We start from the raw sequence: 288358 nt of genomic DNA, 5'->3' as shown, positions 1-288358 counted from the left end.
CTACAACGGATTGGCCAGCAGATAATGGGTATATGAAACGGTAATAATGATGATCGCTCATGAAAAATTCAGTTCATATAGAAGGATAATCAGTCTTTGACAGTACACAGGGGTCCAAAATAGGATCATACTCACACATTGGACAGTTACTCACCTTTCAGTCCGTAGATGACATTTCCAAACTGAATTCAAACCATGATGACCGAGTGATGATATTGGAAATCAAACGTTAGGACCCTTTAAACTTTTTTTTTTATATTGCGAGTATTGTTTCCTTCAATTCAACCCATATATATAACATTGTATGTCATATAGGCGCTTTGCCGGCGTATAGGCCTTTGAATAATAAAGAATCATGATATTGAGTTGAGAAATGCGTTAGAATAATTTGTATAAAATCTAAAAATCTACAGTATATAATATATATATATATATATATATACATATATATATATATATACATATGTATGTTTGTATGCACGTATGTATGTATGTGACAATGAACAAAATGAGGCGATGGGACGTTACAATTCAGATCACTCTCCTTTATTGTAAAGCTCTTGACCTTCCAAATCATGTTCTTCCGGGCTTTAGACACAAACTTAACTATACAAAAATATAACAATAATAACGAAGATAATTTATGAAACAAATCAATTTGCAAGCACGCAACCATATCATAATCATAGCAAGCATTCAACAAAAACATTTCCAAATGATCACAGCATTGTATAAACATAAACTTAGATAATAGATAAATGTCGTTCGAGCTCAAATCAAAATGAAGTTAATAACGAAAATTGAACAATCAAAACAATACTTACAAGTTACCTTGATTGTAGCAGAAGAGGGATGATCTATTAATGGTTGTGTCTAGTATAGTTTAGTGAATGAATACATTGAGGGTTTAGGTTTTGGAGGACTCGGAGGTGGTGTGTCTATTGGTAGGCAGCGGGGTGTGGAGGTGCTTTTGAGTCCCAATACTTAGGAGTCAAGGATGGGGGCGGGCTTGTAAAATAATACGTATGCATAAGCCCGATTAGTAAAGATATTATGGACTACAAAGTCAGTTGAAAATACATATGGGACATGTTTAAAATATCTCCGCCCCTCCCCCTTAATCCTATTAAGTTTGGGATTCAAAAGCATTTCCACACCCCACTGAGCACCAATAGAGATGATCATGATGATGATGATGAGTTCATTGCCTTAACCACCTCCTCCTCCTCCTCAAAAACTTAAACCCTCACCGTATTCTTTTACAAAACTATACTTGAGAAAACCATACCAACATAATCAATTCCACCCCCTCCTCCTGCCAAGGTAACTTGCAAACATTTTTATGATTTTCCCTTTCCGTTATACTTCATTTTTTATTTGAGCTCTTATGACGGTTTTCTATAAATTCCGTTTGTAATCATGTTACAATGCTGTGTTCATTTGGTTATTGTTTAGTTGTATGCTTAATTGTTTTGATTGTTTTTTATGCATGTTTTCAATTAGTTACTTTTTTATTTTCGTTATTATTTAAATTGCTACTTTGAGTGAATAATACCTGGATAATTTGATTTGATGAAGTGCAAAACGCGTCCCGGATAGTGTGTTTACGATAACAGAATATCTAATCATACACTCAATTATGTGAATATAGCTATGTCTCTACTTTTAAGGGGGAAAGAAATCCCCGTTCACTTTGCCTGCTTTTATAAAGGTGATTTCCTCGGATCATAAAACATGATAAATAACCCAGTGAAATCAATTCACACAACATCTTGTAAAGAGTCATTATAGCAGATGTTAAAATGACGCAAGAGAATAGTGAGTTCATGATTACGAAGTCGTATAAGGCGCATGCTTACTGATTTAAATATCGCAAACTGAGCATGCGCAGATGGATTTCAATCGGAATCCTATTCTCCTGCCGTCGTGCTCTTGAAGGCTCCCTATTATGACGTCACAGATCCGCAACTTCCGTGTTTGCGAGAAGAAGACCGTTTCATTAGTTCTGTCTCCCGCAGGAATTTAGGCTGAGCTCGACCAAGAGACAGGGGAAAGGGTAAATAGAAGACGATATGGCGCTTTCCCCGACTAGAACAATGTCAACATGGCCGGAGTGCGTGTTTTCTGTCTAAACCTTGTTAATACACTTTTGAGAGCACGAAGGGGGAAAAACCTGAGACGGGTAGCTTACCTATCTTGAGGAGCTGAATTAGTTGATAGCTGCATCATAAGTCATCTCGTCTTCCACCCGCTGGGGTCGGTTGATCTTGTGTATTACGCGGCTTTGCGTGGTGCTGAATCGCTTAAGGCTCGCGTACACAGTCACGTGGTACTACTCAATGCATGTGGTCTTTTAAAAGTAGCCATCTTGTATCTTCACGTGGATGTTCACTATAAGGTAGAAGATGCATAGCGTTCGGGGGATCGGGTTACTCGTGATACATCACGGCAAACAAGTTACCTACATAATATCCCCATTGAAATGGCAATTGATCCGCTGAGAGTAGTTGGATATCTATTTCTCTGTATTTTTCTTGCCATTGTCATTCTTTGTGTAAATAAAATAAAAGTCGATAACAAATTTTGACATAATCCCGTTGAGTCGAAGTCGATATCTAATCTCTCTGATGGGATAGCTATTTATTATTCAAAGTTGTCCAGAAATTCAGAATCTTTTTATTACATAGAAAATATTGTAAAAAGCACTTACACGCTAAAAAAAATTGAACTCCATATAAAACACTTGTACCAACATTCTGGGGTGTAATCCTGTACCCTAAGCGGCAAAGGAGGGAAAATGCACCTTTTATCATTATTTGCACAAAAATGATCGTTTGCATTCTAAAAGGTGCAAATTCGAACATTCTAAGGTGCATAACACTTGAAATTAAAAAGGTTCAAATATGAACCTTTATTACATGGTTCATTAATTTTTTGCACCCTATATTGGGTAAAAATGCTCCATGAGGGTACCTGTGTGTCCAACCAAAATTGGGCATTTTTCTTGGGCATTTTTATTTATCCAGTGAGATGAAAATTGTACCCATTCTAAAGTAATAGCTACTTACTATTCCACCTTACTGGACAATATGCTTCCCGCATTGGGTAAATTACTGCCCCAAATTGGTTGGACACATAATTATCCTCGTGCCGCTGAAAATGTTACCCAATATTTTTTTTACAGTGTATAGGGTGCTTAATATAGCTGATTTAAAGGTGCAACAATAAGTGTAATTGCACCCATTAGCACCTCGTGGGTGCTGCTATTGTACCAATTCACAGGGTTCAAATTTCAACCCCTATTTTTTAGTGTGTTAGGCATAGAATAATGATTTATGCGAATTATGAAAACAATATTCCATTTACCAACTGTAACTTGTCTTTAAATTATTTGCCATAAGTAGGCCTAGGCAATTACAATTTTATGTCAATTGTATGACACCGATCATTGAAATTGTATTCTGGTTTTCTGGTGGTTTTTTAAACGTCAAATTGAACACATGATTTGATAATGTAGTATAGTTACACGAAGTTTCTTAGTATTAACAAAGCATTATAAACTAATATCCGATAATGCTTCATTAAAGCAAGGTAAATAGTCATGAGGACTTATTTTAAATTAGAATGCAATGACCTTCTCGCGTTACAAACACACGTTTAATGTAGAAATTCGATCTAAAATTTCAAACTTTAGTTCTTAAATGCATCCAGGGCAATTTCACTCCATCTGGGATATCCCTTTTATTTTCAGTAGGCTGTATTTCAAAACTTAATAGTGTTCAAAGTTATTTGCATTAGGGATTATGCAGGAACGAGAAGGGTTATTTGGGTATTATTTACGTCTCTGTTTAGGAGTTTAGAACAGCACATTAGACAACATAATAGTGACAAAAATGAACTTAAATGGGAGAGTCAGGTTAATTATAAATTCTATCACGAATTTGTAAGTTGAATATTATAAAATGAGATTGGTTTGGGATTAAAAATATTACGAACCTTTCCTAACCATGACTATCTGTGTAAGTCCTCTGGCAAAATTAATGCTTATGTCGGTACGTAACGTCAGTTACTATCAAGTCGAATATAGCATAGCATAAAAGGGAAACATACAGTTTAGACGTTTTATTTTGGTCTCGTATTTACTTTCAGTTTTAACATAGATACCATCTCAATAAATCCCAGACATGAGATATTACAATAAGAATTTTACATCTTTACCATTCATATCTTTTGTGGGTAACGTCAATTACTGACACATTTTTTGCTTGCTGTATTTTTACAAACGCAGATGTGGTGGGAAAATTCCTCACCAGCTTCCTGATGGCTATATAGTTGGCATTGTGAAGAGCATTGCATGTATTTAACGTCAGTTACCGTGTATTTGCCTATTAGCTTACTTTTTTTTAGAAGACGCTGACTCGTTTAGCTCCTTGTAAACGGTTGTACGCTCCATCAAAGACATCCGACATGACAAACAATAATTTTAAGAGAATCACTTCTATTCCGCTAATTTCCCCAGCGATTTAAGCACGGCACCACGAAGAGCTCGTACAAAGAGGGTGGAATACGCAAGAGAATTCGGAGAGGATGGAAGACGGGTAAAAGGTTACTATGTTTTGAGTACAAAATAATCCACGGATTGGATAAGTGCTGTCTGTATCAATCTGTCTCATCATCATTTTGATTAATCATATTTAAAATTTCAAGTGGATGAAACGTTGTCATGATAACAATGACAGGGGGTCAGCAAAGTGCATTTTATTCCGAGTTTTAACGAAGACATTACGTTCTGGGAATTAATTCTTCCGAGATAAATTGTTTACTTATTTAGGAGGGATATTAGTGAGCGATCTAAAAAAAATGAAAAAATAGAGGACAATTTTTCGACAGCCCCCTCCCCGACCCTGCCTCCAAAATTATATTCTTCATTTTATTGCTTTTCTGCGAGGGAGCAAAGCTTGAGAACGACATATTTTGCAATATTAGTTTCGATTGTGAATCCTATCGCAATATCAGGATTTGTTCAAGGACTGTCTTTGGTAAGAGCGACTAAAAACTTGTGAGGGGCGAAATAAGGAATGGGCCATCTCTGCTATAATACGGTTCTTTCAGAAGACATCTAATGCATTTTTTTTTGGGGGGGGGTATTGTTGGGCCCTGTGCCATATAAAAAAGGAATGTGACCGATCATTGGAAGGTTTTAGTGGATATTTTAACAATTAATGTGGCCTTATTTAGGGATATTTTTTCATATCGTCTGGCGCGACTGCCTGCCTTCCGAAACACCTCGTTGCCAACATTACAAGCGTGCGTGTCGAGCAAGGAATCATACGCATCCTTTTTTATTCAGGAGACGAGGCTTCCTCTTTTTCTAATATGCTATACTATGCTATTTCAGATAATTTCTTCATTCAGACACCTCGCTTGTGGATTTATTTTGCTGCCCAAGTATGAAATGTGTGATGTTTACTTCAGTCACATTTGAAATATACTTCTTCTCCTATTTCGAGCTATGAACCCTTAACGAATGACAAGTTTTATCATTTACACTCTTTGAAGTTAAATCCTTGTTGGGCCTAAGAAGGTCGCGATTACCTGTTTTCCATGCATGCATTCACCCTCACTCGAAATTCAGAAAGGTGAGTGCTTACAACGCGAGAAAATAGGGAGATTATGAACCGGAGGGAAGAAAATGAGAATCTGGCGAGACTTTTCTTTGAGAAAGCCGAGAGCGGGGTTGAGATAGGTGAGATCGGATGAGGGTAATGAAAAACTGATCGGGTCAGAGATAAAAAGATGACATGATGAAAGATAAGCCCAGCTCGATATTACATTTCATCTTGACTGATGGCGAGTCTACAGGTCTAAAAGTGGTAGAGGTGTCATTTGAAGTGAAACTCTTCAAAAGAAACTACTTACAAGAACATACGGAGAAAGAATGGAAATAGATGCAGAGATGCAGAAGAGCCATTTGACACCCTTCCAATTCAAATTTATGTCATCTGATACCATCTATTCCAAACTTTCCCATGATAGAATTAATAATCATTTCTTATAGCTATAAATCCGAGAAATTTGACAATTTCTCCATTACCCCCTCCCCGTGTGATATTACATACCCCCCCCCCCCCCCATCCCAAAGCGACTGACAGCCTTCCTTTTGTGATAATGTAACGCCCTTTGCCGGTCTGGAGTCGAATTCGCCAGTATGGCCGTATAGCATATTAAACATGGTATTTAGAGACAAGCCACAGGAAACAGGGGAACAGTCGGAAGATAATTAACGATTTGAGAAAGACTGCATAACCATTCTACTTTCTTCTCTTTTTTTGTTCTATTCTGACTTCCTTCTCTTGATTAGTACTTCGATTGTGGAATACCCCCTCTGATCCCTGACAGAATGATGGATCTCCTAATGACGATTCATTTAACGCAGTATCCCTGCCGGGCTAAATATTGCTACCCAAACTTCAGCATGAATTATCTTCATATAATTCACTAATTTATTAACATAATTATAATACCATAGCTCCTTGTGTTACCGTGAATTATTTAGGAATTGTAAAAGCACACTCAGGTTTTATTTCTTGATTAAGTTGTGAACTAAGATATTTATGAAGTTATAATGTCGGACGATTTTCGCCCTATATCCATTAGATTTATTTATTGGAAGCCTAATGGAACGTCGCAACTACGCGAATGACATGTATGTTTTATTTATATGGGCTTTATACGAAAATGGATTAAATGTATCGTAACAATCATATAGAGTGTCTTATATCGGAAATAGTTGTTCGTTATCGTGAATAAAAGCAATTATATATTTACCAATGATAGTTTCAAAGGCACATCACTTGGTTGGAGTTTAACATAATTATTACAAAACTTTGTGTTGTACTGATTTTCTCATGAATATTTCTAAAAAAGGAGGACCTTTGAAATCTTTGTCAGTAAAAAATATATAAATTTGATTGCATCTCATTACTTAGTTGTGTGCTAAGTATCGACTTTTATCACAAAACCAAGAGCTGGATGACCATGGGTTGGCCCATTGCTCGTCACAATATACAGGCAGCTTTCAACAGAAAACAACGTTCACACAGCGAAAATCAATGGTCAAGCGCTAACCACCTGGCTAGTTTTAACAATTATTGAGGGTCAAGGTTTGATAAAAAAACATATAATTTTGGTCATAAAAGTGACGTTTTCAGGCAATCAATATCAATAAAAGAATATTACTTTTAACACCCGTTTAGTCATGAATAAAATACACAGTCAGGCTTGATTTGTCAATTCCCATGAATCCAGCAAGTTTTCTAGTACTACAATGCATTTTTTTTTAAACAAAGGTTGGTCCAATAATCAAGTGAGAACAAAATTTGTTTAGTAAAAACGACAAGTGCGAAAATATTGAAGGACTAGATTTCTTTGGGAGTGGACACATGTTCAAGTATCCGAAGAGACAAAATAATACCAGTAATTACTGCAATATAATGTTATTTTAAGATTTGAATTAATCTTTCTACTAAATTTTAAACTACGTCTGAAAATCATTCAGCGGCTTTAATTATGTTTTTTAGCTGCAATTCCTGCTAATAATTATATAACTGATGAATGATGATAATGATGATGATCATGATGATCATGATGATGATGGTGATGATTATTATGGTCGTGATGGCTATCATGATGATAACGATGATGATACAATGATCATGATGACGACGAAGATGATGCTAATGATGATGGTGATGATGATGATGAAATGAGATTCATTCTTGCATTGACGATGACGATGACGGCGATAAGAAAATGGTGTCGATAAAGACGATGATGATACCGATGGTGATTTGGATGGTTACAATGTCCTGACAGTATACTTCCCGAAGTTGTTTTCCTTCTCCTTGAGAATAAATCCTCCTTTTTGTATATAGTGCGACGGTCACACCAACGCATCTGACTCCAAAGATAATCGTTTTTATACCATTGAGCATAACGCTTCAGCTTCTTTTGGTCTGGATTGGTTTCGTCCGTATGACTGTGGCATTTCCGCGGCGATAGTTCAGACTACATCCTGATAAAATAAAGTAGCTTAAAGAATCTTTAATTCTCTTACTGATTCTTATTTACTGTCTTACACACTGCATTTCTCCCCATGCATTCATTTTGGGTATCAATACCTTCAGAAATGCGTGGTTATCTCTTCGAAGGGTCAATTTCCGATCCATCCTCTCCTTACTTCACGTCTAATACCCTCTCTGCTATTTCACGACATACCCTGGAATAAGCTTTCGTGACTATTTGGCATTTGTAGCGATGCATGTTTGTTCGATCATCATTACAACAATCCATGCTCCTACACCTTAAAAGGAGGAAAATCAGGCCTTCTCATTAAGTGTGATGTCCGGAGATGGTTATGTTGTGCTATCCCATTACAAATTCGAATTTCAAAGATACCATGTCCATGATGTTCTATTAAGCGTCAGAATACTAATTCTGACATGAATTCCTCTTATTATACCCGATGAGGTTATAGTGTTCTTGACTTGTGTTTTTGATCACTTAAATCATGTTTAATGAAGCTTACTCAGAAAAAAATTAAAGAAGAAGAGTTGTTTTTCGTAAAAGACAATAAAAATCCCCATCAGCTTGTCGAAGTGCACTTGCCTCACTCACATACACCCGTTATGTTTGTGTTACATGCATGTTATACACCTGTATTCCTTTGCCAATTTAATGTAAGGCAGTCATTTCTTGCATCACTTCCTTAAACAAGTAGAAATAAAGGAACAAGTTAAAGTAAAAGACGAGTACTGTACGTTTGATAACAAATAGTAAATGAGAATCAAGGATTTGGATATATGACAGGCTCGCGTAATACAGAATAACATAATATATAACATAATAAAAAATGATAACGTAAAAAACGAGTTACCAAGATGATAATTCATATTAAAGCAGCTCATGGTGAAATGGTTGGTTCCGAAACATACTGAACTATTAATTATAGTATCGTGGTGTTTTGTATATGTTTTCAGATAAAGTACGAAAGATTAGCCTTCAAGGTAACGTGATACTTTCTTTAAAATCGGGAATACTGCCCTTCCTTTGCAGCCCAGCCCTATAAGAATAATCGCAGTTATGACGCACAACAATTTTTTGTTTATCTCTACATTTCCAACTTAACTCTTGTACTTTTAATTATTACTTCCTAACAGTGCTTAAGGCCTGTTAGCGGGTTCTAACATGAAATGTCCACCGTGTCTACTGTAGGTGTAAACGGAGTATATGACAATCAAAATAATTGTCTTCTGAATTTCCATCTATCAAATACATTTTGTGGCGTCTTTACTAAATTCCCTGATCGTATCAGCAGAAGTCTTACAATGTTAAAGTATCCACGTCGTATTGGACAAAGCATACATATTTTCCACCCCTAGGCATTTTGAAACACCATATACGCTGTCGCTCTCGTCAGCTATCTTTCTGCGGTGTCCTCTCACTTGTGTTCGTCAATATCTCACTTTACAATACAAATGTCGGCGCTTTATTGGATCTTAGCGCATTATAATTGAGAGGAGATACCCTGAGTTTGATGAGGAAACCGGTCGACCGGCACCTTCCTGCATTCGTTGCGGAATTTCCATTTCTCTGCGGACGCCAGGGGCTTTTTGGCGGGAAACAAGAAAAGCAAATTTGGCTAGTCTTATAAGAATTGCCTGCTAACCTGATTTCAAATTCCTGTAATTTAGGCATAAGTAGTGAACATTGTTTCACGTGTATAATGTGGTAATCGGTTGGGTCACTCCCAAATTCCCCGAAGGATAATCGAAAGTCTTGCAATCAACTTCAAAACTTACAACTAAATGTTGATCAGCATATTGCAACAAAATCCATAAACAATGTTTAACATTAAAATCATTAAAATTGATTTATCAATTGCAAATGCACACCTGATATTTTTAACGAATAGCACATAGACGTCTCACTACATTTATGTTACGTGGCCAGGACCAACTCTACATCTCAGCACACAAGAACCTAAACTTCTCCAACTCTCAAGTCACCCCAAATCCTCACAATCGATGACACATCTTTTAAAGACAGGGAAGCCGTGTTTGTGTATTTGATCTCTAGCCGCGAACTCTTTATTACTCCTAGTCTACATCCAGACTTGGGGTCGTCACACCTCCACCCCTAAGAACGAAAGTTATAACAGAACTTTCGTGACAAAATAGTGCATAATCAATAATAAATGTGGTTATTGAGGAATAAAAGTTCCAGATTTATGGAAATTTTGATGCTAAAACCTTTTGTGCGTGCATTTGTTAAACTCTTTCCGATATCAATACCTTGGTTTAAAATACACTCAATAATTTGTTTAATTAGAACATTCCTTTTGAGAACGTTAGTATCCAAATAAAGGTTTTGTTTTGAATTTGAGTATCCTCAAAAACCACCGACAACGACAAGTGAAAACATCATTGTATGAAAAACGCAATACAGTTGTACATCATGCTCATTCATTTTTATCACAATTTTTTTTTTTAAATCACTAATTAAAAACACAACCAATATAAGATTGGTAAAGCCGAAAACTATATACTTTGTGAAGAAAATATCAGCAAAAATCAATGCCATGAAAACGCAACCCCAATTACTTATTTTGGGTACAATTTCTTTGTGTTTTATTTAATTTTTGCATCCATAAAGCTTACAAGCCCCCAGTGACAAAGACTGAGCATAAATGTACATGTATATCTTGATACAAAATAACAAACAGTTTGCAAAAATAAGATCAATGATGGAAGTTAAAGTTCACTTTGGGTTCATTCTGATGAAGTATCAGTTCGCACTTCAGTTAGTGTTCAGTTTGTGATTGTTCAACTTCTAGTTTCCAAGATCAGTTCAAATTGAAGTATATCTGTCAAAGTTCCGATTCATCATTATCAATATCAAGATCCAGTACATCCGTTGGATTCAAATTCACCATTACTCAGTTTAGGTTACAATACAATATTACTCGGCAAATCCACGAGACAGGGTATCTGCGATCACATTGTCCTTTCCGGGTATGTGTTCTATGGTAAGATTGTATTCCTGAAGCATCAAGGACCACCTCATCAGCCTAGCGTTCTTGTTCTTCATTCTGTTGAGGAAGGTCAAGGGATTGTGGTCTGTTCTGACCACCAATGGATTGTTCGATGTGTAGACATCAAAGTGTTGAAGGCCAAGAATCAGTGCGAGAGTCTCCTTCTCAATAGTGCTATACTTAGCTTGATGGCTATTTAGTTTTTTTGACATGTAGCACACTGGTCGCTCTATCCCATCACCATCTTTTTGAAGAAGAACCCCTCCGACTCCAAGACCACTAGCATCAACTTCCAGCACGAACGTCTTGCTGAAGTCCGGTGCTGCCAAGACAGGCTCACTAGCAAGAGTTGCCTTCAAGCGTTCAAAAGCGATCTGACATGACGGTGTCCAAGTATATAGCACATCTTTCTTCAGTAGGTTCGTCAGAGGTGCAGAAACAGAAGCAAAGTTCTTGCAGAATTTCCGATAGAATCCGGACATCCCCAGAAAGCGACGTAGGGCTCGCTTATCCTCTGGAACCGGGAAGTCCACTATGGCTCCTACCTTTGCACTGATTGGACGTACTGTCCCAAGCCCAACCACATGGCCAAGGAACGATACCTGTGCATGAGCAAAGTCCGACTTCTTCAGATTCACAGTCAAGTTTGCCTTGGAGAGACGATCGAAGAGAGACTTCAGGCGATGCAGATGCTCTTCCCAGGTGTTGCTATATACCACAATGTCATCCAGGTATGCCTGACATCCTTCGAGACCAGCGATCACTGCATTCATCAACCGTTGGAAAGTGGCAGGGCTGTTCTTCATTCCGAACGGCATGACTTTGTATTGGTAGAGACCATCTGGTGTAACAAATGCAGACAGCTCTTGTGCCCTTGGTGACAGGGGCACCTGCCAGTATCCTTTTAAGAGATCTAGCTTTGACACAAACTTGGCACTCCCTATCTTGTCAATCAGGTCGTCAATGCGAGGTATGGGGTACGAGTCTGATTTGGACTTGGAATTCAACAACCTATAGTCTGTACAGAACCTATAACTACCATCCTTCTTTGGTACTAAGACACAAGGAGAACTCCATTGACTACTACTTGGTTCAATAATGTCATTGACAATCATGTAGTTAACTTCCTTCCTGAGAATTTCCAACTTTGACGGATTCAACCTATACGGATGTTGCTTAATTGGGGTACACTTCCCGATATCAACATCATGGTCTACGAGAGTGGTTCTACTGGGAATATCACCAAACAAGTGACTGTATTCGGAAATCAACTCCTGCAACGACTCTCTCTCACTCACTGGAAGATAATTCAACCTTTCACCAAGATTCTCCAGAACTTCCGAGTTCTCAAGCTTAACTTCAGGCAAGGAAAGACCAACTTCCTTTTGTCCCTCAACGTCAACATCATCACTCCTACCACAAGCAATACCAACACTCGCAACCGACTTCGCTGCGTAATCCTCATTGCTCTCTACATACTCTTTCAACATGTTAATGTGACAAAGACGTTTCTGTTTTCTCTTATCCGGAGTGCGAATTACATAGTTCACCGCACTCACTTTCTTCTCCACAACGTATGGACCAGAGTACCGAGCCTGCAAGCAATTACCTGGAATTGGCAACAGCACTAACACCTTAGAACCAGGATCAAAGCTTCTCTCCCTAGCTTTGCGATCAAACACTTTCTTCATGTCAGCCTGAGCAGTCTTAATGTGCTGCATAGCAAGTTCTCTTGAATAAGACAACCTTTCTCGGAACCTAGATACATAATCCAGTAATCCACACTTCTCATCCGATTCAAGCATCTTCTCTTTCAACACCAATAAAGGCCCACGAACAGTGTGGCCAAATACCAAGTCAAATGGACTAAATCCTAATGAGTCTTGAACAGACTCCCTAACTGCAAACAAGAGTAAGGGCAGTCCCTCGTCCCACTCTTTCTCACACTGAAAACAATAAGTTCTCATCATGTTTTTCAAGGTTTGATGAAACCTTTCCAATGCTCCTTGGCTCTCAGGATGATAGGCACTCGAATTCACGCATCGAATTCCCAACTGTGACATCACCTGTCTGAACAACTTGGAAGTGAAATTAGAGCCTTGATCACTCTGAATAATCCTTGGTAATCCTACCAACGAAAAGAACTTCACCAGTGCTTTGCAAACATTCTGAGCCGTTATTCTACGAAGTGGCACTGCCTCGGGAAATCTGGTTGCTGCACACTTCATAGTCAAGAGATACTCATGTCCAGCCTTAGTCTTAGGCAGTGGGCCAACACAATCAACAATTATTGTTGAAAATGGCTCATCAAATGCAGGGATGGGCCGTAAGGGTGCCGGCGGGATCTTCTGGTTGGGTTTGTCAACAACTTGGCAAGCATGACATGCCCTACAAAACTCACTAACATCACTCCGCAGCCCTGGCCAAAAGACATGTTTCTGAATTCTGTTAACAGTCTTATTGACACCAAGGTGTCCACCAAGACCAGTTTCATGTGAAACTTTCAAAATCTGCCTATGAAAGACCTTAGGCACCAAGACCTGATGAATAACCCTCCAATCTTCATCAAAACTTGCATCTGGAGGTCTCCATCTCCTCATGAGAATATCATCCTTCATGTAAAAGCATGTGCTTTCATTTACAGCTTCCTCCTCAGACAGAGCGCTATTGATATTTCCAACCAACTCAGGATCTTTGCCTTGAGCATCGATCAAAGACAACCTATTAAGTCCTATATCAGTTTCACCATCCTGATAAACTCCACTACCTTCTTCAGCAGATTTGCTATCATCTACCTGACAGAACACACTGTTATCATCCAAATGACCAAGAAAACTATCTCCCAAATCAACAGTATCCGGACTAGTCTCTTTCAAACCCTGCTCTGAATTTTCCCTTTCCTGTTTTGCCTTAGCAGCCATAGACCTAGTCAATACACAGGAGGAAAACACGTCTGGCATCTCTTTTACCAAACTTTCAGTTTCCTCATCAGTCACAGGAATGTTTGATTTAACTGGATGTGGCAAAACCTTATCACCTGCAAGATCATTACCTAATAGCAACGATACTCCTTCTACCGGTAAGGCAGGAGAAACTGCAACAACCACCTGACCTGACACAATGTCAGACTTCAAATTCACGCTATGTAAAGGCACCTGAATTACACCACCTATACCTTTTACAAACACATCTGAATGAACAGCCGAGTCTTCAGAAAAAGGCAAAACATTAGCTAAGAGAAGAGTCTGGGTAGCCCCAGTATCCCGAAGAATACGCACAGGAACCTCCTCACTACTACCTGACAAACCTACAAAACCTTCAGTCATAAACGGTTTGTACCCTACAGACACTGCTCTATTCTCTCTCTTGACACTAGCTAATGCATTAGGAACTACTTTCCTCTCACCAAAACCCTCTTTCTCTCTCTTTTTCTTCAGCTTACTACACTCAGACATTCTATGTCCTTCTTGCTTACAATAATAACAAGGACCAGGAACAAGTTTTTGCCTATTACCACTCTTGACAGTATTGTTACTACCTTGACTATCATCCTTCCATGAAGAATCTTTCTTACCAACAAACTGATTAACCTTCCCTTGAGATTTACTCCTCTCAACTACCTTATGTGTTAAGACGTATTCATCTAAGAGTACTGCTGCCCTCTGAACGTTCACCACCTCACGCTCCTCTAAGTACTGCCTTAACTCATGTGAAACCGAACGTTTCAACTCCTCACTCAACATAAGCTCCTTCAAGCTATCAAAGCTATTAACACCAGTTGAGGACAACCATCGTTCAAAATGAACAACCTTCTTACGAACCAGGTCCACATAAGTGTCCCGTTCGCCCTTTTTAGCATTGCGAAATGCTTGCCGATGTGCCTCAGGCACTAATTCATAAGCCCTCAAGACAGAAGACTTCAGTTGCTCGTAGCAACCCCCCTCTTCAACAGACAATGAGGCATAAACCTCCTGGGCCCTACCGATGAGCACACTCTGTACCAAAGTTGGCCAGACAGATCTCTCCCAGCCTAAATTGACAGCTACCTTCTCAAAATGCTGAAAGAACTCTTCTACCTTACTCTCATCAAACTTAGGAACCAACCTAACATACTTACAAGCATCAAACTTGCCAGAGGAATCTCCACTCCTCACATCCAATTCCTTAGATTTCAAATCTAGGCTCTTCATCTGTAGCTCAACCTCTTTTGTACGAAGTTCAAGCTCTTTCAATTTCAACTGTGCTTCCAGAGTTTTTAGATTTAACTCAGAATCACGAGATCCAATAGAAGACGTAGAATCATCCCCCTCCTCCTCAGAATCAACATCCGCTGACCAAATGTCCGTTTGGACCAAAAACTGACGAATGCAGTCCTTAACCTCATCCTTTCTAAATGAAGGACGAACCGAAACGTCTAAAAGACGAGCAGCTTCCACTAACTCAGCCTTTGTCAACTGCCCCAACAGCTCTGGTGTGGGACCATCAACAAAACTTTGCACTCTATCCTCAGCCATTGAGATAAAACTATGCTCAGACCACAAAACCAAACAACCAGTCTATAATATATACCAAACTCCACTAAGGAGACAAAACCAGCACAACAGCTAGTAAACAAGACAGACTGATCCAAAACATGCAGTGAGCAAGCACAAAAATGCAAAGGAAACCTAGCAGCAAATTAAAATACCAGAAATCCACTGCGCCTTGAACGAAGGCTAAATCCGAGAAAAATTGAGCGTGACCCGTCGCCTACACGAGCCCAACGAAACGCTCCACACACAAAACGTGCATACACACACATGCATAGAACAGGCACATAACTACACGCAGTGCTAGCGTTCGCGCATTATACATATGTACTGTACGTAATAACTGGTATACGGAATACGAAAACGAACTACCTCGACAAGAAAACTGGCTTGTTTTCCGACTCCTGGACAAGGTCCCAAATATGTTACGTGGCCAGGACCAACTCTACATCTCAGCACACAAGAACCTAAACTTCTCCAACTCTCAAGTCACCCCAAATCCTCACAATCGATGACACATCTTTTAAAGACAGGGAAGCCGTGTTTGTGTATTTGATCTCTAGCCGCGAACTCTTTATTACTCCTAGTCTACATCCAGACTTGGGGTCGTCACAATTTACAAGGACGGTCTATTTCAAATAGCTTGTGAAATTTGTATAATTGTTTTCATGTAACACCTTTAATTTTTATGATGTTCGAACAAATAAAAAAGTTGCCGTCGTCTTGATTTTATTCATCATTTGCGCCATTCGAAACGGTCCGCGTTGTGTTTCTAAAACTAGTCTTCTCCGTGTTCGGAATGCACAATATTTTACTCCCGAAATTGGTGCCGAAGAGTAAATCGTTAACAACTAAGATTTTCTTCTTGAATTTTCATGATTTTCTTACCAAGTGCTCATATCTTGACATTATCTGTCGGACCGTAGCATTCAACCAAATGTGTGGAATGCTTAATCGAAACGTGAAAGGTCATGTTATTAACACTTTTCATCGAAGTGCTCCGACCTGTGTATTTCCTGTCGGAGATGTTTATCTCTGTTATCATTATCTTGAAGGATAAGATGATGATAAGTATTAAGATCTACAAGATGCAACGAGATATCAAACAGCCCTGATGGAAAAAACACAGTGTCACACAGTGTGAACACAGTGTGTTCACATATTGGACTATGTCAAAATATTATTAACACAGTTAAAGTGATCAGATTCCACAGTGTGAAGATATTTCCACACTGTGGATACCTCGATAGTGTGACCGTTCACAGCGTGTTCACAGTCGTGGTCGACTGTGTGAGTATGTGATGCACACCGTTGAAATGCTCAAATTTAACAGTGTGAAGGTGATTTCACATTGTGTTCCACACTGTGAACACACTGTGGCACACGCTGTACATGCTTTGGTGTGACTTGAGTTGGTTTCGTTGGTGTGACTGTCACGTTATGCTGCAGTCATACCATTTAAGCCAACTCGATACCGATTGGTAAAACGTCATTAAAATAACACAATGATTTAGATATGTCTTGTATTGGTTTTGTTGGTGTGACTTCAACGTGTTATTGTCAGGCCATTCATGCTCGATTTTTTTTTTGCTGTTCTCATATCTGTCATATAGGGACTTTACGCAGCGGCTACGTTAACGCTTTCTGGAACGTAGAGAATATATTGTCAAAAGCCCTTCATGACAACGAAGTCTTTGTCGAAGGGTCGGTGAATCGAAACAGCAGTTTCGTCCTTGACCCTGGTCAAACGAAATATTTACGATTTTTCTTCAGCTCTGAAACGTCGGACGAAACTACTGTTCCGATTCACCGACCCCCGACAATCGTTTAATTGTTATTTAACTTGATTTCGTCTAATAGCCAGTTGGTCCAATAGCCATTTAGTCCATATATCATTTGTTCTAATTAGACTAAGTGTTACTTAGGCAAAATAAATGAGAATAAAACGAGTATCAGACCAACTGGTTATGAGACGAAATGGTCATAGACCAACTGGTGATTAGACGAAGTGATGATTGGACCAAATTGTTGTTAGACGAAATGTTGATGGACGGAATGGCATTAGACTTAATGAAGGTAGACCATGTGGTGAGTGGACGATTTGGCAATTTACCGTTGTGACTATGGCTTAGGTAAGGTTCCCCCCCCCAAAAAAAAAAAAAAAAAAAAATCCTCTTGATTTCACCGCCAACATAGTGTCTTCCTTTATTTTTTTTCTTTTCTTTTGCTGCAGGTATCAAAACGGGTAGATGTGTAAATACAACACATCCAGAGAGCCACGAATCCACCACAGTATGTGAAGTTAGAGCATGGTGTCCAGTAGAAGTCGATGTAAGACCTCTGTAAGTAACACGTATTCCATATTAATAGTATCATAATTTAGTCATTATTTGCTCTCTTAAACGTTTTTGTTAAAACGATCTTTGTTCTTTATGTCACCCTGTTGGAAGGATCACAGTGTGACACAGTGTGTTCACATAGTAGACTATGTGAATATGCGATTTACAGTATTAAAAATGCTCAAACTATTAAGGAGGGGACAATTTCACACTGAGAACATAAGTATCAGTGCTCACGTGTAGCACTCGATTAAAGTGAGAACCGCACTGTGTTCAGCAGTGTGAACACACTGTGTAACATACTGTGTAATATATGCCAACAAAATTGCATAATCATTATGACACATACTACAGTGATAAAATATACATGTCGTGTCATTAGTCAGAGGACTTTCGTTCGCTGTCACTAGATTGTGACTGATTTTGTTTCGCTTGGAATAAGACGTATTAACATTTTCATGCAAATAGCATTAACAAGCAATCGTAGTAAAATGATTTGCAATGACCCTTGTTTTGCCTATAGAACTTACCTAATAATACGCTGTATATAAATAGGTATCCGGTAAATCATTCATGTTTGCTTGCACTCATTGCCTTCATACACGTAGGAATGAGAACATTGAGGTGATTAGTTATCGTGTAAGGATTAGTCGGAAGCAAAGACACCCTTCTCCCCCGATCTCTCTCTCTCTCCCCCTCACTCTCTATATATCTAGCCATCTATCCATCTCTCACACACACACACCCTAATACATCCCACCCCATCTCTATAGTTCACTATCTCTATATATCTCTCTCTCTTTTTCACTCTCTTGGTTTATCTGCCTCTTTCTCTCTCTTTTAACTATTTAAAAACCATAATGGGGCATTCGGTGTCCTCTTACCACGTAGATGCTTGTTTACGTAACTTGGCCTATGTTCATATCTACTGCCGATATCAGAATCTCCCTTTGGTCAAAGATTTGTGCCCTTTCCCGCACCTGATGAAATCTTAAGAGTCTTAAGACTCTGTTTATATGGATTTAGATGAAGGTTACCTTGGTAATAAAAGTTATTTAGGTCTATGATTGGATATTATAGGCGGTTTGTGTATGCATTTTATGAAATATGAAACATTTCACCTCAATGCGTATCTCAGGATTAAAGAATTACAATTGCATTATTCCCTTTGTATAACGACCCCTCCATAACGTCTAAAAACTAATCAGGATTTGAGTCTTTTATAGTAACATAATGAAAACGGTTATGTTAATGTACCCTAATCGAGGTTTTCATCTGTAATTTTGAAATCAGAAGGTCGAGGCATAATAGCTCAGGTCGGTATAGAGCGACGGTTTCAAAATCCGGTGACCAGGTTCGATTTCCACTTGTTGCGCTAGTGCATTTATTACTATGCGCGTCTCTCGGAGAGGACCTTATTCTTTTGGTACTCTGGATGCTTGCTTACAATTAATAATGTTTTCTAAGCAATCAGGTAAAAAAAATCATAACTACCATGATAATACATACTTTTTCAGACAATACAAATATTTTTGTAATAATATGTTATCAATTTTCACAGGGTGTCCCCTCTTTTCTTTGTCTCCTATAATATTTTTTCTTATTCTATTTTCATTTCAAGTTCTCATTATTTCCCTTTTTATTCGTTTTGTACTTTTTATCTTCCTCACCCTCCCCCTCAAACCTCTGTTCCAATCTCCTGGTCATTATTTACATGTAGCTCTCGAATTCATGCCTTGCTCTTCCTCGCCTTTGGGGTGGTAATATCGCCTAAATCAAACTCAGTGACATAGGTGTTTTGTGACAATAAGGGCCTTAGGCCACACTAATCACTTTAAAATTTGTTCCTGATTGAATTCCTGCGCAGGTAACTCGCACCCTCCTTTTTCCCATTACAACCTAGATCAAATCGAATAAGCCACAAATGTCGAAGGGACATCTATAATCTTATCTCGGGTTTCCCGCCATCGATTAGCGCGCAATCAGGAGACGATGAAGCTTCGCCAAACCGAGCCGTAGTCTGCGCTGAAGCATGCGGAATAAACACGTCTGGTCGTCTTAAGTCGGCCGTTCGTCAAATTAGCAGCAGAGTGCGTTTTGTGTTTGCCCCTGTAAACTGGTCATCTTCGGGCAGGATCTTCGGTTTGCTCAAGCTCTTGGTCGTAATGAAGGAAAGGTTGTGGGTTTTGTGACTCCTCGAATTAGGATGCCCCTGGGGTATTTCTTGGCCATATTGGGAAGGAAATCACCTTGATTATCGTGGATTAATGCATGGGAATGAGCTGGGAATTAAACGCCTTCGCTTTGTGGCAATCGGGCCTGATATCGAAAGAAAGGTTACCAGTTTCCAGAAAGAGGAAAAGTTAGAAGGTCATAATTGTGAACTCTGAGGAAGAACAAAGATCCCCATGAAGCTTTAATTGAATTCGTAAGGGGAGAGAATGACAAAACATATATTGAGGGAATTACGCCTAACTCGGCCTTCAGAGAAACGGCACACTTGGAACTTTCAAACTTTATAAACTGACATCAAGTATGTTCCGAGCATCAACCAATATTTCCTACATTATTCATTATCTCTTAGATCTAATTAATTGCAAAATAAATATTTGCTCACATATTTTTTATTTATTTACCAGCAGTCAGTTTAATCGTTTAATAAAAAGCTGGTAATATGATGTGATATGAAAAGAGCAGGCTCTTATATCTATTCACAGTTATGGCTCACGATCTCATTACTAATTGAACTGCACACGTGAAGGTACAACTACTGGGGATTCGTTGTAATCATGAGGGAGGGGTCATGTCACACATGCAATTTTCCCAAGAGATCGTGGTCATGTAACAGAATATCGGAGGAAGATTTGTCTGGATCGTCTGTGTTTATTTTTTGTCCCCTCCCCCCCCCCCAAAAAAAAAAAAATGACATAATAGACAAATAAATAAAATGAAAAATAAGAAATAAAATGAATAAATGAATGAACAAAAAGAAAAATAAGAAATAAGGTCAATAAATAAATAAAATGAATAAAAATTGAATATATGAAATAAATACTCAAACCTCCAAAATGATTCGTATCTCCCCCATGCAGCTTGCATTAAAGCCGACAATGATGCAACGCCCAATCAAAACAGATGACTTGCTTTCTGATTGAAGTACAATAGTTTTCATAATCTACGGGCCAGTAATAATTGGAATTCTAAATATAAACAAGTGCAGTAGTATTTAAACGACATGAACAGTTGACTGATCGAGCAATTAGGTTTTCGGTATAAAAGCAGGTCAACAACTATTCCGTGAAACTTTATAAAACAAAACAAAAAAGAAAAATAGAGATGTATCATGAAATTGTGACAACCAGTGTCCTCAGGTGGCTTGACCCACAGTACACCTACACCTGTCTCTCACTCCTTCCACATCGATGGAGCAATAAAACTCAAGATGCCGTCCAGGAATCGCCACTTCATTCTCAACGAGCCTCTCTCCGACGTCTTGGTACTTGAAGATTTCACCCCCGCCTTGGCGAGTCTTCAAGGTCTTATGTTCCACTTGGGAATAATCATGTCTCCAAAGCCGTGAGAAATCATGTCCTAGGAGCGTCCTTCCTGTTGTCGCTGTCACTTGTTGAACCTTCTGATCTTCCATCATCTCTTTCCTTCCTTCTTCTCAAACATTATCTGACCAGACAATAATACAATAATGCGGATATGATATTCTTCAGCAATTGCGCTACTTCTAGGATTACCACGTTTGTCGGCAATGTCCGATCCTTCACGAAGTGTTGCATACGTAATAAATGTTTCGTTTCATGCTTTTGCTTCTCGGCTTGATTTCCTTCCCCGCCTGGGATTGGAACTTGAGGCGGAATATCTACAATTCGGTCGTTTCAGTTGATGAAATTGTCTCTAGTATTACATCATAATTATCCACGATTAATTGATGCCATGAGATGCGGGATATTTGCATAACAATTCCTCTATAGCCTTGGTGACAATAAGCGTGTTATTTTATTTTAGACGCTTCTATTCATGTTACAGACAACCCGACAAAACAAACTCCAAACCTGGTTCTCCATGAGCCATGAGCAATAACGTGAAAAGCTTTTTGCCGGTCTGGAGTCGTTTCCGTCGATTAGACTGTTGAATGAAATATTCATGTTTAATTCTAATCGATAGCAACTGATATAGTTCAGATTGTCCTCCCGAGAAAATAAAAAGAAATAATAAGTAGAATTCTGCAGGAAAATATAATATAGTTAGACTACACCTATTTTGTTTTTACCGCATTACAATGAAAGTAAGGCTTCAATAATGTGGATGTGATTTGCACATTCATTAGAAAAAGTGACGTGACTTTTATATCATTTTCATTGACTGAATTTTTGTTACAGCATTAATAAGTAAAGCTTCCATAATGTGAATGTGATTTGCACATTCCTTAAAAAAGTAACGTACTTTTATATCATTTCCATTGACTGAATTGAAGTATTCAATTTGTCACATTCAGTGCCCTTTCGATAATATTTTTTTTCTAAAAAAAAAACCATTCCCATCTTCCCTTTTTTGCAGATCTAGCAATTTAAGAAAGCTACTCATTCCGTGCAGTCTTTACCCCATCACAATCATATTTGATGTTTTTTATGCTAAAAAGAAAAAAACGGATTTTAATGTTTTATCCGGGACCAATCAAAAAAATCATTGAAGAATAATGCCCATAAAATAATATTATATTTCAGATCTAGTCTTCCACACAAACTGTGCATTTGCTTACCCTAGAGTAGTGTTTCTACACAGTAAAAAACATAGCACGTTGTTTAAGCCTGTCACTCTAACAACAGGTTATTCTAACTTTTTTTTATTATCGTTTAAACTTTTTAAACAATTTTGTTAAAAAGTTTGAATAGCAGTTTTTAGAGTGACGGGCTTAAACAACGTGCTTAAAAGTTTAAACAGCGTGTTTACAGTGTAGACCGGTAGGCCGCGAAGAGCTGCAAACAATATTTTTTTAAGATAAAGGGGATGAAATGTATGTACCTTTATAACACACCTTGGTTGGGATTCGAACTCACGACCCGCAGATTGATAGACGATTGTCAGAATCAACAAAGAACGCCCCCCCCCCCCCCTCCGTTGATATATATTTTTTTCTTTCTAAATCGGTAATAGTACGCACAAAGGGGTTTTATCTCAAGATTATGAGGATTTTTTTTCTTTAACATAACATGAAAATTCTAACTGAAGCGTGCACCAAACGTAGTCTGTAAAAAGGGTTTCTACTCACTCGCTTCATACCTCGCATGCGTGTTTATAGTCTTCCATTATTGAACATACCCAAAGAAAAAAAAATTTTGTTCAGGTTTTAACGAAGTCGGGCATCAGAGTTGCTAAAGGTATTGTTTAACTTTGTGAGCAGCCGATTTAAAAAATTCTCAAACCAATATGAAACATGTGTACAAGTGCATGTATTAGAACTAATAAACCCTGAAAACAACCATTATTGAGAATGAAAAGCTAAAACTACAAGGCAAACCCCGATTTTGTAAATAGGCGTCTCATAGACGCCTAAATAGTACACATAAGTGTATGGGATGAAATTAAGATGGTATTTTCGGTCGCTTTATATTTCAATTTTTGAAGCACTAAATAATTATTTTCGAACGCAATTTTTTCTGGGCTTCATTTTTGTAACATATCACAGACACAGGTGACAAGTGTGACCTTCTAGCTCAGATTTTTTAAAAGTCAAACCAATGTTAACCAATCACTTTAAGAGTGAAAGTTTGTCATGTGATTGATAAGGTTGAGAAGCACTGCCCTATAATGTGAAAAGAAAAGTCCGTGAATATCAATTATTTTGATCAAATGATAGAAGACAAACTTACGTAACGTATTGCGGCAAAGATTATGAAGTTTAATGCAATGCCAAAATTAGTTTCAGTCTGCAATATTCATAATTCACGCTTTAAGCTTCCTTTGAAAGGGTCGATCGATGATACAGTACTTTCACAGTGAATGAAAAATGTATTTCATAGGTCTTTGCCCTGGAAGAAGGTTTAAAAAATATATATTGAAAGCTCGCGCCAGTCTATCCTTAATAAGAAGTTATCAAAATCAATCAAATACATTTTCTGTGTCGGTTGAACCTCACACAAATGCACTCTGATAGAGGTCGGAGGTAACTTCGGCTGGTAAATGAAATCATATTCTTTATATAAATCACTAGATTTGCAGCCAACATAAGCCCGTTGGGTTTCTACTCGTTATGCACAATAATATTGTCATGCCCCGATTCTTTGACGTTTTTCCCGAGAGAATTTGTTCAGCCTTCACGATGATTAGGCTATGATTATGTTAAATTCTCTGAATATATGCCTCAAATGTGAATATAACAGGACAATTTATGAATCTATCATACATTAATACTGTAAAGGTAGCATGCAAATATTAGTGATGTATATCGTAGGCCTACATTGCCACGGCTCCCTTCCATCTTGAACAAAGAGAAAGACATGTGTAGTCCCTTAATTTGTGAACAGTATAACATGTGTTCCAGCTACGAAATAATTTCATCTTGAACCATTAGCCATTCTTTTGTGATTATTTTTGGATTCTTCTTTTAAACAAGATTTTTCTTTTCAAAATTGACAATAACCAAAACAAAAAACTATTAATTTGAACAATCAAGACAAATATGCATCTGTTGAAACTGTTCATTTTATAACAAAGGACTGATGGTGGAGTATACATTTTGTTTCATATTCTCTTGCGAGGTTGGTTAGAAATAATTCCGATTGCTCTCACCCTAAAACATTTACCGCCTTCAAATGAGTCTACTCCTTTGGCTTTGGATCACTAAGAATACATGGGGGGAAAAAATTTTCTTTCTTTTTGAAAAAAAAACAATTCTATTTTAAAAAATAAATAAATCATGGGCACTAGTCTGACAGGTATTCAGAGTTTCGTCATCAACTTTTTTCATCCGGTGGATTGGGACTATTTTAATTGCCAGCGATCCATTCCCACCCAAAATAACTTGGCTTAATCCATCTACACGTGGAAGTTTTAAACTGAAAGAGCTTCATAGTTCGAGCCTTGGGTCCCATCTTTCGGAAAGTGACATTGCAGATCGGTCCCCGGACGTAAACGATCATATTATGATTGATAAACTCTGTAAAACTCCCACCCCCCATGAAAATCACCAGAGAATAGGCTTTTCTAGATAATTTCACCGTGGACCTATAATTTCACACTGTACAATATGACATACAATTCGAGAGGTGTCATCATAAACAGATCACTTTTCCACTTTACATTTTATTTTAGGGGCAAGAGGTGGCAAAAACAACGCCTACTCGATAAACGAAGAATTTTCGACTTGTATCGAATTTGATGAAGGGGATAATTTCAAAGCCACAAAACAGACATTTCTCCCGATTCGATATTGGTTTATGGTCAAAATAAAACGAAAGGAATTCGGTTTGTTGATTGCTGCAACTTATGTTACGCGAATACACACCGAGTTTCATCAATATTGAAGATATCCGACGCTCGAATGGTATGCTCAATCAAATCCGATATCACTGTGAGAATTAGAAGGGTTTAGTTACCGACTAACCGTATACCCCCAATAGATGAGTGATATTTGTTTATATCCTAAATCTTTATATAATTATGTTTTTTATTATGTTTCTATGTATCTGTATTTTATCTATATAGAATATGAGAGATCTATCTACCTTTCTCTCATTCTTCCTTTCCTTCTGCTCCATCATAATTTTTGTCCATATATATATCAGCACCTCAGTGCATTTTCACCTCTCTAGCGTTTTCATTATTCTCCTTCCTGTCTCTCCCTCCTCTCCACCCCCCCCTCTCTCTCTCTCTCTCTCTCTCTCTATCTCTCTCTCTCTCTCCCTCTCTTCCCTCCCTCAGTCATGTACATGGACTTTGAATCTATGTGTGATATGTGTTTGCACCCCCATGTCTAAATCGTGCGATCACATTGCGATCATCGTAGTCTCACTACGATGATATTTCCGATAATCGCGCGGCCAGAACTTCTCCGTAGGCAATACTATAGGGAAACTGAATGATTATGAATCGTACGATCATTTGACAGACTCAGTAGGGAGTTTTAAGGTCAAATTATGTGACTCGGACATTATGCATTCAATGTTTCCACTATGTTATGATGCAATTCCATCTTATTAGGACTTTACGTTAAGCCCCTTTCACAATTGGTGGTGCGACTGCTTACAACCGTTGCGATTGTGTGCAACATCGCAAACGATCGCAAGAGCGATTGTGAAAGCCCCTTTACAGGACGGGACTTTCCGGAGAAATTTAAATACTACAATATGATTCAATGGAGTAAAACCAATCAACCAAATAAATATCCTTCTACGCATGCGTCAGCGATTAAGCACTCCGTCATCATCTGCAATATCAAGCGTTATTCCGATAAAACAGTAACGGTTCGGTGCAGAGAAGACAGAAACACAACTCTCGTTTATGCTACGGTCACAAATACCTTTACGAACATCGTACGAATTGTTCCATACCATCTCTTGCTATTCGTTGAGGTATTTGTGACCTTAGCATTCGCTGGCGTGGGGAAAAGTTTGCAGGTTATGCTTGACTGAATTCTAGTATAACATCCGGACTTTTCGCATTTACTACGGGGAAACTTTCTACAACGCACCAACTGAAAACAGCCTCTCGGCTCTCCATTGAGATTTCAATTGCATTTTCAAAGGAATCGATGCGTTTAGAGAGTTTCCCCGTAGTAAATGCGAAAACTCTCTATCAAGTTCTCGGGGACGTTTCCGCCATGTAACGTTAAGTCCCCAGTAGTACTTATTCCAAATACTTGTCCACGATTTACGGACTATACGTCGTAAACTACCGTTGCGATTCAATTCATAAGGAAAAAATGGAGAGAAATGGACAGGAGTCGCGATGGTCTGCCAGATCGAATCTTGGAATTTAGTGGATGTCTAACATGCAGGTAATAAGAGGCGATCGTCGGGTCTTTGGAGTGATTTACAACCCCAAAGCAGCTAGTCCCTTTCCTCCTCGTTCGGCTCACTGGTTAGTGACCCTCGTAAATTTGATGATGAAATCTTGATTGGTGAATGAAATTCAGCTGAGATACAATTCGTGCCCCCGTCATGGAGGAAGCGGATTGGCATTTGAAATGTCGAAAACAATCCCCCATGTTAATATAATCCAAATGATCTAGCTTTTCTCGAAGATTAACCCTTTTCAGCACAGAACAGTGGAGAAGTCAGGGTATGAACATATCTATTGATTCTGCCTTACAATGACCTTTGAAAAATGATTAGAGCAGAAATTGAACGGTGATTACAAGTCCATGAATAAATATAAGGAATTATCCAAATAGGCCTACAAAAAGAAAAATCATTGTATGTATCATATTTATATGCATAGTTATTTAGTCTCTGTGTCGTTTAAAACAACAATTATTGTTTCTAGGAGTTGGCTATATTTCCAATTATTTTTGCTGTAACTTATGTAATGAAAAGGTAATAACAATCTCTCTCCATCCCTTCTCTCTCTCTCTCTCTCTCTACATTTCTTATTTCAGACGGAGAAGAGCAATTTTAGAAGAAGCTGAAAATTTCACAGTTCTAATCAAGAATTCTATATCGTTTCCTAAATTCAGATTTGTCAAGTGAGTATTAAACATTTCGAATCTACCCTAGTGGAAAGAATACAGTGTTACACAGCGTGTCTGACAGTGCCTCCCACAGTGTGTACACTGTGAAATTACCTTCACATCAAAATTTCAACAGTTTATTTTTACATTTACAGTTCCTTATATGAACACACTGTGTACTGTGTGAAACTATTTTCGTATTATGGCATTTTAGCAGTGTGATTCACATACACAGTAAAAAATTGCACATTTTTTGTCACTCTAACATGTTGTTTAAACTCTGTTGTAATTGTTTAAACTTTTAAACAACTTGTTTATAAGGTTTAGACAGTAGTTGTTAGAGTGACGGGCTTAAACAACATGCTTAAAATTTTAAACAGCGTTTTTACAGGCTCTATCAATGTAGTTCAATATTATGAACACACTGTATATGTATGCAAGCAATGTGACACTGTGTTACTCTCAGCACTGTAGATTTATCCATACAAAATAATGTAGCGACTGCAAGATTAGGCATTGTTATGTATTTCCATACATACTGCAGTTTTTATACAGATATTTCATGTCTTTGGTCAATCGATTTATTCTGGGAAACTCACGCATTTTAAATAATTTATAAGACTTGTGAAATTATGAAAACAGGTCTTGCGTTTTCTTTAAGTACGTATTGAATCGACAACAATATAGTGCGAGTTCTACCGTCATATTTGCTTCATAAAGTATTTTTATGATTGTATCGATTGACATTTTCATGGATTTTCTTAATTGATTTATTTATCGATTTTAAGAGATGTATTTCACAGCAGTTATTCAGCGTGTTCTCTATTCATTGTTACTGTTAGACGAAATATGCAATATATCCCAACAAATGAAAATTAATCTTTAGAGTCTACTGAAAAAAATTATGATTTTGCCGCACTGTTAAAAAAACCGTGATTTTACAGAAAAAAGGAGAAGATTTTGCAGAAACCAATAACAGAATCATTCTGTAAATTCATAAAACAGGAATTTTTCTGCAATTTAACAGAGCAGGTCTGTTTAAAAAGGGGAAAAGGGTGTTTTATTTAAGGAAATTTGTAAGATTCCATACACCAAATACCAATTTCCTGTAAGATTACGCAATCTGGTAAGATTACAGGTGTTCTGGAGACTGCTGCAGGAACTTCTTTTATTTTAAGGATACATTTTCTAACAGTGTGTGCTGAATAGCTATCTGTATGTGAAATTGATGATCACTCTAACAATAATCTATGAAGATAGATGGTATATTTGTAATTATCGATATCAAAATATCTCAATATATCTATTCAATATACTTATTTTGTTGTATTAATAAGGGTGCAAACTTTCTCTGATACTGTTTAGTATTCTACTTCAACAAAATGACATTATGACGTCATATAAAACAAATTTCTGATAGTTGCAATAGCTCTAGCGCCGTGTACTCTAAAATTCACCATTTTCAAATAAGTTTAAGGGAAGATGAATTCATTCATTGTAATTGATATGTTATTTCATAATGCATTAGTTCTCTGGAATGGTAAAAATATGTTGCTTCCTCCTAGTCATCTAATATTGATTAAGAATATGCATTAATTCGTCATTCATTATTATTTCATCAAGCATTATTTATCAATTCTAATGTGACGTCGTTACACATCCTTCCTAAAGACTCTCAACCCAGGGCGTCGACCATTTACATGTATGCTCACTTACCTTCTTCCACACACACACACCCTAACACACCCACACACAATAAAATTAATATCAGTTTTTATCTTAATCAATGGCCTTTCGTCTCTGATTGTGCAGTTACTTAAACTATATTAATTATTATCCATTGCGACCTTTTCCTTATGTAATTTCACAGGAGAAATATTTTAGATACCACGGACCCAATGTATCTAAGATCGTGTCGATACAGTCGGCTCAGTGATCCTTTATGCCCTATATTCAGATTAGGAACTATTGTGTCAGAAACAGGACAAAGCTTTAGACAAATGGCTATTAAGGTAAGTTTAATCAGTTTGTATTGTTTTATTGATAGGTAGCCCACTCTGGATTGGGGTTATTTTTTAAAATATGATTGACTTTTTAAAAATAATTTTTATGATTTCTAGGGCAATGTATTTTGGGGAATTCAATGCCATTGATTTTGATCATTTGTTGATCATCAGTATGGAAGTAGTGAATATATCGTATTATTTTAATTGTTTTATTTTCTATATTCATCCGATGACGATTATTTTTTGTTTAGCTTGATCGTTCATTTTTTTTTCAAGAATGAGTAAAGTACCGTGACATTGATTCTTGATTTATATTCTTACTATAAATAATCGAGATAATAATCTGAGTGAATGATTATGTATAAATGATTCGTTATAGTACGCAGACTGGTTATTGCCTATTTAATCAAGTAAGGTTCATCAGCCGCCATTATAGACTAATATTTTGTTTAGTTCATGTACTTGGAACTTTAATGAATAGATAATTTCACCTTAATGGTTTATGTGGTTAAAATTTTGATGAATGAATACACGGAAATTGGAGCAACAAAATCGACTTTTAATATGCATTAATTGTATGTATACATATTTTAGTTGAATAGTCCTTTGTTTGGTGATATAGCTAATTTGTAATTTTAGATTGGTCCTCTTTTACGAATGACGCCATACCATGAATGGGAGTAAGATGTTATTTGATTCTAGCTGAGGTGCTAATTTACCTCTGGTGCGTTCAGCTGTAATCATTCTTATTGAATGAAACCAAAATATCTTACGCGTATACGTCATCTATCTATCTGTTATTAGTTTATAACGTGACAAAAGCATGAATGCATTATACATGTGCATAACAAACGAGTTTATAATATAATTAAATAGAAAAGAAATATTAATTCATCTCTCAGTTTATATAGGTCTACTCGTAGTTTAGATAATTACGTATCCCGCACCGGTGTTTGTACTCAAAGTTTAGATATTAAAAAAAAATATCCAGGTATTTGAGCAACGAAATTTGACTAACTGCTAGATATGCATTGATGTATATATTTGTTTAATAGGCCTTCGTCAAACGAAATAGCTAATTTGCTCTTTTGCATTGACCCTCTGTTACGGATGACGTCATAAATGGGAGTAAGATGTGACTTAATTCTAGCTGAGGTGCTAATTTTTACCTCAGGCGTATTCAACTTTATTCATACTTGCTGAATGAAACAAAAACATCTAGTTTTTAATTGAACACTCGTAGACGTCGTTTTAAGGTCTCCTATGTAATCATATTGTAAAAAAGACAAAAAACGGCCTGGACGTACTATAAAATAGCAAACGCGTTACAAAAAAGGGACATTTCTTTGAAGAATTGATATGTGGATCGACTGCATTGGTTCCAAATGCAAATGATGTATTTAGATCAAAGTGAACTCAGTCTCGTAAATGGATAGTTAGGCATTGCAAATGATCGACTTCCGAATTTAGATAAAATAAAAAAAATAAATAAAAAAAATGCAGGATAAAAGTATGCAGTGTGAATTATGAATGTAGTTGTGTGTCCATATCCCAGGAGTAGAAAAATATTGTTAGACTGTGATTAATGGCAAGATGGTTTGCGACTAGTTTTGTAAAACAGCTATAAAATGCTCACACAACTGATTCTCGCTTTCTGGAAGATAGTGACTTAATTTTTTCATTATTTTGAATTTAAGCAACGTATGATTATTGTAAACTCTTTTTATTGAATTAGAGCCTTTCTGAGTATTACATGACAATGAAAAAAAATCCATGGACCGTTCTCTTTAAATTTCCGTTAGCACTTATGAATGAAAAAAAGGGTTAATATATAATGGAGATGATTTACTTTTGAATCGTCTCATAAACTTTTATCTTGCCTTAATTTCAAAGAGTATTTCTACTCATCCCCGATGAATTTCCTGCAGTGGCTCGCCGCCTAGGGGTCCTAGAGGAGATTCTAAAAGATGTATCTCTTCGTGCTTTCAGCATGATCATTCCATTAGTTTGCCACATTCAAACTTCGAATGTTTCCTTGGAGAGATAATCAATTATCCTGGAGGCAGGGAAAGAAATAGAATGGAGATGAAGCACCAAAAGAGACAGTCCAATCTTATAAGATATTTAAACATATTAACTATTCCGAAGTTAGTCGAGGCTTTGACACTTTTCAACAACAAAAATAAGAAAGATACGGAATGGAACGATCATATTTGCTGTAGTTTTCATAGGCAAGGCCATTAAATTTCAGATATGATAAGCATTTTTGATCAACCTAAAATCAAGCTTATTTATCTACAAATGGGATTAAACGAAAAAAATTGATCTTTTAGTTTGTTTACGTTTTAGCAAATTATTATTTTTATTTAGAGAGTCTCGTGATTAACAATATTACCCTTTTTACTGACTTTATCGGAGAGCAAATTGCAGATGACAAAATCTAAGGAAGAGTAACCTGCTTGATATTGGTTTGTCCAATCCTTTCTTTCGACTAATAATTTCTTACTATTTTGAAGTATCGTCACCGTAGTTACTTTTTTCTCCTGTTTCGTGTACTCATAAACGTTAAGCAATCCGACAAAATTACCCCCTGTTTCTCCTTCTCTGTCTCCCCCATCTCAAAAGATCCCCCTCTCTCGCGCGTTTTATTATCTCTATCCTCGTATCCCGTCACCCCCCCCCCCCCCGTCTGTTTCGGTCCCACTCTCTCGGAAATATATATGATTTCTTTTTCACAGTACAAATCACAATCTCAAATTGTCGTCTTTAACTTCCCTTGAGGCATCAGCTTTCCCGTGATTTGGTTCAACCTAGATACCGACTTCCTATACCTCTAAATCTAAACTTGATTTCTCCTCTTCTCCAAATGTCTCTTTCACAGGGCGGGGTAATAACGATCGACATTCAATGGAACTGCAATTTAGATATGTCCTATAACCTCTGTTTGCCAAAATATCGCTTCATACGGGCGGACGAACAAGATGCAAAGATAGCCGGCGGCTTTAATTTCAGGTAATATGATATTTGCACGTTCCACTCTCGCATTTCATCAATGTCTTTTGTGCACGAGATAATCGGTAGTGAGAAAGTGATGTTCTGCTGTGTTTGCTCTCACGCAGTTTTGTGTAGAGTTAATGCTGGATGGTGTAGATGTGAGTCTAACCAGGCAAGGCTGTTCAAACTGTCCAAAATGGCGGAATGTGGACGTCACGTGATCCGAGGCTCTTTACTGATTGGATGGCAAAGCAGAAGAGCGACGATCAAAACCAATGTTCATTTTGACGCCAGCCTGTTGATCTTCTCTGTTGATGTACTTTTCATGCTGAAATGTTTATTTCCATATTCTCAGTTTGTAGAATATTTCTATCAAGCAATGTGTTATGTTTGTTTATATTAAGTGTGTCGATAGAGTTGCTCTAAAAGATATGCAAATGATTGAACAACATCAGAAAAGAGGCCAATTTGCAACATTATGCTGCCATAATTTATTCCTTATTTATTTATTCTTATCAAACAATAAGCTACTTCGACACACCACTCAGAGTAGGGTATGTATTTATTTAATGTTCTTGATCAAGAAAATTAACAAGTAGTTTGCAATGGCATGATGTTTGGCACATAGGTGGAATTGAGCTAGGCTCGTGGAAATATAGTTTTTTTGGTAGATTAATTTCCATGTGAGTGTGAGTGTGTGTTTATGTGTGTATGCACTGGGTTAGCATATGCTTGAGATTTGCAACAACAAATAATATCACTTTATTTCATAAGAAAATTATTTTCTTTGGAAAGGTTCATTTCATTTATGGTGAAGAAATCGACGTTATGCGTAAAAGCATTTTAATCATTTACACTGCAAAAACCCCGATGCTGATCTAACAGTAGCCCGGTATCTATATTGGAAACCACCAGAGAGGTGTTGAACAGCACCACTTCGGTACTAGGCTAACACCAGATAGGCATTTGAAGACCACTAATCAGTTTTAAACCAAGATCGATTTGATTCTAAGCTGGTGTTGTTTCAACACTTCTGGGGTCCGTCTTACAAAGAGTTGCGATTGATCCGATCAATCGCAACTATGGAAAGCCAGCAAAGTCAACATATACAATGCATGTTTGCTCAAAAATTGTTCTAGATATGAATGTAGATATGAAAGTTCATTGATTTCTTGACAGTTTGGTGTGTTCTCCTTTGTTTACAAAGGACATTTGGCAGATTTCCTGTATAAAAAATTATGACACTGATGGATTTCCATAGAGTTACGATTGATTGGATCAATCGTAACTCGGTGTTTTCCGATATAGATACCGGGCTGGTGTTATATCAACTCGGGTGTTTTTGCAGTGTATCACTCAGAACTATGCAGATTAATGTGTATCGCGTTGCCGTGGATGTGTAAAGGTTAAACGAAAATCCATCGGCACAATTCACAATAAATAATAATCGAAATACTTCTCTATCAAAGCATCCCCATTTGAAAATGACAATGATGGTCAAGATAATAGCTACAGGATATCATGTTGAGTGATAATGCTAAACAAGCTTTGGAGGTCTTTTAATCTAAATGCATCCAGCTCAAACTGGTTGTGGAACGTCTGTCCCCTGCATTTGGAAAATAATGATGTAATTAATGACTGTTGGAATACATGGTAGCTTTTATTTGATTGAAATCAATGCAATGTAAACAAAGACTGTCTTCTACTTGCTAGTAAATGACGCACGAGTTGATTCCATGTGTTACGTCATCCATGATTCATCGTTCATTTTCCCCCTTATTTCTCTTGTTTATCTTTCTCCCATATTTCTCATCCATCCCTTCCCAATTTGTTGATAGAATTGGATAATTGTTTGGAAAGCTTTCTTTTGTACTTTTGGCACTATTGTCTAAACAGGTATAGAGGTCAAGCTTTATTGTGAAGAAACAAACAAAATAATAGTCTGATAAAGCAGCGCGACGTCTCCTAAATTCTGATGATGTGGTGGTGGCGGCGGCAACGGCAGTGATTGCGAATAGTTTTCTAGTTAGAAAAGGAACATGAAATTATTACGTCTTATGCGACAATCCCATATGTGAAAACCGACTCCAGACCATTATTTACAATACCATACCATTACACTGTTCGGTTTGTAGTCGGTTTTGTTCGTACGATATCATGTTCGCAGTTACATTGACGAAGCCGACTCCAAACAGACCGATGGTATGTCACCACTATTTGATTTAAAAAATAACCGACTTGTAAAATGCCACAACCTTCTAATTTTCAATACATTTCGACGTCATGGTTCTTAGATATTTCTTTGTTCAATTTTGGAAGCGATGGGGGTAGACTTGACTTTTAATGATTCTTTGTTAAATATGTTTTGAAGAAAATGTACCGAATCTTGCCAAACTGGACGAAATCATTTCCAAATCTTCTCGCGCGAATAATTCATTTTTTTAAACAACACCATAAAACGTTTCATTTGATTTTTCATGCAACAATTTACCACAAGCCTGCTTGACCTGTATACTCTCTTTTTTTATTACTTGTATTATTTTTTGATGAATTGTGATTTCATGTATATTGTGATGCAGCAAGTGGCTAATAGTGATGTCATGTACACGTATTTGGCTTGTAGCCGTGGTGTTGTGTGAAATAGATGTCTGGATTTGTCAAAGAGCACAATGTCAAAAATGTGTTTAATTTGGACCTTACCCCCATTTCACATGCATGTCATTTGAGTCATCCAAATCATTTTGTAAAAAAAAAATGTGAGAAGTCATCACTTTGATCTCACTTTGAAATTAATATAGTTTTGATTTTTGAGAGTAGGTATCATTTTTTGGCAGTAAAAGTAAAATCAGACTTAAGGAACGCCACCACGGTTACGTAAAACACAAAGCAGCTAAATGTGAAGTTATGCGCTCAATACGTGTTGACCGAGTTACGTCACTAATAGCCAATGAATCAGGTTTCACTTTTACCCAGATTTGGGAAATTCTACAGAATCAACAACACGGAGTACCGAGACTTGACCAAGGCCTATGGCATCCTCTTCCAAGTCAAGATCACCGGGGTCGCCGGCAAGTTCGACATCGTACCGCTCATGTTAAACTTTGCATCGGGCGTTGCTCTCCTCTCATTGGTAAGATTCCAAGTCACGTGATCATGGAAAAAAAGATGGAATGTTTGAGTCAAGGTTGGAACGAACAAAAATGTTTCGTGACGTGTGATCAATGATATAGTTATTCGATATGGACATGAAAGTGAATGTTGGCGACAAGTGTTTTGTGACATGAGATTATTTGATATTTCACATTTGTCATTGCATACCCTCTACTCGCTGGTGTATAAGAAGAAAATTTGTGGCATGGTATAATCACGTGAGAGGGTCATGTGATGACAGTGTCATGTGATAAGCAGTGAAGTGATTGATCGTAAAATTGTAGGTGACGTGAGTGAATGGTGTGATGTTATGCTGCGCTTTGAGAATGGTGGAATAATGTATGTCAGTGACATGTTTTAACGTTGTTATTATATGAGATTTAACTGAACAGAATTCATCATGTTAATGGGCTCCGTACTATTGTATGCCATGTCATAACCATGAATAATGTATATTTAAGTGGGTGGAAGGGATGGGATCATTTCATTTTGTTCAAGTATTTCTGGTTCCATTTCCAGAATTATGTAACGGGAATGGCGTGACCAAAATTGCGGAGTCAGGTTGAATGATTTATTATAAATATAAATTTTTATTTTCAATCTCTAAAGTTACAATTTTCCCAAAAAGCTAAATACTATTGGAAGAAAAAAAAACTTTTTTATCGTTATGCCGCAAATGAAAGTTATTTGCCCAGCTTGACGTTCCCTTCAAACAATCTTTCCATCTTCCTTTAACTCTCTGAAACTACAAGGGCGAATCTAATGTTTACCAAAGGGGTGGGGGGCTTTAAAAAATGGCCTTCAAAAAAGAAGAAAAAGAAAACATAATCCCCACTAACGCTGAGAATTTCCCCCATGACACAAAATTTGACAAGTTAAAAAAGAGTCAAGAGGAGAATATTGCCACTCGGCCTCCTAGATCCACACATGCTGACATTTAGCCCTAATTGCTATATTGCGCTTCTCTAATCTCTAAACCAATAATGACTAAACTGGCAAGTTCATGAAATAGAAAGGTACTGTCGTCCGTAGTTGAAAAAAGTTTAAAACCCCGATGAAAGAAGTGGCTTCACCCTGACCTCTAAGGAATTAGTTTGTACTCGAAGATATATTTTTTTAAGTCAGAAGGGACTTTTGTTACATTTATTTAAAACACGTTTTACATTTATTTATTTTGTATATTGTACACTCTAAATTACAGGGATTTAAAATTAGTCCACATGGACTGTAGTTAGGGACCAATCGAATTCCGGATTTAATTGAATCCTTCAGATTCCTTTTTTAAATCTCGAAAGATTTAAATTTAATTTAAATTTAAATCATTTGAGATTTAAATTTAAGTCTTTAGGATTAAAACAAAATCCAGAAATCGATTGGTCCCTAACTACAATCCATCTAGACTTATTTTAAATCCCTGTAATTTAGAGTGTAGGTGTGATGTTGGCGGGGGATCAAGGATCTAAACAGTGGGACACAAAATTAAGCTAAAAATAAGGGCCCCCTTGTCCTCTGTTCCTGGATATTAGAAAATAATATAAGATTTGAGACACGTGATCGCAAATGCTTTGAAAATATTTGCCATTCAATTACTTTTCACGTCCAGCAGTCAGATGAGAGATTAGTATTTTTATTGAAAGGCCTTCTCCAATAGATTAGAAATCGTGTTTTCTTTTTATTCAAATAACATAATTGGCATACTTATTTTTCCTGGCGCCTCCAATTGAGATATTACGTTTCTTATGATGTGCATCTTAATCGACATAATAATAAGAACAATTTTTGCTTTATTAGACCATTATTGAATCGTAATTGAACGTATACACAAATTCCAGTGGCCTAACAACATTAATAGTCCAGTAAATTGTATAGTTTAATATTCACTTGGAAATTATCACTCTTCGTCTACTGCTTTGGCAGTTTGACAATTTTGAATTTTCTAATTTCGTATTGGCGTGTGGACATATACGATGGTAATTAAATTGATTCTTGGAAAACTTCCGCGACCTTTGATGACCCCTCCCTCCCAACTATTTCTTGGATGCGATTTGGAGATATGCCTATAATTCCAGCTTGTTTCTTTTTTTGCAGTTTGATTCAAATAGTCCGTTTTAATATTGCCAAAGAGGTTGCCTTTATAAATTAATCTGAAAAATAAAAAATTCTGAAACTAAAGAATATTAGCTTGTATTTCCCACTCGGGAAAAGGAAAGCAACATCTCTAACAAGCTCTTGCGACACTGACGTGTAACGGGTTTAGGCGATACATAAACTTTGAATAAAATTAATGAATGCCAGAAGCATTCATTGTAAGGGGAAAATATCCTCTGTACACATTCTTTACAAAAGAAGAATTTGGTTGCAAAAGGGGTTAGGTCCACTTTGGACCATTCCGAGAAAAACCATGTTTTTATTCTCACTTATTGAAATATTCTTATGAGAAATTAAATTGTCATGTTGTACTACCCTATCATGTGAACATAAAATTGGGTATAAAAGAAATCTACCTGTCATAATTTTTTTTTCTAAATATTCTTTAAAAAATTATCATTATGGACCTAACCCTTTTTGCAAGCAAACTGAAATGAATCCAATATATTTTTATTAAAAAATTTTTCTTTGCCACCTTTATTTACATTTTCATGTGAATTTCAAATTTTCTTTGTTTTTATCAGAGCGACTAAAGATTTAGAGGTTTTGAGACAGAAAACAATAAAATTCATGAACAATGGACTTGACCCCTTTTGACAAATAAACTCTTCAAAAGAGTTTGTTTGCAAAAGGGGTTAGGTCCACTCCAAGAAAATCATTTTTTTTATTCTCCCATATTGCAATATTCTTATGCGAAACTAAATGTTCGTGATACCCTACCATGAGAACATAAAATTGGGTATAAAAGAAATCTACCTGTCTTCATATTTTTTAATATTCTTTTCCAAAAAATTATGTGTGGACCTAACCCCTTTTGCAACATTACTGAAATGGACCTAACCCCTTAAAAAAAAGTTCTTTGCCATTTTAGATCACTCTTTAATGGGAATTTCAACCTTTCTTTGGTATCATCTTATAGAGCTACTAAAAATGTATACATTGAGACCAAAAAAAATCAAATTTGAAGAAAAATGGACCTAACCCCTTTTGCAAGTGAGCTCTTCAAATATATAACACAATTTACAGCAACATCTCCTTGATAATGAGCGAGGCATTTGTATCACTCATTGATTTACTCATTCAATTTGTCTTGATTCTTTAGAAATATATAACTTCTTTTACAACAACAATGCATTCATATAACGAGCAAGATTTTTATATCGCTCACTTATCTATCAATTCAATTTAATTGAGGCATTTGGGAATTGGTATCTCTATGGTTCCAGGCAATTGCATAACTACCTAAAACAAATCAGGCACACTATTATGAATAAGCAGACCATAAACACTTACATGATAATCATTCTTAAGTATGAAGAAAAAGACAAAAGAAAATCCCTCTTAATTTTGTCTGACAACACCGCATAAATCGTCAATGATGGTGTGGCTGTCAAATATTATCAAAATTGCGGTATTCAATAAGCTTCCTTAAAGACTGCACTTTCGAAAATATATATAAATATATACGTATGAATGCTACACAGCAGTTTTCCCATACATGCCAGAGGTGTACATATTGGTACTATTCTATTTGTATTATTTCTAAAGTATGCTAAGAAAATAAATCGTAAAGGAATGTGCTAGAAGTGAACATTTTACCCCCACTTTGCCCTCGCACCTGGTCCATATGTGGCTTTTTACCCTGCTAATTCATTCTTGAGTTGAAGAAACCCGTACTGATGATGTAAAAGCTTTATTCAGACAGCCTGTCAGCATTGCCCATTTAGACATTCTTCTTTTAAAAGAGACTGCAATTAGTGTCACCAGAGGTTATAGTAAGAATATAAGAGGCTTGACGCTGATGTACACCCCACCCATGACATATTGTTAATAACATTCATCGCCCGGTGATGGTTGTATATACGAAACTAACACCCCGCTACAATAATTGAAACCGGAGATATGCCACGGCTGGGGAGCGAAGGGGGGCTCAAGAAATGAGATGGGCCACAGGATTCATAAGTATGGTCACTTTCATTTCGAATAACGTACAAGCATTCGAATTGGAATATAAATAGTACATTGAAAATCAAACCAAGTATCTTCAAGGAATAGCAAAGGCAATGCAAATACTGATGACAAAATGTAGGCTTACACCAGAGGGTGACGAAAGGGTTGTTAAATCTGCACAATTAACAACATGTTTCTAGTTTCAAGTTTCTTTAAAAGACGGATATTAGCACTCCCCTCCAAAAGGGCTGATTTCTTGAAGAAGAATGAGTAAATGCATCAGTAGAATTAAACCAATACTATTACATATCATTTCGATGTGAAAAAGTGCAATTGCTGCTCACTATGTACTTTTGAGGATTGAAAATGCCTCGAAACCACGTGATTAATCGTCTTGTCAGCATGAATCTCCACAGGGACGTGAATTTTCCCCTCGTTTATTCCAAAGATGTTGAATCCAGTCCGAAGTCTGTCAAAGAAATTGAATGTCATCTTGTTAATTCCATGCCAGTTGGACTTGGTTCCATTATTTACGGTACTCCTTTGATTGTACGTGAAGGAAGAAGAGCGAAAGAATTCTTCTTTTTTTTTTTTAAGTATGTGCCAAATTGTGGTGTGGATAACATTTAGATCGTGTCATGTCTGATGTGCTGCATTCACATGGAAACTTGTAAAGGCATTTGCCTTAATCCGTGTAACATGACAAAATTAAACGAGCTGGGGGGAAGGAAAATATCCTTAATATCCCCATGATAAATGATTAAGCACACAATGCAAGGACATACGATGCGCACGCTTTTGAAAATTGTGTTTTTTTTTTTGTTTTTTTTTTTTATACATATCCGCCGATTTGTATCTTCTCTTCAACCCATGTCTCACATATGCACCGTTTAGTCGGTTGGCAGGGGAAGCTACAAGTATTTTGACAATGAATGGGAAAGCATCCGATATCTTTAAGAATTTGTTTCGGGGATCTAAAATATAATGATGTATTTAATGCTCCAGTCCCATTTTTCCCTTTTCTCATCTTTGCTCTTTCTTTTCCTTTTCGTCTGTTCTTCTATTTTGTTCTGTTATTATTGAAAAATCATAAATAAAATCACAAATATAATTCATTTTGTGGATAGATATAGGTCAATGTTCACTGTCTATCTTTCTACAATCAGATGTGATACGATCTGAATGTGGACGTGCCGTGGCAGAGTGGTTTAAGGTGCCAGTGACTTGACACATGAAAGTCCGGGGTTCGATCCCCGGCCACCCCACTTATACCCGTAAACAATTCGTATTTTATCAACAATGCCCTTTTATCCTACATTCAAATAAATTGAAATAATATACATATTAATGACACATTTTTTCAGATTAAGGTTAAACGTTTTCCATTGGAAAATGCGTTCATATCTACTGTAGATAGCACATCAGGGCCCTGCCTTTCGAAGAGTTACGATTGATCCGATCAACCACAACTATGGACCACCAGTAATATCAACATCTAAAATGCAAATTTGTTCAAAATATTTACTATAAATGATTGATAGAAATGATACATTCATCGTTCTCTCGAAAGTTCAATGTGATTATTTTTGTTTACTCATTAGGGAGATTATGGTATGGATAGATTTCCATATACAGTTGAGATTGACTGGATCAATCGTAACTCTACAACGTATTTGCTCAAGGGCAGTCACGTTGGTTTTACAATTGGTATTCTTTTCAAAGCCCATCTAGTACTCTTCTGTCTCCACTCGAGCCTACATACTGCACTCCACATTCTTTTAGCAAACACAATTCTTAACCGCTGTTCCACAAGCCGAAAAGTCGTATCGCTTTTGAGTACAAAAATAACATCTTGCACATATCTCAGATAAATACTTGAAATAGTGGTCATCTTTCTACATCCATATCATAACCACCCCCCCCCCCTCTCTCCCCCACTCCCTCTTTCACTCACACCGTCCCCTCTTACTATTTCTTTCTCCCTCTCTCTCTCTTTCTTTCTCCCTCTCTCTCACCCACACGCGCGCGCACTCCCACAATCAAACCTTACAAAAGTAGGTCATTATCTTCCACTTTCTTTGCTGCTTTTGTTCTCCTCTTACGATGCCCGTGGAATGAATTAATGCTATCTACATTGGCGTATTAGCAAAAAAAATGTTGAAAGAGCAAAATACATAAATAAATTTCGAGCGGTTGTCGATACCCGTTTCATTTTGTTTTTAAATTCTGAATAACTTCATGGTAAAAATGTGCAAAAGAGAACGAAGTCACAAGTGTGTGCAGATTTTGTCTAATTCAACCCAAACGTACCAATTAAGTTTAAACAATTTAATCTTGCACATTATGTGTCTATTATTTCTTCTCTGTAATTTAAAGAATGACATAATACATATATTATGAAAGAAAAAAAATCATTTTACCCATTGAGTTATTCTATGACAAATAAACGTATGACAGATCAATATGAAAACAAAGTCCTCTGTGTAAATCTTGCACTATTGTAAAAAAAATATATGAGACATGCTTTCCCATTCCCAGACATATCAACATTATACTAACATGTGATGTGTATTACATCGACCGATGTTGTGTACTGCAATCGCATCAGCCTCCTCTGCTGCAAGATCAACCTGACGCAATCGCTTTGATCGGATTGGAATCTGTAACGTTGATGTGACTGTGACGTCAACTATGATGACGGCTGATTTTGCGAGGTTTGATCGATGGCATGATGATTAGTGACGTTTGGAAGTGTGGTAGAATGATAATTCAAGGACATGTTCCTTGTTCTTTAGATCATGACGTGATTTAGAGGATGTAAAATCGATTCATGACAAAGAAAACAGATGCGAAACTTACATGGCTGAACATGTAGACTTGTAACACAACAAAAACATTAACTTTTTTCGATAACTGTTATAAATCACAGTAGAAATACTTTCCCAATCACAGAGATCGGTAACTGATTTGTTATGAAGAGCCATGATATAAATAAGTTAAAATTAAGGGAAAATCTTAACCTCTTTAGATGAGTTTGGGAATTTTAAGGAATTGTCAGGTTTAAGATATTTTATATATTTTGCAACAGATGTAAGTCACAAAGGGCTTTCCATCAATATATATTCTTAATGTTATCATTCCATTGCGTTGTTTTTATGTAAATGGTTGGTATCCATACGGTACACACATCCACCTTCTCATCTGCAGAAGGCGTTCCTGTATTTGTTTTTTTTAAGAATTCTTTTCTGCCGGTATACCCATTTACCTCATCTTGGTCAAGTGCAGCACGATGCGAAGGAAATGTTTCGTTATAAAGGAATTCGAACTCGAGACCTTCAGAGAGCAAGACGAGTGTCACAGCCACTTCACCAGGATTATTTTCAATTATTATCACCGTGAACACACAATCTCAAAATGCAAAGAATTGATTGTTGCCAGTTTAAGGATCATTCTTTACCAGGTTTTTTTTTTATCTATTCGGCCAGAAGAATCCCCGCTATAGAAGGATATACAACAGGCTATACAGGAGAGATTTACATGTTTTTAAATTGTTCCATTCGTCTGCGATCTGTCTTCCATTTTATTTTCTTATCTAATCAATGATAATTATTTGCACACCCCAGAATAAAAATGACACGTTGTAATGACATCGAAAATCAGGTATTTACTTCACTACTTAAAAAAATGAAGATCATTTAGTTAAAGACCACTGAGTCTACCGAGAAAAAACTTTGTCGACATTCAATTTAACATACAGGCGGAAGTAAAAGAAAAAACATAAAAAATATTAAAAAACGACCAATATGTTTATTAGATTTAAAATAAATCTCTTGGAGCTTTATGTACTGTTTTGATTCTGAAAATTACTGATTTTTATATGTTAAATAGATTTTTTACAGTGAATGAAACAAAAAGAATATTTATTCAGGCCTATGTCAGAACATATACCATACACGGCCAAACTATCTTTGCTGGTTTGATTAGCTATCCATGGTTCGTCTACATGGTCTAATGACGCAAATACAAAAAGAAAATGACGACGATGGCATACAATGCCCAAAGAATGTTTAATTTGAATAGCTTTACCTTACCTCAGATGACCGTTCATATCCTATACTGATAAACCATATTTTTAATTGCTTCAAACAGAACCTTGACGACTTTGATACCCTCTATAATCTATCATGTTTGGAAAACCGTGCATCGTCTGCTAAAATGTGGTGTTTCCATAAACATGATAAACGTTCCCTTTTCAAAGTCTATATTCTTGTATTTGGGAGTACGCATGCGTGGCTGGAATTAATACGATTTTAATTGTTTATGCCTGAGGTGGATGTTTATGTGAAGTATATAATGTTTCTACCGCCTTACAGGTCATGATCGTGTGAATGGTCGACAAAGACCTTTAATGATATGACCTGCAAAGATTGGGAAAATGTATCAGGATTTTTACTCTGAATTCCAAGAGTCATTATCTTTATGTTTCCCGTAATATCTACACAGAAACACTTTCACAGCCAATGGCTTTTTCTGCTAGTGTGCACAATGCACATTGATACATAATCGCCATACAAAAACATCAAGGATGGAGTATAGATCCAAACTTATTATTAAGGACAGGCATACCCAATTCCCAATTGTAAAGTACAGTGGAATTTTTTTTCATCCAATGAACGTTTGTAGTATTTTTATATTTTGTCCTCTACGATAAAATGCAAATGTGCGTATCGATTTTTTTCAATGTTTACTATTCATTTAACTCGTCATGGTCATCGACACGTTTGCAGTCACTTTTCCCAATGGCAGTTTAGATTTTGTTTCTCCAGTCCATCTCCTCCCACTATAACATTTCCATCTTTAGTTCCTTTCTTGTGGCCACAATTGTAATGCAATATACTGGCAAGATAATATAAATTATATAACGGCGAGGGAAATTTCAGGCCAATATGACCTGGCAGCATGCATGGGATGTTTGGTTGTTGTCTCTTTGACACTACCATAAGATACAGCTCTTTGCGACTCCCTAAACTAGCTTCTTACTTTCTACCAAAGAGAATAGCGAGATAATGAAGTACAATAACATAATGAGACACCATCCCCGACACCATCCACAGAGGATGGTCACTGATATGCGAATTACAACTCTTTCAATTAGTGGGTTCTATGAGCTCTCTTTTTAACTGATGTTTGACTTTTCTGTTATTATTTAAGTGATCTTAGATGAAGGTTTTAATTACATTGAGTGAATATTAAATGCGTAAAAACACGTAGGCATATTTAAAATGTTAGAATGTCGTTAAAGAGAGATGTCTATCCCGACAAAAAAAATGTTTAGTACAGAAAGGTGTGACCGTGATATCGTTTAGGTGTCCGATCTTTGAAGATAAAGCAGAATGATTTTATATGAACATGATGAAAGTGAGATAAGAGGACCAGGGTCCCGTTCATAAAGACTTCTCATAATACCAAATACATAATTCTTATAACATATTTACTATCAGCCAATCAGATTGAAGGATTAATTGAAAATTTGTTATTATAACCAGTTTTATCAAACGGACCCCAGAGGATTAAAGTGCCTGTGGATAGGCCGGGCAGATGGCTTCTCCCGCGTGCTTAATAAAAAAGAATCTCACATATTGGACTATTCGTAATCAAATAAGGTCCGCGTGTTGTCAATCGAGTATTAAAGATCTAATTACGTCTAGAAACACACCGACTGATTTGTTTAATTCAGTTTTTTTTAAATAAGAACGTCAGTGAATAGGCTTAATGCACCTTTCGTCATATACAGCTCAACAATGGGTTTTTATTAAGTTATTCTTCTGTAACTTTTTCTTCATGTAAAATTCGGAATTGGGTCTATGTTTGTTTGTGTTTGAGTTTTGTTTGTTTGTTTTATTTCAATAAGGTTAGAATACTCGCTATCGGCCGACTAGGCTGTTTTTCAGCAAGCCCTTAAAAACAAAAGTTACAAAATATATAAAAACAACAAAACACTTTTTTTTTTTACAATAGCAATTATAATAATAATAATTCATTACACGCACGTATATACATGTAAACACACACGCGCGCGCGCAATATACATACACACAAAAAATACAGCATCTCAATGTGCTTTTAACAGATGTGTGTCAAATCAGAAATGATTATTTACATCCGGAACCGACATGTAACGTCACCATCCGAAGGACATATTTAGAGTTTGAACCTCTGCATCTATCATTTGGTTCTCAAACTTGTGAAGAAAGGGATAAAATCATGCGCATGTCCTTGGCGATTGTCATGGACGATACTTCCCGTCTTTGCGCTCGGACAAAGTCAACCATGAAACAACAACCTAGTTTCGGTGCTGATTCAACATCTTCTTTGACAGTGGTTCATTTTGCAAAACTCGATCTGCAGTCACGATACGAATGCGATGTGCAATCGAAACCCTTTAGGTTAGGGACAACACAGAAGATAACGTATGGGACCACACCGTGTCTGTCACGGTCTGTGTTAAGTAAACAGATGAATAACCAGCGACAGTCAACATGGCCAATGGGTATTTTCCTCCGTTAGGGCTTGAATAAATCACCCGTACTTCATGTCCATGCCCAATTGCAACTCGACCATACTGCGGGGTTATATACTTGGAATCATTCCTCTGTCTTACTTCTTTCCGTCTTCTTGTTCCTTTGATTAACACGCACCATCGCTCGAAATTGATGCGAGGATCTCCCGCACCATACGCCCACGCATAAAAGCACATAAACTCAAATGATATAAACGCAGTAATAATTGTCAATTACTCAGCGGGACATCTCAGCGAGGGGTGCCGAGATCCTCAGGCAGAGCTCTACAAACATTAGGCCCCCATCCTGCGGCGCCGTAACGATTCCAAACGTGACGCTCGTGTTGCGCATTTTTTCGCTGTCTTCCTCATCTATTTCTCCCTCTTTTCAGCCAATAAGACATGGATTGAGACGATGGAGAAGGGACCTTTCAAGATGTAGCGAACTAGAAACATTACGTGCCAGTTTTGATCTAGTTGTATATTCTTCTTTGTTGTTGACTAATGAGGAGAAAGGTTATCACTGTTTAGTGGATGTAGTTCAAAGGGGTTCTTTTGGGGGAATAATCAAGGTGTGATATAGTCCTGCGATGAGAAATAGAATAGAATATAGTAATGGCTTATTGGCAATACGTGATTGGCAGCCAGTGGCTGAAATATACATGTTTACAACATATAAGATCACACAAAGAATAGATGAATTTAAAAAATGCATTCGATACATAAATTACACAGAAAATTACACAAATATTTTCATTAAAACGGATCTAATTACATAAAGGAGTTCGGAGTGTAAGTGGAATGATAAATCGCATTAAATAAAGCATTGCATAAATAGACAGGAAGAATGCATAATGAAATCAACTGGTGAAACAAAAGAAAATTCAGGAGGTCAACAGAGATCTAATTATAGATCAAGTATTAGATGATTCATTACTAATTAATGCGTGCGGCTGTATAGGTGGGTGTTATATCAAATAAATGGAAAAAAATCAATGGAATTATAGATTCAAAGGAAACACATAAATGACCGATAGTTATAAGTAACGAACTTGCAAATGTTTTTGGCTTTTCAACAGAACAAAGGTATCGGCAAGAAAGTGTATATTTGTTTATTAAGAAGTTTACATTAAAAACGTGTTAAGAGTATGGGTGAGCAAAACGAACTACGGTAATCAAGTGATTTTTTTTCTGCCATTTGACAGATCGACGAAGTAGGGGAGTGGACTGTTTTGGAATCTTTTCGTTTTGCATTAATTGTTCATAGATGAGACTTTGACGGAGTCGCTTGCTGTTTTGGGGGGTAGCCAGTTCGAATAGAGAGGATGTTTTGATAGAGACTTAGCAAAATCTAGGCTTTTCTTTCTTCTTCTTCTCTCGAGGGTTTGGAGATTTAGAAAATTGCATGCACTTTCGTAATTTTCATATATAAGTCCCAGTTATTCCGGAACACTCGTTTTTGGGATTCTTTCCAAAGTCAATGACTGGCTTTTTGACAAACCGCTGTGAAAGATAGGGGCACAGTACTCAAGGAAAGGGCGAATGTATCCCGTGCATACCGTCTTTAGTTCATCTATGGACAATTCATGTTGCTTCAGGGTCCTAGACATATACATTTTCTTGTTGCATTTCTTGATCATTTGGGAGATATGTTCCCACTTGATTTGATTGCACTATTACACCCAGAATCTTAGTACTGGACACTTCAGGGAGGGGATGTCATCAAATAAGTTTCAATGATCAACAATGCATTCACGTAACAATGAAGTCCATATAAATCGATTTTGTCCATATACTTTCTCGAGTTTACTTGGGAGGACTTGTCCTCTCTCTCTCTTATTTTGCCACCTCATGTCTCCTGCCTCTCACTGTAGGCCTACATTTCCATCTTTCTCACTTTATCTCTTAATTTCTTCCTATTTATGAAAAAATTAATATTCATTTTATTTCTCCATTAAATGAGAAAAAAGGGTAATCTCCAAAAAAGTAGTCATGTAGCAGCTCTTTTAAATTGTCACCTTATTCAAAGAACAGTTTTATGCGCAACTATGAAGATATGCAAATAAGGGTCTTCTCGAAGAATTCTTTATTATAGTGCATTGACTCTAATACTGACCAGCTCGGCCAGTGACCAATGTGTTATCGAATTAGCAGCATGGCAAGTGTGAAAATATGACTGGCGGCGATCAGCAACATGTTTAAATCTACAAGATCTTGCTATTTTCGTGCAAAACCAGATCCTTAATCAGTTTATAGAGGTATCCAAGGATGCAAAGGGGGTGTTGAAGTGTGTATTTATGTCGTTACTACACCAATTAGTACGAAAGACAATCGTACTTGGGTTATTTTTTTAGAATCATTCAGATTTTCAGCATGTAGTGTCTTATCGCTTTTCAAATGATGAAATTAATAAACTTGTTCACTGTCGGATCAGGGGGGCAAAGTGTGCCCCCCCCCCCTTGAATCCTTTCTTTCTTTTCAAATTTTTGACGAAATATCCTTAATATATATATATTTTTTTTTTTTTTTTTTGGGGGGGGGGGCTTGTCAAAATTTTCCTCGCGATAATGTGCCCCCCTCCTTTTGGAAACTCCTGGATCCGCCCCTGAACTTGTTTGTTTATCGATTCACCGTATTTTTTTTATCATCACTTTATAAATAGTTCCTGTATAAATTGTTTTTACCACCCCCGCCATGTCCACCCCCAAAAAAAAATGCTGTTCATCCTAGTCATGCTTGTGGTGCGGGCTATCTGAATGTTTCTATTAATTTCTAATGGGTCTCCGGTCTAATATTCAGAACGATTACCGTCTTGAATCTCAATTTCCGCAATTATCTGTAGAAATCATAGAAAATAAACTTCATACATGAAGTAATTGCTATTATCTTGACTTTGTGAAATGGTTTTCAACTTCCTCATTCATTTGCAGATTAAACTTAATTGAATCATCTGTTAAAAAGAATAACAAAATTTGACCTTCCAGGAATGAATTCAGATAGAAATGAAACCCGTAATGATGGAGTGAATATTATGTTAAAATGTACTTTATCCGTGTTTACTAAGACGTATATCATTTTCTTTATTATGTATCATTTAAAATCAAAGTTCCGTCCGGGTTCCCTGCCACGTGAATTTTCAAGACATTTTTTTACGCATTTTCAGGAACGGCCTGCATTTATCTATAAATATAAATACTTGGTTTCAATTATACATGTTATATTTCCGATTTCAAATGCATACATTGAAATACGAGCAATAATAGGAATTTCCCCGTCTTCTATAGAAAAGTGGTAATCTGTTAATAATGGATGAAGAATAAGACAAAAACTGCATATTTCACAAAACCCATTCGGTCGGATGAGATCTGAGGATTCACCGATCGATATCTAAAGTAGTATATTCCACCAGGACCCTCTAGATTTCAAGGATTCCTTCCAAGAAGCTATAGATAAAGCATTCTAAGACTGCAAATAAACGCTTTTACTATGCGTAAAGGAATTCAGTTATTGTTTTTATTTGCATGTCCAAGTACTTTGCGGAGAAAGGGAAGAGTACTAAACTGCCTTTTGGCAGATAGCTATTGCCGATTATTGATTTGGGGTTTCATTGGGTTTCACGGCGGCACCACAAGGGTGGATAGGGGACGGCCACCTCCCCCCCCCCCCACCCCACCCCCTAAATTCAATGATAAAAAATATAAAGAGAAAGATGCACAAAAAGAGGAAGAAGAGAAAAGAGTCTAAAACGAGGTCTCTGTTTTGTATCTCGATATTCTGTCGTATTGACAAAAAGTGACGCCATATTTACGTCGTCTTGTAACACCCTCTCCCTTTGTAACGCTGGCCCCACCCACACTTGTAAGTTTTTAATAGGAAATCTCATGAAAGGCAAGGAAACGCTTGTGCGTGAAAAATCGGGGAATTTTCAAATGATCTCGAAGGAAGATCATGGAGCAAGGTGTATTGTCCCATTCATAATATTTCTTGATTTATTTCATGATGTGTTTCTCTTTTTTTTCTAAATTTGATTGTTGACTTAAAATAAGAAACGAGAATTTGTTCATTGATTATTTCCGTATGGATATCTTTAGAACATTCTAAAGTTTTATATATTCTATATTTTGGTTTTCTCCGTTGTCTCCAAAATGTGTTCGAGAGGAAAAATATCAAGATGAAAGTGGAAAGCAAGCGTTCTAAAATTCCATGCTTTGTAAGATTATGTTCAAGTTCAGCGAGAGATGGTTGAAATTTGCAGACATTTTAGTTCTTAATAAAAAACTCACGTTTAGTTGTAAAGAACACCAGACATTGCCAAATCAGGTTAATCCTCTTACAACACACGAGAAGGTTAATGTGATTTCCCATGATCATAGACTGTAAAACTGAAATCCATGAAAAAAAATCCTTGGTAGGTAAAAGGACACAGAATCCGATTATTCACACGTTCATTTGGACTAATGAAGCAATGTTACCAATATAGCCCATTAATTTGTTTAATACAAGGATAGCAAATCCTTTTAAAAAAAATAAAGGTAAAGACATGTTTAATATAAGCAGAAGCGTTCCTGAAATAAAGTTCCAATAGATTAATTTGTTTACCTTGCTTTCTTTTTCAAGTATAAATAATATAAACTGCTTTGTACAATTCATATTAAACGACTATTTATTTCAGTATACAAAGGCAATGCAAGCGTAAATTGTATTTACCCTCCAAACAAGTTCCAAACCAGATGGGTGTTTCATGAAGCTCTTTGAAAAGTTACGCACGACTTTACGAATGATTGGAACATGTTCTTAGGTGCTTAGACAGCTACATAGGGATACACTATGTATCAGGAGAAAGGATCACAAGTCATCAGTAAAGTTATTTGTAACTTACAAACAGCTTTATGAAACGCCCACCAGGGCCACGAACGCTACCGCAAACTTAAAGGACAAGTCCCCCCCCCCCCCAACCAATCACAGATTTGAATAGAAAGAGAAAAATCAAACAAGCATAACATTAAAAAAATCATAAAAATCGGATGTAAAATAAGAAAGTTATAACATTTTAAAGTTTCGCTTAATTTCTCAAAACAGTTATATGCAGATCATGTTCGCTATGCAAATGATGAGACCGATGGCATTACCCACTCACTATTTCTTTGTATTTTATTATATGAAATATGATATAGTTTGATTTTCTCGTCATTGTCATGTGAAAAAAAGTTTCATTCCCCCCTGAACACGTGGAATTCCATTATTTTAACATTTTCTGGTTCAAGCAAGGGGGTCTTAATGGTCAAATTCGTAAAAATTGAAATATTGTATACTTCAAAAAAATAAAAAACAAAAGAAATAGTGAGTGAGTGCCATCATCGACTCTCTCAATTGCATATCACCGAATTGAGCATAGAACTGTTTTGTGAAAAATAAGCGAAACTTTAAAATGTCATAACTTTCTTATTTTACATCCAATTTCGATGAGGTTTTCGGCGTTATTCATGTTTGATTTTTCGCAAATTATTTAAATCAACTGTTTTCTGGGGTGAACTTGACCTTTAAACGCAATTTTATTTTCGATGTACACTGGGACTTGCATTTGATCTCTTGCGTTATGTTCAAAAGCAAATCTTTATGCAACTAACCCTCTGTACAATATGAACGTTATACTTAACACACCTGTGCTATGCAGCGTATAACAGGATTATGTGAAGCATATCATACACAAATCAATAAACCACATATTGTCCCCGCAGAGTTAGCATGCATAGATAACAATCCAATAATATTCCAAATCGGGATTTTAATTCTCTAAATTATTATATTACCTATATCCACCCTGCGAAATCCATTATATTTTCAACCCCGAGGTGAAAATTACTTAACTTATGACGTCCCTCGAGTGAAACAAACCTTTTTTTTTCAAAATCTTCCAAAACAGGCCGGAAACTACTTCCTAAACTCCCTTGTGATTCCTTTCACTTTGATATTACAGAACCACGTTTCTGAGTGTAAGTATGCGCAATTTTGACAAGCGATGCACTTGGTATTAACGAAGCAGTGCGAACCCTGCCTTTTTGCTTAGATTTCTGTGGCGTCATAACGATGATATCTTCAGGAAATACACGATCGATACTTTCCAACATAGATGGGGAAGATTATAGTCCATTAAAGATTCATTTACACCATATCGAAGGTATTAAGTGACAAAATAGCCTCGAAGATTAGTCAGATAATGAATGAAGTAACTTCTCGGAAGATCGGATAAAGTCGGCAATGACCGGAGGGCCGAACAGTGAGTGGTTTCGTATTGATATCCTCGGTTATTTGCCATGGAGTGTGTGCGTTTGTGCACTTTTTAATAGGTTTCCCCCTTGCCTTCGATAAAAAGATTAGTAAATAATTTAGTTTCTATTCAAAATCGGCTAAATTTGGAAACGAAAGGATGCACACAGTAGGGTAGTTGATGGGATACGGAATATCATGGGTCAACAGAATATGACTGAACGTTTACAATATATATTCACTTTTCATCCCGTCACCAATTCGGCACAAACTTTGATACCTGCACAGCCTACACCACGACATATCCCCTTGCTTTGTGGTCCATTACTACATTGAATTTCAAATCACACAATCAAATTGACTTTCGAGCAGTGGCGTAATGAGGCAAACATTTTGAGGTGGCTAGATATTGCATATCGCGTTAAAAAAAATTAAATTGCGAGCGAGCGAGCAAAAATTTCCACATTTTTATTACCAAAAAAATCCAAGTTTGCGATAGATTTTGACATAACGTTCAGAAAATAATATCCTATTTCACCTTTTTTTTTCCTTTCTCCTTTTCTTTTTTAGAAACCCCTCCCAATCTGCAGGCCAGTACTTAAAAAAAAACACCTATATTACTCATTAATATTTTGGAAAGTATGTAGACATGAATCGGGGAGCCAAAACGGATCAACTCCATACGTATCAAGAAGACGTGAAGGCACATGCTTTGTGGAGACTGCTCCTAAAATCCATATTGGCAAAATAAAGTCCTCTTCGTAATGCTCCATACTTGAAAAGAAAGGGGAAGAGAATAAGAAATTAAACAGAGTTCATGACTGTAGGTTTTATTATAACTCATTTTATAATGATAACCAATCGACATCAGAAAAAAAAATGTCTTTTTATATTATTTAAGCTTGTATTATCACTCGACGACTTTAAACCTAAACACTGAGTTTGCTCATCTCGCTCTGTTCATCCCTGTGCATGCCTTTCATAATTTAAGTGTTCCCCACAAAGTGCTCTTGTGTGCTCTCCGGGGGGACTACTCCTATTTCTCGTCATAACCTTGTTAATTGTCCCTAACGTCAAGCCTGAGGGTCTCACATTCCTCGTAATCGGTATTTGTTCATGTTGTACCTAAAATGGCAACCTCTTTCTCAACTGTCCCGCCTTTTCTTCGGAAGGTTTGAAGTCAGTGACGTCTGTTCATAAAAGCATCCCCTTGGAATATCAGCGTATCACATAATGCCGTACTTGACTAATTATTTTAGCTCGGCTCGCGCTCCTCTTTTTATTCTTAATCTCACATCTTGAAGGACAGAGTAGCGCAAACAAAGCAAATTCATTGACAAAGAATATAAGATTTTTTTCAGATTAACTTACAAGTTACAAATTGCACATAAAATAAATTGTCCGAGATTGTTTTACGAAGCTAATTGTGATAGTTTTAAGAACGACTGAACCTTGATAAAATCCAATCATGAGATTCATAACATTTTCTGAAGCCGAAGAGTTAGTTATTACCATTTTTACTCTAAAATTACCTACTTTAAACAATGTAATTTTTGCAATATCAACAAAATCCTATGAATAATAAAAGTAATATATATAAAACCAATATACAAAATCACCATGTTTCTAATGGGAAAAAACATAATGTAAACATGCTGGAATTACCACAGTGTGACTATATGAGCATGTTCCAATTACAACAGTGAGAACACATTAACTACGTGAACACGTTCCAATTACCAGTGCGATACAGTGTGAACACATAGTCACTATATGAGCATGCTCCAATTACCGCAGTGAGACACAGTGTGGACACATAGTCAGTACATGAACACGCTCCAATTACCACAGTGAGACACAGTGTGAACACATAGTCAGTACATGAACACGCTCCAATTACCACAGTGAGACACAGTGTGAACACATAGTCAGTACATGAACACGCTCCAATTACCACAGTGAGACACAGTGTGAACACATAGTCAGTACATGAACACGCTCCAATTACCACAGTGAGACACAGTGTGAACACATAGTCAGTACATGAACACGCTCCAATTACTACAGTAAGACACAGTGTGAACACATAGTCAGTACATGAACACGCTCCAATTACCACAGTGTGAACACATAGTCAGTACATGAACACGCTCCAATTACCACAGTGAGACACAGTGTGAACACATAGTCAGTACATGAACACGCTCCAATTACTACAGTAAGACACAGTGTGAACATATAGTCAGTACACGAACACGCTCCAATTACCAGAGTGTAACACAGGGTGAACACATACACTTTATGAACATGTTCCAATTACCGGTGTGACACAGTGTGAAAACATCGTCACTACCCGAACATACTTCAATTACCACTGTGTGACATGGTGTGAATACACAGTCTCTACATGAAAATGATAAAAATTTGCAACAGTTGCCATGTTGAGTTCACACTGTTTATTCCAGTAGGAAGGAGTATTAAGATAAATACATTTTTAAAGTATGAAAAATAACTTCACATCTACTAAAGATCGGGTAAGCATTCGATAAATACAAATTGATTTTCACTACTTTGAAATGTGATTGTACGAATTAACACGCTGTTGATTCATGACATGCGCACATGCGTCCCTTTTCTTTAGTCAATTATGCCGCTTCCTTCATTTGTATTCGCAGCAACGCGTTGCAGGATAATTCATCCGTGTCGCCTGCCTTTAGTCCCAAGGGAAGCAGCGAAACTAATGAATCAGGCCATGTTTGCGTCTTCGCTTACCACTAACGACGTTGTGATTTGGTCTCTTGGTTAACCACAACGCGAGCCAAAATTGTTATTTCCTCTATTCAGGCTCGTTTCGATTCATATTTTATTCTCTCGTAGAAAAAATTGTCCATGGTGACTTCATCATGTTCATAGTAATATTCTTAGACACTATTCCCTTTTTTTCATAATTTGATAGATTACAACATTTTGCTATTGTAGGAATGATGGAATACATGAAAAAATTCTTCTTTATAGTTATTCGGATTTTTTTATTCTTTGAACTATTCTTTCTAGTCATATTTTTCATAAGAAAGATTGACATCCTTCGTTTACATCACATTTTATCATAGATTTATAGCTTATTTTAAATGATAACTCTGAATTTCCTAGAGGCTGGTCTTCTTCAAATTCATCTCCTCCTTTTATCAACAAATACAATAGTTTTGATTTCATTATTAGGTTTCTGTGACACAATGCAATCATTTATATTATCCAACACACTTTCATGGTGTATCTTCTCATTTATTTTCCCATTAATCAAATGAACAAAACGACAAGCTCTTTGAGAAAAGAAGAAAAAAGGTCTTCTTCTCTCGTGGGAATGTTCCTTTTACAGCTGTTCTACCGGGTGATATTTCCATCTTTTTCCATCGGTTCTTTTTCCATTTCGTATCGTTTAGCGCACCTCAAATCGCGGACAAGTACTCTATTGGAATCGACAAGCAGATGCCATTATTATTACCTCTTGAGTCCTAACCGGTTCGGGGAGAGGGCTGAAGATGTTAGATATTGTATCCTCGACTTTTTAAGACTGTCAAATTTGATGGAATTGGTCATCTGGTTGGCAGATACCCATCTAATCCTAGGACTGATCGCCGCTGCCCTTTTTTGAAAGCAAAGATGCTCCAAAGAATCGCAATGAGACTTCCCTGTAGGATTTATTTGCCCGGGGAGCGTTTCATGAATTTTTTTGGACAACGATTTTCACTAACAGATGTTATCGGCTACTGCAAATCCTTGCATCTGATTGGATGTGAGCAAATTAGTCCATGAAAATCACTGACGAAGCTGTTCAATGAAACGCTCTCCTGGATTTCGGAATTCTCATTTAGGTTCACATTTGACATGTTTGAAGTAGGAAGGGGAACAGGCTCTCGCCTCACCACTTTATCATTCCTATTCCATTTCTTGGAAAGAAATCGCAGATATTCCAGTGTCCGGAATGAAAGATTTCGGTTTCATTTCTTGACAAATTCTTCTGAGTCAATGACATGTTTGCAGTAAGTTGATCGCATGATGAGCACAGTGAGATACCATCAGACGGTTGTTATTAATCGGCCATCATTTTAAAAGGTTCATGCACGACATGGATCAGTAATGATCCGTCAACTTTCGCACTGAAGGGAAAAATAACAAAAATAAAGGACAACTATTCAAGATTTAGCATCACAATTTCATCAAAGACACATTGGAATTACATTATTTATTTTTTGCGTCAACTTATCATGTATTTTATGCTCAGATAATGATTTTCCATATTTTTATGCAATATCTTGGGATAACTTTTTGCCTAGTCTCTTCTAACTAACCAAAAAAGTAAACGTTGGTTAAAATACAAAAGATATATATTATAAATATCAATGAGCTTGATTAACTAATATTTGTGATATACCTAACAAGGAAATTTTATTATCATCAAGAGTACTGGAGTTCATCTGACTTAAAAAGCGTAATGCTTGAGAGAATAGTTTGAATGTTTTTTTTGTTCATGACTCCCGAGTTGGCATAAGCTAGTCCAAGGACACTCAAATTATTAGTAATAATATTAGAAGGAAGAGTACATTAATGCAATGTCATAAGAGTTCAATCTAAGTCAATGAAAGAAGACCTATACTCCTAGTTGTAGGATAGGATATTAGAATCCTTGTGTCCACCTGTTTGTTAACGACATGAGAAGGAGTTGAACTTTAAGATAGCTGAAAGAGAAAGAAACGAAGAGTGACTTAAAAGTGAAAAGGTGAAGAAAGGGACGGCTTTTAGGTGTAAATCAGAGTTGTCATGCAGAGGTTGAATTGAATTTCAAGAAGCTGCTATGAATGTAATTACTCATCCCGAATGCTCCTGACCCAAAGTATCCCCTAGAGATTAGAGGAAAGGAAAGATCCTCCAGCCACCATCATCTCTCTCTGGTGTGATATGAATAGCAAAGCACTTCCCAAGTTGACTTCTAGCTAGAAAGTTCATTCAAAGTCCGAAGGTCCTACAAGTTCTCGGCGATACTGATTCAGCGTCTTGCAACTAATAGTTTTTAACTGACTTTTTTCAACTTTCTTTTTCACTAAAGACGTGTTTTGTGGTAACGCTTAATATTCCTTGATTTCGTGTGTGTGCCGAGTAAGAAATGAGCTCTGGATGAATATTGTTTTCTACCGTATACAATTTTGTAAGCTAGATTTAGTACTGAATAGAGATGTATATTTCATAGTGATAGTAAAAATGTGAGAGGGTGTGGATTATTTTGACATTAACATCATTCGTAAGAAATTTCTCTCTTGTATTCAGAAGTGTCGCTATTTTCGTTAAGTTTGGTGAACTGAAACGTAAAAATATGAAACATATTGCAAATAGTTTTCCATACCGCAAAAAATTGAAGATGTTTTTTTTAGATAACCGTCTTCTGTATCTGTTTCGTTTTTTCTCCTTTGGGAAGGAGGAAATTAACTACACCCCTCATTCCCTTAGCTGCAAGAGTGGTTAGCGTAACTCTGGCAACCGTTAATTTGTTTTTAACGTGACACCTACGGGGGTATCTCCTTTCTCTAGTAATCCGATTAGTTAACCAGTATCTCAGTTTTTTAACTAAGTTTTTTTCATTTTATTAGAATAGGATAGTGATCACTTCAAAATTAGCCGCTACCACCGCCAATTACCATGATTACGTATATTGAGAACATTTGAATTTAAATTTAAAATTATAATTCATTGTAATCTTGTAAGCAATAACCGCCTTAAAAATAGCAAACTAAAATATAAATAGCTGGGTTTTTTTAAACTAAAACACACACACCGTAAGGATTCTTTTTACGTACTTATTCTGATATGTTGCCTTTTTCGGCAAGCATCTTCGTTTTATATTCATGAAATGCTCAATTCAGCTAAGGTCATTTTTGTATGATGTCAGTAATCTTTCCTCAATAATCATAATTATATTATTTATATTACCAGGTATTACTATGTCTGATACTTTGACTTTGTCATGCTTGGTTTGTAAGCAGATGTAACTCACGAATTTTTACCCAAGTGAAGCATGGAGTAAATAGTTGACTTTCGTGTTCTATTTTAGGTTCCCAAACACGTTCGAATCAGCAATCATCACGTACCACTGCGTCAGATAAAAAACACGTACTTCTTTAGTCAAGTATCTTATTCTAATCTGAAGCACCTGTTTCGTAATGAGAGCATCGGCACACCTTTACCTAAATCTAAGATTACCTGTTTTCAGATACTCCCTCTCCCTCACGCTCCCAATATTCTTGTCTAAGTCATTTCTTTATAACCCTTTCATGTGTTGATTGGTGCCGCTTAAATCTAATTTGTTTGTTGCGATCTCTTTCTAATAATCTCTATTGACTCATTTCAGCTCTGTGTTAATGTATTTCAAGATCTTCTTCCATTATGATTTCATCCCTTCAATTTGCAGCTGACAACTACCTCCTATTTCCTCCTCCTTTCCACACCTTTCATCCCTTCCCGCTCTCCCTCCCTCTCTCATTTTTTTTCTCATCCCCCTCTCCCTCACCGCACACACGCATTTCCTGTCTGTCCCTTATACACACACCTCTCTTATTTTTTTGTATGTCTCCCCCCTTCCTCCCCCCTATCTCTCTCTCTCTCCCTCGATCTTACATGTAATCTCTTTCGATTCGTCCTCTGTGCTCGTATACTCATATATCCATTTAAAGAATGAAAACTACGCATATTCTTTTTCGCCTGGGATATCAGTGCATTTTTCATCCCATGTCAATATCCTCTTTTATATATATTACCTCTTATAATCCTATTATGTGTCTTCCAATTACATATAAATTATATATTACCAGAGTAGTAGAACGATTCCAGTGAGGCTTAACGATATGATTTCTGGACCGGTAAACCGGCGGTAAACCCATAACGACTTTCATCAACCTCTGATTGAACCATAACGTCTTTCTATATCAGAGAATATCTTCCGGAAAAAAGTAGAATCATACGAGTAGAGATTTTTGGAATTTAAGCTTCTGGAATGAGCATCCAATTTCAATAAGTTGAAAGTTATTGCTTTCAAAATGCATATTTCACGATATCAATGCTATCTGATTCCACTCTGATGTTTCTAAATGTATAGATTTTCGGGTACGATATCAATTTTTGTTAAGTTGAAACTAATTTCAGCGATCTATCAGCTACTTTCTCTGGTATGATATCATGTGTACAGTGCTCAACCCTGCGAGGGAAGCAATTCACTATCATGGCTCAGTTAATAATTACCACATAAACTCTGTGTTATGCAACATTATATATCCACGTTAAATTATTATTTTATCAAATTATTTTAAATATTACATGGTGTGGTTTTCTTCCAGACCTCATGTTTGAAATCGTGTTTTACTCGATACTCCTCCTGGTGAGAGTACTAACTAGTACCTTGTCCTTCCTACTAACAGTCAATCCATTGACCACAGACATATAACCCTAACAAAAACATATTTGTTACATCTGAGGATTAGAAAAATCCGTCAAAATTCGTCTGACTTTGTAAAAGATACAAGCAGAAAGGATATATCTTGCAGTATAATTACGTGTCTAGGTGCTTGTCTGGACATAGAGGGATGTTCTTATCTATAGGACTTTAGTGTCAAATGTGATTCAACTTAAAAAGGATATCGTAGTTTTAGTATTTATTGTGATTTAGTTTTCAAAGATTTGTATGCGTCATGGGAATGTTCTCAACGAAACGGAGTACAAACCCGCCAAAGACGGGCCATTCGAAATAACAATAGCTTTGTTCGGTTTCGAGTCGGTTCGTTGGTGTAATTGTAGCAAAAGATAGATTTCCCAACACTACGCAAACGCTTTCTGGTACGTTGAGGATTTACTGTCAAAAGCCTTTCATGACAAAGCAGCCTTTTTCGAAAAATCGGTGCATCTAAACAGTAGTGTTGTCCTGGACTCTGGACAAACGACATTTTTTCATTTTTTTCTTCAGCTCCGAAACTTAGGACGATCTGCTGTCGCGCTTCGCCAATTTCAGACAAAGACCTCTAAACTATCCATTGATCAATCAATAGATTTACTATGTTGCAGAATCCGTCCCCGTTGCAAATGCGAAACTCGATATTACCACAAAACGTCTGAACGTCCCTTAAACAGATTTATAGCACCTGTGGCTTTATTGCTCTCCCGGAATGAGGAAATCGATTTGTCTAGTCCGGGTGAATGAGCGGTTCAAAACAAAATCTGGAAGGATATACAGTACAGAGGGGCTGGCTAAACTTCGCCTTTTTTTAATGATTGTCGTGACATTTTCATGTTCTTTCCGATACCCATCTATAGCATCTAATGTTACGAGCCGTGCCCAAATTAAGCCTTCCCGTAATTACCCGAATCGCTGGGAGAAGAACGACGACATCTTTATTAGTTTTCGGCCGAAATCGAGTTATCGAGTTAAACACCCAATTAACATTGTGCCAGTCGCCATTAATCCACGGGCAATGGTATTTTTCAACGGGGACAATTTAGCCTATTTCTGACGAATCAGACATGTTTGCTTTATTTTTGCAAAAACTGTTGCTTTGGTATTTGAATAAGTATTTGAGTGATGGATGGAATGCATTGTGGTCAATACTAGCATGAAATTTGTGCAGCTCCCTCATCAGTGGCGAATTCAGGATTTGTTTAAATATAAACGAAGGGGGCACAGACAATTGCTTGCAATCTTCCTGAATAGCAATGCAAGGATGAAGGTAATTGCTGCAAAAAAATATAAAAAACAGTTATAAAACCCCACATAAAACTTTAACTAGAGGGCTGTTCTCTTTTAAAGACAAAATATACAAAATTCTGCAACATTTATTTTGTGCCCCCTCCCCCGAGACATGTTGTACCTTAATGAAATGAACAGCGTGGTCCGATTCGGACTGCACAAATATGATTATATTCATCTTCAATCGCTGATAATATTAATGTTATGACTTCATTTTGTGGCAACGTGTAACAAGCCAGTTGCAGTCACACCAACGAAACGTAGTCCAAACAGACCAATGGTGTGTCATTGGAAATAATGTAAAAGCTAGAGCCTGTTTCTTCGATGAGACTGTTGCCACATTATCTACATACAATATCTCTTACGTTACATGAATTTTAATAGTTAGTTGAGATACACATTTGTATTATTATCCACTATTGATCTAAATCATCTTCAATTTGTAATTAGAGGTCCTGGTTGTCACCATATTTCAGGTCCTTATGATAATAATATTCTTTCATGTTAATTAAAGCCCGGGAGTCTTGGTGTGCGTGGATAGCATGTCTGCGTCGAGAATTAACCATAGTGAAGTCAATAGGGAAATGTTTCAGCTGTTGCCCTATATCATATTCTTCTATTTTACAGCAAAAAAATAGGTCAGTGGTAAAATGATAGGATACTAATAGGTATTCAGACCAAGCAGACGTATTTTTCATGTTTTTCCTATCAATCTCACGGGAACTCTTCATGAAACAAATAGTATTTGATTTTTACTGACAATTCAGATCCGAGTCAATCAGATGCTTTTGAAACAAAAGCAGCTAAGATTTGAAATCAATTTCCCCTACAATAAGTAAGGCCCAGTCCGTTCCTATTTTTAAATCATTATTGAAGACTTACCTGTTTTATAATGAAGCATTTAAGTGGATTATCTTGATTTTGTAGCACATGTATGAGCAGTAAGTGTGCATGTAGTACATGTATTTGCAGTCAGGATATATTTCTAGAGATATCAGTTGCACCCAGTTGACTACCAATTTAGTCACTATATATACTTTAATATATTGTGATGTTGAAAGTGTGTACTGGCAGATGTGCGTGTGGCCATCATGTGTGTTTTGCATATTGTGTTTATTACTGAAGAGAAGTCGTGTGTATAATAAATTTACAGTTTTTATAGATCTAAATTTTCATTGATTCAAACCATCAAGATGAGCTAATCTCGTCATCATACTTATTTTGATTTCTCGTTTTCTGAATTATATTCGATCTCATACTAAATTGTGTAGTTGTCATTTCTCATAGATCTATTTGGTATGACTTGGATAATGATATAAGAGTATCGAAGTTCGTATTCCATAAATTAGCAAACATTTTTGACGAAATGATATAACACCGTCATCATCCATCTATTTCTTATTCGCTGCATAGATCAATAACTTCTACCATGACACACATTAGCAATGCCAGCTGCTATATGCATATGCTTTGAATTTTACATTTATAAATTCCCATAAATGAATGAGGGAATAATCGTTTCATTTTTTTTGGAAGACAATCTCGGTGTGACGTGATTCATTTAATTAAATCCCATGTTCTATTTTGTTTGCAGGCTACTGTCATGTGTGATGTCGTTGTACTATATCTTCTTAAAAAGAGGAAATACTACAAAGAAGCAAAATTTCAGAACGTAGCAAGTAATGAGAACGGGGCGCAGAAAACATATGAGGTAAGACTTAAACCCCAAGCACCCCTCCCCCTGTCATCTCTCTCTCGCTCTCCCTTTATTTGTTTCTTTCTCTCCCACTCTCTTCCAATTTCTACCCTATCGAAACATAACTGAACAATTTAAATTCACTCTCATAAAAAAGTATGATTATGTGTATCATGTTGCTTGACGTGTAAACCTACCAATTATTCGTAAAAAAGTGTCGTGTAAAAAAAAGAATCATAACTCTTAAACGAACGGTTGCTTTATCATTATAGGTTAATACCAGAGTGTGCTGGGTTTTTAATTTTGGAAATGATAATCAAGACACAAACTATGATTTTGATGTTTCGGCTAATACATTATGTAGTGTGTATTATGTAATTCAGTCAGTGACTACCTTGACGTAAACATATCCATTTAATCGTGTCATGAACAACATGATAACAAGTATTTCTTATTTCCAAATAGGTATCATCAATTTGCTTCCATGGTTATATTTAATCTGCAAAGTAACTTGGTGATATGTCATAGGCCTATAGCCGTAATTTTTTCGTAGTAAACGTTTTTATCGTGATAACCGTTGTCACGTAAGTGGAATGGAGAAAATCAGAAAGATTACTTCGTTGCACTCATTCAGTATATACAGTAGTATACATCTTTAAGTTTTAGCTCAGAACTCAGTAAGTTATGATAATGTTCAGATTTTTGCCACTTTCCCTTTTAATTATTACTACTGGGACTTATTTGATATAGTTTATCCATTTATTGACCCTAATTGATTGAAAACAAAGTTTTTAGATGAAAGTGATCAATTCACTTTGTTCTGATATTAGAAATTTTCATCTTAGTTCTTGAAAAAGGCTAAAAGAATTAGGCTTATTGTGTAACAATACCATCCCAAAAGTGTCAAAGTATTATATATAAAGGATCTATTTTAAAACTTTAGACATGTAAACCAAAGTTTTAAAATAATTGTGGGTTGGTTTCAATGAATATATGTATACAGCGAATCTGTACACTGCAACACATAAACTCTGGATGAACCCAGTATGACATACGTACAGTGTGTACAAGGTACACTGAATGTAGAGTGGAGCTAATAATAGTGTGTGCATAGGAGATACACACATCAGAAGGCAGTCAACACAGCCAGCAGACTTTTTGAATTTGAGAAAACTGGGCATAAGCTGAATGCGTCTTACAGACAGTTCTCGAAATCAGGCTAATAAATTGCTACTTGTGTCTAAATTAGAGTATTTCATCCTATTTTGTGGTCTGTTTCAGGGTTTTTGAGGACAAATACAAGCACTCATACATATGTTTCATCTTAGTTTTAGAACTTTTGGAATCGGCGGCTCACAAAGTGAAACGATTCCCAACTGCATTAGAATATCCGCTTGATGTTAATTAAGGGGGTGAAAACTTACACCATCAAATTTCAGATTATGCATGCTATACTCTGTTTTAGATTGAAATAAGACGGTTGATTTTTGAAGGATTATGCTTTGAGAGAAAATGATATGACTCATTGTTATTACTGTCGTGTTCTTGTATTATTATTGATACAAATTGACGCTAATATGACGAAAATGAAATGAGAATCATGTAAAAGAGTGAAGGCTGATTTATATAGTATGTATATAATTATGGTATTCAAATGTATTAATCTCATCTCTCATATAATATCATATACATATTTATACATAATCTTTACCAAATACCTATAATAACAACTTCATTTCTGAATAGTCTCTGCGCACTACGGTAATGGCGACGTCGACAGGATGGTTTTCGACCACATGATCAAATTCCCTATTTATTCTAAACCTGTTCTAGTATTTGGAGAAAAGGAAAATGTTTAGCTGGTTGTTTCTCATTCTACATAATTCCTTATATTCAACTGTCTTTGTGTTTATGTAGGCCTTTGTTGAACTATTGTTCTTGATGGACGACTAAAATCACGGTCATTACATCAAGAACACAACACAGTGTTGCACATGTGGGACTAGTGCTAGATGCGAAACCCAACACTTCTACATCTTCCATGGATGAAATCAAGCAGGCTCGTTCCATCGCACTTCACAATAGTCGGCAATAATCATCATAAACCATCTCACAATCACGACATAAATTCGTGTAAATATTTTTGTTATCATCCTTTTCATGTTTTTTGTCATCATCCCAAGAATGATCTGAAATGAATTTTTAGACGACTTTTGTCATTATTTCACTGCTTTGCATGCCGCCTTTTTTTTCCACGCCACCGTAGCTTGTTCCTTGCAAGCGGACGGGGGACGTTAAAGGTCCCACACCGACCTCACGATTGGCTAGCAGGTAGCTTGGTTCTCACGCACACCGCATCGGAATGGCATTCGAATCTCTCAACGTAATGTAGGTACAAAAAAAACATAAAGCTCATCGGGCAACACCTGATTTTCTTTCCAAAAGCGGAAATCCTGCTATTTTTCAAAAATGTTTCGTGGTTTGTGGATCACCATTCTGCTTCACCATCTTCATTGCACAGTTGCGGAGACCTCTCCATCCACCGCTCTCTCATTAGTCATCATGTTGCCGTAGAATAAATGGTGTAGGAAATTCACCAGCTTCTTAGAAGAGAAACTTTTTTTTCCATCATTCCATTCCATCCAAGCATTTTATATTTCATTTCACGCACAGTCGTCTAAAAGTTGCATTTTTTCCCCCTAGAACACCACACTGCACATGCACAGATGCATTTATTCATTTTGACACTTTGATAATCGTACCTCTCAACTCAAACCTGTATTACAGATCGTTTTTATTTTTCCACAAACGCATCTATCATTTCTGAATCACCGGTAACAAAACTAAAAAGAAACGAATAAAAGAGTAGTTTTAACGATCCACGTAAAATGGTTTGAGTTGGCGGGTATGATATATTCGCACTAGCACCTCCTCTACGACCTTCTGCGCATGCGCATTACATTACCTCATTACTTTCTTTATTTTTCTGAATTTTGAATATGTTCTGATATAATTTATAGATTTTATCTTCGAGGCTTGATTCTCCACAACCATGCACCTGTAAATGTTCATCAAATTTTAATTGTCAGTATTGTTGCAGCTTCGTTTAGACCACATCTCGCTCTCTTGGTTGCTACATTTCATTTAGCGTCGTATAGAGTATTGGAATATTTTTTTCAGCTGGGAACAAAGTACAATATTGGCCTGAATATGCAAAGATATATTCTATATGAATATTTCACTGAAATCTGTTCTTTGATTGTCACTTTATCATTATTTCAAGTAATTTTTTTTTTATAAATAAAAAGAAAAAAAAAAGAACGAGACATCTGAAAATATTTCCAATGGTCTACATGACTGACATAACACAACCTCTGGTTTACTTCTTTCTTGCAAATGCTGATGTCACATTGTACTGTATATATATATTAGTAGTGTTTGTACATGTATGTGATGTAATCATGTTCGTGTCATGTGACCTATTTCAAAGGGGTCGTGGATGAAAATGGTCGGGACTTATTTCATACGAAGTTTTGGTGAAAAGAGGAAATCATAAGATAACGCTGTAGTCATCCATTCCTGAGCCCCGTAACAAAATGTTTGTGATAGATTGTATTATATGAAAGAACATTTTTGTTTGGTTTCCGGTCAGAGTTTTAAAAAAACGAAACAAAGATTTTCATTGGCGAACTCATATATCATAATGGTTGCAAACCTTCGTGTTAAGGAACCGTGGATAAGTTTTATAAAGTTTTTAAGTTATGCATGACTTTTTGGAAGGCCAAATAAAATGCATAATTGTATTTCCAATGGCTTAATTTGAAATGAGAAAAATATAACTGTCATTTGAAAAGCTTTATAATAGAACACTGTTCTTCAGCATGTGGATATTTCAAATTTTATCGATAGACGATTGAATTTTATTCATAAAGACATCCGTAAATTTGACACAAAGATTTCCTCTTTGTCTCCAAAATAACCCTATCGTTCCTGCTGTGCTAAATGTAATAACTTGCTTTGTCTTCGCTTGCTTTTGTTTTGTGATTTTAAAATTTTATGTCTTGCTCTGCCAAATGCTTTATATAACCATGAAACGTAAATTACTTCTTTGTATATATTGTTTGCCATGTATAGGCCTACCTTAGGTCTTATTCAAATTCAACGTATATATCCATTTGAATCGGTAGGCCTATATATTTACTATCTTGTACACAAATTAATAAGCTATTTCATACCGTCATGATATACCGCCATCTTCAGCTTTTATTGCACAATTCAAGTCTATTATAAAGGCCATCAATAATGTATCTGTTCTTCCTAGACCTTCCACACATTTTAAAGATCATAATGGTGAAAAGTGATAAAAGTGGCTGAAAAGGCTCCCCGGAGAATCCATTAATTTTATCAAAATGCATCTAAATGAGCACTCTACCACGTCCACATCACCTAAGCAGATACGCGACCAATTTGTTAAAGAGGACAATTTCCTCCTGCAAGCGATAGAGCAATCATTTTGGAATGCGCTTTTGAAATTGATAGGCTAAACACGCAATCTGTTAGCAAAAATTACCGGTTAAAGTGCGACGGTTTTCGCCTCATGCAGCGAGACCGAGTTTCTATGACCGCCATTTTGTAGAGCGCACTCGCTAATTGTTGTCAGTATGCTGTTAACAAGTCGACCTTCAAGGAAAGCACGAGTACAAATTAATGTAGTGATGTAAAGTACTGGGCGCAGAAAAGGGGGAAGTCTAATATTTAATCATTGATTCGAGTAAAGGTGAAAGCTTCCATTACATTGCCTGCATTTATAAACAATTTTGAAAACAATGTAAAAGGTGCTACTCGGCGATGATACAGGTGTTTACAATGCACATTGAAATGATGCTGTAGATCTTGAATTTTTCATCGTAGAGTGGCTTTCTTTAGAGCAATCAGCTATGTTTATACCCGATGCAGTAATGCCATTTAGCAGTGATCCCCCAAATCACAAATGCATCACCTAAATTCCGTCCATGCCAAGATCTTCCTCTTTCGAGCCAAATGATATTTTCATGTACTTCCACCCCTTACCCCCCCCCCTTGTCAAGCATTTTATTGTTTCCATGGAAACGTTTTGAATGTAACGTCGAATCCGCAACCACTGCTTTAGGCAATTTATTCAAATCTTATTAGGCTAATTTGAGTTTTTGTATGGAAATCTATAGTTCGTCAGAAACAGAGAGAGGAATTTGATAAAACGCATTATTTCGGGACAGTTTATCTATCCGCCCTGGAGGAACTTATTTTAGATGAATTATTGGAGAAATATTGACAATTTAACATTCTCGTCTGAGCTGAGGAATAAAAAAAACAGCAGACAGTATTAAGGAATAAATGCCATCGTAGTAGGGGTGCTCAAGCCTTCATATCGCTCAGCCGTGACATTTTTTTTTCCAATTGGATTTTTAAGGAATTAACATTTATACTGATTATATTACCGAGTGGAATTAAGCGCAATTGGCGCAATTATGAAAGAAGTCAATGGCATCCCCACCCCACCCCCCCCCCCCTCTTCAACACACCCATATTTTTTAGCATTTGGGGCGCTGTGTTACCGGCAAACTATTTAGCTATCCTTCGCTCACTACATTGTTTATATTGAGCATATATCAAGATTACATAGATTTCATCGAAGTTGGTATATGGAATTGTTTTATTGTTTTATAAATAGCATTATGATTTGATGAATTACGTTATATTTTAGGCAGGAGTGCAAAAGTGAATTGGTTTATTCCATGACGTGTAAACAACTCAATGGGGCCGAAACCTATATACATATAAATTTATAGGTTGCATATCATATCACAATTTACACAATCTTTCCATAATTCCTGTCATAACTAGGCTTACGCTTCATATATCAATTTGAATTCCTTTATCTTGTTGTCATAGAAACTGGTACGATATATAAAGAAAGTCTCAAGAGTTTCAACTGTGGCTCAATCATCCTCTATTTTCTTTGGCTTATGCTAAATCTACTTGTTTTCTATTCGTTTCTCTATAATCCATCCACGTATTCATTGTTTTCTGCAGTTGTCTAAATATTATATGCAAAAGTTCAAATACCAAAAGTTCCGCATTCCTAAACGGCGTTATATTTTTAGAGCAGTTCGATAAATTTTAATTAAATTCGATGTATCTCCCTTAATACCTACATTATATTTCAGGATTTTCGACTTAAACACACCACAATCATTTTGTATCAGTAATAGGAGTTACCTACTTTTCAAAGTTTGAAATATTTTCTGCTCATTATATACTTCTTATTGTGATATGCAATTAAATATTTAAAACAAAAATGGCGTCCCATCCCATTATTTTAGAGTGGGTTGAGTTAGCAATCGCAAAGTAGCCGGTTTCAGAGTAAAATGCTGTGGGTGTTACTATAATAGTCCAAAGGAAATTTTGAGTTCAACGTATATTGAACGAAAAGCTACCAATCCGCCTCCTAAATGGTTATATGACATTTCCTCTCGCGGCATATTCTTCATTATTCCAGAACAATATTGAGGGTTCACAGTTCAGGCTTTTTAATGGGGTTTAGAGTTTGTTTACACGCCTTTAAAAAGGGGAAATAAGGATGTACCGGTCACAAGGCAAATAAAATTGGTGCCCTTTTCTTGCCTGCAGTCAAAAAGTCATAAAACGGTAAATTAGTTGGGTATATTATTGGAATAATTTGTTTGAAATTCACAAAATATTGGGAATTCGATTTGAAAATTTAAAGCTAACATATACATAAAGGAGTTCTTGATAAAAAAAACCATTTGCCCAGTAATGAGTACTGCCATTTGAAACCTAAATATTTGATAAGAATCGTAAATTGTTAGAGGAAATGTCGTATGATACAAAATAATGTAGAATTAGTAATTCGGATTATTGCTCTTTTGCCAATGCTTGTTTTTGACTTCACACTATTTTTGTTTCTTAGAAGTGCATATTAGCCCAATCCAAACTCACGCACCCTCATATCGTTGCTTTTGTCTAAATGTTTGTGTGCTGTATGTCTGAAATCGTCTGCTTTATGCGAGAAGATCTTGAATTGTTTTGGTTTACTCAAAGCTGTAAAGACCTTCTTCCTAGAAGCTGACGTGCTACAAATGGGTGTTAATCACATGGAATTAACACCCTCTGACATGTTTGAGCTCTGTGCAGACTCGCTATTAAATGTCACTTTGTCAATGTATATTTATCTGCTTAAATGGATGGTCCAGGATGAAAATATTTATATCTAAATAAATAGACTAAAATTCACAGAGCAAAATGTTGAAAATTCCATCAAAATCGGATAAAAAATAACGAAGTTATTGAATTTTAAAGTTTATCAATATTTTGTGAAAAAGGTTATATGCACATCGTCATGAATATTCATTAGGTGGGCTGATGATGTCACATCTCCACTTTCCTTTTTCTTATGTTATTACATGAAATCATAAATGTTTCATTTTTTCATATATGTGTAAATGATGTGTCTCTATCATGATGAAATAAGTTGCGGCAATACATAACCTATGCACTTAATCAGTTGTCAATCCAATCGTTTTAGTTCTTGGTAGAAAATTTTTGAATAAACCTAATTTCCTATAATAAAATACAAAAGAACAAGTGGGGATATGACATCATCACCCCACCTAATGAATATTCATAAAGACATGCCTAGAACTGTTCACCGGAATAATGCAAATCTTTAAAATTCAATAACTTTGTTATTTGCTATCTGATTTTGATCAAATTTCCAGCATTTTGCTCTGTGAATTTGACTATATTTATTGAGATTAAATATTTCCAGCCTGGACCACCCCTTTAATGGAAGAGAAACACAATTAACATTTCTGCCCATACGCCATTATGCAATAGTATACCAGAGTAATAATTATATATTCATTATTTTGTAAGACCTACTTGTCAAAATATTGATTCGAACAAGAATATACTCTCAGTGATGAATATTTTAATAAAGTTTGACCGTCCATTTGAAAAATAAAGGATGACTCGTACTATACATGTTGGTAAGGATATCATTTAAAAAGAAAACTCTTATCTTTTATAGCGATCCAAATAACCCTTTTCATCTTCTCTCCATCTCTCTCTCTCTCTCTCACTCTGGCCTTTATAACGTCATGGATTTTTTAAAATAACTATGTTACCTTTCCTTTCTTTCAATCCATCCTCCTGTTTTATGACGCTATTACACCCACCCTCATCCTCCACCCTCATCCTCCAACCCCCCCCCCCCGTCCCATCCTCCCCCTCTCCTTCCCCTCTCCTCCTCCTCCTTTCTCCACTTGTCTGTAAATCTTCTCTCTGCGTTCTTTCTCTATCTCTCTCCCTGTCTTTCTCTCCCACTCCCAATCTCTCTCCACAAACCTCTTCCCCTCCCCTCCCCCTTCTTTCTCTTTACCAATCTCCTCGTCTATCATATTTCCTTTTCTGACCCTCCCTGGTGTGATTCGTCCGATCCCCCATCCACCGCAGGAGGTAGCTGCATTGTGTGAGCAAGCCCTTGTGACAACCCTCCCCATCTCACAGCTTAACAACAACCACCAAGACCCGCCTTCGGGATTAGGAGGGGGTAGCAACCACTCCCTTCGCGATGAAATAATCCTCCCTACCACCAACGAAACCAACAAACCCACCAGTTTGTGATGACACGCCCACGCATCAAAGCCTTCGAACTATTTTCTATCAAACTAAAGCAACAAAGTGACCAAAAATGACATAAAACATTCGAGAGAAAACTAGAGAAAACCAAAGGACTTTTGCCTGACATGTATGTATATTTATTGTTCCATTCGTCTTCAGAGAGCGTTTTATCACATGGTTCTTTTACTTGTGAAGAAAAGCGAGATTATCTCGCTGATCTTACTGATCGTTCGTCGAATCATGATCCTTAATGAATTTCGCCTAACGAGGAGCATAATTATTATTGTAAGTGTTTCTTAACCATTATGTCGTATTTGAACTACCATTGGAGAAATTTGAGATGACAATCACGTATGTGGCTGGATCCGCACGTCAAATTGTCCCCAGAGCGTGAAAATCAAAGTAGTGATCTTTGTGTATTTGTCTGCTGCCGCATCACCGAAGCCTTCATTTTGAACCAGAATCTGATTAAGAGAATCCTGCTATTTTTTGTAGCCTGTAAATACTTGAAGTTGCATATTGATTCAAGCTCATTCCAATTCGAAAAACGTTCTCCTTAGCGACGACACAAACGGGGAACGAAGAGAGGGGTAATGTTTGTTAGTGTGAAATGGACACGTGTTTCACGTGGAGAGAGAGAGGGAGAATGGACAAAATTCGCATTGTGATTGGTTCGCTGTTACCATCACGTGCTGAAGTGTCGTCTTTTCTACTCATCACGTGAGACCTATGAAAACTATCAGGTGATTTTGTCTTGACCTTTATACGATCTGATCAAGATGGAGGAATATTGTATTTGATTACACACGATACGATTTTCTTCGGGAAAATGTACATGTATATATATACATCAATATCATATCGCAATAAGCACTTAAGTATATGTTGCTAATAACTTATTATGTTAGAAAAAAATAGTTATAGTATCATCGATTGATAAAATAATTTTTAAAAAGGGGGTTCTAGAACTTGAACCTCAGCATTTCCTTGACGTTTCCACTTAGATGTTAAATAATAGATTAGCATTCAAGAAATTCCTCTCCTTTTGGAGGTTATATGATGTTCACGAATGTCAAAAGTTGATAGCTGATAAGGTCAATGTCCCATTTACTTATATATTTTGATTCTACAAGTACACCCTCTAGCTTATGATTTGATGAACTTTACAAATAAAAAGGGAGATTGCACATTATATTCCACGTTTCAATGTGTAAATATGAGGATGAAAGTAAATGTTACAATAGTCTTTCTTGTATATTTGAACCAAGAAACAATTTACATGTATATTCATCGTGTCAATTAATTCACGTGTAAAGCGAACATTATAATATTACGTTGAAGAAAATAGATTTATGTACTTGTTTATGATGTTTTGAAGGTGTACCAATACTTGTCATCAGACATAGAGTCGGCTGCTATTTTTCAAATCGATGTGAGTGTGTGTTATGATGATAGACATTGTTTTTAAAGACAGACATAATGTTATTTCTTTATCCATGACGAGCATTATTCACCGCTTATTAATCTAGTACTGGAGATTTCGTTGTTCCTGCCATTTAAAATGTCAAAGATCAGTATTGTAATGAATTTCGATTGTTTAATCACCTATGTAATATACACGTCTAATGTGTCGTAGATTTACTTAAATCTCTAGATATGGTATTATAAAAGAGGTTAGAAAGCATTTGAAATTTCGAGGTATTTTGAACAATTAGCTGCACACGTTTTTAAAGACACAAACAAACTGACGGAGACACATGGATCCTTTATTTCAAGGTATTTTATCAGACACACTAAAAGCAAATCTATTAATTACCAAATCTAGATCATATGTAGAATTGTACTGATGTAGGATAGTCCAAGGACTGTTTTGATTAAAAAAAAAAAAGCACGTGATCAAATCGACCATGGAGGCGTAATTTTCCCAAATTACGGAAAAGAACAATGATAGTGGTTATCAATTTTCGAACAATACATGCAGGTAACTCGAAAAAAAATCTTTCATGCACCAACTCCAGTTTCTCATTGTGCCAAATGAATAACTGCGAGGCGTGCATTTTTAGACCACATTTCTAAGTCCAAGTGACCATGTTCTGTTCAAAGGAAACTCATTTGACCAAATCACTTGATCCTTGATCTTGTCCAGTGGCATGTATTCTTTAATGTAACTAGATTTTATTAATCTTTTTGACACAAGAAATTACATATGCAATGCAATTGATATTATTGCTTCCCTAATATCTAAGAACATTATAAATCATAGAGTGTCATCGAATAAAAATACTTTCTAGTTTAGAATAGCCTTAAGAAATTTGTTTCACCGCAAAATGCTTCCTTTGAATTAAAAACGTTTTGTTTCTTACTCTTCTTAAACAAGGCTTAGTCAATATTGGGTTTAAGGGGACATACGTGTTTACTGGGTAAATGATACAGTGTATTCGGTGATATTAAACTAAGTAAACATATCACCCATATATTTTTTTATCATTGAATCAATTCTACCAAACAAAAAGCATGTTGCATTTTATTCTATAGTCAGTTATTTTTCACTCAACCGTTTTAAGAGGCAAGGTTTTTATCGTCAAGGTAAAACAAATACATCGATTTATAATTCATGCTAATTAATCATCACGTTCACAATGTACAGAAAACAAAATTGCGATTTCACCTCAGAAATGAATTGTCAATCTTTATTCAGCCATGTTTGATTAAAATCCGTGTCCTTTTTTCTTACTCATTTTAATCACACTTGTTCATTACTACTTCATTATTTTACAATTGAATAAATATGCAAAAGAGTTCAATATCAGAAGCTGAGACTGTTGTCCATTTTCAAAACATTTCATTACAATTCCTCTTGCTTTTCACCTTGCTGTCATTATGGACAATTTTTATTGACTCGGTATTAGGGTGATGATAATTCTTTGGCAATATTTGAAATTGAAAATACCGGATAAAACTAATACATTTCAATTCAAACCACGACCGTTAAGAGGAAAATCTTCTTTTAAGATATTGGTCTGCAAATTGGCTAAGACTGTAATTACCTGTAAAAGTCGGTTCTTGGTTCATCTATCATGCTTTTAAAACTCTGTGAGTATGCAAGGCAGGCCATACTTAGGACGGTTTCTTCATTCATTTCCTACTGGGTCAATGTATTCTAAACCCCACTCCAAGCCGTGGATATCCATTCGCCCTTGTCACGGCGTATTACGGAACCAAATATAGTAGTAGCTATGAATCAATAGACTTTTCTGAAAAAAGTCGTATTTGAATTTTGTTCATTTTCACAACTCATGAACAACTAAAAATCTTACGTTTCAAGTTCTAATAATATATTAAAGGAATCATCATTTAAAAGAACATCAGTAAAGGATGGCTCCCCAATTCTTTCATTAAAAATGTGATAAATGTGTTACTTGTAAATTACTATAACGCGACAATACGATAACGGGTTATGGAAGTAAGTTGTAAAAGTCTAAAAAAAAACAATTGTTAGTTTTTTTCGTTTTTTTCCATGACTGCTTAATAGATTGATGTTAATCAAATATCCTTAGCATAATCATTATGACGCTGATTCTTCCATTTCTGTTTGAAAATGTGACCGTGTTATTGAATGTATTTTTCGTAATTGTTTTGTGCGTCTACCGCAATTAAGTGAAGCTCGGAAGTTGAATCTATGTTTTAGAACACGGGATAAATTTGTTATGTTTATATGATGTAATACTTCATAGTTCAAACATTTTTGTCAAATTATGCAACAGTGTGTCACTGCTCTTCTTTTTTCGATGCATCTGTCTGTATTTGTTGGCCTTTAGTGTAAATTGTTTTAATAAAATATGAATACAGCATTGTTTACATGCTATAGAGCATATTCAAATATTTTGTCAAGATTATACAGTGTAGATAGATTTTTAGTATCGAGATGTAAAGGTACATACTTGAAAACAAACGTCCATTTCAACGAAGGTATTGAAGAGGATTGATGGAGACAAATTAGTATTTTCCGCTTCTGATCATTTCTTGATTTTGAATCAAATAAATCAATGTAAAAACCAGATAACATCTGTCTTTGTTTTTCAATTGTGTCTCTGTTATTTTTTGGTGTAACACAAGTCAATTTAAGGACAATGATAAAGATAGCAATGGTGATAATTATATTGATAACGATGATAGTAACAATAATAACATCAGTATCAATATTAGTATCATTGTGATCATCATCATAATAAAAAACTATGCATAATTATAAGCAATTTATGAAATGATTTCGGCAAATGTATCGATCTTAATTTTTTTTTCTGCGCTAAAATCGTGCCTTGCAATCTAGTCCGATCGGTTTTATTGAAGAATTAAACAATGAAAAGGGGAATACGAAAAGATTCATGAAAAAGATTGCGATCTAATCTTTTTTTTCATTATTTACATATTTCTTGATAATGCATCCCAGAGCATAAAACTTGAGTAACATTCTTACCTGCCCGAGCCTTTACCCTTCAAATTACAACATCCACATTGGTTTAAGATTCAAAACTGCTTTCACTCTCTTGGTCTTTATCATCACCCCACACCCTAAGGCCCGTATTCTGAAGTCGGGTTTAACTTAAACTCAGGTTTCAAGTTGTGGTTTAAGTATGGACAGCCAATTGTTACATAAATCACTAACAGAAGGGATATAATATTTCAGCTCCTTTGGTTCTCACATCATTCATAATTATCTAGGAAGTATATATAGATTATTGTCTTCACCATCGATGAATCAGGAAAGAGCACAGCAAACATAAGAAACGTACAACTTAATAAAAAATTTTTTATACTTTTGGCTGTCCATACGTAAACCACAACTTTAAACCTGACTTCAGAATACGGGCCTAAGATTCTAGTTCATCTACGCTATATAAAAAATGTTGGGTAAATGTTTAACCAGCACGAGGAAAATTATGTGTCCAACCAATTTTTGGGCAGTATATTATCCGATGCAAGAAACATATTGTCCAGTTACGTTTAAGAAAATAACCAGCAATTACTTTAGAATGGGCAAAATTTTCATCACACTGGATAAATAAAAGTGCCCAAAAGAAATGCCCAATGTTGCTTGGACACATAATTACCCTCATGGAGCATTTTTACTCAATATTTTTAGAGTGTAGGATCATTATGAGCTTTACTATACAACCGAAGACATCTCACATCTACCATACAGCAAATCAATGACTTTTTAAATTCATCCCTATGTGCAAGAGAATACAATTTTTGGTCATTTGAAGTGGGCCCGTGTACAAGAACGTCCTCGGTGTGCTATGTGTCCTCAATCCAACTGTAAGGGTCGTGTGTGTCCTCGTTTTTCACCATGGGTACGTGTGTTTGTATTTACCTACAAACGTGGGGAAATATGAAACACCACATTAGGATCGAGAGCACCCTAGATCCATGGACTGCCCACGGTAAGTAATGCAAATAGACTGTACATTGAAGTGGCAAAACCGAAAAATATAACTTTTCAGGGATAGGTCCACGGTTAGCGAGTGACATTTTACACACCGGAGGATGTGACTACATTTAGCAAGTGGAATTTTACTAACACAATCATGTCCACGTTTGTCTACAGTGGGGTCTCAGAAAATTGAATTTAATCCACTATCCGGTCTCAAGGATCATAGGGGATGCTTATTACCGCCCGACACACACGAATTGAGCTTAATCGGCCGAAAGGGTCCTTTTTACACACTTTACTACTGCTTAAAATGAGATAAGGGATTGATTGGCGCTTTTTAGGTAAACCGGGGACCTCCCCGGTTGATATGTAAAATATAAGAAAAGTGTCCCCAGAAGTAGTTCCTCGCACAAACACACACAAAATGTACGGGAATTTCCATAGAAATTGGTTTTGCACGCATGAAGTTGTAAAACGGACTTATCGTATTGAACCACATGCTACTGAGAACTGGTGGACCATTGCAGTTGTTCGTATATTCATTACGTTCATTGAAAGAAATAATCGGTCGCCAATCTAGAGCAAAGGGCATTCGTAATATAACAATGTCGTCAAGCATATCGGGGGCAACGCTGCAGTTGTATGGTACAAATGTCAAAATTTATTTCGTTTTTCACAATCCACTCCCCAAACTGCCCCCCCCCCCATCTCTCTCTCTCTATCTTTCTTTTTCTTTTTCTTTTCTTCTGGTTACTTTACCATCTCAAAGTCTCTTCCCATCAATGATAAAGTACAGCATGTAAGTGTAGATGTGAAGATGATCTATATTCTCAGGAATAAGCCGACTCCCCAAGCCTACCATCGCAAAAAGATAAGTTACAAATCTAGCCTGTTTGACAAGAGGGGTGGGTGATGGTAATAATTGTCGATTCCTAGGCGCAGCAGAATTACGCACCTTTTTGAGAAAGCGATATGAGTGATGAACGAAAATAGGTCATTTTTATATACATTTTAATTCACGGCTTCAGAATGATTATTCATCCGATCATAAACAGATTTCGCACAGTTATTTCATTGCCTCTAAACATTGTCAAACATATTTCATGATAGCAATCAACACATTCGTTTTATTTCATCACAACCAGGGATCACGGAATTTCTCTTTTAAGTAATTTTTATTTTATAAACAAATGGCATAATTAATCAACATGATAAATAATTTATATTAGCACCATAATAGGGTAGTTGTAGATATACAGAAAACATGAAAAATACTATATTTTAAAGATAAAACATCTTTTAAAAATTATATTAAGACGAATAGACCAAATCGTTAACTCCGTTTAAATTTTCAAACCTCCTTATGATTGTGTTGATAAGTTGGCGGTTCTCGGTTTATTAGTTATCGTTTCTAGTCATGGAAATGTTGCCATGCTGGATTCCATGACGACTCTTTAGCATCGGATGGCTTAATGCTCCTCAACATTCCTCCACTTGACATCCCCATTCCAAGCATGTGAAGAACTCGGTCGCCGGCCCCACTTATCATCAACCCTACCTGCCTTACCAAATCCTCGTCTACAATTATAACTAATTCCCCGATGCGCAGCACACCGGGTATTTATTTCCATTTCGTTTCCAGCGCGTCCCAACCAAAGCCCGTGGATTTCCGTAATTATTTTTGCATTGTATCAAATTATGGCTGTCTGCTGAGGAGAGGCTGGATAACACTGCCTTCCTCCGTCTAAAACTTTAATTATTGACTCTCTTGTGGTACCCCTCTTTCTCTTTCCGACGCTATCTCGATCTTCCTTGTCATAAGCGAGCGAGAATCACTCGGGTAATTTAGGTCCGCTGAATGATACCCTGGTCGAGTTGTTTTTGGTATGCGCTCGATTGTTTGGGGTCCGACCATACGAAACGGGGGAGATGTATAAAATAAAAGAAATAATTAGAAGTGGTCATAAATATGATCGTATGCAATGAGTTGATGAACGTTGATGGACTATACTGTATATTGAATAAGGATAGAACTACATGTAGATGATGGAAGAGACATAGATGGAGTGAGGCGAGGAGAAGTTAAAATGAAAGTCCACCCTGACATCGAATTATTTTTATATTTTTATTAAAATCTAGAAAGAAATATTAATTAAATTTTGACGAGCATCCGTCAAACAATAGAATAATGTTTAGTTAATAGTGACATTTTCATTGTTCAATGGTTAATGATATTGATAATCACACAAGCATATCATAAAATAATGTATATGATGATATGTTAGCTGCACAGGTAGAACAAATTCCAATTTTCTAAGAAATTTTTCTTTGTGTGGAATTTATATCACTTGAAATGTGGAGGAGCTGCTGCATGGGATGTCAAAATAAAACTTCCCAAATATATATATATTTTTTTTAACGCGCTTATTGTTGATTGTTTTTCCTACAAAAATACTTTGGTTGCCTCATTTTTTCTGCTTCTCTCTTTTATGTGCCACATCAGCCACACCGTGGAAAGCGATCCAAGACCAGCCAAATGTATTACTTGTTTTCCAATGGATTTCAATAGCATATACCATTGGTCAAAATGGGATTGGTTTCACTGTTCCATGTACTGCAAAAACGCTGGTATTAATTTAACACCAGTCTGGTATCTATATCGATCCGCACCAGAGTGGTGTTGAAACAACACCGGTTTGGCGTTAGGCTAAAATGGCTTTTAAGCAACACCAATTAGTGTTAAACCAATGTCGGTTTGATACTTAACCTGTTGAATACTGAATTATATGATTCCCATAGGCTTTGTACAGGGATCACCCGGTTCCAGTAGGCAATGGGTTAACTGGTGTTGTTTCAACACCTCTCTAATGTGAACCGATATAGATACCAGGCTGGTGTAAAATTAACACAGACGTTTTTGCAGTGTATGAATGTGAACGATCTTAAGGAGGGTGTGCACGTGAGTGGTATGGGCGAGACATAGACATATTAAATTGTAAGCGATACCAAAATCAAATGAGACAGGACTGAAGAGAGAAGAGGGGAATAGCATAGAACGGAAGAAAGGGGGGGGGGGGTGTTACACCCACAAATGTTGTAATAATCGCCCACAAATGTAATAACGCCCACAAATGTAATAACACTTTACCCACAAATGAAATAATTTTGATCGCCCACAAATGTAATAATGACTTTACCCACAAATGTAATAAATTTGAAGGGATTTTTGGCGAATCCGTTCTAAACTGAAATCCTATAGTAATACGTTCATATAGCACAAAAATGCAAAGTCTTTTTTTCCAGACCCGGTTAATAAAGAAAGTATAATATAATCCAAAGTTTTTTCTTCCAGACCCGGTTGTTTCAATAATTATAATATAAGTTCAAAGTCTTTTTTCCAGACCAAGCTGTTTAAAAAATTATAATATAAGTCCAAAGTCTTTTTTTCCAGACCCGGTTGTTTCAAAAATTATAATATAAGTTCAAAGTCTTTTTTCCAGACCTGGTTGTTTAAAAAATTATAATATAAGTCCAAAGTCTTTTTTCCAGACCCGGTTGTTTCAAAAATTATAATATAAGTCCAAAGTCTTTTTCCAGACCCGGTTGTTTAAAAAAAATTATAATGTAAGTCCAAAGTCTTTTTTCCAGACCCGGTTATTTCAAAAATTATAATATAAGTCCAAACTAAGATATGATAATGATATTCTAGTGGAATAATAATGAGAATCAAGCTTAGTATTTTTCCAGACCCAGTTAATTAAAACTGGTGGAATTAGTGTCTTTGTTGTTGTTTTCACTTATACGGCGCATATTGTGAATATATGCGCTAAGAGTAAATTGAGAATCAAGCATAGTCTTTTCTCCAGACCCAGTAACTAAAAACTAAAACCCTATAGTAATGTGTTCGTATAGCACAAATGTGCAAAGTCTTTTTTCCAGACCCGGTTAATTCAAAAATTATTATAAGTCCAATGTCTTTTTTCCAGACCCGGTTGTTTCAAAAATTATACTGTAAGTTCAAAGTTTAAAGTTTCGCTTAATTTGTATTTTTCAGAGAACTCGTTGTGGGGTACAGACAACACTCTAACCCAAGCATTTTAACTGGGCTTAATTTTGAAATTTGGTCTTAGTTTTTTTTTCTTTTTTCAATATTTCTTTATTTTTTAAATAACCGGGTCTAGACGAAAGACTAAGCATAATACTCGTGTTATTCCACAGGAATAAGAATATGACAAAGTCTTGTGTTTTTAAGACTGTTTGAATAAAGACAACGCTCTAAACATGTGCTTTTCTACATGGTCTTAATTTGGAGGATTGTTGGTTCTTAGATTCGTTGTTGGGGTTGGGTTTTATTGCTTTTTTATTCTTGAAATAACTGTGTCTGGAGGAAAATCTACAATCGATCTTCATGTTATTCCACAGTAATTAGATTATTGGGTATTCGTTTTAGAATATTTGTAAAAACTATATTTTTTTTCAAATAATAACCAAGTCTAGAGAAAGGATGTTTGCTTTACCTATGCGTTATTACAATGTTTTGTAGGGGTCTTAGTATTATTTAAAAAAAAACTTGCCTGGGTGCGGAGTAAATACATATTTTTACACCCAGTAAGGGTGTAACTTTTGAAGATTGGTCTTAGATTTGAACTGTTGAAGTTTTTTTAATTCATTTTTTTAATAACCGGGTCTGGAGAAAAGAGTACGTTTTAAAACTCGTGTTATTCCAGAAAAATTAGAATATGATATAGTCTTACGTTAGAAGATTTTTTTGGGGGTATTTTTTTTAATGATTAGGTCTGGAATAAAGACAATGCTCTAAACCTCTTTTTAAAACAGGTTCTTCGGTTGAAGGATTGTTTGGTCTTAGATTTTGAATTTTTTTTAGATAACATTTGATAATGTGTCCCCCTACTATTTTGGGTAGGGGGACGCGTCCCCCCCCCCCTGAAATTTCCGCCCATGCGCCATGGAGTGAAAGAAAGTGAATAAACACTCAGAGAAGAGAGTAAAAAAGTGGAAGAACGGAAGAGAGAGTCCGGGAGACAGCTGTTTTATGAGGAAAAACGGGTAGACATGATAGTCGTGAGTATTCAAATTGTATTATTTGCTTCATTTACAAATTCGCCTAGAATGAAAATCGGTTTTTCCAAAGGTTTGTGTTTTCCATAAAGGTTCATTGGCATTTGCACATAAACGACTCCGCATTGAAGCAGACAGCAATAAAAGGAAAGGACATTAAACATTTAATGAAATACGAGCTGAAAAAATGAAACGATGATACATGACTTTCAGATCCCCAGGAACATGGACATTTATCAGATGTCACATTGTAAAACGTTCGGGTTTTAATGTTTCTTATGAGACGCCTCATGCATTATTCATCGGTAAATGTCTGGTAAGTTGTCTTTCCCAGCAAACTCAAATGAAACTATGGGGGAAATGGAGTTATTCCATGATGTATATGTAAATGGATTGAAATTTTCTCACAAGAGGCATATATCTATGGTGTTCGGATACCCGTTCTCGCGCATGTTAACTTCATCGCCCCCCCCCCCCCCCCACTTCCCGAACAATAATAATGGTAACAATGATAAATGATGATAATAAATAATAATAATAACAATGATAATGTCAGTTCCGAAGACTGTTCTCCTAGCGGGCCCTAGCTGCTTAACATGACCGTGTTATTATTACCCCAGCTTTATCACGGCTACATGTACCTTGATCGGGCGCTCGAGCATTTGAGGAATTTCTTCCTATACCGGGTACCCATGCACCTCACCTTGGTCGAGTGCAGGAAACTCCTGGATGCGCTCTTATTCCCATCGGCATTGATTATATTATTCCAGGGCGGCGCCAGTGATAGCTTAGGGGGAGGCAAGACAACCAAAGCGTGAAGTCATATTTTGTCTTCGAACAATAGGTGTAATATACGATATTATTTTCCCTTTTTTCCCCTTCTTTTCATTACCCCCAACGTTGCCACCCGTTTCTAATTCATTCGTAGTTTCTTCCCTTTTACTTAAAAAAATGTCCGCGCACAATTATACAGAATTAGTATTGTACCTCTGATGCATTTTGAATTTTGATTCATCTGTTTCTACTTGGTACTAAGAGCCCCATTTTCAGCTATTAGCTGGTTTTACACAGACCGTGCATTTACTCAATATCAATATGGAGTAATCATAGACAACTAAATAAAACAAAAAGAAATCTCCATGGTTACTTAATTTTTGGTTTAGCTTTTATTTATTGTACATAATGGGGGAGTGTAAAGTTGGCTTCTTGAGCATCCCCTCTCATACACAGAAAATAAAATATATGGCTATATGGACTAATTTTTTTATCATAACGAATTATTGGCTAATAAATTGACATTGAATAAAATAATAAATTAGACAAATTGAGAAATATGAAAACGGAAAATGTAACCAAGAAATGTGAATTCAACTCGATCCGAAACCCTTCATTGCAACTTTTTCAGTGATAAAAAGAAAATTACAAAAAATAAGGATAGACAGTAAAATGTGAAAGACACCACAAGAACATGACGAATGAGAAGCATATTCATAAGAGATATTTGGGTCGTGTAAATAGGCAATATCTGTACTTTCCACTCAGAATATGAAATGAAACTGATAATAATAATTTATATAGCGCTTTCACAACTGAATGTTTTTAAGTGTTGCATACTATTACTCCGGCTTTAGCACGGCTACCCTGATCGGACGCCCGGGCACTCAAGGATGTTTTTTCCTGCCGGGCACCCATTTAATACACCTGTGTGGAGATTGTTAAATATATATAGATAAACGCCTTGCCAAAGGATGCGAGTGCAGCGGTGGGAATCGAACCCCAGACCTTGTGGTTCAAAGTCAAGAGACTTATCCACTGAGCCACAGCACCTCTACATACCTACTTTCACCCAATCCTGCTCCTAATATCAGAAGACAATAATTGTGGCGCCCGTGTATATAGAACCTCAACCGTGAAAATGTGTCGATGTAGCCTCAGAAGATTATCCTGGTTTTACTCCCCATTTTATAGGACGATGGGGTAGATAGGATGTGATTGATCGAAAAAAAGGAATTGTGATCAGTCAAACTGATTACATCGAAACAGACTTACCGCATTTAAATAGACATAAGGGAATAATTGCCTCGTTTTGAATTCAGTATAGGAGTGATAAGGCAGACGGCATGGGAAAAGTGTTGATATCAGAGGTAAATCGAGAACGTGATCCTAACATGGTAAACATTTATTTGTTTCTAAAAGCCGTGTAACATCATGAATTAAACTGTTCATGATAATATTCAAAGATGTCATCAATTTAGATTACCTGATCGTTGATATTTGTTAATATAATTATGCAGGTGGAGATCTGGGCCCCGCTTTACAAAGAGTTGCGATTGATCCATTCAATCGCAACTATGGAAAGCCAGCAAAGTCAACATATAGAATACATGTTTATTTTATAAAAAAAATCTAGATATGAATGTATATCCATGAATTCGTTAATTTCTTGATTTCGCACTATCTCCTACAATTAAACTAATGCAAAGAAAGATAATAAAATCACCCCAAACAGGGGCGTCGATCCATTTTTCAGATTGGGGGGGGGGGGCAAAATCATGAAAAATCGTTCCAAAGGCGCTCGATCACACAAAACAAACAAACTCACCAACACACACCCACTCACACACATACACACATAGGCATATATATATACATGTATATATATATAATATATGACTCATGAGAAAGAGACCAACAAATTAATGTAAGTGCGAGCTGAAATATTTTAGTATACTGACCTGAACACAGGAAAAAGGTACCTGTTTAGGACTGTTTGTGGTGACTCATGAGGAGGATACATATCTCACTACACAGATAATGCGAGTGCCGAGAGCGAGATGAAATTTATTTATATTCTGACTTGAAAGCTTAATATTCTGAGCTTTTTTGGTACCAATGATTAAGATGGGTATTTAAGAGAACAATAGATGCGAGCGCGAAGTGCGCGAGCTGAACATTTTGATATTTCGATCTGAAAGAAATTGACAGCTTAATTTTTTTTAAATAAATAACAATATTTATTTCCAATAAACGATTATTGCAAATCGAAGCGAGAATTCTTTTGAGGTTTAGAACTGAAAATGGGACATTCTATTCACCCATTTTAAATTAATCATGAAAAGTATGGGTTTTTGCTAAAGAAATTATGCGAGCGGGAAGTGCAAGCTACAAAAGTTTATATTCCAATCTGAAAAGCGGACATTTTGAGCACGGTTTTAAGTAAAGAACGAGTCGTTTATTTTAATCTCGCTTGCCGATTTCTGTGTAACATTACAATCTTATTTTATTTTTGCACATCTGGAATTATTGGGGGGCGAAACGATATGTTTGCCCCCCCCCCCATATTTTCATTGGTGAGGCGATAGTCATTTCGAATAGGAAGTATCTAGGCTGTTGAAATTGCTGGACAAGTTTCAACTATGTGGTGTATTTTGGGGGGGGGCTATGAGAATAAATTATCATAGTAATTTTATTGAGATATTAAGCATGACACATTTTCATTATAAAATGAGACGAAAGATTTCAATCATTTCAGGTTATTAGGTCTATATGAATGAATTTTCGAACCATTGGATTCTTGATTGCTTTATGGAATGGGTTTGTTATGTGCGAAATGCATGTCGAAATATACTTGGCTAAGTTTTGAAAGATTTGGATTAAAATTTGAAAGATTGATTTTCCAGCTAATTGGCTCGCTCATTATACTAGGTTGCAAGTTTCCGATAAAAAGCACCCTGAAAATAGTTTTCTTATTGAAACAACGTCTGAAAAAACATCTTTTAAGGTAATCCTTCCAAATAATACATACTGCAACTTGGCGTATTTCAAAACCTATTGGTCCATCGTTGTTTCGTTTCCGGTATGAACATTAGTTACTGGTAAAAAGTTGCATTACGCTTCTTAACTAAAAATAAATAACTCGTTTAAAGCGTCAGCATGAACCAACCAATGTAAAAAATCACGGTGCATGGCCATTTCCTTTAGGTCACTTTCAGGCTATTGACAAATGATTCAATGGCTGAGTTAGTTTCAACTTTGTGGTGTTTTTTTTTTTCGCTTGTTATGGAAAGATATAATCATGGTAACTTTATTGAGATATTAAAGCATCACACATTTCATTCTAAAATGGGACAAAAGATTCAGGGTCTGCTACAAACTAGAGATCTTTGTTACGAGATATTTAATAGATCAATGTATGATTTTGCCAAAGTATGATGACGACCAATAAAAAAAAGGTTGACCCTATAACAGGATGCAAGTAAGCTTTCATCGTTGTAACGCTTTTGTCATTATAATCTACGACATCAGTAGAGGTATTGTCAAGTTCATGAATATTCATATCCTTACTTTTTCAGATTTTGCGTGCAAGTTTGTACTGTTTATTAAACTTAAATCATTGAATTACATGGATACGTCATTACTTCGCTCCAGAGAGTAACACAGAGATTTGAGGTTTCTAATTCTCAAAAATTGCCATAAATTCTACAGACCCATCAAATCATGTGACTGTTTTCTCTTTGAAGAGTGAGATGTTTAACTGCTTTACATCGCAGATAAGATTTGATCAAGTACGGCGACCGATGAAAGCGGAGCATACTTACCTGGCGCAGGGGTCGCATTGATCAAGAAGGATGCACCCCCAGGGCGAGGCTTGCCATTGCACTCCGGCTTGCTGAACCTTGCGATTCCCCCAAACGTGGGGAACTCGGGCGTACAATTTATGATAGCGGAGATCTGCGTTCGCGCTATCTCCTACAATTCAAGCAATGCAAAGAAAGAAAATAGAATGACAACAAATAATTCCATGATTTTAACAATGAATTCATCTCTTAATTTTGTTCATTTCAAGCATTTCAGGTATTAGGTCTATATGCATGAATTTTCGAACCATTGGATTCTTGATTTCTTTTTGGAATGGGATTGCTATCCCTTTAATAAAAGCTCGGGTTTAAATCAGCGTAAGAAAAATAGTATATTCCTTTAGTGCGAAATGTATGTCGAAATATACCTGGCTAAGTTTTGAAAGATTTGGATTAAAATTTGAAAGATTGATTTTCCAGCTAATTGGCTCGCTCATTATACTAGGTTGCAAGTTTCCGATAAAAAGCACCCTAAAAATAGTTTTCTCATTGAAACAACGTCTGAAAAAACATCTTTTAAGGTAATCCTTCCAAATAATACATACTGCAACTTGGCGTATTTTAAAACCTATTGGTCCATCGTTGTTTCGTTTCCGGTATGAACATTAGTTACTGGTAAAATGTTGCATTACGCTTCTTAACTAAAAAAAAATAACTCGTTTAAAGCGTCAGCATGAACCAACCAATGTACTCGTCACATTTTTTTTCTCAAAAAATGGGTAAAAATCACGGTGCATGGTCATTTCCTTTGGGTCACTTTCAGGCTATTGACGACTGATTTAATGGCTGAGCTAGTTTCAACTTTGTGGTGTTTTTTTTCCGCTTGATATGGAAATATATAATCATGGTAACTTTATTGAGATATTAAAGCATCACACATTTCATTCTAAAATGGGACAAAAGATTCAGGGTCTGCTACAAACTAGAGATCTTTGTTACGAGATATTTAATAGATCAATGTATGATTTTGCCAAAGTATGATGACGACCAATAAGAAAAAGGTTGACCCTATAACAGAATGCGAGTAAGCTTTCATCGTTGTAACGCTTTTGTCATTATAATCTACGACGTCAGTAGAGGTATTGTCAAGTTCATGAATATTCATATCCTTACTTTTTCAGATTTTGCGTGCAAGTTTGTACTGTTTATTAAACTTCAATCATTGAATTACATGGATACGTCATTAATTTCGCTCCAGAGAGTAACACAGAGATTTGAGGTTTCTAATTCTCAAAATTTGAATAAAAATCTACAGACCCATCAAATCATGTGACTGTTTTCTCTTTGTAGAGTGAGATAATTAACTGCTTTACATCGCAGATAAGATTTGATCAAGTACGGCGACCGATGAATTTGAAGCATACTTACCTGGCGCAGGGGTCGCATTGATCAAGAAGGATGCACCCCCAGGGCGAGGCTTGCCATTGCACTCCGGCTTGCTGAACCTTGCGATTCCCCCAAACGTGGGGAACTCGGGCGTATAATTTATGATAGCGGAGATCTGCGTTCGCGCTATCTCCTACAATTCAAGCAATGCAAAGAAAGAAAATAGAATGACAACAAATAATTCCATGGTTTTAAGAATGAATTCATCTCTTAATTTTTGTTCATTTCAACCATTTCAGGTAGTAGGTCTATATGCATGAATTTTCGAACCATTGGATTCTTGATTTCTTTTTGGAATGGGATTTGTATCCCTTTAATAAAAGCCCGGGTTTAAATCAGCGTAAGAAAAATAGTATATTCCTTTAGTGCGAAATGTATATCGAAATATACTTGGCTAAGTTTTGAAAGATTTGGATTAAAATTTGAAAGATTGATTTTCCAGCTCATTGGCTCGCTCATTATACTAGGTTGCAAGTTTCCGATAAAAAGCACCCTGAAAATAGTTTTCTCATTGAAACAACGTCTGAAAAAACATCTTTTAAGGTAATCCTTCCAAATATTACATACTGCAACTTGGCGTATTTCAAAACCTATTGGTCCATCGTTGTTTCGTTTCCGGTATAATATAATAATAATAATAATATAGGGTATTTATATTGCGCACATATCCACCTTGTTAGGTGCTCAAGGCGCTCCTATATTACCCGGCTAAGCTAGGCGTTCATAGCGCACACAGCTTTTTAAGGAATTACTTCCTACCGGAAGTGGTATGAACATTAGTTACTGGTAAAAAGTTGCATTACGCTTCTTAACTAAAAATAAATAACTCGTTTAAAGCGTCAGCATGAACCAACCAATGTTTTTCGTCACATTTCTTTTCGAAAAATGGGTAAAAATCACGGTGCACGTCAGTAGAGGTATTGTCAAGTTCATGAATATTCATATCCTTACTTTTTCAGATTTTGCGTGCAAATTTGTACTGTTTATTAAACTTAAATCATTGAATTACATGGATACGTCATTAATTTCGCTCCAGAGAGTAACACAGAGATTTGAGGATTCTAATTCTCAAAATTTGAATAAAAATCTACAGACCCATCAAATCATGTGACTGTTTTATCTTTGTAGAATGAGATGATTAACTGCTTTACATCGCAGATAAGATTTGATCAAGTACGGCGACCGATGAATGGGAAGCATACTTACCTGGCGCAGGGGTCGCATTGATCAAGAAGGATGCACCCCCAGGGCGAGGCTTGCCATTGCACTCCGGCTTGCTGAACCTTGCGATTCCCCCAAACGTGGGGAACTCGGGCGTACAATTTATGATAGCGGAGATCTGCGTCCGCGCTATCTCCTACAATTCAAGCAATGCAAAGAAAGAAAATAGAATGACAACAAATAATTCCATGGTTTTAAGAATGAATTATCTTTTAATTTTGTTCATTTCAACCATTTCAGGTATTAGGTCTATATGCATGAATTTTCGAACCATTGGATTCTTGATTTCTTTTTGGAATGGGATTTTTATCCCTTTAATAAAAGCTCGGGTTTAAATCAGCGTAAGAAAAATAGTATATTCCTTTTGTGCGAAATGTATGTCGAAATATACTTGGCTAAGTTTTGAAAGATTTGGATTAAAATTTGAAAGATTGATTTTCCAGCTAATTGGCTCACTCATTATACTAGGTTGCAAGTTTCCGATAAAAAACACCCTAAAAATAGTTTTCTCATTGAAACAACGTCTGAAAAAACATCTTTTAAGGTAGTCCTTCCAAATAATACATACTGCAACTTGGCGTATTTTAAAACCTATTGGTCCATCGTTGTTTCGTTTCCGGTATGAACATTAGTTACTGGTAAAAAATTGCATTACGCTTCTTAATTAAAAAAAAATAACTCGTTTAAAGCGTCAGCATGAACCAACCAATGTACTCGTCACATTTTTTTTTCAAAAAATGGGTAAAAATCACGGTGCATGGTCATTTCCTTTGGGTCACTTTCAGGCTATTGACGACTTATTCAATGGCTGAGCTAGTTTCAACTTTGTGGTGTTTTTTTTCCGCTTGATATGGAAATATATAATCATGGTAACTTTATTGAGATATTAAAGCATCACACATTTCATTCTAAAATGGGACAAAAGATTCAGGGTCTGCTACAAACTAGAGATCTTTGTTACGAAATATTTAATAGATCAATGTATGATTTTGCCAAAGTATGATGACGACCAATAAGAAAAAGGTTGACCCTATAACAGAATGCGAGTAAGCTTTCATCGTTGTAACGCTTTTGTCATTATAATCTACGACGTCAGTAGAGGTATTGTCAAGTTCATGAATATTCATATCCTTACTTTTTCAGATTTTGCGTGCAAGTTTGTACTGTTTATTAAACTTCAATCATTGAATTACATGGATACGTCATTAATTTCGCTCCAGAGAGTAACACAGAGATTTGAGGTTTCTAATTCTCAAAATTTGAATAAAAATCTACAGACCCATCAAATCATGTGACTGTTTTCTCTTTGTAGAGTGAGATGATTAACTGCTTTACATCGCAGATAAGATTTGATCAAGTACGGCGACCGATGAATTTGAAGCATACTTACCTGGCGCAGGGGTCGCATTGATCAAGAAGGATGCACCCCCAGGGCGAGGCTTGCCATTGCACTCCGGCTTGCTGAACCTTGCGATTCCCCCAAACGTGGGGAACTCGGGCGTACAATTTATGATAGCGGAGATCTGCGTTCGCGCTATCTCCTACAATTCAAGCAATGCAAAGAAAGAAAATAGAATGACAACAAATAATTCCATGGTTTTAAGAATGAATTCATCTCTTAATTTTTGTTCATTTCAACCATTTCAGGTAGTAGGTCTATATGCATGAATTTTCGAACCATTGGATTCTTGATTTCTTTTTGGAATGGGATTTGTATCCCTTTAATAAAAGCCCGGGTTTAAATCAGCGTAAGAAAAATAGTATATTCCTTTAGTGCGAAATGTATATCGAAATATACTTGGCTAAGTTTTGAAAGATTTGGATTAAAATTTGAAAGATTGATTTTCCAGCTCATTGGCTCGCTCATTATACTAGGTTGCAAGTTTCCGATAAAAAGCACCCTGAAAATAGTTTTCTCATTGAAACAACGTCTGAAAAAACATCTTTTAAGGTAATCCTTCCAAATATTACATACTGCAACTTGGCGTATTTCAAAACCTATTGGTCCATCGTTGTTTCGTTTCCGGTATAATATAATAATAATAATAATATAGGGTATTTATATTGCGCACATATCCACCTTGTTAGGTGCTCAAGGCGCTCCTATATTACCCGGCTAAGCTAGGCGTTCATAGCGCACACAGCTTTTTAAGGAATTACTTCCTACCGGAAGTGGTATGAACATTAGTTACTGGTAAAAAGTTGCATTACGCTTCTTAACTAAAAATAAATAACTCGTTTAAAGCGTCAGCATGAACCAACCAATGTTTTTCGTCACATTTCTTTTCGAAAAATGGGTAAAAATCACGGTGCACGTCAGTAGAGGTATTGTCAAGTTCATGAATATTCATATCCTTACTTTTTCAGATTTTGCGTGCAAATTTGTACTGTTTATTAAACTTAAATCATTGAATTACATGGATACGTCATTAATTTCGCTCCAGAGAGTAACACAGAGATTTGAGGATTCTAATTCTCAAAATTTGAATAAAAATCTACAGACCCATCAAATCATGTGACTGTTTTATCTTTGTAGAATGAGATGATTAACTGCTTTACATCGCAGATAAGATTTGATCAAGTACGGCGACCGATGAATGGGAAGCATACTTACCTGGCGCAGGGGTCGCATTGATCAAGAAGGATGCACCCCCAGGGCGAGGCTTGCCATTGCACTCCGGCTTGCTGAACCTTGCGATTCCCCCAAACGTGGGGAACTCGGGCGTACAATTTATGATAGCGGAGATCTGCGTCCGCGCTATCTCCTACAATTCAAGCAATGCAAAGAAAGAAAATAGAATGACAACAAATAATTCCATGGTTTTAAGAATGAATTATCTTTTAATTTTGTTCATTTCAACCATTTCAGGTATTAGGTCTATATGCATGAATTTTCGAACCATTGGATTCTTGATTTCTTTTTGGAATGGGATTTTTATCCCTTTAATAAAAGCTCGGGTTTAAATCAGCGTAAGAAAAATAGTATATTCCTTTTGTGCGAAATGTATGTCGAAATATACTTGGCTAAGTTTTGAAAGATTTGGATTAAAATTTGAAAGATTGATTTTCCAGCTAATTGGCTCACTCATTATACTAGGTTGCAAGTTTCCGATAAAAAACACCCTAAAAATAGTTTTCTCATTGAAACAACGTCTGAAAAAACATCTTTTAAGGTAGTCCTTCCAAATAATACATACTGCAACTTGGCGTATTTTAAAACCTATTGGTCCATCGTTGTTTCGTTTCCGGTATGAACATTAGTTACTGGTAAAAAATTGCATTACGCTTCTTAATTAAAAAAAAATAACTCGTTTAAAGCGTCAGCATGAACCAACCAATGTACTCGTCACATTTTTTTTTCAAAAAATGGGTAAAAATCACGGTGCATGGTCATTTCCTTTGGGTCACTTTCAGGCTATTGACGACTTATTCAATGGCTGAGCTAGTTTCAACTTTGTGGTGTTTTTTTTCCGCTTGATATGGAAATATATAATCATGGTAACTTTATTGAGATATTAAAGCATCACACATTTCATTCTAAAATGGGACAAAAGATTCAGGGTCTGCTACAAACTAGAGATCTTTGTTACGAAATATTTAATAGATCAATGTATGATTTTGCCAAAGTATGATGACGACCAATAAGAAAAAGGTTGACCCTATAACAGAATGCGAGTAAGCTTTCATCGTTGTAACGCTTTTGTCATTATAATCTACGACGTCAGTAGAGGTATTGTCAAGTTCATGAATATTCATATCCTTACTTTTTCAGATTTTGCGTGCAAGTTTGTACTGTTTATTAAACTTCAATCATTGAATTACATGGATACGTCATTAATTTCGCTCCAGAGAGTAACACAGAGATTTGAGGTTTCTAATTCTCAAAATTTGAATAAAAATCTACAGACCCATCAAATCATGTGACTGTTTTCTCTTTGTAGAGTGAGATGATTAACTGCTTTACATCGCAGATAAGATTTGATCAAGTACGGCGACCGATGAATTTGAAGCATACTTACCTGGCGCAGGGGTCGCATTGATCAAGAAGGATGCACCCCCAGGGCGAGGCTTGCCATTGCACTCCGGCTTGCTGAACCTTGCGATTCCCCCAAACGTGGGGAACTCGGGCGTACAATTTATGATAGCGGAGATCTGCGTTCGCGCTATCTCCTACAATTCAAGCAATGCAAAGAAAGAAAATAGAATGACAACAAATAATTCCATGGTTTTAAGAATGAATTCATCTCTTAATTTTTGTTCATTTCAACCATTTCAGGTAGTAGGTCTATATGCATGAATTTTCGAACCATTGGATTCTTGATTTCTTTTTGGAATGGGATTTGTATCCCTTTAATAAAAGCCCGGGTTTAAATCAGCGTAAGAAAAATAGTATATTCCTTTAGTGCGAAATGTATATCGAAATATACTTGGCTAAGTTTTGAAAGATTTGGATTAAAATTTGAAAGATTGATTTTCCAGCTCATTGGCTCGCTCATTATACTAGGTTGCAAGTTTCCGATAAAAAGCACCCTGAAAATAGTTTTCTCATTGAAACAACGTCTGAAAAAACATCTTTTAAGGTAATCCTTCCAAATATTACATACTGCAACTTGGCGTATTTCAAAACCTATTGGTCCATCGTTGTTTCGTTTCCGGTATAATATAATAATAATAATAATATAGGGTATTTATATTGCGCACATATCCACCTTGTTAGGTGCTCAAGGCGCTCCTATATTACCCGGCTAAGCTAGGCGTTCATAGCGCACACAGCTTTTTAAGGAATTACTTCCTACCGGAAGTGGTATGAACATTAGTTACTGGTAAAAAGTTGCATTACGCTTCTTAACTAAAAATAAATAACTCGTTTAAAGCGTCAGCATGAACCAACCAATGTTTTTCGTCACATTTCTTTTCGAAAAATGGGTAAAAATCACGGTGCATGGTCATTTCCTTTGGGTCACTTTCAGGCTATTGACGACTGATTCAATGGCTGAGCTAGTTTCAACTTTGTGGTGTTTTTTTTTCGCCTAATATGGAAAGATATAATCATGGTAACTTTATTGAGATATTAAAGCATCACACATTTCATTCTAAAATGGGACAAAAGATTCAGGGTCTGCTACAAACTAGAGATCTTTGTTACGAAATATTTAATAGATCAATGTATGATTTTGCCAAAGTATGATGACGACCAATAAAAGAAAGGTTGACCCTATAACAGGATGCGAGTAAGCTTTCATCGTTGTAACGCTTTTGTCATTATAATCTACGACGTCAGTAGAGTTATTGTCAAGTTCATGAATATTCATATCCTTACTTTTTCAGATTTTGCCTGCAATTTTGTACTGGTTATTAAACTTAAATCATTAAATTACATGAATACGTCATTAATTTCGCTCCAGAGAGTAACACAGAGATTTGAGGTTTCTAATTCTCAAAATTTGACAAAAATTCTACAGACCCATCAAATCATGTGACTGTTTTCTCTTTGTAGAGTGAGATGATTAACTGCTTTATATCGCAGATAAGATTTGATCAAGTACGGTGACCGATGAATGGAGAGCATACTTACCTGGCGCAGGGGTCGCATTGATCAGGAAGGATGCACCCCCAGGGCGAGGCTTGCCATTGCACTCCGGCTTGCTGAACCTTGCGATTCGCCCAAACGTGGGGAACTCGGGCGTACAATTTATGATAGAGGAGATCTGCGTTCGCGCTATCTCCTACAATTCAACCAATGCAAAGAAAGATAATAGAATGACAACAAATGATTCCATGGTTTTAAGAATTAATTCATCTCTTAATTTTGTTCATTTCAACCATTTCAGGTATTAGGTCTATATGCATGAATTTTCGAACCATTGGATTCTTGATTTCTTTTTGGAATGGGATTGCTATCCCTTTAATAAAAGCTCGGGTTTTAATCAGCGTAACAATAATAGTATATTCCTTTAGTGCGAAATGTATGTCGAAATATACTTGGCTAAGTTTTGAAAGATTTGGATTAAAATTTGAAAGATTGATTTTCAAGCTAATTGGCTCGCTCATTATACTAGGTCGCAAGTTTCCGATAAAAAGCACCCTAAAGTAGTTTTCTCATTAAAACAACCTCTGTAAAAACATCTTTTAAGGTAATACTACCAAATAATACATACTGCAACTTGGCGTATTTCAAAACCTATTGGTCCATCGTTGTTTCGTTTCCGGTATGAGCATTAGTTACTGGTAAAAAGTTGCATTACGCTTCTTATCTAAAAATAAATAACTCGTTTAAAGCGTCAGCATGAACCAACCAATGTTTTTCGTCACATTTTTTTTCGAAAAATGGGTAAAAATCACGGTGCATGGTCATTTCCTTTGGGTCACTTTCTGGCTATTGACGACTGATTCAATGGCTGAGCTAGTTTCAACTTTGTGGTGTTTTTTTTTTTCGCTTAATATGGAAAGATATAATCATGGTAACTTTATTGAGATATTAAAGCATCACACATTTCATTCTAAAATGGGACAAAAGATTCAGGGTCTGCTACAAACTAGAGATCTTTGTTACGAAATATTTAATAGATCAATGTATGATTTTGCCAAAGTATGATGACGACCAATAAAAGAAAGGTTGACCCTATAACAGGATGCGAGTAAGCTTTCATCGTTGTAACGCTTTTGTCATTATAATCTACGACGTCAGTAGAGTTATTGTCAAGTTCATGAATATTCATATCCTTACTTTTTCAGATTTTGCCTGCAATTTTGTACTGGTTATTAAACTTAAATCATTAAATTACATGAATACGTCATTAATTTCGCTCCAGAGAGTAACACAGAGATTTGAGGTTTCTAATTCTCAAAATTTGACAAAAATTCTACAGACCCATCAAATCATGTGACTATTTTCTCTTTGTAGAGTGAGATGATTAACTGCTTTATATCGCAGATAAGATTTGATCAAGTACGGTGACCGATGAATGGAGAGCATACTTACCTGGCGCAGGGGTCGCATTGATCAAGAAGGATGCACCCCCAGGGCGAGGCTTGCCATTGCACTCCGGCTTGCTGAACCTTGCGATTCCCCCAAACGTGGGGAACTCGGGCGTACAATTTATGATAGCGGAGATCTGCGTTCGCGCTATCTCCTACAATTCAACCAATGCAAAGAAAGATAATAGAATGACAACAAATGATTCCATGGTTTTAAGAATTAATTCATCTCTTAATTTTGTTCATTTCAACCATTTCAGGTATTAGGTCTATATGCATGAATTTTCGAACCATTGGATTCTTGATTTCTTTTTGGAATGGGATTGCTATCCCTTTAATAAAAGCTAGGGTTTTAATCAGCGTAACAATAATAGTATATTCCTTTAGTGCGAAATGTATGTCGAAATATACTTGGCTAAGTTTTGAAAGATTTGGATTAAAATTTGAAAGATTGATTTTCCAGCTAATTGGCTCGCTCATTATACTAGGTCGCAAGTTTCCGATAAAAAGCACCCTAAAGTAGTTTTCTCATTAAAACAACCTCTGTAAAAACATCTTTTAAGGTAATCCTACCAAATAATACATACTGCAACTTGGCGTATTTCAAAACCTATTGGTCCATCGTTGTTTCGTTTCCGGTATGAGCATTAGTTACTGGTAAAAAGTTGCATTACGCTTCTTATCTAAAAATAAATAACTCGTTTAAAGCGTCAGCATGAACCAACCAATGTTTTTCGTCACATTTTTTTTCGAAAAATGGGTAAAAATCACGGTGCATGGTCATTTCCTTTGGGTCACTTTCTGGCTATTGACGACTGATTCAATGGCTGAGCTAGTTTCAACTTTGTGGTGTTTTTTTTTTTCGCCTAATATGGAAAGATATAATCATGGTAACTTTATTGAGATATTAAAGCATCACACATTTCATTCTAAAATGGGACAAAAGATTCAGGGTCTGCTACAAACTAGAGATCTTTGTTACGAAATATTTAATAGATCAATGTATGATTTTGCCAAAGTATGATGACGACCAATAAAAGAAAGGTTGACCCTATAACAGGATGCGAGTAAGCTTTCATCGTTGTAACGCTTTTGTCATTATAATCTACGACGTCAGTAGAGTTATTGTCAAGTTCATGAATATTCATATCCTTACTTTTTCAGATTTTGCCTGCAATTTTGTACTGGTTATTAAACTTAAATCATTAAATTACATGAATACGTCATTAATTTCGCTCCAGAGAGTAACACAGAGATTTGAGGTTTCTAATTCTCAAAATTTGACAAAAATTCTACAGACCCATCAAATCATGTGACTGTTTTCTCTTTGTAGAGTGAGATGATTAACTGCTTTATATCGCAGATAAGATTTGATCAAGTACGGTGACCGATGAATGGAGAGCATACTTACCTGGCGCAGGGGTCGCATTGATCAAGAAGGATGCACCCCCAGGGCGAGGCTTGCCATTGCACTCCGGCTTGCTGAACCTTGCGATTCCCCCAAACGTGGGGAACTCGGGCGTACAATTTATGATAGCGGAGATCTGCGTTCGCGCTATCTCCTATATACAATTCAACCAATGCAAAGAAAGATAATAGAATGACAACAAATGATTCCATGGTTTTAAGAATTAATTCATCTCTTAATTTTGTTCATTTCAACCATTTCAGGTATTATGTCTATATGCATGAATTTTCGAACCATTGGATTCTTGATTTCTTTTTGGAAAGGGATTGCTATCCCTTTAATAAAAGCTAGGGTTTTAATCAGCGTAACAATAATAGTATATTCCTTTAGTGCGAAATGTATGTCGAAATATACTTGGCTAAGTTTTGAAAGATTTGGATTAAAATTTGAAAGATTGATTTTCCAGCTAATTGGCTCGCTCATTATACTAGGTTGCAAGTTTCCGATAAAAAGCACCCTAAAAATAGTTTTCTCATTGAAACAACGTCTGAAAAAACATCTTTTAAGGTAATCCTTCCAAATAATACATACTGCAACTTGGCGTATTTTAAAACCTATTGGTCCATCGTTGTTTCGTTTCCGGTATGAGCATTAGTTACTGGTAAAAAGTTGCATTACGCTTCTTATCTAAAAATAAATAACTCGTTTAAAGCGTCAGCATGAACCAACCAATGTTTTTCGTCACATTTCTTTTCGAAAAATGGGTAAAAATCACGGTGCATGGTCATTTCCTTTGGGTCACTTTCAGGCTATTGACGACTGATTCAATGGCTGAGCTAGTTTCAACTTTGTGGTGTTTTTTTTTTGGCTTAATATGGAAAGATATAATCATGGTAACTTTATTGAGATATTAAAGCATCACACATTTCATTCTAAAATGGGACAAAAGATTCAGGGTCTGCTACAAACTAGAGATCTTTGTTACGAAATATTTAATAGATCAATGTATGATTTTGCCAAAGTATGATGACGACCAATAAAAGAAAGGTTGACCCTATAACAGGATGCGAGTAAGCTTTCATCGTTGTAACGCTTTTGTCATTATAATCTACGACGTCAGTAGAGTTATTGTCAAGTTCATAAATATTCATATCCTTACTTTTTCAGATTTTGCCTGCAATTTTGTACTGGTTATTAAACTTAAATCATTAAATTACATGAATACGTCATTAATTTCGCTCCAGAGAGTAACACAGAGATTTGAGGTTTCTAATTCTCAAAATTTGACAAAAATTCTACAGACCCATCAAATCATGTGACTGTTTTCTCTTTGTAGAGTGAGATGATTAACTGCTTTATATCGCAGATAAGATTTGATCAAGTACGGTGACCGATGAATGGAGAGCATACTTACCTGGCGCAGGGGTCGCATTGATCAAGAAGGATGCACCCCCAGGGCGAGGCTTGCCATTGCACTCCGGCTTGCTGAACCTTGCGATTCCCCCAAACTTGGGGAACTCGGGCGTACAATTTATGATAGAGGAGATCTGCGTTCGCGCTATCTCCTACAATTCAACCAATGCAAAGAAAGATAATAGAATGACAACAAATGATTCCATGGTTTTAAGAATTAATTCATCTCTTAATTTTGTTCATTTCAACCATTTCAGGTATTAGGTCTATATGCATGAATTTTCGAACCATTGGATTCTTGATTTCTTTTTGGAATGGGATTGCTATCCCTTTAATAAAAGCTCGGGTTTTAATCAGCGTAACAATAATAGTATATTCCTTTAGTGCGAAATGTATGTCGAAATATACTTGGCTAAGTTTTGAAAGATTTGGATTAAAATTTGAAAGATTGATTTTCCAGCTAATTGGCTCGCTCATTATACTAGGTCGCAAGTTTCCGATAAAAAGCACCCTAAAGTAGTTTTCTCATTGAAACAACCTCTGTAAAAACATCTTTTAAGGTAATCCTACCAAATAATACATACTGCAACTTGGCGTATTTCAAAACCTATTGGTCCATCGTTGTTTCGTTTCCGGTATGAGCATTAGTTACTGGTAAAAAGTTGCATTACGCTTCTTATCTAAAAATAAATAACTCGTTTAAAGCGTCAGCATGAACCAACCAATGTTTTTCGTCACATTTCTTTTCGAAAAATGGGTAAAAATCACGGTGCATGGTCATTTCCTTTGGGTCACTTTCAGGCTATTGACGACTGATTCAATGGCTGAGCTAGTTTCAACTTTGTGGTGTTTTTTTTTTTCGCCTAATATGGAAAGATGTAATCATGGTAACTTTATTGAGATATTAAAGCATTACACATTTCATTCTAAAATGGGACAAAAGATTCAGGGTCTGCTACAAACTAGAGATCTTTGTTACGAAATATTTAATAGATCAATGTATGATTTTGCCAAAGTATGATGACGACCAATAAAAGAAAGGTTGACCCTATAACAGGATGCGAGTAAGCTTTCATCGTTGTAACGCTTTTGTCATTATAATCTACGACGTCAGTAGAGTTATTGTCAAGTTCATGAATATTCATATCCTTATTTTTTAGATTTAGCCTGCAATTTTGTACTGGTTATTAAACTTAAATCATTAAATTACATGAATACGTCATTAATTTCGCTCCAGAGAGTAACACAGAGATTTGAGGTTTCTAATTCTCAAAATTTGACAAAAATTCTACAGACCCATCAAATCATGTGACTGTTTTCTCTTTGTAGAGTGAGATGATTAACTGCTTTATATCGCAGATAAGATTTGATCAAGTACGGTGACCGATGAATGGAGAGCATACTTACCTGGCGCAGGGGTCGCATTGATCAAGAAGGATGCACCCCCAGGGCGAGGCTTGCCATTGCACTCCGGCTTGCTGAACCTTGCGATTCCCCCAAACGTGGGGAACTCGGGCGTACAATTTATGATAGCGGAGATCTGCGTTCGCGCTATCTCCTACAATTCAACCAATGCAAAGAAAGATAATAGAATGACAACAAATGATTCCATGGTTTTAAGAATTAATTCATCTCTTAATTTTGTTCATTTCAACCATTTCAGGTATTAGGTCTATATGCATGAATTTTCGAACCATTGGATTCTTCATTTCTTTTTGGAATGGGATTGCTATCCCTTTAATAAAAGCTCGGGTTTTAATCAGCGTAACAATAATAGTATATTCCTTTAGTGCGAAATGTATGTCGAAATATACTTGGCTAAGTTTTGAAAGATTTGGATTAAAATTTGAAAGATTGATTTTCCAGCTAATTGGCTCGCTCATTATACTAGGTCGCAAGTTTCCGATAAAAAGCACCCTAAAGTAGTTTTCTCATTGAAACAACCTCTGTAAAAACATCTTTTAAGGTAATCCTACCAAATAATACATACTGCAACTTGGCGTATTTCAAAACCTATTGGTCCATCGTTGTTTCGTTTCCGGTATGAGCATTAGTTACTGGTAAAAAGTTGCATTACGCTTCTTATCTAAAAATAAATAACTCGTTAAAAGCGTCAGCATGAACCAACCAATGTTTTTCGTCACATTTTTTTTCAAAAAATGGGTAAAAATCACGGTGCATGGTCATTTCCTTTGGGTCACTTTCAGGCTATTGACGACTGATTCAATGGCTGAGCTAGTTTCAACTTTGTGGTGTTTTTTTTTCGCCTAATATGGAAAGATATAATCATGGTAACTTTATTGAGATATTAAAGCATCACACATTTCATTCTAAAATGGGACAAAAGATTCAGGGTCTGCTACAAACTACAGATCTTTGTTACGAAATATTTAATAGATCAATGTATGATTTTGCCAAAGTATGATGACGACCAATAAAAGAAAGGTTGACCCTATAACAGGATGCGAGTAAGCTTTCATCGTTGTAACGCTTTTGTCATTATAATCTACGACGTCAGTAGAGTTATTGTCAAGTTCATGAATATTCATATCCTTACTTTTTCAGATTTTGCCTGCAATTTTGTACTGGTTATTAAACTTAAATCATTAAATTACATGAATACGTCATTAATTTCGCTCCAGAGAGTAACACAGAGATTTGAGGTTTCTAATTCTCAAAATTTGACAAAAATTCTACAGACCCATCAAATCATGTGACTGTTTTCTCTTTGTAGAGTGAGATGATTAACTGCTTTATATCGCAGATAAGATTTGAACAAGTACGGTGACCGATGAATGGAGAGCATACTTACCTGGCGCAGGGGTCGCATTGATCAAGAAGGATGCACCCCCAGGGCGAGGCTTGCCATTGCACTCCGGCTTGCTGAACCTTGAGATTCCCCCAAACGTGGGGAACTCGGGCGTACAATTTATGATAGCGGAGATCTGCGTTCGCGCTATCTCCTACAATTCAACCAATGCAAAGAAAGATAATAGAATGACAACAAATGATTCCATGGTTTTAAGAATTAATTCATCTCTTAATTTTGTTCATTTCAACCATTTCAGGTATTAGGTCTATATGCATGAATTTTCGAACCATTGGATTCTTGATTTCTTTTTGGAATGGGATTGCTATCCCTTTAATAAAAGCTCGGGTTTTAATCAGCGTAACAATAATAGTATATTCCTTTAGTGCGAAATGTATGTCGAAATATACTTGGCTAAGTTTTGAAAGATTTGGATTAAAATTTGAAAGATTGATTTTCCAGCTAATTGGCTCGCTCATTATACTAGGTCGCAAGTTTCCGATAAAAAGCACCCTAAAGTAGTTTTCTCATTGAAACAACCTCTGTAAAAACATCTTTTAAGGTAATCCTACCAAATAATACATACTGCAACTTGGCGTATTTCAAAACCTATTGGTCCATCGTTGTTTCGTTTCCGGTATGAGCATTAGTTACTGGTAAAAAGTTGCATTACGCTTCTTATCTAAAAATAAATAACTCGTTTAAAGCGTCAGCATGAACCAACCAATGTTTTTCGTCACATTTTTTTTCAAAAAATGGGTAAAAATCACGGTGCATGGTCATTTCCTTTGGGTCACTTTCAGGCTATTGACGACTGAATCAATGGCTGAGCTAGTTTCAACTTTGTGGTGTTTTTTTTTTTGGCTTAATATGGAAAGATATAATCATGGTAACTTTATTGAGATATTAAAGCATCACACATTTCATTCTAAAATGGGACAAAAGATTCAGGGTCTGCTACAAACTACAGATCTTTGTTACGAAATATTTAATAGATCAATGTATGATTTTGCCAAAGTATGATGACGACCAATAAAAGAAAGGTTGACCCTATAACAGGATGCGAGTAAGCTTTCATCGTTGTAACGCTTTTGTCATTATAATCTACGACGTCAGTAGAGTTATTGTCAAGTTCATGAATATTCATATCCTTACTTTTTCAGATTTTGCCTGCAATTTTGTACTGGTTATTAAACTTAAATCATTAAATTACATGAATACGTCATTAATTTCGCTCCAGAGAGTAACACAGAGATTTGAGGTTTCTAATTCTCAAAATTTGACAAAAATTCTACAGACCCATCAAATCATGTGACTGTTTTCTCTTTGTAGAGTGAGATGATTAACTGCTTTATATCGCAGATAAGATTTGAACAAGTACGGTGACCGATGAATGGAGAGCATACTTACCTGGCGCAGGGGTCGCATTGATCAAGAAGGATGCACCCCCAGGGCGAGGCTTGCCATTGCACTCCGGCTTGCTGAACCTTGAGATTCCCCCAAACGTGGGGAACTCGGGCGTACAATTTATGATAGCGGAGATCTGCGTTCGCGCTATCTCCTACAATTCAACCAATGCAAAGAAAGATAATAGAATGACAACAAATGATTCCATGGTTTTAAGAATTAATTCATCTCTTAATTTTGTTCATTTCAACCATTTCAGGTATTAGGTCTATATGCATGAATTTTCGAACCATTGGATTCTTGATTTCTTTTTGGAATGGGATTGCTATCCCTTTAATAAAAGCTCGGGTTTTAATCAGCGTAACAATAATAGTATATTCCTTTAGTGCGAAATGTATGTCGAAATATACTTGGCTAAGTTTTGAAAGATTTGGATTAAAATTTGAAAGATTGATTTTCCAGCTAATTGGCTCGCTCATTATACTAGGTCGCAAGTTTCCGATAAAAAGCACCCTAAAGTAGTTTTCTCATTAAAACAACCTCTGTAAAAACATCTTTTAAGGTAATCCTACCAAATAATACATACTGCAACTTGGCGTATTTCAAAACCTATTGGTCCATCGTTGTTTCGTTTCCGGTATGAGCATTAGTTACTGGTAAAAAGTTGCATAACGCTTCTTATCTAAAAATAAATAACTCGTTTAAAGCGTCAGCATGAACCAACCAATGTTTTTCGTCACATTTTTTTTCAAAAAATGGGTAAAAATCACGGTGCATGGTCATTTCCTTTGGGTCACTTTCAGGCTATTGACGACTGATTCAATGGCTGAGCTAGTTTCAACTTTGTGGTGTTTTTTTTTTTGGCTTAATATGGAAAGATATAATCATGGTAACTTTATTGAGATATTAAAGCATCACACATTTCATTCTAAAATGGGACAAAAGATTCAGGGTCTGCTACAAACTAGAGATCTTTGTTACGAAATATTTAATAGATCAATGTATGATTTTGCCAAAGTATGATGATGACCAATAAAAGAAAGGTTGACCCTATAACAGGATGCGAGTAAGCTTTCATCGTTGTAACGCTTTTGTCATTATAATCTACGACGTCAGTAGAGTTATTGTCAAGTTCATGAATATTCATATCCTTACTTTTTCAGATTTTGCCTGCAATTTTGTACTGGTTATTAAACTTAAATCATTAAATTACATGAATACGTCATTAATTTCGCTCCAGAGAGTAACACAGAGATTTGAGGTTTCTAATTCTCAAAATTTGACAAAAATTCTACAGACCCATCAAATCATGTGACTGTTTTCTCTTTGTAGAGTGAGATGATTAACTGCTTTATATCGCAGATAAGATTTGATCAAGTACGGTGACCGATGAATGGAGAGCATACTTACCTGGCGCAGGGGTCGCATTGATCAAGAAGGATGCACCCCCAGGGCGAGGCTTGCCATTGCACTCCGGCTTGCTGAACCTTGCGATTCCCCCAAACGTGGGGAACTCGGGCGTACAATTTATGATAGCGGAGATCTGCGTTCGCGCTATCTCCTACAATTCAACCAATGCAAAGAAAGATAATAGAATGACAACAAATGATTCCATGGTTTTAAGAATTAATTCATCTCTTAATTTTGTTCATTTCAACCATTTCAGGTATTAGGTCTATATGCATGAATTTTCGAACCATTGGATTCTTGATTTCTTTTTGGAATGGGATTGCTATCCCTTTAATAAAAGCTCGGGTTTTAATCAGCGTAACAATAATAGTATATTCCTTTAGTGCGAAATGTATGTCGAAATATACTTGGCTAAGTTTTGAAAAATTTTGATTAAAATTTGAAAGATTGATTTTCCAGCTAATTGGCTCGCTCATTATACTAGGTCGCAAGTTTCCGATAAAAAGCACCCTAAAGTAGTTTTCTCATTGAAACAACCTCTGTAAAAACATCTTTTAAGGTAATCCTACCAAATAATACATACTGCAACTTGGCGTATTTCAAAACCTATTGGTCCATCGTTGTTTCGTTTCCGGTATGAGCATTAGTTACTGGTAAAAAGTTGCATTACGCTTCTTATCTAAAAATAAATAACTCGTTTAAAGCGTCAGCATGAACCAACCAATGTTTTTCGTCACATTTTTTTTCGAAAAATGGGTAAAAATCACGGTGCATGGTCATTTCCTTTGGGTCACTTTCAGGCTATTGACGACTGATTCAATGGCTGAGCTAGTTTCAACTTTGTGGTGTTTTTTTTTCGCCTAATATAGAAAGATATAATCATGGTAACTTTATTGAGATATTAAAGCATCACACATTTCATTCTAAAATGGGACAAAAGATTCAGGGTCTGCTACAAACTAGAGATCTTTGTTACGAAATATTTAATAGATCAATGTATGATTTTGCCAAAGTATGATGACGACCAATAAAAGAAAGGTTGACCCTATAACAGGATGCGAGTAAGCTTTCATCGTTGTAACGCTTTTGTCATTATAATCTACGACGTCAGTAGAGTTATTGTCAAGTTCATGAATATTCATATCCTTACTTTTTCAGATTTTGCCTGCAATTTTGTACTGGTTATTAAACTTAAATCATTAAATTACATGAATACGTCATTAATTTCGCTCCAGAGAGTAACACAGAGATTTGAGGTTTCTAATTCTCAAAATTTGACAAAAATTCTACAGACCCATCAAATCATGTGACTGTTTTCTCTTTGTAGAGTGAGATGATTAACTGCTTTATATCGCAGATAAGATTTGATCAAGTACGGTGACCGATGAATGGAGAGCATACTTACCTGGCGCAGGGGTCGCATTGATCAAGAAGGATGCACCCCCAGGGCGAGGCTTGCCATTGCACTCCGGCTTGCTGAACCTTGCGATTCCCCCAAACGTGGGGAACTCGGGCGTACAATTTATGATAGCGGAGATCTGCGTTCGCGCTATCTCCTACAATTCAACCAATGCAAAGAAAGATAATAGAATGACAACAAATGATTCCATGGTTTTAAGAATTAATTCATCTCTTAATTTTGTTCATTTCAACCATTTCAGGTATTAGGTCTATATGCATGAATTTTCGAACCATTGGATTCTTGATTTCTTTTTGGAATGGGATTGCTATCCCTTTAATAAAAGCTCGGGTTTTAATCAGCGTAACAATAATAGTATATTCCTTTAGTGCGAAATGTATGTCGAAATATACTTGGCTAAGTTTTGAAAAATTTGGATTAAAATTTGAAAGATTGATTTTCCAGCTAATTGGCTCGCTCATTATACTAGGTCGCAAGTTTCCGATAAAAAGCACCCTAAAGTAGTTTTCTCATTGAAACAACCTCTGTAAAAACATCTTTTAAGGTAATCCTACCAAATAATACATACTGCAACTTGGCGTATTTCAAAACCTATTGGTCCATCGTTGTTTCGTTTCCGGTATGAGCATTAGTTACTGGTAAAAAGTTGCATTACGCTTCTTATCTAAAAATAAATAACTCGTTTAAAGCGTCAGCATGAACCAACCAATGTTTTTCGTCACATTTTTTTTTCGAAAAATGGGTAAAAATCACGGTGCATGGTCATTTCCTTTGGGTCACTTTCAGGCTATTGACGACTGATTCAATGGCTGAGCTAGTTTCAACTTTGTGGTGTTTTTTTTTCGCCTAATATGGAAAGATATAATCATGGTAACTTTATTGAGATATTAAAGCATCACACATTTCATTCTAAAATGGGACAAAAGATTCAGGGTCTGCTACAAACTAGAGATCTTTGTTACGAAATGTTTAATAGATCAATGTATGATTTTGCCAAAGTATGATGACGACCAATAAAAGAAAGGTTGACCCTATAACAGGATGCGAGTAAGCTTTCATCGTTGTAACGCTTTTGTCATTATAATCTACGACGTCAGTAGAGTTATTGTCAAGTTCATGAATATTCATATCCTTACTTTTTCAGATTTTGCCTGCAATTTTGTACTGGTTATTAAACTTAAATCATTAAATTACATGAATACGTCATTAATTTCGCTCCAGAGAGTAACACAGAGATTTGAGGTTTCTAATTCTCAAAATTTGACAAAAATTCTACAGACCCATCAAATCATGTGACTGTTTTCTCTTTGTAGAGTGAGATGATTAACTGCTTTATATCGCAGATAAGATTTGAACAAGTACGGTGACCGATGAATGGAGAGCATACTTACCTGGCGCAGGGGTCGCATTGATCAAGAAGGATGCACCCCCAGGGCGAGGCTTGCCATTGCACTCCGGCTTGCTGAACCTTGCGATTCCCCCAAACGTGGGGAACTCGGGCGTACAATTTATGATAGCGGAGATCTGCGTTCGCGCTATCTCCTACAACTCAACCAATGCAAAGAAAGATAATAGAATGACAACAAATGATTCCATGGTTTTAAGAATTAATTCATCTCTTAATTTTGTTCATTTCAACCATTTCAGGTATTAGGTCTATATGCATGAATTTTCGAACCATTGGATTCTTGATTTCTTTTTGGAATGGGATTGCTATCCCTTTAATAAAAGCTCGGGTTTTAATCAGCGTAACAATAATAGTATATTCCTTTAGTGCGAAATGTATGTCGAAATATACTTGGCTAAGTTTTGAAAGATTTGGATTAAAATTTGAAAGATTGATTTTCCAGCTAATTGGCTCGCTCATTATACTAGGTCGCAAGTTTCCGATAAAAAGCACCCTAAAGTAGTTTTCTCATTGAAACAACCTCTGTAAAAACATCTTTTAAGGTAATCCTACCAAATAATACATACTGCAACTTGGCGTATTTCAAAACCTATTGGTCCATCGTTGTTTCGTTTCCGGTATGAGCATTAGTTACTGGTAAAAAGTTGCATTACGCTTCTTATCTAAAAATAAATAACTCGTTTAAAGCGTCAGCATGAACCAACCAATGTTTTTCGTCACATTTTTTTTCGAAAAATGGGTAAAAATCACGGTGCATGGTCATTTCCTTTGGGTCACTTTCAGGCTATTGACGACTGATTCAATGGCTGAGCTAGTTTCAACTTTGTGGTGTTTTTTTTTCGCCTAATATGGAAAGATATAATCATGGTAACTTTATTGAGATATTAAAGCATCACACATTTCATTCTAAAATGGGACAAAAGATTCAGGGTCTGCTACAAACTAGAGATCTTTGTTACGAAATATTTAATAGATCAATGTATGATTTTGCCAAAGTATGATGACGACCAATAAAAGAAAGGTTGACCCTATAACAGGATGCGAGTAAGCTTTCATCGTTGTAACGCTTTTGTCATTATAATCTACGACGTCAGTAGAGTTATTGTCAAGTTCATGAATATTCATATCCTTACTTTTTCAGATTTTGCCTGCAATTTTGTACTGGTTATTAAACTTAAATCATTAAATTACATGAATACGTCATTAATTTCGCTCCAGAGAGTAACACAGAGATTTGAGGTTTCTAATTCTCAAAATTTGACAAAAATTCTACAGACCCATCAAATCATGTGACTGTTTTCTCTTTGTAGAGTGAGATGATTAACTGCTTTATATCGCAGATAAGATTTGATCAAGTACGGTGACCGATGAATGGAGAGCATACTTACCTGGCGCAGGGGTCGCATTGATCAAGAAGAATGCACCCCCAGGGCGAGGCTTGCCATTGCACTCCGGCTTGCTGAACCTTGCGATTCCCCCAAACGTGGGGAACTCGGGCGTACAATTTATGATAGCGGAGATCTGCGTTCGCGCTATCTCCTACAATTCAACCAATGCAAAGAAAGATAATAGAATGACAACAAATGATTCCATGGTTTTAAGAATTAATTCATCTCTTAATTTTGTTCACTTCAACCATTTCAGGTATTAGGTCTATATGCATGAATTTTCGAACCATTGGATTCTTGATTTCTTTTTGGAATGGGATTGCTATCCCTTTAATAAAAGCTCGGGTTTTAATCAGCGTAACAATAATAGTATATTCCTTTAGTGCGAAATGTATGTCGAAATATACTTGGCTAAGTTTTGAAAGATTTGGATTAAAATTTGAAAGATTGATTTTCCAGCTAATTGGCTCGCTCATTATACTAGGTCGCAAGTTTCCGATAAAAAGCACCCTAAAGTAGTTTTCTCATTGAAACAACCTCTGTAAAAACATCTTTTAAGGTAATCCTACCAAATAATACATACTGCAACTTGGCGTATTTCAAAACCTATTGGTCCATCGTTGTTTCGTTTCCGGTATGAGCATTAGTTACTGGTAAAAAAGTTGCATTACGCTTCTTATCTAAAAATAAATAACTCGTTTAAAGCGTCAGCATGAACCAACCAATGTTTTTCGTCACATTTTTTTTCAAAAAATGGGTAAAAATCACGGTGCATGGTCATTTCCTTTGGGTCACTTTCAGGCTATTGACGACTGATTCAATGGCTGAGCTAGTTTCAACTTTGTGGTGTTTTTTTTTTTCGCTTAATATGGAAAGATATAATCATGGTAACTTTATTGAGATATTAAAGCATCACACATTTCATTCTAAAATGGGACAAAAGATTCAGGGTCTGCTACAAACTAGAGATCTTTGTTACGAAATATTTAATAGATCAATGTATGATTTTGCCAAAGTATGATGACGACCAATAAAAGAAAGGTTGACCCTATAACAGGATGCGAGTAAGCTTTCATCGTTGTAACGCTTTTGTCATTATAATCTACGACGTCAGTAGAGTTATTGTCAAGTTCATGAATATTCATATCCTTACTTTTTCAGATTTTGCCTGCAATTTTGTACTGGTTATTAAACTTAAATCATTAAATTACATGAATACGTCATTAATTTCGCTCCAGAGAGTAACACAGAGTTTTGAGGTTTCTAATTCTCAAAATTTGACAAAAATTCTACAGACCCATCAAATCATGTGACTGTTTTCTCTTTGTAGAGTGAGATGATTAACTGCTTTATATCGCAGATAAGATTTGATCAAGTACGGTGACCGATGAATGGAGAGCATACTTACCTGGCGCAGGGGTCGCATTGATCAAGAAGGATGCACCCCCAGGGCGAGGCTTGCCATTGCACTCCGGCTTGCTGAACCTTGCGATTCCCCCAAACGTGGGGAACTCGGGCGTACAATTTATGATAGCGGAGATCTGCGTTCGCGCTATCTCCTACAATTCAACCAATGCAAAGAAAGATAATAGAATGACAACAAATGATTCCATGGTTTTAAGAATTAATTCATCTCTTAATTTTGTTCATTTCAACCATTTCAGGTATTAGGTCTATATGCATGAATTTTCGAACCATTGGATTCTTCATTTCTTTTTGGAATGGGATTGCTATCCCTTTAATAAAAGCTCGGGTTTTAATCAGCGTAACAATAATAGTATATTCCTTTAGTGCGAAATGTATGTCGAAATATACTTGGCTAAGTTTTGAAAGATTTGGATTAAAATTTGAAAGATTGATTTTCCAGCTAATTGGCTCGCTCATTATACTTGGTCGCAAGTTTCCGATAAAAAGCACCCTAAAGTAGTTTTCTCATTGAAACAACCTCTGTAAAAACATCTTTTAAGGTAATCCTACCAAATAATACATACTGCAACTTGGCGTATTTCAAAACCTATTGGTCCATCGTTGTTTCGTTTCCGGTATGAGCATTAGTTACTGGTAAAAAGTTGCATTACGCTTCTTATCTAAAAATAAATAACTCGTTCAAAGCGTCAGCATGAACCAACCAATGTTTTTCGTCACATTTTTTTTCGAAAAATGGGTAAAAATCACGGTGCATGGTCATTTCCTTTGGGTCACTTTCAGGCTATTGACGACTGATTCAATGGCTGAGCTAGTTTCAACTTTGTGGTGTTTTTTTTTCGCCTAATATGGAAAGATATAATCATGGTAACTTTATTGAGATATTAAAGCATCACACATTTCATTCTAAAATGGGACAAAAGATTCAGGGTCTGCTACAAACTACAGATCTTTGTTACGAAATATTTAATAGATCAATGTATGATTTTGCCAAAGTATGATGACGACCAATAAAAGAAAGGTTGACCCTATAACAGGATGCGAGTAAGCTTTCATCGTTGTAACGCTTTTGTCATTATAATCTACGACGTCAGTAGAGTTATTGTCAAGTTCATGAATATTCATATCCTTACTTTTTCAGATTTTGCCTGCAATTTTGTACTGGTTATTAAACTTAAATCATTAAATTACATGAATACGTCATTAATTTCGCTCCAGAGAGTAACACAGAGATTTGAGGTTTCTAATTCTCAAAATTTGACAAAAATTCTACAGACCCATCAAATCATGTGACTGTTTTCTCTTTGTAGAGTGAGATGATTAAAAGCTTTATATCGCAGATAAGATTTGATCAAGTACGGTGACCGATGAATGGAGAGCATACTTACCTGGCGCAGGGGTCGCATTGATCAAGAAGGATGCACCCCCAGGGCGAGGCTTGCCATTGCACTCCGGCTTGCTGAACCTTGCGATTCCCCCAAACGTGGGGAACTCGGGCGTACAATTTATGATAGCGGAGATCTGCGTTCGCGCTATCTCCTACAATTCAACCAATGCAAAGAAAGATAATAGAATGACAACAAATGATTCCATGGTTTTAAGAATTAATTCATCTCTTAATTTTGTTCATTTCAACCATTTTAGGTATTAGGTCTATATGCATGAATTTTCGAACCATTGGATTCTTCATTTCTTTTTGGAATGGGATTGCTATCCCTTTAATAAAAGCTCGGGTTTTAATCAGCGTAACAATAATAGTATATTCCTTTAGTGCGAAATGTATGTCGAAATATACTTGGCTAAGTTTTGAAAGATTTGGATTAAAATTTGAAAGATTGATTTTCCAGCTAATTGGCTCGCTCATTATACTAGGTCGCAAGTTTCCGATAAAAAGCACCCTAAAGTAGTTTTCTCATTGAAACAACCTCTGTAAAAACATCTTTTAAGGTAATCCTACCAAATAATATATACTACAACTTGGCGTATTTCAAAACCTATTGGTCCATCGTTGTTTCGTTTCCGGTATGAGCATTAGTTACTGGTAAAAAGTTGCATTACGCTTCTTATCTAAAAATAAATAACTCGTTTAAAGCGTCAGCATGAACCAACCAATGTTTTTCGTCACATTTTTTTTTCGAAAAATGGGTAAAAATCACGGTGCATGGTCATTTCCTTTGGGTCACTTTCAGGCTATTGACGACTGATTCAATGGCTGAGCTAGTTTCAACTTTGTGGTGTTTTTTTTTCGCCTAATATGGAAAGATATAATCATGGTAACTTTATTGAGATATTAAAGCATCACACATTTCATTCTAAAATGGGACAAAAGATTCAGGGTCTGCTACAAACTAGAGATCTTTGTTACGAAATGTTTAATAGATCAATGTATGATTTTGCCAAAGTATGATGACGACCAATAAAAGAAAGGTTGACCCTATAACAGGATGCGAGTAAGCTTTCATCGTTGTAACGCTTTTGTCATTATAATCTACGACGTCAGTAGAGTTATTGTCAAGTTCATGAATATTCATATCCTTACTTTTTCAGATTTTGCCTGCAATTTTGTACTGGTTATTAAACTTAAATCATTAAATTACATGAATACGTCATTAATTTCGCTCCAGAGAGTAACACAGAGATTTGAGGTTTCTAATTCTCAAAATTTGACAAAAATTCTACAGACCCATCAAATCATGTGACTGTTTTCTCTTTGTAGAGTGAGATGATTAACTGCTTTATATCGCAGATAAGATTTGAACAAGTACGGTGACCGATGAATGGAGAGCATACTTACCTGGCGCAGGGGTCGCATTGATCAAGAAGGATGCACCCCCAGGGCGAGGCTTGCCATTGCACTCCGGCTTGCTGAACCTTGCGATTCCCCCAAACGTGGGGAACTCGGGCGTACAATTTATGATAGCGGAGATCTGCGTTCGCGCTATCTCCTACAATTCAACCAATGCAAAGAAAGATAATAGAATGACAACAAATGATTCCATGGTTTTAAGAATTAATTCATCTCTTAATTTTGTTCATTTCAACCATTTCAGGTATTAGGTCTATATGCATGAATTTTCGAACCATTGGATTCTTCATTTCTTTTTGGAATGGGATTGCTATCCCTTTAATAAAAGCTCGGGTTTTAATCAGCGTAACAATAATAGTATATTCCTTTAGTGCGAAATGTATGTCGAAATATACTTGGCTAAGTTTTGAAAGATTTGGATTAAAATTTGAAAGATTGATTTTCCAGCTAATTGGCTCGCTCATTATACTAGGTCGCAAGTTTCCGATAAAAAGCACCCTAAAGTAGTTTTCTCATTGAAACAACCTCTGTAAAAACATCTTTTAAGGTAATCCTACCAAATAATACATACTGCAACTTGGCGTATTTCAAAACCTATTGGTCCATCGTTGTTTCGTTTCCGGTATGAGCATTAGTTACTGGTAAAAAGTTGCATTACGCTTCTTATCTAAAAATAAATAACTCGTTTAAAGCGTCAGCATGAACCAACCAATGTTTTTCGTCACATTTTTTTTCGAAAAATGGGTAAAAATCACGGTGCATGGTCATTTCCTTTGGGTCACTTTCAGGCTATTGACGACTGATTCAATGGCTGAGCTAGTTTCAACTTTGTGGTGTTTTTTTTTCGCCTAATATGGAAAGATATAATCATGGTAACTTTATTGAGATATTAAAGCATCACACATTTCATTCTAAAATGGGACAAAAGATTCAGGGTCTGCTACAAACTAGAGATCTTTGTTACGAAATATTTAATAGATCAATGTATGATTTTGCCAAAGTATGATGACGACCAATAAAAGAAAGGTTGACCCTATAACAGGATGCGAGTAAGCTTTCATCGTTGTAACGCTTTTGTCATTATAATCTACGACGTCAGTAGAGTTATTGTCAAGTTCATGAATATTCATATCCTTACTTTTTCAGATTTTGCCTGCAATTTTGTACTGGTTATTAAACTTAAATCATTAAATTACATGAATACGTCATTAATTTCGCTCCAGAGAGTAACACAGAGATTTGAGGTTTCTAATTCTCAAAATTTGACAAAAATTCTACAGACCCATCAAATCATGTGACTGTTTTCTCTTTGTAGAGTGAGATGATTAACTGCTTTATATCGCAGATAAGATTTGATCAAGTACGGTGACCGATGAATGGAGAGCATACTTACCTGGCGCAGGGGTCGCATTGATCAAGAAGGATGCACCCCCAGGGCGAGGCTTGCCATTGCACTCCGGCTTGCTGAACCTTGCGATTCCCCCAAACGTGGGGAACTCGGGCGTACAATTTATGATAGCGGAGATCTGCGTTCGCGCTATCTCCTACAATTCAACCAATGCAAAGAAAGATAATAGAATGACAACAAATGATTCCATGGTTTTAAGAATTAATTCATCTCTTAATTTTGTTCACTTCAACCATTTCAGGTATTAGGTCTATATGCATGAATTTTCGAACCATTGGATTCTTGATTTCTTTTTGGAATGGGATTGCTATCCCTTTAATAAAAGCTCGGGTTTTAATCAGCGTAACAATAATAGTATATTCCTTTAGTGCGAAATGTATGTCGAAATATACTTGGCTAAGTTTTGAAAGATTTGGATTAAAATTTGAAAGATTGATTTTCCAGCTAATTGGCTCGCTCATTATACTAGGTCGCAAGTTTCCGATAAAAAGCACCCTAAAGTAGTTTTCTCATTGAAACAACCTCTGTAAAAACATCTTTTAAGGTAATCCTACCAAATAATACATACTGCAACTTGGCGTATTTCAAAACCTATTGGTCCATCGTTGTTTCGTTTCCGGTATGAGCATTAGTTACTGGTAAAAAAGTTGCATTACGCTTCTTATCTAAAAATAAATAACTCGTTTAAAGCGTCAGCATGAACCAACCAATGTTTTTCGTCACATTTTTTTTCAAAAAATGGGTAAAAATCACGGTGCATGGTCATTTCCTTTGGGTCACTTTCAGGCTATTGACGACTGATTCAATGGCTGAGCTAGTTTCAACTTTGTGGTGTTTTTTTTTTTTCGCTTAATATGGAAAGATATAATCATGGTAACTTTATTGAGATATTAAAGCATCACACATTTCATTCTAAAATGGGACAAAAGATTCAGGGTCTGCTACAAACTAGAGATCTTTGTTACGAAATATTTAATAGATCAATGTATGATTTTGCCAAAGTATGATGACGACCAATAAAAGAAAGGTTGACCCTATAACAGGATGCGAGTAAGCTTTCATCGTTGTAACGCTTTTGTCATTATAATCTACGACGTCAGTAGAGTTATTGTCAAGTTCATGAATATTCATATCCTTACTTTTTCAGATTTTGCCTGCAATTTTGTACTGGTTATTAAACTTAAATCATTAAATTACATGAATACGTCATTAATTTCGCTCCAGAGAGTAACACAGAGATTTGAGGTTTCTAATTCTCAAAATTTGACAAAAATTCTACAGACCCATCAAATCATGTGACTGTTTTCTCTTTGTAGAGTGAGATGATTAACTGCTTAATATCGCAGATAAGATTTGATCAAGTACGGTGACCGATGAATGGAGAGCATACTTACCTGGCGCAGGGGTCGCATTGATCAAGAAGGATGCACCCCCAGGGCGAGGCTTGCCATTGCACTCCGGCTTGCTGAACCTTGCGATTCCCCCAAACGTGGGGAACTCGGGCGTACAATTTATGATAGCGGAGATCTGCGTTCGCGCTATCTCCTACAATTCAACCAATGCAAAGAAAGATAATAGAATGACAACAAATGATTCCATGGTTTTAAGAATTAATTCATCTCTTAATTTTGTTCATTTCAACCATTTCAGGTATTAGGTCTATATGCATGAATTTTCGAACCATTGGATTCTTCATTTCTTTTTGGAATGGGATTGCTATCCCTTTAATAAAAGCTCGGGTTTTAATCAGCGTAACCATAATAGTATATTCCTTTAGTGCGAAATGTATGTCGAAATATACTTGGCTAAGTTTTGAAAGATTTGGATTAAAATTTGAAAGATTGATTTTCCAGCTAATTGGCTCGCTCATTATACTAGGTCGCAAGTTTCCGATAAAAAGCACCCTAAAGTAGTTTTCTCATTGAAACAACCTCTGTAAAAACATCTTTTAAGGTAATCCTACCAAATAATACATACTGCAACTTGGCGTATTTCAAAACCTATTGGTCCATCGTTGTTTCGTTTCCGGTATGAGCATTAGTTACTGGTAAAAAGTTGCATTACGCTTCTTATCTAAAAATAAATAACTCGTTCAAAGCGTCAGCATGAACCAACCAATGTTTTTCGTCACATTTTTTTTCGAAAAATGGGTAAAAATCACGGTGCATGGTCATTTCCTTTGGGTCACTTTCAGGCTATTGACGACTGATTCAATGGCTGAGCTAGTTTCAACTTTGTGGTGTTTTTTTTTCGCCTAATATGGAAAGATATAATCATGGTAACTTTATTGAGATATTAAAGCATCACACATTTCATTCTAAAATGGGACAAAAGATTCAGGGTCTGCTACAAACTAGAGATCTTTGTTACGAAATATTTAATAGATCAATGTATGATTTTGCCAAAGTATGATGACGACCAATAAAAGAAAGGTTGACCCTATAACAGGATGCGAGTAAGCTTTCATCGTTGTAACGCTTTTGTCATTATAATCTACGACGTCAGTAGAGTTATTGTCAAGTTCATGAATATTCATATCCTTACTTTTTCAGATTTTGCCTGCAATTTTGTACTGGTTATTAAACTTAAATCATTAAATTACATGAATACGTCATTAATTTCGCTCCAGAGAGTAACACAGAGATTTGAGGTTTCTAATTCTCAAAATTTGACAAAAATTCTACAGACCCATCAAATCATGTGACTGTTTTCTCTTTGTAGAGTGAGATGATTAAAAGCTTTATATCGCAGATAAGATTTGATCAAGTACGGTGACCGATGAATGGAGAGCATACTTACCTGGCGCAGGGGTCGCATTGATCAAGAAGGATGCACCCCCAGGGCGAGGCTTGCCATTGCACTCCGGCTTGCTGAACCTTGCGATTCCCCCAAACGTTGGGAACTCGGGCGTACAATTTATGATAGCGGAGATCTGCGTTCGCGCTATCTCCTACAATTCAACCAATGCAAAGAAAGATAATAGAATGACAACAAATGATTCCATGGTTTTAAGAATTAATTCATCTCTTAATTTTGTTCACTTCAACCATTTCAGGTATTAGGTCTATATGCATGAATTTTCGAACCATTGGATTCTTGATTTCTTTTTGGAATGGGATTGCTATCCCTTTAATAAAAGCTCGGGTTTTAATCAGCGTAACAATAATAGTATATTCCTTTAGTGCGAAATGTATGTCGAAATATACTTGGCTAAGTTTTGAAAGATTTGGATTAAAATTTGAAAGATTGATTTTCCAGCTAATTGGCTCGCTCATTATACTAGGTCGCAAGTTTCCGATAAAAAGCACCCTAAAGTAGTTTTCTCATTGAAACAACCTCTGTAAAAACATCTTTTAAGGTAATCCTACCAAATAATACATACTGCAACTTGGCGTATTTCAAAACCTATTGGTCCATCGTTGTTTCGTTTCCGGTATGAGCATTAGTTACTGGTAAAAAGTTGCATTACGCTTCTTATTTAAAAATAAATAACTCGTTTAAAGCGTCAGCATGAACCAACCAATGTTTTTCGTCACATTTTTTTTCAAAAAATGGGTAAAAATCACGGTGCATGGTCATTTCCTTTGGGTCACGACTGATTCAATGGCTGAGCTAGTTTCAACTTTGTGGTGTTTTTTTTTTTCGCTTAATATGGAAAGATATAACCATGGTAACTTTATTGAGATATTAAAGCATCACACATTTCATTCTAAAATGGGACAAAAGATTCAGGGTCTGCTACAAACTAGAGATCTTTGTTACGAAATATTTAATAGATCAATGTATGATTTTGCCAAAGTATGATGACGACCAATAAAAGAAAGGTTGACCCTATAACAGGATGCGAGTAAGCTTTCATCGTTGTAACGCTTTTGTCATTATAATCTACGACGTCAGTAGAGTTATTGTCAAGTTCATGAATATTCATATCCTTACTTTTTCAGATTTTGCCTGCAATTTTGTACTGGTTAATAAACTTAAATCATTAAATTACATGAATACGTCATTAATTTCGCTCCAGAGAGTAACACAGAGATTTGAGGTTTCTAATTCTCAAAATTTGACAAAAATTCTACAGACCCATCAAATCATGTGACTGTTTTCTCTTTGTAGAGTGAGATGATTAACTGCTTTATATCGCAGATAAGATTTGATCAAGTACGGTGACCGATGAATGGAGAGCATACTTACCTGGAGCAGGGGTCGCATTGATCAAGAAGGATGCACCCCCAGGGCGAGGCTTGCCATTGCACTCCGGCTTGCTGAACCTTGCGATTCCCCCAAACGTGGGGAACTCGGGCGTACAATTTATGATAGCGGAGATCTGCGTTCGCGCTATCTCCTACAATTCAACCAATGCAAAGAAAGATAATAGAATGACAACAAATGATTCCATGGTTTTAAGAATTAATTCATCTCTTAATTTTGTTCATTTCAACCATTTCAGGTATTAGGTCTATATGCATGAATTTTCGAACCATTGGATTCTTCATTTCTTTTTGGAATGGGATTGCTATCCCTTTAATAAAAGCTCGGGTTTTAATCAGCGTAACAATAATAGTATATTCCTTTAGTGCGAAATGTATGTCGAAATATACTTGGCTAAGTTTTGAAAGATTTGGATTAAAATTTGAAAGATTGATTTTCCAGCTAATTGGCTCGCTCATTATACTAGGTCGCAAGTTTCCGATAAAAAGCACCCTAAAGTAGTTTTCTCATTGAAACAACCTCTGTAAAAACATCTTTTAAGGTAATCCTACCAAATAATACATACTGCAACTTGGCGTATTTCAAAACCTATTGGTCCATCGTTGTTTCGTTTCCGGTATGAGCATTAGTTACTGGTAAAAAGTTGCATTACGCTTCTTATCTAAAAATAAATAACTCGTTAAAAGCGTCAGCATGAACCAACCAATGTTTTTCGTCACATTTTTTTTCACAAAATGGGTAAAAATCACGGTGCATGGTCATTTCCTTTGGGTCACTTTCAGGCTATTGACGACTGATTCAATGGCTGAGCTAGTTTCAACTTTGTGGTGTTTTTTTTCGCCTAATATGGAAAGATATAATCATGGTAACTTTATTGAGATATTAAAGCATCACACATTTCATTCTAAAATGGGACAAAAGATTCAGGGTCTGCTACAAACTAGAGATCTTTGTTACGAAATATTTAATAGATCAATGTATGATTTTGCCAAAGTATGATGACGACCAATAAAAGAAAGGTTGACCCTATAACAGGATGCGAGTAAGCTTTCATCGTTGTAACGCTTTTGTCATTATAATCTACGACGTCAGTAGAGTTATTGTCAAGTTCATAAATATTCATATCCTTACTTTTTCAGATTTTGCCTGCAATTTTGTACTGGTTATTAAACTTAAATCATTAAATTACATGAATACGTCATTAATTTCGCTCCAGAGAGTAACACAGAGATTTGAGGTTTCTAATTCTCAAAATTTGACAAAAATTCTACAGACCCATCAAATCATGTGACTGTTTTCTCTTTGTAGAGTGAGATGATTAACTGCTTTATATCGCAGATAAGATTTGATCAAGTACGGTGACCGATGAATGGAGAGCATACTTACCTGGCGCAGGGGTCGCATTGATCAAGAAGGATGCACCCCCAGGGCGAGGCTTGCCATTGCACTCCGGCTTGCTGAACCTTGCGATTCCCCCAAACGTGGGGAACTCGGGCGTACAATTTATGATAGCGGAGATCTGCGTTCGCGCTATCTCATACAATTCAACCAATGCAAAGAAAGATAATAGAATGACAACAAATGATTCCATGGTTTTAAGAATTAATTCATCTCTTAATTTTGTTCATTTCAACCATTTCAGGTATTAGGTCTATATGCATGAATTTTCGAACCATTGGATTCTTCATTTCTTTTTGGAATGGGATTGCTATCCCTTTAATAAAAGCTCGGGTTTTAATCAGCGTAACAATAATAGTATATTCCTTTAGTGCGAAATGTATGTCGAAATATACTTGGCTAAGTTTTGAAAGATTTGGATTAAAATTTGAAAGATTGATTTTCCAGCTAATTGGCTCGCTCATTATACTAGGTCGCAAGTTTCCGATAAAAAGCACCCTAAAGTAGTTTTCTCATTGAAACAACCTCTGTAAAAACATCTTTTAAGGTAATCCTACCAAATAATACATACTGCAACTTGGCGTATTTCAAAACCTATTGGTCCATCGTTGTTTCGTTTCCGGTATGAGCATTAGTTACTGGTAAAAAGTTGCATTACGCTTCTTATCTAAAAATAAATAACTCGTTTAAAGCGTCAGCATGAACCAACCAATGTTTTTCGTCACATTTTTTTTCGAAAAATGGGTAAAAATCACGGTGCATGGTCATTTCCTTTGGGTCACTTTCAGGCTATAGACGACTGATTCAATGGCTGAGCTAGTTTCAACTTTGTGGTGTTTTTTTTTCGCCTAATATGGAAAGATATAATCATGGTAACTTTATTGAGATATTAAAGCATCACACATTTCATTCTAAAATGGGACAAAAGATTCAGGGTCTGCTACAAACTACAGATCTTTGTTACGAAATATTTAATAGATCAATGTATGATTTTGCCAAAGTATGATGACGACCAATAAAAGAAAGGTTGACCCTATAACAGGATGCGAGTAAGCTTTCATCGTTGTAACGCTTTTGTCATTATAATCTACGACGTCAGTAGAGTTATTGTCAAGTTCATGAATATTCATATCCTTACTTTTTCAGATTTTGCCTGCAATTTTGTACTGGTTATTAAACTTAAATCATTAAATTACATGAATACGTCATTAATTTCGCTCCAGAGAGTAACACAGAGATTTGAGGTTTCTAATTCTCAAAATTTGACAAAAATTCTACAGACCCATCAAATCATGTGACTGTTTTCTCTTTGTAGAGTGAGATGATTAACTGCTTTATATCGCAGATAAGATTTGATCAAGTACGGTGACCGATGAATGGAGAGCATACTTACCTGGCGCAGGGGTCGCATTGATCAAGAAGGATGCACCCCCAGGGCGAGGCTTGCCATTGCACTCCGGCTTGCTGAACCTTGCGATTCCCCCAAACGTGGGGAACTCGGGCGTACAATTTATGATAGCGGAGATCTGCGTTCGCGCTATCTCCTACAATTCAACCAATGCAAAGAAAGATAATAGAATGACAACAAATGATTCCATGGTTTTAAGAATTAATTCATCTCTTAATTTTGTTCATTTCAACCATTTCAGGTATTAGGTCTATATGCATGAATTTTCGAACCATTGGATTCTTCATTTCTTTTTGGAATGGGATTGCTATCCCTTTAATAAAAGCTCGGGTTTTAATCAGCGTAACCATAATAGTATATTCCTTTAGTGCGAAATGTATGTCGAAATATACTTGGCTAAGTTTTGAAAGATTTGGATTAAAATTTGAAAGATTGATTTTCCAGCTAATTGGCTCGCTCATTATACTAGGTCGCAAGTTTCCGATAAAAAGCACCCTAAAGTAGTTTTCTCATTGAAACAACCTCTGTAAAAACATCTTTTAAGGTAATCCTACCAAATAATACATACTGCAACTTGGCGTATTTCAAAACCTATTGGTCCATCGTTGTTTCGTTTCCGGTATGAGCATTAGTTACTGGTAAAAAGTTGCATTACGCTTCTTATCTAAAAATAAATAACTCGTTTAAAGCGTCAGCATGAACCAACCAATGTTTTTCGTCACATTTTTTTTCGAAAAATGGGTAAAAATCACGGTGCATGGTCATTTCCTTTGGGTCACTTTCAGGCTATTGACGACTGATTCAATGGCTGAGCTAGTTTCAACTTTGTGGTGTTTTTTTTTTTGCTTAATATGGAAAGATATAATCATGGTAACTTTATTGAGATATTAAAGCATCACACATTTCATTCTAAAATGGGACAAAAGATTCAGGGTCTGCTACAAACTACAGATCTTTGTTACGAAATATTTAATAGATCAATGTATGATTTTGCCAAAGTATGATGACGACCAATAAAAGAAAGGTTGACCCTATAACAGGATGCGAGTAAGCTTTCATCGTTGTAACGCTTTTGTCATTATAATCTACGACGTCAGTAGAGTTATTGTCAAGTTCATGAATATTCATATCCTTACTTTTTCAGATTTTGCCTGCAATTTTGTACTGGTTATTAAACTTAAATCATTAAATTACATGAATACGTCATTAATTTCGCTCCAGAGAGTAACACAGAGATTTGAGGTTTCTAATTCTCAAAATTTGACAAAAATTCTACAGACCCATCAAATCATGTGACTATTTTCTCTTTGTAGAGTGAGATGATTAACTGCTTTATATCGCAGATAAGATTTGATCAAGTACGGTGACCGATGAATGGAGAGCATACTTACCTGGCGCAGGGGTCGCATTGATCAAGAAGGATGCACCCCCAGGGCGAGGCTTGCCATTGCACTCCGGCTTGCTGAACCTTGCGATTCCCCCAAACGTGGGGAACTCGGGCGTACAATTTATGATAGAGGAGATCTGCGTTCGCGCTATCTCCTACAATTCAACCAATGCAAAGAAAGATAATAGAATGACAACAAATGATTCCATGGTTTTAAGAATTAATTCATCTCTTAATTTTGTTCATTTCAACCATTTCAGGTATTAGGTCTATATGCATGAATTTTCGAACCATTGGATTCTTCATTTCTTTTTGGAATGGGATTGCTATCCCTTTAATACAAGCTCGGGTTTTAATCAGCGTAACAATAATAGTATATTCCTTTAGTGCGAAATGTATGTCGAAATATACTTGGCTAAGTTTTGAAAGATTTGGATTAAAATTTGAAAGATTGATTTTCCAGCTAATTGGCTCGCTCATTATACTAGGTCGCAAGTTTCCGATAAAAAGCACCCTAAAGTAGTTTTCTCATTGAAACAACCTCTGTAAAAACATCTTTTAAGGTAATCCTACCAAATAATACATACTGCAACTTGGCGTATTTCAAAACCTATTGGTCCATCGTTGTTTCGTTTCCGGTATGAGCATTAGTTACTGGTAAAAAGTTGCATTACGCTTCTTATCTAAAAATAAATAACTCGTTTAAAGCGTCAGCATGAACCAACCAATGTTTTTCGTCACATTTTTTTTCGAAAAATGGGTAAAAATCACGGTGCATGGTCATTTCCTTTGGGTCACTTTCAGGCTATTGACGACTGATTCAATGGCTGAGCTAGTTTCAACTTTGTGGTGTTTTTTTTTCGCCTAATATGGAAAGATATAATCATGGTAACTTTATTGAGATATTAAAGCATCACACATTTCATTCTAAAATGGGACAAAAGATTCAGGGTCTGCTACAAACTAGAGATCTTTGTTACGAAATATTTAATAGATCAATGTATGATTTTGCCAAAGTATGATGACGACCAATAAAAGAAAGGTTGACCCTATAACAGGATGCGAGTAAGCTTTCATCGTTGTAACGCTTTTGTCATTATAATCTACGACGTCAGTAGAGTTATTGTCAAGTTCATGAATATTCATATCCTTACTTTTTCAGATTTTGCCTGCAATTTTGTACTGGTTATTAAACTTAAATCATTAAATTACATGAATACGTCATTAATTTCGCTCCAGAGAGTAACACAGAGATTTGAGGTTTCTAATTCTCAAAATTTGACAAAAATTCTACAGACCCATCAAATCATGTGACTATTTTCTCTTTGTAGAGTGAGATGATTAACTGCTTTATATCGCAGATAAGATTTGATCAAGTACGGTGACCGATGAATGGAGAGCATACTTACCTGGCGCAGGGGTCGCATTGATCAAGAAGGATGCACCCCCAGGGCGAGGCTTGCCATTGCACTCCGGCTTGCTGAACCTTGCGATTCCCCCAAACGTGGGGAACTCGGGCGTACAATTTATGATAGAGGAGATCTGCGTTCGCGCTATCTCCTACAATTCAACCAATGCAAAGAAAGATAATAGAATGACAACAAATGATTCCATGGTTTTAAGAATTAATTCATCTCTTAATTTTGTTCATTTCAACCATTTCAGGTATTAGGTCTATATGCATGAATTTTCGAACCATTGGATTCTTCATTTCTTTTTGGAATGGGATTGCTATCCCTTTAATAAAAGCTCGGGTTTTAATCAGCGTAACAATAATAGTATATTCCTTTAGTGCGAAATGTATGTCGAAATATACTTGGCTAAGTTTTGAAAGATTTGGATTAAAATTTGAAAGATTGATTTTCCAGCTAATTGGCTCGCTCATTATACTAGGTCGCAAGTTTCCGATAAAAAGCACCCTAAAGTAGTTTTCTCATTGAAACAACCTCTGTAAAAACATCTTTTAAGGTAATCCTACCAAATAATACATACTGCAACTTGGCGTATTTCAAAACCTATTGGTCCATCGTTGTTTCGTTTCCGGTATGAGCATTAGTTACTGGTAAAAAGTTGCATTACGCTTCTTATCTAAAAATAAATAACTCGTTTAAAGCGTCAGCATGAACCAACCAATGTTTTTCGTCACATTTTTTTTCAAAAAATGGGTAAAAATCACGGTGCATGGTCATTTCCTTTGGGTCACTTTCAGGCTATTGACGACTGATTCAATGGCTGAGCTAGTTTCAACTTTGTGGTGTTTTTTTTTCGCCTAATATGGAAAGATATAATCATGGTAACTTTATTGAGATATTAAAGCATCACACATTTCATTCTAAAATGGGACAAAAGATTCAGGGTCTGCTACAAACTACAGATCTTTGTTACGAAATATTTAATAGATCAATGCATGATTTTGCCAAAGTATGATGACGACCAATAAAAGAAAGGTTGACCCTATAACAGGATGCGAGTAAGCTTTCATCGTTGTAACGCTTTTGTCATTATAATCTACGACGTCAGTAGAGTTATTGTCAAGTTCATGAATATTCATATCCTTACTTTTTCAGATTTTGCCTGCAATTTTGTACTGGTTATTAAACTTAAATCATTAAATTACATGAATACGTCATTAATTTCGCTCCAGAGAGTAACACAGAGATTTGAGGTTTCTAATTCTCAAAATTTGACAAAAATTCTACAGACCCATCAAATCATGTGACTGTTTTCTCTTTGTAGAGTGAGATGATTAACTGCTTTATATCGCAGATAAGATTTGATCAAGTACGGTGACCGATGAATGGAGAGCATACTTACCTGGCGCAGGGGTCGCATTGATCAAGAAGGATGCACCCCCAGGGCGAGGCTTGCCATTGCACTCCGGCTTGCTGAACCTTGCGATTCCCCCAAACGTGGGGAACTCGGGCGTACAATTTATGATAGCGGAGATCTGCGTTCGCGCTATCTCCTACAATTCAACCAATGCAAAGAAAGATAATAGAATGACAACAAATGATTCCATGGTTTTAAGAATTAATTCATCTCTTAATTTTGTTCATTTCAACCATTTCAGGTATTAGGTCTATATGCATGAATTTTCGAACCATTGGATTCTTCATTTCTTTTTGGAATGGGATTGCTATCCCTTTAATAAAAGCTCGGGTTTTAATCAGCGTAACAATAATAGTATATTCCTTTAGTGCGAAATGTATGTCGAAATATACTTGGCTAAGTTTTGAAAGATTTGGATTAAAATTTGAAAGATTGATTTTCCAGCTAATTGGCTTGCTCATTATACTAGGTCGCAAGTTTCCGATAAAAAGCACCCTAAAGTAGTTTTCTCATTGAAACAACCTCTGTAAAAACATCTTTTAAGGTAATCCTACCAAATAATACATACTGCAACTTGGCGTATTTCAAAACCTATTGGTCCATCGTTGTTTCGTTTCCGGTATGAGCATTAGTTACTGGTAAAAAGTTGCATTACGCTTCTTATCTAAAAATAAATAACTCGTTTAAAGCGTCAGCATGAACCAACCAATGTTTTTCGTCACATTTTTTTTTCAAAAAATGGGTAAAAATCACGGTGCATGGTCATTTCCTTTGGGTCACTTTCAGGCTATTGACGACTGATTCAATGGCTGAGCTAGTTTCAACTTTGTGGTGTTTTTTTTTTGGCTTAATATGGAAAGATATAATCATGGTAACTTTATTGAGATATTAAAGCATCACACATTTCATTCTAAAATGGGACAAAAGATTCAGGGTCTGCTACAAACTACAGATCTTTGTTACGAAATATTTAATAGATCAATGTATGATTTTGCCAAAGTATGATGACGACCAATAAAAGAAAGGTTGACCCTATAACAGGATGCGAGTAAGCTTTCATCGTTGTAACGCTTTTGTCATTATAATCTACGACGTCAGTAGAGTTATTGTCAAGTTCATGAATATTCATATCCTTACTTTTTCAGATTTTGCCTGCAATTTTGTACTGGTTATTAAACTTAAATCATTAAATTACATGAATACGTCATTAATTTCGCTCCAGAGAGTAACACAGAGATTTGAGGTTTCTAATTCTCAAAATTTGACAAAAATTCTACAGACCCATCAAATCATGTGACTATTTTCTCTTTGTAGAGTGAGATGATTAACTGCTTTATATCGCAGATAAGATTTGATCAAGTACGGTGACCGATGAATGGAGAGCATACTTACCTGGCGCAGGGGTCGCATTGATCAAGAAGGATGCACCCCCAGGGCGAGGCTTGCCATTGCACTCCGGCTTGCTGAACCTTGCGATTCCCCCAAACGTGGGGAACTCGGGCGTACAATTTATGATAGAGGAGATCTGCGTTCGCGCTATCTCCTACAATTCAACCAATGCAAAGAAAGATAATAGAATGACAACAAATGATTCCATGGTTTTAAGAATTAATTCATCTCTTAATTTTGTTCATTTCAACCATTTCAGGTATTAGGTCTATATGCATGAATTTTCGAACCATTGGATTCTTCATTTCTTTTTGGAATGGGATTGCTATCCCTTTAATAAAAGCTCGGGTTTTAATCAGCGTAACAATAATAGTATATTCCTTTAGTGCGAAATGTATGTCGAAATATACTTGGCTAAGTTTTGAAAGATTTGGATTAAAATTTGAAAGATTGATTTTCCAGCTAATTGGCTCGCTCATTATACTAGGTCGCAAGTTTCCGATAAAAAGCACCCTAAAGTAGTTTTCTCATTGAAACAACCTCTGTAAAAACATCTTTTAAGGTAATCCTACCAAATAATACATACTGCAACTTGGCGTATTTCAAAACCTATTGGTCCATCGTTGTTTCGTTTCCGGTATGAGCATTAGTTACTGGTAAAAAGTTGCATTACGCTTCTTATCTAAAAATAAATAACTCGTTTAAAGCGTCAGCATGAACCAACCAATGTTTTTCGTCACATTTTTTTTCGAAAAATGGGTAAAAATCACGGTGCATGGTCATTTCCTTTGGGTCACTTTCAGGCTATTGACGCCTGATTCAATGGCTGAGCTAGTTTCAACTTTGTGGTGTTTTTTTTTCGCCTAATATGGAAAGATATAATCATGGTAACTTTATTGAGATATTAAAGCATCACACATTTCATTCTAAAATGGGACAAAAGATTCAGGGTCTGCTACAAACTAGAGATCTTTGTTACGAAATATTTAATAGATCAATGTATGATTTTGCCAAAGTATGATGACGACCAATAAAAGAAAGGTTGACCCTATAACAGGATGCGAGTAAGCTTTCATCGTTGTAACGCTTTTGTCATTATAATCTACGACGTCAGTAGAGTTATTGTCAAGTTCATGAATATTCATATCCTTACTTTTTCAGATTTTGCCTGCAATTTTGTACTGGTTATTAAACTTAAATCATTAAATTACATGAATACGTCATTAATTTCGCTCCAGAGAGTAACACAGAGATTTGAGGTTTCTAATTCTCAAAATTTGACAAAAATTCTACAGACCCATCAAATCATGTGACTATTTTCTCTTTGTAGAGTGAGATGATTAACTGCTTTATATCGCAGATAAGATTTGATCAAGTACGGTGACCGATGAATGGAGAGCATACTTACCTGGCGCAGGGGTCGCATTGATCAAGAAGGATGCACCCCCAGGGCGAGGCTTGCCATTGCACTCCGGCTTGCTGAACCTTGCGATTCCCCCAAACGTGGGGAACTCGGGCGTACAATTTATGATAGAGGAGATCTGCGTTCGCGCTATCTCCTACAATTCAACCAATGCAAAGAAAGATAATAGAATGACAACAAATGATTCCATGGTTTTAAGAATTAATTCATCTCTTAATTTTGTTCATTTCAACCATTTCAGGTATTAGGTCTATATGCATGAATTTTCGAACCATTGGATTCTTCATTTCTTTTTGGAATGGGATTGCTATCCCTTTAATACAAGCTCGGGTTTTAATCAGCGTAACAATAATAGTATATTCCTTTAGTGCGAAATGTATGTCGAAATATACTTGGCTAAGTTTTGAAAGATTTGGATTAAAATTTGAAAGATTGATTTTCCAGCTAATTGGCTCGCTCATTATACTAGGTCGCAAGTTTCCGATAAAAAGCACCCTAAAGTAGTTTTCTCATTGAAACAACCTCTGTAAAAACATCTTTTAAGGTAATCCTACCAAATAATACATACTGCAACTTGGCGTATTTCAAAACCTATTGGTCCATCGTTGTTTCGTTTCCGGTATGAGCATTAGTTACTGGTAAAAAGTTGCATTACGCTTCTTATCTAAAAATAAATAACTCGTTTAAAGCGTCAGCATGAACCAACCAATGTTTTTCGTCACATTTTTTTTCGAAAAATGGGTAAAAATCACGGTGCATGGTCATTTCCTTTGGGTCACTTTCAGGCTATTGACGACTGATTCAATGGCTGAGCTAGTTTCAACTTTGTGGTGTTTTTTTTTCGCCTAATATGGAAAGATATAATCATGGTAACTTTATTGAGATATTAAAGCATCACACATTTCATTCTAAAATGGGACAAAAGATTCAGGGTCTGCTACAAACTAGAGATCTTTGTTACGAAATATTTAATAGATCAATGTATGATTTTGCCAAAGTATGATGACGACCAATAAAAGAAAGGTTGACCCTATAACAGGATGCGAGTAAGCTTTCATCGTTGTAACGCTTTTGTCATTATAATCTACGACGTCAGTAGAGTTATTGTCAAGTTCATGAATATTCATATCCTTACTTTTTCAGATTTTGCCTGCAATTTTGTACTGGTTATTAAACTTAAATCATTAAATTACATGAATACGTCATTAATTTCGCTCCAGAGAGTAACACAGAGATTTGAGGTTTCTAATTCTCAAAATTTGACAAAAATTCTACAGACCCATCAAATCATGTGACTATTTTCTCTTTGTAGAGTGAGATGATTAACTGCTTTATATCGCAGATAAGATTTGATCAAGTACGGTGACCGATGAATGGAGAGCATACTTACCTGGCGCAGGGGTCGCATTGATCAAGAAGGATGCACCCCCAGGGCGAGGCTTGCCATTGCACTCCGGCTTGCTGAACCTTGCGATTCCCCCAAACGTGGGGAACTCGGGCGTACAATTTATGATAGAGGAGATCTGCGTTCGCGCTATCTCCTACAATTCAACCAATGCAAAGAAAGATAATAGAATGACAACAAATGATTCCATGGTTTTAAGAATTAATTCATCTCTTAATTTTGTTCATTTCAACCATTTCAGGTATTAGGTCTATATGCATGAATTTTCGAACCATTGGATTCTTGATTTCTTTTTGGAATGGGATTGCTATCCCTTTAATACAAGCTCGGGTTTTAATCAGCGTAACAATAATAGTATATTCCTTTAGTGCGAAATGTATGTCGAAATATACTTGGCTAAGTTTTGAAAGATTTGGATTAAAATTTGAAAGATTGATTTTCCAGCTAATTGGCTCGCTCATTATACTAGGTCGCAAGTTTCCGATAAAAAGCACCCTAAAGTAGTTTTCTCATTGAAACAACCTCTGTAAAAACATCTTTTAAGGTAATCCTACCAAATAATACATACTGCAACTTGGCGTATTTCAAAACCTATTGGTCCATCGTTGTTTCGTTTCCGGTATGAGCATTAGTTACTGGTAAAAAGTTGCATTACGCTTCTTATCTAAAAATAAATAACTCGTTTAAAGCGTCAGCATGAACCAACCAATGTTTTTCGTCACATTTTTTTTCGAAAAATGGGTAAAAATCACGGTGCATGGTCATTTCCTTTGGGTCACTTTCAGGCTATTGACGACTGATTCAATGGCTGAGCTAGTTTCAACTTTGTGGTGTTTTTTTTTCGCCTAATATGGAAAGATATAATCATGGTAACTTTATTGAGATATTAAAGCATCACACATTTCATTCTAAAATGGGACAAAAGATTCAGGGTCTGCTACAAACTAGAGATCTTTGTTACGAAATATTTAATAGATCAATGTATGATTTTGCCAAAGTATGATGACGACCAATAAAAGAAAGGTTGACCCTATAACAGGATGCGAGTAAGCTTTCATCGTTGTAACGCTTTTGTCATTATAATCTACGACGTCAGTAGAGTTATTGTCAAGTTCATGAATATTCATATCCTTACTTTTTCAGATTTTGCCTGCAATTTTGTACTGGTTATTAAACTTAAATCATTAAATTACATGAATACGTCATTAATTTCGCTCCAGAGAGTAACACAGAGATTTGAGGTTTCTAATTCTCAAAATTTGACAAAAATTCTACAGACCCATCAAATCATGTGACTATTTTCTCTTTGTAGAGTGAGATGATTAACTGCTTTATATCGCAGATAAGATTTGATCAAGTACGGTGACCGATGAATGGAGAGCATACTTACCTGGCGCAGGGGTCGCATTGATCAAGAAGGATGCACCCCCAGGGCGAGGCTTGCCATTGCACTCCGGCTTGCTGAACCTTGCGATTCCCCCAAACGTGGGGAACTCGGGCGTACAATTTATGATAGAGGAGATCTGCGTTCGCGCTATCTCCTACAATTCAACCAATGCAAAGAAAGATAATAGAATGACAACAAATGATTCCATGGTTTTAAGAATTAATTCATCTCTTAATTTTGTTCATTTCAACCATTTCAGGTATTAGGTCTATATGCATGAATTTTCGAACCATTGGATTCTTCATTTCTTTTTGGAATGGGATTGCTATCCCTTTAATAAAAGCTCGGGTTTTAATCAGCGTAACAATAATAGTATATTCCTTTAGTGCGAAATGTATGTCGAAATATACTTGGCTAAGTTTTGAAAGATTTGGATTAAAATTTGAAAGATTGATTTTCCAGCTAATTGGCTCGCTCATTATACTAGGTCGCAAGTTTCCGATAAAAAGCACCCTAAAGTAGTTTTCTCATTGAAACAACCTCTGTAAAAACATCTTTTAAGGTAATCCTACCAAATAATACATACTGCAACTTGGCGTATTTCAAAACCTATTGGTCCATCGTTGTTTCGTTTCCGGTATGAGCATTAGTTACTGGTAAAAAGTTGCATTACGCTTCTTATCTAAAAATAAATAACTCGTTTAAAGCGTCAGCATGAACCAACCAATGTTTTTCGTCACATTTTTTTTCAAAAAATGGGTAAAAATCACGGTGCATGGTCATTTCCTTTGGGTCACTTTCAGGCTATTGACGACTGATTCAATGGCTGAGCTAGTTTCAACTTTGTGGTGTTTTTTTTTTTTGGCTTAATATGGAAAGATATAATCATGGTAACTTTATTGAGATATTAAAGCATCACACATTTCATTCTAAAATGGGACAAAAGATTCAGGGTCTGCTACAAACTACAGATCTTTGTTACGAAATATTTAATAGATCAATGTATGATTTTGCCAAAGTATGATGACGACCAATAAAAGAAAGGTTGACCCTATAACAGGATGCGAGTAAGCTTTCATCGTTGTAACGCTTTTGTCATTATAATCTACGACGTCAGTAGAGTTATTGTCAAGTTCATGAATATTCATATCCTTACTTTTTCAGATTTTGCCTGCAATTTTGTACTGGTTATTAAACTTAAATCATTAAATTACATGAATACGTCATTAATTTCTCTCCAGAGAGTAACACAGAGATTTGAGGTTTCTAATTCTCAAAATTTGACAAAAATTCTACAGACCCATCAAATCATGTGACTGTTTTCTCTTTGTAGAGTGAGATGATTAACTGCTTTATATCGCAGATAAGATTTGATCAAGTACGGTGACCGATGAATGGAGAGCATACTTACCTGGCGCAGGGGTCGCATTGATCAAGAAGGATGCACCCCCAGGGCGAGGCTTGCCATTGCACTCCGGCTTGCTGAACCTTGCGATTCCCCCAAACGTGGGGAACTCGGGCGTACAATTTATGATAGAGGAGATCTGCGTTCGCGCTATCTCCTACAATTCAACCAATGCAAAGAAAGATAATAGAATGACAACAAATGATTCCATGGTTTTAAGAATTAATTCATCTCTTAATTTTGTTCATTTCAACCATTTCAGGTATTAGGTCTATATGCATGAATTTTCGAACCATTGGATTCTTCATTTCTTTTTGGAATGGGATTGCTATCCCTTTAATAAAAGCTCGGGTTTTAATCAGCGTAACAATAATAGTATATTCCTTTAGTGCGAAATGTATGTCGAAATATACTTGGCTAAGTTTTGAAAGATTTGGATTAAAATTTGAAAGATTGATTTTCCAGCTAATTGGCTCGCTCATTATACTAGGTCGCAAGTTTCCGATAAAAAGCACCCTAAAGTAGTTTTCTCATTGAAACAACCTCTGTAAAAACATCTTTTAAGGTAATCCTACCAAATAATACATACTGCAACTTGGCGTATTTCAAAACCTATTGGTCCATCGTTGTTTCGTTTCCGGTATGAGCATTAGTTACTGGTAAAAAGTTGCATTACGCTTCTTATCTAAAAATAAATAACTCGTTTAAAGCGTCAGCATGAACCAACCAATGTTTTTCGTCACATTTTTTTTCGAAAAATGGGTAAAAATCACGGTGCATGGTCATTTCCTTTGGGTCACTTTCAGTCTATTGACGACTGATTCAATGGCTGAGCTAGTTTCAACTTTGTGGTGTTTTTTTTTCGCCTAATATGGAAAGATATAATCATGGTAACTTTATTGAGATATTAAAGCATCACACATTTCATTCTAAAATGGGACAAAAGATTCAGGGTCTGCTACAAACTAGAGATCTTTGTTACGAAATATTTAATAGATCAATGTATGATTTTGCCAAAGTATGATGACGACCAATAAAAGAAAGGTTGACCCTATAACAGGATGCGAGTAAGCTTTCATCGTTGTAACGCTTTTGTCATTATAATCTACGACGTCAGTAGAGTTATTGTCAAGTTCATGAATATTCATATCCTTACTTTTTCAGATTTTGCCTGCAATTTTGTACTGGTTATTAAACTTAAATCATTAAATTACATGAATACGTCATTAATTTCGCTCCAGAGAGTAACACAGAGATTTGAGGTTTCTAATTCTCAAAATTTGACAAAAATTCTACAGACCCATCAAATCATGTGACTATTTTCTCTTTGTAGAGTGAGATGATTAACTGCTTTATATCGCAGATAAGATTTGATCAAGTACGGTGACCGATGAATGGAGAGCATACTTACCTGGCGCAGGGGTCGCATTGATCAAGAAGGATGCACCCCCAGGGCGAGGCTTGCCATTGCACTCCGGCTTGCTGAACCTTGCGATTCCCCCAAACGTGGGGAACTCGGGCGTACAATTTATGATAGAGGAGATCTGCGTTCGCGCTATCTCCTACAATTCAACCAATGCAAAGAAAGATAATAGAATGACAACAAATGATTCCATGGTTTTAAGAATTAATTCATCTCTTAATTTTGTTCATTTCAACCATTTCAGGTATTAGGTCTATATGCATGAATTTTCGAACCATTGGATTCTTCATTTCTTTTTGGAATGGGATTGCTATCCCTTTAATAAAAGCTCGGGTTTTAATCAGCGTAACAATAATAGTATATTCCTTTAGTGCGAAATGTATGTCGAAATATACTTGGCTAAGTTTTGAAAGATTTGGATTAAAATTTGAAAGATTGATTTTCCAGCTAATTGGCTCGCTCATTATACTAGGTCGCAAGTTTCCGATAAAAAGCACCCTAAAGTAGTTTTCTCATTGAAACAACCTCTGTAAAAACATCTTTTAAGGTAATCCTACCAAATAATACATACTGCAACTTGGCGTATTTCAAAACCTATTGGTCCATCGTTGTTTCGTTTCCGGTATGAGCATTAGTTACTGGTAAAAAGTTGCATTACGCTTCTTATCTAAAAATAAATAACTCGTTTAAAGCGTCAGCATGAACCAACCAATGTTTTTCGTCACATTTTTTTTCAAAAAATGGGTAAAAATCACGGTGCATGGTCATTTCCTTTGGGTCACTTTCAGGCTATTGACGACTGAATCAATGGCTGAGCTAGTTTCAACTTTGTGGTGTTTTTTTTTTTTGGCTTAATATGGAAAGATATAATCATGGTAACTTTATTGAGATATTAAAGCATCACACATTTCATTCTAAAATGGGACAAAAGATTCAGGGTCTGCTACAAACTACAGATCTTTGTTACGAAATATTTAATAGATCAATGTATGATTTTGCCAAAGTATGATGACGACCAATAAAAGAAAGGTTGACCCTATAACAGGATGCGAGTAAGCTTTCATCGTTGTAACGCTTTTGTCATTATAATCTACGACGTCAGTAGAGTTATTGTCAAGTTCATGAATATTCATATCCTTACTTTTTCAGATTTTGCCTGCAATTTTGTACTGGTTATTAAACTTAAATCATTAAATTACATGAATACGTCATTAATTTCGCTCCAGAGAGTAACACAGAGATTTGAGGTTTCTAATTCTCAAAATTTGACAAAAATTCTACAGACCCATCAAATCATGTGACTGTTTTCTCTTTGTAGAGTGAGATGATTAACTGCTTTATATCGCAGATAAGATTTGATCAAGTACGGTGACCGATGAATGGAGAGCATACTTACCTGGCGCAGGGGTCGCATTGATCAAGAAGGATGCACCCCCAGGGCGAGGCTTGCCATTGCACTCCGGCTTGCTGAACCTTGCGATTCCCCCAAACGTGGGGAACTCGGGCGTACAATTTATGATAGAGGAGATCTGCGTTCGCGCTATCTCCTACAATTCAACCAATGCAAAGAAAGATAATAGAATGACAACAAATGATTCCATGGTTTTAAGAATTAATTCATCTCTTAATTTTGTTCATTTCAACCATTTCAGGTATTAGGTCTATATGCATGAATTTTCGAACCATTGGATTCTTCATTTCTTTTTGGAATGGGATTGCTATCCCTTTAATAAAAGCTCGGGTTTTAATCAGCGTAACAATAATAGTATATTCCTTTAGTGCGAAATGTATGTCGAAATATACTTGGCTAAGTTTTGAAAGATTTGGATTAAAATTTGAAAGATTGATTTTCCAGCTAATTGGCTCGCTCATTATACTAGGTCGCAAGTTTCCGATAAAAAGCACCCTAAAGTAGTTTTCTCATTGAAACAACCTCTGTAAAAACATCTTTTAAGGTAATCCTACCAAATAATACATACTGCAACTTGGCGTATTTCAAAACCTATTGGTCCATCGTTGTTTCGTTTCCGGTATGAGCATTAGTTACTGGTAAAAAGTTGCATTACGCTTCTTATCTAAAAATAAATAACTCGTTTAAAGCGTCAGCATGAACCAACCAATGTTTTTCGTCACATTTTTTTTCGAAAAATGGGTAAAAATCACGGTGCATGGTCATTTCCTTTGGGTCACTTTCAGTCTATTGACGACTGATTCAATGGCTGAGCTAGTTTCAACTTTGTGGTGTTTTTTTTTCGCCTAATATGGAAAGATATAATCATGGTAACTTTATTGAGATATTAAAGCATCACACATTTCATTCTAAAATGGGACAAAAGATTCAGGGTCTGCTACAAACTAGAGATCTTTGTTACGAAATATTTAATAGATCAATGTATGATTTTGCCAAAGTATGATGACGACCAATAAAAGAAAGGTTGACCCTATAACAGGATGCGAGTAAGCTTTCATCGTTGTAACGCTTTTGTCATTATAATCTACGACGTCAGTAGAGTTATTGTCAAGTTCATGAATATTCATATCCTTACTTTTTCAGATTTTGCCTGCAATTTTGTACTGGTTATTAAACTTAAATCATTAAATTACATGAATACGTCATTAATTTCGCTCCAGAGAGTAACACAGAGATTTGAGGTTTCTAATTCTCAAAATTTGACAAAAATTCTACAGACCCATCAAATCATGTGACTATTTTCTCTTTGTAGAGTGAGATGATTAACTGCTTTATATCGCAGATAAGATTTGATCAAGTACGGTGACCGATGAATGGAGAGCATACTTACCTGGCGCAGGGGTCGCATTGATCAAGAAGGATGCACCCCCAGGGCGAGGCTTGCCATTGCACTCCGGCTTGCTGAACCTTGCGATTCCCCCAAACGTGGGGAACTCGGGCGTACAATTTATGATAGAGGAGATCTGCGTTCGCGCTATCTCCTACAATTCAACCAATGCAAAGAAAGATAATAGAATGACAACAAATGATTCCATGGTTTTAAGAATTAATTCATCTCTTAATTTTGTTCATTTCAACCATTTCAGGTATTAGGTCTATATGCATGAATTTTCGAACCATTGGATTCTTCATTTCTTTTTGGAATGGGATTGCTATCCCTTTAATAAAAGCTCGGGTTTTAATCAGCGTAACAATAATAGTATATTCCTTTAGTGCGAAATGTATGTCGAAATATACTTGGCTAAGTTTTGAAAGATTTGGATTAAAATTTGAAAGATTGATTTTCCAGCTAATTGGCTCGCTCATTATACTAGGTCGCAAGTTTCCGATAAAAAGCACCCTAAAGTAGTTTTCTCATTGAAACAACCTCTGTAAAAACATCTTTTAAGGTAATCCTACCAAATAATACATACTGCAACTTGGCGTATTTCAAAACCTATTGGTCCATCGTTGTTTCGTTTCCGGTATGAGCATTAGTTACTGGTAAAAAGTTGCATTACGCTTCTTATCTAAAAATAAATAACTCGTTTAAAGCGTCAGCATGAACCAACCAATGTTTTTCGTCACATTTTTTTTCAAAAAATGGGTAAAAATCACGGTGCATGGTCATTTCCTTTGGGTCACTTTCAGGCTATTGACGACTGAATCAATGGCTGAGCTAGTTTCAACTTTGTGGTGTTTTTTTTTTTTGGCTTAATATGGAAAGATATAATCATGGTAACTTTATTGAGATATTAAAGCATCACACATTTCATTCTAAAATGGGACAAAAGATTCAGGGTCTGCTACAAACTACAGATCTTTGTTACGAAATATTTAATAGATCAATGTATGATTTTGCCAAAGTATGATGACGACCAATAAAAGAAAGGTTGACCCTATAACAGGATGCGAGTAAGCTTTCATCGTTGTAACGCTTTTGTCATTATAATCTACGACGTCAGTAGAGTTATTGTCAAGTTCATGAATATTCATATCCTTACTTTTTCAGATTTTGCCTGCAATTTTGTACTGGTTATTAAACTTAAATCATTAAATTACATGAATACGTCATTAATTTCGCTCCAGAGAGTAACACAGAGATTTGAGGTTTCTAATTCTCAAAATTTGACAAAAATTCTACAGACCCATCAAATCATGTGACTGTTTTCTCTTTGTAGAGTGAGATGATTAACTGCTTTATATCGCAGATAAGATTTGATCAAGTACGGTGACCGATGAATGGAGAGCATACTTACCTGGCGCAGGGGTCGCATTGATCAAGAAGGATGCACCCCCAGGGCGAGGCTTGCCATTGCACTCCGGCTTGCTGAACCTTGCGATTCCCCCAAACGTGGGGAACTCGGGCGTACAATTTATGATAGAGGAGATCTGCGTTCGCGCTATCTCCTACAATTCAACCAATGCAAAGAAAGATAATAGAATGACAACAAATGATTCCATGGTTTTAAGAATTAATTCATCTCTTAATTTTGTTCATTTCAACCATTTCAGGTATTAGGTCTATATGCATGAATTTTCGAACCATTGGATTCTTCATTTCTTTTTGGAATGGGATTGCTATCCCTTTAATAAAAGCTCGGGTTTTAATCAGCGTAACAATAATAGTATATTCCTTTAGTGCGAAATGTATGTCGAAATATACTTGGCTAAGTTTTGAAAGATTTGGATTAAAATTTGAAAGATTGATTTTCCAGCTAATTGGCTCGCTCATTATACTAGGCCGCAAGTTTCCGATAAAAAGCACCCTAAAGTAGTTTTCTCATTGAAACAACCTCTGTAAAAACATCTTTTAAGGTAATCCTACCAAATAATACATACTGCAACTTGGCGTATTTCAAAACCTATTGGTCCATCGTTGTTTCGTTTCCGGTATGAGCATTAGTTACTGGTAAAAAGTTGCATTACGCTTCTTATCTAAAAATAAATAACTCGTTTAAAGCGTCAGCATGAACCAACCAATGTTTTTCGTCACATTTTTTTTCGAAAAATGGGTAAAAATCACGGTGCATGGTCATTTCCTTTGGGTCACTTTCAGTCTATTGACGACTGATTCAATGGCTGAGCTAGTTTCAACTTTGTGGTGTTTTTTTTTCGCCTAATATGGAAAGATATAATCATGGTAACTTTATTGAGATATTAAAGCATCACACATTTCATTCTAAAATGGGACAAAAGATTCAGGGTCTGCTACAAACTAGAGATCTTTGTTACGAAATATTTAATAGATCAATGTATGATTTTGCCAAAGTATGATGACGACCAATAAAAGAAAGGTTGACCCTATAACAGGATGCGAGTAAGCTTTCATCGTTGTAACGCTTTTGTCATTATAATCTACGACGTCAGTAGAGTTATTGTCAAGTTCATGAATATTCATATCCTTACTTTTTCAGATTTTGCCTGCAATTTTGTACTGGTTATTAAACTTAAATCATTAAATTACATGAATACGTCATTAATTTCGCTCCAGAGAGTAACACAGAGATTTGAGGTTTCTAATTCTCAAAATTTGACAAAAATTCTACAGACCCATCAAATCATGTGACTATTTTCTCTTTGTAGAGTGAGATGATTAACTGCTTTATATCGCAGATAAGATTTGATCAAGTACGGTGACCGATGAATGGAGAGCATACTTACCTGGCGCAGGGGTCGCATTGATCAAGAAGGATGCACCCCCAGGGCGAGGCTTGCCATTGCACTCCGGCTTGCTGAACCTTGCGATTCCCCCAAACGTGGGGAACTCGGGCGTACAATTTATGATAGCGGAGATCTGCGTTCGCGCTATCTCCTACAATTCAACCAATGCAAAGAAAGATAATAGAATGACAACAAATGATTCCATGGTTTTAAGAATTAATTCATCTCTTAATTTTGTTCATTTCAACCATTTCAGGTATTAGGTCTATATGCATGAATTTTCGAACCATTGGATTCTTCATTTCTTTTTGGAATGGGATTGCTATCCCTTTAATAAAAGCTCGGGTTTTAATCAGCGTAACAATAATAGTATATTCCTTTAGTGCGAAATGTATGTCGAAATATACTTGGCTAAGTTTTGAAAGATTTGGATTAAAATTTGAAAGATTGATTTTCCAGCTAATTGGCTCGCTCATTATACTAGGTCGCAAGTTTCCGATAAAAAGCACCCTAAAGTAGTTTTCTCATTGAAACAACCTCTGTAAAAACATCTTTTAAGGTAATCCTACCAAATAATACATACTACAACTTGGCGTATTTCAAAACCTATTGGTCCATCGTTGTTTCGTTTCCGGTATGAGCATTAGTTACTGGTAAAAAGTTGCATTACGCTTCTTATCTAAAAATAAATAACTCGTTTAAAGCGTCAGCATGAACCAACCAATGTTTTTCGTCACATTTTTTTTCGAAAAATGGGTAAAAATCACGGTGCATGGTCATTTCCTTTGGGTCACTTTCAGGCTATTGACGACTGATTCAATGGCTGAGCTAGTTTCAACTTTGTGGTGTTTTTTTTTCGCCTAATATGGAAAGATATAATCATGGTAACTTTATTGAGATATTAAAGCATCACACATTTCATTCTAAAATGGGACAAAAGATTCAGGGTCTGCTACAAACTAGAGATCTTTGTTACGAAATATTTAATAGATCAATGTATGATTTTGCCAAAGTATGATGACGACCAATAAAAGAAAGGTTGACCCTATAACAGGATGCGAGTAAGCTTTCATCGTTGTAACGCTTTTGTCATTATAATCTACGACGTCAGTAGAGTTATTGTCAAGTTCATGAATATTCATATCCTTACTTTTTCAGATTTTGCCTGCAATTTCGTACTGGTTATTAAACTTAAATCATTAAATTACATGAATACGTCATTAATTTCGCTCCAGAGAGTAACACAGAGATTTGAGGTTTCTAATTCTCAAAATTTGACAAAAATTCTACAGACCCATCAAATCATGTGACTATTTTCTCTTTGTAGAGTGAGATGATTAACTGCTTTATATCGCAGATAAGATTTGATCAAGTACGGTGACCGATGAATGGAGAGCATACTTACCTGGCGCAGGGGTCGCATTGATCAAGAAGGATGCACCCCCAGGGCGAGGCTTGCCATTGCACTCCGGCTTGCTGAACCTTGCGATTCCCCCAAACGTGGGGAACTCGGGCGTACAATTTATGATAGCGGAGATCTGCGTTCGCGCTATCTCCTACAATTCAACCAATGCAAAGAAAGATAATAGAATGACAACAAATGATTCCATGGTTTTAAGAATTAATTCATCTCTTAATTTTGTTCACTTCAACCATTTCAGGTATTAGGTCTATATGCATGAATTTTCGAACCATTGGATTCTTCATTTCTTTTTGGAATGGGATTGCTATCCCTTTAATAAAAGCTCGGGTTTTAATCAGCGTAACAATAATAGTATATTCCTTTAGTGCGAAATGTATGTCGAAATATACTTGGCTAAGTTTTGAAAGATTTGGATTAAAATTTGAAAGATTGATTTTCCAGCTAATTGGCTCGCTCATTATACTAGGTCGCAAGTTTCCGATAAAAAGCACCCTAAAGTAGTTTTCTCATTGAAACAACCTCTGTAAAAACATCTTTTAAGGTAATCCTACCAAATAATACATACTGCAACTTGGCGTATTTCAAAACCTATTGGTCCATCGTTGTTTCGTTTCCGGTATGAGCATTAGTTACTGGTAAAAAGTTGCATTACGCTTCTTATCTAAAAATAAATAACTCGTTTAAAGCGTCAGCATGAACCAACCAATGTTTTTCGTCACATTTTTTTTCGAAAAATGGGTAAAAATCACGGTGCATGGTCATTTCCTTTGGGTCACTTTCAGGCTATTGACGACTGATTCAATGGCTGAGCTAGTTTCAACTTTGTGGTGTTTTTTTTTCGCCTAATATGGAAAGATATAATCATGGTAACTTTATTGAGATATTAAAGCATCACACATTTCATTCTAAAATGGGACAAAAGATTCAGGGTCTGCTACAAACTACAGATCTTTGTTACGAAATATTTAATAGATCAATGTATGATTTTGCCAAAGTATGATGACGACCAATAAAAGAAAGGTTGACCCTATAACAGGATGCGAGTAAGCTTTCATCGTTGTAACGCTTTTGTCATTATAATCTACGACGTCAGTAGAGTTATTGTCAAGTTCATGAATATTCATATCCTTACTTTTTCAGATTTTGCCTGCAATTTTGTACTGGTTATTAAACTTAAATCATTAGATTACATGAATACGTCATTAATTTCGCTCCAGAGAGTAACACAGAGATTTGAGGTTTCTAATTCTCAAAATTTGACAAAAATTCTACAGACCCATCAAATCATGTGACTGTTTTCTCTTTGTAGAGTGAGATGATTAACTGCTTTATATCGCAGATAAGATTTGATCAAGTACGGTGACCGATGAATGGAGAGCATACTTACCTGGCGCAGAGGTCGCATTGATCAAGAAGGATGCACCCCCAGGGCGAGGCTTGCCATTGCACTCCGGCTTGCTGAACCTTGCGATTCCCCCAAACGTGGGGAACTCGGGCGTACAATTTATGATAGCGGAGATCTGCGTTCGCGCTATCTCCTACAATTCAACCAATGCAAAGAAAGATAATAGAATGACAACAAATGATTCCATGGTTTTAAGAATTAATTCATCTCTTAATTTTGTTCATTTCAACCATTTCAGGTATTAGGTCTATATGCATGAATTTTCGAACCATTGGATTCTTGATTTCTTTTTGGAATGGGATTGCTATCCCTTTAATAAAAGCTCGGGTTTTAATCAGCGTAACAATAATAGTATATTCCTTTAGTGCGAAATGTATGTCGAAATATACTTGGCTAAGTTTTGAAAGATTTGGATTAAAATTTGAAAGATTGATTTTCCAGCTAATTGGCTCGCTCATTATACTAGGTCGCAAGTTTCCGATAAAAAGCACCCTAAAGTAGTTTTCTCATTGAAACAACCTCTGTAAAAACATCTTTTAAGGTAATCCTACCAAATAATACATACTGCAACTTGGCGTATTTCAAAACCTATTGGTCCATCGTTGTTTCGTTTCCGGTATGAGCATTAGTTACTGGTAAAAAGTTGCATTACGCTTCTTATCTAAAAATAAATAACTCGTTTAAAGCGTCAGCATGAACCAACCAATGTTTTTCGTCACATTTTTTTTCAAAAAATGGGTAAAAATCACGGTGCATGGTCATTTCCTTTGGGTCACTTTCAGGCTATTGACGACTGAATCAATGGCTGAGCTAGTTTCAACTTTGTGGTGTTTTTTTTTTTTGGCTTAATATGGAAAGATATAATCATGGTAACTTTATTGAGATATTAAAGCATCACACATTTCATTCTAAAATGGGACAAAAGATTCAGGGTCTGCTACAAACTACAGATCTTTGTTACGAAATATTTAATAGATCAATGTATGATTTTGCCAAAGTATGATGACGACCAATAAAAGAAAGGTTGACCCTATAACAGGATGCGAGTAAGCTTTCATCGTTGTAACGCTTTTGTCATTATAATCTACGACGTCAGTAGAGTTATTGTCAAGTTCATGAATATTCATATCCTTACTTTTTCAGATTTTGCCTGCAATTTTGTACTGGTTATTAAACTTAAATCATTAGATTACATGAATACGTCATTAATTTCGCTCCAGAGAGTAACACAGAGATTTGAGGTTTCTAATTCTCAAAATTTGACAAAAATTCTACAGACCCATCAAATCATGTGACTGTTTTCTCTTTGTAGAGTGAGATGATTAACTGCTTTATATCGCAGATAAGATTTGATCAAGTACGGTGACCGATGAATGGAGAGCATACTTACCTGGCGCAGGGGTCGCATTGATCAAGAAGGATGCACCCCCAGGGCGAGGCTTGCCATTGCACTCCGGCTTGCTGAACCTTGCGATTCCCCCAAACGTGGGGAACTCGGGCGTACAATTTATGATAGCGGAGATCTGCGTTCGCGCTATCTCCTACAATTCAACCAATGCAAAGAAAGATAATAGAATGACAACAAATGATTCCATGGTTTTAAGAATTAATTCATCTCTTAATTTTGTTCATTTCAACCATTTCAGGTATTAGGTCTATATGCATGAATTTTCGAACCATTGGATTCTTCATTTCTTTTTGGAATGGGATTTTATCCCTTTAATAAAAGCTCGGGTTTTAATCAGCGTAACAATAATAGTATATTCCTTTAGTGCGAAATGTATGTCGAAATATACTTGGCTAAGTTTTGAAAGATTTGGATTAAAATTTGAAAGATTGATTTTCCAGCTAATTGGCTCGCTCATTATACTAGGTCGCAAGTTTCCGATAAAAAGCACCCTAAAGTAGTTTTCTCATTGAAACAACCTCTGTAAAAACATCTTTTAAGGTAATCCTACCAAATAATACATACTGCAACTTGGCGTATTTCAAAACCTATTGGTCCATCGTTGTTTCGTTTCCGGTATGAGCATTAGTTACTGGTAAAAAGTTGCATTACGCTTCTTATCTAAAAATAAATAACTCGTTAAAAGCGTCAGCATGAACCAACCAATGTTTTTCGTCACATTTTTTTTCAAAAAATGGGTAAAAATCACGGTGCATGGTCATTTCCTTTGGGTCACTTTCAGGCTATTGACGACTGATTCAATGGCTGAGCTAGTTTCAACTTTGTGGTGTTTTTTTTTCGCCTAATATGGAAAGATATAATCATGGTAACTTTATTGAGATATTAAAGCATCACACATTTCATTCTAAAATGGGACAAAAGATTCAGGGTCTGCTACAAACTACAGATCTTTGTTACGAAATATTTAATAGATCAATGTATGATTTTGCCAAAGTATGATGACGACCAATAAAAGAAAGGTTGACCCTATAACAGGATGCGAGTAAGCTTTCATCGTTGTAACGCTTTTGTCATTATAATCTACGACGTCAGTAGAGTTATTGTCAAGTTCATGAATATTCATATCCTTACTTTTTCAGATTTTGCCTGCAATTTTGTACTGGTTATTAAACTTAAATCATTAAATTACATGAATACGTCATTAATTTCGCTCCAGAGAGTAACACAGAGATTTGAGGTTTCTAATTCTCAAAATTTGACAAAAATTCTACAGACCCATCAAATCATGTGACTGTTTTCTCTTTGTAGAGTGAGATGATTAACTGCTTTATATCGCAGATAAGATTTGATCAAGTACGGTGACCGATGAATGGAGAGCATACTTACCTGGCGCAGGGGTCGCATTGATCAAGAAGGATGCACCCCCAGGGCGAGGCTTGCCATTGCACTCCGGCTTGCTGAACCTTGCGATTCCCCCAAACGTGGGGAACTCGGGCGTACAATTTATGATAGCGGAGATCTGCGTTCGCGCTATCTCCTACAATTCAACCAATGCAAAGAAAGATAATAGAATGACAACAAATGATTCCATGGTTTTAAGAATTAATTCATCTCTTAATTTTGTTCATTTCAACCATTTCAGGTATTAGGTCTATATGCATGAATTTTCGAACCATTGGATTCTTCATTTCTTTTTGGAATGGGATTGCTATCCCTTTAATAAAAGCTCGGGTTTTAATCAGCGTAACAATAATAGTATATTCCTTTAGTGCGAAATGTATGTCGAAATATACTTGGCTAAGTTTTGAAAGATTTGGATTAAAATTTGAAAGATTGATTTTCCAGCTAATTGGCTCGCTCATTATACTAGGTCGCAAGTTTCCGATAAAAAGCACCCTAAAGTAGTTTTCTCATTGAAACAACCTCTGTAAAAACATTTTTTAAGGTAATCCTACCAAATAATACATACTGCAACTTGGCGTATTTCAAAACATATTGGTCCATCGTTGTTTCGTTTCCGGTATGAGCATTAGTTACTGGTAAAAAGTTGCATTACGCTTCTTATCTAAAAATAAATAACTCGTTTAAAGCGTCAGCATGAACCAACCAATGTTTTTCGTCACATTTTTTTTCGAAAAATGGGTAAAAATCACGGTGCATGGTCATTTCCTTTGGGTCACTTTCAGGCTATAGACGACTGATTCAATGGCTGAGCTAGTTTCAACTTTGTGGTGTTTTTTTTCGCCTAATATGGAAAGATATAATCATGGTAACTTTATTGAGATATTAAAGCATCACACATTTCATTCTAAAATGGGACAAAAGATTCAGGGTCTGCTACAAACTAGAGATCTTTGTTACGAAATATTTAATAGATCAATGTATGATTTTGCCAAAGTATGATGACGACCAATAAAAGAAAGGTTGACCCTATAACAGGATGCGAGTAAGCTTTCATCGTTGTAACGCTTTTGTCATTATAATCTACGACGTCAGTAGAGTTATTGTCAAGTTCATGAATATTCATATCCTTACTTTTTCAGATTTTGCCTGCAATTTTGTACTGGTTATTAAACTTAGATAATTAAATTACATGAATACGTCATTAATTTCGCTCCAGAGAGTAACACAGAGATTTGAGGTTTCTAATTCTCAAAATTTGACAAAAATTCTACAGACCCATCAAATCATGTGACTGTTTTCTCTTTGTAGAGTGAGATGATTAACTGCTTTATATCGCAGATAAGATTTGATCAAGTACGGTGACCGATGAATGGAGAGCATACTTACCTGGCGCAGGGGTCGCATTGATCAAGAAGGATGCACCCCCAGGGCGAGGCTTGCCATTGCACTCCGGCTTGCTGAACCTTGCGATTCCCCCAAACGTGGGGAACTCGGGCGTACAATTTATGATAGCGGAGATCTGCGTTCGCGCTATCTCCTACAATTCAACCAATGCAAAGAAAGATAATAGAATGACAACAAATGATTACATGGTTTTAAGAATTAATTCATCTCTTAATTTTGTTCATTTCAACCATTTCAGGTATTAGGTCTATATGCATGAATTTTCGAACCATTGGATTCTTGATTTCTTTTTGGAATGGGATTGCTATCCCTTTAATAAAAGCTCGAGTTTTAATCAGCGTAACAATAATAGTATATTCCTTTAGTGCGAAATGTATGTCGAAATATACTTGGCTAAGTTTTGAAAGATTTGGATTAAAATTTGAAAGATTGATTTTCCAGCTAATTGGCTCGCTCATTATACTAGGTCGCAAGTTTCCGATAAAAAGCACCCTAAAGTAGTTTTCTCATTGAAACAACCTCTGTAAAAACATCTTTTAAGGTAATCCTACCAAATAATACATACTGCAACTTGGCGTATTTCAAAACCTATTGGTCCATCGTTGTTTCGTTTCCGGTATGAGCATTAGTTACTGGTAAAAAGTTGCATTACGCTTCTTATCTAAAAATAAATAACTCGTTAAAAGCGTCAGCATGAACCAACCAATGTTTTTCGTCACATTTTTTTCAAAAAATGGGTAAAAATCACGGTGCATGGTCATTTCCTTTGGGTCACTTTCAGGCTATTGACGACTGATTCAATGGCTGAGCTAGTTTCAACTTTGTGGTGTTTTTTTTTCGCCTAATATGGAAAGATATAATCATGGTAACTTTATTGAGATATTAAAGCATCACACATTTCATTCTAAAATGGGACAAAAGATTCAGGGTCTGCTACAAACTACAGATCTTTGTTACGAAATATTTAATAGATCAATGTATGATTTTGCCAAAGTATGATGACGACCAATAAAAGAAAGGTTGACCCTATAACAGGATGCGAGTAAGCTTTCATCGTTGTAACGCTTTTGTCATTATAATCTACGACGTCAGTAGAGTTATTGTCAAGTTCATGAATATTCATATCCTTACTTTTTCAGATTTTGCCTGCAATTTTGTACTGGTTATTAAACTTAAATAATTAAATTACATGAATACGTCATTAATTTCGCTCCAGAGAGTAACACAGAGATTTGAGGTTTCTAATTCTCAAAATTTGACAAAAATTCTACAGACCCATCAAATCATGTGACTGTTTTCTCTTTGTAGAGTGAGATGATTAACTGCTTTATATCGCAGATAAGATTTGATCAAGTACGGTGACCGATGAATGGAGAGCATACTTACCTGGCGCAGGGGTCGCATTGATCAAGAAGGATGCACCCCCAGGGCGAGGCTTGCCATTGCACTCCGGCTTGCTGAACCTTGCGATTCCCCCAAACGTGGGGAACTCGGGCGTACAATTTATGATAGCGGAGATCTGCGTTCGCGCTATCTCCTACAATTCAACCAATGCAAAGAAAGATAATAGAATGACAACAAATGATTCCATGGTTTTAAGAATTAATTCATCTCTTAATTTTGTTCATTTCAACCATTTCAGGTATTAGGTCTATATGCATGAATTTTCGAACCATTGGATTCTTCATTTCTTTTTGGAATTGGATTGCTATCCCTTTAATAAAAGCTCGAGTTTTAATCAGCGTAACAATAATAGTATATTCCTTTAGTGCGAAATGTATGTCGAAATATACTTGGCTAAGTTTTGAAAGATTTGGATTAAAATTTGAAAGATTGATTTTCCAGCTAATTGGCTCGCTCATTATACTAGGTCGCAAGTTTCCGATAAAAAGCACCCTAAAGTAGTTTTCTCATTGAAACAACCTCTGTAAAAACATCTTTTAAGGTAATCCTACCAAATAATACATACTGCAACTTGGCGTATTTCAAAACCTATTGGTCCATCGTTGTTTCGTTTCCGGTATGAGCATTAGTTACTGGTAAAAAGTTGCATTACGCTTCTTATCTAAAAATAAATAACTCGTTTAAAGCGTCAGCATGAACCAACCAATGTTTTTCGTCACATTTTTTTTCGAAAAATGGGTAAAAATCACGGTGCATGGTCATTTCCTTTGGGTCACTTTCAGGCTATTGACGACTGATTCAATGGCTGAGCTAGTTTCAACTTTGTGGTGTTTTTTTTTCGCCTAATATGGAAAGATATAATCATGGTAACTTTATTGAGATATTAAAGCATCACACATTTCATTCTAAAATGGGACAAAAGATTCAGGGTCTGCTACAAACTAGAGATCTTTGTTACGAAATATTTAATAGATCAATGTATGATTTTGCCAAAGTATGATGACGACCAATAAAAGAAAGGTTGACCCTATAACAGGATGCGAGTAAGCTTTCATCGTTGTAACGCTTTTGTCATTATAATCTACGACGTCAGTAGAGTTATTGTCAAGTTCATGAATATTCATATCCTTACTTTTTCAGATTTTGCCTGCAATTTTGTACTGGTTATTAAACTTAAATAATTAAATTACATGAATACGTCATTAATTTCGCTCCAGAGAGTAACACAGAGATTTGAGGTTTCTAATTCTCAAAATTTGACAAAAATTCTACAGACCCATCAAATCATGTGACTGTTTTCTCTTTGTAGAGTGAGATGATTAACTGCTTTATATCGCAGATAAGATTTGATCAAGTACGGTGACCGATGAATGGAGAGCATACTTACCTGGCGCAGGGGTCGCATTGATCAAGAAGGATGCACCCCCAGGGCGAGGCTTGCCATTGCACTCCGGCTTGCTGAACCTTGCGATTCCCCCAAACGTGGGGAACTCGGGCGTACAATTTATGATAGCGGAGATCTGCGTTCGCGCTATCTCCTACAATTCAACCAATGCAAAGAAAGATAATAGAATGACAACAAATGATTCCATGGTTTTAAGAATTAATTCATCTCTTAATTTTGTTCATTTCAACCATTTCAGGTATTAGGTCTATATGCATGAATTTTCGAACCATTGGATTCTTCATTTCTTTTTGGAATGGGATTGCTATCCCTTTAATAAAAGCTCGGGTTTTAATCAGCGTAACAATAATAGTATATTCCTTTAGTGCGAAATGTATGTCGAAATATACTTGGCTAAGTTTTGAAAGATTTGGATTAAAATTTGAAAGATTGATTTTCCAGCTAATTGGCTCGCTCATTATACTAGGTCGCAAGTTTCCGATAAAAAGCACCCTAAAGTAGTTTTCTCATTGAAACAACCTCTGTAAAAACATCTTTTAAGGTAATCCTACCAAATAATACATACTGCAACTTGGCGTATTTCAAAACCTATTGGTCCATCGTTGTTTCGTTTCCGGTATGAGCATTAGTTACTGGTAAAAAGTTGCATTACGCTTCTTATCTAAAAATAAATAACTCGTTTAAAGCGTCAGCATGAACCAACCAATGTTTTTCGTCACATTTTTTTTCGAAAAATGGGTAAAAATCACGGTGCATGGTCATTTCCTTTGGGTCACTTTCAGGCTATAGACGACTGATTCAATGGCTGAGCTAGTTTCAACTTTGTGGTGTTTTTTTTTCGCCTAATATGGAAAGATATAATCATGGTAACTTTATTGAGATATTAAAGCATCACACATTTCATTCTAAAATGGGACAAAAGATTAAGGGTCTGCTACAAACTAGAGATCTTTGTTACGAAATATTTAATAGATCAATGTATGATTTTGCCAAAGTATGACGACGACCAATAAAAGAAAGGTTGACCCTATAACAGGATGCGAGTAAGCTTTCATCGTTGTAACGCTTTTGTCATTATAATCTACGACGTCAGTAGAGTTATTGTCAAGTTCATGAATATTCATATCCTTACTTTTTCAGATTTTGCCTGCAATTTTGTACTGGTTATTAAACTTAAATCATTAAATTACATGAATACGTCATTAATTTCGCTCCAGAGAGTAACACAGAGATTTGAGGTTTCTAATTCTCAAAATTTGACAAAAATTCTACAGACCCATCAAATCATGTGACTGTTTTCTCTTTGTAGAGTGAGATGATTAACTGCTTTATATCGCAGATAAGATTTGATCAAGTACGGTGACCGATGAATGGAGAGCATACTTACCTGGCGCAGGGGTCGCATTGATCAAGAAGGATGCACCCCCAGGGCGAGGCTTGCCATTGCACTCCGGCTTGCTGAACCTTGCGATTCCCCCAAACGTGGGGAACTCGGGCGTACAATTTATGATAGCGGAGATCTGCGTTCGCGCTATCTCATACAATTCAACCAATGCAAAGAAAGATAATAGAATGACAACAAATGATTCCATGGTTTTAAGAATTAATTCATCTCTTAATTTTGTTCATTTCAACCATTTCAGGTATTAGGTCTATATGCATGAATTTTCGAACCATTGGATTCTTCATTTCTTTTTGGAATGGGATTGCTATCCCTTTAATAAAAGCTCGGGTTTTAATCAGCGTAACAATAATAGTATATTCCTTTAGTGCGAAATGTATGTCGAAATATACTTGGCTAAGTTTTGAAAGATTTGGATTAAAATTTGAAAGATTGATTTTCCAGCTAATTGGCTCGCTCATTATACTAGGTCGCAAGTTTCCGATAAAAAGCACCCTAAAGTAGTTTTCTCATTGAAACAACCTCTGTAAAAACATCTTTTAAGGTAATCCTACCAAATAATACATACTGCAACTTGGCGTATTTCAAAACCTATTGGTCCATCGTTGTTTCGTTTCCGGTATGAGCATTAGTTACTGGTAAAAAGTTGCATTACGCTTCTTATCTAAAAATAAATAACTCGTTTAAAGCGTCAGCATGAACCAACCAATGTTTTTCGTCACATTTTTTTTCGAAAAATGGGTAAAAATCACGGTGCATGGTCATTTCCTTTGGGTCACTTTCAGGCTATAGACGACTGATTCAATGGCTGAGCTAGTTTCAACTTTGTGGTGTTTTTTTTTCGCCTAATATGGAAAGATATAATCATGGTAACTTTATTGAGATATTAAAGCATCACACATTTCATTCTAAAATGGGACAAAAGATTCAGGGTCTGCTACAAACTACAGATCTTTGTTACGAAATATTTAATAGATCAATGTATGATTTTGCCAAAGTATGATGACGACCAATAAAAGAAAGGTTGACCCTATAACAGGATGCGAGTAAGCTTTCATCGTTGTAACGCTTTTGTCATTATAATCTACGACGTCAGTAGAGTTATTGTCAAGTTCATGAATATTCATATCCTTACTTTTTCAGATTTTGCCTGCAATTTTGTACTGGTTATTAAACTTAAATCATTAAATTACATGAATACGTCATTAATTTCGCTCCAGAGAGTAACACAGAGATTTGAGGTTTCTAATTCTCAAAATTTGACAAAAATTCTACAGACCCATCAAATCATGTGACTGTTTTCTCTTTGTAGAGTGAGATGATTAACTGCTTTATATCGCAGATAAGATTTGATCAAGTACGGTGACCGATGAATGGAGAGCATACTTACCTGGCGCAGGGGTCGCATTGATCAAGAAGGATGCACCCCCAGGGCGAGGCTTGCCATTGCACTCCGGCTTGCTGAACCTTGCGATTCCCCCAAACGTGGGGAACTCGGGCGTACAATTTATGATAGCGGAGATCTGCGTTCGCGCTATCTCATACAATTCAACCAATGCAAAGAAAGATAATAGAATGACAACAAATGATTCCATGGTTTTAAGAATTAATTCATCTCTTAATTTTGTTCATTTCAACCATTTCAGGTATTAGGTCTATATGCATGAATTTTCGAACCATTGGATTCTTCATTTCTTTTTGGAATGGGATTGCTATCCCTTTAATAAAAGCTCGGGTTTTAATCAGCGTAACAATAATAGTATATTCCTTTAGTGCGAAATGTATGTCGAAATATACTTGGCTAAGTTTTGAAAGATTTGGATTAAAATTTGAAAGATTGATTTTCCAGCTAATTGGCTCGCTCATTATACTAGGTCGCAAGTTTCCGATAAAAAGCACCCTAAAGTAGTTTTCTCATTGAAACAACCTCTGTAAAAACATCTTTTAAGGTAATCCTACCAAATAATACATACTGCAACTTGGCGTATTTCAAAACCTATTGGTCCATCGTTGTTTCGTTTCCGGTATGAGCATTAGTTACTGGTAAAAAGTTGCATTACGCTTCTTATCTAAAAATAAATAACTCGTTTAAAGCGTCAGCATGAACCAACCAATGTTTTTCGTCACATTTTTTTTCGAAAAATGGGTAAAAATCACGGTGCATGGTCATTTCCTTTGGGTCACTTTCAGGCTATAGACGACTGATTCAATGGCTGAGCTAGTTTCAACTTTGTGGTGTTTTTTTTTCGCCTAATATGGAAAGATATAATCATGGTAACTTTATTGAGATATTAAAGCATCACACATTTCATTCTAAAATGGGACAAAAGATTCAGGGTCTGCTACAAACTACAGATCTTTGTTACGAAATATTTAATAGATCAATGTATGATTTTGCCAAAGTATGATGACGACCAATAAAAGAAAGGTTGACCCTATAACAGGATGCGAGTAAGCTTTCATCGTTGTAACGCTTTTGTCATTATAATCTACGACGTCAGTAGAGTTATTGTCAAGTTCATGAATATTCATATCCTTACTTTTTCAGATTTTGCCTGCAATTTTGTACTGGTTATTAAACTTAAATCATTAAATTACATGAATACGTCATTAATTTCGCTCCAGAGAGTAACACAGAGATTTGAGGTTTCTAATTCTCAAAATTTGACAAAAATTCTACAGACCCATCAAATCATGTGACTGTTTTCTCTTTGTAGAGTGAGATGATTAACTGCTTTATATCGCAGATAAGATTTGATCAAGTACGGTGACCGATGAATGGAGAGCATACTTACCTGGCGCAGGGGTCGCATTGATCAAGAAGGATGCACCCCCAGGGCGAGGCTTGCCATTGCACTCCGGCTTGCTGAACCTTGCGATTCCCCCAAACGTGGGGAACTCGGGCGTACAATTTATGATAGCGGAGATCTGCGTTCGCGCTATCTCCTACAATTCAACCAATGCAAAGAAAGATAATAGAATGACAACAAATGATTCCATGGTTTTAAGAATTAATTCATCTCTTAATTTTGTTCATTTCAACCATTTCAGGTATTAGGTCTATATGCATGAATTTTCGAACCATTGGATTCTTCATTTCTTTTTGGAATGGGATTGCTATCCCTTTAATAAAAGCTCGGGTTTTAATCAGCGTAACAATAATAGTATATTCCTTTAGTGCGAAATGTATGTCGAAATATACTTGGCTAAGTTTTGAAAGATTTGGATTAAAATTTGAAAGATTGATTTTCCAGCTAATTGGCTCGCTCATTATACTAGGTCGCAAGTTTCCGATAAAAAGCACCCTAAAGTAGTTTTCTCATTGAAACAACCTCTGTAAAAACATCTTTTAAGGTAATCCTACCAAATAATACATACTGCAACTTGGCGTATTTCAAAACCTATTGGTCCATCGTTGTTTCGTTTCCGGTATGAGCATTAGTTACTGGTAAAAAGTTGCATTACGCTTCTTATCTAAAAATAAATAACTCGTTAAAAGCGTCAGCATGAACCAACCAATGTTTTTCGTCACATTTTTTTTCGAAAAATGGGTAAAAATCACGGTGCATGGTCATTTCCTTTGGGTCACTTTCAGGCTATTGACGACTGATTCAATGGCTGAGCTAGTTTCAACTTTGTGGTGTTTTTTTTTCGCCTAATATGGAAAGATATAATCATGGTAACTTTATTGAGATATTAAAGCATCACACATTTCATTCTAAAATGGGACAAAAGATTCAGGGTCTGCTACAAACTACAGATCTTTGTTACGAAATATTTAATAGATCAATGTATGATTTTGCCAAAGTATGATGACGACCAATAAAATAAAGGTTGACCCTATAACAGGATGCGAGTAAGCTTTCATCGTTGTAACGCTTTTGTCATTATAATCTACGACGTCAGTAGAGTTATTGTCAAGTTCATGAATATTCATATCCTTACTTTTTCAGATTTTGCCTGCAATTTTGTACTGGTTATTAAACTTAAATCATTAAATTACATGAATACGTCATTAATTTCGCTCCAGAGAGTAACACAGAGATTTGAGGTTTCTAATTCTCAAAATTTGACAAAAATTCTACAGACCCATCAAATCATGTGACTGTTTTCTCTTTGTAGAGTGAGATGATTAACTGCTTTATATCGCAGATAAGATTTGATCAAGTACGGTGACCGATGAATGGAGAGCATACTTACCTGGCGCAGGGGTCGCATTGATCAAGAAGGATGCACCCCCAGGGCGAGGCTTGCCATTGCACTCCGGCTTGCTGAACCTTGCGATTCCCCCAAACGTGGGGAACTCGGGCGTACAATTTATGATAGCGGAGATCTGCGTTCGCGCTATCTCCTACAATTCAACCAATGCAAAGAAAGATAATAGAATGACAACAAATGATTCCATGGTTTTAAGAATTAATTCATCTCTTAATTTTGTTCATTTCAACCATTTCAGGTATTAGGTCTATATGCATGAATTTTCGAACCATTGGATTCTTCATTTCTTTTTGGAATGGGATTGCTATCCCTTTAATAAAAGCTCGGGTTTTAATCAGCGTAACAATAATAGTATATTCCTTTAGTGCGAAATGTATGTCGAAATATACTTGGCTAAGTTTTGAAAGATTTGGATTAAAATTTGAAAGATTGATTTTCCAGCTAATTGGCTCGCTCATTATACTAGGTCGCAAGTTTCCGATAAAAAGCACCCTAAAGTAGTTTTCTCATTGAAACAACCTCTGTAAAAACATCTTTTAAGGTAATCCTACCAAATAATACATACTGCAACTTGGCGTATTTCAAAACCTATTGGTCCATCGTTGTTTCGTTTCCGGTATGAGCATTAGTTACTGGTAAAAAGTTGCATTACGCTTCTTATCTAAAAATAAATAACTCGTTTAAAGCGTCAGCATGAACCAACCAATGTTTTTCGTCACATTTTTTTTCGAAAAATGGGTAAAAATCACGGTGCATGGTCATTTCCTTTGGGTCACTTTCAGGCTATAGACGACTGATTCAATGGCTGAGCTAGTTTCAACTTTGTGGTGTTTTTTTTTTCGCCTAATATGGAAAGATATAATCATGGTAACTTTATTGAGATATTAAAGCATCACACATTTCATTCTAAAATGGGACAAAAGATTCAGGGTCTGCTACAAACTAGAGATCTTTGTTACGAAATATTTAATAGATCAATGTATGATTTTGCCAAAGTATGATGACGACCAATAAAAGAAAGGTTGACCCTATAACAGGATGCGAGTAAGCTTTCATCGTTGTAACGCTTTTGTCATTATAATCTACGACGTCAGTAGAGTTATTGTCAAGTTCATGAATATTCATATCCTTACTTTTTCAGATTTTGCCTGCAATTTTGTACTGGTTATTAAACTTAAATCATTAAATTACATGAATACGTCATTAATTTCGCTCCAGAGAGTAACACAGAGATTTGAGGTTTCTAATTCTCAAAATTTGACAAAAATTCTACAGACCCATCAAATCATGTGACTGTTTTCTCTTTGTAGAGTGAGATGATTAACTGCTTTATATCGCAGATAAGATTTGATCAAGTACGGTGACCGATGAATGGAGAGCATACTTACCTGGCGCAGGGGTCGCATTGATCAAGAAGGATGCACCCCCAGGGCGAGGCTTGCCATTGCACTCCGGCTTGCTGAACCTTGCGATTCCCCCAAACGTGGGGAACTCGGGCGTACAATTTATGATAGCGGAGATCTGCGTTCGCGCTATCTCCTACAATTCAACCAATGCAAAGAAAGATAATAGAATGACAACAAATGATTCCATGGTTTTAAGAATTAATTCATCTCTTAATTTTGTTCATTTCAACCATTTCAGGTATTAGGTCTATATGCATGAATTTTCGAACCATTGGATTCTTCATTTCTTTTTGGAATGGGATTGCTATCCCTTTAATAAAAGCTCGGGTTTTAATCAGCGTAACAATAATAGTATATTCCTTTAGTGCGAAATGTATGTCGAAATATACTTGGCTAAGTTTTGAAAGATTTGGATTAAAATTTGAAAGATTGATTTTCCAGCTAATTGGCTCGCTCATTATACTAGGTCGCAAGTTTCCGATAAAAAGCACCCTAAAGTAGTTTTCTCATTGAAACAACCTCTGTAAAAACATCTTTTAAGGTAATCCTACCAAATAATACATACTGCAACTTGGCGTATTTCAAAACCTATTGGTCCATCGTTGTTTCGTTTCCGGTATGAGCATTAGTTACTGGTAAAAAGTTGCATTACGCTTCTTATCTAAAAATAAATAACTCGTTAAAAGCGTCAGCATGAACCAACCAATGTTTTTCGTCACATTTTTTTTCAAAAAATGGGTAAAAATCACGGTGCATGGTCATTTCCTTTGGGTCACTTTCAGGCTATTGACGACTGATTCAATGGCTGAGCTAGTTTCAACTTTGTGGTGTTTTTTTTTCGCCTAATATGGAAAGATATAATCATGGTAACTTTATTGAGATATTAAAGCATCACACATTTCATTCTAAAATGGGACAAAAGATTCAGGGTCTGCTACAAACTACAGATCTTTGTTACGAAATATTTAATAGATCAATGTATGATTTTGCCAAAGTATGATGACGACCAATAAAATAAAGGTTGACCCTATAACAGGATGCGAGTAAGCTTTCATCGTTGTAACGCTTTTGTCATTATAATCTACGACGTCAGTAGAGTTATTGTCAAGTTCATGAATATTCATATCCTTACTTTTTCAGATTTTGCCTGCAATTTTGTACTGGTTATTAAACTTAAATCATTAAATTACATGAATACGTCATTAATTTCGCTCCAGAGAGTAACACAGAGATTTGAGGTTTCTAATTCTCAAAATTTGACAAAAATTCTACAGACCCATCAAATCATGTGACTGTTTTCTCTTTGTAGAGTGAGATGATTAACTGCTTTATATCGCAGATAAGATTTGAACAAGTACGGTGACCGATGAATGGAGAGCATACTTACCTGGCGCAGGGGTCGCATTGATCAAGAAGGATGCACCCCCAGGGCGAGGCTTGCCATTGCACTCCGGCTTGCTGAACCTTGCGATTCCCCCAAACGTGGGGAACTCGGGCGTACAATTTATGATAGCGGAGATCTGCGTTCGCGCTATCTCCTACAATTCAACCAATGCAAAGAAAGATAATAGAATGACAACAAATGATTCCATGGTTTTAAGAATTAATTCATCTCTTAATTTTGTTCATTTCAACCATTTCAGGTATTAGGTCTATATGCATGAATTTTCGAACCATTGGATTCTTCATTTCTTTTTGGAATGGGATTGCTATCCCTTTAATAAAAGCTCGGGTTTTAATCAGCGTAACAATAATAGTATATTCCTTTAGTGCGAAATGTATGTCGAAATATACTTGGCTAAGTTTTGAAAGATTTGGATTAAAATTTGAAAGATTGATTTTCCAGCTAATTGGCTCGCTCATTATACTAGGTCGCAAGTTTCCGATAAAAAGCACCCTAAAGTAGTTTTCTCATTGAAACAACCTCTGTAAAAACATCTTTTAAGGTAATCCTACCAAATAATACATACTGCAACTTGGCGTATTTCAAAACCTATTGGTCCATCGTTGTTTCGTTTCCGGTATGAGCATTAGTTACTGGTAAAAAGTTGCATTACGCTTCTTATCTAAAAATAAATAACTCGTTAAAAGCGTCAGCATGAACCAACCAATGTTTTTCGTCACATTTTTTTTCAAAAAATGGGTAAAAATCACGGTGCATGGTCATTTCCTTTGGGTCACTTTCAGGCTATTGACGACTGATTCAATGGCTGAGCTAGTTTCAACTTTGTGGTGTTTTTTTTTCGCCTAATATGGAAAGATATAATCATGGTAACTTTATTGAGATATTAAAGCATCACACATTTCATTCTAAAATGGGACAAAAGATTCAGGGTCTGCTACAAACTACAGATCTTTGTTACGAAATATTTAATAGATCAATGTATGATTTTGCCAAAGTATGATGACGACCAATAAAATAAAGGTTGACCCTATAACAGGATGCGAGTAAGCTTTCATCGTTGTAACGCTTTTGTCATTATAATCTACGACGTCAGTAGAGTTATTGTCAAGTTCATGAATATTCATATCCTTACTTTTTCAGATTTTGCCTGCAATTTTGTACTGGTTATTAAACTTAAATCATTAAATTACATGAATACGTCATTAATTTCGCTCCAGAGAGTAACACAGAGATTTGAGGTTTCTAATTCTCAAAATTTGACAAAAATTCTACAGACCCATCAAATCATGTGACTGTTTTCTCTTTGTAGAGTGAGATGATTAACTGCTTTATATCGCAGATAAGATTTGATCAAGTACGGTGACCGATGAATGGAGAGCATACTTACCTGGCGCAGGGGTCGCATTGATCAAGAAGGATGCACCCCCAGGGCGAGGCTTGCCATTGCACTCCGGCTTGCTGAACCTTGCGATTCCCCCAAACGTGGGGAACTCGGGCGTACAATTTATGATAGCGGAGATCTGCGTTCGCGCTATCTCCTACAATTCAACCAATGCAAAGAAAGATAATAGAATGACAACAAATGATTCCATGGTTTTAAGAATTAATTCATCTCTTAATTTTGTTCATTTCAACCATTTCAGGTATTAGGTCTATATGCATGAATTTTCGAACCATTGGATTCTTCATTTCTTTTTGGAATGGGATTGTTATCCCTTTAATAAAAGCTCGGGTTTTAATCAGCGTAACAATAATAGTATATTCCTTTAGTGCGAAATGTATGTCGAAATATACTTGGCTAAGTTTTGAATGATTTGGATTAAAATTTGAAAGATTGATTTTCCAGCTAATTGGCTCGCTCATTATACTAGGTCGCAAGTTTCCGATAAAAAGCACCCTAAAGTAGTTTTCTCATTGAAACAACCTCTGTAAAAACATCTTTTAAGGTAATCCTACCAAATAATACATACTGCAACTTGGCGTATTTCAAAACCTATTGGTCCATCGTTGTTTCGTTTCCGGTATGAGCATTAGTTACTGGTAAAAAGTTGCATTACGCTTCTTATCTAAAAATAAATAACTCGTTAAAAGCGTCAGCATGAACCAACCAATGTTTTTCGTCACATTTTTTTTCAAAAAATGGGTAAAAATCACGGTGCATGGTCATTTCCTTTGGGTCACTTTCAGGCTATTGACGACTGATTCAATGGCTGAGCTAGTTTCAACTTTGTGGTGTTTTTTTTTCGCCTAATATGGAAAGATATAATCATGGTAACTTTATTGAGATATTAAAGCATCACACATTTCATTCTAAAATGGGACAAAAGATTCAGGGTCTGCTACAAACTACAGATCTTTGTTACGAAATATTTAATAGATCAATGTATGATTTTGCCAAAGTATGATGACGACCAATAAAATAAAGGTTGACCCTATAACAGGATGCGAGTAAGCTTTCATCGTTGTAACGCTTTTGTCATTATAATCTACGACGTCAGTAGAGTTATTGTCAAGTTCATGAATATTCATATCCTTACTTTTTCAGATTTTGCCTGCAATTTTGTACTGGTTATTAAACTTAAATCATTAAATTACATGAATACGTCATTAATTTCGCTCCAGAGAGTAACACAGAGATTTGAGGTTTCTAATTCTCAAAATTTGACAAAAATTCTACAGACCCATCAAATCATGTGACTGTTTTCTCTTTGTAGAGTGAGATGATTAACTGCTTTATATCGCAGATAAGATTTGATCAAGTACGGTGACCGATGAATGGAGAGCATACTTACCTGGCGCAGGGGTCGCATTGATCAAGAAGGATGCACCCCCAGGGCGAGGCTTGCCATTGCACTCCGGCTTGCTGAACCTTGCGATTCCCCCAAACGTGGGGAACTCGGGCGTACAATTTATGATAGCGGAGATCTGCGTTCGCGCTATCTCCTACAATTCAACCAATGCAAAGAAAGATAATAGAATGACAACAAATGATTCCATGGTTTTAAGAATTAATTCATCTCTTAATTTTGTTCATTTCAACCATTTCAGGTATTAGGTCTATATGCATGAATTTTCGAACCATTGGATTCTTCATTTCTTTTTGGAATGGGATTGCTATCCCTTTAATAAAAGCTCGGGTTTTAATCAGCGTAACAATAATAGTATATTCCTTTAGTGCGAAATGTATGTCGAAATATACTTGGCTAAGTTTTGAAAGATTTGGATTAAAATTTGAAAGATTGATTTTCCAGCTAATTGGCTCGCTCATTATACTAGGTCGCAAGTTTCCGATAAAAAGCACCCTAAAGTAGTTTTCTCATTGAAACAACCTCTGTAAAAACATCTTTTAAGGTAATCCTACCAAATAATACATACTGCAACTTGGCGTATTTCAAAACCTATTGGTCCATCGTTGTTTCGTTTCCGGTATGAGCATTAGTTACTGGTAAAAAGTTGCATTACGCTTCTTATCTAAAAATAAATAACTCGTTTAAAGCGTCAGCATGAACCAACCAATGTTTTTCGTCACATTTTTTTTCGAAAAATGGGTAAAAATCACGGTGCATGGTCATTTCCTTTGGGTCACTTTCAGGCTATAGACGACTGATTCAATGGCTGAGCTAGTTTCAACTTTGTGGTGTTTTTTTTTCGCCTAATATGGAAAGATATAATCATGGTAACTTTATTGAGATATTAAAGCATCACACATTTCATTCTAAAATGGGACAAAAGATTCAGGGTCTGCTACAAACTACAGATCTTTGTTACGAAATATTTAATAGATCAATGTATGATTTTGCCAAAGTATGATGACGACCAATAAAAGAAAGGTTGACCCTATAACAGGATGCGAGTAAGCTTTCATCGTTGTAACGCTTTTGTCATTATAATCTACGACGTCAGTAGAGTTATTGTCAAGTTCATGAATATTCATATCCTTACTTTTTCAGATTTTGCCTGCAATTTTGTACTGGTTATTAAACTTAAATCATTAAATTACATGAATACGTCATTAATTTCGCTCCAGAGAGTAACACAGAGATTTGAGGTTTCTAATTCTCAAAATTTGACAAAAATTCTACAGACCCATCAAATCATGTGACTGTTTTCTCTTTGTAGAGTGAGATGATTAACTGCTTTATATCGCAGATAAGATTTGATCAAGTACGGTGACCGATGAATGGAGAGCATACTTACCTGGCGCAGGGGTCGCATTGATCAAGAAGGATGCACCCCCAGGGCGAGGCTTGCCATTGCACTCCGGCTTGCTGAACCTTGCGATTCCCCCAAACGTGGGGAACTCGGGCGTACAATTTATGATAGCGGAGATCTGCGTTCGCGCTATCTCCTACAATTCAACCAATGCAAAGAAAGATAATAGAATGACAACAAATGATTCCATGGTTTTAAGAATTAATTCATCTCTTAATTTTGTTCATTTCAACCATTTCAGGTATTAGGTCTATATGCATGAATTTTCGAACCATTGGATTCTTCATTTCTTTTTGGAATGGGATTGCTATCCCTTTAATAAAAGCTCGGGTTTTAATCAGCGTAACAATAATAGTATATTCCTTTAGTGCGAAATGTATGTCGAAATATACTTGGCTAAGTTTTGAAAGATTTGGATTAAAATTTGAAAGATTGATTTTCCAGCTAATTGGCTCGCTCATTATACTAGGTCGCAAGTTTCCGATAAAAAGCACCCTAAAGTAGTTTTCTCATTGAAACAACCTCTGTAAAAACATCTTTTAAGGTAATCCTACCAAATAATACATACTGCAACTTGGCGTATTTCAAAACCTATTGGTCCATCGTTGTTTCGTTTCCGGTATGAGCATTAGTTACTGGTAAAAAGTTGCATTACGCTTCTTATCTAAAAATAAATAACTCGTTAAAAGCGTCAGCATGAACCAACCAATGTTTTTCGTCACATTTTTTTTCAAAAAATGGGTAAAAATCACGCTGCATGGTCATTTCCTTTGGGTCACTTTCAGGCTATTGACGACTGATTCAATGGCTGAGCTAGTTTCAACTTTGTGGTGTTTTTTTTTCGCCTAATATGGAAAGATATAATCATGGTAACTTTATTGAGATATTAAAGCATCACACATTTCATTCTAAAATGGGACAAAAGATTCAGGGTCTGCTACAAACTACAGATCTTTGTTACGAAATATTTAATAGATCAATGTATGATTTTGCCAAAGTATGATGACGACCAATAAAATAAAGGTTGACCCTATAACAGGATGCGAGTAAGCTTTCATCGTTGTAACGCTTTTGTCATTATAATCTACGACGTCAGTAGAGTTATTGTCAAGTTCATGAATATTCATATCCTTACTTTTTCAGATTTTGCCTGCAATTTTGTACTGGTTATTAAACTTAAATCATTAAATTACATGAATACGTCATTAATTTCGCTCCAGAGAGTAACACAGAGATTTGAGGTTTCTAATTCTCAAAATTTGACAAAAATTCTACAGACCCATCAAATCATGTGACTGTTTTCTCTTTGTAGAGTGAGATGATTAACTGCTTTATATCGCAGATAAGATTTGATCAAGTACGGTGACCGATGAATGGAGAGCATACTTACCTGGCGCAGGGGTCGCATTGATCAAGAAGGATGCACCCCCAGGGCGAGGCTTGCCATTGCACTCCGGCTTGCTGAACCTTGCGATTCCCCCAAACGTGGGGAACTCGGGCGTACAATTTATGATAGCGGAGATCTGCGTTCGCGCTATCTCCTACAATTCAACCAATGCAAAGAAAGATAATAGAATGACAACAAATGATTCCATGGTTTTAAGAATTAATTCATCTCTTAATTTTGTTCATTTCAACCATTTCAGGTATTAGGTCAATATGCATGAATTTTCGAACCATTGGATTCTTCATTTCTTTTTGGAATGGGATTGCTATCCCTTTAATAAAAGCTCGGGTTTTAATCAGCGTAACAATAATAGTATATTCCTTTAGTGCGAAATGTATGTCGAAATATACTTGGCTAAGTTTTGAAAGATTTGGATTAAAATTTGAAAGATTGATTTTCCAGCTAATTGGCTCGCTCATTATACTAGGTCGCAAGTTTCCGATAAAAAGCACCCTAAAGTAGTTTTCTCATTGAAACAACCTCTGTAAAAACATCTTTTAAGGTAATCCTACCAAATAATACATACTGCAACTTGGCGTATTTCAAAACCTATTGGTCCATCGTTGTTTCGTTTCCGGTATGAGCATTAGTTACTGGTAAAAAGTTGCATTACGCTTCTTATCTAAAAATAAATAACTCGTTAAAAGCGTCAGCATGAACCAACCAATGTTTTTCGTCACATTTTTTTTCAAAAAATGGGTAAAAATCACGGTGCATGGTCATTTCCTTTGGGTCACTTTCAGGCTATTGACGACTGATTCAATGGCTGAGCTAGTTTCAACTTTGTGGTGTTTTTTTTTCGCCTAATATGGAAAGATATAATCATGGTAACTTTATTGAGATATTAAAGCATCACACATTTCATTCTAAAATGGGACAAAAGATTCAGGGTCTGCTACAAACTACAGATCTTTGTTACGAAATATTTAATAGATCAATGTATGATTTTGCCAAAGTATGATGACGACCAATAAAAGAAAGGTTGACCCTATAACAGGATGCGAGTAAGCTTTCATCGTTGTAACGCTTTTGTCATTATAATCTACGACGTCAGTAGAGTTATTGTCAAGTTCATGAATATTCATATCCTTACTTTTTCAGATTTTGCCTGCAATTTTGTACTGGTTATTAAACTTAAATCATTAAATTACATGAATACGTCATTAATTTCGCTCCAGAGAGTAACACAGAGATTTGAGGTTTCTAATTCTCAAAATTTGACAAAAATTCTACAGACCCATCAAATCATGTGACTGTTTTCTCTTTGTAGAGTGAGATGATTAACTGCTTTATATCGCAGATAAGATTTGATCAAGTACGGTGACCGATGAATGGAGAGCATACTTACCTGGCGCAGGGGTCGCATTGATCAAGAAGGATGCACCCCCAGGGCGAGGCTTGCCATTGCACTCCGGCTTGCTGAACCTTGCGATTCCCCCAAACGTGGGGAACTCGGGCGTACAATTTATGATAGCGGAGATCTGCGTTCGCGCTATCTCCTACAATTCAACCAATGCAAAGAAAGATAATAGAATGACAACAAATGATTCCATGGTTTTAAGAATTAATTCATCTCTTAATTTTGTTCATTTCAACCATTTCAGGTATTAGGTCTATATGCATGAATTTTCGAACCATTGGATTCTTCATTTCTTTTTGGAATGGGATTGCTATCCCTTTAATAAAAGCTCGGGTTTTAATCAGCGTAACAATAATAGTATATTCCTTTAGTGCGAAATGTATGTCGAAATATACTTGGCTAAGTTTTGAAAGATTTGGATTAAAATTTGAAAGATTGATTTTCCAGCTAATTGGCTCGCTCATTATACTAGGTCGCAAGTTTCCGATAAAAAGCACCCTAAAGTAGTTTTCTCATTGAAACAACCTCTGTAAAAACATCTTTTAAGGTAATCCTACCAAATAATATGAGGCGCCGAATGTACCATTATTATATAGAACAATTATTTGTTATATAATCATTATTTATTAAATAATAACTATTATTTATATATAATTTACATTTTATTTGTAAATAACTACTATTATATAAAATATCATTTCTAATTATTTATATATAATTCCAAGTAATACTTCATTATTTGTAAATAATAATAGTTCGACATTCCATTATTTATAAATAATGATTATTTGTTTTTCATTATTTATAAATAATGATTATTTGTTTTTCATTATTTACAAATAATGATTATTTGTTTTTCATTATTTATAAATAATGATTATTTGTTTTTCATTATTTATAAATAATGATTATTTGTTTTTCATTATTTATAAATAATGATTATTTGTTTTTCATTATTTACAAATAATGATTATTTGTTTTTCATTATTTATAAATAATGATTATTTGTTTTTCATTATTTATAAATAATTTGTTGAGTTTTCCATTATTTATAAATAATGATTATTTGTTAAATAATGAAAACGTCTACTTCATTATTTATAAATAATTTTTCGAGTGCACCATTATTCTCATTATTTATAAATAATCATTATTTAATGTTCGAGTTTTCCATTATTTATAAATAAAGATTATTTGTTAAATAATGAAATATCTACTTCATTATTTATAAATAATAATTTTGTTTCAATATCCCATTATTTATAAATAATCATTATTTATAAACAATTTTTACAGTTTGCCATTATATACAAATAATCATTATTTATTAAATAATGCCATTATTTATTAAATAATGCCATTATTTATTAAATAATGCCATTATTTATTAAATAATGGAAAACTCGCTATAACATGCAAATGTGGGACCGCCCATGATATGAATATTCATGATGTGATTTCCTTTTTCGTGATTTTTCTTCACAAATTTTTGTCCATTTCCTCTTCATAATGACATTTCTTGAAGCAATTTTCTAGGGATATGGTCTGATTGTAATATTCTTCATTTTCTATATAACTTCGTCTTCGTAGAAATATCAAAAAGTGTAATTTTATACGATTTTTCCTACAGTTCACAATCCCCGCGCGTGTACGGTAGGGACAACCGGTGAATCGACGGAGTGCTCTTCATCGAAATACTACGTTGGTTGGTCCCCGGAAGTGGCGGGCGGAATTTAGCCCGAATCCTCGATGGAAGTCGATCAAGTGCATATGAGCTGAGAGAGTGAAATATCAGTGTACTTGTACAGGCCCTTCTACTTTTTATAAATATTTCTTGTTGCTTTTTTTGTTAAGTTAATTTTTCCTGGTGTAGAGATAAGTTTCATTTCTAATAATGCACTTCAAATACATTTTGGAGTGTCTGTTTGAGGCGTTTGGGGCGATTTCACCCTGGCCCCAAAATGCTCGCAACGACAATACGGGGGCATGATGACCCCTAAATTTTTAAAAACTTATTTTTCTATTGAAAATTATCACAAAATTCACAAAAAGTGTGCACGAAAGCCTTCGTATTTCTTAAAACTCCGAAAAGTGCCCAAATGACAAGCTTGGTCGCTTCGCTGTGTCGCTTTCAACTTGAGAACGTTTACGCGTCTGCTCCCCCCCCCCCCTCCTCCGAAAGAAATTCTGTATACGGCCATGCTCTAAAGAGCCTGGCACATTGATTTATGTATACTTTCATTTTCATTATTTTTATCTCATTATCAACATGGCCTTACGCAGAATTTTTTCCAGGGGGGCCGGGGCCGGAGCATGACGCGCGTCAAACTTTCTAAAAAAAATCTTGAAAGCGAGACAGCCACGGGACCAAGCCCAAATGACAAGCTTTGTCGCTTCGCTGTCTCGCTTTCAACTTGAGAACGTTTACACGCGTCTGCCCCCACCCCCCGAAAGAAATTCTGTGAACAGCCATGCTCAAAAGAGCATATGGCACATTGATTTATATGTACTTTTCATTTTCATTATTTTTATCACATTATCATCATGGCCTTACACAGAATTTTTACCGGGGGGGGGGGGAGCAGCTAGGACGCGCGTAAAGTTTCTCAAAAAAATCTTGAAAGCGAGACAGCGACGCGACCAAGCTCAAATGACAAGCTTGGTCGCTTCGCTTTTTCAAGATTTTTATGAGAACGTTCACGCGCGTCCTGCTCCCCCCACCCCCCCCCCCCCGGAAAAAATTCTGCGTAAGGCCATGATGATAATGAGATAAAAATAATAAAAATGAAGTATACATAAATCAATGTGCCAGGCTCTTTAGAGCATGGCCGTATACAAAATTTCTTTCGGAGGAGGGGGGGGGGGGGAAGCAGACGCGTAAACTTTCTCAAGTTGAAAGCGACACAGCGAAGCGACCAAGCTTGTCATTTAGGCACTTTTTGGAGTTTTAAAAGTGAAATACGAAGGCTTTCGTGCACACTTTTGGTGAATTTTGTGATAATTTTCAATAGAAAAATAAGTTTTTAAAAAATTAGGGGTCATCATGCCCCCGTATTGTCGTTGCGAGCATTTTGGGGCCAGGGTGAAATCGCCCCAAACGCCTCAAACAGACACTCCAAAATGTATTTGAAGTGCATTATTAGAACTGAAACTTATCTCTACACCAGGAAAAATTAACTTAACAAAAAAAGCAACAAGAAATATTTATAAAAAGTAGAAGGGCCTGTACAATTAAGTACACTGATATTTCACTCTCTCAGCTCATATGCACTTGATCGACTTCCATCGAGGATTCAGGCTAAATTCCGCCCGCCACTTCCGGGGACCAACCAACGTAGTATTTCGATGAAGAGCACTCCGTCGATTCACCGGTTGTCCCTACGATACACGCGCGCCTATGGGGATTGTGAACTGTAGGAAAAATCGTATAAAATTACACTTTTTGATATTTCTACGAAGACGAAGTTATATAGAAAATGAAGAATACTACAATCAGACCATATCCCTAGAAAATTGCTTCAAGAAATGTCATTATGAAGAGGAAATGGACAAAAATTTGTGAAGAAAAATCACGAAAAAGGAAATCACATCATGAATATTCATATCATGGGCGGTCCCACATTTGCATGTTATAGCGAGTTTTCCATTATTTAATAAATATTGGCATTATTTAATAAATAATGGCGTTATTTAATAAATAATCGCATTATTTAATAAATAATGGTTATTTGTATATAAATAATGATTATTTGTATATAATGGCAAACTGTAAAAATTGTTTATAAATAATGATTATTTATAAATAATGGGATATTGAAACAAAATTATTATTTATAAATAATGAAGTAGATATTTCATTATTTAACAAATAATCTTTATTTATAAATAATGGAAAACTCGAACATTAAATAATGATTATTTATAAATAATGAGAATAATGGTGCACTCGAAAAATTATTTATAAATAATGAAGTAGACGTTTTCATTATTTAACAAATAATCATTATTTATAAATAATGGAAAACTCAACAAATTATTTATAAATAATGAAAAACAAATAATCATTATTTATAAATAATGAAAAACAAATAATCATTATTTGTAAATAATGAAAAACAAATAATCATTATTTATAAATAATGAAAAACAAATAATCATTATTTATAAATAATGAAAAACAAATAATCATTATTTATAAATAATGAAAAACAAATAATCATTATTTGTAAATAATGAAAAACAAATAATCATTATTTATAAATAATGAAAAACAAATAATCATTATTTATAAATAATGGAATGTCGAACTATTATTATTTACAAATAATGAAGTATTACTTGGAATTATATATAAATAATTAGAAATGATATTTTATATAATAGTAGTTATTTACAAATAAAATGTAAATTATATATAAATAATAGTTATTATTTAATAAATAATGATTATATAACAAATAATTGTTCTATATAATATTGGTACATTCGGCGCCTCATAAAATAATACATACTGCAACTTGGCGTATTTCAAAACCTATTGGTCCATCGTTGTTTCGTTTCCGGTATGAGCATTAGTTACTGGTAAAAAGTTGCATTACGCTTCTTATCTAAAAATAAATAACTCGTTTAAAGCGTCAGCATGAACCAACCAATGTTTTTCGTCACATTTTTTTTCGAAAAATGGGTAAAAATCACGGTGCATGGTCATTTCCTTTGGGTCACTTTCAGGCTATAGACGACTGATTCAATGGCTGAGCTAGTTTCAACTTTGTGGTGTTTTTTTTTTCGCCTAATATGGAAAGATATAATCATGGTAACTTTATTGAGATATTAAAGCATCACACATTTCATTCTAAAATGGGACAAAAGATTCAGGGTCTGCTACAAACTAGAGATCTTTGTTACGAAATATTTAATAGATCAATGTATGATTTTGCCAAAGTATGATGACGACCAATAAAAGAAAGGTTGACCCTATAACAGGATGCGAGTAAGCTTTCATCGTTGTAACGCTTTTGTCATTATAATCTACGACGTCAGTAGAGTTATTGTCAAGTTCATGAATATTCATATCCTTACTTTTTCAGATTTTGCCTGCAATTTTGTACTGGTTATTAAACTTAAATCATTAAATTACATGAATACGTCATTAATTTCGCTCCAGAGAGTAACACAGAGATTTGAGGTTTCTAATTCTCAAAATTTGACAAAAATTCTACAGACCCATCAAATCATGTGACTGTTTTCTCTTTGTAGAGTGAGATGATTAACTGCTTTATATCGCAGATAAGATTTGATCAAGTACGGTGACCGATGAATGGAGAGCATACTTACCTGGCGCAGGGGTCGCATTGATCAAGAAGGATGCACCCCCAGGGCGAGGCTTGCCATTGCACTCCGGCTTGCTGAACCTTGCGATTCCCCCAAACGTGGGGAACTCGGGCGTACAATTTATGATAGCGGAGATCTGCGTTCGCGCTATCTCCTACAATTCAACCAATGCAAAGAAAGATAATAGAATGACAACAAATGATTCCATGGTTTTAAGAATTAATTCATCTCTTAATTTTGTTCATTTCAACCATTTCAGGTATTAGGTCTATATGCATGAATTTTCGAACCATTGGATTCTTCATTTCTTTTTGGAATGGGATTGCTATCCCTTTAATAAAAGCTCGGGTTTTAATCAGCGTAACAATAATAGTATATTCCTTTAGTGCGAAATGTATGTCGAAATATACTTGGCTAAGTTTTGAAAGATTTGGATTAAAATTTGAAAGATTGATTTTCCAGCTAATTGGCTCGCTCATTATACTAGGTCGCAAGTTTCCGATAAAAAGCACCCTAAAGTAGTTTTCTCATTGAAACAACCTCTGTAAAAACATCTTTTAAGGTAATCCTACCAAATAATACATACTGCAACTTGGCGTATTTCAAAACCTATTGGTCCATCGTTGTTTCGTTTCCGGTATGAGCATTAGTTACTGGTAAAAAGTTGCATTACGCTTCTTATCTAAAAATAAATAACTCGTTAAAAGCGTCAGCATGAACCAACCAATGTTTTTCGTCACATTTTTTTTCAAAAAATGGGTAAAAATCACGGTGCATGGTCATTTCCTTTGGGTCACTTTCAGGCTATTGACGACTGATTCAATGGCTGAGCTAGTTTCAACTTTGTGGTGTTTTTTTTTCGCCTAATATGGAAAGATATAATCATGGTAACTTTATTGAGATATTAAAGCATCACACATTTCATTCTAAAATGGGACAAAAGATTCAGGGTCTGCTACAAACTACAGATCTTTGTTACGAAATATTTAATAGATCAATGTATGATTTTGCCAAAGTATGATGACGACCAATAAAATAAAGGTTGACCCTATAACAGGATGCGAGTAAGCTTTCATCGTTGTAACGCTTTTGTCATTATAATCTACGACGTCAGTAGAGTTATTGTCAAGTTCATGAATATTCATATCCTTACTTTTTCAGATTTTGCCTGCAATTTTGTACTGGTTATTAAACTTAAATCATTAAATTACATGAATACGTCATTAATTTCGCTCCAGAGAGTAACACAGAGATTTGAGGTTTCTAATTCTCAAAATTTGACAAAAATTCTACAGACCCATCAAATCATGTGACTGTTTTCTCTTTGTAGAGTGAGATGATTAACTGCTTTATATCGCAGATAAGATTTGAACAAGTACGGTGACCGATGAATGGAGAGCATACTTACCTGGCGCAGGGGTCGCATTGATCAAGAAGGATGCACCCCCAGGGCGAGGCTTGCCATTGCACTCCGGCTTGCTGAACCTTGCGATTCCCCCAAACGTGGGGAACTCGGGCGTACAATTTATGATAGCGGAGATCTGCGTTCGCGCTATCTCCTACAATTCAACCAATGCAAAGAAAGATAATAGAATGACAACAAATGATTCCATGGTTTTAAGAATTAATTCATCTCTTAATTTTGTTCATTTCAACCATTTCAGGTATTAGGTCTATATGCATGAATTTTCGAACCATTGGATTCTTCATTTCTTTTTGGAATGGGATTGCTATCCCTTTAATAAAAGCTCGGGTTTTAATCAGCGTAACAATAATAGTATATTCCTTTAGTGCGAAATGTATGTCGAAATATACTTGGCTAAGTTTTGAAAGATTTGGATTAAAATTTGAAAGATTGATTTTCCAGCTAATTGGCTCGCTCATTATACTAGGTCGCAAGTTTCCGATAAAAAGCACCCTAAAGTAGTTTTCTCATTGAAACAACCTCTGTAAAAACATCTTTTAAGGTAATCCTACCAAATAATACATACTGCAACTTGGCGTATTTCAAAACCTATTGGTCCATCGTTGTTTCGTTTCCGGTATGAGCATTAGTTACTGGTAAAAAGTTGCATTACGCTTCTTATCTAAAAATAAATAACTCGTTAAAAGCGTCAGCATGAACCAACCAATGTTTTTCGTCACATTTTTTTTCAAAAAATGGGTAAAAATCACGGTGCATGGTCATTTCCTTTGGGTCACTTTCAGGCTATTGACGACTGATTCAATGGCTGAGCTAGTTTCAACTTTGTGGTGTTTTTTTTTCGCCTAATATGGAAAGATATAATCATGGTAACTTTATTGAGATATTAAAGCATCACACATTTCATTCTAAAATGGGACAAAAGATTCAGGGTCTGCTACAAACTACAGATCTTTGTTACGAAATATTTAATAGATCAATGTATGATTTTGCCAAAGTATGATGACGACCAATAAAATAAAGGTTGACCCTATAACAGGATGCGAGTAAGCTTTCATCGTTGTAACGCTTTTGTCATTATAATCTACGACGTCAGTAGAGTTATTGTCAAGTTCATGAATATTCATATCCTTACTTTTTCAGATTTTGCCTGCAATTTTGTACTGGTTATTAAACTTAAATCATTAAATTACATGAATACGTCATTAATTTCGCTCCAGAGAGTAACACAGAGATTTGAGGTTTCTAATTCTCAAAATTTGACAAAAATTCTACAGACCCATCAAATCATGTGACTGTTTTCTCTTTGTAGAGTGAGATGATTAACTGCTTTATATCGCAGATAAGATTTGAACAAGTACGGTGACCGATGAATGGAGAGCATACTTACCTGGCGCAGGGGTCGCATTGATCAAGAAGGATGCACCCCCAGGGCGAGGCTTGCCATTGCACTCCGGCTTGCTGAACCTTGCGATTCCCCCAAACGTGGGGAACTCGGGCGTACAATTTATGATAGCGGAGATCTGCGTTCGCGCTATCTCCTACAATTCAACCAATGCAAAGAAAGATAATAGAATGACAACAAATGATTCCATGGTTTTAAGAATTAATTCATCTCTTAATTTTGTTCATTTCAACCATTTCAGGTATTAGGTCTATATGCATGAATTTTCGAACCATTGGATTCTTCATTTCTTTTTGGAATGGGATTGCTATCCCTTTAATAAAAGCTCGGGTTTTAATCAGCGTAACAATAATAGTATATTCCTTTAGTGCGAAATGTATGTCGAAATATACTTGGCTAAGTTTTGAAAGATTTGGATTAAAATTTGAAAGATTGATTTTCCAGCTAATTGGCTCGCTCATTATACTAGGTCGCAAGTTTCCGATAAAAAGCACCCTAAAGTAGTTTTCTCATTGAAACAACCTCTGTAAAAACATCTTTTAAGGTAATCCTACCAAATAATACATACTGCAACTTGGCGTATTTCAAAACCTATTGGTCCATCGTTGTTTCGTTTCCGGTATGAGCATTAGTTACTGGTAAAAAGTTGCATTACGCTTCTTATCTAAAAATAAATAACTCGTTAAAAGCGTCAGCATGAACCAACCAATGTTTTTCGTCACATTTTTTTTCAAAAAATGGGTAAAAATCACGGTGCATGGTCATTTCCTTTGGGTCACTTTCAGGCTATTGACGACTGATTCAATGGCTGAGCTAGTTTCAACTTTGTGGTGTTTTTTTTTCGCCTAATATGGAAAGATATAATCATGGTAACTTTATTGAGATATTAAAGCATCACACATTTCATTCTAAAATGGGACAAAAGATTCAGGGTCTGCTACAAACTACAGATCTTTGTTACGAAATATTTAATAGATCAATGTATGATTTTGCCAAAGTATGATGACGACCAATAAAATAAAGGTTGACCCTATAACAGGATGCGAGTAAGCTTTCATCGTTGTAACGCTTTTGTCATTATAATCTACGACGTCAGTAGAGTTATTGTCAAGTTCATGAATATTCATATCCTTACTTTTTCAGATTTTGCCTGCAATTTTGTACTGGTTATTAAACTTAAATCATTAAATTACATGAATACGTCATTAATTTCGCTCCAGAGAGTAACACAGAGATTTGAGGTTTCTAATTCTCAAAATTTGACAAAAATTCTACAGACCCATCAAATCATGTGACTGTTTTCTCTTTGTAGAGTGAGATGATTAACTGCTTTATATCGCAGATAAGATTTGATCAAGTACGGTGACCGATGAATGGAGAGCATACTTACCTGGCGCAGGGGTCGCATTGATCAAGAAGGATGCACCCCCAGGGCGAGGCTTGCCATTGCACTCCGGCTTGCTGAACCTTGCGATTCCCCCAAACGTGGGGAACTCGGGCGTACAATTTATGATAGCGGAGATCTGCGTTCGCGCTATCTCCTACAATTCAACCAATGCAAAGAAAGATAATAGAATGACAACAAATGATTCCATGGTTTTAAGAATTAATTCATCTCTTAATTTTGTTCATTTCAACCATTTCAGGTATTAGGTCTATATGCATGAATTTTCGAACCATTGGATTCTTCATTTCTTTTTGGAATGGGATTGCTATCCCTTTAATAAAAGCTCGGGTTTTAATCAGCGTAACAATAATAGTATATTCCTTTAGTGCGAAATGTATGTCGAAATATACTTGGCTAAGTTTTGAAAGATTTGGATTAAAATTTGAAAGATTGATTTTCCAGCTAATTGGCTCGCTCATTATACTAGGTCGCAAGTTTCCGATAAAAAGCACCCTAAAGTAGTTTTCTCATTGAAACAACCTCTGTAAAAACATCTTTTAAGGTAATCCTACCAAATAATACATACTGCAACTTGGCGTATTTCAAAACCTATTGGTCCATCGTTGTTTCGTTTCCGGTATGAGCATTAGTTACTGGTAAAAAGTTGCATTACGCTTCTTATCTAAAAATAAATAACTCGTTAAAAGCGTCAGCATGAACCAACCAATGTTTTTCGTCACATTTTTTTTCAAAAAATGGGTAAAAATCACGGTGCATGGTCATTTCCTTTGGGTCACTTTCAGGCTATTGACGACTGATTCAATGGCTGAGCTAGTTTCAACTTTGTGGTGTTTTTTTTTCGCCTAATATGGAAAGATATAATCATGGTAACTTTATTGAGATATTAAAGCATCACACATTTCATTCTAAAATGGGACAAAAGATTCAGGGTCTGCTACAAACTACAGATCTTTGTTACGAAATATTTAATAGATCAATGTATGATTTTGCCAAAGTATGATGACGACCAATAAAATAAAGGTTGACCCTATAACAGGATGCGAGTAAGCTTTCATCGTTGTAACGCTTTTGTCATTATAATCTACGACGTCAGTAGAGTTATTGTCAAGTTCATGAATATTCATATCCTTACTTTTTCAGATTTTGCCTGCAATTTTGTACTGGTTATTAAACTTAAATCATTAAATTACATGAATACGTCATTAATTTCGCTCCAGAGAGTAACACAGAGATTTGAGGTTTCTAATTCTCAAAATTTGACAAAAATTCTACAGACCCATCAAATCATGTGACTGTTTTCTCTTTGTAGAGTGAGATGATTAACTGCTTTATATCGCAGATAAGATTTGAACAAGTACGGTGACCGATGAATGGAGAGCATACTTACCTGGCGCAGGGGTCGCATTGATCAAGAAGGATGCACCCCCAGGGCGAGGCTTGCCATTGCACTCCGGCTTGCTGAACCTTGCGATTCCCCCAAACGTGGGGAACTCGGGCGTACAATTTATGATAGCGGAGATCTGCGTTCGCGCTATCTCCTACAATTCAACCAATGCAAAGAAAGATAATAGAATGACAACAAATGATTCCATGGTTTTAAGAATTAATTCATCTCTTAATTTTGTTCATTTCAACCATTTCAGGTATTAGGTCTATATGCATGAATTTTCGAACCATTGGATTCTTCATTTCTTTTTGGAATGGGATTGCTATCCCTTTAATAAAAGCTCGGGTTTTAATCAGCGTAACAATAATAGTATATTCCTTTAGTGCGAAATGTATGTCGAAATATACTTGGCTAAGTTTTGAAAGATTTGGATTAAAATTTGAAAGATTGATTTTCCAGCTAATTGGCTCGCTCATTATACTAGGTCGCAAGTTTCCGATAAAAAGCACCCTAAAGTAGTTTTCTCATTGAAACAACCTCTGTAAAAACATCTTTTAAGGTAATCCTACCAAATAATACATACTGCAACTTGGCGTATTTCAAAACCTATTGGTCCATCGTTGTTTCGTTTCCGGTATGAGCATTAGTTACTGGTAAAAAGTTGCATTACGCTTCTTATCTAAAAATAAATAACTCGTTAAAAGCGTCAGCATGAACCAACCAATGTTTTTCGTCACATTTTTTTTCAAAAAATGGGTAAAAATCACGGTGCATGGTCATTTCCTTTGGGTCACTTTCAGGCTATTGACGACTGATTCAATGGCTGAGCTAGTTTCAACTTTGTGGTGTTTTTTTTTCGCCTAATATGGAAAGATATAATCATGGTAACTTTATTGAGATATTAAAGCATCACACATTTCATTCTAAAATGGGACAAAAGATTCAGGGTCTGCTACAAACTACAGATCTTTGTTACGAAATATTTAATAGATCAATGTATGATTTTGCCAAAGTATGATGACGACCAATAAAATAAAGGTTGACCCTATAACAGGATGCGAGTAAGCTTTCATCGTTGTAACGCTTTTGTCATTATAATCTACGACGTCAGTAGAGTTATTGTCAAGTTCATGAATATTCATATCCTTACTTTTTCAGATTTTGCCTGCAATTTTGTACTGGTTATTAAACTTAAATCATTAAATTACATGAATACGTCATTAATTTCGCTCCAGAGAGTAACACAGAGATTTGAGGTTTCTAATTCTCAAAATTTGACAAAAATTCTACAGACCCATCAAATCATGTGACTGTTTTCTCTTTGTAGAGTGAGATGATTAACTGCTTTATATCGCAGATAAGATTTGATCAAGTACGGTGACCGATGAATGGAGAGCATACTTACCTGGCGCAGGGGTCGCATTGATCAAGAAGGATGCACCCCCAGGGCGAGGCTTGCCATTGCACTCCGGCTTGCTGAACCTTGCGATTCCCCCAAACGTGGGGAACTCGGGCGTACAATTTATGATAGCGGAGATCTGCGTTCGCGCTATCTCCTACAATTCAACCAATGCAAAGAAAGATAATAGAATGACAACAAATGATTCCATGGTTTTAAGAATTAATTCATCTCTTAATTTTGTTCATTTCAACCATTTCAGGTATTAGGTCTATATGCATGAATTTTCGAACCATTGGATTCTTCATTTCTTTTTGGAATGGGATTGCTATCCCTTTAATAAAAGCTCGGGTTTTAATCAGCGTAACAATAATAGTATATTCCTTTAGTGCGAAATGTATGTCGAAATATACTTGGCTAAGTTTTGAAAGATTTGGATTAAAATTTGAAAGATTGATTTTCCAGCTAATTGGCTCGCTCATTATACTAGGTCGCAAGTTTCCGATAAAAAGCACCCTAAAGTAGTTTTCTCATTGAAACAACCTCTGTAAAAACATCTTTTAAGGTAATCCTACCAAATAATACATACTGCAACTTGGCGTATTTCAAAACCTATTGGTCCATCGTTGTTTCGTTTCCGGTATGAGCATTAGTTACTGGTAAAAAGTTGCATTACGCTTCTTATCTAAAAATAAATAACTCGTTAAAAGCGTCAGCATGAACCAACCAATGTTTTTCGTCACATTTTTTTTCAAAAAATGGGTAAAAATCACGGTGCATGGTCATTTCCTTTGGGTCACTTTCAGGCTATTGACGACTGATTCAATGGCTGAGCTAGTTTCAACTTTGTGGTGTTTTTTTTTCGCCTAATATGGAAAGATATAATCATGGTAACTTTATTGAGATATTAAAGCATCACACATTTCATTCTAAAATGGGACAAAAGATTCAGGGTCTGCTACAAACTACAGATCTTTGTTACGAAATATTTAATAGATCAATGTATGATTTTGCCAAAGTATGATGACGACCAATAAAATAAAGGTTGACCCTATAACAGGATGCGAGTAAGCTTTCATCGTTGTAACGCTTTTGTCATTATAATCTACGACGTCAGTAGAGTTATTGTCAAGTTCATGAATATTCATATCCTTACTTTTTCAGATTTTGCCTGCAATTTTGTACTGGTTATTAAACTTAAATCATTAAATTACATGAATACGTCATTAATTTCGCTCCAGAGAGTAACACAGAGATTTGAGGTTTCTAATTCTCAAAATTTGACAAAAATTCTACAGACCCATCAAATCATGTGACTGTTTTCTCTTTGTAGAGTGAGATGATTAACTGCTTTATATCGCAGATAAGATTTGATCAAGTACGGTGACCGATGAATGGAGAGCATACTTACCTGGCGCAGGGGTCGCATTGATCAAGAAGGATGCACCCCCAGGGCGAGGCTTGCCATTGCACTCCGGCTTGCTGAACCTTGCGATTCCCCCAAACGTGGGGAACTCGGGCGTACAATTTATGATAGCGGAGATCTGCGTTCGCGCTATCTCCTACAATTCAACCAATGCAAAGAAAGATAATAGAATGACAACAAATGATTCCATGGTTTTAAGAATTAATTCATCTCTTAATTTTGTTCATTTCAACCATTTCAGGTATTAGGTCTATATGCATGAATTTTCGAACCATTGGATTCTTCATTTCTTTTTGGAATGGGATTGCTATCCCTTTAATAAAAGCTCGGGTTTTAATCAGCGTAACAATAATAGTATATTCCTTTAGTGCGAAATGTATGTCGAAATATACTTGGCTAAGTTTTGAAAGATTTGGATTAAAATTTGAAAGATTGATTTTCCAGCTAATTGGCTCGCTCATTATACTAGGTCGCAAGTTTCCGATAAAAAGCACCCTAAAGTAGTTTTCTCATTGAAACAACCTCTGTAAAAACATCTTTTAAGGTAATCCTACCAAATAATACATACTGCAACTTGGCGTATTTCAAAACCTATTGGTCCATCGTTGTTTCGTTTCCGGTATGAGCATTAGTTACTGGTAAAAAGTTGCATTACGCTTCTTATCTAAAAATAAATAACTCGTTAAAAGCGTCAGCATGAACCAACCAATGTTTTTCGTCACATTTTTTTTCAAAAAATGGGTAAAAATCACGGTGCATGGTCATTTCCTTTGGGTCACTTTCAGGCTATTGACGACTGATTCAATGGCTGAGCTAGTTTCAACTTTGTGGTGTTTTTTTTTCGCCTAATATGGAAAGATATAATCATGGTAACTTTATTGAGATATTAAAGCATCACACATTTCATTCTAAAATGGGACAAAAGATTCAGGGTCTGCTACAAACTACAGATCTTTGTTACGAAATATTTAATAGATCAATGTATGATTTTGCCAAAGTATGATGACGACCAATAAAATAAAGGTTGACCCTATAACAGGATGCGAGTAAGCTTTCATCGTTGTAACGCTTTTGTCATTATAATCTACGACGTCAGTAGAGTTATTGTCAAGTTCATGAATATTCATATCCTTACTTTTTCAGATTTTGCCTGCAATTTTGTACTGGTTATTAAACTTAAATCATTAAATTACATGAATACGTCATTAATTTCGCTCCAGAGAGTAACACAGAGATTTGAGGTTTCTAATTCTCAAAATTTGACAAAAATTCTACAGACCCATCAAATCATGTGACTGTTTTCTCTTTGTAGAGTGAGATGATTAACTGCTTTATATCGCAGATAAGATTTGATCAAGTACGGTGACCGATGAATGGAGAGCATACTTACCTGGCGCAGGGGTCGCATTGATCAAGAAGGATGCACCCCCAGGGCGAGGCTTGCCATTGCACTCCGGCTTGCTGAACCTTGCGATTCCCCCAAACGTGGGGAACTCGGGCGTACAATTTATGATAGCGGAGATCTGCGTTCGCGCTATCTCCTACAATTCAACCAATGCAAAGAAAGATAATAGAATGACAACAAATGATTCCATGGTTTTAAGAATTAATTCATCTCTTAATTTTGTTCATTTCAACCATTTCAGGTATTAGGTCTATATGCATGAATTTTCGAACCATTGGATTCTTCATTTCTTTTTGGAATGGGATTGCTATCCCTTTAATAAAAGCTCGGGTTTTAATCAGCGTAACAATAATAGTATATTCCTTTAGTGCGAAATGTATGTCGAAATATACTTGGCTAAGTTTTGAAAGATTTTGATTAAAATTTGAAAGATTGATTTTCCAGCTAATTGGCTCGCTCATTATACTAGGTCGCAAGTTTCCGATAAAAAGCACCCTAAAGTAGTTTTCTCATTGAAACAACCTCTGTAAAAACATCTTTTAAGGTAATCCTACCAAATAATACATACTGCAACTTGGCGTATTTCAAAACCTATTGGTCCATCGTTGTTTCGTTTCCGGTATGAGCATTAGTTACTGGTAAAAAGTTGCATTACGCTTCTTATCTAAAAATAAATAACTCGTTAAAAGCGTCAGCATGAACCAACCAATGTTTTTCGTCACATTTTTTTTCAAAAAATGGGTAAAAATCACGGTGCATGGTCATTTCCTTTGGGTCACTTTCAGGCTATTGACGACTGATTCAATGGCTGAGCTAGTTTCAACTTTGTGGTGTTTTTTTTTCGCCTAATATGGAAAGATATAATCATGGTAACTTTATTGAGATATTAAAGCATCACACATTTCATTCTAAAATGGGACAAAAGATTCAGGGTCTGCTACAAACTACAGATCTTTGTTACGAAATATTTAATAGATCAATGTATGATTTTGCCAAAGTATGATGACGACCAATAAAATAAAGGTTGACCCTATAACAGGATGCGAGTAAGCTTTCATCGTTGTAACGCTTTTGTCATTATAATCTACGACGTCAGTAGAGTTATTGTCAAGTTCATGAATATTCATATCCTTACTTTTTCAGATTTTGCCTGCAATTTTGTACTGGTTATTAAACTTAAATCATTAAATTACATGAATACGTCATTAATTTCGCTCCAGAGAGTAACACAGAGATTTGAGGTTTCTAATTCTCAAAATTTGACAAAAATTCTACAGACCCATCAAATCATGTGACTGTTTTCTCTTTGTAGAGTGAGATGATTAACTGCTTTATATCGCAGATAAGATTTGAACAAGTACGGTGACCGATGAATGGAGAGCATACTTACCTGGCGCAGGGGTCGCATTGATCAAGAAGGATGCACCCCCAGGGCGAGGCTTGCCATTGCACTCCGGCTTGCTGAACCTTGCGATTCCCCCAAACGTGGGGAACTCGGGCGTACAATTTATGATAGCGGAGATCTGCGTTCGCGCTATCTCCTACAATTCAACCAATGCAAAGAAAGATAATAGAATGACAACAAATGATTCCATGGTTTTAAGAATTAATTCATCTCTTAATTTTGTTCATTTCAACCATTTCAGGTATTAGGTCTATATGCATGAATTTTCGAACCATTGGATTCTTCATTTCTTTTTGGAATGGGATTGCTATCCCTTTAATAAAAGCTCGGGTTTTAATCAGCGTAACAATAATAGTATATTCCTTTAGTGCGAAATGTATGTCGAAATATACTTGGCTAAGTTTTGAAAGATTTGGATTAAAATTTGAAAGATTGATTTTCCAGCTAATTGGCTCGCTCATTATACTAGGTCGCAAGTTTCCGATAAAAAGCACCCTAAAGTAGTTTTCTCATTGAAACAACCTCTGTAAAAACATCTTTTAAGGTAATCCTACCAAATAATACATACTGCAACTTGGCGTATTTCAAAACCTATTGGTCCATCGTTGTTTCGTTTCCGGTATGAGCATTAGTTACTGGTAAAAAGTTGCATTACGCTTCTTATCTAAAAATAAATAACTCGTTAAAAGCGTCAGCATGAACCAACCAATGTTTTTCGTCACATTTTTTTTCAAAAAATGGGTAAAAATCACGGTGCATGGTCATTTCCTTTGGGTCACTTTCAGGCTATTGACGACTGATTCAATGGCTGAGCTAGTTTCAACTTTGTGGTGTTTTTTTTTCGCCTAATATGGAAAGATATAATCATGGTAACTTTATTGAGATATTAAAGCATCACACATTTCATTCTAAAATGGGACAAAAGATTCAGGGTCTGCTACAAACTACAGATCTTTGTTACGAAATATTTAATAGATCAATGTATGATTTTGCCAAAGTATGATGACGACCAATAAAATAAAGGTTGACCCTATAACAGGATGCGAGTAAGCTTTCATCGTTGTAACGCTTTTGTCATTATAATCTACGACGTCAGTAGAGTTATTGTCAAGTTCATGAATATTCATATCCTTACTTTTTCAGATTTTGCCTGCAATTTTGTACTGGTTATTAAACTTAAATCATTAAATTACATGAATACGTCATTAATTTCGCTCCAGAGAGTAACACAGAGATTTGAGGTTTCTAATTCTCAAAATTTGACAAAAATTCTACAGACCCATCAAATCATGTGACTGTTTTCTCTTTGTAGAGTGAGATGATTAACTGCTTTATATCGCAGATAAGATTTGATCAAGTACGGTGACCGATGAATGGAGAGCATACTTACCTGGCGCAGGGGTCGCATTGATCAAGAAGGATGCACCCCCAGGGCGAGGCTTGCCATTGCACTCCGGCTTGCTGAACCTTGCGATTCCCCCAAACGTGGGGAACTCGGGCGTACAATTTATGATAGCGGAGATCTGCGTTCGCGCTATCTCCTACAATTCAACCAATGCAAAGAAAGATAATAGAATGACAACAAATGATTCCATGGTTTTAAGAATTAATTCATCTCTTAATTTTGTTCATTTCAACCATTTCAGGTATTAGGTCTATATGCATGAATTTTCGAACCATTGGATTCTTCATTTCTTTTTGGAATGGGATTGCTATCCCTTTAATAAAAGCTCGGGTTTTAATCAGCGTAACAATAATAGTATATTCCTTTAGTGCGAAATGTATGTCGAAATATACTTGGCTAAGTTTTGAAAGATTTGGATTAAAATTTGAAAGATTGATTTTCCAGCTAATTGGCTCGCTCATTATACTAGGTCGCAAGTTTCCGATAAAAAGCACCCTAAAGTAGTTTTCTCATTGAAACAACCTCTGTAAAAACATCTTTTAAGGTAATCCTACCAAATAATACATACTGCAACTTGGCGTATTTCAAAACCTATTGGTCCATCGTTGTTTCGTTTCCGGTATGAGCATTAGTTACTGGTAAAAAGTTGCATTACGCTTCTTATCTAAAAATAAATAACTCGTTTAAAGCGTCAGCATGAACCAACCAATGTTTTTCGTCACATTTTTTTTCGAAAAATGGGTAAAAATCACGGTGCATGGTCATTTCCTTTGGGTCACTTTCAGGCTATAGACGACTGATTCAATGGCTGAGCTAGTTTCAACTTTGTGGTGTTTTTTTTTCGCCTAATATGGAAAGATATAATCATGGTAACTTTATTGAGATATTAAAGCATCACACATTTCATTCTAAAATGGGACAAAAGATTCAGGGTCTGCTACAAACTACAGATCTTTGTTACGAAATATTTAATAGATCAATGTATGATTTTGCCAAAGTATGATGACGACCAATAAAAGAAAGGTTGACCCTATAACAGGATGCGAGTAAGCTTTCATCGTTGTAACGCTTTTGTCATTATAATCTACGACGTCAGTAGAGTTATTGTCAAGTTCATGAATATTCATATCCTTACTTTTTCAGATTTTGCCTGCAATTTTGTACTGGTTATTAAACTTAAATCATTAAATTACATGAATACGTCATTAATTTCGCTCCAGAGAGTAACACAGAGATTTGAGGTTTCTAATTCTCAAAATTTGACAAAAATTCTACAGACCCATCAAATCATGTGACTGTTTTCTCTTTGTAGAGTGAGATGATTAACTGCTTTATATCGCAGATAAGATTTGATCAAGTACGGTGACCGATGAATGGAGAGCATACTTACCTGGCGCAGGGGTCGCATTGATCAAGAAGGATGCACCCCCAGGGCGAGGCTTGCCATTGCACTCCGGCTTGCTGAACCTTGCGATTCCCCCAAACGTGGGGAACTCGGGCGTACAATTTATGATAGCGGAGATCTGCGTTCGCGCTATCTCCTACAATTCAACCAATGCAAAGAAAGATAATAGAATGACAACAAATGATTCCATGGTTTTAAGAATTAATTCATCTCTTAATTTTGTTCATTTCAACCATTTCAGGTATTAGGTCTATATGCATGAATTTTCGAACCATTGGATTCTTCATTTCTTTTTGGAATGGGATTGCTATCCCTTTAATAAAAGCTCGGGTTTTAATCAGCGTAACAATAATAGTATATTCCTTTAGTGCGAAATGTATGTCGAAATATACTTGGCTAAGTTTTGAAAGATTTGGATTAAAATTTGAAAGATTGATTTTCCAGCTAATTGGCTCGCTCATTATACTAGGTCGCAAGTTTCCGATAAAAAGCACCCTAAAGTAGTTTTCTCATTGAAACAACCTCTGTAAAAACATTTTTTAAGGTAATCCTACCAAATAATACATACTGCAACTTGGCGTATTTCAAAACCTATTGGTCCATCGTTGTTTCGTTTCCGGTATGAGCATTAGTTACTGGTAAAAAGTTGCATTACGCTTCTTATCTAAAAATAAATAACTCGTTTAAAGCGTCAGCATGAACCAACCAATGTTTTTCGTCACATTTTTTTTCGAAAAATGGGTAAAAATCACGGTGCATGGTCATTTCCTTTGGGTCACTTTCAGGCTATAGACGACTGATTCAATGGCTGAGCTAGTTTCAACTTTGTGGTGTTTTTTTTCGCCTAATATGGAAAGATATAATCATGGTAACTTTATTGAGATATTAAAGCATCACACATTTCATTCTAAAATGGGACAAAAGATTCAGGGTCTGCTACAAACTAGAGATCTTTGTTACGAAATATTTAATAGATCAATGTATGATTTTGCCAAAGTATGATGACGACCAATAAAAGAAAGGTTGACCCTATAACAGGATGCGAGTAAGCTTTCATCGTTGTAACGCTTTTGTCATTATAATCTACGACGTCAGTAGAGTTATTGTCAAGTTCATGAATATTCATATCCTTACTTTTTCAGATTTTGCCTGCAATTTTGTACTGGTTATTAAACTTAAATCATTAAATTACATGAATACGTCATTAATTTCGCTCCAGAGAGTAACACAGAGATTTGAGGTTTCTAATTCTCAAAATTTGACAAAAATTCTACAGACCCATCAAATCATGTGACTGTTTTCTCTTTGTAGAGTGAGATGATTAACTGCTTTATATCGCAGATAAGATTTGATCAAGTACGGTGACCGATGAATGGAGAGCATACTTACCTGGCGCAGGGGTCGCATTGATCAAGAAGGATGCACCCCCAGGGCGAGGCTTGCCATTGCACTCCGGCTTGCTGAACCTTGCGATTCCCCCAAACGTGGGGAACTCGGGCGTACAATTTATGATAGCGGAGATCTGCGTTCGCGCTATCTCCTACAATTCAACCAATGCAAAGAAAGATAATAGAATGACAACAAATGATTACATGGTTTTAAGAATTAATTCATCTCTTAATTTTGTTCATTTCAACCATTTCAGGTATTAGGTCTATATGCATGAATTTTCGAACCATTGGATTCTTGATTTCTTTTTGGAATGGGATTGCTATCCCTTTAATAAAAGCTCGGGTTTTAATCAGCGTAACAATAATAGTATATTCCTTTAGTGCGAAATGTATGTCGAAATATACTTGGCTAAGTTTTGAAAGATTTGGATTAAAATTTGAAAGATTGATTTTCCAGCTAATTGGCTCGCTCATTATACTAGGTCGCAAGTTTCCGATAAAAAGCACCCTAAAGTAGTTTTCTCATTGAAACAACCTCTGTAAAAACATCTTTTAAGGTAATCCTACCAAATAATACATACTGCAACTTGGCGTATTTCAAAACCTATTGGTCCATCGTTGTTTCGTTTCCGGTATGAGCATTAGTTACTGGTAAAAAGTTGCATTACGCTTCTTATCTAAAAATAAATAACTCGTTAAAAGCGTCAGCATGAACCAACCAATGTTTTTCGTCACATTTTTTTTTCAAAAAATGGGTAAAAATCACGGTGCATGGTCATTTCCTTTGGGTCACTTTCAGGCTATTGACGACTGATTCAATGGCTGAGCTAGTTTCAACTTTGTGGTGTTTTTTTTTCGCCTAATATGGAAAGATATAATCATGGTAACTTTATTGAGATATTAAAGCATCACACATTTCATTCTAAAATGGGACAAAAGATTCAGGGTCTGCTACAAACTACAGATCTTTGTTACGAAATATTTAATAGATCAATGTATGATTTTGCCAAAGTATGATGACGACCAATAAAAGAAAGGTTGACCCTATAACAGGATGCGAGTAAGCTTTCATCGTTGTAACGCTTTTGTCATTATAATCTACGACGTCAGTAGAGTTATTGTCAAGTTCATGAATATTCATATCCTTACTTTTTCAGATTTTGCCTGCAATTTTGTATTGGTTATTAAACTTAAATAATTAAATTACATGAATACGTCATTAATTTCGCTCCAGAGAGTAACACAGAGATTTGAGGTTTCTAATTCTCAAAATTTGACAAAAATTCTACAGACCCATCAAATCATGTGACTGTTTTCTCTTTGTAGAGTGAGATGATTAACTGCTTTATATCGCAGATAAGATTTGATCAAGTACGGTGACCGATGAATGGAGAGCATACTTACCTGGCGCAGGGGTCGCATTGATCAAGAAGGATGCACCCCCAGGGCGAGGCTTGCCATTGCACTCCGGCTTGCTGAACCTTGCGATTCCCCCAAACGTGGGGAACTCGGGCGTACAATTTATGATAGCGGAGATCTGCGTTCGCGCTATCTCCTACAATTCAACCAATGCAAAGAAAGATAATAGAATGACAACAAATGATTCCATGGTTTTAAGAATTAATTCATCTCTTAATTTTGTTCATTTCAACCATTTCAGGTATTAGGTCTATATGCATGAATTTTCGAACCATTGGATTCTTCATTTCTTTTTGGAATTGGATTGCTATCCCTTTAATAAAAGCTCGAGTTTTAATCAGCGTAACAATAATAGTATATTCCTTTAGTGCGAAATGTATGTCGAAATATACTTGGCTAAGTTTTGAAAGATTTGGATTAAAATTTGAAAGATTGATTTTCCAGCTAATTGGCTCGCTCATTATACTAGGTCGCAAGTTTCCGATAAAAAGCACCCTAAAGTAGTTTTCTCATTGAAACAACCTCTGTAAAAACATCTTTTAAGGTAATCCTACCAAATAATACATACTGCAACTTGGCGTATTTCAAAACCTATTGGTCCATCGTTGTTTCGTTTCCGGTATGAGCATTAGTAACTGGTAAAAAGTTGCATTACGCTTCTTATCTAAAAATAAATAACTCGTTTAAAGCGTCAGCATGAACCAACCAATGTTTTTCGTCACATTTTTTTTCGAAAAATGGGTAAAAATCACGGTGCATGGTCATTTCCTTTGGGTCACTTTCAGGCTATAGACGACTGATTCAATGGCTGAGCTAGTTTCAACTTTGTGGTGTTTTTTTTTCGCCTAATATGGAAAGATATAATCATGGTAACTTTATTGAGATATTAAAGCATCACACATTTCATTCTAAAATGGGACAAAAGATTCAGGGTCTGCTACAAACTACAGATCTTTGTTACGAAATATTTAATAGATCAATGTATGATTTTGCCAAAGTATGATGACGACCAATAAAAGAAAGGTTGACCCTATAACAGGATGCGAGTAAGCTTTCATCGTTGTAACGCTTTTGTCATTATAATCTACGACGTCAGTAGAGTTATTGTCAAGTTCATGAATATTCATATCCTTACTTTTTCAGATTTTGCCTGCAATTTTGTACTGGTTATTAAACTTAAATCATTAAATTACATGAATACGTCATTAATTTCGCTCCAGAGAGTAACACAGAGATTTGAGGTTTCTAATTCTCAAAATTTGACAAAAATTCTACAGACCCATCAAATCATGTGACTGTTTTCTCTTTGTAGAGTGAGATGATTAACTGCTTTATATCGCAGATAAGATTTGATCAAGTACGGTGACCGATGAATGGAGAGCATACTTACCTGGCGCAGGGGTCGCATTGATCAAGAAGGATGCACCCCCAGGGCGAGGCTTGCCATTGCACTCCGGCTTGCTGAACCTTGCGATTCCCCCAAACGTGGGGAACTCGGGCGTACAATTTATGATAGCGGAGATCTGCGTTCGCGCTATCTCCTACAATTCAACCAATGCAAAGAAAGATAATAGAATGACAACAAATGATTCCATGGTTTTAAGAATTAATTCATCTCTTAATTTTGTTCATTTCAACCATTTCAGGTATTAGGTCTATATGCATGAATTTTCGAACCATTGGATTCTTCATTTCTTTTTGGAATGGGATTGCTATCCCTTTAATAAAAGCTCGGGTTTTAATCAGCGTAACAATAATAGTATATTCCTTTAGTGCGAAATGTATGTCGAAATATACTTGGCTAAGTTTTGAAAGATTTGGATTAAAATTTGAAAGATTGATTTTCCAGCTAATTGGCTCGCTCATTATACTAGGTCGCAAGTTTCCGATAAAAAGCACCCTAAAGTAGTTTTCTCATTGAAACAACCTCTGTAAAAACATCTTTTAAGGTAATCCTACCAAATAATACATACTGCAACTTGGCGTATTTCAAAACCTATTGGTCCATCGTTGTTTCGTTTCCGGTATGAGCATTAGTTACTGGTAAAAAGTTGCATTACGCTTCTTATCTAAAAATAAATAACTCGTTAAAAGCGTCAGCATGAACCAACCAATGTTTTTCGTCACATTTTTTTTCGAAAAATGGGTAAAAATCACGGTGCATGGTCATTTCCTTTGGGTCACTTTCAGGCTATTGACGACTGATTCAATGGCTGAGCTAGTTTCAACTTTGTGGTGTTTTTTTTTCGCCTAATATGGAAAGATATAATCATGGTAACTTTATTGAGATATTAAAGCATCACACATTTCATTCTAAAATGGGACAAAAGATTCAGGGTCTGCTACAAACTACAGATCTTTGTTACGAAATATTTAATAGATCAATGTATGATTTTGCCAAAGTATGATGACGACCAATAAAATAAAGGTTGACCCTATAACAGGATGCGAGTAAGCTTTCATCGTTGTAACGCTTTTGTCATTATAATCTACGACGTCAGTAGAGTTATTGTCAAGTTCATGAATATTCATATCCTTACTTTTTCAGATTTTGCCTGCAATTTTGTACTGGTTATTAAACTTAAATCATTAAATTACATGAATACGTCATTAATTTCGCTCCAGAGAGTAACACAGAGATTTGAGGTTTCTAATTCTCAAAATTTGACAAAAATTCTACAGACCCATCAAATCATGTGACTGTTTTCTCTTTGTAGAGTGAGATGATTAACTGCTTTATATCGCAGATAAGATTTGATCAAGTACGGTGACCGATGAATGGAGAGCATACTTACCTGGCGCAGGGGTCGCATTGATCAAGAAGGATGCACCCCCAGGGCGAGGCTTGCCATTGCACTCCGGCTTGCTGAACCTTGCGATTCCCCCAAACGTGGGGAACTCGGGCGTACAATTTATGATAGCGGAGATCTGCGTTCGCGCTATCTCCTACAATTCAACCAATGCAAAGAAAGATAATAGAATGACAACAAATGATTCCATGGTTTTAAGAATTAATTCATCTCTTAATTTTGTTCATTTCAACCATTTCAGGTATTAGGTCTATATGCATGAATTTTCGAACCATTGGATTCTTCATTTCTTTTTGGAATGGGATTGCTATCCCTTTAATAAAAGCTCGGGTTTTAATCAGCGTAACAATAATAGTATATTCCTTTAGTGCGAAATGTATGTCGAAATATACTTGGCTAAGTTTTGAAAGATTTGGATTAAAATTTGAAAGATTGATTTTCCAGCTAATTGGCTCGCTCATTATACTAGGTCGCAAGTTTCCGATAAAAAGCACCCTAAAGTAGTTTTCTCATTGAAACAACCTCTGTAAAAACATCTTTTAAGGTAATCCTACCAAATAATACATACTGCAACTTGGCGTATTTCAAAACCTATTGGTCCATCGTTGTTTCGTTTCCGGTATGAGCATTAGTTACTGGTAAAAAGTTGCATTACGCTTCTTATCTAAAAATAAATAACTCGTTTAAAGCGTCAGCATGAACCAACCAATGTTTTTCGTCACATTTTTTTTCGAAAAATGGGTAAAAATCACGGTGCATGGTCATTTCCTTTGGGTCACTTTCAGGCTATAGACGACTGATTCAATGGCTGAGCTAGTTTCAACTTTGTGGTGTTTTTTTTTCGCCTAATATGGAAAGATATAATCATGGTAACTTTATTGAGATATTAAAGCATCACACATTTCATTCTAAAATGGGACAAAAGATTCAGGGTCTGCTACAAACTACAGATCTTTGTTACGAAATATTTAATAGATCAATGTATGATTTTGCCAAAGTATGATGACGACCAATAAAAGAAAGGTTGACCCTATAACAGGATGCGAGTAAGCTTTCATCGTTGTAACGCTTTTGTCATTATAATCTACGACGTCAGTAGAGTTATTGTCAAGTTCATGAATATTCATATCCTTACTTTTTCAGATTTTGCCTGCAATTTTGTACTGGTTATTAAACTTAAATCATTAAATTACATGAATACGTCATTAATTTCGCTCCAGAGAGTAACACAGAGATTTGAGGTTTCTAATTCTCAAAATTTGACAAAAATTCTACAGACCCATCAAATCATGTGACTGTTTTCTCTTTGTAGAGTGAGATGATTAACTGCTTTATATCGCAGATAAGATTTGATCAAGTACGGTGACCGATGAATGGAGAGCATACTTACCTGGCGCAGGGGTCGCATTGATCAAGAAGGATGCACCCCCAGGGCGAGGCTTGCCATTGCACTCCGGCTTGCTGAACCTTGCGATTCCCCCAAACGTGGGGAACTCGGGCGTACAATTTATGATAGCGGAGATCTGCGTTCGCGCTATCTCCTACAATTCAACCAATGCAAAGAAAGATAATAGAATGACAACAAATGATTCCATGGTTTTAAGAATTAATTCATCTCTTAATTTTGTTCATTTCAACCATTTCAGGTATTAGGTCTATATGCATGAATTTTCGAACCATTGGATTCTTCATTTCTTTTTGGAATGGGATTGCTATCCCTTTAATAAAAGCTCGGGTTTTAATCAGCGTAACAATAATAGTATATTCCTTTAGTGCGAAATGTATGTCGAAATATACTTGGCTAAGTTTTGAAAGATTTGGATTAAAATTTGAAAGATTGATTTTCCAGCTAATTGGCTCGCTCATTATACTAGGTCGCAAGTTTCCGATAAAAAGCACCCTAAAGTAGTTTTCTCATTGAAACAACCTCTGTAAAAACATCTTTTAAGGTAATCCTACCAAATAATACATACTGCAACTTGGCGTATTTCAAAACCTATTGGTCCATCGTTGTTTCGTTTCCGGTATGAGCATTAGTTACTGGTAAAAAGTTGCATTACGCTTCTTATCTAAAAATAAATAACTCGTTAAAAGCGTCAGCATGAACCAACCAATGTTTTTCGTCACATTTTTTTTCGAAAAATGGGTAAAAATCACGGTGCATGGTCATTTCCTTTGGGTCACTTTCAGGCTATTGACGACTGATTCAATGGCTGAGCTAGTTTCAACTTTGTGGTGTTTTTTTTTCGCCTAATATGGAAAGATATAATCATGGTAACTTTATTGAGATATTAAAGCATCACACATTTCATTCTAAAATGGGACAAAAGATTCAGGGTCTGCTACAAACTACAGATCTTTGTTACGAAATATTTAATAGATCAATGTATGATTTTGCCAAAGTATGATGACGACCAATAAAATAAAGGTTGACCCTATAACAGGATGCGAGTAAGCTTTCATCGTTGTAACGCTTTTGTCATTATAATCTACGACGTCAGTAGAGTTATTGTCAAGTTCATGAATATTCATATCCTTACTTTTTCAGATTTTGCCTGCAATTTTGTACTGGTTATTAAACTTAAATCATTAAATTACATGAATACGTCATTAATTTCGCTCCAGAGAGTAACACAGAGATTTGAGGTTTCTAATTCTCAAAATTTGACAAAAATTCTACAGACCCATCAAATCATGTGACTGTTTTCTCTTTGTAGAGTGAGATGATTAACTGCTTTATATCGCAGATAAGATTTGATCAAGTACGGTGACCGATGAATGGAGAGCATACTTACCTGGCGCAGGGGTCGCATTGATCAAGAAGGATGCACCCCCAGGGCGAGGCTTGCCATTGCACTCCGGCTTGCTGAACCTTGCGATTCCCCCAAACGTGGGGAACTCGGGCGTACAATTTATGATAGCGGAGATCTGCGTTCGCGCTATCTCCTACAATTCAACCAATGCAAAGAAAGATAATAGAATGACAACAAATGATTCCATGGTTTTAAGAATTAATTCATCTCTTAATTTTGTTCATTTCAACCATTTCAGGTATTAGGTCTATATGCATGAATTTTCGAACCATTGGATTCTTCATTTCTTTTTGGAATGGGATTGCTATCCCTTTAATAAAAGCTCGGGTTTTAATCAGCGTAACAATAATAGTATATTCCTTTAGTGCGAAATGTATGTCGAAATATACTTGGCTAAGTTTTGAAAGATTTGGATTAAAATTTGAAAGATTGATTTTCCAGCTAATTGGCTCGCTCATTATACTAGGTCGCAAGTTTCCGATAAAAAGCACCCTAAAGTAGTTTTCTCATTGAAACAACCTCTGTAAAAACATCTTTTAAGGTAATCCTACCAAATAATACATACTGCAACTTGGCGTATTTCAAAACCTATTGGTCCATCGTTGTTTCGTTTCCGGTATGAGCATTAGTTACTGGTAAAAAGTTGCATTACGCTTCTTATCTAAAAATAAATAACTCGTTAAAAGCGTCAGCATGAACCAACCAATGTTTTTCGTCACATTTTTTTTCAAAAAATGGGTAAAAATCACGGTGCATGGTCATTTCCTTTGGGTCACTTTCAGGCTATTGACGACTGATTCAATGGCTGAGCTAGTTTCAACTTTGTGGTGTTTTTTTTTCGCCTAATATGGAAAGATATAATCATGGTAACTTTATTGAGATATTAAAGCATCACACATTTCATTCTAAAATGGGACAAAAGATTCAGGGTCTGCTACAAACTACAGATCTTTGTTACGAAATATTTAATAGATCAATGTATGATTTTGCCAAAGTATGATGACGACCAATAAAATAAAGGTTGACCCTATAACAGGATGCGAGTAAGCTTTCATCGTTGTAACGCTTTTGTCATTATAATCTACGACGTCAGTAGAGTTATTGTCAAGTTCATGAATATTCATATCCTTACTTTTTCAGATTTTGCCTGCAATTTTGTACTGGTTATTAAACTTAAATCATTAAATTACATGAATACGTCATTAATTTCGCTCCAGAGAGTAACACAGAGATTTGAGGTTTCTAATTCTCAAAATTTGACAAAAATTCTACAGACCCATCAAATCATGTGACTGTTTTCTCTTTGTAGAGTGAGATGATTAACTGCTTTATATCGCAGATAAGATTTGATCAAGTACGGTGACCGATGAATGGAGAGCATACTTACCTGGCGCAGGGGTCGCATTGATCAAGAAGGATGCACCCCCAGGGCGAGGCTTGCCATTGCACTCCGGCTTGCTGAACCTTGCGATTCCCCCAAACGTGGGGAACTCGGGCGTACAATTTATGATAGCGGAGATCTGCGTTCGCGCTATCTCCTACAATTCAACCAATGCAAAGAAAGATAATAGAATGACAACAAATGATTCCATGGTTTTAAGAATTAATTCATCTCTTAATTTTGTTCATTTCAACCATTTCAGGTATTAGGTCTATATGCATGAATTTTCGAACCATTGGATTCTTCATTTCTTTTTGGAATGGGATTGCTATCCCTTTAATAAAAGCTCGGGTTTTAATCAGCGTAACAATAATAGTATATTCCTTTAGTGCGAAATGTATGTCGAAATATACTTGGCTAAGTTTTGAAAGATTTGGATTAAAATTTGAAAGATTGATTTTCCAGCTAATTGGCTCGCTCATTATACTAGGTCGCAAGTTTCCGATAAAAAGCACCCTAAAGTAGTTTTCTCATTGAAACAACCTCTGTAAAAACATCTTTTAAGGTAATCCTACCAAATAATACATACTGCAACTTGGCGTATTTCAAAACCTATTGGTCCATCGTTGTTTCGTTTCCGGTATGAGCATTAGTTACTGGTAAAAAGTTGCATTACGCTTCTTATCTAAAAATAAATAACTCGTTTAAAGCGTCAGCATGAACCAACCAATGTTTTTCGTCACATTTTTTTTCGAAAAATGGGTAAAAATCACGGTGCATGGTCATTTCCTTTGGGTCACTTTCAGGCTATAGACGACTGATTCAATGGCTGAGCTAGTTTCAACTTTGTGGTGTTTTTTTTTCGCCTAATATGGAAAGATATAATCATGGTAACTTTATTGAGATATTAAAGCATCACACATTTCATTCTAAAATGGGACAAAAGATTCAGGGTCTGCTACAAACTAGAGATCTTTGTTACGAAATATTTAATAGATCAATGTATGATTTTGCCAAAGTATGATGACGACCAATAAAAGAAAGGTTGACCCTATAACAGGATGCGAGTAAGCTTTCATCGTTGTAACGCTTTTGTCATTATAATCTACGACGTCAGTAGAGTTATTGTCAAGTTCATGAATATTCATATCCTTACTTTTTCAGATTTTGCCTGCAATTTTGTACTGGTTATTAAACTTAAATCATTAAATTACATGAATACGTCATTAATTTCGCTCCAGAGAGTAACACAGAGATTTGAGGTTTCTAATTCTCAAAATTTGACAAAAATTCTACAGACCCATCAAATCATGTGACTGTTTTCTCTTTGTAGAGTGAGATGATTAACTGCTTTATATCGCAGATAAGATTTGATCAAGTACGGTGACCGATGAATGGAGAGCATACTTACCTGGCGCAGGGGTCGCATTGATCAAGAAGGATGCACCCCCAGGGCGAGGCTTGCCATTGCACTCCGGCTTGCTGAACCTTGCGATTCCCCCAAACGTGGGGAACTCGGGCGTACAATTTATGATAGCGGAGATCTGCGTTCGCGCTATCTCCTACAATTCAACCAATGCAAAGAAAGATAATAGAATGACAACAAATGATTCCATGGTTTTAAGAATTAATTCATCTCTTAATTTTGTTCATTTCAACCATTTCAGGTATTAGGTCTATATGCATGAATTTTCGAACCATTGGATTCTTCATTTCTTTTTGGAATGGGATTGCTATCCCTTTAATAAAAGCTCGGGTTTTAATCAGCGTAACAATAATAGTATATTCCTTTAGTGCGAAATGTATGTCGAAATATACTTGGCTAAGTTTTGAAAGATTTGGATTAAAATTTGAAAGATTGATTTTCCAGCTAATTGGCTCGCTCATTATACTAGGTCGCAAGTTTCCGATAAAAAGCACCCTAAAGTAGTTTTCTCATTGAAACAACCTCTGTAAAAACATCTTTTAAGGTAATCCTACCAAATAATACATACTGCAACTTGGCGTATTTCAAAACCTATTGGTCCATCGTTGTTTCGTTTCCGGTATGAGCATTAGTTACTGGTAAAAAGTTGCATTACGCTTCTTATCTAAAAATAAATAACTCGTTAAAAGCGTCAGCATGAACCAACCAATGTTTTTCGTCACATTTTTTTTCGAAAAATGGGTAAAAATCACGGTGCATGGTCATTTCCTTTGGGTCACTTTCAGGCTATTGACGACTGATTCAATGGCTGAGCTAGTTTCAACTTTGTGGTGTTTTTTTTTCGCCTAATATGGAAAGATATAATCATGGTAACTTTATTGAGATATTAAAGCATCACACATTTCATTCTAAAATGGGACAAAAGATTCAGGGTCTGCTACAAACTACAGATCTTTGTTACGAAATATTTAATAGATCAATGTATGATTTTGCCAAAGTATGATGACGACCAATAAAATAAAGGTTGACCCTATAACAGGATGCGAGTAAGCTTTCATCGTTGTAACGCTTTTGTCATTATAATCTACGACGTCAGTAGAGTTATTGTCAAGTTCATGAATATTCATATCCTTACTTTTTCAGATTTTGCCTGCAATTTTGTACTGGTTATTAAACTTAAATCATTAAATTACATGAATACGTCATTAATTTCGCTCCAGAGAGTAACACAGAGATTTGAGGTTTCTAATTCTCAAAATTTGACAAAAATTCTACAGACCCATCAAATCATGTGACTGTTTTCTCTTTGTAGAGTGAGATGATTAACTGCTTTATATCGCAGATAAGATTTGATCAAGTACGGTGACCGATGAATGGAGAGCATACTTACCTGGCGCAGGGGTCGCATTGATCAAGAAGGATGCACCCCCAGGGCGAGGCTTGCCATTGCACTCCGGCTTGCTGAACCTTGCGATTCCCCCAAACGTGGGGAACTCGGGCGTACAATTTATGATAGCGGAGATCTGCGTTCGCGCTATCTCCTACAATTCAACCAATGCAAAGAAAGATAATAGAATGACAACAAATGATTCCATGGTTTTAAGAATTAATTCATCTCTTAATTTTGTTCATTTCAACCATTTCAGGTATTAGGTCTATATGCATGAATTTTCGAACCATTGGATTCTTCATTTCTTTTTGGAATGGGATTGCTATCCCTTTAATAAAAGCTCGGGTTTTAATCAGCGTAACAATAATAGTATATTCCTTTAGTGCGAAATGTATGTCGAAATATACTTGGCTAAGTTTTGAAAGATTTGGATTAAAATTTGAAAGATTGATTTTCCAGCTAATTGGCTCGCTCATTATACTAGGTCGCAAGTTTCCGATAAAAAGCACCCTAAAGTAGTTTTCTCATTGAAACAACCTCTGTAAAAACATCTTTTAAGGTAATCCTACCAAATAATACATACTGCAACTTGGCGTATTTCAAAACCTATTGGTCCATCGTTGTTTCGTTTCCGGTATGAGCATTAGTTACTGGTAAAAAGTTGCATTACGCTTCTTATCTAAAAATAAATAACTCGTTTAAAGCGTCAGCATGAACCAACCAATGTTTTTCGTCACATTTTTTTTCGAAAAATGGGTAAAAATCACGGTGCATGGTCATTTCCTTTGGGTCACTTTCAGGCTATAGACGACTGATTCAATGGCTGAGCTAGTTTCAACTTTGTGGTGTTTTTTTTTCGCCTAATATGGAAAGATATAATCATGGTAACTTTATTGAGATATTAAAGCATCACACATTTCATTCTAAAATGGGACAAAAGATTCAGGGTCTGCTACAAACTAGAGATCTTTGTTACGAAATATTTAATAGATCAATGTATGATTTTGCCAAAGTATGATGACGACCAATAAAAGAAAGGTTGACCCTATAACAGGATGCGAGTAAGCTTTCATCGTTGTAACGCTTTTGTCATTATAATCTACGACGTCAGTAGAGTTATTGTCAAGTTCATGAATATTCATATCCTTACTTTTTCAGATTTTGCCTGCAATTTTGTACTGGTTATTAAACTTAAATCATTAAATTACATGAATACGTCATTAATTTCGCTCCAGAGAGTAACACAGAGATTTGAGGTTTCTAATTCTCAAAATTTGACAAAAATTCTACAGACCCATCAAATCATGTGACTGTTTTCTCTTTGTAGAGTGAGATGATTAACTGCTTTATATCGCAGATAAGATTTGATCAAGTACGGTGACCGATGAATGGAGAGCATACTTACCTGGCGCAGGGGTCGCATTGATCAAGAAGGATGCACCCCCAGGGCGAGGCTTGCCATTGCACTCCGGCTTGCTGAACCTTGCGATTCCCCCAAACGTGGGGAACTCGGGCGTACAATTTATGATAGCGGAGATCTGCGTTCGCGCTATCTCCTACAATTCAACCAATGCAAAGAAAGATAATAGAATGACAACAAATGATTCCATGGTTTTAAGAATTAATTCATCTCTTAATTTTGTTCATTTCAACCATTTCAGGTATTAGGTCTATATGCATGAATTTTCGAACCATTGGATTCTTCATTTCTTTTTGGAATGGGATTGCTATCCCTTTAATAAAAGCTCGGGTTTTAATCAGCGTAACAATAATAGTATATTCCTTTAGTGCGAAATGTATGTCGAAATATACTTGGCTAAGTTTTGAAAGATTTTGATTAAAATTTGAAAGATTGATTTTCCAGCTAATTGGCTCGCTCATTATACTAGGTCGCAAGTTTCCGATAAAAAGCACCCTAAAGTAGTTTTCTCATTGAAACAACCTCTGTAAAAACATCTTTTAAGGTAATCCTACCAAATAATACATACTGCAACTTGGCGTATTTCAAAACCTATTGGTCCATCGTTGTTTCGTTTCCGGTATGAGCATTAGTTACTGGTAAAAAGTTGCATTACGCTTCTTATCTAAAAATAAATAACTCGTTAAAAGCGTCAGCATGAACCAACCAATGTTTTTCGTCACATTTTTTTTCAAAAAATGGGTAAAAATCACGGTGCATGGTCATTTCCTTTGGGTCACTTTCAGGCTATTGACGACTGATTCAATGGCTGAGCTAGTTTCAACTTTGTGGTGTTTTTTTTTCGCCTAATATGGAAAGATATAATCATGGTAACTTTATTGAGATATTAAAGCATCACACATTTCATTCTAAAATGGGACAAAAGATTCAGGGTCTGCTACAAACTAGAGATCTTTGTTACGAAATATTTAATAGATCAATGTATGATTTTGCCAAAGTATGATGACGACCAATAAAAGAAAGGTTGACCCTATAACAGGATGCGAGTAAGCTTTCATCGTTGTAACGCTTTTGTCATTATAATCTACGACGTCAGTAGAGTTATTGTCAAGTTCATGAATATTCATATCCTTACTTTTTCAGATTTTGCCTGCAATTTTGTACTGGTTATTAAACTTAAATCATTAAATTACATGAATACGTCATTAATTTCGCTCCAGAGAGTAACACAGAGATTTGAGGTTTCTAATTCTCAAAATTTGACAAAAATTCTACAGACCCATCAAATCATGTGACTGTTTTCTCTTTGTAGAGTGAGATGATTAACTGCTTTATATCGCAGATAAGATTTGATCAAGTACGGTGACCGATGAATGGAGAGCATACTTACCTGGCGCAGGGGTCGCATTGATCAAGAAGGATGCACCCCCAGGGCGAGGCTTGCCATTGCACTCCGGCTTGCTGAACCTTGCGATTCCCCCAAACGTGGGGAACTCGGGCGTACAATTTATGATAGCGGAGATCTGCGTTCGCGCTATCTCCTACAATTCAACCAATGCAAAGAAAGATAATAGAATGACAACAAATGATTCCATGGTTTTAAGAATTAATTCATCTCTTAATTTTGTTCATTTCAACCATTTCAGGTATTAGGTCTATATGCATGAATTTTCGAACCATTGGATTCTTCATTTCTTTTTGGAATGGGATTGCTATCCCTTTAATAAAAGCTCGGGTTTTAATCAGCGTAACAATAATAGTATATTCCTTTAGTGCGAAATGTATGTCGAAATATACTTGGCTAAGTTTTGAAAGATTTTGATTAAAATTTGAAAGATTGATTTTCCAGCTAATTGGCTCGCTCATTATACTAGGTCGCAAGTTTCCGATAAAAAGCACCCTAAAGTAGTTTTCTCATTGAAACAACCTCTGTAAAAACATCTTTTAAGGTAATCCTACCAAATAATACATACTGCAACTTGGCGTATTTCAAAACCTATTGGTCCATCGTTGTTTCGTTTCCGGTATGAGCATTAGTTACTGGTAAAAAGTTGCATTACGCTTCTTATCTAAAAATAAATAACTCGTTAAAAGCGTCAGCATGAACCAACCAATGTTTTTCGTCACATTTTTTTTCAAAAAATGGGTAAAAATCACGGTGCATGGTCATTTCCTTTGGGTCACTTTCAGGCTATTGACGACTGATTCAATGGCTGAGCTAGTTTCAACTTTGTGGTGTTTTTTTTTCGCCTAATATGGAAAGATATAATCATGGTAACTTTATTGAGATATTAAAGCATCACACATTTCATTCTAAAATGGGACAAAAGATTCAGGGTCTGCTACAAACTAGAGATCTTTGTTACGAAATATTTAATAGATCAATGTATGATTTTGCCAAAGTATGATGACGACCAATAAAAGAAAGGTTGACCCTATAACAGGATGCGAGTAAGCTTTCATCGTTGTAACGCTTTTGTCATTATAATCTACGACGTCAGTAGAGTTATTGTCAAGTTCATGAATATTCATATCCTTACTTTTTCAGATTTTGCCTGCAATTTTGTACTGGTTATTAAACTTAAATCATTAAATTACATGAATACGTCATTAATTTCGCTCCAGAGAGTAACACAGAGATTTGAGGTTTCTAATTCTCAAAATTTGACAAAAATTCTACAGACCCATCAAATCATGTGACTGTTTTCTCTTTGTAGAGTGAGATGATTAACTGCTTTATATCGCAGATAAGATTTGATCAAGTACGGTGACCGATGAATGGAGAGCATACTTACCTGGCGCAGGGGTCGCATTGATCAAGAAGGATGCACCCCCAGGGCGAGGCTTGCCATTGCACTCCGGCTTGCTGAACCTTGCGATTCCCCCAAACGTGGGGAACTCGGGCGTACAATTTATGATAGCGGAGATCTGCGTTCGCGCTATCTCCTACAATTCAACCAATGCAAAGAAAGATAATAGAATGACAACAAATGATTCCATGGTTTTAAGAATTAATTCATCTCTTAATTTTGTTCATTTCAACCATTTCAGGTATTAGGTCTATATGCATGAATTTTCGAACCATTGGATTCTTCATTTCTTTTTGGAATGGGATTGCTATCCCTTTAATAAAAGCTCGGGTTTTAATCAGCGTAACAATAATAGTATATTCCTTTAGTGCGAAATGTATGTCGAAATATACTTGGCTAAGTTTTGGAAGATTTGGATTAAAATTTGAAAGATTGATTTTCCAGCTAATTGGCTCGCTCATTATACTAGGTCGCAAGTTTCCGATAAAAAGCACCCTAAAGTAGTTTTCTCATTGAAACAACCTCTGTAAAAACATCTTTTAAGGTAATCCTACCAAATAATACATACTGCAACTTGGCGTATTTCAAAACCTATTGGTCCATCGTTGTTTCGTTTCCGGTATGAGCATTAGTTACTGGTAAAAAGTTGCATTACGCTTCTTATCTAAAAATAAATAACTCGTTTAAAGCGTCAGCATGAACCAACCAATGTTTTCTCGTCACATTTTTTTTCAAAAAATGGGTAAAAATCACGGTGCATTGTCATTTCCTTTGGGTCACTTTCTGGCTATTGACGACTGATTCAATGGCTGAGCTAGTTTCAACTTTGTGGTGTTTTTTTTTTTCGCTTAATATGGAAAGATATAATCATGGTAACTTTATTGAGATATTAAAGCATCACACATTTCATTCTAAAATGGGACAAAAGATTCAGGGTCTGCTACAAACTACAGATCTTTGTTACGAAATATTTAATAGATCAATGTATGATTTTGCCAAAGTATGATGACGACCAATAAAAGAAAGGTTGACCCTATAACAGGATGCGAGTAAGCTTTCATCGTTGTAACGCTTTTGTCATTATAATCTACGACGTCAGTAGAGTTATTGTCAAGTTCATGAATATTCATATCCTTACTTTTTCAGATTTTGCCTGCAATTTTGTACTGGTTATTAAACTTAAATCATTAAATTACATGAATACGTCATTAATTTCGCTCCAGAGAGTAACACAGAGATTTGAGGTTTCTAATTCTCAAAATTTGACAAAAATTCTACAGACCCATCAAATCATGTGACTGTTTTCTCTTTGTAGAGTGAGATGATTAACTGCTTTATATCGCAGATAAGATTTGATCAAGTACGGTGACCGATGAATGGAGAGCATACTTACCTGGCGCAGGGGTCGCATTGATCAAGAAGGATGCACCCCCAGGGCGAGGCTTGCCATTGCACTCCGGCTTGCTGAACCTTGCGATTCCCCCAAACGTGGGGAACTCGGGCGTACAATTTATGATAGCGGAGATCTGCGTTCGCGCTATCTCCTACAATTCAACCAATGCAAAGAAAGATAATAGAATGACAACAAATGATTCCATGGTTTTAAGAATTAATTCATCTCTTAATTTTGTTCATTTCAACCATTTCAGGTATTAGGTCTATATGCATGAATTTTCGAACCATTGGATTCTTGATTTCTTTTTGGAATGGGATTGCTATCCCTTTAATAAAAGCTCGGGTTTTAATCAGCGTAACAATAATAGTATATTCCTTTAGTGCGAAATGTATGTCGAAATATACTTTGATAAGTTTTTACAGATTTATATACAATTTTGAAAGATTGTTTTCCCGGCTGATTGGCATTCTCATTTTACTTGGTCGCAAGTTTCCGATAAAAAGCACATTTAAAATAGTTTTCTCATTAAAGTAACGTCTGCAAAACATCTTTCAAGTTAATCCTTCTAAACAATACATATTGCAACTTTTAAAACCTATTGGTGCATCGTTATTTCGTTTTCCATATGAACATTAGTTAGTGGTTAAAAGTTGCATTATGCTTCTAAACTAAAAAATAAATGACTCGTTTAAAGCGTCAGCTTGGACCAACCAAATTTTTCGTCACCGATCTTCAAAAAAGAAAAAAAAATCCAGGTGCATGGTATTTCCCATGGATGGCGTCCAGGCTGTTGACTACTAATTCAATGCCTGAACTGGTTTCACCTTTGTAGTGTATTTTCTTTTTATCGTTTGATATGGAAATAAATAATCATGGTAACTTTATTGAGATATGAAGCATCACATATTTCATTCTAAAATGGGACGAAAGATTCAGGGTTTACTACAAACTAGAGCCCATGGACATGATGGAACGAGATATTAAAGGAGAATGAAACCCTTGAAACCAGCTGAATCCATATCAAAGAGAAAAATAGAAAAAAACATATTGTTGAAAGTTTGAGGAAGATTAAAAGAATAATAAAGTTATGAGCATTTGAATATTGAGATCACTAATGCCATGTAGATCCTCCCATTGGCAATGCGACCAAGATCTGTGATGTCACACACGTACAACTCCCTCATTACTTTAGTACTTATTTCACTTATATTCACACTTTTACAGAGTCTATCACAAGGTGAGGTGTTCTCTTTATGAGAGGACAAATACAGAGGTTTCACAACATTATATCATTGATGAATCGTTTGTCATATGATTAGAATGAGCAAAAAGAGATGTTTTGGGGTATATTTTCAGTGTCCAAAAGGGGAGAGTTGTTCATCTGTGACATCATAGATCTTGGTCGCATTGCCAATGCGAGGATCTCCATAGCATTAGTGATCACGACATTCAAATGCTCATAACTCTTCTATTGCTAGTCCTATTTTACTCAAACTTTTGTTGATCTTATTCTTTGATTTTTCTGCTTTCACAAAAGCTAACTTGCTCCAAGAGTTTCATTCTCCTTTAAAGAGAGCAACGTATAATTGGCCCAAGTATGATGATAACCAATAAAAGAAAGGTTGACCGTATAACAGGATGCGAGTAAGCTTTAATCGTTGAAACGCTTTTGTCATTATAATTCAATTCAATTCAATTTATTTCCATTCTTCAGCATAATACAATAAATAAAAGATAAATTAATTCAATTTAAATAAAAGCATGAACAAAATTCAACATTGAATAAATGATATACATATTCGTTAAGTGATTCAAATATAAATTAACATGCATGTCAAATTTAAATCAATATAATTAAACATTATTAATCTACGACGTCAGTAAAATTATTGTGAAATTCATCAATATTCAGATCCTTACTTCTATTCTTAACATGTTGCGTGCAATTTGATAATGGTTATTAAACTTAAATCATTAAATTACATGGAAGCGTCAAATATTTCTTTTAAGGGCGTAGCACAATTTGAAAGGAAAAGGATAGGGGAAAATGAAGGACATTTGGGTTAAATGTTTACATATTAGCATACCAACCTGATTATCAGGGGAGCTGCCTATGGTGTGTACCCCAGAAAAATCTTGGGGGTACTTCAGCAACCCCAGTAATCCCGCTTCCTAGTGCCACGGCATTTACTAAAGATAGCTTAGGGTCTTTTCTGGTGCATGCTACACACTAAGAAATAAAGGTTAAAAATTGAACCCCGAAATATTGATGCAAAATCAGCACCCTATGGGTTCAAAAATTGAAACCCTTGTTGGGGTTCATTTTTGCACCATGCGGGTTCAAAACTGCACCCCTAGGGGTTCAATTTAAAATTTAGGGGTGCAGTTTTGAACCTGCAGGGTGCAAAAATGAACCCCAACCAGGGGTTCAATTTTTAACCCAATCAGGGTTTCAATTTTTGAACCCATAGGGTGCTAATTTTGCATCAACCTTTCGGGGTTCAATTTTGAACCTTTATTTCTTAGTGTGTATATTTTTGGAATAAGTTTCCTAATAATAATGCCGATATTCTGTTTTGATAAACTCATCTGAATTGCATGTCTTATTATTTAGTTCTTTATGATGCACACATTAGAAAGCTGTCCACACTCAGATAATGTTGATAAATTTCCTCAAGATCTATATGACGTCAGCTTTCGGCGCCATCTTCCAAACTGTTTTCCATTGTACTCCAAATATTGGCGGGAAGCGTCATTTCATTGTTTCAAGTGTTATTTAAAATATCAGACAAGGTCATCATCACATTCCAAGATGATTGTCGTCAGATGAATGAATTGCTCGTTCCATCTTGATGTAGCTCCGATTTGAAGGTGAATTCAAAGTTTACTAGCATTTTTTACAAGGAATTAAAAATGATGATGGTTTCCTCACATCGGAATTTGATCCAATTATTTTATTTCATTACTCAGCTGGTAACATATTTTTCAGTGTTATTAGGATAAGGAGAATGAAAACTATTTCATTCAGAGCACTGTATAAAAAGAACAGTTAGGATAGTAATTTCAGCTTTTCCCCATTTTACAGAACGTTGGATACTAAAATATCAATTAGCATTAACACGGCAACTTAACCATTGAAAAAAAATCCGTCATACAAATACAAAAACTTCTTTTATTTTCTGCAATCTTAACAGCAAACGCTTGTATAAATTCATGGAAGCAGATACCTCATAACCCATAGTTTTTCACAATTATTGAGACAACGGGTGACAACGCCCTTTTCCACGTTTCTATATTATTCATTTTACAAATTCTTGCAAAACATCAGAGAAACATCAATTCTGAATAGTTCACATGACTCCGACACAGCGTGAAGCATGACCTTTGGATTCGATTTTATCACAGGAAGGACACCTCACCAAAATGTTCGAATATCGAGCTTTAATTGCCCTTTATTACGACAGGTGTCGCTTCCAGCAAGAATAGAGAAAATGTTGATTTTGTTGGCAGGTGACAGACGTTTCATTCCATTAGAGGATAAATACTTCTACTCATCCATAAAGATGAATGTTTTATTGATTTTTAAAGAGATCTTCCCCATCTTTGCTGTTGTCTATAAATGTTCAAGGTTCACGGCGTCATCCCGTGAACGAGGTGGCGAAGACATGGCTAACCTTTAAGTATACCTATCAGCCAATGATACAAACAATTTAGTTTTAAACAAATGTTTGCATCTATTTGTTTTAATAATAGCTATCAAGCCTGCATGGTAGAATATTATACATCGTATGAGAGAGCTGAATTATATCCCTAATCATCATTCTGTTAGCATTTATATGTTGTATTTCTTCACAACGTAAGACAGCGGGGTTTTCATAATTGCACCGGGACGGATTCTACAACAAAATAAATCGATTGAAAATTCCCCGTCAAACCACATTCGGCAGCTGAGAGGTCTTTGTCGAAATTCGGTGAACCGGGACAGCAGATCGTCCTAAGATTCGGAGATGACGAAGAATTGCGAATGTGTCGTTGTCCAGACTCACGGATGATACTGCTGTTTTGATTCACCAACTTTCTGTAAAAACTGCTTTGCCATGTAGGGATTTTTTTACAATATATTATCTACGTTCTCGAAAGCGTCTGCGTAGTGTTGCGAAAACTCCCTATCATTTCAGTGGGTGCAAAGACACCTTTCGTCTAAATAAAGTAATGCCTATAAAGAATCCTGCCATTCTTTGATGCAACCATTGACCATTTCTGTTTTAGGGCGTATTATTGTGTGGAATTGAAGTCAATTTTTTTTCTTCAAGTTATTGATACATGACGAACTTTCATAGAAATTATACCCACTGACTTAAAAAAATGAAAGGTACTCTCTAGCATAATGCCACGAAGGGAGTAGGGGGCATTAATAAACATTTAGATTGATCGATGACTCGATCGGTTTTCATCATAAATTCCAGTTGACCATTTATGGGAAATGTGTAATTCTACATTCATGTTCACTGTGGAATGCTTGTATAAGTGCAGGTGCATGTATAAATAATATATATATTTTTATCATCCGTTTCAATGAACAAGCGAGAGGGAGAATGTTTTCCCCTTTTGTTCTGAAAGAATGACGGCATATAAATCTACGCATTTACGTTGGCGCAAGATGAGTTTGATATTCTAAATATTTCATCATTAATCCAAGCGTGAATAAATACCACATAAAGTTGATTCCAAATGATTTTGGACTAAACAACGTCTCTGATATCTAATAATACAACACCCTCCCTCCTGACGAGTTTTTTTTAGGTACGCCACTGCTACCGGGTAACAAGTAACAGCTGCTCTCACTCGAAAATCGATCACCACATTTGATCCCCAACCCATGTTCAAGTCTATTGAAGAATAGTTTGTTCACGAGGGGTCACTCCTGCCACAAACCAGCGTCCAGGAAAAAAAAGTTTGAAAATGGTCCCCTTTTCCATCACAACTCATAACATCGTCATCTTTCAAAAAATAAATGAGTGTTTATGGGTGCTAATTCTACTGTAAAAAAAAAAGGGGGGGGGGTTGCCGAATTTTAACGATGAATTACTTGAGCCTCTCCCGGTTGTGTATTGAACAATTTACACATACCATCATGCTTAGTCTTGAATTATATTATAAAACTTTGGAACTAAATCATAGGCAATAACAAAAAACGAAATTTATTGTGTCGCATTCATTAACGCTTGCTTGAGCTTAGTGCCTCTGAGTTACTAAAATCTATAGGGAATGCTATGTCTTAAAAATCAATTCTTGGGAGGTATGTCATCCATCGTTTACTTATCATTCGGTTACAATATATGCGGTGACTCGGTCATTTTAAACTCCTGAGGGTAAGTAAATAATGTCAGTTAATGGTCATCCAACTGTTTACGATGATTCGGAGAGAAATCCCTCTAGATACAAAGTTGCATTCTAATGGCAGGCATGGCAGCAATGAGACGGAAGTGTGATGAGAAAATTACGAAATGGACAGTAAATGACATTCTGGGGAGCATGAAAGGACTTATCAGACGTTTTATCCAACAAGTATTGTTTTATCGGACAGTTACTATGGTAACAGTGCCTTTCAGCCAATCATAATCAAGGAAAGTTGTCAGCCCTGACTTGTCGGACAAAAATGTTGATGAAACACTCCCCTGAGAAAGGACTTGGGGGGGGGGCTGCTCCATACACTCTAAAACACTGCGTAAAATTTTATCCAACCAGCATGCATGTTCCCATTTTAACCAATATTGGGTAAACCCTTTTTTTTTAGAGAGTATACTCCTTTTCTTCATGAATACCTTTGGCATGCATTCTTCAGAATTCGGCTAAATGTAGTTGGGTAATTGTTTGAATGGAATTTTGCTCATGGCAGATTGGCAAAATAATTCACGACCGTTCATTGCAGGTTTGGGATGGGTTGGATTTACTAAGCATTACAAAGCATAAGGTAAAAATGTGCATTCCAGTTTGTCTACTGGGTGGCATTGGACATAATGAGGCTAGAATATGATAGAACTGGATATAAAAAAATTATGGTTAAACAAGTGTGAAATACAAATCGCTATTTTTTTTTCTAAAATGAAAAAAAAAATAAAAAATAAATATTTTTCTGCTACTCCCACCTCTAAATCTCCTTGGTCAATCCCAAAGTTGACCCAATGACAAGGCCCTTGTCAATAGGCTATCCCTAATTATCATTTTCAATTGAGGACTAAAATGAATATTTTCAAGATTAATTTTCCGCTTCTGGTTTCCAGATCCCCATTACATTCCAATCTCCGTTAAACACAGCCTTCTTAACGCCTCTTTTTATCATGTATACCTTTTTTACATTTGGGGGAGGATTCCGTTTCCAACGTATCGATCCTTGAATGTCTTTCTCAGTCAACCCCTTCCATAGCTTCATCGGCTCCTATTTTCCTCGTTTCTTAAAATCTCATCTCTCCTTTCCTCTTCTCTATCTCTTCCCTTTCTTGCTTTTATCTATCTTCTTCGCTGTCCCCTATCTCTACATTCTCATTCTTCCCCCCTGTATATATCAAGTTAACAGTTCCCGATACTACCACAGCTTGATAACCATCTCTCCTTTCCACCCCTCTCAATTTCTCTCTCCTCTATCTATTAATTCATCCTATCTCTCTGTCCCTTTGTATATCATCACACCCTCCCTTCTTTCTCTCTCTCTCATTTCTAAATAATTATTTTAAAGTAACTTCCAAGGCCTCTCATATTTCATATAGTTCGATTACAATCTTTCAACTGTTACAGTAGCATGAGCTCTATCGTTATATCAACGATGTCACTCTATGCAAGTGTATCGAGGGTTTATACTTTTCCCATTTAACATGGTTTTTTTTTAACCTATAACCCCAGTTTTCCATTTTCTAAAATGTAAATACAGTGTTCTTTGGTGCTCTAAGCACCACATTCCGTGTTGTTCTGATATGTACAAATCATGTGATAAAGCAGTTGTAAATACATGTAGTAAAATTTTTAGAAACACTTCAGTTTCATGTAAAGCTTGGCATATAAATACATGGTCGATCACATGTAGATTTTCTCACTTGTGCAGTTTTGTTTGTATGGATTATGATGATTCTCAATGCATTTTCTGATTTGTTTTCTATTAAAAAAAAACAGTTTTCCGCACAATTCTGATAACTACATGTTCATCCTGAATTCTGTGATTTTTTTTCATTTCAATTGGGATATTTACCAATACCACTCTCTGCTTCATTTTGAAAAAACATCATTAATAATGGAGAACAAAACCAAATGCTTTCCTTGAAGGATATACGTATTTAATCTTGATAAATGCATCCACAATAAATCAAAACCAACAAATATTGTGTCAATTCATCATAATACAAGTCGCAATCAAAACATTCATTGTTGAAAATTGGCGTCTTCTTATACTGATACATGTTTTATGAATAAAATCTTAAAAGATTGAAATATTATATAAGCATACAAATGTATTCTAAAATTTATGAGATTTTGAGCATTATGCTTGTTTTGACTTTTTATTTTTATTCAAATCTGCATTTTCGCATGGGGTGAACAATGATGTCTTTATTACGGGATCCGTTGCACAAAATTTGCAATCAATTGCAAAACTTAGTATTGCCAATCAAATAAGCAGTTGCATGTACATATGTTCTATTTAATCCACTATCAACCAATCAAAATGGTTGTCTAATGACTCTGATGGTTCTTACTGCTGAAAGAGTGATTTCAGACAGTCTGGCAAATTCTGTGCTTTAAAGGTCAAGTCCACCCAAGAAAAATGTTGATTTGAATAAATAGTGAAAAATCAAACTAGCATCCCACTGAAAATTTCATCAAAAGTTATGACATTTTAAAGCTTCGCTTATTTTTCACAAAACAGTGATATGCACAACTCAGCGACATGCAAATGAGACAGTCGATGATGCCCCTCACTCACTTTTTCTTTTGTTTTTTACTGTTTGAATTATACAATCTAAATATCTTTCATTTTTTACAGATTTGAAAATAAGGACCAACTTGAGTGAACCATTTAGTATTAAACAATGCTAATTCCACATATTCATGGAGGAATTAATCATTGTTTTACTTGACAATGAGGAGAAAATTTGAACATTTCATATTTCTCACAATAAAATGCAAAAGAAATAGTGAGTGGATGACGTCATCAGACTCCTCATGTGCATACCGACCAGGATGTGCAACTGTTTTGTGAAATTAAGCAAAACTTTAAAATGCCATAACTTTCTTATTTTACATCCAATTTTGATGAAATTTTCAGTGTTATGCTTGTTGGATTTTTCTCTTTTTATTCAAATCAACTTTTTGTTGGGGTGGACTTGTCCTTTAAGGGTCATTGTTTCCTTATGGGATGAACTTAACTTGAGAAAAAATAGTCTTGGGAAATCAACTACATGTAACATCTACATGTATACCTGGAAGGTTACACTTCGTAATTCCGAAGGTTCTTTATTCCGAAGGTTCGTAATTCCGAAACACGTAAATTGCCTATACCTCGATGTTTGTTAATCCGAAAACGTAAAAGGGTTCGTTAATCCGAACATTTGTGGCGTTATTCCGAAGGTTCGATAATCCGAAAACGAAATAAGGTTCGATGTTCCGAAGGTTCGTTAATCCGAAAACGAAATAAGGTTTGTTGTTCCGAAGGTTCGTTAGTCCGAAAACGAAATAAGGTTAGTTAATCATTTAGTTTTCGGACTAACGAACCTTCGGAATTACGAACCTCATTTCTCTTTCGGATTAACAAACCTTCGGAATTACGAACCTCACTTCGTTTTCGGACTAACGAACCTTCGGAATTACGAACCTCATTTCATTTTCGGACTAACGAACCTTCGGAATTACGAACCTTCGGAAATACGAACCTTCGGAATAACGAACCTTCGGAATATCCGAACCTTCGGAATAACGAATCTTCGGAATTACGAATGTATGCGACCTGGAAGAGGCTTGATATCAGGAATATTTAACATCATTGCTCAAGGTTTTCACGCTTGTAGGCTGTGTTTGAAGGAATTTGTAGCCTTTCTTTAGTCTCTTCACCTTCCTATCCTTCTTTATACACCTTGATATCTAGGAAAGCTTGTTTGATGCCAAGAGTAGTTAGCATCAAGGTCTAGAGGTCTTTCGTGGTTACTCTGTTATGGCCTTTATACCTGAAAGATTTTTTTTCCAAAGAACTTGCTAGACTTTGAAGGATTCTCGATCAGTCTCTTCATTTTATTTCCTTCTTGGACCAAACTTGGCGGAAAAACAAGTAAGGAGATCTCAACTGATATACAGGAACTTGGGAAAGATCCGATTCCAGGAGCTGCTAGCATCAAGGTCTAAAGATCTATCTTGGTTACTCTTGTGGTCTTTATCCCTGGAAGCTTCATTTCAGAGAACTTGGCGAGCTTTGAAAGACGGTTCAGTCTCTTCTTCTCCTTCTTAAGAGAACCAGACTGTATAAAGAAAATTCATAATGTATGATTGGAGCTTAGGTCAAAGTACTGTATCATTTGATCTTTTTTTTTTATTTACTATAAACATGCACATGCTTATACCAACCAGTATATCATGAGCTCATCCTGATTTGAAATAATGAGGTAAATTCGGTGATCAAATGGCAGTAGAGTTTTATTATGATCTGGTTTCTGGATTGACATTAACAATCAGAGTGATTGAAGGGTTCACTTCAGACTGAGGGTCTAGCAAGACCTTTGGTCAAGTGGCTTGCAGACAAAGAGCTAGGGAAATGAAAAGTGAAAATGGGGGGAAGTAGAGAGGGGCAGAGAGAGAGAGAGAGTGAGAGTGATAGAGAGATCAGATAGACACAAAATGCAAGGGAGAGAGATAGACAGAGAAGGGCAGATAGATAGAAAAAAGAGAAGGGCATAGACAGAAAGAGAGAGAAGATAGAGAGAATAAATGGGACCCAAAAAGTGAGAAAAAGAGCAACCTAGAAGAAGCAGAACATAGCATCCCCACTCTCTAATTATATTATATATCGGTTGTCTTTCAAAGCATGGCTGAATTTCACAGGGAATTTGCATATTTGTGTTATCATGAAATAGAGAAAGGCTAAAATATAATCATCATATAATTCATAAAGTTCAACTTAGGAAAAAAATTACTTTCTTATTTAAGAGTGTGTGTACTTGGTATTGGAAATGTATTCATGACAATACATAATTCAACACATATATGAGGAAGTCTTGCATACCCATGCTAGCTTCGATGTGGGACCTTGGAAATTATGTTCCCTTGGAGTTTTGACAGGCGACCGTGAATGCCTCCTCTGAAAATGAATATTACATCATAGTTAAATCAAGAGATTTAATTTACATATTTTCTATTCTGAAATATGATTGTCAAAAAGAAGAAAAATAGTGAGAGAAAACTTGTAAAAGAAGCCATGGTTATTTGAATGCTTCTTAGAAATAAATGATCAAAAACTATTTTCAGCCATAATTAATCCAAAACAACAATCAAGTGTTAAAAATTGCAAAGGACTCTTTTTTTTTCACTACAGACCTAATTCAAATCTTTAATGTATTTATTCCAAAAAAAATCCTATGTAGAATGGTCATGGTCTGGAGATGTTTGATTTGTAAGAAACAATATAAGCAATCGGATGCTGTGAATCATCAAAACTATTGCATTTTAAATGTAACTGTTATGAATGATTGTTATAAATAATGAGTTTATGGTTAATCAAAAATTAACTAAGGCTGGAATTCGATAAGGCATACATGTGCAAACACTGACATTCGTAAAAATAAAATAAATTCCTGTAGATACGCACATGAGTATTGCACATTTATTCACGCTTTATTATTATCATATTTGAAAACTAAGGGGAAGGAGAAACTTCTCTTTCCGCAAAAAAGACGCAAATTCTGGGGAGAATTTAGAATTCATGTTCAATACATGAAATTAAAGAGGTGGCCCAATGTTGATCATTGTAATCATCTTCAACATGACATCTAAAAAAATCAATGCAGAGATTGTTGGATCATCTGGGTCCCGTATCACAAAGGTTAGCAATTACTCACGTGCATGGTTTTCACGATTTATTGTACACTGTAGTCATTGCAATCAATTATTTAAAAAAAGTTCAACGAAGAATGTTAAGGTATGTGTTACCGGCCCCAGGTAAAAAATACCTTTCCTGGTATCTTGAGTTGTGGGAGTTTGGTAGGCGGAGGAAATCTGGGAATCCTGTTTAGATCATCGCCGGGGAGAGGCTTGTTGAATACATCTAAACCGAGCGACACTACACTGATGTCATCACCAATATCATCAAAATCATCATTGTTGTCATCATATGGAAGGATGGGTGTCACCTTGTAAGGCAACTACAGATAATGATAAATAAAATCATTATTGAAAACAGGGTCATTAGTACTCACTCTTGTCGGATAGTAGATAACACACAAGGATGAAAAAAGTCATGTTTATTAATGAGGGGCAAGATCTGCCTCATGAATCAGTCTTGATAACATTATGTGAACATGATTTAAAGATAGAATCCAAGAATGATTCATTGGAATTTGTGTGGCAGATGAAATTTTATCATGATGGACAGAAATTTCAGAGAAAGAGTAATCCTAATAATCATGCAATTACTAGGTGGTAGTAATCTATCACATTCCAATATGGTGTTTCACTTAATAAGATAATGAGTTTCACCAGGAATGCAATGCAATTACATTGATGATTAGTGCAGGAAAGCATTCAATCAATCTCAGAAGGATGACACCCGAGAAATATTTTGACAACAGGGAAAATGATACAGCTTACACCAATTTCAATTGAAAAAAGAAACCAAAGTGTGAATTTATGCTTTCGTATCTTTCAAATTACCAACACCTAACATAATCTGTTTAATGAATAATGTTGGGAATATTTTTTTCATAAATTCAACATGTTATGCTTTACTGTATATCCTTTACCTAAAAATAAATTGTGATAAGAGTCCTAAATTTGTATTTTCAGATTATTTGGTAATCTAAATCATTGAAGAGAAGTTATCAATTTTTCAAAACCATACGGAGGGGAGAAGAATATAATGAATAAAACAAGTATGCAGAAATATACTGATATTGTACTGTACATCACTGGTACAATGTACTTGTAAGAGGCTGTTCTCACTACGTTCCTAAAACTAGTTTACTGGAAACTAGTTTAGTGGAAACTAGTTTAACGCGTAGTGAGAACGGTCGATGCGGTCTTGGAAGCGATCTTCCAAACCAGTTTGGAAAACCACCTCGCAATGTAGTTTTCAAGATCGCTTTGCCTCGTTAAACTGGTTTTAGCGTAAGTGAGGACACAACCGTTCTTCGGGAAGCGATCTTCGCACATTTTGAGCGCGCTACTCCACACGACAGGTGTAGAATACCTATGCTGCGGTTTTGAATTTCGCGCGAAACGTGTCACCCCACTGAGAGCGTTTCCATAGCAACAAGAGCGCTTTACGTGAAGTGATTTTGAAAACCACTTTCGTGTGATCAAGTGGGAACGCTAGCAAATTAAAGCGATCTTCCAAAGTGGTTTCCTGAATCGGTTTCCAGTAAACTAGTTTTAGAAAGCGTAATGAGAATGGCCTCATAGTTTCTGTATTCCGATCTGATAAATAGTCTATGACATAAACAGTTATGGATACACATATCAAATCAAAGTTTACGGGATACAAAATGCAGCTACATCGGCATGTAATTAGATATATATATATATATATATATATATGTATGTACCATACCTAGATTCCTAGAAATCTAATTTGGCTTACTGGGGTCATGCTCTATATGCCATTTATGTCATATACCAGACCTCAATCTTGAAAATCAGTCAAAATATAGATCTTAAACTACTTATGACAAGGAAAGGTGCCTGAAAATATCATTACATATCTTGTAGGTCAATAATTGATATTTCATGTGCAGCATAGATAATGTCAATGACTACATAGTACAGAATTTATATTACATTTTGGGTTCAATAAATACAATTTTCTGTAGTTTTATAATACATTAAGATTATTCATACTAGGAATACAAATCAATGTTGTGCATATTTACACAGGTGGCTACCGGCTTGTTATGTTTAAAAAATGAAATGCAATTTAATCCTTTTACACTTTGTCAATATTTTTTCACGTGATGTTTGTTCACGAACGAATTCCTTTAGCGTGATGAAATATGATCAAGGCATTGCAGCGCATGTCAATCACATATGTTCTTTTCTACATGAATATGTTTTCTACATAATGAATGAATATACTGTGTGAAGTGTTATTGATCACCAACAGTGCCAGTGTCATATACATGCACGTGGTAAGGAAATTCCATCAAGACAGATGTATGATGTAAACAAATATTGAAGTTTACAGGATCAAACAGAGCCCTGTCTTACAAAGAGTTGCGATTGATCCAATCAATCGCAACTATGGAAAGGCAGCAAAGTCAACATATAAAATGCATGTTAATTTTTTTTTTATTCTAGATATGAATGTATATCCGTAAAATCATTGATTTCTTGACAATTTCCTGTAGAAAAAATTGTGACAGTGATGGATTTCCATAGAGTTACAATTGATTGGATCAACCATAACTCTTTGTAGGACGGGGCCCAGTATTGATACCCAACCAGAGGGTGTTTTTTTAAACCACACCGCATAGTTCATTTATATTCTAGAGATAATATAAAGACAATCTAATGGTTAATATTGAACTTATGTTCTGATACACAATAACTTTTCTGAATGAAATTTGTAAATTTATACACTTTTATAACAATTAAAAAGGGCAATGAAAGACGGTTTCAGAACTTTACAACCTTTGTGAACACATTCCTTTTTAAAAATTTACTATCACAATACTGCAGGTATTATAAAAAGGAAGCATCATTCACAATGAAAGAAAATCTTTGAACATGAAAACTTGTACAAGTTGATGCATGCAGGTGTAAGGATCAAGGAAAAGAAACAACAGCACATACTCTCTTGTAAATGGCTACAAATTATGCTTTTTTAAGGCCTGGTTCCGCAGGCTGACGGACACAAAACGTACTCAATGGATACAGCGGACAAGCAAAATTTTGGGGTGGCTCCGTCCGTTCTCATCCGCTCCAGACAATGGACAAAATGGGCGAACAATGAAATCACAGTATGCAAAGAGTACACAACGGATACATAACGTTTTCCAACGGATTGCAGGAATTTTTCGTTTTACATCCTCTCTGCATCCATAAGTGCAGTGGGACCATCCCTTTAAGAAGGTTCCTGCTGAAAGGAAGCAGTGTGAACACAGTGTATTTAAACACATAGTCACTCAACATAGTGACTGTGTTCAAACTGGAGAGTTTGTTCAATGCATTCACACCATTTTCCTTCCAGCAGGGGAAATATATACAAAGGTTAATTCATTAATTTGAAATAAACTTTCTGCAGGAATGCTCATAAGAAATTGGCCAAAATGGGCCTTTTTGTAAGAAATGGCTATTTCTTTGGACCATAAATATACAAAATGAGAATTCGTATTTCACTTTTGTCTGAAATCTGGCAACTATGAACGTTAAAGTAGAATTTAGGTGATTCAGCCGATAGCCTTATTACATACTTACATAATCCCTTGACTGTTTGCTGCAATTGATAGGACCATGGTCCATAATGGGACTCTGACATTGATTTACAATGCATTCTGGAGAAACCTTAGGTAAGTGCATACAATTGTAAATGTCCTAAGTTTTGGCTGTATTGAAGGTTTTCATTCTGATTGCAATACTATTTCATGCATTTAATGACAAAATGGACAAATTCATATTAACATTCCAGTCCCCATGCATTACAATTTCAATTCTTAGTTGATCTTACATTACAAAGTAACTACTTGCAAAAGTTTACATTAAAATAAAGTGTAAACATTCCGAAGGAAGAGAAACTACAAAAGTGAGTTGTTTGTTGATCATATTTCCTCCACTGATTTTTTGGCTTATAGATTCTGATTTTCTGCATTATCTCACACAATATCAACCATATTATAAAGGATGTACTGATTTTTTTTTAGGATTATAGTATTGTAGGCCTATAAAATGCAATATAAACTCTATGAAATAGATTCTATTTTCAACATGTCTGTTACCTGTTGTGGATTGCATGTTTCAGCCATCGCACAGAAGACAGAGAAGCCACCCGATGGGCTGGTCACTGGAAGCTAGAGGGTAAGATGAGACAAGATAGATACAAGCAAGGTATAAACAACTCCCCCTCCCGCCCTCCACCAAACCACAAAAAGAAGAAGGAAATTTAAAATAATGATAAAGTACTGAATAAATTAAAAATTAAATACAAAATTTAAACAAATAGATAATGGTCATATAAAAAGCAACAATGAAACACTAAATAATGATGATGATAATGATAACAATAATAATGATAATGAAAAAGGACATAAAACAAAATAAACGAATAAATAACTATAAACATTTATATAAAGATTAGAAAAACATCAATGAAAGAAATATAGGAATGATTAGTATAAGGTGTAAAAGAAGGAGAGTATGAATTCAATACAATCAGTAGAAAAGAGAGAAAACAAAGAATGAAAGTGGGATAAAAAGAAAGAATTTTTAATATGACACCGAGACTGACAATCCTAACAGGATTTCCATAATAAGAAAATAAAACAGAAACTGCATGCTTTAGTGTTTCATTTAGCTCACTCACAAGCTGTGGTTCACTTTTAGATTCTTTGGGAGGGGTAGGCATTGCTAGTCTTGTTGTCAGCATCGTTGAAGCAACGCGAGTATTGACACTCTGCCTTCTCTGTTCATCAAATGAGGCATCATGGAGGAAGACTGGTGGTAGTACGATAGGGTCTGAAGAGCAAGACTTTGAATGGAGAGAAGGGGATCATTTCAAGTGTACAAAGATGATTGTACGATTGATACAGATTACTGTAATAGTCCATTGCTGCCAAGTCCCAAGGAGGGACCGTGACTTATGAAATTCCACCATCCACAGTAATATTGAGCCAAATAGACGATTGGCACAAGCCTGTGTGCCTGATTTCTCAAGCATAAGAAATGGTTTATATTGCCAAGTATAATCATCTAGACGGTGATATGGCTAGACTATGTAGATTGAAATGAAATTATACAACTTGGAAGCAAAGTGGCAGTTTCTTAGCCAAGGAATTCCAACTTAAACCAGTATACCTACATGTGTACAATATATATACATGTATGAATTATGCTTTAAATAATGTTGCATAATAAACTGGGTTCACACTGGCAGTGTTCCATCCTGGAATCTAATTTTTGTATGGGCTTCTGACTGAACATACATGTATGGCGAACATAGAATGATATAACAGGGTGGACTTCATCAATGAGGGGATCAAAGTGGCAACCATATAAACATGCATATAGGAATTTTGTTTCTACTTCAGGAGTTGAGGTATACATGTCACACTCCATATAGGCTAAGAATGAGCACTCTTTATTTCCTTATCAAGTTTCAATATAGATATATTGGAGCTGAACAGGCTATTTCTTTAATTCTGAACATTATCCTAAGAAGGGCAACAATTAAACTATTAAACAAGTTTTGGTGATAGTTTGAATATTTGGAAGAACAACTAACATAATGTAAATAAAGGTTTTAAACATTTCCGAGGGGAAACAAGCTCCAATGACACAACAATTGTTCCTGCGACATTTGCTCGGGGATTAATTTCGTCTATGATGAAGGGCTAGGGTTGAAATAGAGTTTTATGTTAGGTTTAGGGTAGGGTATTGACGTTGGTCATTCGAAAGGTGTGTGGAATTTAGAGCGGAGAAATTGTTGCCAGAGCAAATGTCAAGTCATGGAACCCAGCCCCTGCCCCCTTACCCCTCCCCCATGATCACATATCTGCTCTCACACAGTTGTTGATGATTTAAAAGACAATCTCAAAAATCTTAGAATGATCATGAGAAATTACAAACTTCAGCACTGCCATTGCTTCTTCTACAACATTAAGGCCCGTATTCTGAAGTCAGGTTTAACTTAAACTCTGGTTTATAGTTGTGGTTTAATTATGGATAGCCAATTGTTACATAAATCAATAACAGTAAAGATATAATATTTCACCTCATTTGGCTCTCAAATCATTCATAATGGTGTAGGAAGTATAAATTGATGATTGTCTTCACCATCGATGAATCAGGAAAGAGCAGAGTAAACATAAAAAACATACAACTTAATAAAAATTTTGACACTTTTGGCTTCCCATAATTTTAGCAGAGTTAGACCATGGTCTTAGTTAAACCTGACTTCAAAATACGGGCCTAAGAGACTAGCTATGCCGAAAACAGTTATTATCCTTGTTAGTGTATGATTTACATTGACAGATTTGACTGTTCCTCTGGCCGAGTTAGGGCTTCCATTGGAGAATACATCATAGTGCTCTTCAGAGGGTTTATAGAGAGCCCCAACACCTTCAGAAGAAGGAAGGACTCCAACCTGAAATCATGAATATCATAAAAGAGGCACGTCTCTTACTTTGATCAGATCCAAGCAAGTTTAGAGTTTACTATGATAGTTGTAATTATGCTTGCCTACTCAATTGCATGAAATGCTTAATTTCAGAAACATCTGCATGACATAAAATGGTTCAAAATATAATAAAAGTTACAAAAGAAATTTTGATAAAGAAATTTATTTTACTCTTCTGTTAAGCAGACACTCTAAAAAAAGTTTACCCAATTTTGAGTTAAATGGGAACATACATGTTAGTTGGGTAAAAAGATATCACATATTTTGTAAATTTTACACAATGTTGCATTCAAATTGACCCTTAAAACATGCATTTTGCCCGATATGAGAAGAAAACCCACTCAAACATGCATGTTCCCTTTCGACCCAATATTGAGTAAATTTTTACTCAGTATTTTTAGAGTGGAGTTGCTCGGTATGCATTCTTTATTTCACCCTATCAATTTTCTTTACCAGTACCTAACACTTGTAAAATCTGTAAAGTAGTAAAATATAAAAATAACCGCAACCAATCCAGTTTAAAAGCAACAATGATTTGACCCGAGTGAATTTTGAGTTGAAATGATAAAACATGTACGGATTGCTCAACTACATCGCATAAAACCACTTGATTCAATGTGCAATTTTAAGAACAGATTCAAGTACACAGAAGAATATAGGTTTTGAAGTTTGAAGTTCACTCAAGCATCAAGCATGTGTAGTGTGCAAGATCTGTGGAAACTCTCAACAGATGCCCCCACCGAAAAGATAAATAAAAATAAATAGATAAATAAATAGATAAATAGATAGAAAGATAGATAGATACCGATAGATGGATGGATCGATGGATGGATAGATAGACAGATAGAAAGATAGATCAATCAATCAATAACTAAATACATGTAGATAAATAAATAAATAGATATGTACATCAATCAATAATTTAAAAAAAATGCTCTTCTATCTGGGTTTTGGTATATTTTGATAGATCTTTACATTGATATTGTTTCAGATAAGTCAATTGTCAACACTTTTATTATTTACCCCAAAGGGAAGAATTATAGGGAACCCAACTACAGAGAACCTTGTTTACAAGATACTTTAATGTGGGTTTTGGGCTGAATGTTCACAAATGATTTTATGATATGAAATCTAGTCAAGTAGCAAATTTATAATGATTGCATTATGAACAGACCTTTGAGACTGGAAGATGAAATGGGAAACTCTTATTGAGTGTTACAGGCATTGATAGGAAGAGGAAGTAGGCATGTCCAAGAAATGCTGTCAGAAGCTGGAGACCGTTGAGGATCAGTGAACTTCGTCAAGGTGATGACAAAAGAAATTAAAGGCAAGGAGACATAATGTGAATGAGATGACAATGATTTCATTAAGAACAGATATTTGAAATAGAATGATTATCAAGGAAATATACTCACATACATGAATTAAAATTGGAAATATTAAAGTATTAGTCAGAACACCACCTTTCAGGGATTAAATAGGTCATAAAATGGATGATTTGTAATAAAAAATCCCTGTGAAATGAACATAATTTTGGAGAAAGATATATTTATTTATGTGAGTGTGTGTAAGTGTGATTATTATTATCATGCAACAACACCCTAACACTCAATTACATAGTATCTTACATAGTTGAATAACAACAAACTTTCTGTACCTGTCCATTTTAGGAAACACAGATGAGAGAGCGAGAATGAGAGCCACAGGCTCAATCATAAACCATAATGAGAAGAAGCAAGCAAAGGGTAGATAGAAGACAAGCTTATTGCGATGACGTTTGACAGTGAAGTATACCCCATGAAGGGTCCAAACAAGACCTGTAGAGGAAAGGGGATATTTGTTTACCTGCTTTACATCTCCAGTATTCACTAAATGCCAAAACATGATGGAGGAGAGCCAAACATCCATGGTCATGTCAAACTAACTTACAAAACATTATTAATACCCTGACTACTGGATTATACTATGCAATTTATATTTTCATATCTTTAATCAAGCAGGAAATCTTTATTGGCTTACATGTAGCAGCTGCTTTACGGATCCCTCTACCTACTTTCTTTAACATCATTCTGTTAATTGTTCTTGTATTATCTTCTCATTTTTGTATATTCTTGTAAATTATGTCTTTGTGAATTTGAATAAATCATATCAAATACTAATAGGCCTTATACATTGACAACCTCTCAGCCAATGAGTGCAGTTTAAGGACGTTCCACAGTTAAAGTGAAATCCATGTCATTTTCACCAAACTTTGCACATAGATACTTTAGAACCTTAATATTCGAAATATGCAAAAATCAACATAGGTCCATGTGCTTGATTTTTTGCTATAGAGCTTCAAAGTTCCCCCAAATTGATGTTCTTAAGAATTGCGCATTCAAAAGAATTTGGCATTTTTAGACCGCCCAAGATTACTACAATGAGTTTAAACCTCTATTACTCAGTCAAAATACATAAAAAAGTCATCAAATTTCGCAAGAGAGTTAATAATTGTATCGTTAGAATGGAGAATCTATTTATAGTGCTATTTGTTTGCAATTTTAAGTTTAACAGCACTGTCAGTTCTTAAAAATGGCGTAAAAGATAACAAAATCCCAATCTAAAAAATGTGAAATTTTAGTAACAAACTACAAAAGTACAATAAATGCTGTACTTTATTCAAAATCCATGTCATTTTCACCAAAATTTGCAGAGTTGTAGAGGAAGGTATACCTAAAAGGTACAAACATAAAAAAATAAGGGTTCATGTGCTTATTTTTAAACTATCAGCATTTTTATTAGAGCAAATGTGCTTTTTAAAACACCAAAAATGCGCCGAATGCTTTGTATCTATGTGAAGAAAAAATCAAAACCACTCTACCATTTATTCAAACTCGGGGTTAATAATCGTGATTCTTGGCAGCACTGCAGAGTAAAGTATTTTGAAATTGTAGAGAATTTATTTTTGAATGGTCCATGGTATAATTCAATTTTTTAGCTCCATGAAATAACGCATCGGATCTGCAGTTAAAGTGCAGAAGATGAGAAAATCAGCTCATACCCGCAGCTAATTAATCACCTGTTCATCCATTGTGACGTCAGCGCGCAGAGTGTAAACTATGCACAGATCATAATGCGCACAAACATAACTGTGGAACGTCCTGAAGAGTGAATAGAAAAATAATTGCAGAAGCAAGATTGAAAAAAAAACATCATTCTATCAATTGTCCTTGTAATGTCTGTCTTCTCATGTTTGTATATTCTTGTAAATTATGTCTTTATGAATTTGAATAAATCAAATCAAATACATGTACTAATAGGCCTTATACAATGACAACCTCATAGCCAATGAGCAAAGTTTGAGAGTGAATAGAAAGAAAAAAATAATGGCAAAAGCAAGATTGAAAAAAAAATGTATTAACCCACCAGGAGAACAATATACTTGGGTCTGAGGGCTATATAGCCTCCCAAAGAGTAAAGAGAAATCCCCTCATGCAAAGTAGCCCAAACAAGATACATGAAATACCTGCAATGCGACAAATAATTGGACCAGCTGCAACCTGGATACTATACTGAGCTAGGATATCTCTAGGATCCACCAGTATGGTCTGATAGACGGAGAAGATCAGGTAGGACACAGCATACAAGAGACAAAAGATTGCTAGCTGAATGGAACCATTAAAACTCATTCGGGTCCTGTGTTTTATCAGTTAGGTATAAAGTTTAAGGTAAATGGTTGAATCTTTATACTAAAATTTGCACATTACTATGGAAATTATGTCTTCGGTGAAAGAGGGCTACAGTACAGCAATGGCTGCTTATCAAGTGTGCCACCTTGTACATATGTTCATTATTGCTAATGATAGCAAGTGATTTTATAAATGCCTCCTGGTTAGAATACCAATGGTATACCAGCCCACTTCCTAATGATGTTTGTCTTTATCTTACTATCTATATACTGCATTGCATGAAGTTTTCATGGGTTAACAATACTTTGAAGACTCACCTAGTAACTGTATAACCTTTGGAAACCAAGAAGAGGAGTGCTACAAATATCACACTAGATAGGCCATGGAGTATGTCAGCTATAAATGTTAGAACATAACATTTTACTTGGTATGCCGTCCACACCTTACCAAAAATAATCCTTTTATTGATAAATCATCAATGCATGCGTTTTCATTATCTTTTAGTCCAAGAAAGATTCTTAGACAGCAACCCTTGTATCTTATTTTAATCTACTTTAACAACATCAAATTCAACAGAATGAGTAAAAAAAAAGATACTTGATCAGATAAAGTAATTGCCCATTTCTTATTTTTAGATTTACTATTCCCTGTCAACCTGTTGTTGGTTTTGAGGTGAAGGGTCAAAATGTTTTAAATAAAAGGATATGAAACATTTACAGAAATAGATACATAAAAATAGTCTTGGTAATCTGGATAAGATTGGAATGATAAATTCATATGTACATATCATAATATTGTTCTATTCTTGAAGTGTGAGAGAGAGAGAGAGAGAAAGAGAGAAAAATGTTTTAAAAAGCCGACTACATTTGCACATTCTGGGACAGAAAGATACCTTGATTTAACTGTGCTAGTATCATAAGTTACGTCTCTTTACATAATGTCAAAACTATTATAACTTGTTATGTCAAACACTGGTAATCACCAGATTACAAAGACAACAATCATGATAGTACTTCTACTACTACTACTACTACTACTACTACTACTACTACTACATGTACTATGACTACTACTACTACTACTACTACTACTACTACTACTACTACATGTACTACGACTACCACTACTACTACAACTCTGCTATAATACAAATAATGATAATAATAGATGTTTCATTTCTAAGGCACACACATCAACCAAACATGGTTGATTCAAGAACATCACACCACAAACCTGAATTGTTCAACCTGGGAAGACTGACCCCATTATTGGAGAAGCAACCCATGGCAATGCAGTGGAGTAGTAGAGAAATCAGCTGAAGACTGAGACTAAGGTAGAACAGTCTGTAGGTCACATGGAGAAGATGCTTCCTGAACAGAGTTACTGCAACATAATCATTTATCATGGAAATGTGACCATTTTCTATTTAATATTTAGTTTATTAATCCAATCGCAACAAGACATTTGCTCTTGCGAAATTATCTCCATACTTTTATAATTTGAGATGTTGGGTTAACGTTGCAATAAGGTTTTAGATTAGGTTTAGTAGGGTAGGGTACAGTGTTGAATCCATGGTTGAAGTTGAGTTTGTGGAATTGAGCAATAGTCGTTGGGGAAAATGTCATAGAACTGGTCTAAAGCACAGAATTTATGACAACTGTTCTGATGTAATAGGGGACAGACATTGAATAACCAAACAAATTTAGATGGATTCATGACGGCATGCAGCTGAATCATGCCTGGAGTAGTTATTGCCAGGTTTGAAATATATTACACAGCATTTAACTTTAAAGTTCTCAAAAACTTTCATAATCTAATCAGATTGTAATCCTCATGAACCAAATTTAGATTAATCAATTGGATCTAGAAATTGTCACAATGAGCAGCAATAAGCCATGTCCTCTATGAGTACCGACCTCATAATCATAACCGAACACTGTGACTCCAACACAAATCATCTAATGGTTCTTTAAGTTATTGCAAGGACATGACAAGCAGTTTTCATGTACATTTACTAGTATACAATGACCTCTCTGAACTTTGACATTAATATTCCAAAAATAATCTGACCATTGTCACTCTAATACACATACATGACCCAACATGACCCAAGATCAAGGTTTATCGTCAAAAACTGTTTACATATCGAGAATAAAAAAATGGGAAGCACATGCAGGTGCAAATATTCAAAGACTGTGGCAACCACCTTCAGTGGAGGGGTGCAGCATAAAATATTTATTTATATCAAAGCTATTCCTGCAAAAATAAAATTCCAAATTCATTTGGATAGAATTAGATTAGATTTTAAAGATATTATTTTTAACAATTCCTCATTTTTCCAACATGGCCCCCCCAAAAAAAAATAATAATTTGTATTACAAAAGTTTTAGAGATCACAGGATACATACCATGGTTGACGGTTGCTACTAGAAGTATTCCAAGATATGAGAATAAAAATCCAAGATCAGTCACCATCAAATCTGAAGAAAAGACCAATTTACAATGAATAAATGAATGACCCTCAATGTTTATTGTGATTGTGTTTCCTTTCATCACATTCACTTTGTACCGGTCAGCGAGGTGACTCTACCGGGCAAGTCCCGTGAAGGGACGGCACAGGCACAAATCCGCATTCCACTGAGTGGTGGCTTCAGGAATAGGTCAGTCAGCGCACGCGTTATCTATATTTTGGTTCAGATCAAAACAGGAAGAACTACATGTGCAATAACTATATTATTAAAATCTGTTCTATCTTATTATATGTAGGATATAAAACAAATATACCAGGCCTTTATTTCAAAAGTTAAGAGGGAAGCATTCACCCTCGGTTGTACTGGCAAAATTGCTATAAAAATAGTATTAAATAATAATAGTAATAGAAATAGTAATGCTAGTCCAACCTCTGACAAATAATTCCTGCTATACTTACTCAAAGGCTGATATAATTGTATACTATTAAGTGGATGGTCAAAAAAACTTACATCTCTGATCATAAGAAAATTCCCAATCCAAGCTCTTAAGTCCGTTAGTCATATGAAGTGTGTAAGTCACATTCCAAATTCCGGGTACTTCTCCTCCATGGCAGTTTGCTAGGTTGAAGAAGTATCGACGAGGCCTCTCGTTTGAAGAGAAATCTTTGTATCCTCTGCACAGAAGCCACTATTTTGAGATGAAAATAACTTTGTGGCAAATATTCAGGTCTTTTCCAAAATCAATAAAACATTACAAAACTTCTTTGAAGTTTTTCCCCTTTTAATTTTGAAGCTACAATTTTGTTCCTCTGATAATCCGACAATTCTTTAACCCACTGACAATTGAAATCTGAATTATCATAGGCTTTGTTCAGGAACCAATTGGTTTAATATAATGCAAAGGATTGATAAAGCTAATTAATTTACAAAGGATTGGACCATATTAGCCTAAAGTTTGTCCAGGTGACATTTGACAAGGTATTAAATTAAAGTATCCAAAATCATTCCTTTTATACTGATGTTAAGAATATAAAATGAACATTTGCATACTTCACCTTTAGCTGATGCCATCAAACTTTCCAGCTGCTTGCATTTATATCATGTACACTATACATTTATAAGCAGGACTTTCAAACAGCATCATGAACACATCTTTGATAAAGAAATTGTTTGATTACACTGACAACTACTCCTGTAATAAAGGTTTTAAAAATTTTGGAGCTTAAAGACCGACTCCATAAATTGCACATAATATCAAATGTCTTTGACTTGCTATCTAGCAAGGCTGACTTTCTCTTGAATAATTTGAATTAGAACAAGTTTTTTTTCTTCAAACTAGGGGAGTGTGTTTTTCTTTGAAATTCACAGGAAAAGGCAATCATTATGAAGCAGCCTTTCATTTTTTTTAGAAATAAAAACATTTGAAAATATCTGCTATCAGGTGAAGATGTAGAAGTAGTCTATCATTCCTAAGAGAAAAATCTCAATGTGATACATGAGATGTGTTTACAGGTATTTTTGTCTGCAAAAAATTGCAAATTAGACACTTAATTCACAGACTTATGCATTTTAATATTGATTGTGCATAAGATTGATTTACTATCTTATTTACCAAATTAATTTCTTTGTTTACAAAAAAGGTAAACCAGTTATTTATTTCAAGATTTAAAATTGATTCAGAGACCTACAGCAGAAAGCACAAGATTTATGGATGATTTGGGCCCCAAAAGTGAAGGCAATGGAAATGTACATTTCTTATTCACACGGTCCCTAATTTATTTAATTCTCTTCTGCCGGGTAGAGTAGTTCATATGTGATCAATCAACTGAAAATACATTTTGAACTCAGTGAATATGCTATGTAGATATTAAAGTATTAATTATGATGTTGCTTTACAAGAAAACGTAATACTTTTTGATGGGATTGTCTTTTCCTATGAACACCCTTTTCATTCTCACAGAAATTGAGCATAATTATTTTTCAATACAGTTGTCCTATTCACCTTACTGTTATCTGATGAAGATATTAAACTATTGGAATCAAGTTATTTACAACATAAGATCTTTTGGTACAATGATTTCTTTTGTTTAAAAAAATCCCTCAATAAGAAAACTTTAATCATTACAGTAATTGAGGAATAATACTTTTAAATATGTAAATGTGGTCGACTAATATTGATCCTAATGCTATCTGATGAAGATATTAAACTATCAGCATCAACTGCAGTAGCTTAACCCTATCTTAACTGGGCTATTTCAGACCAACATATACTGGGGGGGTTAATTTGACCCCCTCCCCCTCAGATCTTGACCATGGATTGCGCGATCGCCACGAAAATTTGCACGCGCATAGAGCTGGATGTAAACTACAAGACTGTATAATGAAATTTTCAAAAAATCAATTGCTTATATTTTTTTGTCAATTAATTATGCAAATAAGCATATGAAATTTTCCCTAAATTTGTTTTTTAGTGTATGTTTTTGCTCAATTTATAAAGCTAGTAGAATGCTCATTTTTGGTGAACATATAGATTTTTCATATTTCAAACAAAAATCTACAAAAAATTGCCGAAAAATAATGAATTCGTTTCTTATTAATCTTATTTTTTAATTTTTATATATTTCCTTGTTTTTTCAAACCTTTTCAAACCTTTGTTTTTTATTGTTTTATTTGATGAACTTTTTCGGGGACCCTTTTGCAATGAATAATAGCATAAAATAAACCAATCTAAACCAACAAAAGTAAAAATAATCATACATTTATGATTGTTGGTTTATAAGACAATTTGCAATGACTTAGTACACGTAATCACGTTTTTGAGCAATTTTGGGACCGACATGCACTTACAAAATATTGCGTAATTTTGGAACCACTTACCTGGGCGTCAGAAATTTGGTCTCAAAAGATGCGCAAAACTTGAAAGTAAAAAGTCAGCAAGTGGCGCGGTCAAAAGAATTTGCGCAGCGGCATAATTTGTTGAGGGGGGTCAAATTGACCCCCTCCCCCAGATTAATAAGGGTTAAAACAACGTCTCTTGACAAAATGATTTCTTTTTAAAAAAAAATCCTCAATAAGATTACTTTCATGATCACATGAATTGAGCAATAACTCTTTAAAATTTATAATATGGTTGACTAATTCATCTTTAATGTTATGTGATGAATATATTAAACTATGAGCATCAACTGCAGTAGCTTAAAACAACGTTTCTTGACAAAATGATTTCTTATAAAAAAATCCTCAATAAGATTTTACCTTCATAATCACATTTTGAGCATTAACTCTTTAATATGGTCGACTAATTCATCTTAATGTTATCCAATGAAGATATTAAACAACTGCATACAAAAGCATATAAATCATTTGGTGTGTGATTTCATATCATTGATCTGAATACATTACTTAATACTAAAATGAATGATTTACCTTTTTTGTTTTTAATACTGAATCTTTGCTATCAGATGAAGATGTAGAACTATCAATACATACACATGACTTGAAAACAATACAAAAAAATTAAAACTTTCATTCTTTATAATATCCACAAGCTAAAAAGTAGAGGAAGATTGAATATCAAGGCTGATACACTTGAAATGTAAAAGGAACAAACAGTATGAGTAGAATTCAAAGATTATACCTTGCTATCTAATGAAGATATGAAATCGCTGTAACATTTAAAAATCAGATTAATCAAATCACTTTTTTAATCAGAAGTGTAACCTAAACAACTTTTACCTTTTCTTTTGATTTCCAAGTGACCTTGCACTGGTCTGATGATTCAGTCAGGTTGACCTTGAAACTGGAGTCTATGATTTTAGAAACTTTTGCAGTGCATGACTGAGAATATAAACAAAAGAAGAAAGAATGTATCATAACAAAGTATCTGAATTTACTCAATAATGCCATCATGAAATACCGTAACAATTCAACTGAAACCCCTTTCATTACTGTAAGAAATTGCACAAATTGTGATAAACCCATCTCCATGGAAATTCATACTTACTTTGAAAGGCAGAAAAATGAACTAAAACTCTGACAAAACAATTTACAAAAATTTGACCCGCTACACATTTCTGTACATTTATTCGCCATTTTGTCTTCATTCTTTAAGCATTCATTAACAGCTACATTTACTGTATCTGTTTGTAATTACCGATTGGAACCACATTCTACATGCTTTGCTTCTATGATGGACCCCTTCATTTCTTACAAATGGACACAATTTTATAAATCATGGTACAATTTTACTCTATCATACATGTATCTTATTGTATTATTAAATGTACAAGAATATAATTTTGAACTTCTTTATTTTGTTGTTATGGAAATTGAATAAATGTCTTGGGGTTTTTTTCTTCAAAATACAATTTTTGCTCATCAAATTAAATTAAAGCTCCATCATCTAGCTAAATACTCAAAAGGATTGATGAGACTTTATATCCATTCATGCTAACTAGAATAGACAAATATAATAAATTCGACATCTTCAGTGAACTCACAGTAAACATTTTAATTTTGCAATAAAAGAAAGGGCCTACAACAAAAGTACAAGGACTCCCAAACAGGTAGTTCTCTGTAAATTGCAAATTATTTGAGGATTTACTGTATATCTACAATGAACAATGGGGGACAATCAAATGCATTTCAACTTACCAAACTTTCTTCATTATGTCTGATAAAAGGCCATTGATTGACAGAATCATCAAACATTGCAAGTTCATAGTTATGATGATTCTGTGTAGAAAGGAATAGATTGAAAGAAATCACAAATGGTCAGAAGCCTTAAATAACATTAGTGTGAACTCATATCATTGACATATATACCGATAGCAGTAATTGAAACATATCAAAAACCTTCAAATATGTATGTCTGAATGTCAGCAGAATGTATTCAATGAATTTAATTTCATATTGAAATGAATAGGTCTACTAATGGATATAAATGTTTGTTATAGATTTCTACTTACTGAAGGAAAGAAAAACTTGAATCGTAGGAAGTTAACATTGTCAGTCCCATAGGCAAATGAATCCAGAAAAACAACATCCTGGAATAAAAGAAAATAATAATTAGGGTCTAGATCTGTGATAACACATTTGAGATTTACATTTTATGAAATGGTTTAGGCCTACATGGTGAGTGATTGTACTACCGACCAGCGCTGTATAACCGAACACACCCATTTACTCATGAATACTCATAGGAAGGTAATTTCAAAACGCTTTAAAATTTGCAACATCCTCTTAAATGGAAATTGAATAGAAAGACAAAAACACATTTAAAGTCTTTACTTTCTCAAAAATACAAAATATGGTCACAATAGAAGATCAGTGATTTTTTTTTTTCCAACTTTTCCAACAGAAAACACATGTTAATTATTTAATACGATACCATTTCCAAGTGACCAAAATATTTCACATTGGAAGAGGGGTGGGTTCAGAAGATTTCATGAAAAAGAAAAATGATCTCGGTCAAAATTTATTTTGACTTTATTTTTTGTAGGGACTTGTGTATTCATGGTGGAAGTTTGAAGAATTTAAAGAAAATTTTGCGTTTGATATGATTGAATTTGTAAAAAGTGTTTGGTAACACGATCCGCTGACATACCATTTTATTAATATCAAGAATTTCAATTTATGTTCTTAAATCAGTTTTGAATTTTACTCAAATTTCAAAGGCACTTTAAAGTTTTAACATATTATGACTAAAGAAAGTCAAAGTAGATGTGATTTATGATAATGTCTGAAGTTTGATCTGCCAATACCTGACCCAAATTTCATACCAATTTTTTTTTCATTTAAACTTTCATTCTAACTTTTGTTAGCATGATCATATTTTGCTCATCCAGTTTCAAAAAATTATCATTCAGATTTTATTTACACCTCATGTAATTTGAGAATGTTTCCTTATTTGTTAGAGTGTCTCGTAGACTGAAACTTATGATAAAGCTTCAGTCTCTGTTTCTCTCTTTTTTCATAAAGAAGTACAAATTGTGGAGTTTTTTCAGGATGATGGAGTAAAAAAAATCAAGATAGATTTTAGGTTTTATGACCAAGATTTTTGTTTCATCTCAAAGTCAAAGTCTATTTTATCATTAAGTACAATAATGGGAAAATAGGAACAATCTAGATAGTGTAGGACTAGAATTTTCTTATTATATTATTTGGTTTGTCCACAATCCTACCAGTGAGACATCTTCTTGATTTTAATCGAAAGCAGTTCAAAACTTCAGGTTGTTTTCATCAGTTGTTCCGCTAGACTAGTTTACGACTACGTCTTGTTTCACTCACTAATATTAACGTTAGACCGATAAATAGACCTAACGTTAGGCCTGTATATTCTGTCATCAGCCTCAGGGATAGAATCTAGATCTGCTCCGCTGAGACTTTGTCCGGCTACCTAGTCCGGGGTACCGTACCTAAACTACACAAATAGATTTATTTACTGGTCTAACATTAGTCTAACCCAGGGAGCCCAGGGGCTTACCGTGTATTTGACCATACTCACGGGACTAGGGCGATTTATGGTCTAAATATTTCTCCAAATGAATTGTGAAAACAGAAAGTATACAATTACCACGATTATATGGATGAAGGTCTAACGAGTGGCAGTTTCCTGACATCTGGGCACAGACTGGAACCTCAAAAAACGAAAAGTTCTCTCCTTCTACCCCAGTCTCGATCGGTCATTTTGTTACGATTTTAAACAAAAATGGCCGATCGAGACGGGTTTTTTTTTTAGGTTCCAGTCTGTGCCCAGATGTCAGGAAACTGCCACTCGTTAGACCTTCATCCATATAATCGTGGTAATTGTATACTTTCTGTTTTCACAATTCATTTGGAGAAATATTTAGACCATAAATCACCCTAGTCCCGTGAGTATGGTCAAATACACGGTAAGCCCCTGGGCTCCGGCCCGCGCAGCGGGCCGGAGCTCCCTGGGTTAACAATAACATGAATACTAGTCTAGACAGCTGAAATCCATCTGTTTCCTGATTTCAATATTTTCTTTTCAGTTTCTTCAGCTAAAAGTGTTAAGCTGGTCCGCAAACAATAACCGGGCTTAACTGCAGAATACCCCGCACATTTCATTACCTCAACGTTGGCGAGCCAACGACCTACGATGTGAAGAATCAGAATCAATCTCGACGTGATCGATCCTGAAGATTCGTTGTCTTGTCAGTTTTTACGATACGACCCGTACCGGTACTGTACTTCCGAGCCATACGAATACACGCGCGCATGCTTGTACTCTCGCGCGCATACCGTTGGCGAGCCAACGACCTACGATGTTCCTACTATGTGCATAGGGTTAGGGTTAAGGTTAGGGTTAGGGTTAGGGTTAGGGTTAGGGTTAGGGTTAGGGTTAGGGTTAGGGTTAGGGTTAGGGTTAGGGTTAGGGTTAGGGTTAGGGTTAGGGTTAGGGTTAGGGTTAGGGTTAGGGTTAGGGTTAGTAGCATGCCAAATTCACAACGTTGGCATCGTTGGTAGCATGCCAATCTAACAACGTTGGCATCGTTGGTTCGTTGTCAGCAAGCCAATACAAGTCACAACGTTGGCATCGTTGGCTCGTTGGTAGCATGCCAAAGTCACAACGTTGGCATCGTTGGCTCGTTGGTAGCATGCCAAAGTCACAACGTGGCATCGTTGGCTCGTTGGCAGCAGGCCAAACTCACATCGTTGGCATCGTCGGCTCGTTGGTAGCATGTCAAACTCACAACGTTGGCATCGTTGGCTCGTTGGTAGCATGCCAAACTCACAACGTTGGCATCGTTGGCTCGTTGGTAGCATGCAAATCTTACAACATTGGCATCGTTGGCTCGTTGGCAGCATGCCAAACTCACAACGTTGGCATCGTTGGCTCGTTGGTAGCATGCCAATCTTACAACATTGGCATCGTTGGCTCGTTGGTAGCATGCCAAACTCACAACGTTGGCATCGTTGGCTCGTTGGCAGCAAGCCAATACAAGTCACAACGATGGCATCGTCGGCTCGTTGGCAGCATGCCAAACTCACAACGTTGGCATCGTTGGCTCGTTGGAAGCATGCCAATCTCACAACGTTGGCATCGTTGGTTCGTTGGCAGCAAGCCAATGCAACTCACAACGTTGGCATCGTCGGCTCGTTGGCAGCATGCCAAACTCACAACGTTGGCATCGTTGGCTCGTTGGCAGCATGCCAAACTCACATCGTTGGCATCGTTGGCAGCAAGCCAACGCAAGTCAAAACGTTGGCATCGTTGGCTCGTTGGTAGCAAGCCAACGCAAGTCAAAACGTTGGCATCGTTGGCTCGTTGGTAGCATGTCAAACTCACAACGTTGGCATCGTTGGCTCGTTGGAAGCATGCCAATCTCACAACGTTGGCACCGTTGGATCGTTGGCAGCAAGCCAATGCAACTCACAACGTTGGCATCGTTGGCTCGTTGGCAGCATGCCAAACTCACAACGTTGGCTCGTTGACAGCATGCCAAACTCACATCGTTGGCATCGTTGGCTCGTTGGTAGCAAGCCAACGCAAGTCAAAACGTTGGCATCGTTGGCTCGTTGGTAGCATGCCAATCTCACAACGTTGGCATCGTTGGCTCGTTGGCGGCATGCCCTATGCAAAAATCGCGTAATCAATCGTTGGCTTGACGTAAACAAGTTCGAATTTTAGTCACAACTCGGCTTTGTTCCAACATCCTTTCATCACATCGTAGGTCGTTGGTCGATTCAAACATCCATGCTCTCGTCGTGCGGGGTATTCTGCAGTTGTTCCAATAACCGTTAGTTACAACTTTCGACAATGTCAATGTCATGACAGAGCTTTATTTAATCGGGCTGCCGCCCGGTCGGCTCCGGTCTGAGGGCAGCCAGCGATACGGGCGGTACCGCTACCGGTACCGTACCTCGCGGCAGCGCGGTCGAATTGAATTTTATTGATTACCATGATGATTGTCGTACATAACTAAAATGTCAATACCTTATGATTGTTGATAGTGCCATCTTGTATCATTCCCATAGACCTGTTGATGTCCAATAAACAAAGAAAAAGGAGCAGAAACATGACTCATATCATCCACGAGGCACTACCGGTACGTTTCTCGACGACTTGTAAGTTGTAACAAGGTTTAATTCACTACCGTATGCAAATTGTGTGCGCGCGCATTTTTTCGTGTATTTTTTATTGTGACGTTTAAAAACATCCAACAAGTCTTCTAATTCATGAAAAGCCCCCCCCCCCCCCCGAAAAAAACATTAAAGGGGGATTAAGTTGTCAGTGCTGACAATAATTTTAGTGAAATCCTTGGTTTCGATTGGCTGGGAGACCAAAATATTGATAGGAGAAGAGAAGAGGAGAGAAGAGAAAAAAAAATTCAGCTAGCGCTTTGCGCTCGCATCAATTATTGTTTAGAGAGATACTCATCCTAGTCATGGTCCGTACAAAACGTGCTTAGAGTTAGAATGACAAGTTTTGGGTCGGAAAGCTCAGAATATATTTTTTTTTAGCTCGCGCTTTGCGCCCGCATAAATTGCTTAGTTTAATAACCATCCCGTTCATGATTACCAAAAGTGGTTAGAATGTACAGATTTTATGTCAGAATATCATTGTTTAAGTAGCTACCCACCCTGTTCATGGATACAAAAAGTGCTGAGAATGTGCAGTTTTGGGTCGGAAATTCAAAAATTGTCAATAAAATGTTGAGATAGATCAAATGACGATCCTGTTCATGGTTAGATAAAGTGCTTAGAATGCCCAACTTTGGGTCGGAATATCAACAGTTTTAAGCTCGCACTTCGCGCTCGAATAAAATGATTTGTTAGATACCCATCCTGTTCATGATTACCAATAGTGCTTAGAATGTCAAATTTTAGGTTAGAATATTGTTTTTTTAGCTCGCGCTTCGCACTCGCATAAAATGTTAGAGATAGATACCCATCCTATTCTAAGTTACAAAAATGCTTATAGATTTTCCAAACTTGAGGTCAGAATATGACAAATATTCGCGCTCGCATCAATTGTTAGATATACGTACAGTATAGCGTATAACTACGGGGGGCATGGGGGACACGTGCCCCCCCCCCCCATTGGCTGGCCAAAAAAAAACGGGGAAAAGGAGAAAAAGAGGGAGAAAGGAAGAGAAACGTATATTATAATCATGTTATGTTACTGTATATTACATAAGAAACTTTTTTTTCATAACTTTATGACTCATAATTTGCTCAGGGCCTATATGTCTTCATTGTTCCTGGCTCTCGCTTTGTCTGTTTAACTAGATATAATAGATCAAATATTTTTTCGGAACACTATAGTTTTCAAGTATATGTGAGAGACCTGACGTTGTCAAATCAAGTCAAGATACACCAAATATATTTCCTCGCACTTCAAGTTTTTATTGTTTTATGTAGTGACATATGCTTCTTTTTCATGACTACTTAAAGTGATTGCCCCATTTTAAGGTCTTAATATAAAACATTTCCTGTCCGTGCTTACGTTCGCATTAGTGGATTGGTGAGATATGTCTGCTCTTCATGAAATCCTGAACTCAGTCCTTAAAATGTCCCTTTTTCTTATATGAATATCATATATTTTCAGCTCGCGCTTCGCGCCCGCATCATTTGGTTAGTGAAATACGTATGGTCTTAGTGAATTCCTACAAACAAGCCTTAGAATGCCCCTCTTCAGGTCTGAATTTCCTAAATGTTCAGCTCGCGCATCGCTCTCGCAATATTTGATTAGTGAGATGCGTATGATAATCATGATTACAATACAAAAAGTGCCTCATGTGCTTATATGTAATTCCAACAAAATAGGCAAGCGCTTGGCACTCGCATTAGATGACTATGTATACTCTTAATGGATTCCTTAAAAATAGTCCTTAAAATATCCTTGTTTGGAGTAAATTTATACACATCAGTGAGATACATATCCGTTTAATGGCATTGTCCTTAAAATGTCTCTATTAGGTCAGTATATTATAAGGTCTTTGATATCTGGCAACTGAGCGCGCTTTGCGCGCTAAGAGACTCAAAAGTTTTGTTGGTGCCCCCAATGCCATGACCCACTGTATACGTATACCCATGATGTTCACGGTTGCAAAAAGTTCTTAGAATGTCCGATCGGGAAACATGTAGATGAAAATATTCCTCCTTCCCCTGTTGGCGAAAGCTGGATCCACCCCTGGTAAAGAATAGAGAACTCCCGCACAAATAATTTTAGTAGGGCATACCACTCTGATTAAAAGTTAAACTAAATTGAAACCACAAGTGCTTAAAATCCTATATGCTTTCTGGTCGCCTTTATTCTTTTGAAAAGTGGTATTACAACATATTCATGGATATATATTTTTTCATGAACACATTTAAAAAAGGTGGTCTTTGATTGCCTATTATCACGTGATTGCGAAATAAGATAATTCATCATGCATTTATTAGGCACCTGTATGGTTACCTGGTGAGGGGGGCGCCATTTTCCGAAAAGTTCACTGGGACGCCAAAATTAGGTCGGGCCCCCCGGGGTGCAAAATCCTGGATATGCGCTTGTTACTGCATGTCAAATTGGTTATTCGATAGGCCTATAGCGATTAAGTAATTAAACACTATTTGGTTTTAAGATGTTTCATTTTCACTATGATGTGTTTTTTTTTCAAATTCAAAGGTCAAATACATGTAATATCAGTAGTAACATGATCAAGAGAAACAATTTTTAAAATTATAAAACAGAAAATGATCTTAATTCAGATATGAACAAAACAAACACTAATAGATGTTTTAAGTACAAGTGCCCAACAAAATGAAGACAGCGAAACGCTTCTTCAGGAAAGAAAAAAAAGGGGGCTGGATAAATAGAATAATAAAATATGACATTTTACACAAACATGTGTTTGAGCATGCGAGATCTATGAGACGCCGATTGTACCAATATTGTATAGAACAATTATTTGTTATATAATCATTATTTATTAAATAATAACTATTATTTATATATAATTCACATTTTATTTGTAAATAATTACTATTATATAAAATAACATTTCTAATTATTTATATATAATTCCAAGTAATACTTCATTATTTGTAAATAATAACAGTTCGACATTCCATTATTTATAAATAATGATTATTTGTTTTTCATTATTTATGAATAATGATTATTTGATTTTCATTATTTATAAATAATGATTATTTGTTTTTCATTATTTATAAATAATGATTATTTGATTTTCATTATTTATAAATAATGATTATTTGTTTTTCATTATTTATAAATAATGATTATTTGTTTTTCCAATTATAAATAATTTTTATTTGTTTTTCATTATTCATAAATAATGATTATTTGATTTTCATTATTTATAAATAATGATTATTTGTTTTTCATTATTTATAAATAATGATTATTTGTTTTTCATTATTTATAAATAATTTTTATTTGTTTTTCATTATTTATAAATAATGATTATTTGTTTTTCATTATTTATAAATAATGATTATTTGTTTTTCATTATTTATAAATAATGATTATTTGTTTTTCATTATTTATAAATAATAATTATTTGTCTTTTATTATTTATAAATAATGAAAAACAAAAAAATTATTATTTATAAATAATGAAAAACAAATAATCATTATTTATAAATAATAACAATCAAATAATCATTATTTATAAATAATGAAAAACAAATAATCATTATTTATAAATAATGGAATGTCGAACTATTATTATTTACAAATAATGAAGTATTCCTTGGAATTATATATAAATAATTAGAAATGTTATTTTATATAATATTAATTATTTACAAATAAAATGTAAATTATATATAAATAAAAGTTATTATTTAATAAATAATGATTATATAACAAATAATTGTTCTATATAATATTGGTACAATCGGCGTCTCATAGAGATCGAAACCGAATGCCGCGGTGAATTTTTACGATCAAAAGAATGACCGGGAGATAGGAATGAAACGTCGAGAAACTCTAGACGTATGGGACGAAGAAGGATTTGTCTGACTTGGTTTTGGCGGGAAAACAGTCAGAAAAATGAAAGCAATTCGGTCAGTTTGATGAGATTTAAATCACCCCATGTCATTCCTGGCAAATTCTTGGCAATTCCAATCGAATTTATATGTAGTGAAGGGAATTTTCATGGTGAGACCAAACTCCGTTTCATATTGCCATTATTGATGGTAGGCCTATAGTTTCTAAGGCAACCTTTGGGTTTGTTTGATCGTCAGGGGCCGTGGAACATGGGGGCAGGGGTTGAATGCTGCGAATGATTTTTCAAATAGTGTGGGGGGGGGAGAGATAAAAGAAAAGGGGTAAAAAGAAAAAGGAATAGAGTATAAAACACAGAGCTCTGGGTCGTGTAACTCAAAGTATTACTGCTAAATATACTGTAGAACAAAATATGACGTCACCTCTTTGATCGTCTTGCCACCCGACCCCCACAACCCCCTTCTCTTCGATCCTTCCACAATTATTATACCCTGACATGGCTCATGAATGTTAATTGGCCTGCAAACTATCTGAAGGCCAAGTCCACTCCGCTTAGTTGATTTGGATATATACAAATGAAGAAAAAGGTAAATCAAATATAACAAGGGAAATTCGATAAAAATCGGAGGTTAAAACAAATGTCGCCTACTCACCAGAAGTATGAAAATGAGGAAGCAAGTAATCATGCACTCGCCATATCTGTGGCTTAATTAAATGAAATATGATAATTTCCCCCCTCCTAGAAATCTAATCAGAACATGTGTGATCAATTTTGGAATAAACAACAATTTTTAGCAATAAAAAATATTGCCAGATTTTCCAAGGTTCGAAAATGTCGACCTATCTATTTTTTACTGACAGTATTTTTTTTAAATATGGGCCCCTCATGCGCCCCACATAGGCCTAAAAGTTCTTATCCTGCATCCTCTGTTTCAATTGCAATCGAGAAGTGCTCCCTTCACTGATATTTTTAAATACTTGATATAGGAACATTATGTGGATGCCCACCCCCTTTTTTTCATTGCTTGCCTGTCTCAGAACTTTGTCAGAAATATATATGGACCTATTTTAGAGATCAATGTGTCCCCTTTCGTTTGAAATTCTAGACCCGCCCATTATTGATATGAGCCCCCTTTCTTTTATCCTCACATTTATGTCGATTTCCTCTACATCTCTTTATACTGCATCTAGCGAGAAGACAGATGGGACAAGATCAGCATCCAGGAATACGACTCCTTAGTTAGAGATTGGTAAAATCATGGGTATGAATTTCCTAGCCCCACTTAAAGCACCCAAGCGATTTCAGTAAATCCCAGGGCCAGGTACGTCCCAAAGCTCACCAGGGATAAGAGAAGAACCGGTCTATAATGATGATAATGCTCACAGTCATGACGTCAGTTTAAGGGATATAGATCGGGATGATTTGGTAGACGAGGGGAAAAATGATGAGGGATATGACATCTTCCTTGGCGTGATGATCAATGCGGCAGAGAGAGGATTCGGGGAGGGATATCAAGAGCAAGGGGTATGGATGTGTAATTTGTTATTATGAGTATTCAAGCATTCATGGACCATGCAGATTGTATATTCATTTATTTTTATGGAAAAGTTTGATTATCGCGATCAACTGCCGTGCGTCAATCTGCAAGCTCCAAAATTTTCTTCTTCGGGCCCCCCCCCCCCGGGGGGGGGGGGGGGGCAAGGCTGTACATTAACGTCGTCATCATCATCGTTATCATCATCACCTCGAGTATTCTTCCCGTTCTTTTTCGTCAGAGTCGTCATTCTTCCTCATAACATGTTTTTCATTGTCACCTAATCAATCAAAGTATCCACAAATCCAAGTTTTCCCCTATGTCAACTCTACTAACTGCGGATTTGTCAGTGGGGTGTTATGGGTATCGATGAAATGCCATTAGATGAATCGTGACCTTGGCCGCTTGACGATCAATATTATGGATTTACACCACATTTCGTACCCTATTCCACTTTGATCATTTTCCCTACAGTAAAAACGAGCATGACATTTGTCGCGAACATGTCCATGCTACTTTCTCATGCCTGTTGTACAAGTTTTTGTTCTGTTTTCGGTCGCATTCCAAGAACTACGATTGATTTTTTTATATCTTCTCTAACATAACACCCTCCCCTATCAGCGCAGATCTCTAGATTGTGCATTCGTTATGCTGCCCCATTGAAAATTCGGCGTCTTTCTCCTTGCTCATTCTTTACAATAATTTCAGCATGTTTAGTATTGATCCTGGGGGCCGTTTCATAAAGCGGTTCGTAAGTTAAGAACGACTGGTGAACCTTTCTTAAACGCTAAACCATCGCCAACGGTGTATACTTTTTACCAAAAGGAAAGGATCACCAGTCGTTCTTAACTTACGAACAGCTTTATGAAACATTGGCGTTTTCTCCCGTCACACGCTCCTACTCCTCTCACCTTGTCAGCCTCTCTGTCAGTCTCTCCTCTCTGTGCCTCTCTCTCTCCTGTCTGCATATCTCTTTCTCACGCTTATGTTAATCCGTATTTCTGTTTGACTATTAACCCTAAAAAGACTGGGGGGGGGGGGACTGATTCAGCCCCCCTCGACATTTTTCGTGATAAATCTGTAACGCAAAAAGCTGGAGCCGCGCCTTTCCATGACTTTTTTCTTTCAAGTCTTGCGCAACTTTTGAGACTCAATTTGCGACGCCCGGGTACATGGTTCCAAAATTACGCAACAATTCGTAAGTGCATGTTGACCCAAAGTTGCTCTAAAACGCAAATTTGTGTACAAATCCAATGCAAATTGTGTTTTTAGCCAAAATTCATAAATGTATCATTATTTTCAATTTTACTAATCAAACTCAATTAATTTCATCTTGTTTATGGTCAGAACAAAGTCGCGGACGATTTCCATTGAAAAAACAATTTAAAAAAAAGTCGAAAAACAAAGAAATACATAAGAAATTTTAAAAACAATAAAATACATAAGAAAAGAATTGTGATATTGAATTTTATTTAAAGTACATTTGATCAGAATCCTACAAAGAGTCTGTGAATAAAAAAATAGCAGTTTAGAGGCCTAATTTAGTTATTTAGAGCAAATGTTTGATTTTATGCATAAATTAGCATAATTAATGAATTATGAGATTTTTCGGAAAATTTGATCCTACAGTCTTGGAGATTATGCCATGGGTAACGCACGTGCCAATATTCGTCACGATCGCGCGGTCGACGGCCGAGATCATAGGGGTCTTCTTAGGCATCAAAATAGCCCAGTCTATTTAGGGTTAACCCTAGTTCTTTTCCTTCCCTATCTAGACCAGTATACCTAACTGACAATCAAAATATCTTTTAAAGAGACATACATACCAGTACAGTCAACTTTTATAAAATCAATTTTATTCATTATAAAGAAAATCAGCAGCTATTTTAAAGAGAACAGGATATGAAGTTGATTTGTTATTCTCAAATTGGATTTTGAATTGTAAATGACAACAAGCAAAAATGCAAGTTTTAGTGTTTCTGGGAAGATATAAAAAGCAACTGCGACATACCAGAGGCATGAAATCATAGTATATTCAGTGCAATGCAGCAATTATAATTTTGAATATGAAATTGTGCCAAAATTCTTTAACCTTTCTTCAATATTACTTCTGGTTTGAGTTGCACAATAAACATGATAGTGATCTCGAATGGGTTTTAATCATTTGCCACTTTTGAAATGAAAATGATAGTGATCTCTCCTGGTTGATTAACATTCTTTTCAATAGATATCTCTTTTTGGTTTACTTCTTTAACCATTTAAGTATGAAGTATGATATCCTATTTCGCATATTATCTCTTTAATATTCGTCTTGATGAAGAAATGGTGTCACATCCTTGCCTTTTCTTGTCTTTGTTTTGCTGCCTTTTCTAAAAACAAAAACCATATCAATTCGATTTAAAGTTGAGCAAAATTGATGTATAGATGAAAATCAAGAAATCTGTATTAAGTTCACATATAGCGAAGAATAGTGACTGCAAAATAACACACATCAAACCAAATACATTGGACGGAACAGAAAGATTATGCACTCAACATCCACACATCCTGGAAAATGTTTTGCTACTCCACCCATTCAACTATTACATAATTATGAAATATTGATTTTAAATATGCATTTTGAGATAAAGCCATTTGATCTACTTTTTTAATCAAAACATTGTATCATTTCAGATGAATAATTATCTTTTTCTCTTTCTTATATGGCTCACTAGAAATTTCCTCTACAAGATATAACCCGAGTTAAAAAAAAAAAATTACCCCTCACACCCCCTCATTTGCGCACAAACACAACAAATGCCGAGATTTACATTTGGAAACAATACTTACACTCAACAGAAACTCATTTAGAGAAAACATTTAGGATTTCCTTCTGAGATACATTCACTGGTAAATTGCCAATTCTTAAACTGCCAACTCATCCACTCACCACATGGTCTACTTTCATTTAGTCTACTGCCATTCCGTCCATCAACATTTCATCTAACAACCATTTGGTCCATTAATCATTTGGTCTGATCATCACTTCGTCTTATCACCATTTCGTCTGTGATCATTTCGTTTCATAACCAGTTGGTTTAATATCCATTTCATTGTCATTCATTTTTGCACAATTTAACACTTAGTCCAATTAGACCAAATGGTATATGGACTTAATGGCTATTGGACCAACTGGTCGATGGAATGGCATTAAACCAGATGAAAAGTAGACCATGAGGTGAGTGGACGTACTGATGGTAGACCAAATGATAGTAGACGAGTTGGCAATTGGACGAACTGGCATTAGACGAATCGGAAATAAACCCATTCAATTGGTCTACAAGCAGTTGGTCTACTACTAAGATAGTATAATACCACATGGGATAAACCCAGTTGGTCTAATTGCTGTTTGGTCTACTCTGCAAATGGCCTTATACCCACTTGGTCTAATTGTCATTTAGTCTAATGCCTGATGATCTAATTTCCATTTTCTCTCTTTCACACTTTGCCATGTGAAAATTTGGTTCTATCTAACCATTTAGACTAAATGATGTTAAACCATGTGGATATTAGATAAAATGGAGTAGCAGAAAACTGGAAGTTAGACAAGGTGGTAAATGGGCTAAATGGCAATTAGACCAGTAAGTAGAAAACTGGTTGTAGAACGAAATAGGATTAGACTATGTGAGATCAGATCAAGTGGAAAATACACAAAGCAGGTCTTTAGACCAAGGTCCCGTTTCCTAAATACTTGTTATAACAACAAATGAACCGTTTCTACAACAAATTTACCATCAGCCAATCAGATTGAAGGAATTCAGTAGTTTTTAACTGTTATTGCAAATTTGTTATTATAACAAGTTTTATGAAACGATCTCAAAAGGCAATTTACCTTCCTTTCTTTCTTTCAAGAAAAAATATGTAATTATAAATAATCAAGTGATGTAAATATGTAATGTTACTATAAAGATGATTTTTCAACGGCCCTCTTGCTTCATATTATGAACCTACTCGAAACTTTGAACTCAATAGCCACATGACCATACAATGTAACTATTGATTGCAAACATACAATAGGTTAAAAGATATTTTCATACAGATACAATGCATTTTAAGCAACATATTCAAAGTTTACGCCATTTCTGGTTTAAATGAAGACTGCCCTAAAAAACCTGCACACACCTTAAAGGATTGGTACATATGGTGATGCATGTAGGGTGTTGTGGTCTAGTGGTTAAGACTCTTGTCTTTCAATCTGACAGATGTGGGTTCGATTCCCAGCCACGGCATGTTTTCCTTCAGTAAGAAATTTAACCGCAGTGTGCTGCACTTAACCCAGGTGAGATAAACGGGTACCAGCAGGAAGTAATTCCTCAAAAATATGTAAGCACTAAAATCGGTAGACTAGCTTGGCCGGGGTAATATAGGAGTGCCTCAAGCACCTAACGAGGTGGATATGTGCATTGTTCAAATCCTATATTATTATTATTATGATTACTATGTAAACATGATAAGACTATAATACAATTAAGTGATATTAATAATAATCATAATAATAATGATGATTATATTGATAAAAACTAATTGTATCAGAATACAGCTATCCAACTATGAATAATTGTATATTCAAAAATTCTAAAATTAGGCAAATAGATGTTTTTTTTGTGTAAAATTAGTTACTGATTACAAAAACAATGGATTAAGTCATCACTCTGTCCACAGGAAAAAAAAAGAATGTGTCAATGCAGTTTTCTGATCAATTAGAATGTATTTGTGATCATGAAAGATATTGGATCAACCAGATTTTATTTTTGGATACAACAACTCCTGCTTTGATGGTAATGGGTGATTTCAAGTTCAGTGTTGGTGTTAGTGTTGGAAGCAAAATTTGGATTGTGTGTACTAGCTCCAAAACTTATTCTGAGTTTACACAAATAATCACAATATTGACAGCTCAACACCTAGTGAGTGACTTTTTGGGACCATCTTCACTTTATGTTTGGTGTTGTGCTCATGTACATGTAAAAACTGACCAACGCCAAAACCAAAAGTTCGACACTGAATTGAAATCACCCAATGTGAACAGCGTTTCAATCCAGCGGAATCCCTACTCCTGAGCTCATGCTCTGGGGATCGGTGTCATCCAGCATCACTTCTGTTGTCATGGCAACAAAGACCTGTTGCAGCATCTCCAAAGCTTCCATGGCTCCCGGTTGCAGCCCTGGGGTGCCCTCAAGCTCAGTGAGATGATCTCTTACCAGAGCCACATCATTCCCTAAGAAATAGAACAAGGGTTGAAGAAAAGGGCAATACCGCTTGTTAATTTATAAAGCTTAATCCCAGAGTATTTTTTAAAGCCGTTTGAATAAGTTATACATGACATTGAAAAAAATTGATAAATGTTATTGGGAGCAAATCAACATTATCAATTCAAATCAGACCAAATGTCTTATATTCTTGTTGCTAACTATCCACTTCAATGTTAAAGTCTATATTTGTCTAAATTTGACATGGGTTATAAGAAACCGAGTCCTAATTCGTTGAAAAATAACAGGGAAAATACACCATACACCAGTCTTAGTTAAGTCATGCACAACTCATAAACAGGCCTTCATGAAAGGACCTCTGCTGAATAACAGAAATGAATGGCCCCTGTATTAAACAAAAACAAAACAAACCAAGCAAACACCCGCTATGGGAATAAGTATGTAGTCAAAGGGTTATGCTTGTAATTCAGTAATATCCTCTGAAGACTACTAGAATTAAAGATCAAAACATGATCGCATTAAATATTCATCTTAGCAAGAAGAATAGATTACGAGTATAAGCTGAGCTTCTCTGCTGTTTAATAATAGATGGAAAAGGGGTACTGAGCATAAGATAAACCAAACCTGGACAACAAGCAAGGATGCTGAATGTCTGTTATGGATTTGTCGTCAACGCAACCTTATAAATATCTTATCCAGGGTTCTTGAGTTCTGACTGATTAAATCCTCTAAATCATGACAGGAAATGTCCATATACATGTAGGGCAGTTTAAGATTTGACATAATCTATTATTCATAAGTACTGAAAAACTATTTTCCAGTTCTTTTCCTCTAATTTTGGCATTCATCATTCTCAGATGGCATTATAACAAAGGGTGGTGATAACGGCTCTTCTTCGGTTGTCATCACTTAGTCCAATGAATACATCACATTGAGAGCGGAAGCCAGAAAACAATTGACTATTTTGAAAAACACCAGACCATTAGTTAAAGGTCATCAATGCATGCCAGAGCCATTGGTAGAGTGGTCCTACATGAATCTAAATCTTGGCACACACACACACACAAAAAAAACCTTAGAACCACCCTCACACACTGCACCAATTGTGGAGCTGAGGGTGTTCTTTTCACGATGTGAAAAAGTGAATTTGACCCTCTTTATAATCCCGCTACTGAACAAACTGGAAAACTGAATGTAAGGTGTTAAGTTTAGTAGATCTGGTGGGGGGAACCTGGCTGAACAGGTAACATATTTTCATGTTGATGGATATAAAGATCGCATATTCACATGAAATTAATATGGAATAAAGAATTTGACAAGCTTTATCTGGTGTATAAAGCCAATAGGGAGGACTCAAAACTGTAATGTAAAAGCTAAGCAAGATCAGCTGGAAAAATAACCCTGTTAAATATATATGACAAGATTTGATGTAGCTTCTATTAATGCCAGATGACTTAGTAGTAGTGGAAAGTGCCTGCCAGAGAGCACGCATCTATTGAACTTTTTCTTTTTGCTCTTGAATGACCATTGCCATTTACAATGGTGATATGATGTCATGTTTATTCATTTTCCCTTGTAACTTGATTATGTTGTTACTGAGAACTATATTAAAACCTATGAAAACTTTCATTTTCATTTTAATAAGTGATATTGAACCCCCGAAATATGAAATGAAAGAGTATATCTTATATAGAAATTATTTCACAAGACTAGTAAGGAAAATTATTCAAATTTCAGCTATTGCATATCAAAATTATTGAGAGTGAGACACATATTAGGCTTGTCATACTCAAGACATTCATGAAGACCATGCACACATCTTATTATGGGAGGACATATCTGGGATTCCCCTTGAACATACCTGAATCAACATAATATTTTTATACAAATTCATATAAAAACAATGATGCACCTTTGAAAACCCTTTTTCACAAGAAGACATATGGGAGCAATTATTTTAATATTGGTAGCTCCTTTTCTTTGTTTCTAGGGATTTTATTAGTTTGCCAGGAATATAACCACTTATGCTGCAGACAAGTTTCAGGGTACTCTGGGCTGCAGACCACCTACTGAGAAAAAATCACTGAAACATGTCTCCTTTTCATAAGGAAATGAAGAATATAAATATATATATATATATGAATTAAATCCTGTATGCTGATTGGTTTGAATAGCACCATGTGACCAAACCTATTCTCGGTATTTTGCGATGATGTTGAAAATGAAATGCCAACCGAAGAAAATTTACTATTCTATGACGTCAATGATGGAAAAGTGCACTATTCCACCATTGACGTCACAGATCATGCAATCTCTCGGAGACTCGGACGCACCGATCAGCAAGGTGTCTCTATACCGGGCAAGTCCCATGAAGGGACGGTGCAGGCACTAATCTGCGTTCCGCTGAGTGCGTGGTTTCAGGAAAAGTAGCTCAGTCAGCGTAGCGCGTTATCTGTATTTAGGTTCAGATTAAAAAAGGATGAACTATGAGTTCAAGAACTAGATTATCAAGATCTATTGTTTTAACTTATTAAAAGTAGGATATAAAACAAATATGCCAGGCCTTGATTTCCAAAGCATAAAGGTACCGGTAAAATTACTATTAATTAAATTGTAATAGTGAAATAAAAAGTTAAATAGTAATGCCAGTCTAACCTCGGAAAAACAAGTTCCCCAATACTTACTCAAAGCCTGGTATATTTGTATACTATGCAATGGTTTGCACCCTCCATACTGCAAAAATATTTATTTATTCATATTTCATGCCCATCAGAAACATCACAACATGAGCTGAGAGATTTCCTCCTTCATAGTAGAAAATGTATATATAAATGAATTTGTCTTGTATCAAGCAAGCGACAATTACTCTTTGTTGACTGGATACTTCTGAATTATGCTTAGAATATCTTGCCTCATAAATGTATATTCCTGTGGTTAAATATCTTCTAGGTTTATGAAAATAAAATGACTCTCTCAGAATCTCAGAATAGGATAGGGGATCGGATGTTATGAATTTTTCTCTACCCACTATCCAAGAGGATTGGGGTAGGAAGAATTATGATCATCATCATCCTGTTCTAGTCCAATATCTTACCTATTGATGAAAGAAGGTCGATAGTGGATACGAATCCAATCATAAACTCAATGCATACAAATAAAAGTGAACACTAAATGAGTAATATGGGATCTGCCATTCAGACGGAATTATGTGGGAGGGGTTTTCCCCTGTGGAGTAAGATTATGTGTAGTTTGAAATAGATGCACATGAAAAAATCATAAAAGACCAACAGTAGCGATGTGTAATTGTATTGTTTTAATACAATTTTCTGTATTTGAACTTGGTGGTCACTTCTGTACGCTTTGCTTTCTTGAAACCATCACTGACTTCATTGATTTTGATGTAAATTATTCAGATTGTATATCATGTGTAGTTAACGATGGATGAAATAAATTAATTTGAAAATAACAAAATACATAAAAATTGTCATGTGCCGATTTATATCAAGATACAGCACAATACATCAACTGTGAGATGAGAAGTAAATCCCAACAAATTAATCAACATCTAAAACATGTACCTAAAAGAGTTAAAATAGGAAGATTTAGATTATTCAGATTATCATCATCAAAATTATGAGCGATTTCCCCAAATTTGTTGCCCCCTCAAAGTGCTCTGATAGAAGATATGGCATCAATGGAAATCTGTGGATAATTATAAAGGTATACAATACATGCATCAAATTTCTTATTTGATGCATGCTTCAAAGAAATTAAATGTTCCATTGGAAATGGGAGTTAGTGGAATTCCTATTACATGCCAGACGAGAAAGCCATCCAATGTAAGTCACAAACTCAAACTTCTGAAAATTCATAACCCTCCTGTTCTTTGATGGATTTCCTTCAAACCTTTATCAATATTTTTATCTTATTTTCTTATGCCTTTCTTTTCAGAAATGAACTTAATATCAGGGTGAATTTTTCCTTTAATCATGTTAGACGAGTTAAGGCTAGGCAAGCACTTGAGAAGTGATTTGTAAACACTTGCAAACATAAACAATGGAAGGGATATAACAGCCATAAATCTTTGCATTACCCCTGCACCACATGAATGACAACGATACTTAACTCCTAATTTTTCATCAACCCTCAACCTACTTTTTTTAAGTCGATTTTTTTTTCCTGATAAAGTGAAATATTGCCAATCAGGAGACATGTTAGTGCTGATCTTTCTGCGCATCATATATCATAATACTTTAACACAAGAAGATAGTCAAAACTCAAAACTCATTGCAAGAGTTATGACATGGGAAGCTTTAATGTATTTGTTTTCTCCCTATCAATTCGATATGAGATGAGTGTCACACAGAAAAAAATATTGATCAATTTCCAAAACTGTTATTATTACTTACTTTTCCTCCTAAAAGTAATCCACACAATGTTTGCAAAGGAAAGTTCTTTAAAACTTTGAATTTCTTGCAAGAATATATTTCAAATGCAATCTATTGTCCATTAAAAATCTTGTTTGTTTTCTCAAAATGGGTTTTATCTTTTCTTTTCCTTGCTGCATGACATTCAATACCATGTACATACATGTATTATGTGATTCACAAAAATTATTATCATTATTGTCAATATCTTTATTTTTTCGAAAAAAATGAGTTTTTGATAACTTAGAGCAGACCCATTGTTCCATCATCAAACTGCTCTAAAGCAAGTTAAAAGCAGGCTTGTTGCTCTTTGTGACATCACACTCAATCTCATATAATTTGATAAATTTTGTTGAATTATGATAAATATTCCTATTCATTAGGTTAAGTGGAACTAGGTTGTGCCTTCTCAATACAATATTCATCCGATTCGTCTTGGGTACTGGGAGAAGGATGGATGAGGGGTAATAAAGGATGGATGAATCTCTGTGGGTCGATTTAATGAACCAATATTTATTGAGTGAATCTGAATCTCAGCCGCACAGGATATTACATAGGTCAGGCATCATGGTCTGACTGGTTGCATTTCTCAGAAAGGGGCCCCCTTTCACACTCGAATATTAACACCTACAATCCACCATGCTCAGGACGTATTTCCCTACAAGTAAACATCAAGGAGAAAAAAAAGCAAATGGAAAATTTACAAATGTACTGATCATTGGCAGTGGTTGATGGCATTTAGGGCGAAATCCTTTTTTCTCATGTTAACTATATGTTTTAATTTTCTGTGGCAAAATATGTAAGCCACAGTTAGACTTCCTATAAAAAGTACATATCTATTCATACTTTTCAATGCAGGCATGGATTTTTTTAGGAGGTGATGCTTTGTTAAGAAAAAAAGTGACATCTCCCCCCCCCCCCTAAAAAAAGGTTTTCACTACCAAGTGAATGAGATTGTGGTCAAGGACAAAATAAAGGTTTTCACTCCTGAATGAAGGATACTGTGGTCAAGGAAAAAAAGAGGTTTTCACTTCCAAATGAAAGATATTGTGGTCAAGGTAAAATAAAATGTCTTTACTCCCAAATGAAGGTGAATTTGGCCACGAAAAAATTGACAAGCAAAAAAAAAACACACACAAAAAAACAACTCCCAAGCACCCCTACCCCAGGGCCATGATGTTATTCATCCATGATCTGTGCATGACATAGAAGAACATTACTGAGTGATCTATGGTAGATATGGATAGAGTATTAACAGTGAGCTCCTGAAGGAAACTATAGTCAAGTGCAAATTAATGTAATCATGTTGCACATACTAGTATACAAAAATTATGTTATTATTATCCTCAAGATATGCCCCCCATCCCCATAACATTTTCTGTCTAGTTCAAATGACTTTTAATAATTAATAAAGGTCCATTATATATTACTATACAGTGTAATCCTGCTTTAAAAAACTATGCCTTAAAAACTGAAATGTAATAAATAAGCTTTAAAGAGATATCATGAATATATAGAGTTGTACATTAAAAACAATGTGTTCATAGTTTAAAACTGATGACCCTGATCCCTGGCCATTTTCATCAACAAAGTACATGAAATGTAGTTTATGCGTGCAATGCTTAACCACATATTTCGAAGTGTGGCTGCGTAAATATCGATATCGTTTCCTGCATACTGGATTTATGCAGGTTGCTCATATTAAGTGCATTTTCTGGGAGCCTGAGACAAGTGTTGCCTTTAGCATGTTTGTATAAATCAAATACAAATACATCACAATGTCATTATTAAACAAACATCCAATCAAGTATTGGAAGGGGAAAGAATGTGTGTTTAAGGACGTTCCACAGTTATGTTTTTGTGCATCATTACCTGCGCATATTTTACACGCTGCGTGCTGATGTCACAATGGATGAACAGGTGATTAATCAGCTGTAGGTATGAGCAGATTTTTCTCATTATCTGCACTCGAACTGCACATCCGATGTGTTAGTTTATGAAGCTAATAAACTGGAAATTTTCCATGGACATTTTTTTTTTTACCTCTACAATTTCAAAATACTTTATTCTGCAGTGCTGCAAAGTATGACAAATATGACCCCGAGTTTGAATAAATGGTAGAGCAGTTTGCAATTTTTCATCACATAGATACAAAGCATTTGGCATGTTTTTGGTGTTTTAAAAGCACATTTGCCCCTAATAAAATTGCTGATAGTTTGAAAATAAGCACGTGAACCCCTATGTTTTAATGTTTGCACCTCTTAGGTATACCTTCCTCTACAACTTTGCAAAGTTTGGTGAAATTGTGACATCAGTTTTGAATAAAGTGCAGCATTCACTGCACTTCTCAAGTTTGTTATTGAAATTTCACATTTTTGAGATTGGGTTTTTGTTACCTTTCACACCTGTTAGACTCAAAAGAGCAAACAGAATAGCAATATAAATACAGTCTCCATCTTAAGGACACAATTATTAACTATTTTGCAAAATTTGATGAAATTTTAATGGATTTTGACTGAGTAATAGAGATTCAAACTCATTGAAGTGATCTCGTGAGGTCTAAAAATGCAAAATTCTTTTGAATGCGTAATTCTTAAGAACATCCATTTGGGTGAACTTTGAAGCTCTATAGCAAAAATTCAAGCTCAAGGACCCATATTCATTTTTGCATATTTGGAATATTCAGGTGCTAAAGTATCTGTGTGCAAAGTTTGGTGAAAATGACATAGATTTCACTGTAACTGTGGAACGTCCTTAAGAAGAATAATTGCATCCAGCAGAATCTGCAGCATCACAATTATTAAATGTCACAAGTAGTCAATAAGCACTCACCATATATAATTAAATGTTACAGAAATCAATCTTTCTGGCAATTTGAGGGGAACAAATAAAACTCAAGAGCAAATCTTTTCAAATGCACGATTTTCACAGAGACTGTCTTAAAAGGCCAATATTAAAGTCATTCATCTTGCACAGTCTTGCTCTTGGAAACTGCATTGATTCCTATCTTTGCAGACAGTGTTAGGAACGAGAGGTGAAAGTCCTCACGCACGCTCGCGGCATCTCACATTACCAGATGAGATGCTTATCGCAGGACGAGTGCGTGGACGAACATGACAGCTGTGGCGTAATTTACAGCTGATCTCTGCAGCTTCTCCCACCGAGCTTTATACCCCGGAGTGTTTCCACTTTCTATTGGTAGCCATGAGAGAGGGTGTTGACCCACTTCAGATTCTTCTTCAGTCTTGTTCCTTCAGCCCCCCGCCCCTCCAAGAGGATGCCTTCAGGGGATTCCCCAGACGATTAAGATAAATATCCAGACTTAAGAGGAATCTGAATGGATCTCTCTCGCACAATCACACACTGAGCAAAAAGTTCTTTTGTTTCATTGTCAGGGTGTTACCATAAGAAGTTTCAGGAATATCTTAATCTCATGAAAGTCGATGTAAAAGGCAGGAATACTTAAGTTTTAATTAACTGAAATAAATATTGGAAAAACAGATATTGGTGAGAACATGATTTATAAAATATTCATATATAATTTAAAGATATGGACACATTTGTTTACATTTAAAGCATAGTAATCTTTATGTATTCACATTTTGCTTCTTTTAAATTCAAAACCAATTTATCATACAGACTGAAAACCTATCAATACATAATGCTCTTATGATTTCACATTCATAAGCTACACTTTTAAGTCATGTTCGGATCTCAGGCTTCTTATTCATGTCACTTAAATACTTTAATTAATATTCAATATTTATTTTGTTTTAATTACTAATATAAGTTGAAAAAGAAATCTGTAACTTTTAAAATTCAGCTCCTGATTACATCCATGGTCTCAAACTTTCTGATTTGTTTTCATGGTAACATTCAAGATCAAATGAAATTTGTAAAATCGCTGGGATACTCCAAGCTCATGGAATACATGATGTTTCACTTTCTATGACAACAAAATCATTTTCTCTTTTGGCATTTCCCAATTTTTTTTAGCTCCAACCATTTTTGTATCTCATTCACAATTTCACCATTAAAAGACTCCTTTATCCAATGGTCACTAAAATGCAGAAGTTAAAATTACAAATGTAAACAGGGCTATCAATTGCTTACTAGTGCTTCATACAAGTTCTTTACCTTCTTTTCACCTGAAACAGCAAACCTGGAGGTCGCCCCCAAACTATTTGAAAACGAAGCAGTAATTAAATCCAAATTTAATGAAAGTTTGAAAATGACGATTACATGGACACCAAACAATAATCAGCAAATTAAAATAAAAATTACATCAAGTTTGAAATCAACAGATTACAAAATCAACATAGTTTATTACTGCTTCGTTTCAAAGTTTATTTTCAAGTTTTATTATTCATTTTGGCCCTAATGATCACATACAGCATACACAGGGTGAAGCATTGACTTGAAGTTAACAAACCCAATTTGAATTCATTTACAGCACTGCACCTCTGTTGGTCATGAAGGAAACATCAAACCTCTAGATCCAAATCAGCGCAAGCAACATTAAATTAACAGGATTAACCTATTTACAACACTTAGATCACACCAAGGTGTTGGTCCATTAAAATCAGTCTAACAAACTTGTATCTGGATTAATCTGATACTTAAAGTGAATAAAATAAATGAAGCAGAATAAGATGAATGAAGCGGAAGTTGTGATATATGTCTCACTGCACATTGATTGAAATGATAAAGATAAAACTAGTATTACATGATCTACTACTGGTAGGAGTAATCCTCCTCTTTCTTCTTCCTTTCTACTACTGATATAACAACTACTACTACTACTACTACTACTACTACTACTACTACTACTACTACTACTACTACTACTACTACTACTACTACCACCACCACCACCACCACCACCACCACCACCACCACCACTACTACCACTACTACCACTACTACCACTACTACCACTACTACTACTACTCCTACTACTACTACTACCACTACTACCACTACTACCACTACTACCACTACTACCACTACTACTACTACTACTACTACTACTACTACTTCTAATACCACTACTACCACTACTACCACTACTACCACTACTACCACCACTACTACTACTACTACTACTACTACTTCTACTACCACTACTACCACTACTACCACTACTACCACTACTACCACTACTACCACTACTACTACTACTACTACTTCTACTACTCCTATCCTACTACTCCTACTACTCCTACTACCACAACTACTACTTCTACTACTACTACTACTACTACTTAATGTTGTAAATCGGATCAAAAATCAGATCGAAAATCGGATCGGCAGTTAAGCTTATAAAATCGAATCGAAAATCGAATCGGCAATGTAATATGTTTAAAAACAAAGGAATACATCAAAATTTTGTTTGCGGTCGCGCGCATCTTCCTGAGAAAGTCACAAAGACGAATGCATTGGAATGGAAGTCGGCAACATGCGCGATCGTTTGGAACATGTTTTAAAAGGGTTTTGAGGTGTTACTGCCTTTCAATTAATAAAATGAGTGATTTTTATTGTCTCGCCTGCATAGCAGAGCGAGACTATAGGCGCCACTTTTCCGACGGCGGCGGCGACAACATCAAATCTTAACCTAAGGTTAAGTTTTTGAAATGACATCATAACTTAGAAAGTATATGGACCTAGTTCATGAAACTTGGTCATATGGTTAATCAAGTATTACAGAACATTCTGCCCGAGTTTCAGGTCACATGACCAAGGTCAAAGGTCATTTAGGGTCAATGAACTTAGACCATGTTGGGAAAATTATTTTCAAAATCTTAACATGCGCGATCGTTTGGAACATGTTTTAAAAGGGTTTTGAGGTGTTACTGCCTTTCAATTAATGAAATGAGTGATTTTTATTGTCTCGCCTGCATAGCAGAGCGAGACTATAGGCGCCACTTTTCCGACGGCGGCGGCGGCGACAACATCAAATCTTAACCTAAGGTTAAGTTTTTGAAATGACATCATAACTTAGAAAGTATATGGACCTAGTTCATGAAACTTGGACATATGGTTAATCAAGTATTACAGAACATTCTGCCCGAGTTTCAGGTCACATGACCAAGGTCAAAGGTCATTTAGGGTCAATGAACTTAGACCATGTTGGGAAAATTATTTTCAAAATCTTAACCGAAGGTTAAGTTTTTGAAATGACATCATAACTTAAAAAAGTATATGGACCTAGTTCATGAAACTTTGGCATAAGGTTAATCAAGTATTAGTGAACATCCTGCTCGAGTTTCAGGTCACATGACCAAGGTCAGAGGTCATTTAGGGTCAATGAACTTTGGCCAAGTTGGGGGTATTTGTTGAATTACTATCATAACTTTGAAAATTTATGGATCTAGTTCATGAAACTTGGACATAAGGTTAATCAAGTACTGTATTAGTGAACATCCTGCCTGAGTTTCAGGTCACATGACCAAGGTCAAAGGTCATTTAGGGTCAATGAACTTTGGCCAAGTTGGGGGTATTTGTTGAATTACCATCATAACTTTGACAATTTATGGATCTAGTTCATGAAACTTAGACATTAAGTTAATCAAGTACCACTGAATATCCTGTGCGAGTTTCAGGTCACATGACCATGGTCAATGGTCATTTAAGGTCAATGAACTTTGGCCGTGTTGGGGGTACATGTATTTGTTAAATTACCATCCTAACTCTGAAAGTTTATGGATCTAGTTCATAAAACTTGGACATAAGAGTAATCAAGTATCACTGAACATCCTGTACGAGTTTCAGGTCACATGACCATGGTCAAAGGTCATTAAAGGTCAATAAACTTTGGCCATGTTGGGGGTATTTGTTGAATTACCATCCTAACTATGAAAGTTTATGGATCTAGTTCATAAAACTTGGGATAGAAGAGTAATCAAGTATCACTGAACATCCCCTGTGAGTTTCAGGTCACAAAACCAAGGTCAAAGGTCAGTTAAGGTCAATAAACTTAGGCCATGTTGGGGTAATTGTTGAATTGCCATCATAACTTTGAAAGTTTATGGATAGAGTGAATGAAATGTGGACATGGGTGTGGTTGACAAGTCTTAAGTCACCGTTCAAATGTCATTTATGGTCAAATGAATGTGGTATTATGTCATTATATGAATGGTGTTTTTGTGAATGATTATTTTATAGTAGTTTTCAAAGTTAGCACTGCTGCTATATTAAATCGCGTAATGCAGGCGAGACCTCCAGAGGCGTTCCACTTGTTAGAAAGATAAACGAATGATGCATCTTCCGAGCAAAGTCGCAAAGGAAAATAAAATGAAAATAATTCTCATAGATCACAGGTCGATGTCATCGGCGGGACATCTTTTATAAGTTATTTTATGTCAGGTGCTAGCGATTTAGAATTATTGGAATGATCTCTTGATCTCGTACGATGTAAGAGAGTAGCGCAGTGATGTCCGTCGATAATACGACCTTTAAAAGTTCACGGCGGCGTCCGTTATCACCACGAGGTTGAAGAGAGGATGTATATAATCATAAACGGAGTAAGAGAGTACCGCAGTGAACTCCGTCAATAATACGACCTTTAAAAGTTCACGGCGGCGTCCGATATCACCACGAGGTTGAAGAGAAGATGTCTATCATCATAAACGATGTAAGAGAGTAACGCAACGAGCTCCGTCAGTAGTACGATCTTTAAAAATTCACGGCGGCGTCCGCTATCACCACGAGGTTGAAGTGAAGATGTATATAATCATAAACGGAGTAAGAGAGTACCGCAGTGAACTCCGTCAATAATACGACCTTTAAAAGTTCACAGCGGCGTCCGCTATCACCACGAGGTTGAAGAGAAGATGTCTATCATCATAAACGATGTAAGAAAGTAACGCAACAAGCTCCGTCAGTAGTACGATCTTTAAAAGTTCACGGCGGCGTCCGCTATCACCACGAGGTTGAAGAGAAGATGTCAATCATCATAAACGATGTAAGAGAGTAGCGCACTGATGTCCGTCAATAATACGACCTTTAAAAGTTCACGGCGGCGTCCGCTATCACCACGAGGTTGAAGAGAAGATGTCTATCATCATAAACGATGTAAGAGAGTAGCGCAGTGATCTCCGTCAGTAATTAGACCTTTAAAAATTTCACGGCGGCATCTGCTATCACCATGAGGTGGAAGAGAAGATATATAATATATCCTCGTAAACATCGTCAGAGATAATACCGCGTCTTTCTCCCTGAATAATGCGACCTCTAAATAGCTAGCACCTCAAAAACAATCTTGAAATATGTTCTGAACGATCACGCACTGTAACTAACGTTAGATCTACGCCGATTTTTTATATCCGATTTTTTCCTTCAAGGGGCATGATCGAAGATCGGCAAGTGATCGCCGATTGTGGTGAAATCGAATGGAATCGGTTGCCGATTGCAAAATCAGTTACAAGCTTACTACTACTACTACTACTAGTACTACTACTACTACTACTACTGCTAAAAATGAGTCTTGCACTTCTTCACTCCAAGACCAGCGAATGTGTGTGCAAAGTCTCCTGGACATTAACAAAAACTGAGGAAGTACTTGGCTCTGCAAGATTCTTCCCTGATTTATTGTCAAAATATGCTATTACCATGGGAATGCAATACCAAACACATTTGAAACATAATTCTATTCACTTCTACTTGTAATATAATTAATTATTGCTTAAAGCGTACAAACATTAATTAGCATTAATAGTGTCACCAGTAAGGGCAGATCTCCATTCAAGAAATGTTTCTGAATTTGATTCCTCATGGAGAATGTAAAATCATAATTAATAATGATTTGTTGTACATCTACCCTCTTTACCATCACATCTATGCAAACTGAATTTTTCACTCATATAATATGATTTAATACAAGAGAAATAGAAATTAGTATGATATCATCAGCTACATTGTACCTCACTCATTTTGTAAAAATACAAGCAAGCGAAGTTGAAACCATCATCTTTATATTATTATTTGGATGAAACTATCAGTGCTACATGTTTGCCTAATACTTCTTTACTTCGTTCATATCAGCTGGTTTGGGAGACAGATCTGTCCTTTAAAATACATGTATGGTCCTTTAAAATACATGTATGTTCCTTTAAATGTGCCAATCAAATCCAACAGCAGGTGCAAGTACTACATGTAGTTCTGAGTATTTCCAGGTAGAACTAGTCAATGATACTGCACATTATATAGCCTACAGGATATTGACACACATGTCCCACAACACACTAGGCCTGTCTCTATCAGCCCGAATATTCAAGTGTTTTCCTGCCAGTAAAATGCCCCAATGAGATTAATTTTGAGATTACAGTATTTGTAAAGGCGACCACACCTTACGATGGGTCTGCGACTCGATTTTGGAATAAAACGTAGTAGAATTTGATGCTTATATTGAAACAAGGAATATCTTATTGTGTAATGTTCTAAATCATCGTACGAATACCTGTGTTCAAATCTGTGACTATGCTATCATCCTTCTTAGAATAAAAGCGAATATAATATCTAATCGTAATGACGTCATAGCAGTTGTACGATTGGCTACGATTTGAAACTAATTTGGCCTTTACTCCAAAATAAAGGCTCGCAATCTTTCATAATCGTTACATTATTATTCTTTCAATTAATTTTAATCTCAAATAAAATATTTTCCATTCACAATTTCAGAAAATAAGCAAAATGCGAGCTGTTCCAAAATCGGATCACGAACAGTCTTAAGGTGTGCAGTGGCCTTAATACAGACCAAGGTTGTGTGTTCTCATAGCGGCCCTTTTCTTTACGCTTTCTAATTTAACCAAATTATTGGAAACCAATTCAGGAAACCAGTTTGGAAGATCGCTTTGCTAGCGTTCCCACTTGATCACATGAAAGTGGGTTTCAAAATCACTTCATGTAAAGCAATCTTGTTGCTATGGAAACACTCTCAGTGGGGTGACACGTTTCATGCGAAATACGAAACCGCAGCGTAGGCATTCTACACCTGTCGTGTGGAGTAGCCCGCTCAAAATGTGCGAAGATCGCTTCCCGAAGAACGGTTGTGTCCTCACTTCTGCTAAAACCAGTTTAAACTTAAAGGAAAAATATATTGATTATGATATATATCATTGGAAAGGTAATAATGTGGGGATTATCATTTGGTCATTCAAAAATAACAAAAATAATACAGAAGGTGGAAATCGCCAATTAAAAAGTGCTAAAATGCCTCTCCGAAATATGCCTCGCATCGGTCTCTGAATTGACTCAAATTTCATGATTGTGTATGTCTGTATGAGAGACGTGATTGGCTCTCCCACGTCAAGCTCCACTTGCATGCAAAACCTGTTTGTGAGAGTACGTTTTCTCCACTGTCACTGAATACTTCTATCCCAAAAATTTGATTTCCAAATAGATGATTTTGAAGATGAAGAGATCGATGATGAAGTTTCTAGCTCTACTGAGCAACAAAGTGACGTGGATGAAGGTAAATTAGGGGAATTACGCCGGTGATGATGAGTCGGACAATTCAACTTGCATGCCGATTCGCTACCAACTCATGCAGCTGCTAGCTGCACATTCAACACTCAAGCAAGTATTTTTTACAAAATTATGACAAAAGTTGTTATGTATTGGTACAATATACTGAGGTATTCAACATTTGTTCAGAATGCTATATATTTATGAGCAAATTAAGTCTATAGGCGCTAAATTCTTCTGAATGCCTACAACCCATTCATTTTTATTACATCAGCAAAGCCAAATTAATTCACAGCGTTCATAAAGGTTGCAGAGGAGAGCCAAATATTTCAAGGTAAAGTTTTCACTGCGTTGAGAACAAATGTTGAATTTCTTAAATTAATTTCACATATGGGCTGATGGAGATGGGGTCTTTGTAATGTCAAGATTCAACTTCATTATCTGCTGATGGGGCTATAGTCTTAAGATTAAATGCGGAGTTGTCTGATGAGGACCCACCTTAGGTAGAGCCTCAAAGAACAAGAATATCTAACCTGTTGCCTACTTAAACCAGGTGATCCTGTGCTATGTCTATGAGACTCAATGAATTCAGAAGTCAAGGAGTTTATACTGGAATCTTGCATTAGTATTAAATCAAAAAGGTATATCTCTCCTCTTGGGTATTTAAGGAATAATAAATGAACTATCTATGACCCCAATTCTCAATCCTAAAAAAAAAATATCATTCAAGGTTCAATTTTAGAAGCAGTATTGGTATGAACCTGCCCGCTGCCATTTTGTTGGAACTTTAGAAAGTGGTTATGAGGTACCATGAAAAAACAAGAACAGAAAAGAGCTTTAATTGCAAAACAATACAGTACTATTGTACAAAAGATTCTTTAAAAAAAAAGCTTAGAATGTAATGAAATAAATGGTGTATAATCTGTGACTTCTTTGTTCTTCCCTGTTTGTGAATTCATTTCATTTTTAAACAAACATTCATTTAAAAAATGAGAGAAATATTATGAGAAGATGGGAAAAACTTGCCGATGTTTATTTGGCCATCTTGTTCCTTTTGTTTAAGTAGTTGAGCTAGGAGACACATATAGAGGGCGGCAGACTCTATATGCGTCTCATAGCTTAGCTACTAACAAAGAGAACAAGATGGCCACGTAAACATCAGCAAGCTTTTCCCCGTCTTCTAATCATATTTTTCTCTGTGGTCACCTGAAATGTAACAAAGAAACCTGGGTTATGATTGGTAAGACTGAATAAAACATACTAGATAATTACGTTAAGATATTAAGAAGAAGAAAATGTTAAATCATTTATGTATTAAATTATTTTATTGGAACACCGGAGCAGAAAAAAAAAACGAAACTCGCACACATCGGACGGATTCCGGTTTTCCGTTTGTTCCGACCCAGGCCTTTTTATAACTTGGAGTCATATTTGACGACTTTTTCACTGGTATACATTTCAAAACCAAGTTTTTTCAGCTGCTTACATTTTAAGTAACAGATTTGCCGACAGTACATGGCATGGCAGACGTGAAAATAATTAAAATTAACCTAAAGCCCCCAAGCAACAGGATTTGCTTGCGATAATCAACTAACATTGAAATCAACTATCGACCAACACTAAAATGCAATGGTTGTCACTCCTAAATTTCGGAAGCATCCCCCCGCCCCCCAAAAAGTGCCCTTACTCCAAAAAGGTACCTTAGTTCATACTTTATACTGATTTGAAATTAAAAAGGGGGTAGGGTTCTATTTGTATTCAACTGTAGGCAATAAATGGGGCAGAGAAAGTGCCCCATGAATCTGCACCTGCTTTTGATTCAAACAGGCTATCTAACCTAGATATGGACTTAATAGCATATTGTCCCAGTTTTCCTTGATACAGAAAATGGGGAAAATTCACAAAATTCAGGAAAACACAGAATTCACTGAGTTTTTATGGGAAAAACAAATTTTCAGGCCAAAATATTGACTGCAAAGTAAAACTGCAGTAAAAAAAACCCATGAAAATCAGAGTAAAATGCATAAAACAAACACTGTGCATAAATAAAAAAAAAATCTGCCCATCAATAGTCTTCACAGAATTTAGTATGTGTATGCCAAACTATACCTGCACTGATCTGCATAGAAGCTTAGATATTCTTATCATTATTTATATATTATGATTGCTTTATTATAAATTTTTTTGTAGATGTCACAGAAGAACACAATGTGTTGTTTAGAACACCAAAGATCATGAAATTGGCATCAATAGACAACAGAAAACTGGGGTCTCTAACTTATAGGAAATTAAAAGGGAATCCTTGCAAATTATTGAATTGACTGGAGTAAAAGGGGGAAATAAGAAACACAAAACAATGAAAGTTTAATTGACAGTACATGGACAAGGGATAATGTATCTAAATAAGTTTGTGGTACAGCGAAAATCATAAAATAGCCTTAAAAGTAGACGTACTTAAGCTTTTTTGCACTCACCGGAGTAAAATCGCATGAATGAACAGAACACTAGAACAAAATAATATATAATAGTACTGAAATAGACAATGGACGTTAAACAACGAGCTGTGATTGGCTGTTCAGGTATTACAAATTATGGTTAGTAAACGGCAATTTTAGTTACTTGACTTCAATAGTGGCTGTTTACTAAGCCTAATTTGTTTACCTCGAGAGCCAATCACAGCTCGTCGTTAAGCGTCCATTTTCTCTTTCAGTTGTATTATATATTTTTTCATTCTATTGTTCTGTTCATTCTGCAATTTTACTCGGATGAGTGCGTATTGAAAAGTATGTCTGTTTTTAAGGCTATTTTAGGATAATGTATTTGATAACAGCAGGCAACAAAGAGTCACGTTTCCTTCAGTTTTCCTTTAGATGATTAATACCTTGGTCACATTTGTTCTACGGCGAGTCGAAAACAGCCGTTTTAACATTTGTTTGTACCAGCTACATATAGGTGATTTTAATAAAAATGAATAAAACGGCTGTTTTCGACTCGCCATACGGCCGCCGTAGAGCAAATGTGACCGTGGTATAAAAGAGGAACAATTTTATTCAAAAAAATGATAGGCATTATTAGATTGTAGAATCAATATTTCAGCAAAGTTCTGAAGAATCATATACATGCAAAACCTGCAACAAAAAAGCCATTTTGTGAAGCATTTATAAAATTAAAGGCATAACAGATTGTGATGCGATACCAGGAAACATGTGACCGTGGTATAAAAGAGGAACAATTTTATTCAAAAAAGTGATAGGCATTACTAGATTGTAGAATCAATATTTCAGCAAAGTTCTGAAGAATCATATACATGCAAAACCTGCAACAAAAAAAAGCCATTTTGTGATGCATTTATAAAATAAAAAGCGTAGCAAATTGTGATGCAAAACCAGGAAACTTCTTGATTGGACAACTTGGTTAAAAGTCAAGTCCACCCCAGAAAATTCTTGATTTGAATAAATAGAGAAAAATCAAACAAACATAACGCTGAAAATTTCATCAAAATCGGATGTAAAATAAAAAAGTGATGGCATTTTGAAGTTTCGCTTATTTTTCACAAAACAGTGATATGCACAACTCAGTGACATGCAAATAGGTCATTTGATGATGTCCATCACTCACTAAATCTTTTGTTTCTTATTGTTTGAATTATAACAATATTTCAAATTTTTACATATTTGACAATAAGGACCAACTTGACTAAACCATATAGTATTAAACAATGCTAATTCCACATGTTCAGGGAGGAATTGATTGTCGTTTTCCCTTGACAATGAGGAGAAAATTAGAATATTTCATATTTCATTTAATAAAATACAAAAGAAATAGTGAGTGGATGACATCATCAGTCTCCTCATTTGCATACCGACCAGAATGAGCATGTGACTGTTTTGTGAAATTAAGCAAAATTTAAAATGTCATAACTTTCTTATTTCATATCCGAATTGATGAAATTTTCAGCGTATTGCTTGTTGGATTTTTCTCTTTTTATTCAATTCAACTTTTTGTTGGGGTGGACTTGTCCTTTAAGCTCTGTGAATATGACCAAACAGCAATGAATGGTTTGACTTACCATGTGGCTTGGATGCTGAACTACTCGTAGCTGAAAACTTTTGAATGTTTGCTTGCATCATTTCTGCATTCCCTTTCAAGACTGGGTTCAGGTGGGAAAGATCCCCTTCATCAACCAGCAGGGCAAGATGGATTATTGTTTGACATAACTGTGGCAAAATAAAACGAGGAAATCATCGTCGATACGTGTGTAATCGATGAATGCAATCCCACAGTATTATTTACACTGGGGTTGCATCTCCTATATTTTGCTACGTACTGTAGCGCCATCATTACACAGTAATTGTTAAAGGTTGCAGTGCAGTCACACACTGATTTATCAAGCTTATAGGTAGCAGGTATAGGCCTCAGTTGCTGATGGCAGAACACTGGAGCTTGTCCTACAGGTATGTGATTAGATTTGGGTAACATTTTTTTTATTCCGGTGTTCCAAGAAGTGACAGTAGCACCACAGTGCATGCAAATAGATTCTACATGAGAGTGAAACATTCGGTACTCTTTTACTTCGAGCTTTCTCACAAAATTGAGATCAACACATGTTTTTGCATAATGTAGTCTGAAGCATTGCTGTGACTTGGTTGATTGTACAACTAATGGAAAGTCAACTTCTCAAAGCGGTTCATATGTCATGATTCATGAGGGCGAGTGTGCATAAGGCCAGGTATTATGCACGTTTTTCTACATCATATGATATTCCGCTTAGCCTGCATTATCAATGTAAACTAAAAATATGCACTATAGAAAATGTCATAAAACCATGTAGAAGTCAACTATGCACCTTCACGGCATGTTTAAAATTGAAAGCAAGGTTTATAAGATTAGTCTAAACAGGAAATATTTTGATGTGGACACATGTAACCCTTGGCCTTGTGGGAAGACCATTTTCTTCTCTCTTTTTTTTTTGTTTTATATAAAACAATCAAATTTTTTTTTTTTTTTTTTTATTTCCTATATTCAAACCCCAAACAACTTTGCCTTTGAATGTTTGTAAGTAGCTAAGAATTCCAATCTACAAAGAGGGTTGCAATCATTAGCTGATTGAAATAAAATAATTGAGTCTGATATCACTAGTTGTGGTAAAGTTTTGCATTAAAAAAAATAATAATAAAGAAGGGCATGTCTTTATGACACATGGTCTAGGCAAATACTCAAATGCCCCCTAAATCTTCAACTAAAACCCATGCTTTATGCATCTGTCATCTTTCTTCTCAAGACAAATTTCAATTACAGTGCAAATCTTTGGAAGAATTGATGTTTGCATGGGTAAGTGACTAGATACTCTTCCATTAAGAATTAACCTACAAGTGAAAACATTACTTCACTGATGGGAGTTCAAAGCTATTATCTCCACCACAATACATCACTCAAGCTCCTATTACCAAGGCTCACATCTGTCATCATTTGCAGTCTACCTTTTTTTTTCAGTCAGGGTGCAATTACAATAAATCCCCAAGTCCTGAACCCGTAACACAAAGCTTAGCAATCATCATATACCTCTTTTTTTACCATTTGACTGCATTGACTACAATGTACAATTAATCATAAAAATAAAGCATATGATTAATCGAAAACCTGTGTGTTACGGGACCCTGATTTTTAAAGACCAGGGTCCCTTTCATAAAATCTGTTACTATAAAAAAGTTCAATTTTATGACCGATTTGTAGTCGATTTATCAAATCAAATGAATTCATTGCTCAAGGTCCCGTAACACAAAGCATAGCGAATGATCATACAGTTGATATTCATGCTTGATTGCAAACTGTGTTAAATGCAATCAATCATAGAAATTTGTTCTACCTTCAATTGATAAGTGTTGTGTTACAGATAAATATGTGTTTTGTTATAAATATAAAGTATCAGATCATTGGTCATTTGAATGAAACTGAAATTTTCTTCAAACTGTCAGTGACAATTCCAGTCCACATACCAGCCATCTCCCCCCCCCCCACCCACGGGCGTAAATCCGTGACGTCATGCTATTCAATGGGGGGATGGAACAATAAATCATCTCCCCCTGAACAGTAGGTGTGACGCAAGGATTTACGCCAGTGCCCCTTACCCCTCGCCCTTGATAAAAAGAAGGATCAACATGTGTTTGGGTTTAGAATGCTGACAAAATAATAGTTTCAGTTAAATTCAATGTAATATTTACAGAGTTACGGACAGATGAACATCTAAGTTGATCAAGGTTTTTAAGTTTTATTTTTAGGTTTAAGGTTTTGGTTTAATTTAAGATTTCATTTAAAGTTAAAGATTGAAAGTTTTCAGACAGAAGTTAGGGAAAGTGTGGGTTTAATTTAAAGGTCTTAATTGTTCAGACATAGAGAAATCTATTAATGTCCACATTACAAAAATGGTTGATATTTTCTTTAGTATTTGGTTAATTATTATTATGCAAATTTAAGAATGAAATTGCAAGTTGATGTTTTGGATCGTCAGAACAATCAGTTCAATCACTTCATCCCTTTTTGTATCCCCACTGACCTGATCTCGGAGAGTATCTCTGTATTTCAGCTCGGATATCTCGGACACTTGACCGATGACGGCCATGGCTTGGACCAGACATGACCACACCTCAGTGAACTGATTGACGGAACCGTAATCGAGTCTCTTGGATGGGATGGAAAGCGCGAGGGCACCGTTGATCCGAACCTGTACATTGTATGGAGTTTTAAATAACAAGCGTAACTGGTAATGTTACAAAATTTTTAAAAGGGAATGATTACACTTAGGCCCAAATTCGCAAAGGTTTTTTTTTAAACCATCAGTTCAACCCATGGTTGATGCAGATTTCCTGTATAAATTACGCTATTTACCGCGTGTATTAAAAATTTCCAATGCTGATACGCGCTTTTGTCACAATGCGCCATATTAACGCCTGTTGCCATGGTTATCCACGCTATTTTATTCATGAGTCCACTGTTTGAAGAGTAAACTCATTAATTCAAAACAATCACGGCAACAGGCGTCAATTTGGCACACTGTGACAAAAGCACGCATCAGCATTGGACATTTATTAATATACGTGGTACATACAGTAAGCGTAATTTATACAGGAAATCTGCATAAACCATGGGTTCAACCGATGGTTTTAAAAACCACCTTAGTGAATTCGGGCCTCAATGTTCCAAATGCTCTTCAAATAGTAAATGGCTATTCACAAACCATCACAAGCATATCCAGGATATGCCAGGCAAGGCAAATACACATCTAAGAAGGGGGATATTCAGATGATGACAACATAAACTGTCACTAAAGGATATCTCAAACCATGGAGCACCTACCAATCACAGGGATATAAACACATTTTCTCGATTAGTTCTTCGTTTTACCTACCAGATTAACTTCTTCAAAGAGTCCAAGCCCTAAGCATCTAAATTGGAGTAGTAATTATTTACATTATTTCATAGAGATCCTGCATAAAGAGCAGTCCCATAACTATAGACACCATCCTAGGTTTATATCATTGTATTAACATGCAGGTGTATTTTTGTGTAACTTTTTGGACACCATCAAAGCATATTGGTGACTTGAATGAGAACACTGTAGGGAAAAGAAATTGCTCTGATCTCTCTAATCCACACTTCAAAATATTTTATGATCAGTCTCACACAGCTAATTAAAGTAATCTTTATTCTTTTCACCTTAAAGTTCTTACACTCTGTGATGACCTTAATGAGTGACCTATAGACATCTGACCCCCATGATGCTGTCCCCAGACCAAGGCTAGTGTTCCGGAACATGTTCCCAAGAGCATAGCAGGCATTCCAACGCACCTGCAAATAACAAGATTAAAAGTGAAACCGTGTGAAAGCTGTGAAAAAATACATGTACATGTATGTATCATAAATGGATGAAATAATATTGTGGTATTCATAAATTGCCATGATTTGTGTATTATTTTACAACTTAGGAATCTACAGAAACAGCACTATGAACAACAAGTTTTTATAAAATATGCCTATGAAATAGTGTATTATGCTCAGGAAAATTTCAATTTCTATTGCTATTTCCGTTCTTATTCAATTATTGTTCATGTTACCGTGTTGAAGAGCAAGTACTATCAATTTCAAATTCATCTCATTTAATAGAGGATCTTAATAAGATTCAAGATTCTTTTATTGGTCAATATACGCATACAAAAAAATTTGGCTTCCAACAATGGCATTAACGATAGGTATACACAAAGATGAAACGTACAATATATATCATAACAAGTGGAATGCCTCTGGCCGTCTCACCTGCATCACGCGATTCAATATAGCAGCAGTGCTGATTTTGAAAACTACTATAACTCGCACAAGATGTTCAGTGATACTTGGTTACTCTTATTTCCACGTTTTATGAACTAGACCCATTCACTTATAGAGATATGATGGTAATTCAACAAATACCCCCAACGTGGCCAAAGTTCATTGACCTTACATGACCTTTGACCTTGATCATGTGACCTGAAACTCGCACAGGATGTTCAGTGATACTTGATTACTCTTATGTCCAAGTTTCAAGAGAAAGATCCATCAACTTTCCAAGTTATGATGGTAATTCAACAGATACCCCCATTATGGCCAAAGTTCATTGACCTTTGACCTTGGTCATGTGACCTAAAATGCGCAAAGGATGTTCAGTGATACTTCATTACTCTTATGTCCAAGTTTTATGAACTAGACCAACACACTTTCAAAGTTATGGCGGTAATTCAACAAATACCCCAATTTGACCAAAGTTCATTGACCCTAAATGACCTTTGACCTTGATCATGTGACCTGAAACTTGCACAGGATGTTCAGTAATACTTGATTACTATTATGTCCAAGTTTCATGAATCAGATCCATAAACTTTTAAAGTTATGATGGTAAATCTACAGATACCCCAATTCAGCCAAAGTTCATTGACCCTAAATGACCATTGACCTTGGTCATGTGACGTGAAACTCATGCAGGACGTTCAGTGATACTTGATTAACCTTATGTATAAGTTTCATGAACTAGGTCCATATATTTTCTAAGTTATGATGACATTTCAAAAATTTAACCTTAGGTTAAGATTTTGATGTTGATTCCCCCAACATGGTCTAAGTTCATTGACCCTAAATGACCATTGACCATGGTCATGTGACATGAAACTCAGGCAGGATGTTCAGTAATACTTGATTAACCTTATGGCCAAGTTTCATGAACTAGGTCCATATACTTTCTAAGTTATGCTGTCATTTCAAAAACTTAACCTCAGGTTAAGATTTGGTGTTGACGCCGCCGCCGCCGCCATCGGAAAAGCGGCGCCTATAGTCTCACTCTGCTATGCAGGTGAGACAACAATATTAAAAACTTTAAATGAAAAAACAAGATAAGTTATCAACTTTCTGCAATTACTTTAATACCAGAGCTGCCAACATTGGGATGATAGAATCCAGTAGATTTCGCGGAGGTATGATTTTGTGAGGGAGCGGCGGAACGTTGTCCCACGGATGGGAGTTTTGGGTAGCAAAACACATTAAGAAACAACATTTGATAGTAACCGACAGCTGTTTAAAGTAAACCATCAAAAAAAATTCCGATAGATGAAATGCACATTAGAGAGAATTCATGAATTGTCATTGACTATAAAATATACACTTCAGGCAATACAGTAGATTTTTTAACTAATTCATAAAAGAATACATTCAACATGAAAATACCTTTAATTGGCCAGAGGGGGAAGGGGCTGCAGTAGTGGTAAACATGGTAAATGAGCTTTATATGTGGACTGTTGAAAGTCTCTGAGGGATTCCTGTGAAAACTGTCACACAGTCCCATTCTGCTTGAAAAGTATCTTTATACTTCGACAAGTATTTTGTCGTCTTGGTCTTGGATGACTCCATCTCCATGATCTCCATGGTCACTGGCGATGCGATTGTAGTGTGGATAAATGGGACGGGGCGTGCTTCGCACAGCTCAGCCAGCCGCTGAGCCAGCGCCAGCGCCAGCGCCAGGCTAGCTCATGACATAGCTCACGAAAGAGAAAATGTTCGAATCCGATCAACCCAAGTGAAAGTAGGCGAAAAAATCTCCACTTTGCTTCTAATTTTTCAGGATTGTCAATAAAATTATTCCTGAAACTGAAAGTCGAGGTGTAAAAGTAATCCACTTGTTAATCCCATCGTTGATCCACAGTTTCAGCTCGAATAAGGCGCACGCAAGCTTACGAAAAATGCCTCGCAGTGCTCGTGAACTTTCCTTCTCGGAGCTTCCTGGCTCAGCGCGGCCGGCTGGAGCCCCGCCGGGGCGCATCGGGGGCCATGTGCATAGAGTACCGCTGAAGAGTTTTCATCACACATTGCAGAACCCGGAAATAAAATGGCTTGTTAGACTACTTCACCAGTCGTTCAGTAAAATCATCTTCATTTACATGGGAAATCAATGTACGATTATACAAAAACTGGTAGAAGTTACTGGGTAAAATGAAAATGTGATAAGGAGGTTCCACGTGGGTGTTCGGGAGTTGAACATGCTAGACTCGTTAAACAGTCGTTTGTATGAATTTTACAATTTAACAGCTAAAAATCCTGATTATCCGGGAGATTTTGGCATGGGGTCGGGAGAACGGGAGATTGGATCGCAATCCAGTATTCTCCCGCAGGATCCGGGAGACTTGGAAGCTCTGTAATACCCTTAAAAATTCATAATGCATGTGGATGATGATAAAATTCGGTGAAAGAAAGAGATGCTCTATTCAACTCGGCTAACACCTCATTGAATAGAGCATCTTTCTTTAACCTCATGCGAAATCTCGCACCATCGCAATCATGCCTATTCGCTATTTGTATAAGGTCTGTATGCTGCTATAACACCCCCCTAGTATATGCAGGATATAATCATCATTAAATTCCAAACACAATAAATGTAGAAGAAATAGTATACATAATATAACACTAATAACAATATGATAATGATAACATTTATGAAAAAACAAAACAAATAGAAATACAAAATATTATTTACCTTCACAGCACCTCCATTAATATTCTTAAGGAGAGCCATCACAGCTTTCTCAATGAGAGATTGAAAACTGGATTTAGCTAGAAACAATAAAGACAATGAAAGAAATAATGAGGTCAGATGCAAGCAATAGAAAGAGCGGGAAGAACAAGAGAGAGTAAGTAAGAGAAAAGGAGAAAGGGGGGCAGAGAGAGAGAGAGAGACAGTAAAGGGGAAGAGATAGGAGTAGAGAGAGGGAGAGAGAAAGAAAGAGTAGGGGTGAAGAAAGCACAAAAGAAGAATGAAGAAAAAGATAGAGAGATAGACAGAGAGGGAGAAAGAAGAGAGAGAGAAGAGAGAGAGAGGGGAGATAGAGAGAAGAGAGAATGGGTGATAGTGAGAGATAAAGGTGGAAAATGGGGAATAGAATGTCATTAGATTCGAATTGAGAATAATTACATTGTACAATAATTGGCATTTACAATGAAAAATAGGCAAAAATAACTACTCTTCATCGATTAAAAAAACCCATCAAGTCAACACAATAAAAAGATACTGAACACCATCATCATTCAAATATTTGATGATTCATGAAAAGATGCATGAATGTGTCCATGTCATTGTAAAGGAAGCAATTGAGCAATGGGGTTAATAAGGGAAAGAAAATTGAAGGGAAAACAAGCTTGAGAAAAATAAACAACAAAATGAGACGGAGCACTAGAAAACAAAGACCTGACAATTATCTTCCCCGGATTAGGGCACATATTAATCATGGCTTCAAAGATCGAGCATTCGGCAAATCCATGAAAATATCGCGCAGCAGGAAGTAGGGCAAACCAAATCAGCAACTACTTAATATGCATAGGTTTCCAACTCCTTGACTTTAATACAAACTCATCCCGCTATCAGAAAGAATTCATACATCCTCTTTGTGTATGATGCAAAGTAATCTCGTAAGAGAGAGAAGGGAGAAGGGGAGAAAATTAAAAGGGCAATGATGTACAGTGGGAAAAGAAACCCATCTCAGGCCCTAGAAAAGGAGGACTTTCCAAGAGATAACAGAGGCACACGTAATGGGCTTCTCTGCATTATTATGTTACCATGTACAGGTTCAAAGTTGCAGATTCCTGTCTTAAAGTGATTCCAGTTGCAGGAACGATCGATGGAAGAAAAAAAATGAGTTTCTCAATTCTTTTCATGATATCTTGGAAAATTATCATAGAAAACTGTCCATTCAAAGGAAATGCTCAGGAGTCACATACCTTGATATTCCAGTTATGATTTTGTAATAACAGATAAAACATTCAATCCAATAATATATGTGTAGTCCCGTACATTAATTCATTGCTGTGCAATGCATGTAATTGTCATCAGAATTCCAGAAAAAGGTTTTTTAATCAATTAAATGTTAGAGGGTACACATGTAAAATTGTGTGAACCACCCTAGGAAATCGTCTAACTTTTTTTAATAGACAGAATTGTTAACTCTAGTCAATATCATCCCTAAACCCTGATTTTTGTTAATAGTCCTCACAAACATTTTGCAAGGACAAATATATGTTTAAAAATGGCAAATCAAATAGTTGCATTTTATGCAGCAAAAGTGTGCCAAACATACACTTGTTGTTTGCAAGTACCAGTATTAAAAATAACTGCATACAATTTGCAAAGCTTCTGAACCGTAAAGTGCAAATGCATGAAATACAAATGATGGACATTGCCATTTTTTTACATTCACATCCTTGCATAATCTTAGATCTCGGTCCAGCAATATTTTTTCTTCACATTTCATAAAACACACAGTGATTATTATCCTTATCCTATCCAAGACTCTGATTACTTCACCATTGACATCAATGTAAGTGATAACATCAAAGTATTTTCCCCTATAAGGCATTTCCATGGTTTCTTTTTTTGGGTGTATTTTAACTCTGAGTAAAGCAATGGATACAGAAGACAGAGAGCAAAGTAACCTCATCCAGTGATTCAAGTCTTTCCTCATAATCTTTGACCCAAATCTTGTGAGGTGAGAATGACATCAGCTACACCTTTATCTTCACAAGTTGGCCTTTATCACACAGCAATCAATAGGAGGGTTCATTCACACACCAAAAAAACGTTTGGGTGATTTCATGTTTCAGTTAGTTTAGAGGCATCACACTCTTGAAAACAATAGGAAAAGTTTTTTTTTTTTCATTCGATTCAATTCAATTTGAATTCAATTCCTTCAATCCAATTAAAAATTCAATTCAATTGAAAATTAATTTATTTTCCAAATCTTTAAAATATACATCATGTATATATACACTATAAAAATCCATAATTGCTATAATTCATTGAGGAAAAAAGGAAATAAACAAAAAGCAGAGCTTGTAAATAACACTGTTCCCTCTTTTGTACAAAGAAATTATAGCATGGATAATGAAATAACAAGGCAAATTAAATAAATACAAAACACAAAGTACTACAATAATCAAACAAACCAGGGGAGAATCTGCAAGGGTGGAGGGGGGGGGCTGCAGAATAAAAAAATACATTTAGGAGAGCAACTATATCATATCCAGAAAGTAGGTTGAGTTTCAATTTATATTTGAATGAACTGAGACTATTGCAGGTTGAAATAGTGTTGCTTATAAAAGAGAATTCCATATTCTAGGTCCCTGATGTCAAATTAATTTTAACGACATTTCATTTAGTACTTTTGGATAATGAATGGAGTTTTGAGTGAGATTGGGTACTATCATAAGAGTGTACATTCATATTAAATTGGAAGAGTGAGCAAATGTTAGGGGGCGACATAGCACTTTTATTTTTAAACATAATTAGGGCAAAAAAATATTGATTGTTTTTAGTCTGAAAAATAGTGATTGAGAATGGGCAAAAAGTGAGACGATATACAAAATTCTTCAAGTTTTTTTTAAGTTCTAGTATTGGTTCTAATTTCAATGAGCCTGTACAGGCCTGAGTGGTATTGCAATATTGGAGTTTTATTTAATTCAATTTCAATATCAGTTGGTTTAGAGTCAAGAAAAAGGATATTCAAGATTTTTTTTCTCTTCTTTTTAAATAATTCCTGATAGGAAAACTTTTTAAGAAAATGTGAAACAGAGATGCAAGACCATTCACGGAGCATCAATCATTTCGGCCTGTCTTCCCCCTCCCTCAAATGAGAAGAAGCCTGATAAATCAAAATCTTCATCAGATTTCATAAGTTTAAGAGAAGGCAGAAGCGCATATGACCTAAATAATAATCTCGAGCATCACTCTTTGTCACAAACCATGAAACAATATAGCCCCACTTATTGAAATTCATGTCAGCTATTGCTTGGGTAATAGCGAGACCTTTCCCTCAAGACCGTAATCTCCTTTCTAAATCCATTAACTCCAAACTTGACAGACAACAAGTATTCCCGCTGAGAAATCAACATTTATCGAAATATGAATTATCAACCGGTTTGTGAAGAGTAGATAGCATGTCACGAGGAGTGAATCTTCAGGGAGGTTAAAAAGATATGCCTTCCACGAAGCAAAGGGTACATGAATAAATAGTGAATGCCTTGACTTTTAAAACTTGACGGCAATGACAGTAATTTAATAAACTGATCTTAGCATCAGAAAGTTATACATGTACAAACAGTACGACCTTATCGATTGTTTTCATATTTTTGAAAATGTCAATATCAGAAGGACCGCTTTTAATTCCTTACAATTTTTTCTTGTACCAATAAATGCAAACTAATTTCAATTTTATGTTTAATTTCCCCAATGGGTTCACTCCTACCTTGAAAATTATTTGCTGAAAACAAAGTGTTACAAAAGATTAAATATTTCCCCAAAACACATATTGAATACACAAATTTGCTATTTCTTGGTGATGAAATCGATTAATGGATGTTTTTCAAATTATTGAAAATTGTTTATTTTTTGGTAATGTTTTATCAGATAAAAACTGACTACCATGATCTGTTATACATTGCTTTATTTACTTCAAGAAAGATCAGATTAAAAAAAAGGGAACTAAAAAGTTAAGTTTAGCTTTTATTCATTATATCAGCATTGAAATATGGACAAAATGGAATTTCTGTATACATGAATTAGGCCTACTGTTATTTGTCATACTATCATATTTTCTTACATACAGTGTATTTATATATGAACTTCCATTATGGCATTAATGAAGAAGATTTAGAAAAAAGGGCCTTGATGAAAAGTCTGCCATTTCAGCTAATTCTATTGCTGGATTTTCTTTACAAGTTGCATTTAGTGTGCAGATTGTGTAATTTTCAGATTACAAGCTACACCTGTTTACAATGCCATCATTATTTGGATAATGAGTGTTAAGTGAAAGATGGGCCCAGAAAATTGCATTCCTGTAGAAAATCTTTGCACAATGCCTGCATGGTTAAATAGCAATGCTGCTGCACGGACAATGACGCAGAGCTCAGACAAGGGGGTAGTTTGGATCTTTATTACCTAATTTCCCCCTTGATTGACTGTTAATAATAACCATTTGAACGCATATTATTTCCTTCTAATTTGCTGACCTACATGTGCTGTATGGTGGAGTAATGGAATATTGCACAAACACATTGCACTTTTCTGGGGCAGTTAATTAATAATCACTTGCTTAAATTACAATTTTATCAGAACTTTGTTCATTATCTGCAAATGGATGGATCATAAAATCATTCTAAAATATTAGTATAAAGAGTTGTTCTATCCATTAGTAAATTTATGACGTTTTCAGGGAAAAGCATATTGAAATTTGCTACTTAGTTTCTCGACTGGTATCATATTATTTTTTTCAGCATTACCAATCATTGATTTTTATCACCATCACCCCATCTTTCTCTCCCCCAATCCCCACTTCCTTTTTTTTTCTTTATCTAACTCCCGCACATGCACATGAAAGAATAAACCAGAGAATATTTCCTAATTACTTAGTTACCCACATCTTGTTCATATAGCCCTGTCTTCCTCCTCGTTCATACTCCTCAAAACTTGTTTGTCTTTTCTTTCCTCCTCTCTATCTTTCCCCCTCTCTTGTTTCCTCACTCTGCTCATTGCTCCCTCTCTTGTGTCTCTTGTTCTCTCTTCTTCTTGTTCTCTCTCTCTTTCTCTATCTCTTGTTTTCTGCCCAATCTTTTTCTAAATTTATTCTCCATTTGGCACGTACTATGTTTTCTATCCCAACCAAGTAATTGGCAACTCCCCCATTCTCTATCTATCTATCTATCAATCAATCTATCTATCTATATCTATCTACATCTATCTACATCTATCTACATCTATCTATATCTATCTACATCTATCTATATCTATCTACATCTATCTATCTATCTATCTATCTATCTATCTATCTACATGTCCATCCATCCATCCATCCATCCATCCATCCATCCATCCATCCATCCATCCATCCATCCATCCATCCATCCATCCATCCATCCATCCATCCATCCATCCATCCATCCATCCATCCATCCATCCATCCATCCATCCATCCATCCATCCATCCATCTCTCTCTCTCTCTGCTATTATAATCTAAGTATCTTAGATCTAAGTCTCTAAAACCCCTATTCCATCAAGATCATTTTGGCCAACCCCAAGTGGTGTTGCAGGTCCAACCAGGGCCAGTCTAACTTTGGTGTGACAGAGAATACAGAAAGAGTCACACAAATCAAAAGCCATATGTGATTTTTTCCTGCTTCCATGGCTGCACCAAGTGCTATGCCCCGAAATCATGGCAGTGGGAAACGGTTGCGTTTGGTCCATTTAGGCCGGCCAAAATCTTGTTGTTTAATGGGACAGGGGTATCAATCATCGCGGTAAGTCTTACCTAATGTCTGAGGTTGCATGAAGCGTACCAGCATGCCAAGGCCTCTTACTGCATTGGATTTGACCTTATCATGATCCCCAGAAGCTTGTATGGCTGCTTCAAACAGCCTCTGAAGCAACAAGTCAGAGAATTGAGACACAAAGGCTTCGTCACCAGATTCCCTACGGTGGGGGGGAAAAAAGACAAACGGTCAGGAACATTCAATACTTCAAATCACAAAGAGATATTTACATATTGACTTGAGCGTCGCATAGAATGAAATAGGGAGATGGGGAGGATTTCATGAAGTTTTATTTCAGTGATTTTTCACTGAAAGCTGTGATAAGCTACTGAAATCCTTTCACGTGATTGGCTGGGAGCAAATTTGCTAGGAATTATAGTGAACTCTATGAAATGTCCCAAGGTCCCGATGGGCCATGGAAAAACGCTTTTATCAGAAACATATATATTTAATACATTCATCATGCATCACGATGCAAACACGGGAAATAATGAAAATAAGGAAAGCCCTATTTGAATTACTCAGATTAATACAAAATTGTTTTCTTTAAACATGTAAATGCATGGTGCCTTTTTATGGGGATGTGATGGGTTTTTTATCATTAATCCTCATATCAGGCATAATGTAAACAATTGAAATTTCAAACAAAATACAAGGACAAAATTCTTCTGTTATCATTTCAAACAGACATCCCTTTTTTACCTGTAAGTGTATGGATCAAATCAATTCATTATAATGTTGTTACTCACCATAACTGAACTAAATTGTTTGACAGTTATTGCTAATGTCACATTATGTGACAAAGAGTCTATAGATTTTAACCAAACATTACATCACTGAAAAAATGTGGCGATGAACAAACATTATATCCATGTATATACAATAGATCAGGTTTTAATTATATGCTACAGGATATTTGTTGTAGGAGTATTGCATTGCATAATTTGCAGAAACAATATCAATCATTTAACAAATAAAACTATCAAAATTTACAGAGAAACTCAGTCCCTTGTTACAATAATTTTCCAGCATGATTTTACTTTTTATCAAGTAGGAAAATATGGTGTCAGATAAGAAATAGATAAATACCAAAACATATTGTTTTAGAAGTGTAAGATATAATGGATATACAGTAAATGCATGTAAGAAAGAATGCCAATAGTCAGAAAAAGAATACCAACAATTCAGTGTTCACTCATTGTGGTCTACTCTAATGGAATTTACCTACATACATGTAATATGTGCAAACGGTTCTTCTCTGATTTTGAACTACAGTAATCATGAAGTCCTTTTTATTGCATATGAACTGTCTTATGAACTTCCAAATCCATCAAAATGTCATCGTACACAAACAGGTATTCTACTCTTTAATTTCTCTGAATAAGGTTGACCATGATCTCTCCATCTAGGATGCTAGAGCACGATTCTGATTCAAACGCATATTGTATGAATGATACCCACACCACTTCTGGAATAATACCTTTCATTTGGTCAGCAGTTTGTAAGTGTAAGTTTCAGAGATTTAAAGGCAGAGTCTCAACATATTGTACGCGTACATGTTTTACCTCTTGCTCATAACCTAATTCCCCATACTATTTGTTCTCTTTCTCTTTTTCCCCTCCTCCTCCCCCCCCCCCCCCCCCCCCCCCTCTCTCTCTCTCTCTTCCTCCTCCTCCTCCTCCTCCTCCTCCTCCTCCTCCTCCTCCTCCTCCTCCTCCTCCTCCTCCTCCTCCTCCTCCTCCTCCTCCTCCTCCTCCTCCTCCTCCTCCTCCTCCTCCTTCTTCTTCTTCTTCTTCTTCTTCTTCTTCTTCTTCTTCTTCTTCTTCTTCTTCTTCTTCTTCTTCTTCTTCTTCTTCTTCTTCTTCTTCTTCTTCTTCTTCTTCTTCTTAACGTGGAGGGAAGTGTTTCGTGTGAGCTCGTAAGATTTTTCGTTTTATTGGGCCTTTTCTGGTCCTATTGTTGTTATGAGTAGTATTTAGTGTTTTCTAAGGCAAAGCTTTATTTGGTCCACCATTGTTGGGTTGTATTTTTCTGTAAAATTGTGTAATTTTCAAGTGTTTTTTCTTGTTGTGAGTGAAGTGGCCATGGCGGCTGATGCTGGGCGGGAGGCCCGGGACCTTCCCGGGACTTCAGCCCAACAACCCTCGGGTTTTCTACCTACCCGAGTCAGTCGAAAGAATGGTATCTCTTTTGTTTCTACTCCAACTATTTCAATTCATGATTATGTAAAGGAATTTGCTAACGCATGTGTACCAGCTGACTGTATTGTCTCGGCATCTCGCATCAGCCAACAGAGAATTGCAATTTATTTAAATTCTCGTACGGCAGTGCTGGATGCCGTAGACAAAGGCTTTACTTTTCAGAACTCGTTTATTGAATTGTCACCACTTACTTTGCCCACTACTCGTTTGACTCTCTCGAATGTATACCCTGAAATACCCAACGACTTGTTAGTGAAACAGATTGCAGCCTTTTGTAAGGTCGTGTCACAAATTCGTTCCATTCCATTAGGTTTCAAAGATAAACCATTTTCCCATATCTTGTCCTTTCGGCGACAGGTTCAGGTCCTTATTAATCCTAATGTTACCCCACCCGCCCATCTCGATTTCTCACTTGAGGGTGTGAATTATCGCGTCTTCGTTTCAACTGACGAAATTCGATGCTTTGAATGTGGGGAAATGGGTCACCTTAGCCGGACCTGTAAAAAGACAGACCGTCAAGGTCTTACCGAGAGAGTATCGGATAGGGGCAAGGTAGGTCCAAAACATCAACCAAAGGGATTTAAATCTCATATCACGAATAATGTGCCTCTTAATGTAGAGCCCGTTCATGGGCAGAAACAGAACATCCTCCCAGAAAGGCCCTCAAATCACGCCAATTCTGTCGGTTCTGAGGGGTCCTCTGAGATAAACGAGTCGAATACCCCCAAATCGCCAAAGTCCTCAGAACCACTGTTACCTTTTCCTCCACCACCCACTAGACTTTTTTCTGATATTGTTGCTAAAAGGAAAAGAACTCCTTCAAAATCTTCTCCTGACACCCCGATTCTTACTCCCCTCACTTCGAAAACTCCACCAAGGAAAATGAGGAAATCACCCCCCTCTACACCTATTTCAACAGGCCCCCCTCCTTCACCTGTCCTCCTGTCATCTCCTGCCCCATCGTCACCTAACACCTGGTCCTCTTCAGCTCCGCCCCCACCCGGCATCCAATCCTCTTCAGTTCCACCCTTCCCCGCCTTTCAGCCCTCCTCAGTCACTCCCTCCCCCGTTTTCCAGTTCTCTTCAGCTCCTTCCTCCCCAAACCCTTCCACCCCTTCTTCGTTGTGGGATGACACCCTGTCTGACGACGATTCGGCCGATTGGGCGTCATCTTTTCCGTCAAGTCAGGGCCCATTGTCTGACAAAGATTTGTTGAAGTTTCTAAAGACAGTCAAAGCAAGAAAAAAAACAATTGAAATTGCCCGGAAATTCACCTCGAATGTACCCGGCCTTGTTAGGCAATTGATTCCTTTACGGAATAGTTCAGCCTTCAAGAAAAGTACCCAGCAGCGGGTACAAAAATTAATCAGAAAGTTAGAAGACTGTGCTTAGTTCTTTTTTTACATGCTTGGTAAGACCCTGTATGCTCTCCACCTTGCAATGACTTTGTCATTCCTCACGCTAAACACTGGAGGATGTTCTGGTTCAGTGAAAACTGCCTCTATTCATTCTTAAATTGAAAATATTGCAATTAGTCCTGATGTTATTTTTCTGCAAGAAACTTATGATTTAACGCCACGTTCTTCTTGTTGGAATTTATGGAAATCATATTTGATAAATTGTTCTTCCGGTATCTCTCGAGGTTCCGGCATAACCACCATTGTTAAGAAGAATCTTGTTGGCTCGTTTGATAGCTTAGCTATAGTTGACAGTCATATACTATATTCGAAAATTTGCATTGATGATACATTTTATCATTTGTATAATATTTTGATACCACAAGATGATAATTTTGCTTTAAAAGCCATTAAATCACTTCATGATCACTTGTGCACGATAAATAATGGCGTTATTATGTTAGGGGGAGATTTTAATTGTACCCTTAACCCCGCTCTTGATGGCCTGAGCATGCCAAAAGAACATAGACATAAAATCTCGACACAACTTGGGAAAACGATTGATTTTTTCACCCTTTGTGATGCATGGCGCAGACTCTATCCTTCTCAAAAAGCTTTTACCTGGCATAGGCGAAACCCACGAAGCATTCATGGCGTCTCGCGTGAAAGACTAGATCGCTTTTATCTGCCTGTTGGTCTCACCCCTTCTATTCACAAATGCAGCATTTTACCATGCTCTCTTTCTGACCACGATGCGGGTTATTTAGAATTAAAACCTCCCAAACACAAACATAGGGGAAGTGCATACTGGCATTTCAACAACTCTTTACTTGATGACGAGAATTTCAAAAATATTATTGTACATTTTTGGACCGATTGGAGGCTTCACAAAAATGAATTTGTGAACATTTTGATGTGGTGGGATGCTGGCAAATCCCATATTAAAAGAATTACTCAAATGTATGGAAAGAAGATGGCTAATGAAAAACGGGCTGCCTTTGTGAAAATTAATAACACTATTGAGCAGCTCCAATCCAATTTTAGTTTGTCAAGTAATACAGAACAAGAGATAATCAGAAACAGAAAGGAACTTAATAATTTGTTAAAATATGATGCCAAGGGTGCTTTGATTAGGTCACGCTTTAAACTAGTCCAAGAGGTTGATACAAGCTCGTCCTTCTTTTATAACTTAGAGAAGTCGAACTCTTCACGGAAAAGAATTTCTCAGATCCGCCTCCCTTCAGGACGCACCACAGTAAATGAAAATGAAATTAAGAACCATGTGTACTCTTTTTACAAGGACCTTTATAGTTTTTCTCCCATTGATGGTATTTCTGCTGAACTTTTTTCCAACATTAAACGCTTGGATAAGGATGAACAGAAAAATCTCGATTCGCCCTTTTCAGTAGAAGAATTAACACAAACTGTCAAACAATTAGGAAAAGATAAAACACCGGGTATGGATGGCCTCACTACGGAGTTTTATCAAACTTTTTGGCCCACGTTTAAGAATGATTTCTTTGAAGTCTTACAATTTTCTATTTCAAATGGCAGTTTACCACGTTCTTTTCGTAGGGCAATCATTAGCTTGATCCCCAAAAAGGGAGATCTTGCTGAGATTACCAACTGGCGTCCTGTCTCACTTCTTAACGTGGACTATAAAATATTTGCAAAAACCCTTGCCAGTAGATTGAAACTCTGTATTGGGAGCATTATTCATGAGGATCAAACTTATTGTGTCCCAGGTCGTACCATTTATGATAACATCATTTTAATAAGGGACATTATTCATTATGCAAATTCTGCCGATATCCCTCTTGCCTTGGTGAATCTTGATCAAAAGAAAGCGTTTGATAATATATCTCATAAATATCTTTTTGATACAATGAAGGCAATGGGATTCGGATACTCATTTATCTCGAGTGTTAAGTTGTTGTATTGTCATGCAGAAAGCTTTGTTAAAGTATGTGGTTCATTAACCGCACCCTTCCATTTCCAAAAAGGGATTCGGCAAGGATGCCCTCTTTCGGGCATGCTATACTCTCTAGCAATTGAACCCTTTCTCAACTTACTTAGACAAAATCTGGCCCAGTGTAATTTTAAAATACCCGATATTAATTTGAATGTATCTGTATCGGCCTACGCTGATGATGTTACAATATTTTTATCTTCTGAAAATGGTTTTGATATTATTCAGAATGTTTATAATACGTACAGTAAGTCTTCTAATGCTTGTTTAAATTACAATAAGTCAAAGGGCCTTTGGGCTGGATCGTGGTGTCGACGAAATGATAAACCACTTGTTTGTCAATGGAGTAACGAAGGATTAACTTTTCTTGGAGTTCACTTAGGTAACACCAATACTTATTATCAACAAAACTGGGTGATTTGTAAGGATAGACTAAATAAAACTCTTTCTCGGTGGACCCCTCTTTCTAATTATTTATCATTTAAAGGCAAGATTCTCGTAGCTAACCAACTAGCTGCCACAAAAGTGTTTCATTTTCTGGCTACACTATCGGTCCCCAATCACACACTCAATGAACTCCAGGACATGTTGGTCAATTTTGTTTGGTCTAATAAACGTCATCTCATTAAGAAACAAATATTGTCTTGTGAACCCAACAATGGTGGACTTGGTTTAACTTCTCTCCAAGCACGAGTCCACACTTTCCGTTTCTGTTTTTTTCAATGCTTTCTTAATTTTTGCTCTCACCCTGCTTACCTACTGTGCTCTCTCAATCTTAAAAAATACAGGGGTCTAAACTTTGATTCCCAATTGTGTTTTATTGATTTAGACCCCAAATTTCTCACCAATCTGCAATGTTTTTACTCAGAATTATTAGTTGCTTGGAGGGCCTCAGGAGCTCACATTGACATTACTTCCCTCTCAGTTAATCATGTCTTAAACATGCCGCTCAATTATTTTCCTTTAATTCCCCCATCGCTAGAAGGCAGCACGGTCTTCCCTGCACGGCTCTTCGTGTGTCGAATCACGCTCATTAAGCACATCATTGACCCCTTCAACGGCAAGTGGCGCACAGTTGACAGCCTTCAACTCCATCCAGCCTACGATGCAAGTCGTCAACGAATTTCTCGACGTTTGATTGGACAAGAACTCTCCATCCTGAAATATCGCCTATCTGCCATCTTCCCTACTATTTTTACTTTAGCTGGACTCAAAGCCCCTCTTCGTCCACTTTGCAGCTCACCCACCCCTTTAGTGATTAAACTGGTGAGAGGGACAGCTACAGCTGAACTATCTACAAAATATATTTATCGTGCATTGAAACGCCGAGTAAACAGTTATGATTCATCACTTCCTTCACACTGGCATGAAAATGGAACTCTCTCAAGTAACACGAAAATTAACTGGACACAAATATATGCCCCACCTACAATTAAAAAAGACGGGGACATACAGTACAAGCTTCTCCACAATGTCCTACCATCTCTACCAGTACTTCATCATTTCAACAAAGACATTCCAATTCAGTGTGGATGGTGTGGTGAGACGGGAACCATCTTCCATCTCTTAATACAATGCCCGGCCATCCAACCATCACTCATCGTTCTACATCATCTAATTAAGCGTCTCATTCCGAACATTATTATCGACTTTGAATTATACTGGGCGCTGGTTCCGCATGCTTCGGGCCGTTGCAGGGAAGCCGTGCGTTTATGTAATTTTTTGTTTATTAGTTTCAAAAGTACCATTTATTGGCTGTATCGTTCTTTGAATTTTTCAGTTCCCCTATTGGTTTGGAAATCCAAAGTGAAAAGCAGGATTCTTCTAGATTATGAGTTTTTTAAGTTACAAAATAACGTCAATGCCTTCTCAAACGATGGTGTGTGAACAATGCTCTTTGTTCTGTCGGCACCTCTTTTGAATTAGTTTGGTCTTTTTTAATATAGGAATGTAAGCCTACCTTTACTTTACTGGTTGTTTAATGTTTTTTCTTGGTTTGTTTATATGAGTCCTTATTTGTACTTACAAAGTATATTATTCTCATATTTTATTTGTATATATGTTATAGTTTGATTGTAAATAAAGTTTCATTTTGAAAAGTAAAAAAAAAGTCTTCTTCTTCTTCTTCTTCTTCTCCTCCTCCTCCTCCTCCTCCTCTTTCTTCCTTCCTTCCTTCCTTCCTTCCTTCCTTCCTTCCTTCCTTCCTTCCTTCCTTCCTTCCTTCCTTCCTTCCTTCCTCCTTCTCCTCCTCCTCCTTCTTCTTCTTCTTCTCCTCCTCCTCCTCCTCTTTCTTCCTTCCTTCCTCCTCCTTCTTTTTCGACTTCTCCTCTCCCCCCCAAAAAAATAAAACTGTTTTGGAGTTGGACAAATGACCTGGAGGCCGTTTCATAAAGCTGTTCGTAAGTTAAGAGCGACTTTAAGAACGACTGGTCATCCTTTTTTACGCGCTAAACCATCGCCTTTGGTGTATACCATTTACCAAAAGAAAGGATCACCAGTCGTTCTTAAAGTCGTTCTTAACTTACGAACAGCTTTCTGAAACGGCCCCCTGGTTATAATTTGCTTTTAACACATTCCTCCTTTCTTGACTTTCTATACATGTAGTTGTTTATCTTGATCATTTTGAATTGTATAACCCAAATCATCATACAGTATGTGAACAGTTTACTCTTACATGGTATCCCAACAAAGCACGATTTTAACACTATGAAAGTACATCCAACATCTCAAGTGGTCTGAGCAAACTATCTTTTTTTCTAAAACAAACCAAAACATAAATTGCTAACTGCACATACCTTGGTAACCATTTGAAAAAACTTTACACCCCATATTAAAGCATCAATGATTTCTTTTTTTGATGTAGATTACATGTACATATTTATGTATTCAGCAGCATAATATGAACCAAATGCAGCAAATAGAGATTTCTAATATTTTTATTCTGGGGTGCATAAAATCCCACTATTTTTTTTGTTCATACCCACTTTATTAGGGAATCTATACACAACAAAAAAAGTAAGTCCCCCCTAAATCAAATTCCTGTAACTTTTGAACGGAATTATTTTGAGATATGATATTTCGTAGGTGGTTTTCTACACTCATTAAGCAACTCCTGGTGAGAAATTAGATTGATCGGTTGAGTCATGCATGAGTAATTAAAGATTGAATTAAAAATGACCATTTTTGAAAGTCACAAGAGTCGTTTTTCAGATTGTGCAAATACAAATTTGGGCAAAAGTTGTTTTTTAGGTAAATTTTATGGTGTTATGCTGTTTTACTTTCCATCATTTAGCCACTCCACACACAATTTTGATATCGTATGTTCATAGTTGAGTGAGCACAATGTATTGCAGGGGCCCGCGGAAGCGGGGGGGGGGGGGTGGCTTCAGCCCCCCCCCACTTTTTTCCTTAAGCATGTACAAAAATGTAAACATGACCATACGATTGCGATTGTTTGCATGGTCAGCCCCCCCCCCCCACTTTGAAAACCGTTCCGCGGCCCCTGTATTGTGGCGTATCATCATAGGGTTTATGGTAGTATCCTCTACAACTTGTTAGATCATGTTAAAATTTGAAAATGCTGGTGTCTCCCCCGATTATAGGCCCCTCCCCCACTTTGAAATTCTGGATCCACCACTAATTTGTCCATAATTTAAATGATCATGAGAAATTGTTAGGAAAAGAATACATTTATGCAGTATAAGGAGTATTCATTCCTAAGTTTTAGAATGTGCTCGCTCAACCATGAAAATGTTTGAAGGTTGGAAAGTGTGTGGTGATAGAAATGACGGATGATGAAAACAACAGCAATTAAAGTCACATTTGAAACCGAATTTGCCCCGAATATTCACTTTATTACCGTTTAAAATGAGTCTGTAACATTGAAAATACCAATTTTCCCACTTTGATGCGTGCTCACTCATCCATAAATAAACAAATCGATTTCATTTTTGCACAGAATTCTGCCCATAGGTGTTGAAAAACATTACTGCCAAATGACATTGCTAAAGACAGCCTTGAAAAAAAGTTCCACCATATTGATTAAAGCCCCTTTCACAATTGACGTACGACCACTTGCGACCTTTTGGTCGTGTGACAGGCTGCAACAGGCATCAATCGCCAGTCATCTCATAACATCGCACATAGGCTTTCACAGTTGCAACAGCTGTCGTACAACAAAAACAACCAGTAAAACCCATTGCACGAGTAAGTCGATTATGATCCTATTGTGCTCGTGCGATCACATGCGAGTGTTGCACGAGGGATTGCGAGGGGAACGGTCGCACACAACGGTAGTGCAATGTTGTAAGCCGTTGCGATCGGTCTTGCAACAGTCTTATGGCACATCATATTATCGCACCCAGTCGCAAGACAGGTCTCTGTACATGTAGGTCGCTAGCACATGTGCAAGTGT

The 288358-nt window shown here is 35.9% G+C and overlaps 3 protein-coding genes, 1 long non-coding RNA gene and 81 other non-coding genes across 85 annotated transcripts; 83 read left to right on the top strand and 2 right to left on the bottom strand.

Moving 5' to 3' along the window:
* The first annotated feature begins 17859 nt into the window (after positions 1-17859).
* LOC135153214 (P2X purinoceptor 4-like) lies at positions 17860-36332 on the top strand. Its single transcript, XM_064095600.1, has 7 exons — positions 17860-17963; positions 27568-27654; positions 29510-29651; positions 32527-32657; positions 33167-33193; positions 35613-35769; positions 36309-36332. The coding sequence occupies exons 3-7, from the start codon at positions 29538-29540 to the stop codon at positions 36330-36332; spliced, it is 453 nt and encodes a 150-aa protein (XP_063951670.1). The 5' UTR covers positions 17860-17963; positions 27568-27654; positions 29510-29537.
* A 26756-nt stretch (positions 36333-63088) lies between these two features.
* On the top strand, positions 63089-75930 carry LOC129254399 (uncharacterized). Its single transcript, XR_008583792.2, has 3 exons — positions 63089-63206; positions 65458-65579; positions 71706-75930. It is a non-coding gene; the product is annotated as an uncharacterized LOC129254399 (long non-coding RNA).
* An 11046-nt stretch (positions 75931-86976) lies between these two features.
* On the top strand, positions 86977-87138 carry LOC135153349 (U1 spliceosomal RNA). Its single transcript, XR_010292798.1, has one exon. It is a non-coding gene; the product is annotated as a U1 spliceosomal RNA (small nuclear RNA).
* Positions 87139-88383: 1245 nt separating this feature from the next.
* Positions 88384-88545, top strand: LOC129255175 (U1 spliceosomal RNA). The gene has a single exon (XR_008583868.2). It is a non-coding gene; the product is annotated as a U1 spliceosomal RNA (small nuclear RNA).
* Positions 88546-89607: 1062 nt separating this feature from the next.
* On the top strand, positions 89608-89769 carry LOC135153351 (U1 spliceosomal RNA). Its single transcript, XR_010292800.1, has one exon. It is a non-coding gene; the product is annotated as a U1 spliceosomal RNA (small nuclear RNA).
* A 1243-nt stretch (positions 89770-91012) lies between these two features.
* Positions 91013-91174, top strand: LOC135153348 (U1 spliceosomal RNA). The gene has a single exon (XR_010292797.1). It is a non-coding gene; the product is annotated as a U1 spliceosomal RNA (small nuclear RNA).
* Positions 91175-92236: 1062 nt separating this feature from the next.
* LOC129255141 (U1 spliceosomal RNA) lies at positions 92237-92398 on the top strand. The gene has a single exon (XR_008583838.2). It is a non-coding gene; the product is annotated as a U1 spliceosomal RNA (small nuclear RNA).
* A 1243-nt stretch (positions 92399-93641) lies between these two features.
* LOC129255159 (U1 spliceosomal RNA) lies at positions 93642-93803 on the top strand. Its single transcript, XR_008583855.2, has one exon. It is a non-coding gene; the product is annotated as a U1 spliceosomal RNA (small nuclear RNA).
* Positions 93804-95197: 1394 nt separating this feature from the next.
* LOC129255151 (U1 spliceosomal RNA) lies at positions 95198-95359 on the top strand. Its single transcript, XR_008583847.2, has one exon. It is a non-coding gene; the product is annotated as a U1 spliceosomal RNA (small nuclear RNA).
* Positions 95360-96604: 1245 nt separating this feature from the next.
* On the top strand, positions 96605-96766 carry LOC135153347 (U1 spliceosomal RNA). The gene has a single exon (XR_010292796.1). It is a non-coding gene; the product is annotated as a U1 spliceosomal RNA (small nuclear RNA).
* Positions 96767-98011: 1245 nt separating this feature from the next.
* On the top strand, positions 98012-98173 carry LOC135153346 (U1 spliceosomal RNA). Its single transcript, XR_010292795.1, has one exon. It is a non-coding gene; the product is annotated as a U1 spliceosomal RNA (small nuclear RNA).
* A 1249-nt stretch (positions 98174-99422) lies between these two features.
* LOC135153359 (U1 spliceosomal RNA) lies at positions 99423-99584 on the top strand. The gene has a single exon (XR_010292809.1). It is a non-coding gene; the product is annotated as a U1 spliceosomal RNA (small nuclear RNA).
* A 1244-nt stretch (positions 99585-100828) lies between these two features.
* On the top strand, positions 100829-100990 carry LOC135153345 (U1 spliceosomal RNA). Its single transcript, XR_010292794.1, has one exon. It is a non-coding gene; the product is annotated as a U1 spliceosomal RNA (small nuclear RNA).
* A 1243-nt stretch (positions 100991-102233) lies between these two features.
* LOC135153356 (U1 spliceosomal RNA) lies at positions 102234-102395 on the top strand. The gene has a single exon (XR_010292805.1). It is a non-coding gene; the product is annotated as a U1 spliceosomal RNA (small nuclear RNA).
* A 1245-nt stretch (positions 102396-103640) lies between these two features.
* LOC135153355 (U1 spliceosomal RNA) lies at positions 103641-103802 on the top strand. Its single transcript, XR_010292804.1, has one exon. It is a non-coding gene; the product is annotated as a U1 spliceosomal RNA (small nuclear RNA).
* Positions 103803-105047: 1245 nt separating this feature from the next.
* On the top strand, positions 105048-105209 carry LOC135153344 (U1 spliceosomal RNA). The gene has a single exon (XR_010292792.1). It is a non-coding gene; the product is annotated as a U1 spliceosomal RNA (small nuclear RNA).
* Positions 105210-106452: 1243 nt separating this feature from the next.
* On the top strand, positions 106453-106614 carry LOC135153343 (U1 spliceosomal RNA). The gene has a single exon (XR_010292791.1). It is a non-coding gene; the product is annotated as a U1 spliceosomal RNA (small nuclear RNA).
* A 1244-nt stretch (positions 106615-107858) lies between these two features.
* Positions 107859-108020, top strand: LOC135153342 (U1 spliceosomal RNA). Its single transcript, XR_010292790.1, has one exon. It is a non-coding gene; the product is annotated as a U1 spliceosomal RNA (small nuclear RNA).
* A 1243-nt stretch (positions 108021-109263) lies between these two features.
* Positions 109264-109425, top strand: LOC135153350 (U1 spliceosomal RNA). The gene has a single exon (XR_010292799.1). It is a non-coding gene; the product is annotated as a U1 spliceosomal RNA (small nuclear RNA).
* Positions 109426-110671: 1246 nt separating this feature from the next.
* Positions 110672-110833, top strand: LOC135153341 (U1 spliceosomal RNA). The gene has a single exon (XR_010292789.1). It is a non-coding gene; the product is annotated as a U1 spliceosomal RNA (small nuclear RNA).
* A 1243-nt stretch (positions 110834-112076) lies between these two features.
* LOC135153340 (U1 spliceosomal RNA) lies at positions 112077-112238 on the top strand. Its single transcript, XR_010292788.1, has one exon. It is a non-coding gene; the product is annotated as a U1 spliceosomal RNA (small nuclear RNA).
* Positions 112239-113482: 1244 nt separating this feature from the next.
* On the top strand, positions 113483-113644 carry LOC135153338 (U1 spliceosomal RNA). Its single transcript, XR_010292787.1, has one exon. It is a non-coding gene; the product is annotated as a U1 spliceosomal RNA (small nuclear RNA).
* Positions 113645-114887: 1243 nt separating this feature from the next.
* Positions 114888-115049, top strand: LOC129255171 (U1 spliceosomal RNA). The gene has a single exon (XR_010292786.1). It is a non-coding gene; the product is annotated as a U1 spliceosomal RNA (small nuclear RNA).
* Positions 115050-116296: 1247 nt separating this feature from the next.
* LOC129255158 (U1 spliceosomal RNA) lies at positions 116297-116458 on the top strand. The gene has a single exon (XR_008583854.2). It is a non-coding gene; the product is annotated as a U1 spliceosomal RNA (small nuclear RNA).
* Positions 116459-117701: 1243 nt separating this feature from the next.
* Positions 117702-117863, top strand: LOC129255149 (U1 spliceosomal RNA). The gene has a single exon (XR_008583845.2). It is a non-coding gene; the product is annotated as a U1 spliceosomal RNA (small nuclear RNA).
* A 1230-nt stretch (positions 117864-119093) lies between these two features.
* On the top strand, positions 119094-119255 carry LOC135153357 (U1 spliceosomal RNA). Its single transcript, XR_010292806.1, has one exon. It is a non-coding gene; the product is annotated as a U1 spliceosomal RNA (small nuclear RNA).
* A 1242-nt stretch (positions 119256-120497) lies between these two features.
* LOC135153354 (U1 spliceosomal RNA) lies at positions 120498-120658 on the top strand. The gene has a single exon (XR_010292803.1). It is a non-coding gene; the product is annotated as a U1 spliceosomal RNA (small nuclear RNA).
* A 1244-nt stretch (positions 120659-121902) lies between these two features.
* LOC135153337 (U1 spliceosomal RNA) lies at positions 121903-122064 on the top strand. The gene has a single exon (XR_010292785.1). It is a non-coding gene; the product is annotated as a U1 spliceosomal RNA (small nuclear RNA).
* A 1244-nt stretch (positions 122065-123308) lies between these two features.
* On the top strand, positions 123309-123470 carry LOC135153358 (U1 spliceosomal RNA). Its single transcript, XR_010292808.1, has one exon. It is a non-coding gene; the product is annotated as a U1 spliceosomal RNA (small nuclear RNA).
* A 1243-nt stretch (positions 123471-124713) lies between these two features.
* LOC129255153 (U1 spliceosomal RNA) lies at positions 124714-124875 on the top strand. The gene has a single exon (XR_008583849.2). It is a non-coding gene; the product is annotated as a U1 spliceosomal RNA (small nuclear RNA).
* Positions 124876-126118: 1243 nt separating this feature from the next.
* LOC129255154 (U1 spliceosomal RNA) lies at positions 126119-126280 on the top strand. Its single transcript, XR_008583850.1, has one exon. It is a non-coding gene; the product is annotated as a U1 spliceosomal RNA (small nuclear RNA).
* Positions 126281-127525: 1245 nt separating this feature from the next.
* LOC129255170 (U1 spliceosomal RNA) lies at positions 127526-127687 on the top strand. The gene has a single exon (XR_010292807.1). It is a non-coding gene; the product is annotated as a U1 spliceosomal RNA (small nuclear RNA).
* A 1243-nt stretch (positions 127688-128930) lies between these two features.
* Positions 128931-129092, top strand: LOC129255166 (U1 spliceosomal RNA). Its single transcript, XR_008583861.2, has one exon. It is a non-coding gene; the product is annotated as a U1 spliceosomal RNA (small nuclear RNA).
* Positions 129093-130335: 1243 nt separating this feature from the next.
* Positions 130336-130497, top strand: LOC129255172 (U1 spliceosomal RNA). The gene has a single exon (XR_008583865.2). It is a non-coding gene; the product is annotated as a U1 spliceosomal RNA (small nuclear RNA).
* A 1243-nt stretch (positions 130498-131740) lies between these two features.
* Positions 131741-131902, top strand: LOC129255168 (U1 spliceosomal RNA). Its single transcript, XR_008583863.2, has one exon. It is a non-coding gene; the product is annotated as a U1 spliceosomal RNA (small nuclear RNA).
* A 1246-nt stretch (positions 131903-133148) lies between these two features.
* LOC129255146 (U1 spliceosomal RNA) lies at positions 133149-133310 on the top strand. Its single transcript, XR_008583842.2, has one exon. It is a non-coding gene; the product is annotated as a U1 spliceosomal RNA (small nuclear RNA).
* A 1243-nt stretch (positions 133311-134553) lies between these two features.
* On the top strand, positions 134554-134715 carry LOC135153376 (U1 spliceosomal RNA). The gene has a single exon (XR_010292830.1). It is a non-coding gene; the product is annotated as a U1 spliceosomal RNA (small nuclear RNA).
* A 1246-nt stretch (positions 134716-135961) lies between these two features.
* Positions 135962-136123, top strand: LOC135153365 (U1 spliceosomal RNA). Its single transcript, XR_010292818.1, has one exon. It is a non-coding gene; the product is annotated as a U1 spliceosomal RNA (small nuclear RNA).
* Positions 136124-137366: 1243 nt separating this feature from the next.
* LOC135153360 (U1 spliceosomal RNA) lies at positions 137367-137528 on the top strand. The gene has a single exon (XR_010292810.1). It is a non-coding gene; the product is annotated as a U1 spliceosomal RNA (small nuclear RNA).
* A 1246-nt stretch (positions 137529-138774) lies between these two features.
* LOC129255187 (U1 spliceosomal RNA) lies at positions 138775-138936 on the top strand. The gene has a single exon (XR_008583877.2). It is a non-coding gene; the product is annotated as a U1 spliceosomal RNA (small nuclear RNA).
* A 1243-nt stretch (positions 138937-140179) lies between these two features.
* Positions 140180-140341, top strand: LOC129255165 (U1 spliceosomal RNA). The gene has a single exon (XR_008583860.2). It is a non-coding gene; the product is annotated as a U1 spliceosomal RNA (small nuclear RNA).
* Positions 140342-141584: 1243 nt separating this feature from the next.
* LOC135153336 (U1 spliceosomal RNA) lies at positions 141585-141746 on the top strand. The gene has a single exon (XR_010292784.1). It is a non-coding gene; the product is annotated as a U1 spliceosomal RNA (small nuclear RNA).
* A 1243-nt stretch (positions 141747-142989) lies between these two features.
* Positions 142990-143151, top strand: LOC129255157 (U1 spliceosomal RNA). Its single transcript, XR_008583853.2, has one exon. It is a non-coding gene; the product is annotated as a U1 spliceosomal RNA (small nuclear RNA).
* Positions 143152-144397: 1246 nt separating this feature from the next.
* On the top strand, positions 144398-144559 carry LOC135153335 (U1 spliceosomal RNA). Its single transcript, XR_010292783.1, has one exon. It is a non-coding gene; the product is annotated as a U1 spliceosomal RNA (small nuclear RNA).
* A 1242-nt stretch (positions 144560-145801) lies between these two features.
* LOC129255148 (U1 spliceosomal RNA) lies at positions 145802-145963 on the top strand. The gene has a single exon (XR_008583844.1). It is a non-coding gene; the product is annotated as a U1 spliceosomal RNA (small nuclear RNA).
* A 1242-nt stretch (positions 145964-147205) lies between these two features.
* Positions 147206-147367, top strand: LOC129255140 (U1 spliceosomal RNA). The gene has a single exon (XR_008583837.2). It is a non-coding gene; the product is annotated as a U1 spliceosomal RNA (small nuclear RNA).
* A 1242-nt stretch (positions 147368-148609) lies between these two features.
* LOC135153391 (U1 spliceosomal RNA) lies at positions 148610-148771 on the top strand. Its single transcript, XR_010292845.1, has one exon. It is a non-coding gene; the product is annotated as a U1 spliceosomal RNA (small nuclear RNA).
* A 1243-nt stretch (positions 148772-150014) lies between these two features.
* LOC135153390 (U1 spliceosomal RNA) lies at positions 150015-150176 on the top strand. Its single transcript, XR_010292844.1, has one exon. It is a non-coding gene; the product is annotated as a U1 spliceosomal RNA (small nuclear RNA).
* Positions 150177-151419: 1243 nt separating this feature from the next.
* LOC135153353 (U1 spliceosomal RNA) lies at positions 151420-151580 on the top strand. Its single transcript, XR_010292802.1, has one exon. It is a non-coding gene; the product is annotated as a U1 spliceosomal RNA (small nuclear RNA).
* A 1244-nt stretch (positions 151581-152824) lies between these two features.
* Positions 152825-152985, top strand: LOC135153352 (U1 spliceosomal RNA). Its single transcript, XR_010292801.1, has one exon. It is a non-coding gene; the product is annotated as a U1 spliceosomal RNA (small nuclear RNA).
* Positions 152986-154229: 1244 nt separating this feature from the next.
* Positions 154230-154391, top strand: LOC135153389 (U1 spliceosomal RNA). The gene has a single exon (XR_010292843.1). It is a non-coding gene; the product is annotated as a U1 spliceosomal RNA (small nuclear RNA).
* A 1243-nt stretch (positions 154392-155634) lies between these two features.
* Positions 155635-155796, top strand: LOC135153388 (U1 spliceosomal RNA). Its single transcript, XR_010292842.1, has one exon. It is a non-coding gene; the product is annotated as a U1 spliceosomal RNA (small nuclear RNA).
* A 1244-nt stretch (positions 155797-157040) lies between these two features.
* Positions 157041-157202, top strand: LOC135153387 (U1 spliceosomal RNA). Its single transcript, XR_010292841.1, has one exon. It is a non-coding gene; the product is annotated as a U1 spliceosomal RNA (small nuclear RNA).
* Positions 157203-158445: 1243 nt separating this feature from the next.
* On the top strand, positions 158446-158607 carry LOC135153386 (U1 spliceosomal RNA). Its single transcript, XR_010292840.1, has one exon. It is a non-coding gene; the product is annotated as a U1 spliceosomal RNA (small nuclear RNA).
* Positions 158608-159850: 1243 nt separating this feature from the next.
* Positions 159851-160012, top strand: LOC135153385 (U1 spliceosomal RNA). The gene has a single exon (XR_010292839.1). It is a non-coding gene; the product is annotated as a U1 spliceosomal RNA (small nuclear RNA).
* A 1243-nt stretch (positions 160013-161255) lies between these two features.
* LOC135153384 (U1 spliceosomal RNA) lies at positions 161256-161417 on the top strand. The gene has a single exon (XR_010292838.1). It is a non-coding gene; the product is annotated as a U1 spliceosomal RNA (small nuclear RNA).
* A 1243-nt stretch (positions 161418-162660) lies between these two features.
* Positions 162661-162822, top strand: LOC135153383 (U1 spliceosomal RNA). The gene has a single exon (XR_010292837.1). It is a non-coding gene; the product is annotated as a U1 spliceosomal RNA (small nuclear RNA).
* Positions 162823-164065: 1243 nt separating this feature from the next.
* LOC135153382 (U1 spliceosomal RNA) lies at positions 164066-164227 on the top strand. Its single transcript, XR_010292836.1, has one exon. It is a non-coding gene; the product is annotated as a U1 spliceosomal RNA (small nuclear RNA).
* A 1243-nt stretch (positions 164228-165470) lies between these two features.
* On the top strand, positions 165471-165632 carry LOC135153381 (U1 spliceosomal RNA). Its single transcript, XR_010292835.1, has one exon. It is a non-coding gene; the product is annotated as a U1 spliceosomal RNA (small nuclear RNA).
* Positions 165633-170816: 5184 nt separating this feature from the next.
* Positions 170817-170978, top strand: LOC135153380 (U1 spliceosomal RNA). Its single transcript, XR_010292834.1, has one exon. It is a non-coding gene; the product is annotated as a U1 spliceosomal RNA (small nuclear RNA).
* Positions 170979-172221: 1243 nt separating this feature from the next.
* Positions 172222-172383, top strand: LOC135153379 (U1 spliceosomal RNA). The gene has a single exon (XR_010292833.1). It is a non-coding gene; the product is annotated as a U1 spliceosomal RNA (small nuclear RNA).
* Positions 172384-173626: 1243 nt separating this feature from the next.
* Positions 173627-173788, top strand: LOC135153378 (U1 spliceosomal RNA). The gene has a single exon (XR_010292832.1). It is a non-coding gene; the product is annotated as a U1 spliceosomal RNA (small nuclear RNA).
* A 1243-nt stretch (positions 173789-175031) lies between these two features.
* LOC135153377 (U1 spliceosomal RNA) lies at positions 175032-175193 on the top strand. The gene has a single exon (XR_010292831.1). It is a non-coding gene; the product is annotated as a U1 spliceosomal RNA (small nuclear RNA).
* A 1243-nt stretch (positions 175194-176436) lies between these two features.
* On the top strand, positions 176437-176598 carry LOC135153375 (U1 spliceosomal RNA). The gene has a single exon (XR_010292829.1). It is a non-coding gene; the product is annotated as a U1 spliceosomal RNA (small nuclear RNA).
* Positions 176599-177841: 1243 nt separating this feature from the next.
* LOC135153374 (U1 spliceosomal RNA) lies at positions 177842-178003 on the top strand. The gene has a single exon (XR_010292828.1). It is a non-coding gene; the product is annotated as a U1 spliceosomal RNA (small nuclear RNA).
* A 1243-nt stretch (positions 178004-179246) lies between these two features.
* Positions 179247-179408, top strand: LOC135153373 (U1 spliceosomal RNA). Its single transcript, XR_010292827.1, has one exon. It is a non-coding gene; the product is annotated as a U1 spliceosomal RNA (small nuclear RNA).
* Positions 179409-180651: 1243 nt separating this feature from the next.
* On the top strand, positions 180652-180813 carry LOC135153372 (U1 spliceosomal RNA). The gene has a single exon (XR_010292826.1). It is a non-coding gene; the product is annotated as a U1 spliceosomal RNA (small nuclear RNA).
* Positions 180814-182056: 1243 nt separating this feature from the next.
* Positions 182057-182218, top strand: LOC135153371 (U1 spliceosomal RNA). Its single transcript, XR_010292825.1, has one exon. It is a non-coding gene; the product is annotated as a U1 spliceosomal RNA (small nuclear RNA).
* A 1243-nt stretch (positions 182219-183461) lies between these two features.
* Positions 183462-183623, top strand: LOC135153370 (U1 spliceosomal RNA). Its single transcript, XR_010292824.1, has one exon. It is a non-coding gene; the product is annotated as a U1 spliceosomal RNA (small nuclear RNA).
* Positions 183624-184866: 1243 nt separating this feature from the next.
* Positions 184867-185028, top strand: LOC135153369 (U1 spliceosomal RNA). The gene has a single exon (XR_010292822.1). It is a non-coding gene; the product is annotated as a U1 spliceosomal RNA (small nuclear RNA).
* Positions 185029-186270: 1242 nt separating this feature from the next.
* Positions 186271-186432, top strand: LOC135153368 (U1 spliceosomal RNA). The gene has a single exon (XR_010292821.1). It is a non-coding gene; the product is annotated as a U1 spliceosomal RNA (small nuclear RNA).
* Positions 186433-187676: 1244 nt separating this feature from the next.
* On the top strand, positions 187677-187838 carry LOC135153367 (U1 spliceosomal RNA). Its single transcript, XR_010292820.1, has one exon. It is a non-coding gene; the product is annotated as a U1 spliceosomal RNA (small nuclear RNA).
* Positions 187839-189081: 1243 nt separating this feature from the next.
* Positions 189082-189243, top strand: LOC135153366 (U1 spliceosomal RNA). The gene has a single exon (XR_010292819.1). It is a non-coding gene; the product is annotated as a U1 spliceosomal RNA (small nuclear RNA).
* A 1243-nt stretch (positions 189244-190486) lies between these two features.
* Positions 190487-190648, top strand: LOC135153364 (U1 spliceosomal RNA). The gene has a single exon (XR_010292816.1). It is a non-coding gene; the product is annotated as a U1 spliceosomal RNA (small nuclear RNA).
* A 1243-nt stretch (positions 190649-191891) lies between these two features.
* LOC135153363 (U1 spliceosomal RNA) lies at positions 191892-192053 on the top strand. Its single transcript, XR_010292815.1, has one exon. It is a non-coding gene; the product is annotated as a U1 spliceosomal RNA (small nuclear RNA).
* Positions 192054-193296: 1243 nt separating this feature from the next.
* On the top strand, positions 193297-193458 carry LOC135153362 (U1 spliceosomal RNA). Its single transcript, XR_010292814.1, has one exon. It is a non-coding gene; the product is annotated as a U1 spliceosomal RNA (small nuclear RNA).
* Positions 193459-194701: 1243 nt separating this feature from the next.
* LOC129255150 (U1 spliceosomal RNA) lies at positions 194702-194863 on the top strand. The gene has a single exon (XR_008583846.1). It is a non-coding gene; the product is annotated as a U1 spliceosomal RNA (small nuclear RNA).
* A 1243-nt stretch (positions 194864-196106) lies between these two features.
* On the top strand, positions 196107-196268 carry LOC135153361 (U1 spliceosomal RNA). The gene has a single exon (XR_010292813.1). It is a non-coding gene; the product is annotated as a U1 spliceosomal RNA (small nuclear RNA).
* Positions 196269-197511: 1243 nt separating this feature from the next.
* On the top strand, positions 197512-197673 carry LOC129255160 (U1 spliceosomal RNA). The gene has a single exon (XR_008583856.2). It is a non-coding gene; the product is annotated as a U1 spliceosomal RNA (small nuclear RNA).
* Positions 197674-198916: 1243 nt separating this feature from the next.
* LOC129255167 (U1 spliceosomal RNA) lies at positions 198917-199078 on the top strand. Its single transcript, XR_008583862.2, has one exon. It is a non-coding gene; the product is annotated as a U1 spliceosomal RNA (small nuclear RNA).
* A 1243-nt stretch (positions 199079-200321) lies between these two features.
* Positions 200322-200483, top strand: LOC129255155 (U1 spliceosomal RNA). The gene has a single exon (XR_008583851.1). It is a non-coding gene; the product is annotated as a U1 spliceosomal RNA (small nuclear RNA).
* Positions 200484-201726: 1243 nt separating this feature from the next.
* Positions 201727-201888, top strand: LOC129255143 (U1 spliceosomal RNA). Its single transcript, XR_008583840.1, has one exon. It is a non-coding gene; the product is annotated as a U1 spliceosomal RNA (small nuclear RNA).
* A 1246-nt stretch (positions 201889-203134) lies between these two features.
* LOC129255142 (U1 spliceosomal RNA) lies at positions 203135-203296 on the top strand. Its single transcript, XR_008583839.1, has one exon. It is a non-coding gene; the product is annotated as a U1 spliceosomal RNA (small nuclear RNA).
* Positions 203297-218285: 14989 nt separating this feature from the next.
* Positions 218286-233355, bottom strand: LOC135153213 (transmembrane protein 145-like). Its single transcript, XM_064095599.1, has 13 exons — positions 233341-233355; positions 231510-231590; positions 230592-230693; positions 227367-227544; positions 226794-226865; positions 225619-225768; positions 224703-224781; positions 224223-224392; positions 222375-222534; positions 221892-222012; positions 220565-220684; positions 218906-219070; positions 218286-218393 (listed from the first exon to the last, which is right to left on the bottom strand). The coding sequence occupies exons 1-13, from the start codon at positions 233353-233355 to the stop codon at positions 218286-218288; spliced, it is 1521 nt and encodes a 506-aa protein (XP_063951669.1).
* A 13087-nt stretch (positions 233356-246442) lies between these two features.
* Positions 246443-281585, bottom strand: LOC129281386 (HEAT repeat-containing protein 6-like). The gene is made up of 7 exons (XM_064095598.1): positions 281251-281585; positions 278377-278537; positions 272561-272637; positions 269224-269355; positions 268064-268231; positions 265553-265727; positions 246443-246627 (listed from the first exon to the last, which is right to left on the bottom strand). The coding sequence occupies exons 1-7, from the start codon at positions 281583-281585 to the stop codon at positions 246443-246445; spliced, it is 1233 nt and encodes a 410-aa protein (XP_063951668.1).
* Between the last annotated feature and the right edge of the window lie 6773 nt (positions 281586-288358).

The sequence above is a fragment of the Lytechinus pictus genome, chromosome 2 (assembly GCF_037042905.1).
Source record: "Lytechinus pictus isolate F3 Inbred chromosome 2, Lp3.0, whole genome shotgun sequence".
In the NCBI taxonomy this organism is placed as follows: domain Eukaryota; kingdom Metazoa; phylum Echinodermata; class Echinoidea; order Temnopleuroida; family Toxopneustidae; genus Lytechinus; species Lytechinus pictus.
The sequence above is the reverse complement of the archived record's forward strand: the minus strand, read 5'-3'. Positions and strand labels throughout refer to the sequence as shown.

Coding starts and splice junctions, on each gene's coding strand:
- LOC135153214 (XM_064095600.1), top strand. CDS start 29,538: ATGTATCTAAGATCGTGTCGATACAGTCGGCTCAGTGATCCTTTATGC. Junction 29,652..32,526: donor TTAGACAAATGGCTATTAAG/GTAAGTTTAATC, acceptor TCTCTTTCACAG/GGCGGGGTAATAACGATCGA. Junction 33,194..35,612: donor GACACACCACTCAGAGTAGG/GTATGTATTTAT, acceptor ACTTTTACCCAG/ATTTGGGAAATTCTACAGAA.
- LOC135153213 (XM_064095599.1), bottom strand. Junction 230,694..231,509: donor GACATAATGAAGAAAGTTTG/GTAAGTTGAAAT, acceptor TTATATTCTCAG/TCATGCACTGCAAAAGTTTC. Junction 222,535..224,222: donor AATTATTTGTCGCATTGCAG/GTATTTCATGTA, acceptor TTTCCTCTACAG/GTCTTGTTTGGACCCTTCAT.
- LOC129281386 (XM_064095598.1), bottom strand. CDS start 281,585: ATGCCGGGTGGGGGCGGAGCTGAAGAGGACCAGGTGTTAGGTGACGAT. Junction 272,638..278,376: donor CATGCAACCTCAGACATTAG/GTAAGACTTACC, acceptor TATTGTTTCTAG/CTAAATCCAGTTTTCAATCT. Junction 268,232..269,223: donor CAGAGTGTAAGAACTTTAAG/GTGAAAAGAATA, acceptor TACAATGTACAG/GTTCGGATCAACGGTGCCCT.